The sequence below is a fragment of the Myiozetetes cayanensis genome, unplaced genomic scaffold, assembly GCF_022539395.1.
Source record: "Myiozetetes cayanensis isolate MyiCay16 unplaced genomic scaffold, myiCay2020 scf2-11, whole genome shotgun sequence".
NCBI lineage: Eukaryota > Metazoa > Chordata > Aves > Passeriformes > Tyrannidae > Myiozetetes > Myiozetetes cayanensis.
Genome location: NW_026087411.1, coordinates 4,763,013 through 5,051,370, shown reverse-complemented (window position 1 = coordinate 5,051,370; position 288,358 = coordinate 4,763,013). Strand labels below are relative to the sequence as shown.

General features: G+C 43.5%; 9 protein-coding genes across 25 annotated transcripts; 2 read left to right on the top strand and 7 right to left on the bottom strand.

Annotated features, from left to right (window-relative positions):
• Window positions 1–15,912: 15,912 nt before the first annotated feature.
• On the top strand, window positions 15,913–19,993 carry TMEM17 (transmembrane protein 17). Its single transcript, XM_050315993.1, has 4 exons — window positions 15,913–16,043; window positions 18,481–18,584; window positions 18,817–18,930; window positions 19,343–19,993. Exons 1-4 carry the CDS (start codon window positions 15,941–15,943, stop codon window positions 19,697–19,699), a joined length of 678 nt encoding a protein of 225 aa, XP_050171950.1. The 5' UTR covers window positions 15,913–15,940; the 3' UTR covers window positions 19,700–19,993.
• A 20,382-nt stretch (window positions 19,994–40,375) lies between these two features.
• On the bottom strand, window positions 40,376–44,594 carry LOC126640317 (uncharacterized). Its single transcript, XM_050315992.1, has 2 exons — window positions 42,545–44,594; window positions 40,376–41,305 (listed from the first exon to the last, which is right to left on the bottom strand). The coding sequence occupies exons 1-2, from the start codon at window positions 44,316–44,318 to the stop codon at window positions 40,734–40,736; spliced, it is 2,346 nt and encodes a 781-aa protein (XP_050171949.1). The 5' UTR covers window positions 44,319–44,594; the 3' UTR covers window positions 40,376–40,733.
• A 20,031-nt stretch (window positions 44,595–64,625) lies between these two features.
• B3GNT2 (UDP-GlcNAc:betaGal beta-1,3-N-acetylglucosaminyltransferase 2) lies at window positions 64,626–143,156 on the bottom strand. Of its 5 annotated transcripts, none has more exons than XM_050314467.1 (2): window positions 143,009–143,156; window positions 64,626–66,429 (listed from the first exon to the last, which is right to left on the bottom strand). In XM_050314467.1, the coding sequence occupies exon 2, from the start codon at window positions 66,418–66,420 to the stop codon at window positions 65,227–65,229; it is 1,194 nt and encodes a 397-aa protein (XP_050170424.1). In that variant the 5' UTR covers window positions 66,421–66,429; window positions 143,009–143,156; the 3' UTR covers window positions 64,626–65,226. The 5 variants fall into 5 exon arrangements, with proteins under 5 accessions (XP_050170424.1, XP_050170422.1, XP_050170421.1 ...); XM_050314465.1 differs by lacking the exon at window positions 143,009–143,156 and adding an exon at window positions 80,710–80,852; XM_050314464.1 differs by lacking the exon at window positions 143,009–143,156 and adding an exon at window positions 79,881–80,070.
• On the bottom strand, window positions 94,569–161,802 carry COMMD1 (copper metabolism domain containing 1). Its single transcript, XM_050314469.1, has 3 exons — window positions 161,600–161,802; window positions 143,009–143,290; window positions 94,569–94,737 (listed from the first exon to the last, which is right to left on the bottom strand). Exons 1-3 carry the CDS (start codon window positions 161,786–161,788, stop codon window positions 94,630–94,632), a joined length of 579 nt encoding a protein of 192 aa, XP_050170426.1. The 5' UTR covers window positions 161,789–161,802; the 3' UTR covers window positions 94,569–94,629.
• Window positions 161,803–162,934: 1,132 nt separating this feature from the next.
• Window positions 162,935–167,620, bottom strand: CRLS1 (cardiolipin synthase 1). The gene is made up of 7 exons (XM_050316270.1): window positions 167,351–167,620; window positions 166,773–166,910; window positions 166,008–166,137; window positions 165,527–165,612; window positions 165,093–165,161; window positions 164,847–164,938; window positions 162,935–163,269 (listed from the first exon to the last, which is right to left on the bottom strand). The coding sequence occupies exons 1-7, from the start codon at window positions 167,618–167,620 to the stop codon at window positions 163,182–163,184; spliced, it is 873 nt and encodes a 290-aa protein (XP_050172227.1). The 3' UTR covers window positions 162,935–163,181.
• Window positions 167,621–168,779: 1,159 nt separating this feature from the next.
• MCM8 (minichromosome maintenance 8 homologous recombination repair factor) lies at window positions 168,780–185,717 on the bottom strand. Its single transcript, XM_050316797.1, is given in 19 exon segments — window positions 168,780–169,531; window positions 170,822–171,011; window positions 171,484–171,560; window positions 172,162–172,371; window positions 173,256–173,469; window positions 173,742–173,937; window positions 174,582–174,723; window positions 176,542–176,682; window positions 176,962–176,992; window positions 177,776–177,974; window positions 178,987–179,138; window positions 180,554–180,639; window positions 181,523–181,721; window positions 183,184–183,287; window positions 184,019–184,168; window positions 184,343–184,425; window positions 184,946–185,020; window positions 185,204–185,298; window positions 185,300–185,717. Coding segments are annotated over 19 exon segments (2,457 nt in total). The 5' UTR covers window positions 185,320–185,717; the 3' UTR covers window positions 168,780–169,438.
• Window positions 185,685–200,260, top strand: TRMT6 (tRNA methyltransferase 6 non-catalytic subunit). 4 transcript variants are annotated; one of them, XM_050316802.1, is made up of 13 exons: window positions 185,720–185,832; window positions 186,369–186,539; window positions 187,908–188,035; window positions 188,430–188,539; window positions 190,702–190,831; window positions 191,745–191,836; window positions 191,925–192,008; window positions 192,687–192,811; window positions 194,079–194,443; window positions 194,683–194,768; window positions 197,334–197,436; window positions 197,526–197,612; window positions 198,162–200,260. In XM_050316802.1, the coding sequence occupies exons 7-13, from the start codon at window positions 191,977–191,979 to the stop codon at window positions 198,333–198,335; spliced, it is 972 nt and encodes a 323-aa protein (XP_050172759.1). In that variant the 5' UTR covers window positions 185,720–185,832; window positions 186,369–186,539; window positions 187,908–188,035; window positions 188,430–188,539; window positions 190,702–190,831; window positions 191,745–191,836; window positions 191,925–191,976; the 3' UTR covers window positions 198,336–200,260. The 4 variants fall into 4 exon arrangements, with proteins under 4 accessions (XP_050172757.1, XP_050172759.1, XP_050172758.1 ...); XM_050316801.1 differs by lacking the exon at window positions 190,702–190,831; XM_050316800.1 differs by lacking the exons at window positions 186,369–186,539; window positions 190,702–190,831 and having other exon boundaries at window positions 185,685–185,832.
• Window positions 200,261–200,582: 322 nt separating this feature from the next.
• On the bottom strand, window positions 200,583–211,695 carry CHGB (chromogranin B). 2 transcript variants are annotated; one of them, XM_050316799.1, is made up of 5 exons: window positions 211,578–211,695; window positions 206,414–206,457; window positions 205,064–205,157; window positions 201,900–203,671; window positions 200,583–200,988 (listed from the first exon to the last, which is right to left on the bottom strand). In XM_050316799.1, the coding sequence occupies exons 1-5, from the start codon at window positions 211,621–211,623 to the stop codon at window positions 200,905–200,907; spliced, it is 2,040 nt and encodes a 679-aa protein (XP_050172756.1). In that variant the 5' UTR covers window positions 211,624–211,695; the 3' UTR covers window positions 200,583–200,904. The 2 variants fall into 2 exon arrangements, with proteins under 2 accessions (XP_050172756.1, XP_050172755.1); XM_050316798.1 differs by lacking the exon at window positions 211,578–211,695 and adding an exon at window positions 210,320–210,429.
• SHLD1 (shieldin complex subunit 1) lies at window positions 211,591–267,821 on the bottom strand. Of its 9 annotated transcripts, none has more exons than XM_050316804.1 (9): window positions 267,543–267,821; window positions 267,324–267,404; window positions 266,497–266,601; window positions 259,944–260,113; window positions 223,250–223,766; window positions 216,328–217,819; window positions 214,546–214,647; window positions 213,918–213,976; window positions 211,637–211,706 (listed from the first exon to the last, which is right to left on the bottom strand). In XM_050316804.1, exons 4-6 carry the CDS (start codon window positions 260,104–260,106, stop codon window positions 217,789–217,791), a joined length of 711 nt encoding a protein of 236 aa, XP_050172761.1. In that variant the 5' UTR covers window positions 260,107–260,113; window positions 266,497–266,601; window positions 267,324–267,404; window positions 267,543–267,821; the 3' UTR covers window positions 211,637–211,706; window positions 213,918–213,976; window positions 214,546–214,647; window positions 216,328–217,788. The 9 variants fall into 9 exon arrangements, with proteins under 9 accessions (XP_050172769.1, XP_050172761.1, XP_050172765.1 ...); XM_050316808.1 differs by having other exon boundaries at window positions 259,944–260,110; XM_050316806.1 differs by lacking the exons at window positions 211,637–211,706; window positions 213,918–213,976; window positions 259,944–260,113 and adding an exon at window positions 256,595–256,764 and having other exon boundaries at window positions 214,550–214,647.
• Window positions 267,822–288,358: the final 20,537 nt, after the last annotated feature.

Below are 288,358 nucleotides of genomic sequence, written 5' to 3'. Positions count from 1 at the left end.
TGATTTAGATTTTCAGGAAAAAAATACTTTTCAGGCCTTTCCTCCTTGGCCAAACTTGATCAAAATTGCTCAACACTTACCAAAGCTTTTTAGGGTAAAGAATGAGTGGCCAGTACAAGAGATCAGACTAACACCATCCATATCTATGTGCATGTGTAATTCCCGTCTGGGCCCTTCCCTGCCAAGTGTCAGTGCAAAGGGGCCTCCAGCAAACTGCTCACCAGGTGCTGTGTGCGAAGTCTGAGGGTCTTTTCTGTCTAATTAGCAATTATTTGCTGATATTGCACAGGTAACACAGGGCACTTAACAGCATCTTGAACCTCCAGAGAGGCACTTCATGCTTTCCACCAGTATCTCATCCCCTGCACTAAGGAATGGCAAGGGATCTTCACAGCTACTTCCAACACCTCCACCGAACTCTAGCGTATTTCTGGGTGTTTTGCCCCAGTTTTCTACTTCAGGGCTCATTTTTCTTCATTTCAAGAGCCATGTGTCCAGGGTTGTTTTCTTCGCCGTGCTTGGGGATTTGCATAGATCCAACATTCTCCAAATGAAAAGATAAAATTGCAAGAGGCACTTCCTGACAAGTTATTTCTGCAGCCAGTCATTCTCTGCCTGCTTCCTTGGAAATGCCAGCCCTGATGGGTAACATCCCCCTTCCGTGGAAGGGGAGGGGCAGTTCCCAAAGCACAGGGGTGATGAGTTCCCCCTTGGATGGCTTCTCCCTGGACAGAAGCTCTGCTCAGGACACAGCAGCTTTTCATGTGCACAGAGTTCCTCCAAAGCACACAGATGCCTCCTGCCCTCCAGCACTGCTCCCAAGGTCCAGCTCTGCCCCACGGCTCTGTCTTATCTGCTGTTTCCAGATGCTCCTGACACAGCCTAAAGGGCAGAGAGGACCAGCAGGAATGCCAGGGAGAACTGAGGAAGGTCAAAACAGGACAGGATAAATTGTATCCATTCAGACATGCCAAAATTCATTTTTTTCCTCAATTAAATTTCTAAACCTCTACATCATTAAGAATCTTGATGAGGGGGAAAATGCATTCCCTATCCTTTTTCCTCCTGCTGGCAACTGCACTAATAACATTTCCTTCAAATCACCTTTTCACTACCACCTTTTTTCCTTTTCTACCTTTTTTTTTTACTATTTCTGAGCTTTCCCAATGTGAAATGTTTTCAGAAATGTCAAGATAGAAAAACATCCACAAAACAATATAAAATATGAGATAGGAAAAATAACAGCTAGACTTGGTTGAGCCCCTTAGACTAAGTAGCACAAGAAAAGGAGGAGAAAAATATCCAACTTAAAATTCTGAAATATCTACATATTACATTCCTTAAAAAATAACTCTCAAGTTTTTGTTTGAAAAAATACTTTTGAATACATGGAGATGGGCACCTTCTGAAAGATAAGTCAGGTTTCCGTGAAGCCTCTTTTTTCTGTAGGAAATATTTCACTGGGGAGGGAAAAAGAAAAGCCAGCTCATTATAATGAAAGTTTAATCATCGCCATCACAGGATCAGTGATTAAGAGGAGCATGATGCCATGCTCCTCACTGACTGCTTCCTCACCAAGTTAGGGTACAGGGGAGCTTCAGGAGGCCTTGGATAATGGGAGAAAATACAGGACAGTGCTTATTGTAACAGCCAAGACAGTTGTTGTTCTCCAGCACTGCTGAAATGGTCATGAGCTTCTCACCCTCCCACAGGGAAGAAGATAGTAGAGCCCACATAAAGCCCACGTGGAGTCCATGCCTTTTGCATCACTGGGAATAAGAGACAGCAAAATAATCTGATCCAGCCTGCTTTCAAAGAAATGACTCAGCCATTCAAATGCACTAAAATGTTCAACATTGTTTATGTACTGAAGTACTTGAAAATCAAAAAGTTTTCCTCCGGAGGACTAGAAAGTGTGAACTCAAAACCAAAGTCAATCCTTCTACGAAACTCCTCGTTGGCACCCTCTGAGACATTTAACCTTGGTCTGTGCTGAGAATTTCCTTCAGATGGGAGGTCGCTGGACAGGCCCCTCTCTTGGTTGCTCTGTTCAAGGTGATGTGACAGAGGGTTGGAACAGAAGGGTGGGAAGGTCTGCTGGTTCCTCTACTAGCAGTGAGACCAAGGGGATTTCCTCCCAATAGCCAAACTGCCTTTTCTCCCCCAAAATACAGAGCTACACTGCACCTGCAGCTGCCCATATCCGGAGGGAAATCGCCTCTCCAAACCCAAGTCCTCCCAAGCAGCACACAGCAGTGAGCCCAGGCTGGGTCTTGAGCACGGCTGTCCCTACATCTCCCCCCTCAGGGAGCACTCTCATCCTCAGACTGCACTTCACAAGCCAAAATCTGCAAATACATGGCGCTCTCTAGTGTTTTTGCTCTGCTCGGGAGAAACACATCCCAAGGCACTGACATCATCCCAGGGAGCATGGTACAAACATCCAGGCAGAGGGATGCCCAAGGCCTGCTGCTCATTCAGATGGATTTGCCAGTGTATTTGTTGGACTGAACCTTCTGGTGGATGCTGCTCCAGCTGTCTGGCTGTGGCCCCCACCAGCAGCGTGATGCCTCCAGGCAGTCCTTTCAACAAAACCAGGTTTTAAGCCACATTCCTGATGGAAAGAGCTATTTCAGGAAAAGTTTCTGATACAAGACTAGGTCCCTGTAGAACCTGTGTGTGATCCTGTCAGCTCCTAAACTGGCCATCAGCAACGGGCTGTAGTTTACAGATGCAAGCTCAGAGGAGAAATCCACACGGAGGAGCTGTCCCAGACATGGCTCAAGAGAGGGCTGTGGCTACAGCACGAAGTGGGACAAGGGTGGGCACAGGGCAGGCTGAAGGCTCCTCTGGGACCTGCAGGTACCTCTTCCCATGCAGAACAGCTTAACTCCCACCAAGCAGCACGGATGGCAGCAGCCTCCATAGAAATACTAGTCCTTCCCATCATCGCTTCACTTCGAGAGGAGACGAGGACAGACCACATTTCTAGCTGTTGAAGGCAAGCACAACACAAAAATGCAATTGCTTTGATTTGCTCCTAAATGGCTTGCTGGTCCCTTTATTACGGATTTTCTACTCTGATACCATGCCTCTCTTTCTCCCGTGCCTCTCTGAGGCTGACAATTGATGACAGAAATACAGCACATGCCACAGACTCAGAGCCTCAGGTCCAACTGTGTTTGCCAAGTGACAAGATCGATGTGGCAATCCACTGCAGAACATATGAGGTTCCATCTTCTCTCCCTCTTTTTCTCTCTCTCCCCATTAATACGCATTTCAAATTAAATCAGCATCTCAAGGAGGAGGCTCCCCTAGTGCCTAGGAGAACATATTTTCTTGGAGCTCACAACACTAGCTGGTGATGGGGGAAGTACTTTAGCACCGTGTAATTGATTTGATGTATTCCATGTTTCAGCAGGATAAACACCACCCCCTGGACTCCTGGCATCTCCAGCCTAAGCTCCTTGTTACGGCGTGTTGGGAGTCCATCAAAGACACTGAGTAGTTTTGACACAGAGATAAATGCTCTTATCTTCAGCTTCCAATGTTGCTTCTTTTGAATAAGCATTCCTGACAGTTTTCACTGTTCAAGCTGCTCTTCAGAGAGGGACAGGAAATAGGGGGAAACCTCTTTCACCCACCTTATTTCAGCAAACTTCCATGGGGACATTAAGCCAGGCTTGTCATCAAACCAGATGACTTTCACTGGGACAAATCACCACAATTCACAGGGAATAAATTAAGGCCCAATCCAGGCAACACATTTAAGCACCTGAATAAACACACATTTTTAGCTTATTTGTTGCTTTATGGGCTCAGAGTGTCCCAGATAGACATGCATGCCCAGAACCTCGAATACAACTGCAATACACCGGCAAAACTATGCATTCAAACTGTACTGTGCTGCCAAGACACTTTCTCACTTTACAGCAGGCAAAGGCTAAAACATACATTTTAAAGTATCTTTTAGGAGACTGGTGAAAGAATCAGAAGAAAACTTGGTCCTTCAAATCCCTTACCTCTTGCCACAACACACTGTCCCTCAGCTCAGCCTGTAATCCCAGAATATGGGAGTGAAAATCCTGCTTTGTGCTTGCTTTCTCCTTTTTCTGGGAGGCTGACTACAGACCATGAAGCTGATCATTAAGCCATGATTCAGCTGGAGCCCAGGAAAAGCCCCACTGATTTGAATGGATTTAGGATTTCGCTCTCTGCTTCTCTATACAGGGATTAAATAAATATTCTCCAGCTAGAAAAGCGCCACACACGTCTGCCTGAGTTCAATGGGATCTTTTAAGTAAACATACAGAAAAGGAGCAGTAATTTCCAGTGGTGTGACAAAGGGTGAGTTTTAGGGCCAAAACAGTATTTCAGGCTCTGTAAATCCGGTTCATCTGTCTTTAATACGTGGAACGGACTTTGACAGGAAAAATGAAAAAGATATAAAAAAGAAAAAACCCAGGACAATAAATTGCCAGAAGAAATAACAGAAAATACCTGAAGTATATCAGGAGAGAGATGTCTAGAGAAACAGTAGGTCTCTGATGAACCCAGTAAGCAGAGGAAGCAATCAAATAGGGAGGTTGTAACCAAGCCAAACAATGTCTTTGCAATCAGTATTCACACTGGAGTATGACTGAGTAGAAAAAGGTAGGACAAAAATAGCTATTATGGAAGTTGCTGTCTATGCTGAGATACTACACAATATGCAGGAATAAAATAGTTGGAGCAGCACTGAGAAAAAAATCAAGAAACGCTGTGGAATTGAATCAGACTGACAGCTGCTTTCTAAATGCACTAACCAACAAATTAACTGAGCTCCTGACAAGAACATTGAATTCTTCTTCAAACAGCTGTTACTGCAGAGGGACCCAAATTATATCCACCCTTTAGAAGGCCAAGATTGTTGTGGGATGAGCCTTACAATTCTAAAATGCCCAACTAAGAAAAGTTACGTAGTTTGAAACAAAAACCCTTCTGGGCAAATGCAGTTGCAATTTAATTTTAATCGGTGAAGTTACTCTGAATTTTTAGTGGAGGAATCCAGTTTTGATACCGGCCAGAGCACTCTGGAAGAGTCTTTGAACTCTGGCAACGAAATATTCTGGCAATGAAATATTCAGCTGCACCAATCAACAAGCCTACATCTATGTCCAGTTCCTAGAGTGGTAAGAGTGGAGAGTTGCAGGGCTGTATAAAACAATATTCTTGAATAATTTCTGCTAAAATTATCAGACAGGAGATAAACTCTGTTTTATTGAGTTGAAAAGCCACCTAGACGATGTATACACTTACATTTCAGGGCAAGGTTTTCAACTTATCCCCTCTCTACCACACAAAATGCTAATCACAAAACAATCCTGAGTGTGGAAGACAGTATTCTTCTTGTCCTGCACACTAACCACTAAACTATGTCACTACAACAAGAGTGAACACCCTTCCGATCCACATTGCCTATTAGTGTCTGAAGTGATGAAGAATAGACAGAAACAGTAACCAAAACCAAAGGCTCCTTCCAGCTCCAGCTGTATAAATTACAGTCTCTTACTGAGGAAACTGAGCAATATATTCAAAAAACAACCTGAGAAGCATGTTGCAGGTAACAGTTGAAAGAAACCAACCAAATATCTGGCTCCCACCAACCAAACTCCTCTTGATCTCAGCAGGATCAGAAATTTACCTTAGAATGAACAGCTGTTCCTACTTTGGCTTTGTGACAGATACATGATAAGGCACCCGGGAAAAAAGACAAGACATAGATATCTTACAGATGTTATATATGTATCAATCTTGACTTTTAGAGACATCCTAATATGTCAGAAACTCTCAACTCTACATACTATTTGAGAAACTGTATTTCTATCAATTTAATAGCTGCAGAGACATTTCAGAAAGTGGAGGCTCTCTGAAAATGCAGCTCTTTTTAATGCATCTCTACTTGGGAGCTCCAAAGCATCTGGATCACTTGCCATCTTCCACATGATAGGCCAATATTTGCCTGTGCAATGAAGTACTGCAGTTTCCAGAAACCAGCACATGAAATTAATCAGACCAAATATCAGCCAACACTTACAAATCAGATAGTACTTAAACCTGATGAAAGTTCTGACTGAAAATTCAGGTGTAGTTGGAAAAGGATTTTAAGTTACAATTTCTCTGAAGTGTCTAAGACCAGAAAGACACTTACACATGGGTAAAAAGGAACAAGGGTGGGGGACAAAACCCAGTGAAGAAATCTGATAAAAAATGCTATTTCAACAGAAGTCTGCATCGTGACATTTTATTAATGTCAAAGTGAGACAAGTTGAGGCTCAAAGAAAGCAGGCTGAAGCCTTTGCTGCCATCCAGACTCCTGTGATCATTATCCTTTCTGCAGTATTCCTACATGAAAAGTATTTCTCAGCCTCGACTCAGCAAAGCTCTTAAGCACATGCTGGACCCAGTCAAATCAAGACTGGACAAGAAACAAGCTCTCATTCCATTAGGTGTTATAAAGTTCACTGCAGAAGTCTCTAGTAAAGTTACATGGCTTGTTTCATGTGAAAGATTTAAGCCCTTCCTAACCCAAAAGAACCCAAACCATATTTTAATCCACTCCAGCTGAGTGCCCAGTGCTGTCAGGACCCTGACTGCACACAGGACTCAAAATAGGGCTACACTACTTGCCTACTCTTAGATAAAACAATCCAGCCCCAAGATTTTTACCCATCGCACTGAAAACTGTAGCTGATGAGCTTTTCCTCCCAAGCAATGTGGCTTTCTGAAGCTCAGTTTAACTTGGCACTTGTCCTTCTCTCCGCTTTGAAAGACACACAGAAAAAGAAAGCGCTCCAAGATATCTACCAGTAGAAGTTCACTGTCACACAGTAAAGAAATACTGAGATCAGAACGGAAATAACAGAAGGACAGGGTTGGTTTTTTTTCGATTGAGTCCACCTTTGCCACACTGAGATTTTGGGATATAATGGCTGGAATAAAGTGCTGTCCGTCCAGGCTCTGAGGCCGGCATTCTCTCTCCCAGAGGCACAGAACACACCCCTGGGCACAAGGCAGTTTTTAGGCAGCTTTGTGCACCTCTAACCTATGGCTACCAGATCCCAGGCTCCAATGCCCGTGCAAGCCAGGGAAATCCGTGAGATCTCCTACAAGATATCTGCTGCCAACAGATGCTCCTGCAAGCATGGGTCATCAGGATTCAGGAATAACTCTATATATATATATGATGTTATTCAGGAATAACATTACCTTCTGCCAGGACAGACTGACGAGAAGGGACTCTCGAGCAAGTTTTTTCAGCGGCTCTTAAATTAGGATTCCTTGAGGCAAAGCTGAACATCACATTGGAAGTACCTTGGAAGTACCAACAGCTTTAAGACTAACTTGCAGACTCAAGCAGCTAACCCAGATGTGATGTTAAAGGCCCTCCATATCCGACAAGTGGAACTTAATTATAAACAGTCTTCATGAGGACTGCTTGAATCCACCTCCAGGGTTCCTTGGTCTCACAGCTTTGTAGAAAAAAATCATCTCCTTTATGCCATAAAAAAGCTCAGAAATACTCTTTCAGCACAGAAGCAAATACTGACTTACATCCATGCTGTCTCAAGTAGGTGCTTGCCTTTTTATAAAGAAGTTCACTTGCAGTGACTATAAAGCAGTAACGAGTCTCCTAGGGAATGTTATATATGCACATGATACATGCCAGTGTGTCTTAGGAAAGTGATGCAGATTTCGGAAATTAGAGGACAATAAAATGAAGAGAAATAACTCCTCATCTAATTCTCCAAAGGAAAAGGCCACTTGAAAAAAATGTGGATAGACTCCAGCCTTATAGGAATTTCATTTCATTCTGCATTTGGCATCAAGTGCTTTCTGATTTCTTTACTCGGGCATATTTTCCCTCAGGGAAAACACATTAAAGTTAGAACACTGCCCATGATTTCATAATACGTATTTATGAAGTTAATCATACTTGCGTCTCTCAAGGCATCTGTTGCTCTGGTTTGGTAAATTCCCAATTATCCTGGCAGGACAGCAATATCAATCCTGAGCCCTAGTACAGTGGGTTGCCATGTTTCATGTTCAGGGAAAGAATATGTTCTTCAGGCATGATCAGCAAGGGCTGTCTGGTACCGCAGTGGGCAGTTTCTTGTGTATTCCTCTCCTAGTTTTTTTCCTGTCTCTGCCTGTTAGATTTCCTCTCAAGGAAAGCAGGGGAGACTTTCTGTGATAAGTATCCAGCATAAACAGACAACGGACCACTTCAGCTGGATTTGTTTCACTTACACAAGAGCACATAAGGGAACGCAGAATACAGAACAAAAGGGAGCTGCTGGAGAAAATGGCAGTTAAGTAGCTGCATATGCACGGTAGGCAGGATGAGAAGTAAAGGAAGAACTGAAAAAACTGGCTTAGGCTAGATACTAGGCCTGCATTTCAAAATGACACAGCAGAGCACCAGGAAAGGGTTTCCCCAGGGCAGGCTGAACAGTCTCTCTCATTGGAGAAGTGTGGTTTGGACATGGGTGGCCTGCCTTTGTGGCAGGAGGATAAAATTCCCTCTCCAGGGCTCTGATGATTTACATGGAGGACTTTAGGGAAGTCACAGGTAAAGCAGGCAGCATCAGACTAGATCTAGTGGATATTCATGAATTTTTAAAAGCAAAACCAACTAGATTAATAGAAATCATCTAGTCACTTACAAATTGGGCCTGATGATCCTTATGGGTCCCTTCGAACCCAGAATATTCTGCGAAAATGTAGAAATTGGTCCACCTTCCGTTTTAATTACTTCTTACTGACCACTATGGCAAAGTACATAATTTGTCACACCATAACACAAAGCTGCAGCACCTCAGAACAGATCTTCCCTCTCCGCTGAACTGCTGCAACTCAGTAATGCTTCAGAGGCAAAAACCTGGCCCAAGCTGAGCTAATTCAAATTAAAGAAGGAAGAAATCACACTGCAGCAGCACCTTCCCAGCAGACTCCAGTTTTTCCCACAGGTACCTTTGTTTGTCCTTCAAACACGTAAAAACACAATCCATATTTGCCTCTTGATGTCAATGCTGCAGTTTAGAAACAACAGTTTGCCTGCACAGTGAACTCAGGGCATTTCTAATTAGAGCTGCTGCACCAGCATTGTGTGTGTTTTAAAATACTGTTGTAATAAATCCTGCAGCTGCAAATTCAATATTTTATAAGGGCAGGCATGACCTCGTAGACAGAGTCTGAGGGGAAAATTGGCTCTTGAGTCCTGTAATAGAGCATTTCAGAGAAGGACAAGCAAGAAAGCTGGATTTGATCCTTCAGTCCTGTCTCCTCCACCATGAATGGAAACAATGCAGCAAGCAGGAAAGGAATTCCTTGATTTTAAGAAACATTTTTATAGTAAGAATCCCCTTAGACTTCCTCCAGTCCTAAGCACCACTTTATAGATTCTGGCTACACAAGAAACCCTATCTTCAAATGGCAAATAAAAATTTTACATTTCAAAGACAGCAGGCTGGGGAGTTCAAAATGATCCTTCATACTCTAACAGTAACTAGTATCAGAGCTGAGACTGAGGTACAATGGCATGAGTAAGCAACATGTACCCACAAATAAGAAGACTCTTCAACAACTGAAAACGTAATAAAAAAAGAATTAGAACTCTTTGGAACTTCAGGGAGTCACTACACTCTCTGTTCCTACTACTTGATGAGAACTTGAGTGAAGTTTGCTTTGTCTGGAAACACGGCAAAGAGCCTAAAAGCTATCAGATTATGGAATAAAAATAAATACAGAGCCAAATCAACACCCCAACAGAGAGATATTGAGGGTTGCAGTGGTGATGCACTAACATCCCCAAAAGCATAACTCGTGATGTCAGAAGCTAAAGGTCCTGAACCAGAACTCTGCTGCTATGCCTCAGTCTTAGGCAGTGAGACTTGTGGGATTTGCAGTCATTCTCACAACTCTCTGCTCTCACAGGGATGAAGTGTTGGCCTGGATGTGAAGAACAGACAGAAGGAACACAGTGATGCTGACCCAAGAATACACCTTTACATTCATATTTACCTTTACATTCAGCAAAGCTTCAAAGCAGAGGGAGAGGTTGTTCTTACTTAGAAATCCAAATTCAGACACCCAAATGCATATCAAAGAATCCAAATATCCGACCTCAATACAGGGCTCTGCTGCCACTCCCATTTCAGTTTCACAGAAGTTGTCACACACTCACACTTTTGAAACTGGGCACTTATGTAACTGTCCAAATAGGAATTTAAAAACTAAAAATAAAAACTCTAATCCTGAGATCAGTTTCTTAAATAAATAACAGTCCTCTCTGCCTTGTGGCTTTTTTTCCTAAAGGATCAAATTACTAATGTTTTCCTCCATCACTCACTCAGGGTTTGGGCTTGAGCTGATTGCAAAGGACGCACAAGATTGCTCTTACAGGGACCTGTCATCAGTATGCAATAGTAAAATAAATCTTGCCTTTGCCTGGGTTTATGATCCCACTGACACACCACCTTGGAGGTGAATTTTGAAATACTGTGCCATCTTTGGATTCTGCAATAAAAAGAGAAAGCACTGGAACTGCCAGGCTCCACGTCCCAGGAAGCCTTTTGCAAGGGTTATACAGACTGCAGGTAAAGCATCTGGTGTGATATCCAGGGAAAACAAACAGCCCTATCACCTGGAGGAGTTCAGATCCACAAAACAAGTCCTGGCAGGACCTGTAACTTACTCAGGCTTGAGACCTTCTCTTTTGATAGGTGTGCAGTGGTACCGTGGTGGGGGCTCAGAAATTCTCAGCAAACAGTGTTTTGTGTGGTGTGAGGCTGGAACAACTGCACTGTTCTTTGTGTGCAGAAACATGCACTGAGGAGCCTGCCTTGGTTCTGGAGTCACCTTCCAGACCTTGTAGGAAGTGTGTGTGTGAGAATCCTTATGGCAGAGGATCTGGTGGCTTCAGCCTTGGCCTCATGTCTGCAAGCTGATCTTCCACGCAGTAATTTTAGCTGTCTAAATATCCAAACAAATGAAAAACATCACTTTGCTGACAAAACCAAAAAAAAAAAAAAAAGGTACCCAGCCTGCTTACAGTGTTAAACCATGACATTCACTGGCTACTACAAAGCCATCTTTTGAAAGGTGAGGCCTCTCTGCACTAGCCAGGCCCTTTAAGGGCCCATCAAGGATCTTTACAGAAGTGATAACATGGCTCAAAATCCATCCATTCTCAGCAACCTTCTCATGTACCACAGAAATCTTGAATACTTTGCCAACGCAGACAGTAAAACTTGTTTAATGACCATGTGAGCTTTAAGACTTACCCAACACACTCAACAAAACTACAACTCAACAAAATAAAACTAGGGAGTGGCTCTAACTAATTGCCAACTACAGCAAGAAGAAATTCATCCACAGAAGCAAATAACAGCCCTTTCTTTCCCCCCACACCCACCATCTTTATGCTTAAGACTTGAATAGCCAAGATATATTTAATGCATGGAATCACTGCAGTGATATGTACTTGATAACACTTTACATGAGGACCTAGGCTAAGTCTCACCAGCAACAATAATTGTTTACCAGACCCAAATAGCCCATAGGTGAACACCTGGAACTTGTACACAACTGACACAGACAAGAGACAGTCCTGGGATATCACAAGCCATAAGCACAGCTGCGAAATTACTCTGCAGACATTGACACAGCTAGTAACGTGATCCTTTCAATCACACATACTGAACGAGTCTCGGCATTCATAATTTGCTGAAACTCCCAATCTGTCACTTCATTCTGAGAACATGAGGAGTAAGAAAGCCTGTACTCTGCTTGCCTGCACACACCTCGGCTCAGCAGCACTTTTCACATGTTTTACAGCATTTCTGTTAAAACAGCAGGCAGGTAGAAGGGAACAAGCAAGGAGGAGAGTGATTTCTGTTGCTCACACACATAAGGGACAGCAGCACAGGCATGCCAGGGAAAATAGCTTCTGTAAGACTCCACACCAACACATTCAGAAATACAGCAATTGTGATTCAGGTGCAAAGGTAAACCACTGGTACCATTTAAATGAACTCGGCATTTCTAAAATGCCAACTGAAAAAAACCTGCTGATATTTAATTTTGATAGAAACACTGCATCTGGTGTTTATGGCTTTGTGTTGTTGCCAGAGAGCCCCAGGAGCTTTGGTTTGGGAGGCAGGCCAGTGTCTACCAACTTAGTTGGACTACTGTGGATACACAGAGATCCAATACTTCTTGGATTTAAAGCTCTCAGGTAGATTTTTTGGAGACTTTTGTTTTATTTATGGCTAGCATGTGCGGAGAGAAATAAAACAGTCATTTAATATGCTACGCCATTATAAGCCTATTTCCTCCAGTTTCACATTTCAGTGTCTTATTTTGAAGCACAGAGAACTGGAAATCTGGTTATTTCTACTTAAACATCCCCATGTGGAGAGACACAAATTCAGTAATGGAATGCCTTTCCATTAAGAAAGGAAAAGGCCAAATGGAGTTTCCTCACAAAAGCTGGACATGTAACACTATTTATACAGATGGTCATCATCACTATTACAATCACGTAACAGTTAAGTGTTTTTCCTTCTCCCACTCTTTATGGCACAGATTTATATCCTTCTGTTACAGAAAGCTCTGACCTATCAATGGAGATGCCCCAGTATTCTGATCCTCGAAGTTTTAAGGTTTTCTTCTGCTTGAAACTGGAGTAGGTGCTCTCCAAATCTTTCTACAGAAAATCAAGATAATTCTGTTCATTAAATTGCCAAAAAAAAAAAAAAGCATGCTGCAGTCTAAAGAAAATTAAACAGAATTAGTAAAAACAAAGGAATATTTTAAGTGCATAGACAAAAATATTAAACAAAAGCATGCACAACTTTATTTTGTGAGGATGTGAAGGATGCTTGGCCATCTGTTGAAAATGTACGGCTGCCAAATATCACAGAGTCACACCCTGAACCTGGAAATTGAGTTTACATGGCAAATCCATGCATTTCTTGCGTTGTCTGCATGCCATTAGCCTTTCACTTACCTACCATTCAGTCTTACACTCTGCTGACTGCTAAGCTGGACTGCTTCACAGTTTTGAAGTGAGCAGAGCCCAATTTTGCAAAAGCATTGACTGCTGCAGAGCTGCTGGCAGGATACCTGACAGTATGCTTGAAGGTTTTCAGAATCAAGGAACATAAGACAACTGGTGTTTGGGAGATCAGGGCCTCCAGTCAAGGCCACTGGCATCAGGAAAAGGCCAGAAAAGTGAAAATTCTTCCATGTTTCATTCTGAAAAATTAATCAAAAGGAAAATCCTTAAAGGCTGAACTTTTACAGGCCATCAATTCACACTATGAAAAAAACCCTGAGACTTCCATGAATATCTGACTTAATCAAAACTCTGCCATACTTCTAATTCATATAAACCTCTTTCTTGTGTCTAAATAGTTGAGTGTATGGGATGAGCATTTCCCAATGCTCGTGGTTAACCAGGTCAGGACCAAGGCAACAACAGTAAAACAAAATTTCAGGCAACGTCTTTGAAAATCCTGCACAGATTCATCACATTGCCACTATCTATTACAGAGACCTTTACGGTGATTTTGGCTAAACAGTGCATACACCATACAGTTGTTGAGCCACATAGGAAATAACTTCCAGCACCTACTAGCAACTGGCAAGATAAGAAATATAGACTGCGCTTTCTGAAGTCCAGAAACCCATCTGACATTAATGCTGGTTTTCATACAGTTTTGTCAAAGTGATCCTTACACTCTTGTATTATATATTAGGTAGTTCACCAATTACCAAGTATCCACTCACAGATTTTTGTGACTGAAACTGCAGTATAAGTCCAATGCCTGCAGAGCTCAGAGCTTTGAGGTCCACACCTGGCCAGGACACAGCATATGACACGAATGTCTCTGACTGCAGCTTGGCGTTGCTTTACCCCTCCACAAACAGGCTCATTAGCCCAGGCAGCACAGTCACTGTGCTGATCATCAGGGAAGCCTCATAGTTTAAGACAGAGCCAGGTCAAAAACACTCTATGAAAAATACTCTTTTTACTTCTACTAAAATATTTGCTTGTAGAGATGTCTTGCCAGTAAACCTAAGCTACCTGGCTCAAACATAAACAAGGTAGCATTGCTGAGCTGTGGTCACTGCTGTACAGACACATCTCATGTGACAAAAGCCACATCACTGTTTTTCCTTTATCTGATGTTTTGATACATTTTAGGGAGGATTTTTCATTGAATGACTTACCTGCCTGCTTATGTCTAGGAATTAGACTGAATTACATGCCTTTTTCTGTAGGTTTCAAGATAAACTGCAAACAGCATTTCACAGGGCTCAACTTTTCTTGTTCTGTCTTATGCTGCAAAATAGGGATAACACTCACCTGTGCTTAAAACTTTCTTTTCTAGGAACAGCCACACAGCAAAGCCCACTGCCCTTCCTGCCTTCAAGGGGCACAGCATCCCTTAAAATTCTGGCCTATGTTTAATTCCTTCCCCCCTTCAGTCTGCTGCCATTGTTTAAAAATTGTTTCATCTTAATTTCTTCTGAAGGATTTTTGTGTGTGTGTGTGTGTTTGGGGTTTTTTTTGTCGTTGGGGTTGTTTTTTGGGTTTGGGAGTTTTTTGGGGGGGTTTTGGTTTTTTTAATGTAGATTCCTGCTGGCATACCCACATTTGGGGAAGTTCTCTGAAAAGTATCTGTTGTCAATACCACACCATTCATCAGCTCAAAAGCCAAATGAATTTCTCAGAACTGCTGCTTGTTTAGCCATCTTTCCCTGTAGTTTTCCCAGTGGGACAGAATGAAATTAAATATAAACTAGGCTTTAAATTATTTAGTCTGAGATAATTGAGTTTGGAAAGTCATACTGGAGAAAGATCACCCAGGGAAGTAGCTAAATATGATTTGAGGGGGGTGGGCAGGAGGAGTGAGTCGACAAGTCTGTTCCAGTGAAAGATGTTCCTGCCCATGGCAGGGGGGTTGGAACACTATGGTCTTTAAGGTCACTTTCAACCCAAACTGTCCTAAAATTCTGTGTCGTGTTAGGTACAGAAAAATCACAAATGCTACTGGTTCCCATAGCAAAAGGCACAAGCTGCTCTTTCATTTTGGTCACACAGAAAATAATATCCTGCATGCTTAAGAATAGCATCCTTTCTCCTCAGAACGAATCAGGCCCTAGGGGGATCGAAAAGCCTGGTGAACAGATTACCTCATCTTTAGGGCGACTACATTCTCCAAATAAAAGAACAAGCAGAAGTTGGTTTTACATTACTAACTTCTTGTCATTCCATAAGGACCTCCTGTAAGGGACGAAAGCTGGCTAGGATAGAATGACTGTGTCAGTCTCACCGCAGCTTTTCACTTAAGAGTAATACGCACAGATTTCCTTGAGAAATAAGGTATTTTGTGGTTCAGTTACATCTGCATCTATCATAACACGAGTCATTCACGCTCGCTTAAAGTAATAGCACAGAATGTTCACCCTTATTTCACTCTCCAGCCATCATCGAGGACCATCACTGCCCCGGATTTATCCGGATGGAAGCAGAGCAGTTCTACAGCAGTTACCTTTTCGGGAAGCCCATACCCTGCCCTGGCAGACCACGGGATGGAGGCGGGTCGGGGGGCGGGGGGAATTCCCTCTGACTGATCAGAAAAGAAGAAAAGCAATGTCAGGACTGAGGGGAGACGCTCAGGTCTGGCGGCTCCGAGCACAGGGACGCTGCTTGGGGGCGACTCCAGCACTCCGTGCTCGCCGCCCACCGTGCTCCGGGTGTGCTCCCCAGCACCGTCTCCGGGGCGGAGGCACCGCTGTCCCCGCCTCAACTCTTGGAAAATTCCCCGCTCCGCTCCCCGCCCCAAATCCGGGAGAGCTGCCGAGCCTGCGCCTCCCCGGCCTCGCCATCATGGCGCTGCCCGAGCCCCTGAGGCGGGGGCTCGGCTCCTTCAGCCGCGCCGTGTTCACCGACACCGCCCGGCCCGGCCCGCGGTGCCCGGGGCACGGCGCAGGTACCGGCGCGGCCGCGGCGGGCACGGGAGAGCCCCGGGACGGAGGAGGAGGATGGGGCGGGAAGGCTGAGGGGCCGGGCCCGGATGGCGGGCCCGGCAGAGGCGCCGCTGGGATGGATGGGGCTGCTCTCCCTGCCAGCTTTCTCTGGGATTGCCCGTGTCCGCCGCGCTGACCCACGGCTGTTCCTTCATCGTGCTGCCAGTGAAACTTCGCAGGCCGGCACGCCCTCTTTCCACGTTTCCAGAGCGAGAATACACATAGTATGTCCGCATGGAAAGGCTGTATTAGTTTGGGCTGATAAATCCCTTCCAAGCTGATCAAATTAATCAAAAAGTAATGAGCTCGGCTGGTTAGAGCGTGGTACTAATAACGCCAAGGCCGTGATCCCCGTACAGTCCATTCACTTTAAAGGGCTGGACTCAGTGATCCTTGTGGGTTCCTTCCAAGTCAGAATATTCTGTGATTTTCTTTGTGTAGTTACACTGCTAACATTGACTAGTTTTTTCATTTCGTTTGTCAGACAACACTCCAGGAACAGCTTCTATCTTTAGTTATTTCTTTTCCATTTCCCACTATGAAAACTCCTTTGTGAGTATCCCATCCGCTGAAACCCAGTTGCAAATGTACCATTAAATTCTTGGACATCAGGATTTCAAAAATTAGGTTTACACTAGCAACTGGCTCTTGCAATACTGTCCAGCTTTTCCATTCATTTTAGCAATCCCAGAAAATAAGCACTAATTCAATTTAGGGATAGAAAAATTAAGTAGAATTGGCTTGTACTGCTAAACATTCATCCAAAACACAGTTATAGAACTTGCACAGAAGTTACAAATAGCAATACTATGCCAATGAAACCTACCTAAACATTGTCATTACAATTGAAATCAGAGTTCTTGGCGTCTCTGTTTTTAACTAATATGGCCATGAACCAATACAGTTTTATCTAATACATATAGGGCAGAAAAATAGTTACTTGCAAATATGGTCATGCTTTTTTTGAAAGATAAAACAGTGTTTTAGAGTTGTATCTTGGTGACTGCTGAAGTAATCTTTGTGTCCAAGAGATTCCTTTGCTAGGACAGCTGGGACAATTTTAGGTAGATGGTGAAACTGGTTTTGAGGTACCTATAGATTTTAATTCCTTTGCAGACGTAAGAAAGTATTGATGCTAAAAAACGGGATTATTAAATATATATATATATGTATTGGTTGTCTTGCACCTTCTGTTTAGTATAGCAGGTCATCGCCTCTCACACCCTACCCATGAGGTCTGTCCCAAATCCTCCCCCCTTCCCACTTAGTCTGGTAGTTACCATGCCTACTTCTGCACCTGGCATAAAGACTCTGCACCAGGATGGACAGAAATGCCAGACTGAGGTGGAACAAAGACAGGTATTAGAGTGGTTGGAAGGTCTGAAAGGAGAAGGCAGTGTCAGAAGAGAGGTAGTTCTGAGGCTGAGAAGGAGGCAGTGTGACTGTTTGGACAAACTTCCAGTCGAATATCACCACCGTGACAGACGGGCACAGGAGTTGAATACAAATCAGCAGATCACAGTCAATACTTTCTGAACTTGCTCAGCTAGTACCGAATATGTGGCTACAGACTTCACGTGGGAAGCAAAGTGGATGCAATATCAGTTTACTACAATACAGCAATAAAACTCCACCCATTAAAAATTAATGCTTCCCTTAGAACGCCCTTTTAATTTTTTTTCTTAAGTCTCATCTTGTAGGTCTATTACAAAATCGTAAATATAGAATTTACTGCCTGCATCTCAGCGTTTCATATTTGCTTTACATTGCATTTTCTGAATGCATTTTTTTTTCCTCTACAGATTTTAAAGCATAAGCTTTAGTTTGACACATATTTGAAATTTTTAGCTCTTAGGAATTAGGCTTCCATCCAAATGTCTATTTAAATAAAAGACTGCAAATGAAGAATGAGTAATGAAAACCTGCTTTCTAGCAATAAGTCCTTACTCAGGGGGGTCATTTACAAAGTGCTGATAGTCCAGTGTGTGCTCATTTAAACTTCCAGCCATTCTCTTGGGACCTGCAATGAAATAACCACTAATTCTTTCTGCAGTGTCAGTGTACAGCACCACTTGAGCTAAGCCTCAGTCAGAGATCATGGAGTAATCCTTAAGCTACCAGGTAATCAACAGTTGGACACTCAACTGGAATATATGACTAGGGGATAAAAATTTGGTGTCCTGTGAACCAAAAGATGCATTAGATTCCAGGAAAGGGTGTCACTCCAGGTAGGGTAAGAAGATTTCCACTGGATAATTAAAACTATTTTTCCTAACGTTTAATTTGACTGGAGTGTTAATGCATGAAGATAAGATGGAGCAGTATCCTTCTGTCATATTTATGGAAGGGAAGTACAGAACAAACCAGGAATGATAAAGTCTTCTTTCTTTCTCTGTACAGATAATGAAATAGTTTCCAGTTTGCCACTGCAGATGTCCCTCTATTTCAATGTTTATTATTTCCCTTGTTGGTGGCTCAGCACAGTTGTCATACTCTATCTGAAGGTAAGTGCGAAGGAAAGTGTTGGTTTGCAAGTGTATATTACATGAAACACCTAATAGGATATACAGTTCACTGGAGCTAGAGGTTATTATGCTTATTTGGGAATTCCCTGCAACTGGAGGTTCAAAAGTGTTTGAATGCCAGTATAACATTGTCAGCTTACAGCAGCATACAGTATCTTCATTTAATCAGAAACAGCACAGCAGAAACTTTTACTCTCTTCTTTCCCTCTAGTATCCAGACTTGTCAGATTACTACAAGTTCATCCTGGTCACCATCATGATCCTGGCCTCCATCATAGAGATCATTCGACTCTACCTGGGATACATGGGCAATCTCCAGGAGAAAGTATGTTGCCAATTGTACATGTTAATTTCTGCAGGAATACTTTTTGGAGTTTAACATTGACTGGGAGACATTTTGTTGAAGAGATTTAAGTTGAGGAGATGTTTATTTCTCTTAAGTTGCAGTCTGCATCTTCTATTCCCATGGCGTCGGCTTCCACTTAATTTTGTGAATTCCAGGGAAATTTTCCCTCAGAAGAGAGCCCTCTCACTCTCTAAAACTGTTTTTTTCAGAAAATATAAGTACACTTAAAAACACGGTATATGAAAATATGAAACCACCTCACTCTGCTTTTTCACATTATGTTCTGTCTTTTGAAAAATGTAAAAAACCCAAAGTTTTTTCTTCACTAGATTCTGGATTTTTTCCATCTCTGGCTGTCAGGTTTCTAATAGGTGATCTCTCCCTGCCATAGGTCCCTGAGCTGGCTGGGTTTTGGCTCCTGAGTCTCCTCCTGCAGTTGCCCATAATTCTCTTCTTGCTGTTTAACGAAGGTCTGAAAATCCAGCCTCTGGAGCGAGCAGTGCACATTGTCTTTGCCTTCTTCCTTGCCTTCCAAGTCATCACAGCCTTTGTCACTCTGAAAAGGATGGTGAACAAACTGGCAACTCACTTCCACCTTAGGGAATTCCACCGCCTGGAGGAACAGCCCGTGCCTGGTTTTTACGGCCTGGGTAGAGAAGAGAGAGCAGTTCCCATGGCTGGTAGGGGCCCCACTGCTGGCTGGAGATCGCACCCTGGGGGCCAGAGGAGTTGGCAGAAGTGGGCCTGATGCAGCTCTGTTTCCATTTTGTTGGGTCATTCTTTACCTTCCTACATCAGAGGTATTAAAAAATAGATCTAAAGAGCCAGCATTAAACCTCAGAGATTGGAGTTCCACTCTGCAAGAAAAATCAAAGCCAATTATGTGTCTGGCTTGAGTGGAGTATTTGTGGACTGGGTTACTGAGTGGATTTGGTGAGTTTTGCATCTTGCAAAGTCGTGGCATTTTTAAAAAAACAGAAGCCTTTCTTCTTAACATTTGCACAAAATTCTTTTGTTTACAATAAATATTTTATACATGTTATTTGTGTTGATACCACTTTTGTCTACCTTCTTCCAGGTATGTTGCACATACTTAGTATCTGGTACCTTTTTTTAAGAAAAAAAACAGTAACAACCCAAAACCAAACCTAAAACAAAAAGCCCAAGAGATCTCAAGGCTCAGAAAGAAACAATGACGTAATAGCGAACCAAGACTACAGTGTCAGAGATGGTCTTCCAGATAATTCCAGCACCTAGGAATTCCTTAATACAATACTAGAGATGTAATTTCAAAAGTATTAATTCCACAAAACTCTTAAACTCATCTTCTTTGGCTTAGCTACAGTTTTAAATATCAAGTCAGAGTGGTGCAATTTTCTCAAGCAGAGCAGTAACAAAATTATAGTCATTAGAAAAATTGGTTTATGTTACTGAAAGGCAGAGCCCATTTCTCTCAAGCCAGGTCATATGCCAAGGTTCTCTCATTCCTCTTATGTGCATTAAATTCTAGACTATCTTCTCCAGCTCTGGTAATGGCTAAAAGTTCACTTTTTCTGTCAAGGAGTGATGGAGATCAGAAGTTAAAATAAATTTTTCATCTGAATCCCCTGAGTCCTTTCAGCTGGGCAAGAGTTGTCAGTTTGGAGAGCTGGCACAAGCATCCAAACTGCCCAAAGGATTGTAAGGAGGATGAGTCTAACATGAAAAAGGCACATTATGCTTAAAGCTGTTGAATATGTAAGGCTTATAGAATCCCTGGTGAAAAGAAGGCGTTAGCTTTGTTTTATACCAAAATGGTTAATTTTCCTTTCAGTCTATGAATGAATGGTACAATTAATTATCCTGAATTTCCTTCTTCATTCTGTTATTATAAAGCATATATTACCAGAGCACATACCCCTCTGTTTGTAATCAAACTACTGTCTTGGGTTGTCTTTTGCACAGAAAAAGAGAATTTCTGTAAGAGTCACTAAGAACGTCTTTAACAGTTAATATAAAACATTTAGAGCCCTCTAATCAGGCCCTGAGAGACAGTGAGGCTTAAGAAGTTACCTCATTTCAAAAATACTTTTACAGCATTAGAACCTCCTTGTCAAAACATTCTTAGCTGATGCAAGGGGAAAGTTACACATATTTTTAATGTCAACCACAGTTACACTATTGTAGAGTGCAAAGGTCAGGACTGAAGGAAGGTTTTTGCCACCAAGTACATGAAATGCACCATAAAGCTGAAAAAAAAAAAAAAGTCAACCATACACCAACGCTGGCAACAAGGAACTGCCCTCCAGGCTAAGGCTATGAGGTGTGATTAAACATCCTTGCTTTTAGTGATAAGGAAATCATGCACTTGGAAGATCAAATTGCCATGCAACACAACTATCAGGAGCCAAAGACACAGAGACACACATCTCTTTGGGGATGGGGGAAAGGGGGAGCACTCTGATGAGGCAATACAGGAAATAGAATGAAGAAAAACACTGTTAGAAATAGTGTTGCCTGGAAATGCTTAAGGTAGAAACCAGCCTGTGATGTAAATCTTCAGCAACGTGTTTGATAAACACAAGACCTCTGTATTCTCTCTGCCCAGGCTTCATAACAGACCTGCTAGTCTATTTTTAATTTCATCATTATCGGCTTTAATTTCACCATTACCATCAAAACTTCAGTGGAGGAAGCCTGCAAGCACCTAAAACTCACATTCAGGGCCTGCAGCTGCAGTTTTCCAGGAGTTTCCTGCTCCTCATGTACCGAGACAAGAAAATTACAGTAGCACTCAAGAAAACAACAACAACAAATCGAGAATCGCATTGAAACTTTCCTTAATTTTCCAAATTTCACAAAACCACACATCAAGCAAGCAGAAAAAAATACTAGACACTTGTAATAGATTTCATACACCTAAATGCAAACTTCAGAAACTTCTGATAGACAGTTTGGGGTGGTGGGGAGAGGAGAATCAAGTGAAATACATGAGGAGAAGAGAAGGGGGAAAAACACTATAGAAGGTACTGGCACAAAAGGTGTAAATTATAAAATAAACAGAAGAACTTTTCAGCATCAAGAACAAAGCAGCAATAACAGCATTCATGTTTCAAAGAAAAACATAGGAAAGCTTTCTTTGTTTTAATTGGAGAAGTTCAGGAATCATTGCCAGGACAGAGTGGAAGCAGTGAAAGGTGTGCCAGAACTCCAAAGGGGCACAGCAGGAAACCTAACAGCCCTTCAACAATCCTCTTCCTCCTGTTGCATAGCTGTGAGCAGGTGGGTTGGCCCATGACAGGAAGAACATACTCATCTTGCAGGACAAAGTATTCACAAGTAAAACATAAGAACTTAAAATTCAGCAAAGCAAGTATTTGGGGAGCAAGAGGGGTTGGTGTTTTTTTCCTCCCCTCTACAGAATAGATGGAAACAAAAGTGAAAGGAAGGAACTCAAGAACACTGGAAACTAGTGGGAGTTCACTGAGCATGATCTGGACAGTTCTGAACACAAGCTGTACAACAGTGGCTTTTTGCCACGCCAGGGTTTGTGCTGAGAAAACCACAGAAGGTAGTTTTTGATGATCTAGATTAGTTGCCAATAAGCTCTCCCTTCACAATCAAGATCTCTGAATGGCAAAAGTCTACGAACACAACCCAATTATTTTATTTCGTGAAGTTTACTTGGCCAACAGCCAATTTTAAGGGAAGTATGTACCAACACATTTCCTTTAGCTGAATAAAAGAAATTAGGAATGGGCATATTATCTTAAAATGCTCTATTTTGGGTTACTGATCAATTTGAAGATGAGTTATTTTGTGCTTAAGGGCATAGTTGCCAAGTGGTTAATACATGAATTCAACATGTGCTCCTTGTCTAAAATAGACTTTGTGAAAGGATTTCTCATTTTTCAATAGTCGCAGGACTTTCAAGAAGGACAAATTAAATGTTGAAGAGGCTTCAAATATGTGCCTTACTCAAACAGATCTGATAAAGTAGACATGAGATAAGACACAGATTTGATAAAAACCACTCTATTGATAAAAAAGGGGGTACAGCATTAACCTTTCCGTATCAACAGTTCTTTATGATTGCTGAAAGAATTGCACCCGGAGAAATGAGATCATACATTCACTCTTGCCTTTGTCTCTTATAAACTAGGCTTGACTCAGTGTTAATCTTTAAATGGTTGATGAAGCAGGCAGAATTGGCATCGTTACATGGGCTGATAAAATAATCAACACCTGGGTAAGGCTGCAGAGATCATTTATTTTGAAAAACAAATTTTGTTTCTCCAGGGCAAAGATCAGATAGCAACAATTAAAAAGAATTTTGTTCAGTGCTTCAAATAAAGCAAAGATAATAAAGAGGTCTTCTATATGAGGCAGGCAAAGCAAAATGTAAGGGTCAGCTGATAAGAGCAAGAAGAATTTAAACTATAATGGAATAAATAGGTTCAAGAAGTGTAACACTGAGAGAAAACGTGTGTTGATGATTGGTGCCACCAAAGGTGCCCCTGGGTACAAGAAAGAGAGAATTTATTAAAAGAAAATAAAAGCGCAAATTTACTCACTTGAAATCTTACAGGGATTCAGCAGAAACATTTTTTCCCTCCAGCTAAGCAACAGCCTACAGAACACAGTTCCACATCCATTAAATTCATGCAACTTTTGCAGTTTCTTGTAGAAGAAAAGCACTTTTTCTTCTTCAGATGGGCCAAGGTTTAAAAGGAATATAGTCCCTGGGAAGCAGATACTGGCCAAGAGACAATGAGCACAACAGAGAAACTGCAGAAAGAAATGAACAATTCTGGCAGGTGGCTGCAAGCACAGCCCTGCTAAGACCTGTGGCTTCCCTGGTGAATTTAGGAAGTATTAATGACTTCCTTGAGAGCTGCCTTGAACATCCAGCATTAGGGAAGGAGTTCCTGCAGTCTATGAAATAAAGGTACCGTTGTTCTGTAAGGGGTAGAAAAGACCGTTCTATATCCACTCTGGTGGACCCATGCTGTTCCCAAGTAAAACATTCAAGAAGAAAATGCTTGAACGCCCTTTGGTTACCACATTCTCACTGTATTGAAAACATGCCATAAGCTGAATCCATGAAGGTGAGAAGAATATCGGATATACCTGTTCCTAATCACTTGTACTGCTAATGCCAGGGGAGATTTGTTTCTTATTACTGTACTTGGAGCTTATGGCAGGCTGGAGCTTTGAACAGAACCTCTCATCCCACGTGGCTACTGCTTGTGTCAATCCAGAGCGATTCCTATCAGTCAATGGGTTTGAGTTCCTGTGTGAATTACAGGAAGGATTTTAGCACGGACACTTCTCTTTGTTTTGCCTTTGACCCTGTGGGCTTTTGCACAGGAAATACAAAATTTATCACAAGATTAAAACTTGCAAGAGCACATCAGAAGATACTCAAGTGTCTTCTGCAGGATACAAATGTAAAAATCGGCAATTAAAATATATAGCTAAAGGACTCTGTACTTTTTTTTGTTTGCTTTTAAAATACCTCAGCTTGACATGAAGAGATGCTACAAATACTCATTTTAAAGCAGCTGGGAGTAGTTGAACAATGTCTTTGAAAAATACACTCACTGTAAAAATCCTGGAGAAACCTAAAGCTCACTTTTTTTTTTTTTTTAATTTCCAAATGATTCATCATAGTTCACAGAGCAGGTATAAAAACATGGGATGGGGAAGTGTTTTGCAGCTGCTTCTTTTTCCTAAGTAAAACTGCATAAAAAATGTAGTTTTAAATTCTCAAACCCCACCAGGCTCCCAGGAATGGGTGTCAAGGTGATAATAAAAGGACAGTAGCTTTGTTGAGGGAAATACAGGTTGGCCCATGCTGATGCTCTGCTACAAGGATGCTGTCACAGGGGTGCAGGCACACTGGGGTGGGAGAAGCACGTTTCTGCTGTCCATCAATCAAAGCAGCTCTAAAAAAATAACCAGACAAGCTTGGGATTTTTTTTTGGCAGATGAAAAAACTTTCAATTTTAAATAAATTAGTATTTAATAATCCCTCTCACTGGCTCAAAGTTCATGTGTTTATGTAGCAGTCAGTGCTCCTTTGCTTGCTTATTACTCTTAGCACAGAGCTGTAGATATGGCACAGAGATGGAGGGGATTGTTTTTCTGCTTGAGGATTACACACATCTGTGTTTGCAGGCACAGGGTATTTTAGTGCCTATCAGCACAACACTAACCCTTATTTCTTCTGGTGTGATTGGTTGGGTTTTTTTCAAAAGGAAAAAAGGTAATTTCAAATGTCAAAACTGCGTGGTGTTTCTTTTTGGTGGGATTCATCCTCTGAGCATGCTTGCTCTCCTCACGTGACCCTCAATGTGTCCCACCTGAGCAGTTCCCCAGGTCAGCTCTGCCATCTCCTGCTGTTGCTGCTCCTCACCAAGTGCCCTTGGGCACGAGGAGACATCTGCTGATCAGCCAAAGTTTTGCCCCGGGAATCCCCAACAGCTGTCCTCATCCAACCCATCAATTCTGATTTTTGAGTTCTTTCAGTTAGAGTTGTGAGACACCCTTGAAGTTGTTCACTTCAGCTGGGGTGCAGTCTGAGGTTATTTAATCCTTTTCCTCTCTGCATAATTTATAAATGTGTACTTTCTGGAAGTTGCTTCTCAGGGTGGTGTTGGTCTTTATAAAGAGCTGTGGCTTTCAGGTAAAGCCTGAGCTAAGCAACAATCAGTCAGTTATTCTTTCCTAGGAGCACAGCTTTGTCTTGGCTAAAAAATGCTAATCAATTTTGGGAGGTATATTTCTAACAACACACTAACCTCAGAACCCTTCCATCATCACAGCTTCTGTTCAGACTCCTCAGCTGTGCTCCAGGGCACCCTAAGCCACTGTCTTTGCATGTGACCCCTTACTAGACTGAGCAATCACAGAGGGCAGCCACAAATGTCCTAGAACTGAGGGGTGGGAGAATCAAGAAAAAGCCCTAAGAACTGTGAAAGTAGAACGGACAATCGATGAATTATAAAAAGAAAACCCAACTGATAAGGCTGTAGCAAAAGGATTAGCCAGGCTGGTTGCAGTCAGTGACAGTGAAATGTGACACAATAAAAACTCAGTTATTGAGTAAGGACAGCCCTTTGGACACAAAAGACTGAATTGAAGAAAAGCTGTGGGTTGCTTTGTTCTTGAATATTAAATATTTTTTGCAGAAGCATGAAGCATGAAATATTACAGTGATAAGAGAGACTGGAAAAGAAGAAAAAAAAAAAAAAAACAACCAAGGAGAATTCTTTAAGGGTTTTTTTTAAGGATTCACTGAAAGGGTAATTTAGTTCTAAATATCACCTGCAACAAAACAACCCAACAGGGGTGAGTAGGATGGGACACATTCACCTGTGTTTGCATTTCTCGGTACAGCTTTCAATTATAGAGCCACAGAACCTAAGATCATCAAGCCAACTGCTAACCCTGCTATGCCTGGTCCACCTCTAAACTATGTCCCTAAGCACCACATCTACACGGTTTTTGAGCACTTTCAGGGACAGTGATTTCACCACTTCCCTGGGCAGGCTGTTCCAATGCCTGACCATCTTTCAATAAAGAGATTTTCCCTAATATCCAATCTAAACCTCCCCTAGCACAACTTGAGGCTGTTTCCTCTTGTCCTACCACTTGTTAACCGGGAGAAGAACTGACCTTTCAGGAAGTCGAAGAGAGCAATAAAGTTACAACAGAGAGAATTATACGTTACTAAAGGGCTGATGCTGGTCCAGGAAGGCGAGGGAAGAGCCATACAGCTTCCCATGCACCCTGGCCAGCACATTCTCACCTGGTGTGCCAAGGGGCCCTTTCTTCTTCAGCAAAGCTCCAGGACAGCTTTGCGACCATCCTGGGGGATCCTACACCTTTGGAGGCTACGCCAGCACTGCAGAAATGCAACAGTGATGCTTCTGCCTTGAAATCCAGCCTTTCTGGGGGTTGCTTCTCAGGGTGGTGTTGGTCTTTCTAAACAGCTTTCAGGTGAAGCCAGGGGTAAGGAACTTATCCTTCTTAATCAGCTCTCAGCCTTTCAGGTGAAGCTCGAGGAAAGGAAGAATCAATCAGTTATTCTTTCCTAGGAGCATGCATTTTTCTTGGCTAAAAGATGCTAATCAGTTCTGGAGGTATATTTCAACAACATGCTAACTTTAAAAGTTGTTACCAAAGGGGATTTTAACTCTGAGAAAAAGACAAAGCTCTGTTTGTATTTTTAATTTCCTCCTATGGCCAGCTGCCATTGTTTCAGGCTGTATTGCTGGTAGCTAATCAGGCAGCCAGAGGCTTGAATTTTTAGTGCTGGCTGGCAGACAGTTGCTAATATTCCATCCTGCCATGGTTGCCAGCTGTGACAGGAGCATGAGCAGGACCTCAGTGTCCAGCCTACCTTCTTGCTGCAACTTTGAGTGCAAACCAAGAGTAAGCTCATGGCCTGTAAAAGCACTGCTGAGAATGGGCATCATCCTGCTTTGAGTGAGGAATCAGCTGTATTCCCCCACCCCAGCACCTTGGGTAAATGCAGCTTGTTTCTCACGAGGTCTGCAGGAAATCAGTGACTTCCAACAATGCCATCTGGTACCTTTTCATCCTCAAAAGGTGTCTGCACTGTTTTGGTTTGTTTCAGAGGGTCGGGCAGCCAAATATTGATATTGCCCTTTTTCAAGCATTAAAAAGTTAAAGAATTAAAGCTAAACCCTTGGAGGGAACATTAGCTCTTTCAGGTAAGAGCTCTGCCCATTGCCCTGCCGAACTAATGGTTTATGCTTAGAAAAGTAATTTAATAATTTCTTATTCTTCTTCAGGCTTGTGGGATCAAGGTGTTTAGAGAAATTGCACAGTGCTTTAAGCCATTTCCCTGCTTTGTTTTCAGTACTTCTGAAATCAGCCAGTGAACAGGTGTTGTTCTGGGTCTGAGGGCTGATGGACCCTTCTCCCCCAAAGCTGAAAGACTTTAGCCAGGCCTGCTTGTCACATACATAATACAGTACTGCCCATTTTATACCATCAGATCACCATCCTATGTGAAGGAAATTCAGAACACAGATCTTCCCATGCTTTGGGAATTAGGCACTCTTCCAGGCACATGCGACTCAGCCCTAGAAATCCCGGTGCTGTTTGTATGCAGAACAGGCACACACAGCTGGTTCAGTGCTTCAGCAGCCTCGCAGTGACAGCCCTGTTATTTACCACCCATTTACTGTACATCATTAATACTCCGTAGGCTTTCTTACACACAGCTTGGTCCTGCTCTCCCTTCTGTGCGGCGCTGATGCGTCAGACACATCAGTGGTGCTTTTCAGGGCTATGTTTAGGGAGTGCTCACAGTTTGGTTTGTCTGCTGCTGCATCAAGTGTGAGCTGGAAACTAATAAAAATGGAGGCACCAGCTTCGCTGTCAGCAGCACGCACTTACATGGACACTGTTGCCTGGAACCTTTACGGGGGGAAAATAAATATTGGAACTATTTTCTATGGTGTTTTCAGCCAGCAGAGGGGCAGGGCAGCTTTTTCTCTTGCCAGCAAAGTAAAAAAATCCCCATTGTAATATCCAGTGCTTGTTACCCTTGTTGATAGCTTCCTGCTATCCTGAGACAGTTGGCACTATCAAGCACATCTTTACTGTCATGTATCTTTCACATGTGCAGCCCACCCTTAAGAGAGGCACTTTGGCTGAATATGTTAGAAAACCTCTTAAATAAGTTTAAACTGTTTCACTTATTCAGCCACCCTCAGTTATTTTTCTCCATCCCTATTTCCCCTTCCACCCCCAAGCATGTCCCAAGAAGCAGTTGAAAATACCCAAACCTACAATTACACAGTCCCACAGCCAATTGGCACAAGTCACACCAACAAGAACGAGGGGGAGAAATGTAAGTTCAAATGCCCAAAACAAGTCAAGCCACAGTGAAGTTGAATAATTTCAAGGGCAGGTCTAAAACACACATAACAGCACAAATATTTTGATGATCTCAGCTAAGAGACTCCACCTCTTTGGGGCCACAAACAAAATTAGGTCACTGCAAAAACATTTTGATTTGAAGTACCCCAGCAGGAGAATGCACCCTTCCTTGGGGTTATAACTGTTAAAGCCTTATAAAGCAAAAACATTGTTAAACAAAACTGGGATAAAATCAGTATGTTTAGTAGGATTTTTTTTATTATTATTATGTTCTCTTTTAAAGCTAACTGTGAGAGCTTAATGTTATCCTCTGGGTGCTTTTTAAGCTTGATGCTGAGACTGAAATACAGGCACTGCATAACTGAGGACAGCTTTTTTGCCTCCTGTATGTTGAATCCTGGCAGTCACTGGAAAACTGAAAGCAAGCTTGGAAGTGGGGACAAAGTGGCTGGTGGTGCATGGTGGCACTGCCTGCACTTTGTCCTGGTCTAAGTGCCCATGCCAGGGTGATGGATGCACAAGAATTTGAGGAGGGGGAGAGCTATAATTGCATTTCTGCGATGGTAATTACATGTATTTCACATGGTTTTAGCTGATGCCATGTGGTACAACAGGTGCTGTGAAAAATACTCATTTATTAAGTAATTTATTGCATAATAATTAACAGCTAATCACTCGTGAGTTAAGATGCTCTGGGAACAGACCCAATTTATAGTCAGTGGTGCCTCCTTCCAGGAACTCTCACTATTTAGATAGTGTTCCTCACAAAGCTGCCTCCTCTGGCTTCATCCCCACGGAGCCCCTGCTGCACACACACATCTGCAGGTAATAACTGTGGACATGGCAGTAGCTCAAACAGAGAAATCAAACTTTCATGTGATATCCGGAGGGTAGGCAGGGATGCTCAGCTTCATCCTCTGGAGATGGAGGAAATAGGAGAACAGGCTTTTAGACCAGGCTAGAAGAAAAAAACACCATCTTCAGGCTTCACATCTCTGCTCTGCCTTGTTAATTTGAAGCTGTCACAGATATATCTATACTTAATACATCCACCACACCTCCCATCACGGCATGACGGTGCCTAACTGGAAACTACTTCTAACTCCCCATGCTGTCTGTCCTCAAAACTACATCACAGGGTAGCTTAACTTGAAGCTTTCAGCCCTAAAGCTGCTCAGATGCCAAGCCACAGTCTTTCTAAGCCTGCCCTCCCCCTGCTTACCCCTTTCCTGCAGTTGCCCACTTGCTTGCCTTGCTGCATGTCAGCTCACATGGCCCCACCTGCACCTTCTCCAGCAGCCCAGCTCTGGCTGAAGTTGAGGGATTTGGGATCACATGAAGGCTCTGTACATCAGGAATGGCCATCCCACCATTTAAGTGGCAGCATTTGGGCTTTCAGACCACCATCACTGGCTCTCAAAGGGGTACCCTGTGAGAAGTTCCATGGGAAATCACTGCTCATAAGCAGCCTGAGCTTTCTAGAAGATAGGGCTTTCCACGTCATTTCCAAGTAATTTCTTAGCCATATTTACTGCATTTTTCTGTATCACACTCACTGACTTGGCCAAGTATCACCCAGTCAACAAAATACCAGTAAAAGTTTCTGCACTTGTGCCAATATGGCAAAAAATACTTTCTTCAGGAGGGATTGTCCTCAGTTTGTGGTTATTATACAGCCTCACCAGCCTAGTGCCATTCAAACCACAGCATAAAGCCGCATTCCCACAATTTCACTTTTCCCTGCTGGCAGCAAAGCTCTAGTAGTACTTGATGAGGGGTGTCCTCCTAAATCCTCTAGGTCACACGAGGACATCTGAGCCTCTGGAGATCTCCCTCAGCGTGACAATAACAGCAGTGGTACTCCAGCCTCTACTAACTGGCAGACATTCACAGGCAGCAGAGATACAGGAGTGGTGTCCCAACAGACTGTGAGCACCCACATCCCTTTCCCAGCTCTCTCCTGCTTGTGGGAAAGAAAATCAAACTCAATTCCAGCATGTCCCTTCACAACCATTCTCCCCACACATTGTATTTGTTGCTTTCACTACTCAGGCTAAGGTACCAGCCACTGCCACCACACGTTGGGTGAGATGTCTCCCATTTTTCATGGCTTTTCTGGTGAGGTAGGTGCAAATGGAGAGGATGAGGGGTCTCCCACAAGGAGCTGCCTCTGCATCATCTGCCCTAACTTGATGATTTTTGTCCAAGTGCTTTGGACAGTGCTCTGCAGCTAGGTGACGCCTGCCCTCCTGGCTTCAAAACCCAGGAAAAAAAACCAGATGAACTTGAAGCGTTTGGGAAGAATGTGTTCAATCAGGCTTAGTAAATGTCTTTATTAAAAAAAAAAAAAAAAGAAAAAAAAATCAGCTGATGTTCAAATACTGTTCCTCCCCTGCAGCTCCCAGGACATGTTCCAGTCTCCAAGTAAATCATGGAACCTCTGAAACCTCTGCACACATCTCAATCGTGCAGCAATAATGCATGAGAGAACAGTTCCTACTGCAAAAAGAAAAAAAAGAATCATTTGTGATGGCCCATAAATCAGAGTGTGTCATTTCATATGGCCAAGGGCTGTGAGCAAGCAGAGTGCTGCACAGTGAGGTGACAAATTCATTTTGGATGTCAGAAGCAGCAGAGCTTTCCAGTCAGTCTCTGACTGCAGTGACCAAACTCAGATTTACAGATCCAGCAGACTCGTCTCGTTTTACTGTCTATTAATTCATTCGCTGCAGATGAGAGAAAAGAGAAATTGCCAATACCCTGACCTGCAGCAGAGGGAAGGAAGTTAGGGGTAGATGCCTCCTCAGCAAGTTCACTGAGGACACAAAGCTGGGAGGAGTGACCGATACCCCAGAGTGGTATGGGACAGTACCCAGAAGATGTGGGTATTCAGTGTGGGAATACCCCAGAGGGCTGTGCAGCCCTTCAGAAGAACCTCAACAGGATGGAGAGATTGGGCAGAGAAGAATGGTCTGAAATTCAACAAAGGCAAATGGAGGGTCCTGCACCTGGGGAAGAACAATCCCATGTACCAGTACAGGCTGGGGGGCTGACCTGCTGGAAAGCAGCTCTTTAGAAAGGGACTTGAGAGGCCTGGTGGACAACAAGCTGTCCGTGATCCAGCAGTGGCCTTATGGCCAAGAAGGTCAGTGATATCCTGGGGTGCATTAGGAAGAGCATTGCCAGCAAGTTGAGGGAGGTGATCCTTCCCTCTATTCAGCTCTGATCAGCCCACATCTGGAGTGCTGTGTCCAGTTCTGGGCTCCTCAGGACAAGAGAGACATGGAGCTCCTGGAGCAGGTCCAGTGGAGAGCTACAAAGAGGATTAAGGGACTGGAGCATTTCTCATCTGAGGACAGGCTGAGGGAGCTGGGCCTGTTCAGCCTCACAAAGAGACAACTGAGAGGGGACCCCATCAACATCTATCAGTACCTTGGGGGAGGGTGCCAAGAGGACGGATCAGTTTCTTCTCAGTGGTGCCAACTAACAGGACAAGAGGCAATGGGCAAAAACAGAGGAACAGGAAGTTCTACTTGAACATAAGAACTTTACTGTGCAGTGACCATGCATCGGAACAGATCATCCAGAGAGGTTGTGGAGTCTCCCTCACTGGAGATATCCAAGAACCATCTGGACACAATCCGGTGCCACGTGCTCTGGGATGACCCTGCTCGAGCATAGAGGTTGGACCAGGTGATCCACTGTGGTCCCTTCCAACCTGACCCATTCTGTGATTCTGTGAACTCAGCCCCTCTCAAATCAATTGGGCGATCAGGAAAGGAGGGATGGGCTCTTCCTAAAGCAAAACAGGGCTGCATGATACTTCTTTGGACATAGTGGAAAATAAAAGGCAACATTATTGGGGACTAAAATGGTGGATGTTTGTAACAGGGAAAACCATAACACCTATTGCTCGTGATGGGCTTAATGTCTGGATCTGTCTTGTTGTTTCGCATAAAAATCGCACATGCACCTTGGATGCTTCCAGTAAAAGCCTGACATCTCTCCAAGGCACAGCCATGAAGGGCAGGCACCATCTCCACCTCCTGCTTTCACACAAAGCCCAGATGGACCCCTTGCTGTCACGGGTTTGGCTGCAGAAAGCAAAAAGCCCAGGGAGGGCTTTTACTCGATCCCCTGTGCCTGTGCAGGAGCATCAGCAGGACATTTTGTCTGGATGAAAAGCTGCAGGGAAAGATGGTCCAGTTAGAGCCTCATGCCTGGGTTACAGAGCAGACTGCAGCTGTGTTAGAGGAGCTGACTTCCCACACAGCAGCACAGTGTGAGTCTCACCTTGCTCCTGGAAAACTGGAATGAGCAAAAGCATCAATCTGCTCATTCATTTATTGAATTTGGTATCCAAACCTGACTTTACTGGCAAAGAGCAGAGTTTCCAACCTGAAGAGCTCCTGACTTCCCTTCATGGAACCAAGGAGGGAAAAGGGGAGATGGTGACTGACCAAATGCAAGGCCAAGACAATGACAGTATTATTTTAGCCCCTGCTGCTTTTCTTTGATCTCAGTGAGGAAAAAAAGCACACTCTGTGCAAACCCATTAATGGTTTCCTTCTCTTTACAATGGAAAATTACACCCACTTATCTGCCTCCCAGGGAGATGTTTGCATTTAATTGTCTGCTGTTTGCAAAATACTTTGAAAACCACGCAAAGAAAGCAGTTGATAAGAGCTGATCATTCCACATATGTCAAAGGAAGCAGTGATCAGAGTGGCTTTAGGAGAGCCCTTTTTCTCTAACCTTCTCAGCACCCAAACCTGGATAGCACTAAACAGTGCTAAAGTGAGTTGCTGTTAGGGGAGTGTGTGCAGAGAGGTGTTAGTTCTGCTTCACATATCTCTGCAGGCAGGAGGGCCCCAGCAGCATTAGCTAATTTGGATGAGCCTGTTATTGGAGAGCAACACAGTCGCCCCTTGGCAGCTGCCAGCCAAGCATAGGGGATGCCTGCTTATCATCCCAGTGCAAATAACATGCTCTCACCTGATTTTCACAACACTGCCATTTATAATGCCCCCATCTGTACCACAGCCCTCTCCTCTGGCAATTCCCCCTCCACACTGCAAATGTTGCTTCTTCCCCAGTTCAACAGCTAAGATAAAAGAACTGCCTTTTGGTGAGGGGGGGGGTGGGGTTGTAGGGCAGGGTTAGGGAGCAGGGGATGGAAAAGAGGGAAAGATCTTTTCACCCATATCCTCAGCATTTCCCTTCAGAGAAACACAGCAGTGCCTTTTCCAAACTCTGAGCTGAGCATATGTGCACGAGCAAACCTCTTCCTTCAGCTCACACCTCCACGGCACTGCTTGTCCAAAGCTGCTCAGCAAGCACAAAGAGATTATCCACGAGCTGCATCAACTGGTCCTATTTCACTCAGGGACACCCCAGCTCCAGCCGTGTCCCACATCTGGCAGCCTCTCCCAGGCCAGCTGCATCCAGCGCCCTCTCCCTGGGTTTTTGGTGGCAGACAGCTCCCTCCAGTGGGGCGTTTGCCACCATACCACGCACACTTCTTCCCTGAGAAAAGAGGCAATCCAAATTCTAACCCCCCTAAACCAAACAAATTGAGAAGTTAGCAGCCTCCAGCTGCAGGACAAGCTGGGGAGGGCACCCGTGCTTTATGACTGGGGTGATGGTGGTGCTTTTTGCAGCCAGCATCCCGACAAACAGCATCCATGCAAGCACCAAAAATGCTGTCCGCATCATGCAGCGAGCAGGGGCCCACCTGCCACAAAATGACCAGGATTCTCACCAAAACTTTCAGTCGAGTTCTGGAGGTGTTCATCAGCCAGGGTGGAAGAAACACCCCACAGATCACTCAGGTCATGCCAAGGCTTCCCATAGAGCTCTGCCTGAGGGGCAGGAGAAAGCAGACAGCACGGAGCAGGATGCGGAATAACTTTTAATTTCTTAAATTAAGCACCAAAACATCATATTTCCTTTTTTTTTTCCTTAAAAATAAAAAGTGTTTAATTTTCACATGCTGACAGCTCTGCGCAGCTTTTGAGCAGGGGTAAATCAGCAGATGTACAGCAGTGTGGAGCAAGCATTTTGCTGAGTGAATATTAAAAAAAAAAAAAGAAGAAATTACAGGACTAGGAACACTGTTGTGGGATATTCATGGTCCATAAAACACAGCAGAAGGGTTTGCACAGCCAGTGGCTTGTGTCAGCTGGGAAAGGCAGGAGTGACTGCACAGGTCACTGGGGCCACAGGAGGGGTTGCAGCTCCCTCAGAGCGGGGAAGACTGCTCCAGAAAGACTTGGCACGCCTGGCCCTGGTGGGCACGGACACTCCACAGCCACTCGGGGTGCCTGGCCCGCAGCTTCAGCTGGAAGGGGTCCAGGCGCAGGCACTCCCCCAGGTCACGCAACTCCATCTCTGGCTCCTCCACGGCCCTCACTGATGGCTCCTCGAGGCCTGGGCTCCTCTTGGGATGCCATCTCCACATGGCTGTCACGCAGAGGACACCAGCAGCCGCCAGCATCACCAGGACAGCCACGATGGCTGCCCCCACCACGGTGTCAGCGTGACGGAGGAAGAAGCTGATCCCTGCCAGAGAAAGGCCACGGCCTCATCGCAGGGGCCATTGCCCCAGAGGCCCCCAGTGTGCCCATAAAGCCCCCTGTATTTTGACTGCAGTGCTCAGGGGTGAGACCCGGATTTGTGGGTGCTCCTCCAGGAAGTTCAACCTCTTCTCACCTGCTGCTGTCCAGAAACCCTCACACCTGCCCTGAGGGCAGAGCATCTCTCCCAGACATCCATCCCAAAGAAATATTTAGACCAAGAGCAAGCCTGCAGGAGCATCACAGGCATGGTGTTACCCCCAGGAGAACCCCAACAGAGTGGAGGCATTGTCAAACCCACAAGGACTAAAATACCTGCTGCCATTCCCTTCCAGGTCTGAAGAGACCCTCTCCATGACCCAATGGATAAATGAATTTATAAAATCACCTATACCTGAATATAACAATAACCAGCTGATCTGCATAGACTTAGACCGCACATCTTGTTAATTAACTTGCAGTTGGTAGCATGGGTGTGAAATTATATTTGGCTCACAGCTATATATTTTGACTCACATTGAGGTTTAAAGCCGCTGCAGGGATGTGAAGTAGTTTTGGTAAAACAGCAGCAGAGTTTTGAGTACATACTGCAGAATATTGATGTTTGTCAGGCTGCGAGGCCCCATTAATCTGCAAGATTGGATTAGCCATCTCTGATTACAGTCAAGCACCACGTGCCATCTGCTCAGCCTTGTGTCAAATACATCGGGGGGAGCTCTGGGGTAGACACCAGGCACACAAATGTCCTTCTCACCAAGATCTTCACAGTGTGACAGCAGAACACAGGGCACTACCAGGAGTGGCCTGATGCTGATCACATGAGTTACAGCAGAGGTAGCTCATAAATCACCCTTGACCTTGACTTTGCTTATAACTTCAAGGCTCACGTGCCAGGTTGTAACCCTGATCCAGGGAAAGCAGCAGACTGGGGAAAGGGAAGCTCATGGAGAGGTTACCGTGCCAGCTGCGAACTGCCTTGCAGAGATATTATACATCCTTGCCACACAGGGCAAGGGCATCTAAAGCCACCAGTTCAGTAACATCACATACAGTAGTCCACAAATTACTCACCCACACGTACAAGAAAACACCCAGCTGCAAGAGAAAGCGGAACTGCTGTTTTGTCCTCTACCTGATCGGGGGGTGCGGATGCAGAGGGTGCCGGACTTGGTGGGAGAATGATCCTCGTAGCCCTGTTTGCAGCGGCAGAGGTAGCTGCCCACGCCATTGAAGCACTCTGCCTCCTCCCCGCAGAGGCCAACCCCGGCATTGCACTCGTTCACGTCTGTGATGGGGAACAGATGCCCTAAATCAGGTCAGGCTTGGCATAAAAGGGTTTGTCCCAGGGGGGAAAAAAAGTGAACCACCCACCTTGAACAAACAGCGAAACAAGCTGCAGCTTCTCTGCTCCTGCTGAGTTGCCAAGCAGCTCCTCCAGCTGGGAGCGCAGGTGCAGAGACACATTCCTCTCCTCCGGCTTCAGATGCAGCCAGAAGGTGAGCAGCAGGTTGGCATCCCTTGTGCTGCAGGTGGGAGAGAGCCCAGGGTAAGGCAGGCGGAAAAAGTCAGTCCAGGCTCAGATCTGATAGCCCTTTTAGACCTTCTACCCACTCCTGTTGGATTGTGGTGCTGCAGGCTCTTGCAAAAGTTACTTGTGACAAGAGGCAGCTTTGCACTTGGACCAAGGGAAAAAGGAAAGCCCAATTTGGAGCTAGGCTGATGTGACTAGATATTTGTGTACAGTGAATTGTAGTGGCAATCTGAAGTCCCAGATAAGCCTCAGTCAAGTGTGGTGGGACCTTGCTGGCAGCTCCCAGCTTTATCCAGCAAGCACTGTGGGGCAACTGTGAGAATTCTCATTTTTCTCCAGAAAAATGTAGGCCCAAGCTAGCACTAAACATCAATTTTCACCATCTTTCCTCAAGAAAACAGCCTTTTTTTTTTTTTTCTAATTTCAGGACAAGTTACAGATCACAGGAGAGGAGCAAGCACATGTGTCTCCCTGGGGAAGGAAAATGAGAACCCAGACAATGCAATCAAAGAAATATTACAGGTAATAGCAGTCACCTGTCAAGACAGGTAGTAACAGCACAGCAGTAACCCTACCTTTTGACATCATTTAACTTTATTTCATTGACTCTGTTGGCAGAAAGTTTCAGGTTCTTCTGTATCTGCAAAGGAACAGAGCGACCAGTGCTGATTTGATATTTGACAGGAGTATGACAGCAGTTTCTTTTCTCAGTCTACCTCCTCATCCTGCTCTTCCCCTTCCCAAATCACCTGGATGCAGTAGATGTCCCATAGCCCACTGCTCTGAGCTTCCTCTTTAGGAGAGCACTAATTATTCCTACCTGCTTAGCTTCAGCTCAGCTCCCAAACACAAAAGTGAATTTGGAAAAAGGAAGGGCAATAGTAACCCCAGGGAAGTGGGTATGAAGCCATTGCAGAGCAGCAGTTGAAGGAGAGCAGCTTTCTAGGCTAAGCAGGAGGCCGAACCCTGTAGCTGCTCCAGTCTGCATTCCAGAAAGAAAGTTTAGGTGCAGCCCTGAAAGCAGGCCTCAGATGATGAACAGCACAAACAACTCAGGAAATGGCTCATCGTGTGGCTTCAGCAGAAAATCTCTGGAGTGCATGGCACTGAATGGTCTCTTCTAGTTGAAGATTTGGGACATCACATGTGTTGTTTTTCTCCACCTCCCCATACCCAGACTTACATGGTTCTTCACAGATTCAAGAAGACCCTTTTGGAGCTCACTTCCACCCTGAGGAATCCAGTCCTTGGGTTTGACTTCAATAGTTACTTCAAACAGCACATCTACCAGAAGACACAAGATGCTGGCATGTTCAAATCCACATAACACCAACAGGCTCCTTAAATGAGTTAGTCCTAAAACGTCAGCACTAGCAGAACAAATCCATGAGGACATGCTCGTGCAAGTCAGTGCCACGTGGGTATTTCCAGAGGCTATGCATCAGGTAGTACAAGTTGTTAAACAACAGGTGAAAACAAACCTTAGGCAATGCTCATCGCTGAATACCAGAATTGATCTTTCGGTGAAAAAAAGTATAAACCCCAGTAATGCATGTCCAATCACATCCACATGTCTTTAGCTATTCTGCTTCCTAAAGGTGTCATCATAATTTGTGACGGGATCCAAAAGCCCGCTTCTCTCACCCATCTCTGGGATCAGCTCAAATAAACCGCAGTGCTCTGGCTGAACCCAGGCTGGCACAAATTTTCCAGTCTGCTGTTTAAAACCCCTTTATTCACCAATATTTCTCAGGTTCAGAGCTCAGGCTCCTTCTGTATCGACTCCTTTTTGCAAGCTGTTTCTGTGGCTTGCTCTGCCATGTAAGCCCAGCATCATGCTGCCTAGTTGCTAGTACTCCCATAAAGGGGTTTTGCTTCTCTCCCTAGTCTCAGGAGCAGGGCTTCTGCAGGTTTCTGATTCCAGTAGTCACAAGGTGCCCATTGGAATGTATTGGAGGAATTGAAGTTCATTCACCTTAGAAAATTCTTTCCTTAATTAGCCAACAAGTAATGCTTAAACTTGAACAAGCCAACATTTATAACAGGCGTGTGAAATCAGGTTTCTTCAGGAGAGGTACAAAGTGGTCAAAGAACAACTGTGGGATTGCAGTGGTATCTTAAAAACCTAACATCTTCAGAGTGGTTACTACTCAGAAACAACCCCCCCTGATTTCTAAATTTAATGAGCAGGTGATGTCCAGCACAGCCCCAGTCAGCTCACTGAACTTGGGACAGTGTTTCAAGACACACTTAACTCCTTGCATGACTCACCTCCGGGATGGTGCTGGGACTGCAGAGCTGTGCCATTCTCCAGAGATGCCAGGGCAGAAACCAGATCTGTCAAAGAAAGGGAAAGCATCAGGCTGCTGAACCCAAAGTACCAGTAATTGGGGAAGGAAAAGACATTAGGTCTGTGTCACTTTGCAAGAAGAGTGACACATGCCAGCTCCTTTTTTCTGGTTTTTTTTTTTTTCTCTAGTCTTTATACTGAAATTAAATATCAAGCTCTAAATACAATCTGCTCTCCTCTGTAGTGGAAAGTGCTACTTAGAAAGAAATCACCCCAATAAACCTCGTTTCCATTTCTGGAAGCAGATGAAATGTTACCCCTGTGAAGCTACTGGAGCTGCCTTGGAGCCCAACAGAGCAAAACTGCTTGTGCATTACATGCCAGAAAACACACAAAAAAAGCTGAATAAAATCTACAATGGAGGGGACGAAACACCAATTGAAAACATCTTCTACCTTCTGGCAGAAATTAATGTACATCAGTGGCTAAATATTTCTGTGAAAGTAGTCTGCCATCAACTCCTAGGAGATAAAAGCCTTCCCCCCCCCCCTTTCTCCAACTTCTGGAGCTCAAACTCTGTGATCATGCCTGGGAGTACTGTGACAGGCTACATAGGAATCACTGCAAGCCAGAGGTGTTTAAAGCCAAGATAGCATTCACAACGGAGAGGCTGGCTCCTCCACGGATAATAAAAAAAAATGAGTTAAGAAACCAGCCTGTCACTATTATGAGTAGTGTCATCCCATAGATGGCCACGTTACAGCAGATAATTCTATGTCTTCTCAAGTACCTCCTGCCCTGGATACAGGAGTCAAGAGTGCTACTGCATGGACCAACTGAAGGAAACAGCCATATCTACAAATAAAACCTCTTAAGAGAAAGACGCATCGTTGGAGATGGATATCGCACAGTGTCAGGCATCAGTTCAGCCGCAGATAACTCAAAAAACACCTTACCAGAAAGCTCTTCAGTCCTTTCCCCCGGAGACACCGTATCACCAGCAGTCACACCAGGAGAGGGGTAGAAAGAAGGTTTTGTGCTGGTGTCCAGTGGTGGCTCTTCCAGCACTGGTGCCTGTGTGTGATGTGTAGCAGCAGCCACTTCGTCTGACAGGCTGTCACTGGCCTGACCCCGACTGGATGATTTGTCAGAGACACCTGTGTCACTGCTGGGCACCTCTGAGAAAGGAAAATCAGTTGAGTGACTTGGGACCACGGTGGCCAGGGCAGTTACTGGCTCTACACTCCCCTGGTCAGCTCCACAGCAGATGGCTCATCTTTACGCCCAGCGTCTTGCCCAGCTGGAGCTGTCTTCACCAACACATCATCTTCAGTTTCTCTGCTCTCAGTGCCACCGTCCTGAAGGCTCTTTTCCAGCTTGGTTTCATCCTGCAGCTGACCATGCTCACTCGGGTCAAGCTTGCTCAGGTTAGTACCAAACTGAGCATCTTCTATGGGATCGGGAGGGTGTTGGGCCTTTCCATCTGGGCTCACAAGCTCAGGCTGGATCCTGCCACCAGCAGGGGTAGCTGGTGGGCCTGGAGAGGCAGTGAGCATGGACAGTAAACCCTTTGTTGCCTCTGTCCTCCAGCTCTCTTTTTAGAGGTCTCCTTGTCAGGCTCTTGGGGAGCTGCTATGGTATCGTTTGAAGAGCCCACAGCTTCAGAGTCTCTGAATATGTAATACTGTCCCTTAAAATATCTGTATTTATGGCTTTGGGAGCCAGTCCCTGAGAGAAACAACACCTGGACCTCAGCAGCTTGCGTAGCAAAGACCAGAGTGCCTCGGTTGTGGCAGGCATAGACCACTTTGGTTTCCACAGTTGATGAGACCCCCTGGAAGATGATCTTGTCCTGGTTGTTGCCACAGCCGTCGCTCCCCTCAAATCCCTGGACATAGATAACAATGTGCTTCTGGGGGCCTGCCCAGATGGTCCAGTTGCACCAGATGTTGGTTTTAATGTCAGCATGCAGCGGGAGGTAAAACACCCCAGACCTATCCCAAAAGATGAGATGGCAGCTTCTGAGGGGAAAGTACTCCACTGCCCAGGGAGGTCCCAACTCTGACACATCAGAAACACAGAAAAGAAACGTGTAATCAAAGGTCATTATATGCACCAAGACAACATAGATATCACATTTCCAGGAGAACTGCAAATTGCCACAGAAGAGGCACCATTTCAGACCCTCTCTCTCTGCAAGGTTTCCATAGTTTCAGCCCCTGGAGCCACATATCCACTCTGCAATTGGAGCTGAGCTTCTACGAGGGGCTGCACAAAGCAGAGCCAGTACCAACCAGCCCCAAGATGGACTCACCACTGGCCAAAGCCAAGCTCATCGTCAATGGTGGCAGCGCCTCGAGAATAACATAATTAAGTAGGGGAAAAAAATCTGCTGCACAACAGTAGACAGAAGGAAGGAATGGACTGTGTGAGAGAAACAACTCCGCAGACACCAAAGTCAGTGCAGAAAGAAGGGAAGAAGGGGCTCCAGGCACTGGAGCAGAGGTTCACCTGCAGCCCACGAAGGGGCAGCTGTGCCCCTGTAGCAACCCGTATCAGAGCAGGTGAATGCCCAAAGGAGGCTGTAGCCCCATGGGAAGCCTGTGCTGGAGCAGGCTGCTGGCAGGACCTGTGGCCCTGTGGAGGGAGGAGCTCACACTGGAGCAGGTTTGCAACCCCACAGCAGACCCATATTGGAGCAGCCTATTCCTCAAGGACTGCACCCTGTGGAAGGGACCCACACTGGAGCAGGGGCAGAGTGTGAGGAGTCCTCCTCCTGAGGAGGAGGAAGGAGCAGGAGAGAATGTGTGAAGTGACCACAGCTCCCATTCCCTGTCCCCCTGCACCTCTCGGGGCAGGGGAGGAGGTAGAGAAACCAGGAGTGAAGTTGAGCCTAGGAAAAAGGAAGAGATAGGGGAAAGCTGTTTTTAAGCTTTAGTTTGATTTCTCATTTCCTACTCTGATATGATTGATAATAAATTAAAGTGACTTCCCTGAGTTGAATCTGGTTTGCCCATGACAGGAATAGGCAAGTGATCTCTCCCCGTCCTTATCTCAACCCACAAGCCTTCTGTTATATTTTTTTCTCCCCTGTCCCACTGAGCAGGGGAGTGAGAGCAGCTCTGGTGGGCACCTGGTGTCCAGAAAGGGTCAACCCACCACACTTCTCCCCAGAGAGCAGGTTATGATGGCGAGGTGGAGACTGCAGGTGAAAAACACAGCCTTGGCCTTGCCCTCACCAAGTACTTCTGGCCTTCTGAAGATGGGCTACACCAAAATTCAGAGTACTGGAAGACCTACCAGCATGTTTCTGTTGCTGTCCTGGTGTCTGGGTGTTTCTGGATACATCAGAGGGATCCCAAGGCTTTTGGTCTCTTGGTAGTGTTCCTTCCCACGGGGCTGCAGGAAGATCAGGATGTGCAGGAGTGGTGCTGAAGGAGACAGTTCTCTGCTGTGATGAGTGGCAAGGTGGTGAAGGGCAGACCATCTCCTGTCCTCCTGGGCTAGCTGGGGACATGGCCACCTTTCGCCTGGGACCGACAAGGTCCAGATCCAAAGCGGCTGGTAGAGAGGCCACCTTGGACACAGGTTCCACTTGTGGAGGAAGAGGTGCTTCAGGGATTAAATTCGTAGAGCTGAAGTCTACAGGGACAGGTGCTGTGCTGGAGGTCACCAGCAGAGGGGTTGTTTCTGCCCCTGAGGCAGGCATGGGTGTGAGAGGATGCTCCAGCCCTGCTGGCAAAGTGTGTGCAGCCAGCCCGGGCTGTGCAGCTCTGTCGCTTTGGTGGTCGCAGCTTTGTACACCCAAGGAATACACATGAGCTTTCTCAGCAGCTGGACAGTCACGTGTTTGGGCATTTTGGGGAAGCTTTTTGTTTGTAGGGTCCAAGTGCAGGACATGACTGCTCCGGCCACGCAAATGAGGATGCTCTTGCAGGATGTCCCGCGGTGCTGTGGGGAGCAGCGCTGTTTTCCTCCTGACAACACCCCTAGAGCTTTCCAGAGGGGAAATACCCATGAGCTTTGTATGTTGGAGGCCAGCTGTTCCCAGCTCAGATTTAGGTGTGGACAAGTGCCTTAAACTGCTTTGGCAGCTCGGGCTTCTCTCAGGTAGCAGATTCAAGTGGTCTTTGTTTACCACTTCGTAGGGGCTGCTCAGGCTGGGCGTCAGGCCTTGTGCAAGGCCATCGGCTTCACTGCTCGCTGTGCCATCAGCTGGGATGCTCAGCTGGGGATGGCTTTCACCCTCCTCCAAGCTGACTGTGCTGAGCTGCTGGTTCCTGGTGGTACCTGCACTTTCTTGGCTTTCTCCTCTGCCAGGGGACACAGATTGCGAGCGTGCAGCCGAGTCCAGGCAACCTGTGCGTGTTGGTTTAATAGTAAATTGTAGGTCACCCAGACCTTTTGGCTTCAAGGTAGTGCTCAGGACAGACTGGCTGTTCTCCAGACTCACACCTGCTGGCTGCAAAAGAGGTTCTGCTGCATGCAAGGCACCGAGCAAAGGAGTTTCCAAAAGCACACTTGAAAGCCTGAGCGTATAGCCAAAACCCACAGTGATGTCCCCGCTCACAGAGAGGCTCTGCCCCCAGCTGTCCTGTGCTGCAGTGGGGATTATACCCTCAGGTGTTCCTGTGCCTTGAGCTTCCTGAACCCCCGGCAGCTCAGACCCCAGCTCAGCAGGAGCTTTTGTTTCCAGAGGCAGCATCTTTGCACGTTCACTTGGGATGAGCTCAATAGGACTTCCCACAGCCATGGTATTCAGAGTGGTCCCTCTTTCCTGCATCAGTTCACCACCTAGCACTGCGGTCTTGCCAAGTCTCATGGTGCTACACGTGGTTGAAAAGCCCAGCACACTTCTAAGGTTTTCAACCCAGCCAGACTGAAAAATACTGTGTTGCTTTGGTGGTTTTGGAGCAGGAGTTTCAGAAGTAATATGATCTTTGGAGGAAGATTCACCTTCCTGGTCTTGGAAGATGTAGTATTTCCCTTTAAACTGTGCATCTCTGCAGTTTGGCAAGTACCTCTTCAGCAACACAACGTGGACAGCCTGAGCAAAGGTGGCAAAAACATGCATCTCCTTTTTCCAGCAAGAATAAATAACACTGTTTTCCACCAGTGAAGAAACTCCTTCAAATAGAATTTTGTCCTCATTTTTGTTGCAGTCCTCCTTAGTGTTAAAGCCTTGAATATAAATTATTATGTGCTTTCTGGAGCCTGCCCAGATTGTCCAGTTGCACCAGAAGCTTATGGGGAAATCACCACGGTATGCTGGAGAAGAAAACTCCCCATACTTGTCCTTCAGAACTCTATGGCAGCTTCTTATAGGCACAAATGCTAATAGCCAAGGAGACTCTGGAAGACAAGAAGCAACAACAAAGTTTTCCCCTATTCCCTGTTCCAGAGTTACCAGTCCTTATCACCAGAAGTTATTTTAAAGGTCACTCTTTTTCCCCGTTATGGTACCTCCTGCTCCCATTTGCCAATCAAGGTGCAGATCCATCAGCAGAACAACACGCAAGTAACCCCATCTCAAGTCCGGGGGGCGAGGCCACCTGAGCTTGCACCCACACCCAGCCTGGGGTGTGCCTAATACTGCCAACCCTTCCAGCCACAGCTGCCAGCAACCTACCCCAAACTTCTGCCCCATCAGTGCTCGCCCCACCTGTGTGTGCCACTCCAGAGTACCTGCAAAGCTGGAGAAGCCCTAGCTGCCACCACCACCTCCTGCTCCATGTGGAGCCAGGCTGTACCCTCACTGCTACCACCCTGGAGCAGGGCACTCTCATGCTTTAAGCCCCACTGCCACAGCCATGCAGGAGCACAGAAGTCCCAGCACAGCGACACAGTGGGTGCTACTTGTCCCAGGAAGACAGCTTCTCATCTGCAGGATTAGGCTATTTAGGTATCAAAACTAAAGGCTCAGGGAATTGCCACACCTGGGCGAGGCACAAAAGCAATGAGGGTACTGTTACATTTGGTTTCAACACACAGGTGATGTTTGTTGTTTATACACAGAGATGGGAGATAAAGCTCTCCTGAAGGTGTTTTCAATCTCTTTGCTTTAAAGGGCTCAGCCAAGCCAGAAGCCCTTAAAGCCTCAGTAGGATAAGCAATATTAGTATCTTGTCAAAGTGTGAAGCGCCTTCCCTTAAGCAGGAAGAAATACAGTGTTTTCTAAAAACACCTTCTCAAAGCTAGAAGAGTCACAGGTTCATAATAGGTTTACCCTACAGGAGCACAAATAAAGTTTGGGTTGAACTTTTGCTACTTGTTTTAATTGCTGCAGTGCATTGCTCCTGCCTCCAGGACCTGCCCTGTGGTACCGATTTGGCAGCCACAGGATAGTGGCACAGGTTCTCTCCCACACTAGCAGTGATTTTTCCTCACCCCAGCACCCAATACTGATCAGGCCACATCCCCTTCCCTCTCCATTTCACCCCAGGGCCTGACTTTCCACACCACTTATTGTTGGCTTGAGGTACCCAACTAATTCTGAGTAGAAGAAGAAACTAGTGTGGGAATTAACTCTTACCTGGTTTAACCTTCCCATATTTCTGAGAGGATCCCTGTGCCTATAAAAAAGAGAGACTCCTGTTGCAGATCCAAGTACCATTGCCCATGCCTATAATGCTGCTCAGAGAAATGGCATTCCAAGCCTGATAGGAAGGGAGCACCAAATCCACCACGGCAGATTGAGGTTTTGCCTGTACCTGGACCAAGCCCCAAGGCCACTTTGTTTATTCCATGTGATAATAAATATTCACCCCTCCCCATGTCCAGAAGAATCGCCCAATTTACACCATTGGACCACAACCAATACAAAAACCACCTCCAAAACACAGCAAGAAAAGCCCAGCTGTGCTTCAATCCCTAGAGGCCACACAGAGGAGACAGGGATTTGTAAGCAGGCAGGACATGGCACCCAAGAAGGGCGTTTCCTACAGGCAACTGAATCCCCTCTTCCCATCACTCACCCCTGGAGCAGCATCAGCAGCATCAGAGTAGGACCTCAGCATCACCCTGGGAGCCTGCCCACCAGCAGCTGGGCCCCACACCCCAAGCAGCAGGAGCAGGGCAAGAAGCAACAGGGAGGGCAAAGGCTTCATGGCAGAGATTTACCAGAGGCACATTGAAATGAGACCACAAAAAAAGAGAAAGGAGAAAAAAAAAAAAACAAAAACCAAAACCAACACTTCTTCCCCTCCCTAAAATAACCCACCAGACAGAGCAAAGGTGGGATCACCACCTTCCCCAGCCTCTCTCCAAAACACAACCCCCCAGTAGAGAGGCTAGCCTACCACCCACTCACTCATATATGGCCTTGCTACACCTGTGACAGCAATTAGCTAATCGAAGAAATGAGGCCAGCTATCACTTGTTAGGGATATACTTGCCCTTTCAATTTGCTGTCCAACTATTCTTTCTTTGCTGCGTGCTTGGGTGAGAAGGCATTTGCCCATTTATAACACATAATGCTATAATCTGGAATTAAAGTGATGCTGACACCCCAACATGACACAGAAGGTGCTTGTTGTCTTAAAAAAAAAATTAAAAAATATTCAATTACTGAAGGGGACAAAAAAAAAAAGCCCCAATGTAAAACTGAGTGTTTTCATCACAACATTTTAACTGGCCCCTGCTGAAGGCTGTGATTTTCCCCAGGGCTGCACCATTCTGACGCAGGACTGAGGGGAAAAAGGTGAAACTGCCTTGAAATACAAGCACCTTCTCTCCTCATCTACACTTACTAAAGTGTGGAAAGCAAATGGCCTGGGTGATGATATATACATTATTAGATGCTTAAAATTCTTTCAGCTGTAATAATCTAACTTGTCATTAGGGGCCACACAGATTAGGCAGTTTGGCTGCTTGACATGTGGCTTTGACAGTTTTCCCTTTAAAATGTCAATCGTCACTTAGCAAAATAAAATAAAAATTCCTCTTTTTCTTCTAGTCATCACAGCTTGACAGGCTGATGGATGTTCAGGGACAAATAAACCCATGGGTTTTATGTGGGTCAAAACAAGCAGTGCATCAGACCATCCCAGTCACCTGGGTTTTCAGCAAGCAACTGCATCCCAGCTCCCAGTTTTTAAGCTTTTCTGCTCATTCCAGTGCAGTACCAGTGACCAAAAGGGCAGTGAGAGCCTGTTCATTCTTGCACCAGCACAACCCTCTTCCTCCCACAGCCACTTGTCTGTAACTACACGTGTTCAAAGTGATCCTAAATCCCCTCTTGCTGTCCCATGGCAGGTGTGGACAAACCTACAAAACCCCTTCCACACTTATCATAAAAACAGAATCTTGGAAAAACACTCCAAGATCATTGAGTTCAACCATTAACTCAACACTGCCAAGCCCACCACTGAAGCACGTCCCTGAGCACCACGTCTGCACAACTTTTGAATCCCTCCAGATATGGAGTCCTTGTCCTTATGGGAAACTTCAACCTGCCAGATGTTAGCTGAGAACACATCAAGCAGACAAGGCAGAAGGCTGGCTTGGCCAAGCAGGGATCTTCTTCTGGAACTATGGCAAAAATGAAAGGTGTGTGCTTAGTGGAAGCGAGGTCAGGTGACGTGAGAGGAACACAGAGATGCTGTTCTCCACTGTAGGGACATCCATGCAGCCAAAGCTCAGTTGGAATTGAAGCTGGCCAGCAACGTGGTGGGCAACAAAAAGAGGGTTTTAAAATATATTAAAGGAAAAAAGGCAATGCAGCCTATTACAGGGTGAGGATGGTCACCTCCCAAACAGGGATACAGACAAGGCAAAGATTAATGCATTCTTTGTCTCTGTCTTCAACACTATTAACAAACTGAGGGGGTCCCAGTTCACTGAGCTGGAGGACCATTCCAGTGAGAATGATAAACCCCCAGTTGACTCTGATCTGGTGCTCCAGGTGGACCCCCATAAGTCTATGGGGCCTGATGGGATTCATCTGAGAATATTCAAAGAGCTGGCTGGTGTCATTGTGAGGCCTCTCTCAATGACTTTTGAACTGTCTTGGGAATCTGGAGAGGTCCCAGTTGACTGGAAGCTGGCTAACATTGTCCCAGTTTTCAAGAAGGGCAAGAAGGATGACCCTGGAAACTACAGGCCTGTCAGTCTCACTTCAGTGACTGGTAAATTATGGAGAAGACTATTCTGGGAGGTATTGACAAACACCTGAAGGACAACACAGTCATTGGTCACAGCCAATGAGGGGAAAGCCCTGCTTGTCAAACCTAATTTCCTTTTATGACAAGGTAACCCAACTAGCTGATCCAGGGAAGACAGCTGATATAATCTTCTTGGATTTCTATAAAAGCTTTTGATACCATTTCTCACAGGATCCCTCTGGACAAGATGTCCAGCACACAGCTGGATAAACACGTCATGTGATGGCAACCCTGCTGCAAAGCAGGGAGGTCCCCAAGGTATCATCTGGTTCGCCAGGGGAACAGGAGCATTTGCTCCATTTTAGCTTAACAGATGGTAAAGCAGAGATGGTGAAATAAATCGTAAGGCCAAGAGTATTTTTTATTTGCTGATATGTAAGTATTAGAGTGAGGAATTTTAATGTGCAGGGAGTTTTTTTTTTTGGTTGGTTGGTAGCAATTCTTTGAGTTTCAGCCTATTTCTATAAAAACATAAATTACCCATTAGGATGTTTGGCCATTTTGACTGAATCCTCGTGCTCAGCAGTTGCTGATTCTTATTGTGGGCACACCTGGACCAAGATTATCTCTTGGGGAAGAGCTGGTGGGCATGTTCACACTGGCCCTGTGCCAAGTTGCACAAACTCCACGCCACGGGGCCAAAAAACCCTAATTGCATGTCTCAGCCTTTCTACCAGCTGCTCCTCCACTCCTGATTTCTTGGGATGGGATTGAATCTCTCCCAGGATGAGCTGAGGGACTCCACATGACCTTCAGCAGCCAAGCAGCTCCGCAGGCTGCCGAGGCACCAGGGCTGGCCACAGCTGCTGAGAGGGACACGGCCACCTTGGGGGCTGCCAGTGTGCACAGTCAACAAAATTAAGCTGATTTCAGCAAGTGCTCAAATTTCCCCCCCAGGCAGCATGATGTCCTAGGAGCTCCTACTTACAACTCCTCTGCTGTCATTTCTAGAGGCACCACAGACTGTCTGAGAGCTTAGGACAGATAAATTTACCATCTGCCTCCCTCTAGTGATTGCATTGCTGAATAAAGAGAAAGCAAAAATCACGGAGTTACTTCTTTTCTTTCTTAGGAAATCAAAGTAACTGAACACTTTCATTTTTTTCTGTTGCTTATTCACGATTCTCTTACGCATCAAAATTGAGTGGGAAGAAGTAAAAGAGGATGGGAAATTAGGATTTTGCTTGTTGCCTCACTAAATAGGATAACTAAGTCCCAAAACAAAGGGCAACATGGATGTCAGCTAAAAGCTGTTGCAAAACAAACATTTGTTATCAAAGATGAGAATATTTTTTAGGAGGAATTATAACATCACTTTTAGATAAGGTTGGTTTTTTTAACAGGTTTCAAAAGCTGTGTTATTGTTTGGAGCTTAGCAAAGTTCCCAGTGAAATTCCAGGGACTCATCCAGGGTGCCCATCTCAACAGCTCCATGAGCTGACAAGGGCTCTGCTTGCAAGGGCTGCTTTATTATTTATATATACATTATGCAGAATGAGATCCCCGTATTTAGTGACCAGAGATAAGCATCAGGTTAAGTCCCATTTCTTTTTGTCACTCATTAGCCAGATTGAATTTAGGTCTGTTGGGGACAAAGATGCAATTATGCTCTTAGATATAATTAAACGTAAGGGATTTCTCAGGAGCCGATGTTTTCCTTAAATAGGGAGCTGGCTTTCCTTGATCACTAGTTGCTCCTCATTGATTCAGTTTCTAATCCTCTGGATCATGCTCAGGGATGTTTTAAATGAGTGACACCATCACGATCCAGCTTATCATGGTGAGTGTTTTACCCATGTTGATGGTGAACTGTGAAACTGATATATAGTTTAAACTTTGCATTTTGTGGGATTTGTATAGACTAACAGCACAGATTGTACACCTGTAAGATTTGTGAGAAGAGAAGTAGCATTGGAGGGGTAAAATATTTTTTCCTCTGGGCTTTCTGAAGCCTTCAAGGCACCTATTCCTTCTTTATCTCAACCTGGGAGTACATGGACACTATCATTTAACCTCAGTGTGAGAATGCTAGAGGATCCATATCACCTTGACTTAAAGATTTCCACTGTTGTCTTTTCCACAACTGAGCTGTGGCAGGCTTGGTTAGACCCACTACTGCATCCACAAAACAAGAGCTGCTGGTCCTGACCCACTTCTGACCTCCTACCTCACCTCAAAGGATGCTCCTGCTCCCCAGAGAAGCAAAAGTGGTTGTACCAACACCTACACTTGGCTCCTACTGCAGCTGGAAAGGAGAAATCCAGCTCAAAAAAAAAAAATAAAATAAAACCCACCAAGAAGTCCAAGTTTAACACCCATGTTGCAACATCTTGTTTAGCCCATGACGGCATCCTCAGGTGTTGGCACTAATTTTTTTCCCCACGTGATTATCCTATAACAGGGGAACTCATCAGGTGCATCCTGCTGCCAGAGAGAGCACTTAACACTTCACTGTGCCACTTCAGCTCATTAGCAAGGCAGGAAAAACATCCCTGCTTTTTCCTTTTTTTTTTTTTTGTTTTTTCTTTGCAGGGTGACTTTTCTTGCTCCTTCAACATGAGGACTCAGAGCAGCCACAGCTGCTGCCTGGCAGGTCCAGGAAAGCTGCTTGCAACCAAAAAAGATGAAAGGTGGATTTAGAGGTGGTTCACCTGGTGATGAGAGGGACAGAGCAGCCATCATCATCATGGCCAAGGATTTATGCCTTCTAGTCTCTCCTGGCAGGGGCAGACATTGTCCTTCTGCCTCAGAGCAGTCAGGCAAGAGGGTTGATGGCCATCTCTTCGACACCATAAGATTCCAAAGCCAGGCTCACTTGGGAGGAACAGCTCTAGAGGACCTGGGAGGACCTGCATACTGCAGGGCACGGGCAGGTTCATCCGATTCCTGGAACAGTTGCCACCTTCTGCACATCCCCAGCAGCAGGAAGAAAAGGCAGAACAAAAACCCTGTGGCAATGATGCCCCACGCCCAGCCAGACCACAGATTCTGGTGGGAGGAAACCCAGGCTGCAGGCAGCTTTGTGTCCTGCAAACCACTGCAAAACTGATTTATATTAAAAATAAAGAGCACACAATACTGAAGTGGTTGGGGTTTGTCTATTAATCTCTCAATAGTCAGCTGCAAACCTAACAAATCCTCTGAAATAGCAGCAGGGAGCCGTGTCCAAGCTCATTCCTCCCTGCCCCCTTTTTACAGCTAAAAATAATCAATAATGACTGCCTGAAACAGGGAGACCTAAGCAATTTGATGGGTTGTGGGATCATGACTCATATTTTTGCTCACACGCTGGCTGGGCACAAAACAAACCATGGGGCTCTGTTTCCGAGCAGCCAGGGTGGAAAAGCACTTCTGAACCACCAGGCACCTGGACAGAGCTCCCACATCCCCTCCTTTTCCAGAGATCCTGCAGTGGTGCTTTGCTGGGAAGAAATGAAAATAAGAGCAACGCAGCCAGGATGAGAGTGGCATTATCCCCCCTGCTTTATGCAAGCGAGGACTAATGGAACCACTGGGGAGCAGTGAGCCCTCAGGAGGTAGCTGGGCTTGTTATTCTGCTGGTAATTGCTGTTTTCAGCCACCACAGGCAGCAGAAGGGACTTGTTCCAGGTCCCCTGGGGTGGCAAGAGTGCTGGAGGAGTTTTCCATCCAAAATCTCCGTCCATAGGGACCACTTTCCTCCCCAGGCAGCCACCCTGCTCAGGTGGGTCCAGTCTCTCTCGTTCACGTCTGTTTTCCCTCGAAAAGCAGCAGCAACACCAAAGGAGATGCCAGCAACAGTCTAACCCGCAGTTCCCTCTGCAGGGACCACATTTCAAGAGCCAATAACCTGGCTCGCTGCTATACTGGCTCCCATCACCTCTGGGGGAGATTGCTGGGGAGGGTAAGATACAGCCTCGTTGTCTCTGTGCCAGCATCACAGATGTGGGGAAAGCCCAGTGTCTTAGGGGCTTTCCCAGCCTAGCAAAAGAATTCACTATATTACTCTCTTCTGCCCTACAACAGCGTAGCCGGGCCTGGCGGTGACATGATGCCAGCACAGTGGTTCACAGGGAACGGATGCATTAGCACCCACCCCAGACTTTCAGGATGACTGTACAGCCATAGATCCATGAGATGAGAAACTCGATTTTTCAGCGGGCAGATCCTCTGTCCCTCACTGCCGCCTTCTTGTGACAGCACAGAGTGGGTGTGAGGTGACTACAACCCTTTGCAGTTCCTCTCCATGTTGGCTCATTATTGCACAGCTGGGGGTGAGGGAGAGGGATCCTGTCCTCTTTATTAAACACCTGGAAAAAAAAAATAGGCAAAACAGATGCCACTAAGGCTGCGGTCATTGATGTGATTTACTCCCTGCCTCCTGGGAAATGATTGGGTGTCAACGGATTGCTGCACGGGTCCTGTTCTGATGCTGACACAGGTTCAGTGCAGACTGCTCTTTGCACTGAGTTGTCTCTGTTCCAAGCCAGTGTGACTGGCTCTGCAAAGGGACTGACCCCTCACAGCTCTGCACAGGGCTGACAAGCCTGCCTGGTGTCCCGGCCAAACATGCCATGAAGGTTGAGGCCCTGGAAGAGGGATTTTTCTGGTGCCCTGCATAGATCCGCACAGCCCCGGTTAGACAAGCTGCTCATTTTCCCTGGGGTAATAGTCACCCCATCTTCTCAGCCAGGTCTGTTACGTACACCCTTGCTTCTGATACCTCTGTTGGGTGGGAGGCACGGGATGAGATTGCTGAAGCCTCGACCAGACCTGTGCCCTGAGCTGGTGGCGGTGACTGACGGCCGGTGGTGGTGCCCAAGGGCTGGTGGTGAGTTCTGCAGGGGATGTTCACTGCTCCACATGCAGACAGGCATGGCCAGAGTCAGTCAGCCAACACGTGGTGCTTGCCTACACTACATGCACTCAAACATGCTTTGTCTGGGCTGATAAACCCTTCTCTTCCCCTCTCCCTTGGCCCCACCACAGTCAGCAGCTGCTCCGGGAGTCTGGCAGCACCGTCGCCTTGCAACTCTCAGCGTGGGAAAAGGTTTAAATTCCAACGTGCCACTGATGGCTTCACTGGGCACCTACCGAGTCTGGGACTGAAACCTGCTGGAGCAAGGCAACGGGGATTGCTGGGAAACCCCCCATGGTGCTAGCAAAGAAACTGGTGCTGTGAGGATGATGTAGCCAGGAAGTGGTTTAAGAAACAGTGTCAAAGTCTGACCTGAGAATACACCACCACTTTTTCCTCTAATGCCACTAATTTCACATGGTTCTGGAGCACGATGCCTGGTACAGAGCTACCACTTCCTGCTCTTGCTAAAGAGTCTCACACAGCAAAGTGAAGACAAATTTTGAAAATACAACAAAGAAAACAACAGAGAAAATCAGACACACATCCAATTCCTCCAGCTGGATGTTCAAATGATTACGCCAGTAACGTGAATGTCCTTAAAGAACAGACTGAAAGAACTATCTGAGGGAAAATTCATCTCCCTTCAGCCTGAACTCTCTTTCACTTCTGGCTAATGACCTCACATGAAGGAATCCAGATGTTAGAAACAGCAGTCACGCCAAAGAACTGGCCTGTGTCCGTGTGTGACACCTCCCCACTCTCCTGGCTGGATGGGCTGGGAAGGAGGTTGGGAGCAAAAACCCAGTTGAGCAACAGCTTGCATTAGCTGAACAATTGCCAGCAGCCCCAGCAACTCAATAAACCAAGGAGAAAAATCCTACCTGCAGTAAACCAGAATGACGGTTGGTTAAAAAAAAAAAAAAAATAGGCTAAGCAAATGTTGCAGCCCTTCGTGGCTCTGAAAATTAAAATTAAATTTTAAAAACGTCAGCAAGAGGTATGCTTGGAAAGGGGATTTGTCAAATGGTAGCTTGGTCACCACTTCTTTAGGTCTGTCTGAAACAACTGGGCTGTGAGTGCCTCTGCTGCCAGAGGAGAGTATGCTCCTATCAGCCATCCACGCTGCACCAGGGAGGATCTTGTGCAAGAGATACAACTCTGCAGGACCCAATTCATCTGGTAATTCATTTATACGTATTTTCAACAAATAGGTCTTATGAGGAGCAGCTGAGGTTACTTGGTTTGTTCAGCCTGGAGTGGACCAAGGGGAGACCTCACTGCAGTTACAACTTCCTCCTGAGGGGAAGTGGAGGGGCAGGCTCTGATCTCTTCACTCTTGTGACCAGGGACAGGACTCGAGGAAACAGCATGAAGCTGAGTCAGGAGAAGTTTACATTGGATATCAGGAAAATGTTTTTCCCCCAGGGGGTGGTTGGGCACTGGAATAGGATCCCCAGGGAAGTGGTCACAGCACCAAGGCTGACAGAGTTCAAGATGCATTTGGACAACACTCTCGGGCACCTGATGGGATTCTTGGGATGTTGGACTCAGTGATCCTGACGGGTCACTTCCAACTCAGCATGCTAGACAGCAACTGAGATCACAAAGTAAATGACCACTGCCTACATGCAATGGCTTGTTGTGAAAACGAGGAAAATCATTATCTTCTGTGAAGTTATTATAGAGTTGATGTTCTTGCATGTTATTCTGTATATTAAGGAAACAAAGATTTTTGGGCTGGCTCCTGACAACACTGCTAAAGGTGAACATCAGAACCGGTACCAGGTCAGGCCAGTGGTCCATCCAGCCCTGTCGCATCTCCAACAGCAGTTATGAACAAAGGAACAGGGAAGAGCAAGAAGAAGATGACTACTTAAGTTACTGTCTTATGCTCACCTGCTGGGACCAAAGGTGGTGGGGTAAGGAGGACAGTCCAAATAAGAGAGGTCCAATTTCTGTTACAGACCATTTGGCTCTTCTCAAAACTGTGCCTCTCTCAAATATTTACCCTCATAGCAGGTATCAACATGTGCCCAAGAGGTTAGGGACAAAAATTGTTCACTGAGTTATCATCTATACTTATGCAGCGCATCTCGGATGCTCTTTTCCTCAAGCAGTTTCATGAGTCAGTGTGGAAGCATCCTGGAGCTGAGTTACAGAACCCAGTTTTTATTGTCTTCCCCCCAAAAATGTCAGCCTAGGAGGATATGACACAGCTGGTAAGAGCACTTCAGCTCTTCTCTTTATCCTGTTCCTAAATACCAAACTATTTTTCCTCCCAGGGTATGTTTATAAAGATTTTCAAATCTTAACATGAACAAAAATTCCCTGGAGTAGAGGCTGGCATCATGCCAGGCTATAGATCGTTACAAAAGACAAATTCCAGACACTGAGATATTCCAAACAGACCAAAATAAAAGGAAGAAACTCAGGGGGAATTTAAAAAGCAGTAGGTGGGAGAGATGTTTAAGATAAAGTTAAAGTAGCACTAGTTTATTCAAGCAAGTGCTGGGTGACTAAATGAAATGGTGGTTGCGTTCTTTTGCACGATTTGGGCCCTTTCCTTTCACACATCTCCCTTCTGGGGATAGAAACAGTAACGTCATCCCTGAAGCACAGTGTTTATCTGCTCACTCTCACAGAACTACACCAACACGGGTGCTCTGGTGTCTGTTCAGCCCCCAGAGATATGCAAGGTGTAAACATGTCTCTAGAAACAAGCTGTGCACGGTGTTTTTGAAACCACTGCGCTTCACTTGAAATCACGGACAAGATACAGACCCGGGGGGGAAAGTGGGGAAGCCTCTCAAATATTTCTGTGCATCAGTTTTCCACCAGGATTTTCATCGGGTGTTCTGTTGGGATGCAGGAGTGGGCCGAGGTTCCTGCCAGGTTTGCTGTGGGCTGTGAAATCCTTCCAGCTCAGATGACCTTGGCTGCCCCTCAGTGAAGGGAAGATCCTTCACTTACAAAAAACACTCCCACACCAAGCTTTTTTATCTGTAATTACCCCCCCTCCCTCCCCTTCTCCTCTGCAGAGGGGCACAGGAAGTCATTTTGGCAAGGCCCAGCCGACCAGAGGAAGGCGAAGTGCCATCATTTACTGCTTCATTACGGGAGTGATGTAGGTCTGAAACCATGCTGGCCTCTCACCCCTTTTCCGAGCCCGGTGAAACTGGGAGAGGTGATGACTTTATCGTTTGGGCTTCTCCTATTTACTGCAGCGCTTCAGGGCACAACCCTGCACCTTCATCAGCTAGGAGGGTAAAGAGCAACTCTCTCGGGTTACGCAGGAGCCTCCTCTCCAGACAGACACTTTGGGGATGGACGTAAGCAGGACACAAAGATGTATCTTCTCTAGAACAAATCCCACGTAGCAAATGTGGCTTAAGGATTTCCTGAAGGAACAGCTGCGCTGTGCACAACAGCCATGGACACAGCTGTGGTCTGAGAGCATCCCTATCCCCGTCTGACCTCTGCAATCTCCTGCAGAGATCAGAGTTCATCCATATGCTCTCCTGGTTTAGAGGAGGGACAACAGAATGTCGCTGAATTCAACCACAGTTGTCTCCGTGGAGAGGTTAAACTGTGGCAACTCCCGTTGCTTCTCTAGGCAGGAGGCACAGGGCCTCGGAGAGTTACCCAACACAGAATAAACAGGGAGGTAATTTCATCAAACGCCTTCGTTGTTTGGAGGCACGAAAGGCAAAGGACTGAATCACAGATGTGGGGAACAAAGAACTCTTCTAATTATTAAGTACCATTAAAAACTTCAGTGCAAAACTCATCCGTGTAATTAGGTCAGTATCAATTACCTTGAGTGAATGATTCAGATCTCTCTAGCGTTAAACACCAGCTACATACAACAAACATCCTAAAGCAGGGAAAATCCTGAAGACACCACCTGAGAACAAGCAAAAATAAATCCAGGAACGGATATTACACTCTTAACCACTCAGCTGTGCACAGACCAGGATGTCCATGCTCTCTCCTGCCCTAAAACACACTCAGAGTAGGCAAAAAGCACATGCAGGTATGAGAGGGCCCTCCCATGTGCTGGAACTGCCTGAGAAATAGAATAAAGGAACAGGCCTCATCTGAGATTTAGTGCATTGGGTCCATGCCAGTTCCTCCTCCCAAGACACAGGCACATATTTCACTTTACTTCCTAGCAGGCAGCTGCAACTCCATCACAAGGATAGCTCAGGCAACACAGAAGAGAGCTGGGACACATAACAAATTCCGGCACAAGCAAATGTGATTTTGGTGTAGCAAACACTAGGAAGTCAGTCCCAAACCTAGATCAAACATGAGTAGTTTTGAAAAATTCTGAGATGCTTCAATTAGAGTTCAAAGAAAACCCCTCCATAACCCCCCACTGCGGCATTAACCTTCCAGCAGCTCTGAACCCCATTTTCTCACACTTAATATTCTTTCACTTTTAGCTAAAACTGGTCCATCTTGCTTTCCTGTGAGGAAGAAAGCGCAGGAATTAAAAATCAGGAAGCTAGAGCAGAAAAAATGGATAATCAGCACTGAATAAGACCTGCTGACATGTGTCACATGTCAAGGTATACCTCATGGAGGAAAAACACCCTGTTCAATGCATCATGTAACCACTGAGTACACATAAAACTTCAATTTTTCCTGCCATACTTTGTTACTAAGAGATCACAAGGGCATCAGGTTTAAGTTGTATCACTGATGGCTGCACCAGCAACACCCACTGGGGATGGTCCATTCCAGAAAGACAACAAGGGTACCCCTGGCGCTAAACTCACATGCCCTACGGATTCTGGGGGGCAACACTTCCCTGGAAGCTCATTTTCCTCTGGGAAGAGTAATCAGTAGCACCGCAGGCTGTTACTGAGTAGGCACAGACTGTGCAGGAGATCTGGGGTAGCACCCTGTGCATACTTTGTAGTCTCACACTGTTCCCACAGGTCTGGCAGAACACGGTGTTTGGCTCAAAAGCCAAGTTGCCACCCCACAAGTAAATTTTTCAACCTTTTAGGCACAATTCGCAGGCTTTGATAAGGGCAGATAAGTCCACTCTAAACTGCAAGGTGGGGAGGAGGGAGCTGATTTTCTCATTCTTGGAGTGCCAGATACAGAATGTTCATACAGCACATAACTATGTTGCAAAGCTCTTTGCCAGCGAAGGTTTAAAAAGAGAGAGAAGAAAAAAAAAAAAAAGAAAAAAAGATAAATTCCTGGAAGATAATCTCGTTGCTTGTCTCTAGCCACCATGGTCTAGAAGCACCTTCTAATGATGAAAGACTCTCATGAGCTACTAGAAGCGTTTTGTTCTTCCTCTGAGGGGCTTGAAGACCAATCCAGTCTTGGTTAGACCCAATCACAGCTCTTCCTCGAATTTACTTTAGAACAATCCAGGTTACATTTATATGGAGTACAGATGACAGCTCTGACAAGAACAACTAATTCCAACAAGGAACCTCCCTGAAATCTGAAGGGCACAAACAAAACTCACTTCTCTTGAGAGTCATCCAATTTCTAGGTATCACAAAGCATGGCTTATGTTTATACTGTCTTGATAGTGACACTCATCATTATCTTCACCTAAGCATCACTACTGCTGATCACCTGGGAGGGTATTAAAACCATGTAGGACAGGTTTAAGAAAAGCAACAGTTCACTGGCCTCTCTGGCATTTATTTTTGTTTAAGCCAAGTGGTCAACAACTAACAAGATGATGAAACTTTCAGATTTCTTGGGCAGCTGCCAAACCTATGTCTAAAGCAAAAGTCTCTTTCCCCTCATACAGGAAAGACCGAAAGGAAAGGAAAAGGAGGCAAACTCCTTTGGTTTTACATCTATTGAAAAAAAAACCACCTCACTTTCCACCGTGCCTAAATAAGATACCCATCAAAGCAAGGGGTCATTTGTTCCTTCATCTCACCCTATTGTTTCATACGCTGGCAGTTGCTTACCTGAAAGATTTTGTAATGTCTGTAGTGGGAACTTCCTGAAGCCACCCCCTCTCTTTGGTTTTAAAAGTCATTTGTATGTGCTTGAATATGGGACAGTAAGAAATGCAAACCAGGATGCAGATTTTGGAAATGAAATAAAATACAACAGGTCTCTAGGTACACAAACAGCTGACTATCTAATGTTACAGGATACCTGGAAACTAAGAGCACAAAATATTAAGAATCAGAATAGCCTTACAGGTAAGAAAACAAGGAAGAAATTTCTTGCAGGATGATGTTTTCTGAAGTTACGAGCTTACTGCACAAACGAAAGGTTCATGTTTTCAGACTTTGTGACCTCCTTTCACCCAGGGGCTTTCAAACACTCACCACGCAGGCGCTCCCTGTTGATCTGCCAGCATGTGGGGTCCCCAAAAAAGACAAAATTCAGACTGTCATGAGATAATTGACTTTCCTGGAAGAGGAGGAATATCAGTGGCAGTGGTAGGAGTAGGGGAGAAAAAACAGATGACACGTCTCAGATACACAAGGAAACACAAACAAATCACGTACGACCTCCTTGCATGGCAGAACTCAGTCAAAATTAAGCTGGAGGGATGAAGGAAGATGGGAAAAGGACACAAAAATACAGCCACAACAAATACTAAGCTGCAGCTCTTGGCTTTAAAAAAGCTATCAGGGGATGTTTGGGGATTTTTTTATAATCCCTGTAGAAACTCTCTCCAAATCTGTCCAGGGCAGTTTTGATTAAAGATATTACAATGGCAGTGACAGTAGAAACTTTCAAAATCAGAAAGTTTTACAGCTTGTTTTGCAGCTCAGAATTTTTTTTCTTCCACTTACTCCACTGTTTGAAACAGTTTGAATCAGGCTCTAATAGAAGTAAGTGATTTTGTAAACTTTTCTTAAAGCTGAACTCTCGGGCAAATTGCCAGTGAACACTTTCCAAACTCTCTTTCCTCCATAGTTTAAGGTCTGTCACTGAACATCAAGCCATAAAATGAAGTACCTTAAGGCTACTCGGAGGGAGTCAAAATCCATCTGCTAGAGGGATCCATTTGTTCTAGTGAATCCAAAGAGGTGTTTCTGTTTCTCAGAAAACCTTGAGGTTTACTGGCAAGGCAAGCACTTAGGCTCTACCAACAGCTGAGACCACGTGGGACAGAGGGAACAAAGACACAATGACAAAGCAATAAAGATGGACTTATTTAGATGGGGATCTTAGCAGGAAAGATTGTAAATGACACAGGTTGAACAAAAAGAGGTAAGTCAAGGAGCCCAGAAGTTAGAAGGCTGACTGGAATTCTGTATAAAATTTGACATGGTGCACATTTCTATCTTGATTTATTTCTGACAGGAAATGTAGAATGTATTCGTGTGAATCTCCCCCTCTCAGAAGAAAGGAAGTAAGGCAAACAGAAAGGCTTCACTTAAGATCAGTAACTTTTCAGAACGTGACAAACAGCAACAGGAGAGACCCCAGAAGCAGAGATCCCGTGTCTTCATTGCCCTTCAGGGCTGAATGAATTCCCTTTGAGCCAGCACAAACCTGACATTCCCATCCAGTTCAGAGCTGAGTCACACTTGCCAGGCCTCAGTGATCGTACCACATACCAGACTGCTGACCTGAAAATGAAAATTGGGCAATAAACTTAAATGGGCAAGTTTTGAGGCTGCCCTCCACAGTTCCTCAGAGAGCAAAGGTGCTGCGTGCTGTCAGTGCCTCAGCCCTTGCAGCACAGAGGGTGCTGAATTACAAGCACATAACTCATAGTCTGAAGTGCTTAGGCTTGAGGACAACTTAAAGAATATAACTGCAATAACATGAAAATACAGAAAACAGAGCAAAATTTGAGGTCACAGAGATTTGTTCCATACTTACGTAAATGTTAACAGAGCCTGAAGTGATGGTGGACACACCAAGACCAGATCACGTCCAACTCACCTCGTTCAGTCAGATGTTAGACGGGGTACAAATGTTTTCACTGACAAATTAAAACAGATGTTTATCTTTTGAAAAGGCTGGCGTGCAAATCCCCACAAGGTGCTGCTGCTCAGCAGAATCTACCCAGAGCTCTTTAAACACCACTTGGAGCAGGCTGGGCCAATATAAACCAACTGTGATCAACAACCAAATACCTGATCTGAGCACAAGCAAAAGAAAAACTGACCTGCTCAGTTTTTCATCATTCCTCTCATTTTGAAAATTTGCTTCCCCAACTGGGGTTTTTCTTTACTAACTTCTCACTCCCACTCCTGTTGTCACCTTCATCCAGCAACAGCTTTAGGAAGTTAAGATGAATACCATGAGGAGAGTTTGAAGAGGGATGTTTTGCGCCGGGGTTGATTTGCATTCCTCCACTCAGAACCACCTCAGTGATTACTGTCAGTAAAAGGGATCCATTAAGCAGCTCTCCCTGCCTTATTTGCTTGCTAAGTTGGGTTCATGATTATTCTGTGAGGAGGAAGTAGTTCAGCAGTAGACATGAACTCATTTGGATTGGTGCCCTCAGGAAAACACAACTACAGTGGAAATCTTATGCATATGTGGTGCAATGAGAGAAAGGAGGCCAAATTTCAGGGGGTAAACTGCTTACTGTAAACTAGATCAGAACAACAGCAGCACCAGATAAAAGCTGGATTGCTCATTTCTGCATCACAAAGTCCAGAATTAAGGATTACCTGCAGGTGGATCCTTGCTGACTTGCACACCTAATGCAAAAATTTTAGTGAATCCTAATCTGCCGCTTTCCTGTGTTTTCCAGCCAAAACTCATACGAAGTTTGGCTTTCTGTGCTCCCAACACTGAAAAGCAGAAAGGATTGCCAGGAATTCTCTTATCACCTGTCAAGTGCTACATTTCACTCAAGCCTACATAAAAAAAGGCTGGGTAGGGGAGAGAGGGATCCAAGTGTAAGTGCATACAGGCTAAGTAACCAACTGGCAGAAAACAGGGACTCCATCCTCTAGAAGATAAACATTATAATTTGTGCATTAATTATAGCTCATTTACCTTCCTTATCCTGTATTTCCTCCTCCCAACTGGATTTTGTAACAAAGGCCTGAGCCTTTATACAAACAAGTTAATGGATTCTAATGGTTCACCCTGATGCAATGTTATTTAGTCACAGCAGCACTTTATTTTCCCTGCTGTATTCAGGGAATAATAAATAAATAAATACTGTATCCACATTCACATGTCTTATCTAAACACCTCTTATTTCAGTTTTCAAATTCCATTCTTTGCATTGTAATGAAGTTTTACCATGCTTTCATCTTAATAGACTCTTTCCCTCAAGAAAAATACAACAGAAATTTTAGGTATTTAGCAGTATGTAAGATACAGTAGAATACAGCAGATACGTGTTGTTATTTTTTTAAAGACTTTTCTGTTTCCCAACTGTCCCCAAATCCCATTCCCATCACACTTCTGGATGCATTCTGTGCATCTTATCTCTGATATTTATTTTGCTTACTCTTCACACACTCCCAATTATTTGTCGAGACAATTCTTTCTCCATGGGAGTGGAGCAGAGACGTAATTGGACAATACAGTCACCAGAACTTCTCCATGCTCCCAGTAAACAAAACTGGTCTGTCCAATTTCCTCCCCAGAACCTTTTACCTCTTCATCCCACCAGCACCACCTGCTCAGCCTTTTCCTCTCCCTCTTTCTCTTGCCACTTCAGGAGGCGGGTAGTTGTTTTCTCACAGCGTTTCTCCTTTGCAAGTACCACTCAGCCTGTTCTTCCTTATTATCAGGTGCATCCTATGCAAGAGGCCTGTTTTTGATCTCATGGTTGCAGGAAGGGTATAAATTACACAATTAATGCTGGCACTCCACCAATCCCACCCATTTCACATAGTATCACATGTGCACTCCACCCTCCCTTACTCACACCATTTAAATCCTGGGCTTTTTTCCTGTCCCTTTTTTTTTCCCTTCAAGCCTCTCTTGCATGTCTGATCCTTCCATCGACCTCATCAGTATGTTTAGTGCTCACTTGCTTCTGTCTCTACTCAGCAACCCCCTCTTTCCCTTCCTTCTCCCTTCCCCCTCAAGACTCTTAGCACTACATCTCTCATCATCAACATAACTTACTTTCTTTCACTTGGCCCAAACTCCTGACAAAAATCCCACTAGCATTTAAGGAAACAGGGTGCTAGGAACAACAGACTAGGAAGGAACACGGTAAAACCTGAACAGTAAAACCTGCAGCTCTTTCAGAAAGGTGTAATTTCTCACGAGGAATGACAAAGCACGAGGTCAAACCTCATGGCACAGCACCAGAGCACAGTCTGTGTCTTTTACCCATCCCGGGGTTGAAGTGATCATCCACAGAACAGAAAGGTGGAAGACCAGACGCAAATCAAAGTTACCACATTTGTTCAAGGTAAATGAAGGGGAAAAAAAGCAGGTGAAGAAGCAAAGGAAAAGAGCTGTTGTTGCCAAGTTGTTTCAAACAAAAACTAAAGTGCCAGCTATTCAATCCATTCCTTTGACTCCTCTCAATTGTACAAGCAGTGGCATTGTACAGGCAATTATCTCTGTACTTACTGTTTCTCCCAGGGCACTTAATGTCCCTCTGCTTTCGCCAGAGTTGTCCATCTATTCCAGCATCTAACAAATACGTGCACAACTGTGACATTTTCTTGATAGTCTGGTACAGAAGCATTAGAGAAATAAAGCCTTTTGCTTCTGAACTTCTGAAATGTCCTTTTACTGAACACCACATACTAGAGCCCTGCAAGTCAACACGAAGCATTACATGAAATACTTAAATCACATTTTATTTTTCAAGTTCAAAAATAACAATTAGCTTTATTTAACATGTTACACGTATCAGATTTAAAATATCATGCTCTATTTAAATATCTGAATGACAACACTATACAAATAAAATGTTACACAAAATATATTTAAGAAAAATGTTTTGGTCTTCCATCTGAACAATAAATAGACAGGCACTTCTACATGTACAAAGAAAGCAACCACTATTTAGAATAATTCTTATAAGCAAGATGTGGAAATACAGAAGATCTGAGTTTCGAGAACATGTTTAACTCTACGTGAGGCTTCATGCAACTTCAAAGTTTGTTTCAAAATCCGAAACTCTTTGTATCTGCACAATTCTGCATTTGCTACCGCTTTATAGGAGATCCAAACCGTGCTCTCATAAGCAATGTGCAATTTCAGTTTTTCCCATCCAGCTACCTGATCACATTTAGTGCCCAAACAGGAAACAAGGATTGACCAGAGTAGCTTTTCACATAAATAACACCTGCAATAACTCATCTTTAGTAAGTTAGTTTGAGGCAGGGGCCAGACCTAAATGTACCTACTGCCCATCTCCAAACAAACTCTGTTCTTTTTCCTTATACATTGAGCTCTTATGGGGTGTTTCAAGCAGCATTATGCTTCTTTTGGATTAAAAAAAAAAAAAAAAAAAAAAAGGCATCATCTAATAAAAGGGTAAATCCTTCAGTCACAGATACACTTTGCACAAAAGATCCTAAGTAAAGGAGAAAATACTGTTTCGGGGTGCAAAAGGACTGAAAACTATACATTAAAACAAAAATCTAGATGTTAAAGTCTTGTAAATGTTTCATACCTAAAGATAAAATTACATTCCTCCAATTTGTGTATTTTCAATTTACAGTGGTTTCCACAACACAAACACTACTCAAGGAAAAATTATCTTCCACCAACACAATTAATGAAAGACGCATTGTGGTAGGCAATCCCTGTTTCCAATACAGCTACCCAGTCACTGACAGCTAGTTATATCCTCAAAATCTCTTTTAAAATTAAGACAAATATTGAAACATAACGACCATCAGGACAGTGGAAAAGTCAGGACCAAGTCTTCAAATCATCCCTTCAAATTTTAGTATTATTCTCATTTTCGAAAGTACAGGAAAAAAAGTTTAGGGAGAAAATTCAACTATTAAACAGAGCTTCAGTGATCCACCAAGGAAGTCAGACCCAAACCTGGAAAGTTAATTGTACTTGGACTTACGCACATTACTTTAACAATTTAAGTGTGGATCTTGCAAGCGTGTCCAAATCTTAATCATCTCTTGAGGTTTTCTACTGTGCACCAACATTAAGTTTGTGTAGGAACATATGTTATTTCTGTATTTCTCTTCGATATCAAACGTTTTGAAGCCTTTGTGTTTTTCCGGAGCAAGCCCAAGCTTCTGAAGGCACATTCCAGTATAAACATCATCAATAGGGTAAAGGAGTACCTGGTCAGATGCGTTATTCAGTCTTAATGCCAGATCACCAGAGTACAGAAACCCGCCACCTCCGGCGTACGGAGGGTATGAACCTTCATAAACGCTCTCTGGGATGTAGTACTTCAGTTTTTTTTCTCTGTGAGGTCCAGCATCTTTGATCACGTCGCCTATAAATAAGTCTTTGGCTTTTTCCTTTGATAAGCTCTTCAAGTAATCCAGGATCTGATGGGTATTCACAAAAACATCATCATCACCCTTAAATATAAACTGGACGTTCGCGCAACTGCTGCTGACCCACTTCAGAAACAGCACCTCTTTCAGGGTCAGGTTGAAGAAAGTATCTCTGTAGTTCCAGAGCAGAATGTCTTGGTGGGTTTCACTCTCAAATTTCAGCATGTGTGAAAGATCAGGAAAATGATCCTCTGGTGGGGTCTGCCCAAGTAAGAAGACCCTTTTGACTGTCACATCCCCTGATTCAATTTCCTTGCCCCAGGATTCCCTAATTGCTTGCCTTCTATCAAAATGGGGTATTAGCGACTTAATAGCCAGCAGCAGAAAAGGTTTATGTTCGCACTTGTTTGGCTGATCCATCACTAATGAATAATTTCTACATCTCAAATAAAGCAGGAAGTCTTTGAATCTGTCTGGCAGGTTTGCAAAGTCACTAACCTCTGAAGATACCCATGGGTCAGGGTCACAGGAACTGAGAGCGCTCAAGTTAGAACTCAGGTTCTCTTCCACAGTCATATTGGAAAGCAAGGCCAGAATAGGGTTGTACAGGAGTTCAAGCTTCTGCTGCTGCTTGTTCCAATAAGCTTTGTGAGGAGTATATTTTCTCCAGAATTTGCTACGTGGTATAACAACGCGGCCTTTCGCATTCTTCTCTTGGCTGCCACTTTTTGAGACTTCCACAATCACATAAATAAAAATGTTCACCATCATCAGAATTCCCAGCAGCTTTAATCTTCTGCGTCCAACACTCATTTCTCATATCTAGAAAGAAATAAAAGAAGATTTTTAGCCTTCCTCATAGCAAGCTCTTGACCCTCATAAAAATACAAACTACTTTCAGGTGAACAACACGAAAAAGTTAGTAGCCTAAAAACAGAGGTTACCTACACCCCCAAAAAAGCCAAAGCTGATCTGTCTGATTACATGCACACCTACAGCTCGTAGGTGTTTGGGGTCTCATCAGCAAGCTGCTAAAAATGCACAGTTCCCAGCTGCTGCTTAGGAAAGTTACACGGCATTTCACGGGACACCTAAATCAGCCAGCAGTGTTTGCTTATTATTTAGATCTCCTTTAAACACTTGACTGTAATAATAATTAGAATCTGAGCCCTCAGCTTGGCAAAGGCAGGCAGAGAAACTGTTTTTTTTCTGCTCGTAAGGTGAGCTGAAGGGTATAGACTAAATTGCTATATGATAAGGTCAGTTATTTTTAAATTAAGTTTCAAGCTTTTATACTTGCACTCATATATCTTCCAACTACGTAGCAGGCAGAGCCAAATTTTAAAGCATACAATCATTTTTCTGACAATTTCACTTGGCTGTTCCTTGGGAGAGGAGAGAGAGGCTGACAAAACTTGCCAGCTGCATTGCTGGTGTTCAGATCTCAGCAGACAAAGGAGAACTGGAATTTGGATTTTTTTTTTTTTTTTCCGCTCCAACTGGAAAAGAAATGAATGGTAGCTGAGTAAAACTGTAATTATTAGGAAGTTTAAAAAATATGAAAAGAAATAAAAAAGGAGAGGTCTGCCATACACGCAAGACTTGGAATTGCTGAATCAAAAGTTCTGTTACCCATCTCCACTTTTTACTAGAGAGACAAAACGGATCAATCCCTCTTTCTTCCACAGCTGTCAGGATGAAAAGTACAAGGAGCAACATGAAAACAGTGTGTTCCTCTAAAGCAGTGCTTATCAAACTGTTTACCAGCCCAGGGCTATATCCATGTACAAGCTACACAAATAATTCAGAATTACTAAGGTCAGTAAGACTACGCTTAAGTCATACATGGAACTCATTGTTGAAGACACTTCCATTTGCCAGGAATATAAATGACTCCTGGAAGACCAGAAAAACCTCATAGAAGATTTGTAACCGCTGTTACAAGCCCAGCTGTAAACATGGCCTCTGAGGTCCTGAAGTCACAGAGAACAGCAGACTGGGAGACTTGAAAAGTACGCCTTGTACTTGCTGCTCTTTTCATACTTTTTTTTTTCCAGCCATCACCAGATGACTGAGCTAGACTGACTCTTGATCTCTTCTGGTTTGATCAGCCTTACTTTCTTTTACTCCCCAACAAGTTAAACACTAAACTACTAAAAATTTAGTAAGAAAGCAGCAAGTAAATAATCAGCAATCTTTTTTCTCTTACTTGACCTTATTAAATCCAAAGGGGGTGGGTGGGGTGTATTTCTGAAATAAAAAGTCACTCCCAGAAGCAACAGGCTACTCAGAAACATCCCTGTTCTTCCTCATCTACCATCTGCATTATTAATTTTTGTATACATTCAGGCCAGATCCACTTTATGTACTATTCTATTCTCAGTCAGCTATGAAGTTTCTGTTCTAATTTTAAAGTAGTTTTCTTCTATACTTTAAAGACAAAAAACACACTCATGGTTAGTGCCATCACTGAAGCTAAACAGCTGAACTGTTACAAAACATTGGTTGGTCACACAGAGTTAAAAGAAACTTTATCTTCCTCTTTCAACTGCCACTGCAGTTTCCACTAAGAACAGATAATTAAATACTATTTTTCTTCACTTTCCCTCCAGTACAGCAAAAATACCAAGGAGGCAGCTGTCCCCTGTTTTGTACTACTCCATGCAGCTCAGCGTGCACGTCAGGGCTTATCTACCCTGTCCTCTAAAGCACTTCTCACCAGAACAACAGATGATGTGGTATCTGACCTATGATCCCGGGACTCCAGAGACACTGGGATGACATGCTCCCTCCTAGCAACAGCCAACAAAACTCGGGGTTGTCAAGAGCTCAGCCAAAGCTTGATTTTTCAGGATATGTAGCACTCACACAGCTCATCTGTCACAGCCCCCAGCTTACTAAGCTGTGAGTATTCAACACCTCTAAGTCATCAGGATACTCGACTCTTCTGAACACCAGACACCATTTGCAAACACTTAACAAAATCCTTCAAAACACTTCGACTGCAATTCCCCTGCAGCAAATGAGACAGGGATCCTATGCAGAACTTTTCGTCAGAAAAAGTCTAGCAAGATGACAGTGGTTCCATCACACACAGCACAGCAAATGATATCAGTCCCACAAGTAAACAATTCCAGCCCCAACCCTGTTCCAAGCTGTGGATCCACAAGCAGCTGAACCACTCTAATCACCTGATCACTCCTTTTGATGGAGACTCTCTCCTCCTCTCCTCCCTTTCTGACTCCAAGAACTCGGGTCCAACCCCTCCCTCACACTGGCTCTGGTGCTCTGCCAGGCCTCTCCATGAATCAGGTCCCACCACTCACCCAGCAGAAACCCAGCACTGACCAGAGATGCACACCAGGTAAGCACCACAGCAGCTACAGTGGAAGCACAGGGCAAGAAGGAAGCAAAGCAGACACATCTCTCTTCAGCAGGGATGACAACACACAAACAACTGAGGCCTTGGTTCTGGATCCACAATCCCCACCATCCTCCAGCAAGAGGCCTCCTAGCACTGTGGCTGTGACAGCATCACACTTACACCCTGGTGCAGGCAGTCATGTACCACCAGTCTCTGAACAGACTGTGCAGGTGGCAAGGTAAAACATCCAACTTTTCCACCTTCTTCCAAGTCTGACAGAAGCCACAGCCCTTAAACTGCAAATACTTGTATCTTCTACTGAGGACAGGAGTTATGCTGTATTTTCTAAGTGGGCTGAGTAACATGTCTGCATTACCTGACTGCCAAACCCAAGCATTAAAAGTCCATTTATTTACTGGGGCTGACAAAAGATAAGATAATCCTTATTAGCTGCAGGTATTACACCTACCACTCCACTGGTTCAGGGGTAAACTATCAGGAATTTGGCAAAACAGCGTTTTAATTCAGCTATCTAACAGATATAACCACCCTTCTCTCTTTGCAGAGGCAAGCTGTAGCTGGCACTAAGGCAGACTTGGATCTTACCATGTAACTTCAATTTGAGGCCTGGCATCCCTGATGGAAGTTGTACATGCAGCACAACTTCTGACAGTGTCAGCAACAGTGTGTGCAATAGTGACATTACATTTCTGAAAATAATTTAATTGCTTAACACATCACAAGGCATACTCAGTCCTCCTAACCTCCTGTGAGATGTATCAGTTCTCCTAAAAGCTCAGTTTTGTTCAGTAAGTCACGAGATTTCCAGATTGAGCAACAACACAGTTTTAGAATGTAAAGATGTTAAGAGCCCCAGGCTGTTATAAAAAGTCTGTGCTATTTCCAGCTTTAAAGAACTTGAACACTATTTATTTTTTAACTACACACAGTCATCTCTCTTTTTCCCTCCTCAGAGCTTTATACAAGTTCACTGTTATACAACAGTAATTAAGAAAATCGTAAGAACTGGAAAATACTGAACAGATATCAGTATTCTTCTACAGAAACACGTCACACACAGTGGCTACCACTAAAATCAATGTTCTCTGTGTTCTTCAAACAGCACAGTCTGAAACAATGTTCCAGTTGGAAGAAACTTATCAAGATAACACGCTACTCAAAGCAAAGAGTGCAACGAAATTCAGAGCAGTTAATGTTTATTTTAACATTAGTTTTAATTATTTGCATATACCTACTTTGAGACATCTTTCAGCATATTATTTAGTTTTGGGAGAAATGCCTATCTTGCAACATTTGAATACCAAAGGACACCAGTGCAACTCGTCTGTGGAATTTCAAGACCTGAGTCTTGAAAGGATGCATTTGTACTTTCCTAAAACACAGTCCAAGGCATAAAGAACTATAAAGAGTTTGATTAAATGCCAAACTAACTTCACATTCTGTTTTCCACTAGTTATCTTCAGCACACTTTTGCTCAAAAAAATCCAAAAGCAACACACACACACAAAAAAGAATTATGTTATTTTCTCTATATACACTTGCCACACCAGCTGTAAAATGAACTTTCATCTTTCTTCTGTTTGGTCATCTTTGATATGAAAATAACAACAACAAAAACCAAATCGTTTAGTACTTAAAGCTCACAAATAAGAATTTGTGGAGACTTTTTTCTGGAGCTATACATCAATGGGACTTGGTGTAAGGTGCAAACCACAGAACATACTCAGTTTTGCACAGACTATGAAGTCACTGCACACCCCACACAAGTGATGGCTCTGAAGTGAAAGAACAAAGCAAGACTCCCCTTGCAGCCTCTCGAGCCTCATCCAAGTCACAACCACAACCAAGCAGGGAGAACGTGCTCCAACAAGGTTCTTCTACAGCACAACCCACGAGTGACCACACTCCTCCACTGGGTCTCTTGATCAAGACTCCAAATCGCAGGGATCAAGAGTCAGCCTTGATGAGGTGAGAACACCATCCTATAAGCCTGTCAGGGAGACAATCAGATTATCACGGAAGCCAACTCCCCGAGGTGCAATGCACAGACCCTGCAGCTAACCTGAAGGGATTTGTGAGCACGACATTCAAATTGCTCAGACTACCACCACCACCACCTGGACGCCAGCAGGTTTTCACTGTTATGCACAGCCTTGCTTTTCAAAGCAATCAGATAAGGCAGAACGTTTGAAGGCATTGCTCAGAGCAGTTACGTTCCGATGAAACTCACGAAGTTAACCTGCCAAAAGCTGACTCCTTGAGTTAGAACTTCTAAGTTTACAAATAGGTGGGGAAATCCCTCCTACAATTAAGTTTGTAAAAGCTTAATGAGAATTCAGCTCCCTACCCCAAACAGCCTACTTGACTGCTGTCCCGACACTACTGATGTCAGCTTTTAACTGTGGTATTAAGACCTTTCATTTGCTGTTGAATGCCAAGTTCTCAGAATCACAATTCCAGAATCTTCAGAGTTCCTGTCACCATTTTCACTAATTTCAGCTGTTCCCCTCCCTCTAGCTCTTCCAGCAGAAAAGAGAAGTTACCAGAACACGCTATGTAAAATAACATCTATGAAACCAAAGTTTTGTTGAATTTATATTGCTGTTTAGAAATATTGCAGCAACACCCACAAAGTCTGCACCAAGTTATCTTTTCAAAGTAATTCAACAGTAAACAATTAGTTATAACTTCATTAAAACCGGCTTATGTGAAATTCCTGCTCGACAGAACACTTAAGAGATGGAAGAGATGCTATCAGATCTCCACCATTTCAAACTGAATACTTCTAATCCCAAACCAAACGGCTCAAGTCCCAAACTCTTCAACTAGAGAGTGATCTATTTTTTCCTCCATTTTTAAATGAGAATCAGCTACCACCAAATCCTCAGATCATCCCAACCCTGTCTATATTTTAAGTTGATATAGGTGTCTCTCACAAAAGCTTTGGGTTTAATTAAGATATTTAAATACTGAGCACCTACTGAATTCACTGCAAGTTACGTCTAAATATTGTCTTTTTAGCTGTTAAAATTAAATTCTTGGATTGGCTGAAAGAATGTTCAGATTCCTATTTGAATTGTTTCAAGTGTTTCTGTAGAAGATCAAGGTGTATGCAAGAAAAGCCTTCTGGTCATTATGAAAACTGTTCTGTAAACTCAATCCCAGGTTTAATGTATCTTCCAATTTTCTACTGGTATAGACTACTTGAGTTTGGTCATGATTTCCTACAGGGATGAAAAAGCAACGGAGCTCCACATGTACACCACTCTTACATAAGGCAATTTAAACCATGGCAGTGTCCCTATAAATTAGCACATCATGCTAACAGCACCATTCTATACCGACACACCTACAGCCACAATAAACATCTATGAAGGTGTTCCTCACTGCACATGAAAAAAAAAAAACCCTCGAACCAAATAAAAAAACACCTGTGGCCAAAAAAAAAAAAAAAAAAGGAAAAAAATATTGTTCTTTTTTTAATCAGTAAAAAGGGTTTGGGTTGTTGATTTGGGGTTTTTTTGTTAGTAACTGAGATTCCCTGCTGACAACTGAGGGTAAGATCTCAACTCACTATAAAAACAAACATTAAAGTTTAACGTGCTGGTATTTGAGGGCCTGTGGTAGCAGAAGTGACCTGTTTTTCCCAATTTGTTAATACAAAAAAGTCACTCTAAGGTAAGTTCAAGCTTTAGAATTACAGTATTGTAAATTTGTTAGGAATAACCCAGAGCTGCCAGCTTCTGATTTAAGAACTTCAGTTTTTAGTTACCCTTAACAGGCTTCAGCTTGAACAAACAGTAAATTATAAAGGCTGAAGATAAGGGGTTTAACCAAGTGTCAGCAGAGAAGTATTTCTTGGAAGAAAATTAATTGCCATTCATCACGTCCATTACAAGTTGGGGAGGTACAGTTCCACGGCAGTTTGAAACAGTTTCAGTCACAGCTGACTCATTCCTATAATTTATTCCTTCCCCTACAAACTGCACAGTCCCATCCAACCTCTGCACTGAGAGGATTGTGGTGAAACGGTTCAGGGAGCCAAAGGATGAAAAAGCACATGACAATAAAGCAGCAATTAGTTTTCAGCTGCCTCACGTCACCAGATGTGTTTGCCACTGTGCTGCACAAACACCAAGGATAGAGCAAAAGAAAAGTGAAGACTCCCACAGCCCAGACCACAGCAGATCCTGTTTCTCATCAGCTTAAGCTTCCACGTACCAGCACATTTGCTGCTGCAGCCCGACACTTCTGGTGTTGTTCACCCACAGAGGTCCCACAGGCAGGGCCAGACCCACCACTGGTCCACCCGAAACAGAGTTTGGGCAACCTCATCTTTCACAAAACACACCCAGGGGTCTGAATTTCTCTTAATACTTTTTGTAAGCAGGCCTGCGGGTTGCCTATTGAACCCGCTCATTTCTGCTGCTCTTAGTTCAGGGCTTGGTCTCACCTGGAGCGTTATCTGCCCGTAATTACTGGAAAGCCAAGGAAGTGGATAATGAACTACCTTCCTCCCAGATTCTTAGTACTTGGATCCGTGCTAGTCCTGGTAACACACTGCAAACCTGACTCATGCTTTCAAGGCACATTTAAAGAGATAAAGTCTGCTGGACAGACATGCTCTTACTCCTTGCTTTTGTGCTGTACTTGAAATTAAAAAGGTGTTTTAATGTACCTATTCAAGAGGCAGATGACCATAATTTCCACAAACAAGACAAGTCATCTCCTCCTGTTATCTCTTCCAGTTTTGTCTTCAAACCAGTAATTAGTCCTGCCCTAACCATATCTCAACTAACAAAAGCCATCCTTCAAGCACCTGCACTTCAACTCATCAAAACCTTTTACCTCTACTTAGTCTTCCTGACCATGTTAAGCTCAGGCACAAAACACACTGCTAAAAACTATGTTTCAAAAGCAAGTACAGTGTAACCTGGTATGTCTGTTGAAGTTACTACCTACCCTTGATGACCACTGTCCTTTTGGGTTAAAAATAAACCAACGCTGGTTTTCAGTTTGACTTCCACAAGCCGCCGCTTTTGCAGTCGGTGGCTGGGTGATGGGATACACGGCTGGGACTTCCCAGCCACCTCAAGCCATATTTCCCTGCAAGTGCTGTGTGGCTGTTCAGAAGGCAATCCAAACCACATTCATATCGTGAATATTCACGTCAGAACTCTGGGATCTGCCTCTTGAACTTACAGTACTGAACTAAATACGTGTTTGAGAATGCAGAACCTACCTTTTAAAATGCAAATACGTGAAAAATACTTCTGCCTTCAACTGGTTTTGGTTTCAGGTGTAATTAACGAGTACAGTAGAAGTTTTTCATCTTTCTGAATAATTCATTTAAGGTTCAGAAAAATCAGCGGAGTTCACCGTCTTCCTCCAAACTTATAAAACCTAAGATGCAGACCTCATTCTAGCCTGTCAAGTTTATGGAAAAGGACACAATTTCTTCAGAGCTTTAGGCAGCTAAAGATGCATATAAACACCGGGAGGATTTTGTAAAAGATCTTTAAGCCGGTTAGGCAGCTACTCCCATTTTTGTTAACAGCAGATAATCATCTAACCCGATTAGAGACTTCTAAATCCAATGGAGTAGTACCTTCTGTACCTGTTACCTGCACACAGATGTAAAGTATCCACTGAGTTTGTGAGTAGTTTAGGTAACCAAATTTAAGCTGTTTTGCAGGTCTTTTAATTGTTTTTATTCAAGAGCAAATCAACAGTAGGTGTGCAGAAGACAGCCTTCCATTACCAGTTTCTAACATTCAAATATCAGATTAAAAAAATTACAATTGTTCAAGTAAGATAAAACAGCACTAAATTCAGGGTACAGAGCAACATTCAGCTGCAGCTCTCCTTAAACTCACCTAGAAGAATCCCACCCTTTCCCAGGCCATGAATTCCCATATTTGCCCAGCTCACTGTACTGCATTCTGTATATCCCACACACACACCCTGATGGGGCACATCAGCTGTCAGTACCATGCTTCTACTGTAAAGTCCATACAAGTGCACATATCCTCTGGTGGTTCATAAGCCATTGAGCCACTGAGAATTAAAGCTTTTACAGAAAAACAAAAATTAGTCGTTCCCACCCACAAATCAAGATTTCTTGCTCATTTCATTTAGAGCTGACTTACAAATTAAGTGATTTTAGTCAGTTCGTCTCAGATTAACTCTTCTGTGAGCTTAAAATGAAGCAGCTGCAAAATTTCAGAAATTATTTACAAAGACCAACAGAACTAGTTGCAGATTAAGTGCTTTTCAACCCTTACTATTGTATTTCTCTAAAACAACAAAACTTTCTTAACCAACTGCTTATGGAAACTGTTTCATCAATTCTCCCTTTAAAATAATCTCAGCACCACACCCATCACACACTGGGATTCTTTTCCTTACTTAAATGCTAATTGCCTCTCATGAGACACCTATTCACTCACTCTTCTGCACAGCTCATCACAAGACAGTTTAATGATCCAGTCTTTTCACCGGGTTTTACATGACCCGGAGATTTGGGAGAGGTTTACATAGTCATCTTTTAATCCTAAAAGGCCCAAGAGAAAGATACAAGCAAAGTGCAAGATCAAGCCCAAGATACCTGTTAGTTCTTCCTACGCAAAAGCAAAAGGTGACTGAACAGATCTGACATTTATTCCCAAACTTTTGGTTAGTGACTTGTTCACTCTGTACTAAAACAACAGGAAGAGCTTGTATTTCATTATATTATCATCATCTTTGTTGCTTTTTAGCTGGTTTCTAAGCACATAAAGGGTGCTGACTTACATAAGGGACACAGCCGTGAAGTAGCAGCAGACTCATGAAAAACATTTAAATATATATTTGTGAGGTCAGCACATGGTATAACAGGGAGATTACATAAGTAATTTTTGTTAACTGCACTCACAGGGCACAAATTCCTCTCTAAATCAAATGAAGCACTATCCTGTGCAGGGCCAGGAGCTGGGACTTGAACGATCCTTGTGGGTCCCTTCCAACTTAGGATATTCTATGATAAGCACTTGCCTGAACGTAGCTTATGACACACCAGAAACATCAAACACTAATCCCATGACTGCCCAGGCACACAACCACAACCACCCAATTCGATTGTTAAGACTTGGGTTAAAAATGTAACTTCACAAACTGCCATATAAAAAAATAGGGTATACCTGGAAAAAAAAAAATAAGACTTTAAAAAGTAAACAGATGGCTACTTGCTTCAAAATTGCTTATACACTTCTATTATACAGTAATAGACAATGTAGTAAGAAGGCACGGTAGGAGAAAAAAAATCCCAAACCAACAAAGGAACAAAGATGGTTTCAAGCTTTTGGAAGGCAATCAAACCTAATGGCCTTCAAGAAACATTAACATGAAAACCAGACATGTTAAAATGCTCACCATTTTTAATGAAATACGTATTTCTTTCTATATTCTGTGCTTTCTACAAAAACATACAAAAAACCCTTGTTGCCACAATAAGTACACTCTTGCCAATATCTTCCCCCCATCCTGCCTTTGACCCGTTCTTGGCCAGTTTTAGAATTACACTGTTTAAGAAGCTTTAAGCGTGTGGCAAACCTGCGAGAAACCTGCCACGCTCTACTACGTAGACTGGAAATGCTTCCACTGGAAAAAGAAGACATTTAATGGGATTTTTAGAGCAGGACACACAACCCAGTAAAACACAAAGACCTGGAATGTCAACCCTTGTGTTTCTGACACAGCTGCTTAGTCACTTGCCATCAAAGAGCACCAGTCTGACAGCATACAGAAAAAGCCCATCAAGTCAATAACTCTGAAGTTTCACAAGCTGTCTGAAGCAAAGATTTTACAAGATAATCTGACGCACATTTGTCAAAAAATGAAGTAATCTGCTGAAAAAGGACAAGTTAACAAAGAATTTGGCTGAGGATTTTAACTGACACTGTTCAATCTTTTTCCTATCCTTTATTTAATTTGGAGCAATACGACTATACAGATTTCTGTCAAACGCACGTGTCAGTGACAAGCCATCAGTGCTTCCTGACTGCTGTGATAACGACAATATTGGCTGTGATAGGGGACATATGTTTCAACAGGATCAGCACCGACACAGTCTTTTGTCACCACCATTTGTTCTCCTTCAACTGGCTTTACACAGCCAACAGGGAAAAAATCACTGTCAGAGCCAGTCCCACTGCAAAAAGAGGTGCACCAGGTGGCAGTAAAATGACAATTCCTCACCGTCTAAGCGCTGACAAGTCACCATGGAGGAGCACTCCTCTGAAAGACTTTGCTCTCCAAGCAGTCTGATAGTAGGCAAGAGGAAGACTCAAATCCTGCTTTTCTTCCCCCCCCTACATATACTGTGACTTGTTCGTGCAGGCAATTGCACAGATTTGTCAGCACGCAACACAAAAACACTTTCCACTTCTCATTTTTTAATCAAACACTACTTTTTTTTTTCCCGAGCAAACGCTGCCTCTGTGCTGATCTCCTCAGCAGCATCTTCGTTACCCAGAAGTATTTAGCAATTTCAAGAGGAGCTTCCAGGCAACCACAATAATTTTTTTTACCACCAACAATACTGTGTTCATTAGGAACAATCTCTAGGGAGAACTGTGAGTTTTACCTCTTATGGCACAGACAGCTCACTGCACTCCCAGTCACCTAATGCATGACCTTCAAAACAAGTCCCTTCAGCAGTGTTACCTTGCTGCTCCATCTCGCTTTCTGGCATTTTTCTCATCTTTTAATAGTATATGGAGAAAAAACATGAGCATAAATCCATGCAAAACGACTCTAGAGACGACAGAATTGCTTTAAATAAATTCTATTTTTTTGCTGGAATATATATAGCCACACAACTGTACTGCACAAGATCTCGTGTAGAAAGGCAAAGCAAGCAGCAAAACAAGGGGTTCCTTTAAGCCAAAATATTTTGATTCTAACCGACAGCACTGTCTTCTTAGGTATATGACAAACATTCTGTATTTCAATTCACCTCCACGGCAGTATCACTTTCTAAAGATTCTACTACTGTCTCAAGTCGTTCATGGCCCCAGAAAAGAAGAAAAAAAAAAAAAAAGGAAACAAGCAAAACACATTAGAAACTACATCTGCAGAATGAGAAAAGATGATTCTCTGTTTCGTTTCCTCCACGCATTTCATAGTCATTGGGAGCCAATTCAGCTCCTCCAGCAGTTTATCAGGCATTAGGCTGGGTCACTAAGTGACAAGGCAGCCCCTGCCAGCAGCCACCTGAACAAAACGCCAACTGCACCACTCACTGGAGCGTCATCTGCTGCCCCCACCACCCCACCCTCCACACACGCCCTCGGTGACACCACCAGGACCTGACGCCAAAGCGGAGCTGCAAAGAAGAACATGAAACCGTTTTAAGCAGCTTAAAGAAAGGACTAAATTCCGCGCTGCCTCTCTTTTAAGAGAGGCGAGAAATAGTTTACCAGAAATTTCCTCAAAGGAGAACGCTATAATCATGTTTCCTCAACAACTTTAAGAGTATATATCTAGCATGTAATTTTATGCATCTTCCCGCGTCCAGATGAAATTCTTCTGTGCCCAGACCCACTTTTCTCCGTCCAAAATACCAAAAAGAAAAAAACCACAAACAACAAAACAAACAAACAAACAAAAAACACAGGGAAAAAAACCTCAACTGAACCACGCAAACTCTTAATTTGCATAGTTAAAACTAAACGTTAGTGTTTAATAATCAACTCCAAGAGCACCGAGCATTTTGGGAAGCCGGATTAAAGGGTTACTCAAGTAACTTTCACCACGAATTTTTGCAGGATGACTAATGAATTGCGAGCTGCAGTTCAGCCACAATCACAGCGAGTAACCTGAAGTCCCCCACCCCTAACGGGGTACAGTACGTCTGAGGAAGTTTACAGGACTGAAAAGCATCACCTCGTGATGGAGCACACACATTCAGGGCCAGTTCTGGCAAAAAAACCCATAATTTTCCCCCTTTCAGCTTCACCGAAGTCCGTATTACAGAGCCACTACCTCAGCACCACATAGTAACGCAAAATTCCAGGTACCTTGGCGGACATTAATAATTAACCTACTGGGTTGCAGCCCGCTAATGAGCTGAGATGAGCCGAGCCCAGGAGATGTGCGGGTCTCCCCCGCTACGCACCCGGCGGGCGCTGCCCTCCCCTGTGCCTCGCCTCCAGCCAAGGAGCGGGATTGCAGCAGCACCCAGCACTGCAGCATTGGGCTTTCTCCGGGAAAAGCTCACGGTTTCAGCACCAACTCCGCCTCCCCACGTTTAAATAAATAAAAAAAAATATAAAAATTAAAGGGAAAAAAAAAAAAAGAGAAAAAAGAAAAAAAAGGTAAACGACGACAAACCTACGGTGGGGCTGAGCTGGCCTAAGTTTCATCCATACCAGCAGATCGTGCCTCTCCTTCCCCTCCTCGCCTGGCTCGGCTGCAACATGTGCCGGCCGCCGGTGCTCCCCGAGCGCCCGCGTGGTGTGACCCCACCCTTCCACCGCCTGTCACCTCCCATTCCGGGGGGAAAAAAAAAAAAAAAAAAAGTACCAACCAAAAAAACCCCGAAGCCCTAGGAAAAAAAAAAAAAAAAAAAAACCAAACCCGAAACACCCATTCCGAGTAAACAGATGTCTGCGAGCGTTCGACATCCCCCCCTCCCCTCCCTTCCCCCGCCGGCGGCTCGCAGCGGTCAGTGCGCAAATAAAGCGAGGGGGGCTGCGAGGAAGGAAAACCTCGCGACCTGGAAAACCCGGTGAGGTAAAAATTAAGTTGAAAAATTATTTTTTTCGATTCCCCCCCCCCCCGCCCCGTCCCTCCTCGGCCCCTCTCGCAGCCGGCAGCCGAACAACAACCCCCCCTTCCCCGCACGTACCTTGCCCGGCAGCCTCGGGTCTCGGCCGGGGATGTTCCTGCCGCCGCCTCCACCATGCTTTTGTCCACCCGCGGGGCTGCCCCTCGCCGCGGGGCTCCCACCCCCGGCCCGCCGCCCTGCCCCGGCCCCGCCGGCCCCCGCACCTGAGGGGCGATGCCGGGGCGGCGCCGCGGAGGGGGCTCGTCCCGTCCCGCCGCCGCCTCCTCCCCCGCGGGGACGGGCGCTCACCGCCCGCTCCTCTGTGCCCTCAGGGCCGGCCACGCCTGAGGTGCGGGAGCGGCGGGCGGAGCGGGGCCGGGGCCGGGGCGCGGAGCAGGACGCGAGGGGGACGCGCGCCCGCGGCGGGCGGGGCGGGGCGGGCGGGGCCGCGCCCTCCTCACTTGTTGCCCTGTGGCGGAGCCGGGCGCGCGCCTTCCCGCGCGGGCACGCGCACCGCCCGCCCGCGCCGCCGCCGCCTCCTCCTCCCCCCCCCAAAGCTCCAAGCCCCGCCAGGCGCCGCCGCGGCCGCACCGCGCGCTGCAGGCGGGGCGGGCGGGGGCGAGGCACTGAGCGCCGCGCTCCCGCCGCGGCCCCGCCCCCAGCCCGGCCGGCGGCGCAGCGGGTTGGCGGAGAGCGCGCGGCGCGCGCCCCGCGGGCCCGGGCGGGGCACGTGAGCCGGGGGCGGCCGCGGGGGGTCCCCGCGGTTGCCGGACGGCCGCGTCCCCGAGGAGTCGCGCGGGCGGGCGGGAGGAGCTCCCTTCGCCAGCCTGCTCGTTCCCACCACCATCCCCTCCCTGGGGCTCCGCGGGGCCGCCCCCGAGCCCAGCCGGTGAAACGAGACGGTATTTACCTCAAAAAACGTGGGTTTTATTGTCGGAGGAGAGAGGGGAAGGAGGTGCCGCCCCGGACATCACCGCGCTGCCGCTCGCCTTTCTGCTGGGCCAGGTGCTGCTCTCTCCTCCCCGTGGAAACAGCCCCGGCCCGGCACCCTCCTCCTCCCGAGGGGGTGGCCCCGGGTGACACCTCCCTCCTGCTCGGACGCGGTGTTTTGCAGAGAGCTCTGTCTGCGTGGGCACCGCGGGTCACTGGCCCTACCTCACCTTATGGCAATTTTCCCTTTTTTTTTGTTTTTTTTTTCCCCACACACAGCATCAACCCCTCATCCATGCTGGAAAATTGGAAAATGCCCTTCCATTTTTTTTTTTTTCCTCCTTAATGTCCCTCCTTTTTAAGCCAGGTAATTGCAGCTGGCCCACCTTCACGTGGATCGTCTTCAAAGCTTTTGTCACAGAGTCCAGGAGGGAGGAGAAAATGAGTGTTTTAGGCTGTCGAGGCTTCCCTGAGTAAATAAGTTTCTGAGAATTTCCGATTTTGGAGATGTGCCTTCCAGGGCTGATACTAATCACTCATGACTCATTCACATTAGTAACCCTCTATTTTTTTGTGTTGTTCTTTGCTTACTTGGTAAGCTGATGAGACTACAAATCCTAGGCAAACATCCCTGCTGAAACGAACTAAAGGAATCTCTTTTAGACCGAGGATGCTGACTGAAATAAGACATAAAAATGTGTGCTGCTACAGCAAAGAGTGGAGCCTTCAATCTTGGACAGATCAACAGCAACTAGCAGACAGATTTGCAGTTCCCATGGACCGTGAACCTCACAGCTTTTTGTCCTGTACAGGATAAAAATGAACACATGCCACTGGTTTCTATTTTTAGCACCTGCATTCTGAGTTCAGTGTAAGGAGAGGCCCAATCAAAGGAACTGTCTCAATGTCACCTGGCACAATCACATAAAAACTGTTTTCACTGCAAAGGGAAGCGTTAAGGATGTCCCCGTGATCCATGAAAACACACATTGATGCACTTCCATTTTACAGCGCTCATTTTCACCAAGGCTCAGTAGCTGATGTGCGCAGTCATAAACACGACTGGTTTGGCAAACACCATGAGTACCCACACAGCACATACTGAGCTCCCCATACTCTGCCAGTGGATGCCAATGGAAAACCTGCAGCGAGTCATTTGGAGCTGCTCTTAAAATCTCTCCCAGGAGTCTGGAAGAAACGTCCCCATTCACAGTGCACTGGGAGAGACATTGCATATTTCATTCCTATTCAAATATTTATATATGTACTTCACGTTTGAGTAAAGCTGTCCTTTTCATCAGCGCAGAAAGATCACAGCAAAGGGAGGAATTACCCTAAATCGGCAAAGCATCATTGTCCATTAAGTAACACAGGGCTGGAAAGGAGAATTAAGTGTCTGTCAGCCAAGAGCTTGGCTCCATTGCACGGGAGATTTCATAACAATATGTTTTGAGATCAACTAAAGAAAAAGAAAACAAAAATCAACTGTAACAGTATATCACGTAATACCGGGTGCTAAGGAGCCTGGAAAAACACATTAAAGCTGAAAAGTTTGGACAATGGTGAAATGGTCTGCTGTCTTTGGGGGAAGGACATTTCTCCTCCCAGTCCCACACCCATGGCCATGCCTCATCCTCTGTAATCACACCGACTTAACTGGTCATGGGGCTGCATTTTGAAACCTTTGGAGGGGGAGGTGTTTTAATCCAAATATATTCCCTGATCCAATTGCCAGCCTCAAGGGTTAGCTGAAAGGAGGAAAATACCTAGAACCAACATTGCCATGAAGCACAGCATGTTTGCAAACCACTGCTTCACTGTGATTGATGTCCCTGCTGTGCTCAGGGCAGCTACACCCCAAAAAAACGCCAACAAAGGGTGAAGCCAGAGCACTTTCCAGCCCTGCTCTCCCAAGCAAGCAGATCAGATCAGCCTTCCCCAAATCTGTGCGTCAATGCCAGGCAAAGCGTTAAGTCCGGGGAGGTTTCTTACTGATGCTGCCAGTTAGCAGGTCCTGGTTTGAGTACCAGTGAGCACAGCGCTGTCCTGCACCTCATCCCGCTGACACCGCATGGAAACTGCTCCAGCTCTAAACTCAAACCTCCCCTGACAGTCATCAGGTTTAACAGTCTCGTTAGCACAAGGCAATCCCACAAAGCAACTCTCTCCCCCATCCCATCCTGACTCTAAAGCCTGAGAGCCGCTCCTTCCCTCCTGCCCCTCGAACTCTCACTGGGGGCCAGGACACCTACCCCTCAGTTCGTGTCCCCACGGGGGTTTGGGGGACAAGGTGGGCACGCTGGCTTAGCACAAGGCTCACCAGCTCCTTTGCAAATTAGGGAGCAGGGAAGGCCAAGTGGAAAGACAGCCCACCTTCTTTAAACCAGCCTCCTTCCTACGCCCCTCTCTGCCTGCACTGGCTAGTGCAGCGTCATGCTAAGCCCATGCCAGCACCCCATCTTGTTTAGAAGCACCTCAGCCACTTCAGAGTCATATCTATTTTATTTTATTTATATCTCTTTCCCCCTTTTCAGCAGGCCCTGTTGCTTACAGCAGCTGAGGCAGGAGAAAACAACACTGTCAAGCAAGGACACAAATCCACCTGATGTCCTGCCATCCTGTGTCATGACCTGATACAACCTTATACATTAATTACTGAGAAACAGCTCCTACCAGCACCCAGACGTGCTGTTCCCAAGCTTCTGCTGTTCCCAGGCTTTTGCTGTTGTTGTTGACATTGTTGATTTGAAAGGGCCTGCTGAGAAAGAGGATTTGTTATCCAGCTGTTGAGACAGGTAGTGCCAGAGTAAGGAGTAACCTCATAAAAATATGCTTTTTAAAGCAATGACAATGAAGCAGACATTAATTACATCTTCCAGGGAGTACAGTCCCTGGGCCACTTGCAACGTGCACTGTAGGATGAAGCAGGACACAAGGGATCACATCTAAACACAGATGTACAGCCTCTCCTGGATGGCTGGTTGTGTTTGGGTGGAACTAAGGGAGGCCTGAAAAATGTGCTATTAAAGTTATTCTGCAGTTTGCTTCAATAGAAGAAGCAGGATTTTCATGTTTCAGGTCTCTAAAGCTAAGCTTTGTGACAGACACAGTAGTAAATTGTTGTTCTTCTTTTTTTTTTCCCCCTCTCCTGAGAAAGAAAGCAAACGGTTCTGATTGCAGCAACTTTAATTTGGCCTGAATCTGGATAAACTATTTTGCCTACATACTCAAAAATACCACCTTCACTCAGCATCATGATTAGATGCACAGTACAGCCCTTGTCAGGGAGTTGCAGGGCACCAAATATTTCCCAGTAGCAGGTTAGAGGGAAGTTGTGTGTTCAGGGCATTAGATATTATATCACTTGATGACAAAAATTCTTGTTGCCCGAGGTTTTGCATAGGTAGGATGATGTGCATGACAGCCAGAGAAGAGAAACTTTTAAAAGGATTCAACTCTCACTTTTTATCAAGTTCAAAATAGTTTCTGGGGTTTTTTTCCAGGCTATTTATTCATAGCAATTGGGTTCACTGTTAATAAAAGCTGACCTGGGGACTGCTGCATTTACATCTATGGAAATGAACTGTGTACATTGGCCTTTTCTCTCTAGCATTTGCCTGTTAATTAATTATTGGTGCATTGCCAGGAGCAAAGGAGAAGTAGGAATGAGTCTCAGGTTATAAAATCCTCAAGGTTATCTTGCTCTCCCTGTTCCACTGCAGGAAAGCAAGAGCAAGAAAGTCAGACAGAGCCAGGCTGCTGAGAGGTGGGGACCGGCCTTGGGGCACTCTGCTCCAGGGGGCCATGTGCTGCATTCCTGGGGGAGCCACATCACATCCCATCCCACATCTCTCAGTCACTGCAGTGGCTGCAGGCACGTCCCGTCCTCCCCCAGCTACTGGAAAGCAGCAGGCACAGGATTTTCCTGCTTGCAGCCACCCTTGTGAACACAGCTGTCTCGTCCCCCACAGCAGCTTTCCACAAGGGACCAGCACTCATCCCATTGGAAAACACTGACTAGCTCCTTTCCACAGGGAAACGGACTGACAGTCATTCACATCATGGAAGTGCTTGTCCCAGACCCCTGACACCACATCCAGCAGTACTAATGATGTCTCAGCCCCTGCTCCAAAACTCACCGCCTGGGCTGAAAATCCCGATGGCTGCAGGCACACATCTATTGGAATGCTTCCCAACCTCCCTCTTGTAAATAGTCATTTGGTTCTCCTGAGTCAAAGCCCTCCCATAAGGCCAGTGCAGTTGGAATTAATTTACTGCTGTGGACCAAAGCTTATCCAGATCACTGATCTGTCTGATTTTTGCAGACAGACTAGTGTGGCTGGAGGACACCTGGAAATCATGGGACTAACCTGAGTGTGCTTCTGTGACCAAAGAGGATAAGAACAGGAGATAAGAGGTTAAAATTTAGATAATAGCAGGAGCCTAAAGATTGCTCCTGTGGCATGTGAGCACTTCAGCAGCCATAAGAACAAAATAAAAAAGCAAAGGTGACATACAATTGGAGCCGGAGCATCTCAGTTCCTCCAGGAATGAACCTGTTTCTTCCCACCCAAATGCTTGAGCCTGGAATTCAGACAAGCAAAGAGCCTCTCTCAGGGTAGACAATGTTTGCCAGCAAGGCTTGCCAGCAACATGAACACAACATTTCAGTGGTCTCCTCACACAGTCATTTCCCCTCCTTCTCCCCCTGCCACACGCTTGCAAACCAGCACAGCAAGAGCAGCTGCTACAGAGATGTTCTGCCCCACCTCCCTTTGTTTTAGTACCTTGGTGAGATGGGAGGAGATGTGGCTGGTAGGTTCAGCTTTGTTAAAACCACCCAAGTTGAAGAGGTTGGCACATCCATCCATGTGCTCCAGAGCACCACTTTTTCCTTCTGGAGCATTGCAGTTTGCTGTACAGGCATGGCAGGACAGGATAGAGATTGTGGAGAGAAACTTGCCCCTGCTATGTCGTGTGCTGTCATTTGCAAGCTGTGGGCAGAGCTGCCTTGTGCTCATATTGATTCACATTTACCAAAAATAATTACTCCCTGAGCTGCTTGGATTAAAGTCAGTGTTTCCCTGCTCTAGAAGGACATACCTGCCTTTTTCAGACAAAGGCTGCAGTAACTAACACTGTTTTCCTCCAAGTGGCGTCCCTTTTGCTTGCAGACAGAAGGCACAGGCAAGAGGATGGAGAAGAATCCACTTGAAATTCAATTTCTATATTAGCAGAAACTGGGCAGTAATTATTTAGGGGAAAAAAAAAAGGCAAAAAAACCCACCTGCTATATATAAAACATCCTTTTTTGTGTCCCGGAAACATGAGCTCCTTACACTTCTCCTTCCCTCAGCTCTGAGGCTTCCCACAGTGTTTTGCAGCAAGACCTGAAGAGCTGCAAAACGGAAGAAGCTGCAGCTGAGCCTCTTGAAAGGTGAGAAAGCTATTTACACTTCAGAGAAAAGGTACTGGACCCACTTCAGCTGAACTGCTTCTGCTTTGCTTTTCTTTTTTAGCAGATGCAGTGTTAAGCACCAGCAAAATCTCAGATGCAGGAAAACTGCCAGTCCTCACATGTCACCTAGATTTTTTTTAAATCATCTTGACTTCAGGCATCTCCTGGATGAGGCTCTTCTGGGTGATTTTCCCTTGGACTCTCACAGTGCCAGCTTGGGTAAGGCAATTCCAATTGAAACCAGTCCTCTATCTGGGAGGGTGCTGACACCCAAGCTGGCTGTTTCTGGGTGGCAAAGGAATCTGTGCCAACACCGTGCGCAGGAGGTTTTTCAGGACACTCCCAACCTCCTTGGCAAAGCACTCACAGCTGCTACCAGAGTGAAATCCTGCTCAGCCCACGGGAGTTGCAGGCCAGGGGCAGTGTTTTGCCACCAGGCTTGGGGCTGGCTTTCCTCACTGAGAGCTCCCTCAAAGGTCTTGATTCTCTGATTTCTTCTTTGGGTGGCGTGAGCAGAAGTGTCTCCAAAACCAGAGTGGAGAGAGTGGCCCCATCTCAGGAACTTCTTTCTTACAGCCATAGGGTTGGGGTGAGACCTAACTGGGCTGTTTTGGAGCACCCTCCAAGGCACTCATCAGTCCCTACGCAGAAAGAGATTTGGTGCCAGCTCTCTGGGGTCAGAACAGCAGCTGCAAGCCCTGGTTTCAGCTCTGCTTCTGCCTGCAGCCTCTGTGTCAGCCCTTGGGTGCAGGGACCTGTCCAGCACTGTGGGTGCCCAGCTTGCAGAGCACCCTGGGGCCTCACTCCCAGCTCAGGAGTCCCTGTCCTGCACCACCTGGCTGCTGATGGCTTCTCCCAGGCGGTCATCTGATTTCCCCCAGGACCTGCAGTTCTCCTGTAACCTTTTCAGTGTATTTATGCTCGTAAAAGCCACCTCAGAGGCCACAGGCTATCTGCTGTGCCACAGTGCTGACTTACACACACTCATTACTACCTAGCCCACATTCCACTGAGTGGTGCAGGATGTGGCCCCCCTGCGTACCTGAATTACAATGTGTCAAAGAGGGAGATCAGAAAGGTTCTTTCTTCATTGTAGGATCTGCAGATAAACTTCAGAAATAATAATAATAATAATAAAAAAAAACAGGACAAAGGGAAATTAAATAATCCACATATCTAGTTTTAATATCTAGACTCATATACCTACGGGTTACTGAAAAATGACACAGAGGGAAGATGCCTCCAGCATTAGGGACTGGGATCAGCAACACCATCAGAGTAAATGAAGGGTTTTCCTCATGCTGCGTGATGGAGAAATCCCCCTGACATGGATGTGCTCACTATAAATAAACAAAAATTCAGAAACCAGCACACAGCACAGACGAGATCTTGCCTCGTAAATTTGTAAACCACTGCCCCATGTACACAATTGCCGCAGGTTTTGTGCCTGATCCTGTACCTATTTAACCTCCCCCATGTAAACAGTCCTCTGGAGTTAATGGAGCTGTGCTAATTTGCAGTGGCTGGGGATTAAGCCGTTGGGGTTAAGCATTTCTGCCAGCTCCGATTGCAGCACGCTGTAGTTCCCGGGCTGTAGGATGACTCAGAGGTGTTCCTGTGCTCTGGGGGAAAAAACACCCATGGCCATTACACCATGTCTCCAACAGCCCTGCAACGCAGCCCAGGTACAGCACTTGCCCTTCCCTGAGACAGAGAAATCTTGTTCCCGCCCTGCACAGAAGGGTGCAGACATTTCTTCTGGTGATGCAACATAAAGTTAATTTCTTTCTTTCATCCTCACTGGGTATGTACCAATGTTTTCCAAAGACTACTTCTCTACTATTACGCTGCTTGCAAGCATCTTAATTTAAATCCCATTACAGATGCACCAAGGCAAAATGATCTATCCACAGCTGAAATAATAAACTGGAGTGAAAACATCCTTGGGCTGTGAGAGGCTAGAGCAAGCACTAATTGAAATGTATAAACTTACATAACATTATTTATAGAAAGGAGCCCAATTGTCAAAGGCCCCGAGAGAGCTGGAACATGGGAATGTTTGTCCTCCTTGCAAAGAAAAATTAATTATGTAAGTTTATAAATTCCAGTTGCTTTGCTTGCTCATCTCCTTATGTGCCTAAGGACTGCCTGAAAGGTATTTATGGTTCCCAGCCACTGCTTCTTGATGGCATTTTTTTAACCTTGTACTTCTGCATACCATCGCCTTGCAGGATCTTGGAACAGGGGATTAACTTTATACACTGTGTTCCTCGGCCGCAGAAAAATGCAGATTTGTTCCGAGATTCTGCAGTGGTGAGTTTATTTTAAGGGGATGCCTGGATGAGGCCAGAGCTCACCAAGCCACCATGTTTTGCAGAGGGTGGTGGGGTGGCTGCTCTGTTTTGCGAGTATGGGGAGAGGCCTGAACCACTCTCAGGTGGTTCAGATAAAACAGACACCTCTCTCTGCTTGAGCCTGCCATCCACTCCTGGCGTGGCTTTGCTTATTTGTTTCTTTTGCTGCCAGGAACAGAGATGCCATGAAGACTCTAATGCCATAAATGGTTTGATTTACAAGGCAGGAAAAGTGCCACTTATTACTAAAATGCACTACATCATGTAATTTCCTGGTAGTGCTGTATCAGCCAGGGCTGCCAACGGGCCAGAAAGCTCAGGAAGAATGGCAGAAAAATTACATATCATCAAACCCAAATGATTGTTTCCTCCCAGGCTCCTCTCAGAAACACTATGGCTTTGAGTTCTGTGCTGTGATCACTGATCTTCTCCCATCCACCCCTGTAAAATGTCACTTCTTAAGGGTCTGAGACCCTTGCTGACATCCAAAAATGCCATTTACTCAATTACCTGGTATTGTGTATTCTCCAATACCATCTCATTACAAGAGCTGATGGCTGAGTGCTGGAGTTGCAGTGCTGTGGCCACCGAGTGAATTAAAATACAAGCTCCAAGTCACCTGTACCCAGGGGGAATGAGAGACAGGAAAATGTCTTTGGAGACATTTGGACAATCTCCCGGTTGGCACATGTCCTCTGACAGCTCTGCATTTCAGGGACCTCCCCTTGGGTCCTGCTTGCTGCGATAACCCCAAGAACAACCTGCAAAATGCCCCAGGGTCAAACCCCCCGAGGTGGGCTCTCCATCCCCAGCTGCCCCAGCCCACTCCCTCTCACGTGCTTCCAAACCTGTTCTCCTGCAATTCCCTGCATTGCAAGATCTGCCTTGCTACCACTACGAGGAATGAGGAAGGGCAAGGGCAAGGCATTTGAGGACTGGAACTTGAGGATGATCAACCCCATCACATCTGGGAGGAAAGTTTCACAGCACCAGCCTCTACCGCCCATGATTTTGTGCTTGGACGGCAAGATCAGGTGATATCCCAAAATAGTACTCCCCAAGTGGTGCTGGCAGTTCGGAGGTGGATTTGCACCAGGCGAGGCTGTAGCTGCATCCCTCTTGCCACCTTTTCACGGGAGGTGACACACCGTGTCCTCTGGGACTTCTGTGGCCCTGGGGATCACCCATGGGATTCACGCTACTGGGAAAAGGCACCTTTGTTGGTGTATGTGTGTCCCTGTTGAGGAGAGGGGGGGACTCATCAACAGCTTTGGCAAGGAACCAGTGTGACCTGTGTGGGCAGAAACAGCTTTATTTTGCTGCGCTGAGGGGACAAAGCGCTGATGGTGATGGCTGCCTGTCTCCCTGCGCTGGCACCTTTACCTCCTGCCTTGGCCAGGGAGACCCAGGAGCGCAGTTCTACCCTCCACGTTGGATTAAATGACACCTCAAGCCACACTTCCCTGGGATTTGGGAATAATTTAAGAGGCAGATTTTAACAGGCCCACCTTCAAGGCGAGGAGTCACCGTCTGTTATTCCAGCTGCCAGCCACATGAAAAGCAACGCATTAAAAAGTCGTCAGCGGCTGCTGCGAAGGACCACTGCATTCCCCTTCTTAGAAAGGCTCCCTCTGTTCCCAGCACTGAGCACCTCTTCATAAATATTTGGATCGAATGAATAAACTGTTGAAATACCCCAGAAGGAGAAGAAAACATTTCTGTGAGCAACGTACGGCAAGTATGAGTCTTCGGGTGAAACTTCTTGGAGCATCTACAGATGGTCAGTAAATATTTAAATCAGGAAATCTCCTCAGAAAAACGGTTTATTTTATCAATATGTAGCAAAGAAGTGACTTAGAGGAAAGGAAATCTCTCAAAATATCAACCAGTTTATCAAAAAGTTAAAGCACAATAAGATGTGGAGGTCACGGGCTCCGGCAAAATCCTTCCCACGTGAAACACAATAGGAGCACAAATGTTAATATTTACACTTCCAAAAAGGACCTGTAAGAAACAAATTAAAAAATGTAAAATGAAACTAAGTAACCTGAATAATAGGAAAGTAAATCAACACCAATATAAAATAAATATGCCTCATCATCTGCCACTTTCCATGGCCCAAAGCATTATGAAATACAGCACCTTGCTTGGCTTGGAGTTGGAAAAGCGTGGCGTGCCTATACCATTAGTTTTTTGAAAATACAGATACGCCTAGAAAAACACTTCAAAAATTTAGCAGTTCTGGGCATATGCAGACCAAGAAAAGAGAAAACTGTGCTAAGAGCAATTGTCTTGCCAAGCAGAGAGCGAGTGCAGGGCTCGCCAATTGAGTAACACGTGATCGAAGGCGACAGGACTTGCAGATATTTTAGGGAGCATCAGATCGTACAGAACGAGTGGCAACTTGGAGGGATGCCCGGAAAAGAAGGAGCAGGATTGCAGGAATAAATTGCAGGGAGTTTTAGCAGGGCAAAAGGTGACGCGTAAGGAAGAACGCGCAGAAGGCTGCGACAACACGCGGCGGCTGCTGGTGAGTCTTCGGTGAGAGGCAGCTGGGTGCTGTCCCCTGCCCCAGCAGTGCCTCCCCGGATGCTCCCTGCCTGGCCTCTGCCAAAATGATGCAGGTTAGATTAAAGACCCAAACTCTGATTGAAACCAAGCAGGCGTGAAAGGCAGCTCTCTAAGGTTAAGGATGCTGGAGCGTGGCACGAGCGATGTCCCAGCGTCTTCCCTGGCTGCCTTTGAGGATTAGGCAGAGAAACAAACCTCTCTCAGATGGGACTCAGGCAGGTGCCCTCCGCCAGCCCCTCTTCCCGCTGCTTCCCCATCTCCCTCACTTCCCTCCTCTGGTTGTGCTGAGCTGTTCAGTCCTTGCTGTAAAGCTACAAACTGCCTGGCAGGCTCGATTTGGGAAACTCTGTCACGTGGCTGCTTCACTGAAGGAAGAGGGAAGGAGGAGATGGCCCTGGTGTCACACTGGCTTAGTGCACAGACACAGAAGCTGCTATCACAGCAGGAAGCAGAGGTTTCCAAAACTGGATGAGACCACTATGGCCAAAAGGGTTGTGCTGGGACGTCTCTTGGCTGGATCCACGCAGGAGGCAGCATCCATGTGTCACCCCAGCCACTGCAGGAGCTGCCTGGCCATGCATTCAGGCTAAGCCTGGTTATCTGAGCTTTGGGGGCGGAATATGAAATCTCTCCCGACGTGCACACGCAGGAGCTCTCATTTGCCAACACCGCAGAGACGTTTAGCAGGACCAGAGATAGCAAGTGACGTCTGTGAATCTCAACAAAAGCCATGGGTGATTGTGCCTTTCACTCGAGGAAGCAAAGCAGAGTGGTATCAGAGGCCTTGTCATCTCCTCCAAGCTCAGCTGAAAGTGGCCAATAGGTTCAGAACACCGTAGGCAGGGACAGATGGATGGACACACACAAAACATCCCAGTAGGAAGGAATGGTCCTGCTGAAGGAGCAAAGCTGTCCTCTGTGCCGCAGCAGCAGCTGAGGATTACAGCAGTCTGGGCAAGCACAGCATCCTCTTTCCCTCCTCACATCAAATTTTGTGAAGCAGGAACAATTCTGCTGCCCTGTGACTTCTTTGCCCTCACCAAGGGGTGAGCAGAGCGTGGTCCTCAACACACTCAACTATTTTTTTTTTTTTTTGCACAGTAGTTTACCAAGATCCACCAAGAAGAAAATTTGGATCATTAGATATTCAGGGGAAGGAGGATTAGGAAGAAAGAGAAGCGTCCACCCATAAAAATGTACCCCTTTTTAACTTCACACCTCAACTAGGAAAGTATCCAGTGTCTTAAATGTCCCCAAGATTTTTTGCCTCAGCCTCCTTGCCTTGTTAGCCATTCCTCATATTTATATTCTTTGCATGAAATAATACTTCCTGACATCTGTTCCCAGTTTGTTTCTCTTTAATTTCCATTTATAGCACATTTTCCTATCCTCTGACTATGTTAAAATAAAACAATAAGTATGTTTGACACAGTGCAAGTTACTTAAGAACATGATCCTTCTCTGACCTTAATCTTTTTTTTTTTTTGGTAAACTAAACTGCTCTGAAACACAGAAAACATTTTAATGAACTTTGTTGAGAATGCAAATGGAAAGCTCAGAGAATCACAAACCACTCATTTCACGTTGATGCCGCAGCCAGTGACCGGTGTGAGGATCAGTTGGTGGTTACAGACCAGTTCCTCTCTGACGAGTTATCAGCTGAAGGCATGTGGGGAAGTGGAGGTGCTGTGGGCTGAGCAGTGCTCTCCATAAAGGGGAGAACCAGGTGGCTCTGAGAGATGAGGCGGCAGCAGGACAGGCACAGGAAAGGAAACGTTCATTCCCTGGGCAGTGACACAAATTGGCTCGAGTGATGCTTTCCCTTCTGACCAGGCAGATGGGAAAAGGTGCCCTTCCCTCGCTCTGAAGAGATTTCACTTCCAAGTACAATCTGGCAACTCCACAAGCAATAAATTCACAAGGAGAGGCAATGAGGAGTACTTTAGTTATGGCACAAGAACATTTTATGTTGTCATCTCTATCTCGGTGCAAGCCCTCAGTGTAATTTCAGCTCAGGAGGAGGTTGCTTGCAAAGCTAATATATAAAATGGGAAGAATCAATGCAGCCCCCAACCAAATGGGTGTGCACACCTTCTGCTTAAGTAAGAAAGCAAACCAGCGAGGCAGTATCCTCCCCCTTTTACAGACCAGCAGGCAGCTCTCCTGAAGGGACCCTCGTTCTCTGTGAGAGTGTCAGCCTGCCCACACAGCCCCTCCAGTTCCTCCTGCACCGACCAGGCAGTGAGGTGTGGTCAGACCGCCAGCTATGACATGGATGACAAGATTGCACCCCTGGACAGAAACAAATGATGCTGAAAACACTTCTGTCAGGCCTCCTTCCCCAGGAGGGCAGTGGCTGCTCTGCAGTTACGACAGAGATGTGGGCAACTACCCACAACTGCCCAGAGCCACAGCAACCTGGGCAGTGCGGACCGTGGTGCCCCTTATCTGCCCCTGCTTTCAGCTTTCTTCACACACAACTATTTTATTGATGGGGCTGCAGCCTGCCAGGCTGCCAAGGGCATTTTCCTTTTACCCACATTCCAAGCTGAACGTGCACACACACACACGAACTCTTGGGTTTAATCTGAGGCTTTTTGAGGTCAAAACCAACCGTGACAAACAGAACTAAGAGCAGCCAAGTTAAACTGTCCTCTGACAAGGCACTGGCCTCTCGAACACACCGTGCAGCTCGGTGCCAGGGCTGCACTGCAGCTCAAGAGCCAGAAGGCTGATGAGGGTGGATGGTCCTTGGGGAAGCACATCAGAAGGGGCATTGAAGGATTGCCAGAAGCAGCTGGATCAGGTGATCTGCACATGCAGGAGGACTGCTCCTCTTGGGAAACCAGCACCTTCCACTGCCCTAAAGATGCTCCTCTGATTGTCCCCTGGCTCCCCACAGCACCAGGAAGGTCTGACTGGACAGGCCAGCCAGGTTGTCCAACTCACACCCTTGGGAACCACCTTAATCCTCAGCAGCACAGGGGCTCCCCATTACAGAACTCTGTGTTTGTGTCTCTGCTCCTTGAACTCGCTGCACTTCATCTGCTCTCCCGGGCTTTAAGCCCTAAGCACACAGAGTTCACACAGGTGGATTTGTCCTATAAAGCCCATGGTTTGGAAGGATAAACATGAGTACCCTCTAATTTGCCTGTTTGTTCTGCTCATCGTTCTGCTCATTTCTCTCCTGCCACAGCTAGCCAATTTACCTTTGCTGTTCATCCAGCCCAGCATTTACAGCATCTGGAAGACTCCAAAATTGACTGAGGGGTAAAAGAAAAAAGCTGTGCTACATTCTAAGGCTTGGTTATGCAGCAGCAAACAATGCTGATGCCACCTTGGTGAAGAGGCCAGGAGTGGATGAGAAATCTTCACAGTGTGACTTAGCTCATGTCTGGTTGTGAATGCATCATCCACTTATAATTTAACCATTGTCACCATATTTTATGTGCAGAAATAGGAATTACGAAGAAGTACCAAGGGCCATTTTTTTCTAAGTTGCAATCTCTTTATTTGATTAAGTAGTCTGAGTCAACAAAGCCATACTCTCCTCTATTTCTGAGAGTTTCTTCAGCATCTGGCTCACCTTGGCCTCATCGAACTCCAGACAGAGAAACTCCGATTCCTACAAAACAAAATTGCAAGAACAGTATTTGAGAAAAATAATTACATTTCATCACTCTGCAGAAAGAAATGTTTGGTCAGGAATTTGACAACTTAACTCCATTTGGCAGCGGGCTTTCTTGCATTTTCCTGAATATTTTCCTGCCCTGAAGTACCTCTCAAAACATTCCTTGATTAGGAAGCACTGGAAAAGTCAAATCTCAAGCAATCCATTAGTTAACCCCTGAGGCTTTGTGAAGCAGAAAACAGATCACAGACCCCTGCTGCAGTTGACCATTCTCCCCTGAAATGAGCAGAACTGGACAATGTCAGCCCAACCAGTGCAAATGCTGCAAATTGGGACTGCAAAGCAAATGCCTCTTCAACTCCTGCTAAATCTTCCCAGTTTCAGCATCCCTGTTTTCCCACACCCGACCAGGAAAATGACTTGAGCTGCCTTTCACAGAACAGCTACTGCAGGAGAAGCTTTCCTCACCACCCCAAAATAATCTCAGTATCTGTAACACATTACAAGTCTCGTTTCACAGACAAGATCTGACAACAGCTCCTCTCCGTAACCTGACCTCTCTTTCCTCCACATGTGTTCCAGCCATGGGTTGATTTCTATCCTGACCTTTCAGGGAAGGAATGGCAGTGCCACGTTATGCAGCCCTGGGTCCTGGTCCTCGACAAGAAGACCTCAAAAGCCAAACTCCTGTTGACATTCTCAGGCTTTCCAGCCACAGCTCTGCACCCCAAGTCATGTGAGCCCATCAAGAGAGTAAATCAGGCCAGGGTTTGCCCGTGCAACCTTTAAGATCTGCTAAAGCTGATTTTATGGCTTAATCACAGTGGGGAGTGTGAGCAGACAAGAGGAGACTGAGGTGCCTGGATCTGGAGGAGATGTTTCTCATGAGCCTAAGGCATAAGGAGAACTTTTTTTTCCCCCCTCTTCAGGTTTTGTCAGCTAAAAGGAATGTGAACTGCTCAAAAGGAAACTCTTTGATTACACAAAGACATTGCCACTTCATCCAAGTGTAAGTGTACTCACTGAGCATACTTTGAGCTATAAATCAGCTACAACTTTCCCATGTGGGTTGGATGGTGTCTGGTTATCCACTCTCAAGTGGACCAACCTAAAATTTAACCGAGAGAGTTGTAAATCAGTCTGCTCAGAATCAAGCTTCAGTTTTATTTAACACTTTGTTAGTTTATATCCTCCATGAAAAAAAAAAAAAAGATGACAAAATAAGATGGAGCAGTGAAATGCAAACCTCCTTATTGCTCCCCTGTGGTGTCCTCCAGGAGAAGAGCCTTCAGGCTGGAGAGCCAAGCTCGAGGCTTTCAGGAAGGTGTAGGAATGGACATCCATTTCCTGCAACTGTCAAAGTTCTTTCTCCCCACATGCTCTCCCACCCCTCCTCCCGCTTCGCTCCTGAGCCTGGGCTATAAAAAGGAGCTGCAAAACAAACATCCAAGAAACACAAACTGTCCCCAGACTTGAATCAGGTTTTCTGAGAGCTGCAACAGCAGAACACTGCAAAAATATTTATATGAGAGACTAAAAGAAGCACATCTTTTTCTATCTTAGTAACTATACTTAAAAAAAACCCCATGTATTTTTAGAAAACCAATCCTCACAAGCTGAAAACTTTAAAAAATACAATTGTTCTCTATGGCATCAGTTTGAGCAGCCACTTAAAACAGTTTCTAGCAACTTTGATACATCTAGTATTTTTAACTTTCAGCCAGTATGTTGGAACAGCAAAAAGAAACCTCTCTGAATTCACATATCATTTTATTTATATTCATATTAATTTCCAGTGTCACAGGGAGAGGGAGTCAATTCCACCTTCACACAGGGAGAGCTCCACAGCGTTCAAGAAACTGAGACAGTCTGAAACTGGACAGGGTTTGTCCAGTTAGATCCTATTTTGCACCAAATGCAGTTGCATTTTATAGCCACCAGCCACGGCGCCAGACCCACTCTTAAAAGCCTTCTCAGCTTGGCGTGGTGCTTGTAAGATCATTAAGGGTTCTTTGTAAAGGAATTATCCCATCTTGAATTACCAGGAAAACACTCTTTAGATAGTGAAAAAGCATCAGCTTCTGATGCCTGTGTGCAAACACAGCCAGCCAGCCAAGTACTTCTGGACTTCTGTACCCAGGCAGCTGCTTCTTGGAGGATAGGAGTATTGTAGGGTTTTAGGTCTGATCCTTTTGGTACAGGCAACACAGTAATTTGCTCTGCAGAAGCTGGGATTCAATGCAATTTCATTGCTCAGGAAGATGTTTTATTCTCCTGTCTTAGGTTTTGCCTTAGATTAGGATGTTTTAAAGGTTTAGCTGTCCCTTGCATAAGTAAAAACTCAATCTGTAATGTCACCAGAAACACAAAGTGCCTTCAAACATCCTAGTACCTTTCACTGTGATTAAGAATCCACATTAATTTGCAGCCTTCCCAATTTTTTTTGGTCAACAGAAACAGAAAAGACATTCATTGCTTTTGGGAAGGACTAGTTGATAAAATGGTTTTACAGCTGCAGTTATGCATTCACTTGTTAGCAGGGAAACCTTGTTGTTATTATCAGGTTTTGAGACTGTGGTAAGCAAAGTTCTTTACTAACAGAGGGTTTTTTCTTAATTAAAAGAATTGCAAAGCTCAGATTTTCAATAAAAGTTATTAACAAAAGTAGAAGTGTTCAGAAGTGTGGCCCTTTTTTGGGGGACTGGAGCCCAACCATTCAGTGACATGTGATTAAAATAAAAAGGAACTTCCTTCTCCACTTCTTACTCAGATGTGTGAAGGGGTGACCCAAAGAAATTTCTAGCATAACATTTTCCAGAGAAACAAATTTTGTTGCTTGTTAACAACTTCTGAGTTGCTCGTGGCTAAGCAATATTTTTTTTTTTACTCCACGTCATTTTTCCTTCTGGATCACAAAATACTCTGCATTTAAGCAAAACTTCTACCTCTGTTAGCCAGGAAAACTACAAAGTATATATCAAGTAAGTAACTGAGTGTATCACAAATAAAGACTCTGGAGTCATGGCTGTCAAACCTCTTAGCACGTTACATTTGCTTGGACAGTGAAACCAGCAGGGAATACCTCCAAAACAATATAATATGGTACTGTAATATGCCTGGGGACAAATACATAGAGTTTTCCACCTGAAAAGGTGCCTCAGTGTCCTGTGCAGAAGAGGTGGTAGGCCAGGATTCACTTGCAGATCCCACCTGGCTCACCTCAGGCTGACCTGCAGGAAGAGGAGTCCAGGAAGAGGTCAGGCATCGCCAGCCAGCCCAGTGGAATTCCACTGCTCCCCTGAGGAGTTCAGGGCAGCACTGTGTGTCTGAATAACACTGTCTTACATGCAGAAGAAACACAAGGGTATATAAAGTCACACACATCACAAGCTAACCAGTAGTTTTCTTTCAAACAGAATTATCTCCGTAAATACCTATCTAAAACCAACCTTCGACTTCCATTTTAAACCCACCTCAGAGATTGTGGGGTTGGGCTCACATCGAAGCAGCAGGGCTATGGTTAAACCAGCAACTTGTTCACACCAGATGAGTATCTGCCCGTTCACAATACCAGCACTTTAGGCTGCAAACAGGAAAGCCAGCGGGGGATAAATAAAACAAGGAGCCGGGTCCCAAGACGTCACCAAGGCTGAACTTGTGGCCAGCTCGGATCACACGGAGCGAGCACACAGGAAACGTGCCTGGGAATTCACAGCACACACATCTTCTCCAGAAACACCCACGAGCAGAAGCAAACACCATTTTCGTTTCCACTGCATTAATTAAACAGATACTGATTTCAGAGCAAATCCACTTTTGCAAACAAGTATTAAGAGATTGCTTCTCTGGAGTAGAAGAAGATGTATGCATGGGCTTAGATACAACCTGCTTCAGCAGGGCAAGTTAGGGTTACAAAAAAAATCTCGTTTATCTGATGATGTCAACTCCCCCACTTCCTCCAAATCTGCTAATTCTGTGAAAATACTACCTTAGTAAAACACCTGCATGGACTACTCTGTAAATATTATCCCAAGTTACAAGTGTAGTAGTATTTCAGCAGGCAAAGCAATCACAGAATCATAAGATGGTTTGGGTGGGATAGGAAGTTAAAGCTCACCTTGTTCCAAGCCTCTGCCCTGCACAAGGACACCTTCCACTGCACCAGGTTGCTTCCAAGCCCCATCCAACCTGGTCTTGAACATTTCCAGGGATAAGGCATCCATAGCTTCTCTGGGCAACCTGTGCCAGTGCCTCGCCACCCTCACAATTAAGAATTTATTCCCAGTATTTATTCAGGACATACTATCTTTTAGTTTAAAACCATTCCCTCTCGTCCTGTCAGTCCATGACACTCCACGTCCAAAATCTCTCTCCAGCTCCCTTGCAGGCCCTTTAGCTACTGGAAAGGGCTCCCCAGAGTCGGGTCTTCTCCAGGCTGAACTATCCAAACTCTCACAGCAAACTCTCTCTGTCTCCACAGCAGACATGCTCCAGCCCTCAGAACATCTTTGCTACCCCCCCTCTGGCTTCAATCCAAAAGGTCCATGTGGAGTACTGGCCAATAGTGGTCAACTACCCTATCAGCTCCCATTTGACACCCTCCTTCCCTTACAGGAAGGTACCGAAGCTCCCCTCCTTGCTGGTTCAGCACCAGAGCAGGTTTTACCCGAGCCAGTATGATCAGCACAAGCAAGAACTGCATGTTCTCAGTTCTCCCTGGTTTTATTTCTGAATCCCTAAAAGATTATAACTGCAGTCGAAAAAGAAAGGGCCAGTGAGGAAACCTAGAGATCTGACAGCAGGAACCGCACCTTCACTTGGCAAGTAAAAAAATACAAACCAGTCCAAGTCTTTTTAACCTTTTTTTTTACACAGTGCTCTGTCAGGGTCACTTGGGTGGTTTTAAAGTCAATAGATTGAAAGTACAGAGTGACTTCTTCAGTCATGCCTTGGCATATCAGCACTGCTGGAAGCCAGGGGAGCAGAGGTGTCACTAAAGCAGCAGCAGGGAGCTGCCTGTGGAACCCACAGGCTCCAGTGCTCAAACGAAGCTGGCAAATAGCCCTGGCCCTGCCAGGAGGCATTAAGAGGTCAGAGTTATTTCTCTAACGTGGACAGAAACAATAAGATTCTATTATATTCTTTTCAAGGTCTCGCTGGACCTTGTTTAGAGGCTTTCATTCATAAAGAAGGGCAAATCTTAATTAAAAAAACCCCAACCAAACAAAAGAAAATAGAGGGAGGTAGGGGTGGGAAGAAAAAAAAAAAATTCCAAACAGCCTCTCCCGTTCCAAAAAAGGGAAGAGAAAAGAAATAAAAAACAAAAAGGTCCCAACATAACCAGAAATTCAAAATGGGAATTAGACACTTTGTAACAGTGCAAGGACACATTCTCCTTGGAAAAGGCACATCCAGAAGTCATTTTTGCAACAATGCTGCCAAGCTCTATCACAGAAGCCTCCCTTCCTTGTAGGCTATTTTTACTTAGTACTGTGGGAATTTTTTATTGTACTGTCTGATAGCACAAAATAAATAAACCCTGATAAACGCAGCACTATCACTTGCTTCCCAAGCTTGCTTTGGGTGGCCTCTCCCTGACAACTGGTGCACACAATTCCCAGGTGACTCACCCAGGCTGCCTGGGTAAGAGGTACTGGGGGGTTTGTTCCGCTACATGTGGCTTTAGTGACTCTTCCACTCCAACATCTGCAGCAGGAATGTTAAAATATGCAACTGAGCTGCACTTCCTCTTGCATGGATGACCTAAAAATAAGACAAAGATTGGATGTGACCTTATATTTTCTTCTTCAAAAATTACTGTAATACCACATTAAACTGGTGATTCCACTGGGTGGAAATATTTCATGTCAGATGTTTTATTAGAGGGATTTATTTCTGCCATTTAGATTTCATCTTGGGAATATCTGAGAAACGGTAAAAAGAAAAAAAAAACAACCAAAAACCAGGGCTGCCAAAAACCAAAGCAGAATGGTAAAAGTGTGAGATGCTGCATCAAATCTTCTATCACATCGAATCAATCGTGATCCCACTGCAAACTTCAGAAGTTATTTTTGTATTCATTAATATTCTGCAAGATATACTGGGGCATATGATAATGACAGCAAGTCTAGATAATTCCAGGAAAAAAATGGAATGGATGGCAATCCATTGATTTCATACGACCACATTTCTGACAATACCAAATTCATTGAGCTATTTTTGCTGCAAATCTATAATCGCAGCCTTCAGAAACTCTAAGGCAAAGTGCAATTCATTTCCATAATACTGTATAAAATAAAGCACAAATATTTGTGCAAGAGGAAGTGCCTTTTAATTCTCCATTATTTTGGTATTACATGAACCAGGAACCTCTTAAGTGAATTATTATTACATCCCCATAGGAAAAAAAAAAAAAAAGTGAACTCAACTGTGGCTTTTTTAATACTTTTAATGTAACATCAAGCCTGTAATATCACAGATTAAACAGATAAAGGATTGCACAAACTGGAACAATTCCAGGGGGATAAAACTAAGTCCCTGATACTGCCCAGCAAATGTAATGTCATTCCTTTTACATTACCAGCCTCCTGAAAACAGCCTACCTTGTATTCTACACCCTGCATGAAAAATGAGCATTTATAGATATAGAGGTGCACATACCTTAACCTGTTGCTCTTTGTGTCTTTTGGAAGCACAGGTTTCTTTTCAGGAAGTGTTAAAAAAAAACCCCAAACCACATTTTAATCAGTATATTAGCAGAACTAATTAGAAGGTAGCCTACTGTGTAGATTTTATATGTTTCATATCAAAGAGTTAACAAGAATAATATTATTCTTAATAATCAACATTAATAAAACAATAAAAAGACAGCGCTTTTATGAAAGCCTTATACGCTTTCTATATGGCTGTGCTGTTTTCAAACTGGTGATATTAACGTGAATTTCTTTATGTAAGCCCTTTAACTTCCTCTCTTTTTGATTTTTTTTTTTTTAAATCCCTTTGATTTGTATCTGTACCTGCTTTAACCTTATGTACTCCCTATATCCTACCCAGGGAACAGTCTCCTGCCCTGTGTGCTGCCCCTGCACAAACTCCTTGTTACAGGAGTTACTTACCCACACTTCCACTAAAAAGCATCCTACCCCAATGCACAGACACAGAGGCTGACAGTGAACAAATGGTGGATGTCTAGCACAGATAATCACTCTGCATTTGTGATCAGTGACCTCGGATTTCTGTTCATTAGAGTGAAGGAGCCCTCAATCACCCTAATGCTGAGCCACTTCCTAGGGCATCTTGCTGTGGTCAGAAAGGGAAGGTTATAGGAGCCACAGTTCTGCTGGTACCAACACAATCCAGAAAAAAAAAAACCCTGTTCATGCTGACAAAATGCAAATTTTGTTCTCATTTATGGATGACTCTTTGCAAGGTTACACTTGTAACTTTTTATGTGGGCTTACCTGATTGATTGCTGTTCGCTAAGCCTGCTTACCCTTTTACAACATCTTCAACTATGTGAGACTCAAGTTACCCCATAAAATCTGCTGCAGTCACTGGCCACCACAGGAGCTTAACAGAATGGAAAACCCTTTATGGCTCCCCCTCACTGAAGAGTGGTGTATGTGTAACTCTCTCTGTAGTGTACATAGTGGTTTGGTCTCCTGCCTGTCCACAGTTTAAGTCACTAAATATAAAACCGTGAATTTCATAGGGAATTCCCAGTGATTTCTCCATCCCAGCAGTCAGCCAGTTTCACAAATGTGGAGTGACTGAAACAGGTTAATAACGATTGTTTAAAAATAGCCTGGTTTGTCCTCCTGAGCTCCACATGCCAAGAGTGAGCACCAATGCTCAAGATGCAAAGTCAATCTGCCCCGTGAAGCTGCACCTGCTTCATTTCAGCACTTGGTAAGTGGTTAAACAGATGCAGAAACCTCAAGTCCCTCTGCTGCAGCCGCAGTTTGAGATCTTTACCATTTCACTGTCTGTCACACGAGATTGTCTCCTACCTTTGGGCAATGCCCTTGCATAGCCTGTTCATCAGCCTGGACGCAGAGCCAGGTACCTACAGCAGTGCCCAGTGCATCCAGAGACTGCATTTCCACTTTGGAACATGCTCTATTCATGCAAAACCCTCTTGGAATTGAGGTGCTGGACAAAATCTGTGTCAAAGACACACAGATAAGATGTTCAGAGATTCCTGAATTTTATAGTCAATTCTTTTTCATAAGGGGTCCAAGAGGCACCTTTCTGACCTCGCTATAAACCTTGAGCTTACTATTTCCAAGTTTTGGGTTTTTTTCCCCCAAAACCCACTATGGTACATCCTATATAAAGAAAGATATTTAAGGAGAAACACTCAGAACATTTTTTTCCCCTCCTAGTCTTGATCCTGGATACGGACAAAGCAGTTTGGGGAAGGATTTAACCTGGCATGGGAAATACCAACTATGTAAGTTGGTCAGAGTTGACAGCCACTAAATATTGGGCTGGTTAATCCTAACCAAAGGCATTGCCACCACTGTTGCCTTCTTAAGATAGGAATGGAGTTGATAAGAGAACAAAAAGTGTTATGATCTAACTCCTGGTGCAGGAATGAAAAGTCAGATGTCTCCGTATCAAAACCGTTTATAAAAAATAAACCCAAAAACACACGCTCCCCCGACTTCCTCTCTGCCCTTATAGACACCATTTTGACAAAGAAAGCACATCAAGCCTGTTTTCATTTGAATTACAGCATCTTTGAAAGCACAGCTGAGTTCGAGTTCTTTCACACCCTAAAATGATACGTGTGGGGTGTTTAATCTTTAACATGAGCATTTTTCTTCTGCTGCTTGACTGGCCTGAAGTGAGCAGGTGTAACGGTGTGCCAAATAAATCACTTAACCTGCTCAGCCTAACTGCACTGTCTTGGTACGCAGCCCTGGTTGGTTGGGTCTTGAGCCAGCTGTTATGTAAACAAAGGTGTAAACGGAGTTAAAATCACTAAGAAATGCACTTGCTCTCTGACTCTTCTTTGCACAAACTTTGTTTCCACTTGGCATGCTTCAGAGACCTCCATGCAGATGGGCTGCAGAGATTTATACCCCTTAGTGTGAATACTAGGAAGAAAGTCCTGCTCTTCTCCTGTCCTACAGACACGGCAGTTTCGTCCTTACAAGAAGATAAAAAAAGGCAACACAGCTCTAGAGAGCTGTGACCCTTCAAGGTCGAGGCTTACTAAGGGAAAATTTCTGAAGAATTTATTTAGAAGCTTGTGGTCAACTTTTAGAAATCATAGAATAGTTTGGGTTGGAAGAGACATTTTAAGGTCATCTAGTCCAACAAGAGCCATCTAGTCCATCTAAAGCAGGGACATTTTCGGCTACATCAGCTTGCTCGGAGCCCTGTCCAACCCGACCTTGAATGTTCCCAGGATGGGGCATCCACCACCTCTCTGTGCAACCTATGCCAGTGTTTCACCACCCTCATTGTAAAAAATGCCTTCCTTATATCCAATCTGAATCTGTCCTCACAGACTGGTCATCACTGGGCAACCCTCCACGTGGGAGACAGTTCATAAAAGTTTCATGTTTCTTTTGGCAACAGACAGTTCCCAATCACCCTAAAAGTGTAAATTACACTGAAAGTTTCATATTAATTTTCCTCCTTTACAATTAAAACTTTTGGGGATCCTCCGGAATTCCAGTGTCTGCCACAGGACACAATCTTAGGGAAACAGTAAAATAATTTATTCAAAATTTGTATGTATCTTTCTCCATGTGGATGTCCCAGTCCATGCCTACGGATATTTAGCAGGACTTAAGAGGTATTAAAAGCAAAAAAACAAAAAAAGACAGTGATACCTGCAAGCTTCACCAAACTGTACAGAGAGGCAAATAAAGACATAATTAAAAAAAATTAAATTACCTTTGTGTTAGTGTGAGATTTAAAACCAACACATGGATTAAAAAACTAAAGGATATACCCCGTGTTTCTGGCAGGGTATCAGGTTCTCATCTTCTTGATCATGTTTTTTGCTGGCTCAGCTCAGCTCCCCCCAGCACTGGTAGTCCTTCCACTGCCGGTGGTCACAAGGATGCCAGCGACGAGAAAGCTCCATCATCATTAATTCAAGCTCTGGTTGCTGTGTCAGCTCGTCACTGATGTAGAGTCTCTCAGTGGAACCACTGCAAGGTGATGATGTGCTCTTCTCTCAAAGTCCTCTGCAGGGCACCTCAAAGGGTAAATGCCCCTCCTCACTTACGATTTGGTGCCTTCCTGTCCCGACTGGCGTTTTTCCATCTTGCTTGACAGCTGTACTTGTTTTCTTGCGCCGTATTTTGTGTGATTGGTGTTTTTAAGACTGGCTCAGAGAGCTGAAACGTACACCTTTCATCTCCAAATACCTGGGCTAGCCTCTGTTTTTTTCGATCTTGTAGCAATTAGTTGCAGTGTGAAACAAGTCCAAGAGAAAGAGAGCCCTTACTGAAGTATCTTCTGCTTTTAACCTAAATTCGGCTACTCCAGTAAGAACATTAATCAGACCTGGAATTCATATTAATTACATTTTAACCTACCTATTATCTAACAGGGTAGTCATTCAGCATGGCCAAAAAATTAAAATCAAGCATCATTCAGCATCATAACCCCCCACTTTCTCAGAATTAAGTTTCAACTACTTTATGTTATTATTTACCATTTTCTTACATGGTTTGGCAAGTACCACATCAGAGCACCAAACCCTCTCTGCCACTGGGGCATGTTTTTGTTACAGAGTATCACCAAGATCGTGCACTTGGTTAACTCTAATTATATAAAGAAATTTCTGTGCTTTTAACATAATTTTTTATTTAATCAAAACAGTGTCAGCCACGTTCCTCTCTGTTACTGCGATATATACTGGCAGGAGAACAGGAATGAACTGTGGAGTTAAGAATTACTTTTATACCAACTCCATCAACATGGTTTAAGTAATCTGCATTTAAAAATAATCTCACAGTTGAACAATACAGTAAAAACCTGAGCAGAGAATTCTTGACCTTTAGGAGGCTGCTAAACTTGGGATTCTGGCATATTCTGGCTGAGTGTACTATCAGCTTGCAGGCTGAATAACGTGGTTAGCATCCCCAAAACAGATCTCTCTTGCTCCCCTGCAGCTCTTTAATGTTTCAGTTTATCTGTTACATAAATGACTCAAGAATCCATTGATGTCCTGCCTAAAAGTATTACACCAAATATAAAAGCTGAGTAGAAATGAATATCCTCTACAAATATCCTCTTCCAAACCAAACCATTCTACGGTTCTATAATCCTAAAACAATTTATTTTCCATGGGAACAGACAATGCTGGCTCCTGTTCACGGCAATGGCTAGAAGACCTTGGCTTTTCCCCTCCAACCAGTCTTCTTCAGTCAAGACCATACCTGATTTTCTCAGAGAAGAGACCGAAGATTAGAATTACTCTGAATCAGCACTTTGGAATAAGATGTGTTTAAAACCTTCTTTTCTGCTCCTTTCTGAACAGTTCTTACTTGGCCTGTGGTCTAAAAGGCACCCAGGCTGCCTGAAACAAGAGAAGGTGAGGGGTGTACAGGGCATGCAGCTGAACACACGGAGCTGTACTAAAAGTACAACGCTGTTTATTTTGGTTGCTGCAAGTTTCGCAAGTGGTTGGTAAAGGCCAAGCAAATCCTCTGCTGATTTGTGTCTCATAACAGCAACTGCCCTCAAAAAGTCCCCTATTAAAAAGGTCCCTGTATTTCTGCACCTAAGCTCTTAGATCAGCACAACCCAGCTGCAGCAAATACGTTCCGTGCCCATAAAATGGCATTTCTTTTTCAGAAATCATTTTTCAAGGGCAGCTGTTTATGCTCATCTCTCCTGGCTGTGTCCATGGCACTGCAGCTCAGCCACACCAGGTGTCCATGTGCTCCAGGGTGTTTTACCAGCAGAGGAGGGAGAGCACAAGCCTGGCACAACAGACCCTCCCCAGGCACACACACCACCAGCAGCATCTCCACCTCCTCCCAGGAACATTAACCCTCTGTCCCTGGCACAACCATGCATCCCACAGATCTGGAATTATACATGAATACACCACTAAATGAAGAGTGAAAAGCTCCTGGCATTTGGGCAAAAGGGCTCATCTAAAAATATGTAAACAGTGCACCAAGAGCTTGAAAATATGCCTGCATTCCAGCATGTGTTCAGCTAAATATTTAACAAGACAAAGCAGTCAGACCAAATAGGTTTCTTTTTTTTTTTTTTTTTTTTTTTTTTTGCTGCTTTTATGGCATTTATCTACACCCTTTCCAACAAGCTGAAAATAGAATTTATCAGGACAAGAGGGTCACTCAGAGTTACGCTGCCATTGCAGACACATCTTCTCAGTAGGACCAAACTAATCATGCTTGCTTCTTTTCTGGAATTCAAACTTACAAGGGGGAAAAAAAAAGCCAAACTGGGAAAAAAAAGAAATTGGTCTAAATAATTTTTGGTATTTTTTTCTCATTTCTTTTAGAATGCAAACTGCTGACTTTCAATTCACCATGAGAAACCTCCCATGGAAAAGGGGGCAGCCAAATATCTGTAGTCCAGCCTGTTTACAGCCCCTCCAGCACTGCTGCTGTTGCTGTTTCAAAGCCTCCACACTGGCATTACACTTGGATTTATCAGCAAAACAGCAGCTCTTGCTCAGTGTGGTGCAAAGTCCACTAAAGACAGTGTGAATCTCTGCACTAACTTCAGTGACCTTCAGATCAAATGCACAAAAACATCAGCATTACGTGCCAGCAGGGAGACACCAGAGGAATACTTCTGAAAAGAAAGGAAAAGCTACAGATTTGCATTTTTCTTTGCCTCTTTTTTTTTTTAAAACCACAGAATATGTCCTTGCTAACATTTGCTGCATAACACACAACTCACTTTTGTTTTTTCCAGCCTCTTTTTTTGTGTAAGAGTAAAAGCAAAGGCTTGCAATGAAAGCTGAAGCTGTAGGTGCTACCCTGAAAAGAGATGAGCGTGGGAGGACATTTATGCCTGTGCACAATCCCACTGAAGCCAAGGGGCCGTCTGCTCTGCCCACGCAGCTCTTCTTGCCTCAGTTAATATTACAACTTCGTTTTATTCAATCTGTGATTTCAAAATGAATCCTGGCAATGAATGTAGGCAATAGAATACAAACTCTGCACTACAGTCAATGCACCACACCTGTATTCGTCTGTTTAAAAGTCTAATCAGGACAGATCAGGACACCAGTTCTCCATATGATCCCAAAAACAGCCTGGCCACAAGGCTGGTTTTAAAGCACAGAACTTCACAGTCCTCTTGACAGGCATCATGTTAAACCGTATCTCTTTTCAGAAAGATAAAAGGTTCAAAGAAAAATTATCTAATTTTGGTTGACCTCCTATTCTCAATTGAAGGGCAAGTGGTACTGAAGTAGAAATCATTTCCATAACTGAACTGCAGAGCAGTCATTTAACAATTAATAAGAGATCCACTCAGCACATGGAACTGAATATGAAAATAGCACGTGAGAATTGAGATACCTCTGCACAAAGAAAGGCTGCAGCTCCTCCATGTCAGATATTTAATTGGTTGTCTTTTTCTCATCATGAACAAGGGGAGAAGAGGGCGATGAAATATAAAAGACCTTAACCACTTCTTAGGAAAATGGAGATGATGAGAATGGCTCATTTAGCTTTCTGTGCCTCTGAAGCAGAGGAGAAGTCTCTCTTTTTTTTTTTTTTTTTTTTTTTTTGTCTCTCCACAACAGCAACCTTTTTCATCCTGCATTTACAGTTTGGACGTCAGCCTTTAGCAGAACAGGCACGTTTCTCATCGGTAGTAATTCTTGTAACGCCTTCCTCCTGCACCCAGAAAATGTCAGATTTGTGATGGGCTCCCCTTGGCAGATGTAAGGTCATCGCTCTTGATGTAGGACTGTGAGAAATAGGATGCATTTCACCTCCTCCCTATTCCTGTGATCAGACTAAAGGTGCCCTCCTGGGAGACCGGCCTAAGCACCAAGGACCTTGCCTCGTGGACCTTGTGCTGGCCTGGCACATCGTGGCCATGAAGGCGTAGGGACACCACCCCCTGCCTTCTCACTGCAGCTCGAGTGGAAGAAGAAGAAATAAGAAGAAGGAGAGGAAGAAGTCAGATAAAAGAAAAAATTAATGGAGCTGTGATTTCAGGTAGGGAGATGAGATGGAAAACAGCATTATACAACTCAAAGCCACCCCTTCCTTAAGGAAGCAGGGAACAGGAGGACAATGTGCAACACCAAATGTTGTCTGGTTTCAGACAGCTGTCCTGAAGTGGAATTATGGCAAAATTTGGGAGTGGACCTGTGTCCTTCTCTTTTCAAACATCAAAGCATTACACTTTTTTAGTCCTGGCAAGCCTAGGGGTTTGTGCTGATGGTTGGTCTTTCTGCTGCCTTCTTGACCAAAAGATACTAACAAAGCCAGGACAGACTGTGCACCATCATAATAAAAAATATCTGTTTCTGGTTTAAATCCCTTGCTTTTCAATTTGCCTGCCTGCTGAACTGCCAAAGGGCTGGGAGGTAGTGGAGACTGTATGGAAAGATTTGGACTGCTTTGGGAGCTAGTAGGGCAAAAAGGGGCCTGCATAAAACGTAAAAATGGCAATAAGGACAGGGAATATCTGTCTGCCTTCCTGGCTTGCCTGCAGGATTTCATGTCTCTCCTCATCCTGCTAATGCCTATTACATCTTTCCATGTCTATTATAACTTTCTTCAAGGTTAGGAGACAAGAGCTAGCACAGATTTTGCAGCAACAGTAAATAATTAAATTTTCAGGTTTATTTCCTCCCATTCTTTAAGCTTGCTTTTATCTGAACCCCTGCTGAATGCCAAATAGGGATTTTCACTGACCAGCCCACACTTGCACCCTTCCTCCACAAGCCTTTACAACACAGACAGAGCTCAGAGAGGTTTATAAAATCCAAACAACTCCTTCTCTAAAGCATCATTTTGTCTCCCTTCAGGAGATTTTTTTTTTCTTTTTTAAATAATAAATTAATTTGCAAAGCTGGGTTCAAGTCATGTTAGCTGCTGTCTGTATCTACCACAAACTGTAGGGATCAATTTCTCCAAGCCTGCCAAACCATCTGCAGGGAGAGCGCAGGACACTGTTCCTTCATTTCCTTGTATAAAAGGATTATCCTGAGATACATTATGCTGGGAAGCAGCTCTGCATTTGGAACGGCCTTTCACTCCACAAGCCCAACTAATAGTTTTGGAAACAAGTCGTAGACATGGAAAGGTATTTTCTAAAATATCAGCCTGAGTTATAAAAAGGGTATTGGTGCTTTAGAGCTCCCAAAATAACCAGGGAGGGAACACAGCATTTTTTACCTCCTTTTTTGTTTATCGATTCCCCAATAAACAAGTTCTTGACGAGAACTCAGCATTACCATTTAATGGATTTGTGCTACTCCTGTATGCACCTGCTTAACGAAGGACTGTAATTAAATGTTGATAAAACACCTTATCTTGATATCACAGACCTCAGCTTCCCATCTCAAACCAACGCAGTGGCAGTGCTTGGTTGTGGTTTGGTTCGGGTGTTTTGTGGCCGTGTGGCAGCAGGACAGGGAAGGACACTGGGTACCACGAACACCAACTGCACCAAAAATGCAACAAAAAAAGAGTAACTTCCAAAAAAAGTAACTTCCATTATTCCTATCAAGAAAGCCAGGCAGTCACATGAAGAAATCAAATACATCTTTGGTTGGTGTGCTATAAAAAGAGAATAACGCACCCTTGCTGAAAAACATGCCAGAAATGCTTTCCAGAAGGAACACTTTGGATGTGCTGCTGAATCCTGAGCTACCGCAAAAGGGTTAATACAGTTTTCAGCCCACTGCTGAATTTTAAACAATAAAATAGGTACAGACAACATTAGACTTGGATTTTTGTTTTTTAACCTCACTGGAAAGACTCACTGGTCAATCCTCAGCAGCAACTTCAGAGATGCACTTTAAGTTCAGACAGCGAGAGGCCCTACGTGACTTCTCCTCAAGAGAAAAAAACAAGTAGGGATGAGAATGGACCTGCCTGCACATCACTTGAGAGAAGTCATGAGGGATTTCCCTTGCTGGAAACCTCTCCCACATGCCACTCTGGGTGGACAATGCACCTGCCTCTCTCCACTGCCCTCCAGCGCTGCTCTTGAATAACGTGTGTGATGAAATTTCTACCATGAAATCTCCAAGAAAGCCAAAGTCTTACAGAATGGGGGACTAATTTAGTGCTCCTACTGCAGATGAGCCTCAGAAACATGGAGCAGTACTTGCACTGAATCGCTGTAGAGGAGCTAGGAAGGAGGCAAGAGAGTCATTGCCCATGTTCAAAAAAAACACCCCAGACAATATTTTTCATCCGGACCAGACCTTTGATGCAAATCCCTCTTTCTTGGTAGTTTTTGATTGCCTTGGATTCTGTGTCTCAAAATGGTCATGAATAGGAAATGATAAGTAAATACATCTCCACTCACTCCCACTGTACATTATACATCCTTTGTGAGCAAAACAACCGGGACTTTTTAAAACTGTGGCAAAGCATATTTGTAACTGTTACTAAAGATACGGTGAGTCACTAATGATCTGGGCGCCAGAAGAGATTGCTTTCTGAAGTCACCGCTGCTAGTTATTTCAAGAAAACAATCAGTCAAAATTAAAAATGAAGCCCTAGAGCTTCCAGGAATTGGTTACTGTGCTTTGGATATCCGTGAACAGGATGAAGACAATAAAGGCTGTCTGGAGCATCCCCTCACCCCTTTTTAATGGGTATAATAACCTGAGACAACTTCATCGGTAAGGGACAATAAAAATATAGATTCCCTTCAGGAGCTATGGATAGGGAGGATGGAGGGATGGAAATGCTGAAAAATTATTCTTATTTACTGACTTGTCTGCATTAAACTCCAAGATACATAATTTTTAGTTCTAAACAAGAGTCTTCTTAAGCATCTAAAAATAATAGCCTGAGAGGAATACTCATATTGGAAACAAGTTCAAATCACAAAACCCCACAGTGTTTAAAACTGAGATTAGACTTTCAAAAGACAACACATTTAGAAGAGAGTGCATTACCAGAAACGGAACATCTGAAGCTATTTCTCTTCATTAAAAAATGAATCACCATACTTTTCCCCAGCTAGAACCCATTTATCTAACTATAATGAGGAGCTGGCATTTGACGTTATAATCTCCACAGATTCACCCATCAGAATATAACTACTGCTGGACCAAAAAGACCCTGGCACCTGGGTCAGATGCACCAGTAGGACTGCCTAAAGTTCTTTAGTCTCAGAATAGCTGCATCCATATGGACAGATGCACTCAGCTCAATGAGATTTATCACTATTAGATAAAATGGCCAGAAAAGCAGCTTTCCTAATTTTTGGTCTTAGGTAAAAGCTCTAATCACTGTCCTTTTAGTTTCCATCTACAAAGGGCAAAACTGAGTTGTTGGGTTGGGGTTTTTTCTCTAAAAAAGCCCTGAACAAATCTAAAAACCTCATATGTTTGGAGTTTCCATTACATCATCCCTCCCTGTGCCCTCGCTGACCTGAGAGCTCACTGCAGGCACAGACATGTGCCATCAGCTGACAGCTCCACACAGGGTAAGCAACCAGCCCAGCCACTCACCTGGGTCAGGATTTACTTAATGGGGAAAAAAAAAAATCCCTCAGTTTATTCCTCAAAGAAGTGCTGGAGAATCTGGAAAAATAGAGCAGAACACCACTTGCTGCTTTCCTTGGGGTATATGTTTAAAGCATCTTTACCTTCAGATTGCAGTATTTACCTGTCCCAAGGTTAACTATGTAATCACAGCAAAGACAGTGGAAAGAAAAACTAATGGAAAGGAATAACATTTATTATTTATTAAAAAAAAAAAGTTGTTTCCTCCTCTTAATCTTCTCTTCTTGCTTTCCATTAGCAGATTGGTAACTAGGGATCATTTCTTACAACACATTTTCGACATGCCTATTGCAGAGGGGTTCTGTCCTGGAATCCCTGAACCACTCAAGATATGACAGATGTAGAAAACCAATTCATAGTTTTGCTTTGGAGCCACTTCTGTGTGACACAGCCAAAGGGTCCAGCACTTCCAGAAAAATATTTTGGGCTTCACAGCTTAAAAAAAGTAGGATCCCATGATACAGGCATCTATCCCAAGAGTATATTACATCGAAGGGGGCTTAATATCACCATGCACTACACTGACTTTGAGGTCATGTCACTCTGTCCCTAATTCTGCTGTTCATTTTTTGGGCCAATTATCCATGGATTGAGCGTCTCAAAGTGTGCAACAGCACACCAGTACCTCTCAAATGCAAACCCAGGGCACTTAAATGGCAGCAGAATTTAAGAAGTCGTGTCCTACAGCTACCGGTGGATCTGATGCTTAATATTCACAGTTCAGCTAAAAGCAGCTTTGAAAAAGCCCTTTTTCAGACACGTGCACGAACGTTAATGATTAATGTGCTTTTGCTGAAAGAGGGGAAGAGGAACAGAAGCAGCAAAAAGAAAACAACAGTAGGAAAAAGGTTGTTAGGGAAAAATACGGTGTAAAGGTCAAAGAACGGAGAACCAGTCCATCCTTGGAGTTACCAAGTGTAGCAGATCACAGTAAATGAAGGAGGTATGATTTCGAGGAGAAGACAATTTGCCATCAGTACAAAACTCCACTACAGTAATTTTCCAACTTACCAAGTTGGTCCACAATTTTTTTTTTTGCTGCCTTTCATTTGATGCTTTCATAGGTGATACAACAGGGTAGCACTCTTTAAAGTAAATACAGAAATTTTTCTTGTTGAGAGTGAAGAAAGCCCCTGCAAAACCTTTACTACAGACGTAACTGCCACACAACACCAAAGACTTCTGCCTGAAGAAATCAAAATTAGCATGTATTTTCTTCTTTTTCCTTTTAGCAAACAAGCAGACATGACAGGGCACCAAATGAGCAATCTGAGTCTTACTCCCAGTGAAGGACATAACTCAGGCTGGAAAAGTGAAACCTGAAGCACCAACCTTTCTCACCTGCTTCTTAGAAGTTTCCCTCTGCTTAACCCAACAAGTTCTTAAAATTGCCCTGCCATGTGCCTGGAGCCCTTAGGAAAAGCACAGTCAGGAAGGCGTACCAAGCGACCCACTCATACGAAAAGAACAACAAGTAAACGGTGTATTTTAAATATCTAATCAGGGACTGGGTTTATTACCAGGATTTTATATTTTGCACTATCTGCATGGACTGCACTAGAAAGGAAACATCTCTATTCAGTAATGTGAATCCCACTGCAGCAAGGAAGTCCATGCAAAGCTTTTCCTTTAATGCCTGAGCCAGGGCGGTTATTTGAAACAGAGATGCCAGTTCACTGGGCAAGCAACTACCTTGAGAGCTTCAAAACATGAAATTCAGTAATCCATCACTCTCCTATTTAGTCTCTAATGCCCTTACTGCTTTGTTAATGGATTACCCAGCTCTGCTTTAAAAATTGCAGATGATATAAGAGTCATGTTATACAAAGCTGTAACACATTCAGCATTAGAACAGTTTGTATAAAATTGCAAACCTGTTGCATAAGCTTTACAGGAAACCAGGTTGTACGTGGATTTCATCTTGATCAATGTGTCTAGTCTACAATCTAGTTTCCAAAAATATCAGTGTAGTTCCTTCTTGTAAGAAAAAGACAGTGAAAATGTTTTGAGACGAGCTGATGAGATGATGTTTGCTATGAACAAGAATGTTTATACTGGTGATGCTTTAATGTTTGCATAAATGCTTGTGTCACAGACACTTGTTTTTTATCCTTCAGAGTGAGCTTTACCTGAATTCTAGATGTATTTACCTTCCATTAATGGCAGTACCCATAAATTCAGATTTTCATTGAAAAAAAAGGATTTTAAAGAAGCAAGGAAGAACCTCACAAATCAATTGCCTCTGTCACTCAAATCAATTGCCTCTGTCAGATGACAACAACTGGACTTGTTTTTAAGTAAATGGACTTCTTTATAAGTCATTGGTTAGCAAGAGTTCAATATAAGTGGGCAGCTAACAGCCAAATTCAAACTTTGATGAATTTTCAGAGCTGCAAGACATGGGTGCATGTGAGCATCTATCAAACACTCATGAAGAAAGCATCTCATCTGACAAAGGCATTTCTCCTGTTTTTTCAGTTTTTTACAGTGTATGCTTTTGAAATTAGAGCTCTAATCAGAGTGCTTTCCATGTCCATTAAATGCAAAAAACAATCCAAACCTGATACTGCAAACTTCTACTAATATATCCATCAATCTTGATTTATTCAAGGCTTGAATATTTTCAGTAGAGTAAGGGTTACCATAATGCTCTATGCTGATGTCAAAGTGCCTTGCTCAGCTACATTTTACCCTCATTTGAAGGTTTCATTAGCAATAATTACTTCTTTAAAGCTACAAATGCTTGTTTTTCCTAAGACTTCACTTACACATCTTGGAAAATCTAATGGGTTGAAGATTGGCAGAGCAAAGCACTCAATATCCTAATCAATACAGCACTCTATGTGCTGTCTCTCAAGAGATTGGTAGTAAACTTATCCATAAAGTATTATCTGGGAATCTAAGTGCATGTGTTAAGAACTACACAGTGAGAGAGAAGAGAAACTCCTGGTTTTATTTGATGAGAGTGCTCAGGCTGCAGCCCACTGGCCTGGGTGCCTCCTGGTCCCAGCCAAGTACTTCATCCCTCTGCATACAAGAAATCAGCTTAGGATCACCAGAAAGCTTCAGCATTTCTTTTTTGTAACTGTTTATTGATGCCCATTGAGATATTTGTTCTTAAAAAATGTAGGAAATGGAGATCTACAGAATCTGCTAATGAAAGCTTTAATTGAGGGTGATGTAGCACCTGCATTGGGCTCATCCGTTCACGCTGTTGAACGGTGGTGAGTTATTGTATCATCAGCAAATTATGTAAACCAATCAATACTCTGTAACATGAAAAGCAAAGTTATTTTGGGCAATCAATGCGAAAAAAAGCAAAATACATCTCTCTTTCAATTTTGCTCTCTGAGTGCATTTGTTTCAGCAACCTCCCTCGCTATCTGTGTCCTGAATCTTCTCACAACTGTGACCCACAAAAAAAACAGACAGAGTAACTAAACACTTGATTTCAAGTTACAAAACAAAGCTGTTCACATTTGCTGGTAAAACAATCCCTGTTCCTGTTGGAGTGAACTTCAAAACACCTCTGTTAACTCATGCCACAGATAAAGTCCTAAAAATAGCTTGCCCTTAAGACAGTCTTGACCAAAACAAATTATCCAGTTTAACAGGTGTCATTCCCTCCTTATCCTCCTAACCTTATGCGTGCCAAAGGAATTACAACTAAAACTAGCAGTTTTATCTTCTATCTTCCTCAGAAGTACCAAACCTACAGGCTTGTAGTTCCAGTGCAAAGGAGTGCAGCAACCTGAGCTTGGGAATGAAAACCAGAAAATAGTCATTTAGCTCCCCAAGTATCTGAAAGAGCAGGATATACTACAGTCAACAACTCTACAAATTCAACCTGAACTCCCGGTCCTGGATTATCGGTTGTTGACACTCTCCTTAAAGCACAGGATGACAAATATTCCCCCTGAAGCTTATCATTGAGCATCCCAAATAAACTCCAGCACAAACTCAAATCTGAAAATATTATAAGTAACAGATGACTGTGAAAAATACAAAATGAACACAGGAAAAGACTGTGACTTCCAGTGAGGCTTTTCCTTAAACCATCCTTCCTTGAACAATCTGTTTTTCTCCCAGGTGTTTTTAAAAGTTAAATAAAAAAGTTCAAAAAATTAATGAAACCTGATGGTTTATTCATGCAGAACACATCACGGAACCTTTTGCTATAGGTGGGTTTTTAATGAGAAATTACAGAGGAAGAAGAGATGCCTTTAAAACACTGTAAAATGGAGCATAAGTGGTTATTTACATATGGTTTAAGTACTCATGGGAGGAGTGGGAAGACAGCTGGATAAATATTGAACACCATTAGTTTCTTCCTCCTTTAAGACAAAGAGGACCCTCAGCTAATTCTAAGTATTATTTGAAGGGTTATGAGTTATTTTTGTAGCAAGGCTTCACAATAAACAAAGCACAAAATATCAGAATATTTTTCTAAATATGCAGTAAATTCCAAATTTCCCAAAACCCAGTAATAATTAAGTATGTTTGTATTTTATAAGATTTAGCACTGAAGTAACAAACAGAATTCTTAGAAATAGTCACTTCCATTTAAAACGAAACCCAAATGCATTAAAAACCCCTCCTACAAAATGAAGCTTAGCACCTCAGGGATGGGGTGATGGATATGTGAGAAAGCTCACCTCAGCTTTTTTTGTTGTCCATAAACGAAATGTTTATGTGTGTTCACAAGCAGCAAAACCCCACGACACTGATGGAAAAGGCTTTAAGACATGCAATGTAACAGCCTTTGAATGTTGTTAAGCAGCAGCACGAGAAAATGCAAGCGGACAACTTCAGCCCAGCACAACAAGAGGAAAAAGCACTGCTGAACGGCACAGGTTGCATGCTTGTCAAAGATAAGACTTATTTTATTTATTTGTTTTCTAAATAAAGAGGCAAGATCTGCTGCTGAGGTGAGGCCGAGGTAAGCTGAGCAGACAGCAACACGCTGTGTCTCCCCAGTAAACTGGTCTCTTAAACAAAAGGACTGTGTTGGTGCAAAAATAACTTCATGAGGGAAAAGCAAACACGTTATTGCCAATAAAAGCCTCGCCACACAATTAATGTGTTTTGTCCAGAAAACAAAGTCCAAACTAATTATGTTTATTTGAACAGCAGGAGATGTAAGACTTCTACCCTCAGAGGTGAAAGCAGGGAACGTGCCTGGGGCCCTGATGCCGGGTTAAGGGGCTGGGCTGGTTCATACTCTGAGCATGACTTCAGGTCAATGGAGAAGAAGGTCCTAAAGGTCTTCAGGTGACCTGGATACACTGTGGCTGAGGAACCACGTGGTGTTCTGACACAGGGATGTGTCACGGGTGGCTACCATGACCATGACAGCTGTTAAAAGCTCTGGTGTGACACTGAGGGGGACAACACTTTGGAAAAAAACAAGACCTCTCCCTAGGGAAACATGCCCTGCCCCCAAACCTTTTTAAACCACCCACTTGTAAACCGTGACAAGCACGAGCATCTTGATAGTTAATGTCCCTCATCAGATACCATCACAGTCCAGCAGGTAAAGCCTTGAAAATCCAAGTGCTGCCCAGCTGGTCAGACAGCGCTGCTTGCCAGGACTTGGCCATCGGCACTTCACCAGACAAAAACGCCTTTCTTGGGAGATGTGACTTTATAATCAGGCCCTATAACAAGGGCTACAATTCAGGGCCCAGAAGACAAAGGAAGACTTGATCCTTCCCATGTGAACACGTCAAACAGATCTGAATAAATAAAGCCTAAGGCAAGCTAAATTTTTAGCCATTGTGTTTCTCATGCAGAAAAGCCAAAAGGTACTAAATTTAAGCGGTGAAAATAAAGGAGATGCTGTGTTGCTTCCTCTTCGTCTCCTCCACTATGCTTCTTTCACCAGGCACTAAGCAAGGCAACATGAAAGAAGCTGAATTTTGTAAGAAAACATCTCTTTCCCTGCTAGAAAGAGACTCCTCTGACCACCAACTGCCACAACATGAGGCAAAAGGGTTACACACTTCTGGAAAATCACTTTGCTGAGATAACTTAGAAATGGGTTAAGCCTGGTGTTAAACTCACCTTATGCAAGCACAAATGCTATGCACAGGGGACAGAAGACAGAATACCATGACAGAAATAGCCCTGTCTCCGTCACTGTTTATTGTTTTTCTTTAATTTTCATTTGAAATACACTTTAGAGATAAGCACAAAAGACTTTTTTTTTTTCTTTTCCCAGGTCAGATACAATGGACTTGTCCTGGAAGAATTTCAACCTTACTTTTTAGCTGTTCTCCAGAAACACTACAAAACCAAGGTTTTCCGCATGCTGGGAAGAACAGAAACAAAAACAAAGCTTTAAAATTCGGGCCCTGTGGGCTGCAGGTCTCCTGTCCCAAAGCCAAACACTTGGCTCATCCTTGCCAGGCTGCACCACACGGCTACAGCCCATCACTTCAACACCTTCTGTTCTTTCTTTTTTTTATTTTTTTTGGACCATGGCAATACGTGCAGAGTATGACAGCTCTGTGGAGAACATCAGCATGTGAGAAGTCGAAAAGCCTTTTTAAGTTGGTGTCATCTGCACTACGGGATTTGACCAGACAGCTTCTTCCACTGAAAGCCTGACAGTGAAATACAGATTTTCCCTTAGCCATGAATTAGCTGACTGTGTAATTTCAAAGAGAAATATTTACAAATATTTACAAAAATATTTACAAGCCTCCTGAGAATAAAGGCATACAACACTTTTACTGGCTAACAAATACGAAACATATTTCTGTAAAGTGATAACAACAAAAAAATTACCAATAAAACCTTAACTAAAATTTCCCTCTCTTTGACCTACACACTTGTACATTTTTTTCAGGAAGTTTCTGAATTCTGAGTATCAGCAAGGCTGCTCCCTGGCATGAAATTCCCTTACCCAAGGAGTGCAAAGGATAAACAGGTAAAGCAGACTAAGTCAAACTAGAAGTTCAAGACACAGGGAGGTCAGCAAGGGTTCCTGTGATATACCCTCGATGAAAAAACTCCATAGACAGTGCTAGCTGCTTCCTTCATGTTTCAACGCTGAATAAATGGTTGTTTTTTTCAGAATACGTTGACATCTTTCAATGAAAAGATAAAACAAATTGGATTTAATTCTGTCTTCGTGGCCATGCTATCAAATCCAGTCCGTCCTGCTCCAGGCACAACACACTCAGCAATGTGACACACCACAGTTTCCTACAGTTTTATAATACAGAATGTTTAAGTAATTTTACTAATCCTACTAATCTTTCTTGCTATAACTGGTATTCATTGTGAAAATACCGATATGATAATAAATTTAAATTATTCCATACTTTTAAGATGGAAAGATGTACTTGCTTGAGATCAATAGAGGCAAAACAGTCTCAGACAAAAGAAAGATAGAGAAAGGAAAGTAGAATTAAGGAGATTTAATTGTTTTTGCAGAAGTGTTCACATCTTTGGTTGCAAATCTAGAAAATTTCTCAGAGCCACAGAGAAATATTTCTGTTGGTGACAGCTGATCACTTGGTGGACAAAGATTTTGTTTCATTTACAGCCTCAGCAGAACAAACTGCCTCTTTTTTAATCAACATAGAAGTATTTTTCCATTATTATGAAGTAATACTTATATAGAAGTATTACAACTTCTATCAGTGCTCAACCTTCACCAAAAAACTGCACTCCTCTTGAATTTCCATCTTGTATTAAAAACCAAGAAGTCAGAGTGTAAAATACAAAGTAAGAGGGCTTTCCACAGGACGAAACAGGACACCCCTCCAGCACTGGAAGGGAACAATCAGCAAACTCTGAGCTTTTATTTAAGGATAATGTTACAGGCATAGCTATTACAATGTCACTGAGTTAACATGAGACAAATACCTCAGTAAAAATCCCTTTCACAGCACCCCCTTTCTTCTCACCCCCCTTTTTATCACTGGCAACAAAAAGACTAAATAGTGTGACCTACCAAAAGAGGCGGGGAAATGCTGCCACTCAAAGAATCAGTGTGTGATTTTGGAGGGAGACAAGATCGAGAAGGGGCAGGACAGGAAAAGATGAACAGTCATCTTGTCTGAGGATGGACAGTAAACAGATATATTAGTATCACAAGCAAACTTCTTTTTACTGCATCAGTGGAACCACCACTTTTTGAGGTGCTAGCTGAACAACCAGCAGCCTTTCACAAACATTTGTGCAATAAACCACACCAAGGAGTATTCACATCAAGTCCAGGTACCTACAGTGCTTGAAGTAGTCTTTGCCAGGCTAAACTTGCCCTCTGAATGGACCCTGAGTCACTCCCTGGAGAAGCCTCTCCCTCCGCTGACTACACAAGGAACCTACAGAGATGAGACTCAATACACACCATTCAGAAGCAATTCTGATGGTCAAATATGAGGTAGGGGATAAATCTTCCCAGATTTAGCACCTTCCCTTGTACTTCTTGAAAGCAGCTGTTTGAATTTTTTGTTTTGTTGTTGTTTTCGTCACTCTTTTTATTCAGACTGCCCGTTGGGTCACGTTAATCTTGTATCCTCCTAAGTAAAAAGATCTTTCCCAAGGTTACCTCTGGCACCCTGGATACAAGCTCCATGAACATGCTTCCCAGTCTCAACAAACTTGAAGGAATAGCCAAGAGGTGTGTAAGTCTACCAGGATCCATAGGACAGAGGGAAAAACCCACCCTGCTTGCAGATGAAGGCTGCTATGGGTCCAGCCAACCTGAGGAAGAATGAAGCACTGCCATGTCTCAGGAGAACACCATCCATCAGAAATTTCACTAGAGTTCTGGCACCATTTGTTTTGGAAAACAAATCCTCTCCTTCAGCTGCTGTTGGGAGGGGGAACAAACTAAACCCCAAGCAATTCCACTCATTTCACAGCAATTCACATTTTCTGACATTATCCCAAGCCTTTACGTAACAGGAAAACAGGCAGCCAGTGTAATGACGGAAGATGGGCATCACACAGGAAAGCTGGAATTCAAGTCCTCACAAAAGCAAATGAACCTCTGCAATATTTTCAAAATCCCTGCTGTAACAACATCTCCTTGAAGCACTGACATTGCCACCTTTCAGTTACATCCTCAGTGAAACACAAGCCATTAGTATCACAGACCCATAATTCATCACCCAGAGCCTTATCTCTGTCTCTGGACTGCTTTACAAAGAACAAGGACAGCCTCAGAGATGGAGCTTTAGGTGAACAAACAAAAAAACCGCAAGGGATTTGCCCCAGGAAGCCTCACCCCAGGCAGGCGTCGCATGGATGAGCCCAGGGAAGAGCCTGCGAAGCTGCGACTCAGGCACGGACACAGGACAGAGAAACAGCAGGATCAAATGTTTGCTTCCACTAAGAATTAGTGGATTTTTTTCTGCTGGAAAAGTGTTTTAGCTGACGGCCCACTGTATCTTTCACATGCTTCTCTATTCAGTCAGCTCCATATATTCCTAGCAATTGATTTTTTTTTTTAAATATATATCTCCATCTCTCACTCTGAATTTATAAATCTAATTATTGCCAATATGACTTAGTTTCACTCTTCTAAGCAGCTTGTTAAGTCCACAGCAAAACAGAGCTCCTTCTGTGAAATTCTATAGATTTATCTTCCTCAAGCCCATGGCAACAAGCCTGTGGCTTTCTTTATGAAGTAGGAGAAAAAAAGAAACTATTTTGAATCTCAGATCCTGAAATTAGAAAGAAACACCCCTCCCAAAAATCAGTAGAAGCCCCTTTTACTTTAGATGCTGAAAATTAGCCTTTGTCAAGTGAACACAACAAGTTACTTAGACATAACAGAGTCATATTTTCTGTGTTTCAATGTTTATATTTGTAAGAGTTCTCCCAGGAGAAAGCTATCCCCCTCAAAGATTTATTTCCACCCCCTGCCACCGTTTCCCAGTATACAGTAAGTTAGGTTTTAGTGCTTCTGGCCACTTGGTCCTTATGAGAAATAGGAGAAAAAAAAAGAAAGAATTATGATATGCTTACAGTTTAAGTTCTCCTTAACTTGTTTGTTGACTATCAAATTTAACAGCCCCTCAGAAGAAAGCTTTAGCTTATTTAGATTATTGAAAACAAAAAAAGGTTATGAAGAACTAGTAATTCCAACACCCCTGGGTCAGAGGCAGGACAAACCCTTCAGAACCACGACCATCACACCCACTGCCAGCACCACCTCTCACTGCAGGTTTCCAGCAGAGCCTCCACCAGGTACACAAGGAGCCACTCCCTTCCCAGAAAATTCCCCTATGCCAGTGCTACCAACCACTGGAGTCCTCTCTAGTTCTGCCCACTAATTTGGCCACAAATCAACCCAGTAAAGCAGGGTTGTGAGAGGAAAGGAGCAGGGAAGGGCACAGGGGACTAAAACCTGTCTTTCAGCTTGGCAGTTTGTTGTACCTGCTCGAGCATGATGTATAACTGCAATCCTAAACCACGTGGCAATCTTTTTCAGGATAATATTAGCTTAGTCATGGTACTAACCACTCTCATGCCCCTAAGGAGCAAGATACTGTTGTACCTGGGACTCCAATATGATTCTGGAATCACAGGAGGCTTTGCCAAACAGGGAAGGGAAATTACATACCCTTGGTGCCCCAAGGGATGTCTAAACACAATTCTGAGTTCGTACATCTGCAGCCATGGCCTTGAGGTCTGTATGCAATGCACTTTCCATGTTTTAGAAAATTTGGTTTCAAGTCCAGGAAAAGACTGTCAAGAGTTGCTTCCTGAATAAGTTAAAGGCCAGGGAAATTAGGAGAATATTGTATCATTTTGTATTTCTACTTTCCAAGTAGAAGTACAAAAGAGTTCATTACCAGTGTTCATTTGAAACATGTCTAGAAGTAGAGATCCATTTGTATTTCAGTGAACAGCATTTTTACACAGGCAGATTCCCATGTTAGAAACTGTTCTCCTGAAGCTAAAGAAGTACAAAGGAATAAGGCACTGAAAAGCACTGAGCAAATCATTAAAAATTAGTTTCTTCTCAGGTAAATGGCATTGACATTGCAGTGGGGATTAGATATGCCTCTTGTTTCAGCATCTTTGAATCAAAGCAGTAAAAAAACCTTACACAAATTACTTGAGAAGTACATGCAGGCAGTGTGACAGTGTTTTAAGATCACCATGGTACCTGACTGCAATGCTGTCACAAAGATGACAGAGACAGCAAGCCAGAAATCTGGAGGTTTTTCAAACAAGACAAGCTCCGAGGCTCCCTTTCAGATTCTGATTTCCTTAGGTGGAAAAAGAAAGAGGAGGCAAGTGCACAAAGAAAAGATGTGATGATGATTGTGTTCAGAGTCCCCAGGGATGAAACAACCCCAGGGTGATGCAGCTCACACTAATAAACAATTCAGTCCTTTGAATGCAGCATGTAATCCCTCCCCTTAAAACATTCCCTTAATCTAGGAACTCCTAGAAATTAAATGCTAGAGGAGAATTAAAACCTTTGAAGATACACAAATACAGTACAAAAAAAGCATCTTTGTAAGGTTAGGATTGGGACTTGTCCTTCGTAAGCATGACATATGGGATTAACCCATAGAATCACAGAATCAGTTAGGTTGGAAAAGACCTCTGAGATCCTTGAGTTCAACCTATCACCATGTCAACTAGACCATGGCACTAAATACCACCTCCAGTCCTTCCTTAAAGACCTCCAGTGACAGGGACTTCCCCACCTCACTGGGCAGCCCCCTCCAATGTTTAATCACCCTTTCTGTGATGTAATTCTACCTAAAAAATCCAGAAAATACTTCAGAAAGAAGTATAATAAAATAATCGCAAAAGAAGTGTTTCCATTTTCCTGCATTCCTGCGAGGAGAGAGACAAACAAAAAGAGCTGTGGACAGGAAAAAGCTGCTATGGCAAATATTTAATGAGAATAGTGATTTTGTAATTAACTTGCAAATTAAAAGCTCTGCATTGCCCCTCTCTACATCCCTAACATGGAAACAACTGTCTGTATCCCACTCCTGTGCTGGGACACATCAGAATTATTACCCAAATGTGACATGTTTAATAAGATAGAAATAAACCAAGGGGAACACAGATAGCATTGGTACCAACACAAATAAAGCAGCCCTCTGCATTTCCTTCTAGTGCCTACTGGATTTCCATTATCACAGAGTATTCTGATTTGGAAGGGACAAGGATCGTCAAAGTGCAACTCCTGGCCCTGCACAGTACAGCCCCAAGAGTCACACCCTGTGCCTGAGAGTGTTGCACAAATGCCTCTTGGACTCAGACACACATGGTGTAGCATCCACTTCCCTGGGGAGGCTGTTCCAGCACCCAACCACCCTCTGGATGAAGAACCTCTTCCTAATATCCAACCTAAATCTCCCCTGGCACAACTTCAGGCCATTCCCTAGGGTCCCGTCACTGGTCACCACAGAGGAGAGATCAGTGCCTGTCCCTCCTCTGCCCATCACGAGGAAGCTGTAACTGCAGTGAGGTCTCCCCTCAGTCACCAAGTGCCCTGAGCCACTCCTCATAGGGCCTCTCCTCAAGGCTCTTCCTCATCTTTGCTGCCCTCCTTTAGACACTCTAGATCTAATAGCTTAATATGTTTCTTACATTGCGGTGCCCCAAACTCCCACATATTCAAGGTGAGGTCACCCCAGTGCAGACCAGAGCAGGACAATCCCCTCCTCTGACCACCTGGTGATGCTTTGCCTGACATGGTTGTCCTTCCTGGCTGCCAGGGCACTGCTGACTCATGTTCAACTTGCCATCGAACAGGACCTCCAGGTCCCTTCCTGCAGTTGCTCCCCAGGATTGCCCCATCACAGGTGCAGAATCGAGCACTTGTCTGTGTTGAACTTCACACAGTTGGTGATTGTCCAGCCCTTTGTCAAGGTCTCTCCTCAGGGCTCCTCTGCCTTGAAGGGAGAGAGCTCCTCCCAGTTCAGTACCAGTGACAAAATTACTGAGTATCCCTTTCAGTCCTGTGTCCAAGGCATTTAAGAAGATGATGAAGAGCACAGGGTCTAAGATGGAGCCCTCTGGAACCTCACCAGTGACCAGTGGCCAGACTGATGTCACCCCATTCACTATAGGCCATTGAAATAACCAGGTTTCTGTCCTTGCAGGAACCTCTGAAGAAATACTCTCTGGGTATCTATCTCCAGGGCCTCCTCCACTCTGGAAATTTCTCTGGGCGTCAGTAGTTGATAATTTGCTCCTGGCACACCCACACACAGCTTTGTGAGTTTGAACACAAGTTTCCAAAAAAACTCCACGGGCATGTATGTATGTGAGGGGGTGAGCTACACGAGTACCCAACACATTCCAATGACTCAGACCAGAGTGAAAATTTCAGAGGTAAGAAGGAAGAGGAGATAAAATGAAAAGCAGAAAAAGGACAGAATAGTTTGCTTTACCAGTTGTTTATGCAAGTGGAGGGCTGCACATGAAAACAAATATATTCAGAATTTAGTAGGGGTATGGAGATATGCCATTAGCTTTGTAAAGCATGACTTTTTTGGCCCATGAGCACAGTACAGCACTTATAGTGCCATGAAGGCAACTTCGTAGTGATGTAACACACCCATGACCATAAAACATATTTTTTTCTGTTTAGGTTCTTATGCTATTACTTTAACACCCAAAAATACCCTGGAAGGTCATGAAAATGTCCTCCTGCTTATCCAGAAATACAGACTGTCCATGTAAAGCACTTTGCTCTGATAAAAAAAAGCCACGACTTTTCCTCAACATCTGACTCGTTGCTTTTCACCTGATTTGTCTCGAGTTAGTACCAGCCAAGTTTTAAGGCTAAACACAAGCCTGAAAGATGGTGTGTTTGTAACAGAGGAGTGAGAAACTATGGACAAAAAGGCATCTTCATCATTTCAAGCGTAAGAGACTTGAATGTGTTTGCTTTCAGCACAAAACATCATGTTCCTTCCATGGTGACCCAACCCTTCCCTCCATCAAAAACGTCACTGAGTGTCAAAAGGATGTCATGTCCTTTGCATGAACAATGCTCGTAGTGTGAAGCGTGTTTACCACTGAGGAAAGGAAAAAAAAAAAATTATTTCGATATGCAACATACAGAGCTGGTCTTCTCTAAGTAAATGGACCCATTTGTTCATGTACGTCCATCTTCAGTTCTCAGCATTTATTTTCAAGTAAGGCCAACTCAAAAGTAAGGGTCTAAAGAAGAAGACTTCAGTGCAGGCTACAAACAGATGAAGTACAGGGAGGGGGAGAGGAGAAGAGATAATGGCCCTTTGATTTGCTGATATTTAATGAGGCATCTGAAGACTTCATCCAGTGTGTGCACAATCGATTCTCTCAGTAAATCCATTAAACCCCTTTGACAGCATCCTGTTTGAAGCTGAGATGGCCATATGATTCACTAGTCCAAAGGGGAAATAACATCAGAAAGAAGTAGCATTGTCCTCGTGCACCCTGGAGCCCCGTGTCACGTCACCAGCGTGCGATACCACTGGCACAGACTGATGTACAATTTTAACTGACAGCGGTTTGCACATCTCCACTGCAACCACAGCTCCCTTAAAATGCAAATGTGTTCACTTTTCAGGTGTCCTCTGCTCAATTCTAATCAAGTCTCCAGGGTAATAAGCGTCGGCTGTGTTCATGTTGTACCTCAACTAGCAAAGCTGATTCTCAGTGTAATCATCATCACGAACAAAATTTAAACAGCTTAAAATATAAAAATTAAAATTTAAAATTTAAACAGCTTCGCTACATAAAGCTCATTATTTCAAATATATTAGAAGATGCAGGTGTCAAGTATTTCCTCTATATTCCATCCTTGTTTTTAAAGCCCTGCTTTTATATTGCAGTTCACTAAATCCACAGTAGTAGTACAGGCAATGAGTTTCACACACGGTTTCAAGTGAAGATTTCATACACTGCTTCGAAGACAAAACCCACCCAACCACACACACAACCCTAAGAACACAATCTATTCACAGTTTCCCAGAAAAATAAGCTGTGCCACAGAGAAAGAACAACATGCTGTTTCCATAACACAGCACTGGTCTCAATACAAATAACATAAAGCAACAGCACAGGGAGACACCTTGTAAACCTGAAACTTCCCCAGGACAGCCTCCATACCTTCATGTGGTTGTGGGCAGCTTTGACCTGGGAGAGTTTGTGGTCCTTTGCTGTGTTGCACAACTCCAATAAAGACAAAAAACACTCAGCAGCTCTGCTGAAGCAAAGCAAGGAACTGAGCTGGAGAACGAGGAGGAAGTCAAGGGAACAAAAAGATGGAGAAAAGAGGCAGAACAGCACCTTGAGGGCAGGGGGACAGAAGGGAAAAGAGGAGAGGCAGAAGAAATGAAACAGAACCAGCAGAGAAAGACAAGGGACAAACAGCAAGACTCACATCAGCAAGGCATATACTGCTGCTGCCCAGAGGTGATCTGCACCTCAGGACCTGCTGGACTCCAAGCCTGCACCAGGACTCGGACATCTCTGCTGGACTCTCCTACTCCTACTGACTGTTCTCAAGCAGTCCCTGATGTAGCACCTACCCTGGAAATAGTCCCCTGTCTACCAATAAAATCATCATAATTGATGCCCAGGCAATCTTCAAGAGATGGCCTATTAGTCAGAAAAGCAGTATCTCAAAAGCAAATCCCCCATCTCAGCTTGCCACGTCCTCAACAGATGTTCCAAAGAAAACAACCTGTCTCCCCTGTCAGAGATGACAGGCTCTTCCGTGGCCAAACACAGCTCAGTGCTAATTGCACTATAATGTCTTTCCTGCCCAGCTTTCCAGTCTTACAAAATACTCACTTTCTTCAAGAAAGAAAAGAAAGTACCCACCCAGGGTGCACTTCAGCGGCAGCTGGGCAGGCTCTGGTTTCCAAAATCACAGGTGTATTACATCTATCCTACTAAACCAGCATAAATTAAATTTTTCTGCATGATTGCCTACACCTTTAGAGAAGCCTGAGATTCACCTTATTGATAAGAGTGCACACAATACAACCAAATCATTACATTTCACTGGGTATAAAATGCTCTTGCTTCACAACTGAAAATCTGGAAAAGGCTAGATATTAAGGAAAGGATGAGGCTGGATAATACATAGACTGGGGAAACCACTTCAGATAAAAGGCAGCATTTGACTTAAGTTCTAACAACAGGGAAAGGAATGAAAAGCACTAAAAGCCATTTCCCAGATTTTGGATGTGGAGTTGTTAATAATCTGCTTCAATACACCTCCCTCTTAAGGTTTTCTTTGGCTGGAGAAATCCCACTAATATTTTCTCCAGCAGCTTATGGATGAGTGTTCTGCCTTTATAGTGCATGGAACCATTAAATAAACTTATCTGCACACAGGTAAATGTTCTTGTGTGCACACAGGAAGTCCATTTTTCCAGGTGATCACTCACTGTGCGCTGCCTGGTTTTTTCCAGGCTTAGTCTGAGGCACCTGGGGTCTGGCTTGCAGAAGGAGTGATGTCTGTCACCGCTGTGGGTGCACAGTCAGAGGTGTACACTGGTGACACCCATTCTAGGAACTTGGGCTGAGGGTTTTTCAAACTGTGCACGAGAATTAGTGGAAATCCTTGTGTTTTAGTTCTCTGCCTTCAGACTGTATCCTGGAAATGGGAATTATAACAGCATCATAACTGATTATAAGTGTTTACTTACGAGTTTTTTTATGGCAGTAATAGGGGTTCTATAGGAGCCTCCAAAACAATAACTACTATTAAAATAAACCACGGTGGAATTAATAATTTTGTATTCAATGCACACTGAAAACAGACGTTAGATAAAGAGAGAACGAATGAAGAAGACAAATTACTTAACAGCACCCTTTCAACAAACCCCTTATTATTCTGGGCAGTGAATGAAACAGAGGCAGTGTGGGAGAGAAAACAAACACACAACCAGAGCCAAGCAAAGGGCACAGAAGAAAGGAGGGCACAGAGGAGCCGCGCTCAGGCAGGGAATGGTGCCAAAGGGGGAAGGCAGTGAGACAGCAAAGGGTGACAACTCCCTGCCTGAAGGAGAAAGCTCTGTCCTCCGAGCGAGTTGTTGGACACTGCTGTCACTTCTTGGGAGGGGAGATCATGAGCCAGGCTGACCCAGAGCACAACAAGCATTTGAAATCATGTGCAAGTTCCTGGCTGATAGCAAATCTCACACGCCCCGTCCGCACAAAAAAGTACTTGCCATCCTCAGCCCTCTGGCCAGGAGCTCTGCATGCTGCCCTGAGAGAAAAGCATGAGCTGAAATCTCTCTCCTAAGACCCAGAAGAGTTTGTAGAGAGCTGTGCAAGCTCTCATGCAAACAGTGGGTGCAAGAGATGTGCAAAAAGGGGCAGAAGGAAGGAGGCTGTATCGCAAGCTTGCAGTGCAGCATCACACCTCTGACAGCCCCTTCCAAAGATCCTCTTCCAAAGAGCAATGCCCAAGAAAAGCAACAGCCAATGCTCTTTGAAAGAAACAGAGGAAAAGTCGATGGTTTAGAATGAAAGACAAAGATCTGCTAAGCGCAGCTTTTTTACCAGGCAGCTTCTGCACAAAGCCAACATCCCCCAGGAAACCCAAAGGTGACTGGGATGTGACAGCACCATCTAACACAAAAGTCCCTCAAACTAAGCTCTCCTCCAGCAGCTCTGGAGAACAGTCTCCTTCAGAGGTGAATGAGTCTTTTTGATCTCCAGGCTCTGTGCCTGGAAAAACAAGCCTCTCCTTCACTGCCCCCTTCCCTGGAGAGAAGCTTCAAGCCCTTGAAACTGATCCATTTGTCCACCATCTTTCAAATCCTTGCTCTCAGCTCCAGGTATTGTCTTTCTTCTGTTTCTCCTGCCCTAGCATCCGCTAGGCTTGACTTGGTGTGCTTATAGAGGAAAGCTATAAAGCAAAGTGGCTTGGTCACACATCATATCCAGAACGTGATGATCCTTCAGTGCTCTTGGATCACAGCTTATCTGTGCTGTTAACCATCATGCAAAGCATTTGGTATGCTTAAACTTGTAAGTAATTCTGCTTTCTATGCTTTTTTCATTTGGCTTTAAAAAAGAAATGCACATTTAAAGAGGTTTTCTTTATAATTTCATTTATAACTTCCACTAATTTTACCCCAAAAGTTTTGATTTAATGCAAATGCTGGTCTCTCACCCAGCAGCCTGCACTTCTTTGGCTGACAATTTAATGACATGCACTCAACTCCTCTGCCCTGAGTGAACAAAGCAACGAGGTTTTATCCATACCATTCAGTTGGCAAGAGCAGTTGGCAAGCCATCATTAATCACTGTGCAGTTTAGACAGAGGGTGGAATCTGTCTCACCAAACCCTGGGCTCCTAAAACTGACCTAGTAATGCTTGCTTTCCTTTGGAGTCCTTACAAATAAGATTCTTTGACACAATAGTCCAAAGCAGACACCTAAACCAAATCAGGTTTCCTGTTCCCTCAAACAGCCTGGGTTTCTCCATGTCCTCTCTGGTGAGCTCTAGGTGACCAGCTGGATGCAGACACAACTAATTGCTCAGCTTGAATCTTCAGTGAGAAGGAGCATGTGAATCCAACACCTCCTTTTCACATTCTCACAGCAGTACGTACCACAAAAGCCAATTTTGTCAAGTGATGTGTTTGTTCTCATGGTATAATCAAGATATTTGTAGGCAGGAACAGGTTCCAGTCTAATTAAGTTTGATCAGGCTTGAGCTTTCTCCCAGACAGCTGCACTTCATTGCTGTCTCAGAGCATCATGGTGATATTTACTGGGAAAAGCAAGTGCTCCATTTCCATAAAAGCAGGCAGTTTAAAATTAGCTGCAGATAACTCAGAATGACTGCTTAGAGCAGAAATGTAATTTTCTGAGAGGGGTTATTGGTTGTGACCATGATGCACTGCACTCATGATCTGTCATACCTCATTACTTCAGAGCAAGTAAGTCACGCCAGTGCAACTGGCTCTAACTCGATATGTTAGAGACTCTCCTCAATGCTGAGTTCTTTTAAGATGCTGCCTTCCAGGCTGAAGTCTTCCACAAAAAAAAAAGCAATTATCCAACTAATTTTCTCAAGTCCTGTGGCATATTTACAGGTTAAATGGAATGAAATTTCTTAATAGCTCTGAAAGCAGAGCTTCACTTTTGAGGACAATTCAACAGAAATGGAATCAATTGACTGAAAAGTTTATTGCCTGTAAGCATTCAAATATCACTTCAGCGGCTTAAAAAAAATCTGGATATTATAGCAGCTTTGCATGTTCAACCAAGATTCAGAAGCTGACAGAGAATTTATTCTAATTCCAGTAATTTGTGAATATTTCATTTGGTTAGGCCACTGCAAATTAAATACAGGGCAAGCACATCCCTCATTTGCACTGATGGAGCTTGGCCATATTTGAACATGAGGAAACTTCATTCTTTCATCTTCTATCTGCCTATCTACCTCCACCTAATGCAATCTGGGAACTCAAATTACAACGCCATAATCTTCACTAGGTTTCCACGGATGCAATTTATTACAATTCCAGCATTAGGAGTGTGACAATGCACATGAGGAAGACTGATTCTCAGCATAGAGATCCTTTGGTTATGCAGGATCAGGGTAAAAAGCACTAGAAAATTATTTTTGTACATAAAACAAGAGATTTTATACCCTCCTCACGACTGAAAAGAAAAAAAAAAAAGAAAATCTAACTGAAAAATTGGCATCAAGTATGGCTACTTTTAAAATTGGGTCTATATTTCAAGCATTTATTAACCAAATTAAGCATATGCAATTTAAATTATGCTTTCATTGTCTTATTAACATGTTAATGAATATACATCAGTGAGTTGAACTAAAAATATATTGAAGATTTGCATGTCTGATTATCTTTCTGCAGTTTTGCAACTGATAATTTGAAAGGAGGACAGAAAAAAAAACCTTCTTTGACAAGGTCTGAGCAAAATTACAGCTTCAAGAGGTTTATTAATCAAAGGATTGGTTTGTATCTTTTGTAAGTCCACAAAGAGACTAAGGATCTCCTTTTAAATGAAGAGGATTTCCTCTTGGAATTATGTTCAAAGTAGTAATTTCCCCAAGTAGTATATAGGACAATGATGTCTTAACCAAAAGCACTTGCCAGTGATCTCCTCCCAACCATCTCCTTTCAGAGAAGTGCAGGGAAAATTACGCTTCACCACACTATCTCAGTAAGTATTTTCAAAACAAGCAAAAAGAAAAAAAAAATGGAACAGATGCACGCAAGAAAACGAAGATATTTGAGGATGAAATTGTTGACAGCAACCAACTTCTTGTAATCATTGAACGAAAAAAAATAATCAACCGACCAAACAATAAACCAGTTTATTTGTTAAAGCTGTAAGTCAGGGCTCTCTTGCTGTTCCCACACTTAGAGCATCACTCCAGGCAACTCAGCCAGGCTGTGGTTGAGCTTGCCATACTTCCAACCCAGCCCTAGACAAAATAATCAGACAAGTAATAGGAAGAGTATTTCAATCATGTTTCTCGTTAGTGCTGTCACAAATGTATACAGCTGAGGAATTTTCTAGAAACAAAGAATAACAACACTGTTAAAGATTCCCCTGTTCTTGCAATCTTAGCGGGTTCCCACCTCCAGATACCATTTTAAATCATTTCCATATCAGATACTTTTTCCACCCTTCTCCAGATGAAGTCTACAATACAAAACTCATGCAACAACCGTGGCTCTCATTTTCTATTCCTCCTCCATTCTTTGAAGACAAACTGGCACTTCAGAGAAGTTAACCTCAGTGCTCAGGGAAAGCTGCCTCGTTTCTGTTCAACAGATCACTAGCAAGGATTTAAAATGGTGGATCTTTGAACATGTATGCTTAAATGAGAAATTTTTTTCCAAGGTAAGGCAGAGTTCTCAATTCCTTTTGCTGAATTTTGCCCCCACCCTGTCTCTTCAACAATTTGATCCACATCAAAAATAATCTAGGCGAAAAAACAAAAGGGTGGGGAACAAAAAAATTTCATTTGCACTCAGTCAACCACTTTCAGTTCCATAAACACGTCACTGCTGGGGCAGCACAAGGGTGAGAACAAATAGCAAAGGTGGGGAACTTTTCAAATCCACCTCACAGCAAGATCTGAAACCTCAAGCAACCATCTCAGACCCCACATGTGATTTTCTGTGGCAGTTCGATTTACTGCCTTTCTTTTAGTCTCTGTTTTCAACAAGATGAAGCCAGAATACTAAGGCACAGACAAATCCATTTAAGGTAAGTGAGCCTGCAAATGGAGATGAAATGTTTGAGCTTCTTCAGTGCAAATTCCCACCAGTCATCTGCCGAAAACCTGACCAGTAAAACGTGGAATTTGGTACCTGCAAAAAAAGCCTTGTTTCCTACAGTTTTAATTCATTCCCTTGGTAAGGGGCATGAGCCTCTTCCAAAATTTCTTTGCTGGCATCCAGAAGTCCCTAGGTAGCACTGCTAGAAGTATAAAGCAGCAACTGCAGCACGAGTGGGAGTTTGCTTCTATCCAAACACGGACTAGTTATTCCAAGCACTTCACATGTTGATTAACTACATTTCCGTACAGGGAGCTCACAGTGCCTCAGCATTAGTGCTCAGTTACCAATTTCCAAGGACAGCTTTGTACACCAGCAAATTCCAGCCTGTAAAATCACTCAGTCAGAAATTTTGTGTACGCAATGATAAGAAGAAAAGGAAAGGAAAAAAGGTAAGTTTATCTTTTTTTTTCATTTTTAACTAGGATGAGATATATGAGTGGAGGCACAAGGAGGATGGAAAGTCACAGTTTGCTAGAAGTTAGAACAGAATTATCTGCTCAATGAAAAGATTACAGAGAGTACTACCAACAAATCGCATTCTCCCTTTGCTCATGTCTTCTGCTACCTGATGTTTTCACAGATCTATTCACCATGTGGGAATTCAATTCATGAAGAAAGGTGGAAAAACAAAGCTGCTGGCAGATAACACACACACCGCTCAACAGAAGTGACACAGGTTCATTCTTCCCTCAAAAAGCTAATACATGCTGAGAAACATGTCAAATTTAATGGTACAGTTTGCAGTGGTTTTGCTTTGCCACTGTGGACTGTGTTGTTTCTTCTGTTGCATCAGTTCTTGCCCAGCCAAAGCTGGAGTCCAGTTTTTATGAAATGTATAGATATATATGTGCATATTTAAGACAGAATAAAGAGAATCCAAAGGATTATGCAGCAAAGAAGAGTGTAAGTTACAAGTGCTTCTCCCCAGTAACATGCCAGCTTTCCAATTTTTTGTCTTTTGATACCTTCTCCTGCAATAGCTCTTCCTAATCAAAGTAAATCGAGAGCCTGTTCCTATATACACCCCTGAATGCTAATACTCAGGGATCTCAAAAGAGACCATGGCAAACCTGAAATGATCTCCAAAGCATTTTTCAGCAGCAACATGGCATTGTGTCAAGGAGGGGAAGCCTGGCCAACTGGCAAAACAACAATTTTAAATGTATTTGGCCAGGCTAGGGCTGTAAAAACAGGATGTTCTGTCAGCCAGTGCAGTGGGCACTTACGTTCATAACAACCACTTTTCTCCCTGAGTTTTCTAAGAACAAATTACTTGCTAATATTGATACCCAAGTCCTCTGAAGAACACAGATGGACAACACCACCAGGGCTAAGAGGCAAAGAGGCTTTGATTTGCTGTATACAGGTTTTCCAGCAAAGAAACTTCCCGCTTTTAAAATGTTTCTTGAAAATCACGCAAAACTTTTGACTTTTGTTAAAAAGATGCTAGCGGAGATTACAATTTTCAGTCTTTCAACCACGCTTCCCTTCTTTGAAGGCCTTCCTAGGCTAAATATTTTTCACAAAATATATTTATCCCAAGAGAAATTAGTTTAGAAAACACAACACATTCACTTCCACACCCAAACTAAAGGCTGCTTGTCAGTCCTTGACAGCTGCCAACACGGCAGCAAATAGACCCAACCTTTGCATTGCAAAGTTGCTTTCTAATAAGCCAGGAACTGATCACATCGGCCAAGTGCCCTCTGCCTCCTGCCCCAGGCTGGGCACTAGCAAAATGACACTACATTTCACTTCAATGGAAGACTAGTTTTGCTGCATGGCCACGCAGCCAAATGGTGCCAGTCTGCATGTGGCATTTGGGCAAATTTTCAATTTTTCAATTTTCAATTTCAATTTTCAATTGCATGTTTGCTGCCTCCACACAGTTCCAAGTCCACGGTGCTAGGGAATTGCACAGACAGTGTGATCAACCGCAATTATTTACACAACAGCAGCAGCACAAGGGTCACACGGAAACTGCTCTGCCAACCTGCCTCAAACAGAACAATTCCTTCGGTGATGGGGGATATGCAATTTAGGGTCTACGAATTAAACAGTTAATGCAAAATGATGAAGAAGCAGAAGAAGCTCATAATCATCCTCTAAACACACCAGTGACACAGGAACTTGCTTATTCAGAGAACAGAGCCAGAGCTGTGCAGGTTTGGGATGTCATTGGCCATCCTTGCATCCAGCTTCTGCAAGGTGTTCTTTTTAAATGCTGACAGTTTTTTTGCCCCACAATATTCAATATCACAGTTCCCAAAAAAACAGCTTTCCCTCTGCTGAAACCGAACTCTCGTTCTCCTGACACAGAAGTTCATGCATTCACACTGAAATAAAGCACAAAGTACCACGGCCACAGGAACACACACTCAGCCCAATCTTCCATGTGAGGTTCGGTGAATAGAGACAGAACTGAAACCCACACAGCGACTGGACTAAACCAGGAGCATGAAACCACCCATTTCACCTTAAATGCTCAGGTCTGCTGAGGTGGAGACTCTCACCATATGTCTCACTGCAGTGACTTTAGCCAGCTTGAGGGTAACCTACTGCAGCCAACAAAGGAATAGCAAAGGAAAGGTCGAAAAATTATGGGAATGCTTTCAGTAGGTGAGCCAGGGTAAGGATTGAGGGCTGCCAGTTAAGGGTAGCTTCCAAAAGTGTACCAGCCACTTCTGGGGGCAAGGGAGCAGGGTCGTAAAGCAGGGTGAGGACTTCTAGAAAGGCCATTAAGCAGACAACACAGGGAGGATGAGACTGGAGAGAAGAAGAAAGAACAGGTCCTTCTGACTAAATCGAACGTGTGGTGGCAGCTCCAAGCTGAGCGATGGAACACATTTGCTGGGGACAATTTTCAACAGACAGGTCTGCTGATCCCAGCTGCCCCTTCCCAGACTCATCACAGCACACATCCCAAGGCTGCAAGAGACGGCTCTGGAGGGCGTTTCATCAAAGCTAAGCCATATTTTATTGCTGCATGAGAATGTCAGATTGATGTTAAGACTGCAAAATAATTGTCGATATCATGAGATATATAACAGATGGCAAGTCCCCTGTCATAATGTGCAAGATCTCAATGTATTGTCTGAGAAGGTAAAAAATTTCAAGAGTCCAAACCTGAATCTGAATTTAGGCAGATGAAAGGCAGTAAAAATGCATCACTACAGTAACATCTCTCTTCACACAGCTCATCTTCAGTTAATGTAGAATTTTCCCTGTAATACCCTGAGCTTAGCTACAGTCAAAAATATTTATAAAATTTCACTTAAATTTTTCTATTTAACCACTCCAGCAAATCCAGTTCCAGAGTAAAGACAGCTGACAAGGAATAAATGAGAATGTGTGCACCTGCACATCCCTATATGCATGGCCCAAATAAACAAGGATGGAAACTGTTAGCACTATTAATTGTAGAATATCCTTGCTTCGTATGGGATAAACAGATGAGGTAAAAATACTATCAAATATATAAAGTGGAAAACACTTTGAGTCGGACAGTTATTTAATAACCTCAATTAATTGCTCTTATCTCCATAACATACACAGCACATTTCACATCACAAGAGCCACAAATAACAAAATTCTCTTCTTGTTTCCTGAATTTCTCCTCACTTTCAGAAGAAGGTAGCAAAAACTGCACTGTTGAAGCAAAGGACTAGAGGGTACCATGCACAGGATTAAGTAAATAACTGAGTTAAGTCAGTCAACTGTGTTCCAGTTTCCTCTGTACCGAGTGACCTGCTGCCCTCTCCATTTTTTATTTGCTTTTGCAAATACTGCCTTATGTAACTGTTCCCTCCAGCTCACAAATTTCCAAGGTGAACAAAAGCTCAAGTGATTATATTCGGCTTGGCCACAAAGGTGATTTTTTTTCCACTAACTTCTACTTACTGGGTTCTATCATTTTAATCACACAGAAATATTAAGCCCGTGGAAGTTAAGTTGATTAATTTGGCTCCTAAACACCTGTGCTTTCCCGTTTTTGACCGGAACAATATTTCTGATAACGTTAATAACTACAAAGATTATGATGGATTACGGCTGGAAACAAAAAATGGTTTGGTGGTTGTTTCTCCTTCCCCTTCGCAGCACAGGCTGATATTATTTTGCTGCGGGTACCTTTTCATCTCCTTAGGCATCGCTTTGCTGATATCCTACAAGAAGTGGTCTGTCTTTTCAAACACAAAAAAGACTGGAGGACCATTATCTGAGGTCACTGTCAGCAATATGTCTGTAGCAGCCTGACCTGCAGTAACACGGAGGCAAAAGCAAGCACAGCCATAATCCTTCCTCCCCATGGCATGAGTTTACTCATGATGTTCTCTAGATCTGACCTTCCTGCAGTGGTGACAGCTCTTGCTGAGGATAACTGCAGCCAGGGGAAACCAGATCCTCAGTCTGCAATCCCAGCAAGGTAAGGAGATTTTTAGAAGATAAATTCTAAGGGTTTTTTATTACATTGTGGAAGCATGTTCAGTTTTAATATTTGTCAACACGTGTGAATGCTGTAAACAACCATAACTTGTTTATAGTGCAGATGACAGAAATTTCAACCTGAATTTGTGTAGAACAGGCATAATTAATGAGTGGGGAAAAAATATTGATCTTCCAGAAGTTTACTTTGAGACCTACTTCACTCCTTCCCAGAACATAAAAAGAATTAAATCTTCATAGTCATACAAACCAAAACTTGATGGAATTTCAAGCTCCAGACCTTCAAAACCCTGGTAGCACTTTACCTCCTACATATAGCATGTGACAATTGTCTATATTCCTTATGAACCTTTTCCACACCTGAATTAATAGAATTATTACCTGAATTATTATTATTTTCTCTGAATTACCAAGGTTTGGACCCAGCCATTAGTAGAGATCAGGTGTGATATACCTAAGGTAAACTGCCAGCTGACGGTTCCTATTTTTTCAGCACCAGGTATGTTGTTTCACTGGCAAAGGTGCACTTCATCGAACAAGTCCTTTCATCAAAAAGTATTTTATCTCACTGTGGAGAGTTTAAAGTGACAATCAAAATATAGTCAGAACTACATGTTAGATTTTCAACTTATCAAAAGTCTGTTACTAATGTTCTTTAAAGAAAGATATTTGTTTTATATGTTTTATATGAAGATACATATCTCTGGCCATTTCAGACCAGAAAAACACAATGGAATGAAAGGCTGTCCCTAAATTTGAAAGAAATAATCCTAATTTCTTAATTTATATGTAGCTTTTGTTATTTGCTATATAGTGGTATTTACCTACTGTATATTATTAACTAATTGTTGTGACACCTTTGTCAGGTAAATGTTTTTCGAAAAAGAAAGAGAAGAGATACACAATGTTTTGGGGAAAACCCCTCTGATTCATAATCCTGGTGTGGTATCCTCAGGTCTTTCTGGGAAGAATCCTGTGGTCGAATCTCAAATTCATGTTAAAGCAGGGTAGAAAATGCTCTTTTCCCACAGAACATGCTTTAACATCCAACAAAATTCCAACAGAAGTGATATTGCATGGATTACTGGTATCTTAAACACTGAAGAGAAACACATGGAAAATACCCACTCTGTTCAAAAAAGCAAAAAAGCCAAGAACAAATTCTCAGGCTAATCTGTAACATCTGATGAGTCTCAAGATATTAAACTGCAAAATATGTAATGCTGCAAGGAAGTAAAACTTACTGGCAAATCAGCCCACAACACTTTGGGGAAGAACACATCCCCGAGGGAGAGGCACATCTCAGGAGGAAAGTAACAAGGCAAAGTCCATAAAACAAGTTTAAACATAATCTTAATGACGAGCCACAGTGCAAAAGCAGTGCGTTAATTTTCTATTAATGGCAAGGTCAGCTATAAATCTGTGATTGAAATCCGCAGGTAAGCCAACACTGCACAGCAGCTGCTCACCATATGGAGCAGCACTGGTGCAGAGGGGCGGGAAGGGCAGGAGAAGGATGATGCTCCAGCTCACTCCGCCATCCCTCCTGGCAGATTGATGTCCGGTTGAAATTTCATGCCAAAAGAGCTTTCCAGCGATGCTCAGAGAGGGAGAACAAGATTAAAAACGACCTAAAGAAGGGGGCAGGTAGCTACTGATGTCTCAAGAGAAAGCCAGCAAGTTGTAGAGGTACAGGAGGATAAAACCACTGTGCCAAAGAAAAGATGGGCTGTTCAAAAGCAAAGAATGGGCCGGCAGTGATGAGCACTGAATATCATGAGATGAAGGCAAATGCAGGCTAAAGTGCAACTGCTTTAGGATTTTATTTTTAGTCATATTGTTAAAGAAAATGGGGTTTCAAAGCAGAGCACTTCATGGCTAGCATGTTCATCTGCCTTTAGCCAGGATGTATAAAGACCACAGCTTCAGCATAAAGGAAACTTTAAATGTTGCTGTAAAAGCTTTCCTGAAGAAAAGTTCAAACTGCAAGTTGCAGATCCTGAACCAAATTTTTCAAAGTTTGGAGCATGGTGTTTTCAAATGTTTCTCATTACAATGTTTTTAACAGCACTTAGGGGAAAGGGTTCATTTTTTCCTATTATCAGTAATGCCAAGGCTAGCAAGAATTAATGCAAGTTGTGATGGATTCTCAAACTCAGAAATATCTCTCTCTGGTCAGAAAACATTTATGAACTTCAACAAAATTCATGTAAACTCAGTTTACAGGCATTTATGATGAACCAGTCACTCTCAATTCCCCATTTCTAACCATATTAGGTCTCACACATAATGAGAGCCTTTCCACCAGGAAAGAACCAACTGATTAAGACTCAGAGGTGGCAAGCAGGAAGCAAGGTTACTTATTGAAACAGAAAGAGCAGATGCCCCACCAAAAAACAGCCTGGGCAGAGATCTAAATGCAATCTTCTGCTGGGCAGAGATCTAAATGCAATCCAGAGACATTGAGAAGAATCAGAGTGACTTCTGGAAAGGTACATTTTCTACAGAGCATTTTTTTGCTTCCGTGGAAACATGAAATATTAATGTCCGTTCATTACATATCAGTGCATTTGTATACTCCCCCGTTATCAAATGTCCAAGTGAAAAGTCTGTGGTGAATAATTTACTCCTGAATCATCAGTCAGCTTTCTTCTGTGAAGCTACAACTTCGCTATTCACCAAATTCCATCTATAACTGACATTTTAGAAAACATATTCTCTGTTAAGTTGCAGAAAGGTACCACTTTATGTGCATTTGATGTGCTACAAAACTTGAACTTTAGAACAGATAAATGTGCTACCAATAAAGTAAAAACACATTTATAAAGACAAGACAGTTTCAAGTTTGTAGGTTGGATCCAGCATGCAACAACAACTTGTTCAACCTCCAGAAGTAATCTCTGCAACCATCTTTCTACGAAGTCCCCAAACACATATGGGGTTCCCAAAACATGAGCGTGTAGCCTGGTGCAGACTGCCTCAACCAAAAGCTCTACAGAAGAGAACCTACTAAATCCAAAGTTAAAGACTATGTGAAACCAAAGCTCCTTAAAATAAAAACAGATTCTTACTCAAGTGGTGACAATTCTAATTGCTCCGTGATTATTTAATTATTTAAATTATTTAATTTGCACCAAGTGTCAGACTTGGTGACAGCTCACTGCTGTCTTCAGCGAAGGAGACAAAAGTTGTGTTTGATGGCAGTTCAAAACATGCATTCACACAACCACTTCCCTTTGAAATACGAAGCTGCATTGCTAAAATAATTCCTTTTGATTCTGTTGTGGAGCTCTTCGGTAAAGAGAAATTACAGTACATCAGAAATGTGCATTATTCCTCCCTGTTCACATTCCCTCACTCTCGCTGCACAGGGTGAAGGAAATATAAATGTACTCACTCACTGATCTTACTGTAACAATCCATTACTGGGGGAAAAACCAATTTCAAACCAAGAGTCACTGACAACATAATTCCCTCATGAAATGCAACAGCGGTTCTGAGTTGAAGATGCGTTTTTTAAAGAGCACAGGTATTTTTCCCATTTCCTCACTAATGTACTCAATGTACTCATTATAATGTACTCCCTGTAACCTTTTTTTGAAACAACTTTCTCCATTTGCTCCTAATAGAATGTAACTGTTTCCAGTCTCAAGATTCTGAGCAGAAAACTCCACTTCTTTGAGGTTAGGAAAAAACCTAAAGCCACACACCATTATTGTATTGGTCACTGCAGAGATCCACGAGTGGAAGGCAGAGGGTCTGCACTCAGGAAGGATAAGCTTTCAGAGACTGTGAAGAAAAGTGAACTAACAGAATCACTACAACAACATATACTGCCTCTGTAGGATCCCAGTTCACTTGTATTTTATTGTATATTATTCTGCTCTTGGTCTAGCCAGGCAGTTTCAATTCAATCATTCAGTATGCACGGGTATGTCCCAGGTGTGTGCATGTATTGAGGTATTCCTAATTCAGAGACTCTGGCTATAAGCTACTCAAATATTAGTATATCAAGGAAACTTGCTAAATGTTAACTGCCAACACGAAAACACCCAAATTAGCTCATGATGTGATTTGCAGTAGCTACTGCTAAGAAATGAGGTTTTAAAATTTAGTAACACATTGCAGAGGGAAAAGACACCAAATTGAAACACATTTCCTGTTAGAAAATGACAGCAAAACTGAAGATGGGAAGCTGTGCCTTTAGCTGTACATTCAAATGAACTATGAAGATTAAAAAAGATATGCAGTGTTCAGCACTGACAGATCTATATATAGAGAGAGATATCTTTCAGATAGATAAGGCCAGATTGCATAACGTGACAGGTAATGAAGATGTACTTCTAACATAAAAATAGGTGTTATGTAAAATAAAAACGAGTCTTTCCCCTCCTTTGTTCTAAAATGTAAGGGATGTTTGATCTTTATAATTTGTTAACTTTACTTTTCCAGCTTCTACACTGCACTGAAACTACCTAATTTTAGTGTTTGATAAAAAAAAAAAGACTAATTGACTTCACAGTGCATGGAATACAAACAGAATTACAAGATAATGTTTGATATCTACATCCTCTGATTTTTCAAAGTTAATGTAAAGAGAGCTGTCAATACATGTATGAAGACATATGAAAAAGGAAAAATTGCATTCTCCTCCCAGAATGTTTCTTTGTATCCAGAGATGGACCAGAATTTCAAGTTACACTAAAGGTCCAGTGGTGAAAAATAAACTGACTTGATTTGGATGTAGTGCATTCATCAACAGGTAAAACATCTCAGCACTTACATAGTTACATCAGGTTTATATATTTTGCAAAAGAAAGCTTACCTGCCCATTTTTTCCCACTTCCATTTCCACTATTGCAACGGGAGTGTTTATCTGATCGATGTGTCTCAACTGGGACTTCAGATCCACTCGCCAGTTCATGTTTTTCAAGACATTATCCCAGCGGCTCTGATTGATCAGGCTCTCATGGATACTAGTTCGGTGATTCTTCCAAAATTTTGCAATGACTGCAGCTTGATCTGACGTGATGCCACCTTGTTTTTTGGTTTGGGCAGTGAGGAAAGCCTCCAGCTGATTCAAATCCATGTCCGCTGAAGCAATTGACTGCAGGGAAAACAAAAGGAGCAAAAGGGAAAAGCTTGCTCAAAACCACTCCTGAATTGTCTACCAAAAGGTCAGATCTTTAGGTGCTGAGAAACATTGGATCTCAAAGGGGTAGTACAAACAAGTCTGGGTTATGCAAATAACCCAACAATTTTCATTAAAACTCAATTTGCAAGTGTTCTATTACTTATCCCAGATTCCTGCCCCAAAACAGCTGGAGGGTAGTGCATCAGTAACAGCCATGAGGGAACTGGGAGAGCCTTTGGGAATGCAGTACTGGTACAGGATAACAAGGAGGCTTCTCACTGTCTGCCTGCCCTTTCCTCACTGTGCCCTAGGCCTACCCATGCTGCACCAGTAAAGCAGGCTCTGCAACACCAGCAGCATGAGTCTTTCAAGGGAGAGTCCATGTGCACGGAAAAAAGCAAAACTGCATTTTTTCATCTATATTACTCTATCTATAAGGCCGAAAAGAGCCGAAAAGAGCAACTACAGCTTCTTCTGGAGTGTTGTCTGGAGTGTTTGTTAGGATAAACACTTGTGTTTTGCAATGGAGTGGATGGGGTCTTTTACTCTCCCCACTGTGCAGCGACAGAATTATTATTATTATTATTCCTAAACTCCCTTTTTATATAGATATCCAGTTTTTCTATCTATTTTTCCTGATACTCCCACAGCCTTATATTTGCGTTGCCTAAGTGGCAACAGTTGCTATATATGGCCACGAAGGGAGGGGAGGACAGGAGGTGGAGAGAGGAAACTGTGGTTAAGTTTCCCCATCGTAGTTTCAAGTAGACGGCTTTTGCTTAATTTTCAGACAAAATGGAGGCAGCTTATCCAAAATGAACACATCACCTCCAAGCACGTGCTGATACAGAGCACAGCAAGGTGAAGTGCGGCCAATCCTTGGCATTTGCCTTGATTTAATCTTCTTGACATGGTATTTCCTGCTGCTGAATTCTCCTCTGTGAATTCAGGGAAGCAACGATCTCCTCGTGAGCCGAGGGGGTGACATCGTGTGGCTTTTGGCCTGACGCACTGTGTACTCTCACACGGCTTGTCTGCAAAACCTGGGCAGTGCTTATCCAAAAACTGAAGCAGTTGTGGTGTTTTTTTAAAAGGGATGAGTTGCCTTGCCTTGCTGTCTCAATAGATTAGCTGCCATCTGGTACGTGGCTGAGAAAAGAAATGGCAAACAACACTAGAAGTAAACCCTCAGCTGTATCAAGGTTTCAGCTTCATAGGAGCATCTATGATTTTATTATAAAATTTGAGGTGCCTTGTGCGCTGTTCTGTCTTTTCTAAAGGGCACTTGACACATTGGTACCTACCATTTGCTTTATACTGAAAATATTTAACCCAAGAGGTAATTATCCTGTACTAATTATGCCATAAATGAAAAAAGCACTTCATTTTCAAAAGAAAAGCTATTTAAGACTTAAAGTCCTTTCTTACATCCACACCTTACAGGAACAGGACTGTCCATGAACAGCAGTGTGGAATATTTCTGCTTTAACACTTTTCACATCACCACATCTGTGTGAGGATCTGTTTGCGTGTTGTGTGACACCAACTGCTGCTTGTGTACATCTTTTGTGTTCATTTAGGTGAACGGTGGGGGGAGGAGTGGAGGTGAATCAACAAGCACAGAGCCCAGCACCTTATGTAAGCCCTGACAAGATCAAGTTGAGATGTAGACTTTCTTCTCAGTTCAGCTGTGCAGAAAATTGCCTTCTGTTTTGTTCCTGTGCAGAAACCAAGAACATAAACTGTGTCCTCTGCACTGAACAAAGCAAGGGTGCCACGGAGAAACGGCTCATCTGCATTAAATATGAACCTAACGCAGACTCATGGTCATACCAAGTAACCCTTTTCTAGACTTGATTTTATAACCTTTAAATATTTCACATTTGTAATTGGTTTGGATTTTTTTTTTTGACCTCACCCTCTTCACAACAACTCTTTTTGCAAGAGGCAGCAAGATTCCTGGCAGTGCTCTGCTAAGCTGATAAAAAACCCACAGACACACAAACCTTATTGTGCTTGACACGTGATATAAATCCAAATTTGAAGTGTATCCGAAAGATGATCAAACTTGCAGTTTTAAGCATAAGAAAGACAAAACAATATTTCTGGCGCTTACCCAGGGTAGTTCAACCTGGCTGTTTGGTAAAGATCATCAACAGATTGACAAGTAGTTAAGATTTGGTGTGAGCTAAATTTAAAACTCCTGTACCTTTATGTATTATAAGCACCCTGATAGAGTTTGCTACCAAAATAGTCACATAAAACAGAGGAAGGAAATCATGTAAGATAATTAGTAATCACTTATAACTCTCCCTTTTGCACACGTCCACACAGCACGGATTTATACTGTACACACATAAGAAACTTGTTGTACACAACTAAGAAATCAAAAGATAATAAGCATACTGTATTTTGGTGGAATATTTATCAGATAATGCATACTTTAAATAATATGTTCTTGTAGTCCATCATTCAGGCTAGAATCTCTCTCTTCTTGGAACTTGGAAGTCAAGTTCTTGACTACTACTTAAAAAACCCTTTAGGAAAAATTAACTGGAAGTGGGTACAAAAAATCAAAAACCCACCAGCTATAATGGTTTCCAAGTCACATAACAACAGCAACTCATTTTAGTATTCTTTTTCATCTTCACTTGGAAACATTCCACTGTGGACAAAGAATGAGAGAACAATTAAAGTCTTTGCTGATCTTTATTGCATGAACACTTATATAATTCATTCTTTATATATGTAGTTCTACTCCATTGCTCATATGAAGGGTCAGGGCTTTTTTTAAGTTGGAGGAAATGTTTTAACTTACCTTGGTAAAAAATTATATTTTCAGTCATACTCTGCATAGCATTACAAACATTTCTTTCCATTACTTTTAACAATGCTCATTTACTATACAGAATATCAAATTACAGTGAATACATCTTATTGATATTTCTAAGGATTAATTTAAAGTTAGAACACAAATGGTTCTTCTGTGTTGGTAACTAGAGACAGATAAAATATATCTGATTATAAATCTCCCTCTCATGCTATCAAACCCTAGGAGCTTGAGAGGAGCATTTATCACTACCAGGACAACAACCAGCTGTTGTCCAGCTCCCACTGCCACGGTAAAGATCGTTTCACTGCTGGCAGTAAACAACACGTGCACAGTTTAGCATCACAACTGTGAAAATTCTCAGAACTGAAAGGTGTTGAGACCTGTTTCATTCATCTGCTCCTACAGCTGAATCACTGGCAGAGTTGGTTCTAGAGGGATACATCTTACTGATGCCAATCACTTAGTCCAGACAGACCTTTAAGTGCAGAATCCACTGCTGTACTGTGAGTCACTGCACTGTCAGTGACACAGGTCATCATCTTATAAAGACTTTATATTCTGAGCTAAGTGTGTGTACATGGAGATTCTGCCTCAGTTGTTTCCCACCTTCTCTCTCCGGCACTTTTGCAATATATTATCACAGTCTCCTTTTTATTTATAGACTGTCTCATCCCTATGCAGTTCTGCAACATGTCAAGCAACACTGTGTTAGAAGTATGACCCTGAGGCAAAAAAGTTATATAGGACCTAGTTCCAATTTTTATTGGAAATCACAAGTAATTTACCATTTCAGCACCATTTCAGCACAGAGAGTGGGATCACTCTCAGCAACTGGCAAAACCTTACTTTCCAGAGATTGAGCAGGTGTTTTTTAACAGAGGAAACAGTTTTAGTCACACTGAATTCTCCTTGTGTTCACCTTCAACACACACTCACTATATCTCCAGATGTAATTCAGCCAACAAAAATATGCCTTCAAATATTATTTCCTTCATGAAACAATATTTGATAATCTGGAGAGTTTTGTATTAGTTTAATTAGATCTACTAGACATGTGCCTTGGTACACAGAACAGGAAAACAGACTTAAATTCATTACCTCTTCTGAGAAATAAAGCCTGACAAGCATGCAATACTAGTGAGAAACAAGAATTGCTAAAACTCACTGGGGAAAAAAGAACACAGAAATAAAACATTACTTGTCAACCATCATAGAAGAGCTCCAAAAGCTGGACATGCCAGCTACGTGTAGGCATTTCCTCCACCTGACTCTCAAAATTGCCAGCCTGTAGCACAAAGCTCAGGAAATCAAACAATTCAGTGCCATGTACCATATTACTGAATTTGCCTTTTCAGGTTATTGGGAGGTGGGGGTAAGAGGCTTCTCCTGTATCACAATTCTTGTCATTCATATGCTTTTATAAACGTAACCTTGAAAGCCCAGGAACACGTGCAGGAAGAGGGGGAACCAGCTGCAGACAGGAGGAGCACACTAAGGAACACCGCTCAGCCAAACACCCCGATCACACAAAGCCAATTCTTGTTAACATCAAGATGTATTTTTTTCATTTATCACCCTTAGAAGAAAACCTTTACTGGGTTTGGGGCAAGCAAGGGGGTGTCTGCTGCATTTGGAGGAGGAACAGAAGCAGCTCTCCTCATCCTTGGGCATAACAGCACCCATGAGTCCTGGTGACTCTCTGCTATTTGTCAGAGTCGGCTCAGCCTTTTCTGATGCAAAATAGTGGCTTCAGCCAGGAGGAATCCAAGATCTCCGCAATCCTGTGGTTTCTGGGTTTTCCTTTGTTAGTATGTACTAACCAGGCTCTCCCAAGGGCTGCTGAGACATCCAGCCCTGTCATAAACGAGCTGTTGCCACAGATGTTCCCTGAATAATAGTCCACTGGACTTTCCCACACTTCTGGAGACAGTGCAACTTTTCAACGAGTTGGTAGGTTGTGCCTCACAAACACTGCTTATTAAAGTCCAAGAGCTCTCCTGAGAGTTGGAATTAAGATAAAATTAGATACAACAGCCTGCTTTGTCTGCACTTGAAAGTGGTGATCCATCTTTTGGAAAAAAAAAAACCAAAAACTAAAGGCTTCTCCACCCCCTGCAAATTTCTAAGTCAGAAATCACAAGTGACCTTAACAACACACTTAGCATTTCTACATCAAAGTAGAAAGATTTTCATCCCTAAGTCTTCATCTAATCCACGGGCAGTCACACAAATTTCTTTTATCCAGGTTCCATACTATGTCTCAACATTAATTTCTTGCCTCTTATGGAGCTGTAATACACAGCTAAAAGTGAAATACACAGCTAACAGTGAAATAAAACAGTTTGCTAACAGAAGAGAGCTAATTGTGAACCATTAAGAGGTTAATGATACATACACTGTTTAAACCCCATAGCTTACTTTTTTCTACTCTGTAATAGATCTTCTCCAACAACTGCTTTTTATTCCAACCTTCTGATTCATTGCCAAGGAGGCACTAAACAGGTCAACAGATGCTCGGTAGACTTGTAAATACTGTTCAATTTTACTTCTGATTTTCATCAAGCTTACTTCTTGGATGGAGCGACTTGCAACTCGCATCAACAAAAAAATTTTTTAACTGCTACTACAGACGGGAAAAACGTGTGTGTATGATGAAGTTTCAGACAAAACGAAATCCTTCCTGCATTTTTGATCTTATTAAGCTTGATTCCACCCAGACTTGTCAAATGGGTATACGGAAGATAAAACTCTTCTCCATGGGTCACTTCCACTCTTCTTGACTGACTCCTCCATTTTCTCCCCCACAATTCCCAGGTTCCCACCAAGCAGAAATCCCCTAAACCCCATCTTAATTTTTTTTTTTTTGCTCAAGCTCACCAAACTCGATGTTCTTTGTTAAAATTACTTTTTTGTTTGAACACGAAGTTCAATCACAGGGAAGTAGTTATTCAGCTATTTTTGACCTAGCTTACAATTGAATGTAAAAGAGATCTTAGCATTAGTTGCTAAAAGCATGTGAAGCGACCACAACGTTTTTTCCCTCTGCCATTAGTCTGCCAGAGATGACCAGTTTGAACTCATAATTCCATCAAAACACCACTTCCTAAATTTATTTGCAGGAGGTGTCGTTTTTCTGTGGTGTGAAGACTCATTTGATGACCAAGGAGGATGAAAGGTTGATTAAAACAGGCAGCCTCCAGACAAACTGCAACCTGAGCCATCCTCCCCCAGTCAGATCGCGCTTCCTGGAACCCTGCTGTGCTGAGCTCCAGAAAGTGGCTCCCTCACCCCAGGCCGATCCCAGAAAACATCTTTAGCTGAAGGAAAACTGAGAATCACTGGGATTACTCTGCCTAAGCCTACTCTGTCTAGGTTTTATACCACTTACAAACCAAGAATAAATAATAATAATGAAACCACAGTAAGCTCTCTAATACCACCAGTCATAGGTAGGTATCCATGTGATGCCTCCATACTCAGATTATGAACACCTACTAAAAGCTTAAATTTTAAGCAATAAACATTAAAAATAAAAAAAAAAAGCACCAGCCCTTCCTTCCTGAATAAGTTTCCAAACTCTTACACAGAAAGAGGAAGAGTTATACAAGACAAAAGGCACTGGAAAGTGCTTCTCAGAGACCACAGATAGGCGTTGGACACACTGGAGGAGATAAAACAGGGTACCAAAAAATAAGGAAACGTTCTATTAATAGCAGATATACTTGTAACTACAAGGGTGAAGTAGGATTACAAATATGAACATATTAAAATAAAAAATATAAATGTAAATTGTCCACCATAGCCTGAACTCTAATGAATTCCAGCAAACAAAATCCCAGGATTTGCTATCGGTTTTCTCCCCACTGAAGTCCAACTCTTTGCTGTGGTTTAGAGAGTATTTTGCCACTTGGGGTGGAGGCAAAGAAATGTCACATTTCCAGTAGTTCTTAAACGTGCAGCCGTATCCCAAGACAAGTTTGAGAGGTTCAACCCTTTCCAAAATGAATGTGCTCCCTGAACTATGCTTCAGCAGAAGGGAGTTGTTTTCCTGGAGAACACATAAATCTTTGCAGTCTAAATTATTCAGTCTAAACCAAAAAGGTTTCTTCTTCAGTCCTCCTGAAGGAGCTGGATTCAGAAATAAGAACTCTCAGCAAATGAAAGCCATTCAATGCAGCATTGCTAAAGACAAAGAGGAAGATAAAGGACAGAAAGAAATCCAGACAGGACAGAAAACACTAGATGGTAAATGAAAAAAAAAAAAAAATTGAGGGAGAGAATAAAAGCAGGAAAAGAGAGACAGACACAGTGACAGTCCCGGAACTAGTGACATGACCTGTCGTTCCCTCAAGAGACCACATGGTCAACTTTTTTTTCTCCTTCTCTGTTCTCTTACAATAAAAGAGGACCGTGTTTATCAGGTTTCTATAATCATTCTGGGAAAATTACTGCTGCAGACTATTGCTTCATGTTTAATCTCATTTCACTTAGGAGAGTTAAAAATAGAAGCTGGAGCAGTTCATATTTTGAAGACATGGAAAAAAAAAAGTTGTAGCTTACCCTGAGAGCAGTAATGGTGCAGACATTAGCAGAGCTTATTGCAGCTCTGTAGGCACTGATCCTGTCAGTGAAATCAGCATAAACTTACTTTCTGATGAACCAAGCACAGAAATACAGTTAGTATCACAAATTAAATTTTCACTTTTACTCCGTGTATCTTGATTGTTTGCATCTGTAGTAGTTTTAAGACTAGGCCTTCCTTAGTGACTAGGTTGTAACCAAGGAACCAAGGCCATGTTCCCAGTATCCCATACGATTTTTACGTAAGCAAGAGTGTAAATAAGAAGAGAGAGAAAACTCTCGTTCTCTTTCTTCTGGTGGACCGAAGGCGAAGGTAACTTTGCTGTCACTCTGCTCGGGCAAGGGAGTGAGGCCGAGTGCATCTGGTTGGCCCTGAGAAACAGACAATGCCGGCAGTTGTGCGGTGCGGTTCGCTATCTCTGGAGGGAAGTATTTGCGTTATATCCCTTTTTATCCCTTTTTTCCCTTTCCCTTCCCTTTTCCCCTTTGGGGGATTCCCTGTATATAATTTTCTTTATATATATATATATATAAATCTTCCACTTAAAATTCAGTTCGGTTTGGGTTCTTTTAATTTTCTTTTTCGTGATCTTTTCGATCAATTGCACGAGAAAGAGAGGGAGGGAGAAGGCTTTATCCCTGAAGTCCAGGCACTTGGCTGGGAGCCAAGTCCAACCTGGGACAGCATCTTACAGGTTAATGATTAACTCAGCTAATTTGTCCCTTGGTTTACATTTGGACATCAGCTTTCCTTTATAGCAAAGCACAGATGCTCTAGCGATGGAAAACATGAACTACATGAGTCTCACCTCTCCACTCTATGATGTCTTGCCATATACTCCATTTTGGAGACAAATTCTGACTTCAGGCTCTGCTGTCCCTCCTTTCACACCACTGTGGTGTATTGCCTGTACTATTCTGGGCAGACCAGGCTGGGAGCACATTCACTGCCTTAGCCCAGACATGTTTCACAGCAGCAACTGAAGGAGACAAGTTCACAGACTACACTGTTTCATGCGAAGCAAGCAAGAGTGCTCTGCCAACTGGTCATTCATCACCTATTTTGACAACTCGTGTTACACGCTGACAGCTTTGACAGGCAAGAGGGAAGCTTCCAGGCTCAGGATACCAGCAGGCAGGTCTTCCTTTTGGCACAGATAAAATAGTTTTCCCTCCTGTCAGCTCAGTGAAACACAAAACACATTTCCCAAACCAGTGGCAGACATGGTGGTCCTTAACAATTGAGCCTTTACGAGGAGAAAGGAGCAGCAAGTCAAACTCTTCAGCAGAGGAATCACAACTATAAAGGTCCCTGCTACACTTCGGTTGCTGGAAACAACCCCTGACTGGAAACAAAACCCAGGCCAGAAGAAAATCATCCCTCAATTTCCTGTAAAGATTTAATTGTGATTTCCTGTATCAAAAATAATCTTTGCACCAAATGTAATAAATGGTTGGGGGGGGGGGGAGGAAGTTAAGCACTTAATGAAACAGCTGTCAATCAAAGTATTCTACAATGGAACCACATTAAATATTAATGACTGCTTTGATTACCCCATGATGGGTTTTCTATTTCTATCATCTATCAGTAGAGCTGGCCAAGTCATCAGGTTTTCCATCAAGCTTGTAGAAGCAACTCAACACCCCTGTGCCTCCACAGACAACATGTATAGTGCTCTGGGGAGTTGCAGGTGCACAACTGTGGTTTGCAGAGACACTCCACCAGAGAAAACTGTTTGTTGCCAAACAAAATCTGGCTTTAGATTTCACCATTGCAGGCCTTAACAGCTAAAATCTTCAGCATTCAATTGCTCCAAGACTCTGCAGCCCACGGCACCAAAAAGAATTCAATTCATTCATTTAAGGGCTTTTCTCTGGCTTTTAGTCAAATTGGGGGCTACTCATCCGATAAACTCCCTATCATTTGCCCACATGAGCTAGAATATTCCTCTAATGTTTTCTTTTCGAGACTTTTTATAGATTATAGACATATCATAAACTGACACATCATAAAATGAATAAAAGCACTCTCCTTGCCAAGCAAGGAAGAACTGACACTCTTCTATCCTGGTTCCCAATAAGCCAGAGCCGGATCCCTCTCTTTCCGTGGTTCAAGAGACTTTATACAACAAACACCAAACAGAGGCACCTACAAACACACTCATGTACAAGAGGCACGTCCAGTAAACAATGGGGGAAGGGCCCTTCTGCAAAGTTGCATCAGCTGCTCATGCTTTGGGCTCCTTAAAGCCCTCAAGAGAGGACCATCTTTGAGGTCTCAAGGGGTCTGAAGCGCAGCATAACAATCTCTGACTTCTGGAGGACCCATCAGGAATTCACAGCTCCAGAATCCAAGCATCCACACTGCAAAGCAAAGCACAGGACTGTGTTGCCATAACCCAACCAGCCTTAGAACCACAGCTTGTCATGTTCATCCTAGGGAATGTACAAACCCCAAGGATCACTAAATGGCTTCAGAAGGGCACTCCTGACCTCTCTTCTTATCTCTGCATTCCTGCGGACACAGTTTGTAAACATGTATGTGTGAGCACCAGATCTGACCATCTACTACAGCAATAGCACACATGTAGATGTGCCCTTTCTCCTTCTACAGAAAAAGGGAGTTACAAATATTTTTCTCACTTCAAAAAAAAAAGGTAAAGATTTAGTTTAATTAAAAAAAAAAATCACAACTAATTCAAATATATAACATTTTTCTACCATGTGACCGTGTAAAACTAAAGAGTACTTATACAAACAGCTTGTCAGAACAGAATATAAACCACTCTTGCACCAGAAAAGACAAAAAGAGCATAAGAGAACAGCACATCCGATGTGACAGTCTGAAGAGAGACAACAAAGCCATGTGTAAATGTCAGACAAGGAGTAAAAATGCCAGTTGATTGCTTGCCTTTTAAACAGATACTATTTCAGTGCCTGTATATATCTTCAAAACATACTTCATATTCCTGGCATCACAGTTCATGGAGACTGAAAAGAAAGGGAAAGAAGAACTACCCCACCAAGCTGAGGTAGAAATCTTTTGGCAGAGATCCCAAAACATCTCAACCAGAAAAAATCTAACCTTATTTGGAAAAAACACAGAATTCACTCAAACTATATTTGTATTGCCACTTTTCATTGTTTGAGGAGAGAGGGAGATGTAAAAAAGCATGCTCTCAAAAACAGATTAACATATGCAAACTGATAAAATTACAAAAATATTTTTAAAATAATTGAAAAAACCACTTTAAGTCTAAAAACTGTTTGGACAAGTTGGCTATTACTCCACATTTTCTCTGCTTAGTATGTTTTGTGTCTTCTTTCCATGAGATTCTGTTGTAATCTATTTTTACTTACGTGAAATCACATACAAACCAGCATTTTTAAGAGGTAAATATGAAATATGCCGAAGAATTAGAGGGATAAAAAAAAATGTATTCCAAGATCACTGTCACCTTTAGAAGTGAAACATGCAGCCCTCAAGCACAGCAGATAAACAGACACTGAACTCCACCGGGAACTGAGGAGGAGGAGGAGGGAGTCGAAGGCTTGCTATACAGCTCTAAAACTACCAACTTTATGAAAGATTGAATACTCTGAATTAGGTCCTGGGCTCGGCAACCAGAATCAGGTGCTCGTGCATTGTAAACAAAGTAAAGGGTAAATCCCACTTACTTTGTTGAAACAGTCCGGTTTTGAAAGTATTGGATGACTAAAATAAGTATAAGATGATTTGGTTTCCTTGTATCTGGCCATTATATACAAGGGTACACAATGAAGGGAAACTACTGTGCTTAAGCTTCAGGTGTTCAGAATAAATAGCAAAAATGCACACCACCCCGTAAAAAAACCCAAAAAGCCCAACCACAAACCAAAACAAACCCAACAAAAACCAACCAACCAACCAACCAATTTGGTTTTCCCAATAGTGAACCCCTAATCCTTCACAATGGAGGTCATCGTTGTTCCACTCAGTTCTGACTTACTCCATATATTAAATCCTTTCTTTTAAAATTTATAGTGCGAAAACATACAATTATAACAATAAATACAAAATTAAAAAATAGGATATTTTAGGCCCTGCCTTTATAGAAAGTCCTTTACTTCATCTTGTTATAAAACAAATGATCCCCCGGGGAAGAACCTGGAGCCCTCTTGGGAGGTATTTTGTGCCACTAGCGTTTTTCCTTTTTTTTTTTTTTTTTTTTAAACTAAATAAACTATTGAAAAAAATCAACATCATCCAAACATGTTGAAGAATTCAGGTTCCATCATATTTGGTCATCAGACTGGAAGAAACTCAGAGTACAAGCTGCAAAATAGAATAATTCCAGACACACAACTAGATTCTAGTCACACAATGTGAAATTTCTGGTCTTGTCAGCACTTTCTTTAAACAAGTCCCTGGATATAGTGCAGCCAGTTGCTACACACTAGTAGAGTCAAAAAACTGAAGTATATCATCCCAAGACTGCAGCTGCCAAGTGTTACTGGAAATGAAGAATTTCAGATGTTCAGCTTGTAAAAAGGTTGACTTGGTAAGCGTCATCCAGATTTCCTTTTCATACCCTAGCTGTGAACTTTGCTGGCTAAAGTGAATACCACAGCTCTTGCATCTTTGATAGGGTGTTATTCGATCTGTTAACACTTCTTTCTGCTGCTCTCTTCTTGTTCTGAACTTTCAGGGAAAGGAGGATATATATGTGAGCAGAGAAGATTATTCTCACTCAAACATAAAAGATCCATTGACTAGTCTTTTTTCCCAATAAGATTAATCCTTACCTGCAATGCAATAAGATATGAAGAAAGGAAGAAGTCTATTATCTGCTCAACTGTGTGGCAGCCCCTCATGAGACCAATGAGGTTGACATTCGTACTTTTACTTCACTGCCAACATCAGTTGGCTCCTGGAGCAAGCAAGAACTAATCTTCCTTCACACCAATTGTAACAGACACCATTTTAAAAGTATCATGTAATAAACAATATAATTTCAGTGTACAGTCTTTCCTTTTAGTCTTTATGCATCAAACTGAAGATAAGACAACTCAAGTTCTCCTCTTTTCTTAAAAGAGGAAAGACAACTTATACTGGTCCAGAAACTCACCAGTGCTGGGATGATGGCAATGAACTTCATTACCCTCCTCAGCATTTTCCACACACTTTAAGAAATAGGGAATGGGGCATCAGTGTTACTGAAATAAAGCTATGAAACATGTGAAGCCTAAGGGAGTCTTTCTCCCTTTTCAAATATATTCCATACAGCATGTGTTTGATGACTACTAATTAAGTATAGTAGAAGCATTTTAATTTGGAGTAATGATCTTCAAAGGCAAGATCTGACTCCCTGTTCTTCAGTCAGAGTAGACTCTTGTTAAGGTCAAGAGAAACACTCCAGGGATCAGACTGGACTAATGAATTTCAGTGTAATCAACGTACTTGCCTTTCCGTGCCTGCACACACGTATTTACAGAGCATGTGCTAATCACAGACACACATATGTGTAACTTAGGCTAATCATACCTGTAGGGTTTGGGGTTTTTTTGAGAAATGAGGAGTACATCCAAAGCTTGCTGGTGTCATTAATGATGAAAATGCTACTTACTTGCAGAAGTTCTACAAACGCAACAAACTAAACCACACACTTGGATGGGAAAGTGGAAATCAACAGGACAGGAAGCATTGCCACCTCCCGAGAATCCAACTTCTCAGCAGCACACTGTTCTGGAAGGCCATTAACTGGCAATTAGCGGATTTCAAACGCAGCAGGGTCATTTTAAAACTCAGAGGTGGGTGATGCAGAGACATTACAAACATGAAGAGCTAGTACTGACCTGTCTGCTCTAGACACAGATGGGGCAGCCCCCACCTCCACAGCTGGGACTAAGCAACTATGTCTCTACTTACAGACATATAATCAACACTGTAATTGAGGAAGAACACAGAGAGAGAGAGAGAGAGAGAGAGAGAGTGTCTTGCTTCTAGTTTGGGCAATACAGAGTTTACCACAGTTATTATGCATCAGTGACGCAGGTCCGCCAACTTTTTTTAATTTACTGCTTTACTGTAGGTAAGGACATTAAAAAAAAAAAGCACCACAAAAGGTCAAGTAAACCATTAAACTTAAGGTATTCCTTTTTCACTGAACTGACTGAACAGTTGTAGCATACCAGCACTTTACGATCTCAAATGAAATGAGCCTTTCTGTCTCATATTTCAGTTATAGAAAATACTACGTGTTAAATGAACGGCATCACAAAGGTGGGATCCCTTCTATTTCTGCCTCCCTTCAGGACTGCACTTGTGGTTGCACGGCAGCAGGAAGACTGGGAGATTTGTAACGTACAGACTCCTGTTCACACCCTGTTGTTTAAAACAACACTCCAATTCACACAGATCTGTTTGGGTGCAGAACACCATCACCCCCACATCCCACAGTAACACCACCTTCCACATATCTCCTCGGTAATTACAGGAGCAAGGAAAACTGTATCGCAATTGTGAAAGGCTTTAACAACACAAACCCCGATCTTTGCAACTTGAGAAATCACAGAAAGAGGAGTATTAACAAACCCATAAAGATCTAGGTACGTTGCTCTTTCTAGCTGACATACCCAAGCAATAAATTGCTGCTCTGGGCAGTGAAAATCTTACAGCTCCTGGCAACATTCTTCAATCATCATGCTCTGCATCCAACCTTCCTCTCCAGTTCATTGTTTTCAAGTATTTTCCCTCTCCACTTTATGTTAATTGCCAGCTGTCCCAGTCCTTATGGGAACTGACCATAAGTACACAAACCTAAAATCTAAAATAACTCATACTGAAAGCACTAGGAAGAATGCTTTGGGATAGCATCCATGCACATTTTCATCCCTGCAATACAGCAGTGGTGAAGTAAACATTACATTCAGGTAAACATTACATTTTCTACCCTCCTAAGACAATGCTGAAAATGGGAAAAGAAATTTAAAGAAAAAAAAGAAGCAATAACTGCGGGTTTATAGTTTATATGAAAATATAAAAATGAAAATGAATCCTTCAACATCAGACACTGCAGACCTGACAACTGAGCTGTGGTCAGATTAGTGAGCTACATAATAGTGGTGTTTCACTAAATTAAAAAATAGGCTAAGATTTTTATTTAGTTGTTCCAGGCAAACATCAATTCAGATAGTAATTTTCTTATATATGTCCAATTATGACACACTAGACACTCCCTCCCTCCCAAAATTTTGTGCAAAGTTATTAATACATTTTCACCCAGCCCAGTAACAATTATTCATAGTAAGCACAGTCATTTGCTAGAGTGAAAAGTATAACAGTTACAAAGGACACATTTGGGTAGAAAGCAGCTCATATGGACACAGTTGGCACTGCTATACCAGAAACTTCTTTTCTTTTACCTGAATCAAGAAGAACAAGTGTGGTCACTGAGTTCTCTCTCTAGTTAGTAGGTGCAGGCACAACTGCAACTCTAAATGGCAGAAATCAAGCAGCCTCTCCTGTTAACTCTTCCAAAATTATTTTATCTCAGCCTTGAACTGAAGCTGTTCTGCCTCTCAGCCTTGCAGAAGCCTGGACAACTGCAGAGTGCTCCCGAGCTCATGACTCAACCCACGTATTTGAGGAATCACAAGGCATCTGAGGAGAGGGAAGAATAGAAACGCTCTTCCCTAATTAGAAAATGCAAGAAGTCATTTATTTCCTACCAGTTGGCAGAAATTGCTTCAGAAATCCTTAACAGAAATGTTTCAGTTCCCAGAAATCCTGCTGAAGAAGATGCAAAGGCCTCTATATCCCCCACAACTGAGCGAACCTTACAACTGTTTTCCTGATTTTTCACGTAAGGGCAGATCCCTTTTATGAAGATCAAATAGTCCCTTCCTTCTCAAACAAGGCTAGCAACGCTTTGGGAACTCCTCTCGAGGTCACAACAGCAACTTCATAGGGAAAGGAGCACAGTCCCTAGCAGGAAAGTGACAATCTTTAGGGACAACATACGGTAAGAGCACAGGGCAGCTTCCAAGGCACCCACAATTTGCTCATGCAACTCCAGAGCATTTTACACACCGAGAGATTTTATCCACTGGTTGCACTAATTTTTCTCCTACAAGCCTTTGGGTAAGATTTGGATCAAAGGGTTTCTCATTCAACAGCTTTTCTCTGACGGCATGAAGAAAAGCAATCACCAGAAATAGCTTCAAGATGGGACTTATATACACTGTGTGTGCCATGGCACAGCAAGGCCCAGTAACCCAGACTGGCTGAAAACGACTGAAATTAAACATCACAGTAATCTGACAGAACTACTGGCATGATTCCTAATGAAAACCATTGATGGAAGAGGGCAAGTGAATGTTATGAAGTGCATACACAGAGTTCAGGTGCATCTTATATGCTGGATATCAGGCTCTTGGTTCCCACACATTATTAATATAATCTGATTAATATTTTACTCATTCACATAGCAGGACATTTATTACAGATGGCAACATCCTCGGTATTTGAGGGGGGAGGGGGGAATAAAATATAATAAAATATTTATAGTCCTCACATTGAAATTTTTATTCTCATTTAGCCTGTGTACAGTTTGTTCTGAAGCAGAAGAGTGAACTAGGGACACTTTCAACCCAGCAGCAAATGCTCCCGTTCAATAAATGCAATAACTTACTGCCACCAAAAGGAAAACAGTGGGATTACTCCACTTGTAAAGTAACTGTTACCAGTGGACTAATACTGTAAATTAAACTTATGTAAGAAGGAGACAAATTTAGTGTTTTAATCACGATGAAGTAATATTTGACAAACCAAAAAAAGCTGGGGGTGAGAATTTGCAAGAGCTGATCTCCCCCAGTTTCTCAATGTTTCGTGGCCTTATGGGACAGAAGGCTGGGAGGGATGAGAAACAACTGACAGAACAACATTGAAATCATACAGTTCTCCAGGGCCAGCCTTCCTAGGGCTTTATTCTACCTTCCACACAAGAAATAAGACTGAAAAAAAAAAAAAAAAAGTAAATTTAATAAAAAACATGATTTCACTACAAGATAAATCTGGCATTTTAGAAAGAGCTCAGATGATTCATGCTCATTCAGTAGCTCTATGGCCAGCAAAGGAAACATCTGTAAAAAGTAGATCATAATGACATATTTTACAAATATAAAACCAGCACTACTCTGTACATAATCCAAGGGGAAAAAAACCTCATATTTAAATGTTTTTTGACACTTTAGTGTCACTTACTTATCTCCATACTTCTCACAGGTGCCATGCTTTGCACAGGTGGAATGCAGAAGGGAACAGGAAAGTCCTCTACCTTATTTATGCTCAGCTCCAGTAAAAGCAAGTGGTTGATTTATGGTACAGATCTGTGTTTGCTACTTAAAAGACATGAACTACTACAGCAATTAAGTCACGAGGGCAGTGAATCTCTCTGCTTCTGACCATCAAGGAGATGGATGTCAGAAAAAAAAAAAAAAAATCCTCAAGAGACATGCATGAGGCATTATCCATCCCATCTAATTTAGGTGTCCTCAAAAGGACCAGAAGGCCAAAAGATTTTTTTTTTTCTTGAGGATGCTCTAGAATAGAGATGCTAAAAGTATCCACAGGACTCGGGTGTTACTTCCAGTTACCTGCCAGGCATAAGCACCCCAAAATCCATGCACGGTCCACATGAAGTTGTACAAAGTAGTCTGCGTATTGCTTAGCACAAAAGTTCATCTTTAAAGCTGAACTGCATAAATTTCAGTAATTTCCCAGGAATTTCATCCCTAAGGAGATGAGAGGAGCGCTGGCCATCATGAGACACACCTGGTAACAGTGAGATGCCAATTTACGTAGCAAGGTGAGAGTGACCTCGATGACCACAACCACCACTAGTTTTGCTTCTGAAGCAGCACACAGGAAACGTGAAAGCCTCTCCCCAACAGACAGTCATCCTCCTAAGCTATATGCCTATTTTACAACAATGGGTTATAAACTTTAATCACCTGTGTCTTCTGAAGTAACATTATGTCCGGAGTATGACATCTCAACAGTGCTCAAATAAGAGTTGTACTTGAGAGGAGGGAACGAAATAAGCCCACAGACAAAACCAGTCTCCAGTCCTACAAGAATAAATCTTTATGATTCAGCTTTCTGCTGGACGCTTTTCAGGGCATCATACGAACCTCATCATTAAACGAACCACGGAATCTCCATAAAAGCAGAAAAAACAGCGCCAGCATCCTCATCAAATTCCCAATCTGTCAGTTACATTTAAAACTCCCGACCGAGTTTATGAATCCAAAGAGGCCAAAGAGCCGCGGATTCACCCACAAGGTGGCAGTGGCCACCCAAGGATTTAGCACCTGGAGGCTCCCTGAGCCACATCGAGACGCCGGGAACTACACTACACCACACTGCTCTTTTCTCGCCGAACGGAGCTCAAAAAAAGATCCCTTAAGGGAGAAGAATATCTTCTCCTGTCTTACACATAACCCAAAAACTGCTGTCTGTGTAAAACGGCTGGTTTCCGCCAAAACACAGCTTTCTGGCGAGAAATCCGCAGCTCTCCTCAGAAAGTAGCGGGTACTTATTTGCAAGGCTGCAGAACCCCAGTGGCGCCTTCACCCCTTCACAGCGTGGGGGGCTGAGGAGCTCCTGCTCCTGCGGAGCGGCCGGAGGGACCGCGCAGGGACAGGCTGGGCTGGGTTAAGCCGGGAGGGGCTGGCCAGGCTCGCCCCCGCGCTGAGGGCGGCCGCTGTCCCCACAAAGGCAGCACCCGCGGCTTCGGCTGCCCCCAGAGCCCCACCGGGGAGACCCGGAGGCCGAGACAGCGGATCCCACCCAGAGCGCGGCCCCTTCCCCGCCTCAGCGCCGGTACCTGGAGGAGGCCGCCCATCTTGGTGCGCAGGGCGCGGAACTCCTCCGGCGGCGCCTCGGGGTAGAGCTGCCCGCGCAGCAGCTCGTCGGTGACAGCGGCGTTGCCGTGGAAGGCGGCCTGGGCGATGCCGCTCAGGAGGGCGCTGAGGGGCCGCGAACCCTCCGGCTGCGGCGGCTCCGGCGCCGCCATCGCGGGCAGGGCGGGGCGGGGCGGGCCCGCCCGGGTACGGCGGCCGCGCGGAGACAGCCCCCGCCGCGCTGCGCCCCGCCCCGCACACGCCCGGCGGGCACAGGGCATGGATCTCGCTCCCGGGAAGCGGATTGTAACCATGGAACACCAGACACGCCAGCGGCTGGAGCGCCCAAACGAATTTTATTTAACCACCGAGCCGTTGTACATTTAACTTGGCAACCTCGCTGACCAGCCCCGGGCAATTCCATGCGATAGGTAAAAGGAACCATCCCCCCCCCCCTCCAAACCCCCATTACATTAAGCAGAACCAAACAGCTTTGACCCGACTAGGAACAATAAATTTCTGCTTTTCGAACCGTTTCGTCAAGAAAAAAAGTGCTCCATTTTACTAAATACTCCTCTACTTTGCGGAAACTTCCCCTCTTTCCCTTCGCAGTGTTGATCACGGAACATGGGAACAGAGGTACTGATATTTAAGACAAAGGTACTAATAAAGATCAAGTGTTTTCTCTGTACACTGCTTTATACAAGTTTAAATATAAAAAAATATTAAAATGCTTTGTATATACAAACATATGCTATCACAAAAGACACTGTGTGCTTTCAAGAGATGTCTACAACAAATTTTCTTCTGCTAATACTACAGCGGTATCATTTAAAGAATCTGGAGATATAAGGGCTTCTTTCAATCACTAGAAATAGATATATAGTATGAAAAACGTAATTCCTTTAGAGTACAGAGTCCTCACTGCCCTGCTGAGCCTTCTGAGACCTAAACTCAGCACAGCTCACCATTGCATATTTAAAAAGAAAAGGGAGCAGGGTAGGAACTCTTCATGGCTTACCCCTATCAGCATGGAACACGAAGTAAGATTTCTCTCTGGTTTAAATTTCTGAAAATACTGTTTTCCTCTGCTGCAAGCTGAGGTATGTCATTAGGTCCTAATGAGCAATGCTGGTTTACTGACTCAGGATGAGATACAAAGACAAATTTGCTCTTGTAATCGCTTTTTCTTCTCAAATCTCAGCGTATTCAGTGCCTTGTATGAAGATGGCAAAAAAACCTGGTGCGAACTGTGTATTTTGACTTCAACAACAGTACAAAATTATTCAAAATTATTCACGTGGCAGCAACATGTGATCTGTGTTTTTAAGAATGTTATTTATTTGTTTTTGTAAACAACCCCATTTTTAAAGAAATTAAAAATACATTGAAAAGTCTCTCTCTACATATATACACAGTACATGTTCAAATTCCATTTCACTGTGATGCCATGGTTTAAAGCAGACAAACAAAGAGTGCTGGATCCAAAACTCAGCTGGCAATACAACCATCTTTGCAGGCACAGCACCGCCCACGCTGGTAAGTCCCTGTGCTTCCATAAAAACTTCATTTGTTGTTTATCACCTGGACTGTTTTCCTGCCATAGTGGTAGTAGCTGTAGGCAGATGTCACCGTCGTGAAAGCTGTGACGCACCTTGGGGGAAAACGGTTCCTGTAAGTCATGTGAGTCTATGCACAATACAACAACTGTTTTTCTTTTTAGTGTCTTCCCTGTTTTTCACTACACAGCTCCACAGGTTACAGTTTCTGTGCTGAAATTCAGCATGGGGTATTAGACAAACAAAGGATCTGCCATCCAGCACTAAGCTGCATGCTTCAGTGTAACTCCATACTAAGACAAATTTTTACCATATTAGCATTTGTTTTAGAGAAGGAAGACAAAACATTCAGCATTTGCAGCCTACATAACTTTTACCAGCTTGAGAACTGACTGATGTGAGAAACTGCTCCTTGGTAGACTGTAAGGGGAGCGTTCAAACCACACAAGACTTGAACTTACCATTTTACCAAGTTCCAAAGCTAAAGCACGAGTTTCTGCTTCAGCCTGTTTTGTTTCCTTCCCAGATGCTGGCTGACAACCATACATATTCCTAAAGTATCAGTGCTCCTCTGTGTAAAAGGCTGATGCCACCCACTGAGGTGTGAGTCACTGCCACAGTCCTGCCCTTTTGTTAACCCTCCCTGGGCAAGAACTCAGACAGGACATTTTTGAAAGTTTTTACAGAGGACCCTGGCAAATTACACACAACATTTCTCCATTATTCACAGCATGGTAACTCTCCTAGAGTCCCAGACAAGCAGCAAGATAAGCATCTTTCATAGATACAACCCTAGATCTGTTTCTCCAACAGAATGAAAAACCACACTGACTGTTAAGATCAAGGTTCCTAGTTCCTTAAACGCTTTTTGTTTTGGTTTTGTGGTTTTGGTTTATATGGTTTCGTGTTGTTTGTTTTTTTTTTTTCCCTAGAAGACAGAGCAACACTGGATTTTTCACTCCTTTAACTAAATTACTAAGTAATTCTGGTATCTGCTGTTCAGCCTCTTTGTTCTGAGCTCTTACTTAACTGCTCAGGAAAAATAACTGCAGTCAGCTACAACTCAGATTCAGGTCAGTTCTGGTCTCCAAGGGCAGTAGTGAAAGGAACAGCACTGTCTAAGGAGGGACACTCCTGTATGCTGGTTTTCATTCGATCTCTCCCCTTCCTTCCTACAATCTAGCAGGAATCACCATTTCTTCATGTGCTTTTCAAAGAGGCTTCAGGAGCCTGGATTTCAATATAGCAGGTACAGCATAAAGCAAAAATAAGAATACACTTCATGTCTATTTTTACTGATATCAAGGTTGCTTTTTCAAGGACACTTAGGGCATGAATAACTGAAGAATCCATACAGCCCTTCTTCCCATTCCTTTCTTTTTTATTGATCTGAATTTATGCTTTGCCTGTGTACACCTGAAGACTTGCTTCTGAGCTATTCTTTCTGGATCTTAACTAGTTTCATTTGACTACTTTTTACTTGCATAGTAAATTAAGCACTAATAAATATCTATCTCCGGCATCATTTAAGAACAAAGGTGTAAAAATTCAGGCATATGACATCATATGGGCATAGTTTTTTTGTGTTCCCCACAATTAGAATAATCTCAATTACTAGTTTCTTTGCAAGCACATTAAATTATCAGGAAAAAAGCAAAGAAAGCTAAATTACCATAACGTCTGCAGATATATGCTGTCCACATAATTGAAAACAGGAGCTGCTAAAGAAGCTGCCACCAAAATTAGCTGAACCACTGTATTCATCTGAAAAAAAAAAGGAAAATGGGAATTGTGACCAAGTCAAGATGTGCACTATTTTGAAACTGTACTCAGCAGTAGTAAATTGTCCCCTCCCTCCAAACTACACAACATCCCAAGTACTGAGGAGTTATCTTTTGTAATGACTTACTACTCTTACCTTGCTAATGAATGTTGGTTTTAACTGGGCAGTAGCATAACAGGGGTTAAAGTACCTACTGAGTGTTCTCTGTTGGGGGAGAGAAGAGATAAAAAATGCAGTAGTAGTACACTCAATTTGACACACCTGATACAGAAAATATAACTGTAGCACTAGAGAATTACACTGCTCTTCTATATGATTTATTTACACATTAGGAGAAAAGTTATCAGCAGCTCTGACTCATCATAATGAAACATCTTTTATGAAACCCTGTTCTGCTTGGAAATCTATCTGGCAAAAGAACAAGCATTACATCTTAGGGTATACACCCAAGTTCTGAGCACCCATCAGGTCTTAAGATGAAAATCTCTCGGTCAAAGCTCTGTTAAAGGCTTATTAATTTATTTTTTATTACGATTACATGTTCAAACAGTTTCGTTTAATGCACTTACCGGTGGAGAGAGAGTTTTGTATCGCACATAAAAAACAGCAGCAATCAGAGCTACATCCCGCAGGATAATCATGGAAGTAAGTGAAACTGAAAAATCAAGCCAACAGGATCTAGTGAAAAACCATGTCCATGATTAAAAACAAAACACAAGCAAAGGAGCATACAATATAAAGCAAGAAAAAAATAACCACTCCCAAATTCTTCCGAACAGGTTTTATGCACGACTGAAGATTTTTAACATGACTTCTGAAGGGGTTTAAGTCTTAAAACAATCCAGTCTATTAGAAAAAAATTAATTAACATAACTACTAACTGTTGTTGCTTTAAAGAAAGCGCATTTGAAAATGGCAGTTGTTTTTCTATGGGGCCAGCATATGCTTTCCGTGGGGCCTGTTACGGGGATGTTAAATATTTAATAGAAATATTACAATACATAAAATCATCTTTACCTTATGTAGTACATGCAATCGATATTTTCTCACCTGGGATAAGATTTGTACAAGTTAGGCTTACATAGAGCACACTGATGAGAATTTTATCAGCCAGAGGATCAAGAGCACTTCCCAGTGCTGACTTCTGATTCGCCCAGTTTCGCGCAATAAATCCATCCAGCTGGGAAAAACAATATTTAACATCTCTCTGTTAGAAAACCAAGAACAAAACCACCTTATACATGTTACTGTTAGAGAGGTATTTAATGAACGGCATCCCATAAAACAGCTAGTTTAACTATGATGAAATATGGTGTCTGTTAGCTGACACTTGCATCATGCTTTTTTTTCCTCACTGCATTCCAGACACTGGAAGCCTCTCAACATACTCAGTTCTCATTAGAAAAAGAAACAAACAAAACCAAACACACCCTCCCCCCAAATCAACCAAACAAAGACACCCCAAACCACAAACAGAGGTGTAACTGATGTTCTAAAATTCACAAAATTATTGTCATGATGGATGCACCAGCTACAGCTGCACATCGTAACAGACCCCCAGGTGCTCGGACTGGACAATGCCCACCTGGAGCGGGTCAGGGAACCCTGAAATCCCCACTCTGCTCCACCAGCATTAAGTCCCCTTTGGGTACCTGCAACTTCCCTCTGCACTGTCACAAAGGACATACATAGCATTCCTAAAGAACAACAAATATAAAACCTCATCTATTTTATCCCTTTCCATTCTACACTGGGGTCTAAGTTCCAGTGGGATCACCATAAGCCATGGCTGCCCCCAAACCGAGGCGAACCTACCAGATCAGTCACACCAGCCAGAACAAAGACACCGAGTGCAACATCGAAATTCTCCTCAACAATCAAATAGCCCAAAACCGGCGCCAGACCCATCCGCGCCATGGACAGGATATTCGGGATGGTCCAGGGGTTTTCATACTGCAGAGCAAGAAGGCAAAGAATCTTCAGAGCAGGAAGGAAAACACTCCAACTTGACTCATAAACTTCAGGGCAGGAAGGCAAACCCCCCCAGTTTGGCACACGACAGGATCAATCACGACAAACGCTTTGAGCAGAACTGGACAGAAGGCCTGGAAAGTTCCCGGGAGCTGCTTGCGCAAGGCACAGGGACACAGCCCCCCACCTGCTAAACATTAACGGGAGAACGCTCCGCCAGGAGAGACCCAAACCCGCCGAAAGTTTGGCCTCTGGTCTGACACCCGTGTCCCGCAGGGGAGAGCGAGGAGAGGGGAGAGCAGGGCTCCCGCTGGGGAGAACCAGCAGCACCCCCTCGGGCAGCTCCGCGCACGGACGCACAAACGACCCCCGGGCCCCGGTGCCCCCGCCCCGCTCCCCCCTGCCCGGTCCCGCTCACGCACCAGCTCCGCGTAGGGCCCCGCCACCCGCCGCTCCGGCGGTGGCCCCGGCGGGCCGGCCCCGCCGCTCAGGAGGCGCCAGGCGGCGGCGGCGGCCGGGGGCGCGCGCAGCAGCCGCGGGGGCCGGCGCGGGGGCCCCGCGCACGCCGGGAGGCCGAAGACGCACCCACCACCCCGCGCCGCCGCCGCCGCCGCCGCCGGCGGCCGCCTCCGGCCCGCGCCGCGGAGCAGCGCCCAGGAGGGGCCCCTGCCCAGGCAGGCGGCGGCCAGCATGGCGCGGGAGGCGCTGCCCGCGGGCCCTACGCGGGCCCTACGCCCGCCCCGCCGCCGCCGCCCCCTCAGGCCCCGCGCGGCCTCGCGCCATCCGCGCCGCGCGCGGCGCGTGTGCCGCTGAGGGGCGGCGGGCACGCGCAGCCTTTCTTTTTTTTTTTTTTTTTTTTTTCTTTTTTTTTTTTTTTTTTTTTTGCGGCGCTTTACGTCAGCCCCTCTCGGCCTCCTCGGGGGCGGCGCGCTTTACGGCAGGCGGGCGACGCCGGGGTTCGAAAAAAATCCAGACCCGGGAACAAAACAAAACAAAACAAAAAAAATCCCTTCTCCCGCTGCTTTCCCGCCCTTCTCCCGGTTCCTTCCCCCCGCTACCTCCCGGCCCAGGTTCGCCCGCGGCGCTGTCCGGGGCGGCAGCCCCGGGCTCATCCCGTCCCCGCGGGAGCCCCCGGCGGAGGCAGGGGAGGGCTCGCTTTGCCTCCAGAGACCTCTCAGGGAGCGGGACTGGGCTCGTTGTTCCCGGCACTCGCCTTCTGCCCTCCCTTGCCCCCGTTTACTTTATCTCGAGAGTCACAAGAAGAGTTTACTTTTCCAGGCGCAGCCCTTTCTTCGCTTCTGAGGCCCTTTCCTGTGTCCCCCCCCGGCGCTGGCAAAGGTTAAAACCGGTATCTAACACCTCTGCTTCCGATTAGTTCATCCAGCACGCTGCTTCTACTGCAGGATTAAGTCCCAGTTTTCAAGGTGTGTCCTCTGCTGCCCCCATACTCCCACTCGTAGACAGACAGACTGACAGCTCCTGTTTTTTTTTTTTTTTTTTTTTTTTTTTTCCCAAAAGAGCCATTAACCACAACCTGGACAGAAGTGAGTGCTTGGCCCTGGAGAGTTCAGGTGTGGAACCACAATTTCTTAACTCTCTTAAAAGTATTTCATCTGCCAAACTAGTTTTCAAATTCAGGTATGTTGGGGTAGATTCACACTAAGGCAGCCTTCCCGTCTATTTTATTGCACCAGACCACGATTCTGATTTCATCCAACTCAGCACTTTGCTCTTGCTGAACACACATTCTTCTGTGTCAGGAACAGTTACACAAAGACATCCATTACTTGTTTGGTGTTATATGCCTTGCAGTGGCCATGAACACTGTACAACAGTTTTGAACAAATAATATTTGTCATATCTAAAGTTTAATGAAAGTCAAAATCCAATTCCTGTTTTACATGTTAAATACTGTAATAAGGATATTTTCTTAAATCAGACTTGCATTTCAAATTAAATCTCAGCTTCAAAGACCAATAAATATCAAACTTCAAAGCAGCAAATCAAGTCAGTTTCAGTAAGGTGCCATTTGGTAATAGCTGTAAAAACAGTGTTGTCTCAACATGAAGGTTCCCAACTTTTTTTGAAACATTTCAACACTTTAAATTCCTCTAATGAACTACGGTGCTGAAAATACAGCTCACACCATTTGCTCATCAAAGATTTCTGGGTTTAGAAGTAACATCTGTCATGGCACTGTAATAAATGTCAATGTAAACCCACACTTCCCACTCTTCAAGGATGATGAGGTACATTCTAGTCCCACACAGTCCCTTCTGGGTAAGCAGACCCTACAGGATGAGTCAGGCAGCAATACCATGTGTCAGTCTGTCCTGAGCAGCTTTAAAACAAGCCTGGGGGCACTGCAGTGTCTGAAGAGAAATCTCAGCCTCAGTCAACCCCAGAGCCAGCAGTGCCAGGCTGCAGTTCAGTTCAGTGTCTCACTGCTGCAGGTCCATCAGTCCAGTGTATCCATATTGTCCCAGGAAGGTTCGTCACAGTGACTCTTTTCACATGGTCTGAAGCTGATAAATTCTTGAACCTTTTTTCAAAAGATAACCCTGGTCATTCAGGGATCCAATAAAGCTTTCAAAGTCAGATACCTGGAGATAACAAAGACAAAAATGTCAAATTGGAGAATGACACCTTATCTGATGTAAAGCACCGTAAACCATTTAAAACAACTCAGTGAAATAAAGTGAGCTAAGAATAGGCTGGTTTCCTCAGCAAACTGTTGACCTACTAGGAGGTGGCACACCCCTCAGTCCCATTCTTCTGTGCTCTACTTACACACTGTTTTTACTGTAGTGTTACACAGAAGTTGTGTTCTCTCCTTATGCACAAAGTATGCAGTTCCATATGCAGAAATTCAAGTTCTGTAACACAAATACCTACCAAAGAAAAGCCTGATTTCTACAACTCTGATTTCCAGGTATGAAACTCTGAATGGGCAAAAACTTATTCTCTGTATGAAGGGAGATTGAGAGTTAATTGAATTAACTTTAAGTAGTCACCGAACTACTGATGATCGTGGGAGAAGAGAGCTGGATGTACCATGTTCTGTCAGACAGGACTCAAAACAAATCTAGACTTGTGTACAGTCAACAGTTCAACAAGTTCAGAAACCGAAGCCATCTTGCCCCAGAAGGCCCAAGTAGGGTCACCAGGTAACAGAACAGCACCACTTCCCATAATTAATTTCTCTTTATGAAACTTATTATCACTACTTTTCACTCATTACATCTGAAATCTGGTTTCAAGTTGGCACTTAAAACTCTTTAACACGAAGCAAAAAGTAGAATTAGCTACCCAGTATTTTTGTTTGGCTGAAGCCCCCCCCCCCCCAAATACAGAATGCAAGTCAATTACAGGGTAAAATACTTCTGTGGTCACGTGCCCTACATGATGTTCCTATCAAGTTACAAGATTAGGATGCTTGAAGCAGGAATGAAAACCCCAAACACAGTATTTCATCCAGAGGAGGTCAAGCAGAAGCATCATTGCACTGCTGAAATAGAGCAGGGACACCACAAGAATAAATTTGGGAACAAAAGTAGGTGTGCCCTCTGGGGAGCCAGAGGGACTAAAGTATACTGAAACCAACATTGCTTTTCACAGAACAAAGCAGGGTCTTGTCAAGGAGCAGCTTCAGGAGCAAAATCAGCCCTTACTAGTGCGAGGAGTTGCTGTTGCCAAACAGCTGGTGAGGTCAGTAAAGCTTACAAAGGCACGTCGAGAAGACCGTTCAGCCTAAAAGCAGCGTCAAATTGGTTATTTCTGTTCACTGCAAAGAGGCACAACGGATGTGCCTCGGCTACTCCCAGTTTTGCAATAAATAATTTTGACTGCTCTTGCAGTCTGCTGTTGAAGAAACGCCTGATTTCCAGACTCACCCGGATCTGTAGGTCCTTTGCAATCTGCCGAAGCTGCTGCAGGTCGAAGAGGTTGTTGTAGGTTCTTTCTGCGATGCTGTTCAGGGCAGAAATAAATCTTTTCGCTTGAGACCGATTGCTCATCCCAGACCCGTGCTGGGAACGCTCAAAGTCCAGCTTTCCAAACTCATCGGAGTAAGTTCCCAGCATGCTAAAAACAGATTAAAAAAAAAAAAATCAGCAGGAGGTAAAAGCAAACGTATGTGTATTTGCTTCTTAAAAGTGCTTGAGAAGGCTTTCAGAAGCCACATAGGAAACCATCCCCTATCAAGAAAGTCCCTGTCTAAGGAACTTAGACTAAGCATTCATCGAAATTGCTTTTAAACTTTTAATTGTTCAGCTGCAACAACAAAGAGTAATAACATGAGAGAGAAAAAACCTTCAGCAGCCTCATGCCTAAGTTGCTGTGCATGGATATACACAACCACTGTGATCACATAAAGGCCTAAGCAATTGTATTCAACTTAGAGCTGCTGTCAGCTTTCAAAGACAAATCCAAATATTAGTGTCACGGGCCTAAATTTGATTAAGTTATTTCTTCACTCTGTTTGCTTATGATAACAAAAAGTTTTGAATGAATTTCAAATCTGTGATTTATTTATTTTTAAAGCAGTGTGTGTTACCTGTATTTCATTATTTCTATTACGTCCTCAGCATCTTCCTTGGTACATTTCTCTCTTAATTCCAGCCTTGATCGTGCCTTAAAGAAAACAAACAAACAAAAAAATCCACAAAGGTTTATTAAAGATATATTATAGCTGATGTGAAAAAAGGCTACAGTCACTCTACAACAAGTGCAAATTTTGGGAGCAGAGATAGAACCAAAGCCTAGAGGATTTAGAGGAAGGTTTTTCTTTTTTTTGTTAGTGCTACAATGTCACCTCCTGCATACTTCCATTATTAGGCTGTAGCTTGGAGTTTGTTTGCTTTTTAACTGTATTCTTGTGAAGCAGCAGAACACAAATAGTGTTTTTAAGGCCGAGTGTTAGGGAAAACAGCAGCATTCTAAGTTGAGGAAGGGCAGCAGGTTGTTCCTGTCTGTACCAACTTTTTCTCCTTTTGGTGAAAGTGATAGATTCCCTTTCCACCCCCTCAAGAGTGTTTTATTTTATTTTATAAGAGGCTTTAAGCAACAGTAGCTCTCAAGCACTTCTAGTCCTCTTGCATTCTCACTTTTTTTTTAAAAACAAAACAAAAAAAGCATAGTGGTGAATAAGCTGTCAAAAATCATAGGACATTGGAAGTATCTTAGGAATAACCCCTTTGCTTTCAATCCCTGGAGTATTACAGCTTGAATTTACCTCTGTGAGTCGAATCAGCGACTCCAGCTGCCTCGTGGTGATTGGGGTACTGTCTGCTCCCTGGTTCTGCTTCCGGAGCTCAAGGTAGAATTCCTGGAGGACCTGCGCAGCCTCTGGAGATAAATTTGGATGAACGTACTGCCGGGCGTATCCCACGTACTTCCTCAGCAGCTGATGTGGAATGGCATCGAAGTTTTCTCCTGTCGAGATCTAACCCAATTGCAAGAAGCTTAGATTTCTGTCAGAACACTATACAATGAAAGTTTTAATATAAATTCATCATCTTCTATGCTTTATGTGGTGGAGTCATCACTGTAAGGGCTTTAGTGCTTCATATATGAACAGTGTAAAGTCCATATACTGTGCTTAGACATGTAAACACACATGCTTGGCCATTTCAGAAAAAGCAGCCAAGGCTTCTCATTTGCCATGATAAGAAGTGCCAAATAGGATTTAACTATATAATGAATTCTTTCTCAAAAAGAGAAAATTCAAATTCCCAGTTGTTACAGCTCTACGGAAGACTAAACCGTCACTGCTGATATCCCACTTCCAGAAGTGCATGGGTTTAGCTCCAGCAGGAGTTTTTCTCTCAAGACCTGTCATTTGACAGTATCAGTTCCCCAACCAATCACTGAAGTCCAAAAAGAAATACGCTTCCTCTCCTGTAATCTGCAAATTTGTCGAGTTGCAGATGCCCAAGGATTTGTTTACACGTGGCTTTAGTTGGATGCAATACTACACTGCATACCACATTATATCAAGTTATTATATCCAGTCTAATTTTGTAGCTCTTTGTTGAAACCTAACACAGCAAATTTGCTTTAGAGCATCTCATGCAAAGTGTCTTCTCACAACCAAAAACCCACCAGCTCAGCTCATAAATTCTCTTCCGTGTGATGAAGATGTTTTGAGCCACATCTTCCAGCAGGACAGGTCATGTTAGCTACGGGAGGCAATTGGTAGAAACTGGGAAGTGCTTCCTCTAACTCAGAAGCAATTACGGGAAGAATGGGAGTGGCAGACTGAGGACAGGTCAGGGTCACTAGGTCCCAGTGCAAGGGGCAGAGCAACAATCACAGGACAAGTCCTACCTTTAGCCTATCAAGCAGTGGTCTGTCAGACACAGCCTGAAGGACAGAGCGGTCCTGAGAGCTGGTCCGGGTCACAACGGCGCTGCTGCTCCCTGCCTGCTTCCCTGCCCGGATCGCCATCACGTGCTCGGACAGCAGGTGGTCGTGGTCTTCATTGGGCGTGTCCAGCAGGATGAAAACCAGATCAAATCTTGACAGTAAAGCACTCCCCATTCTAGAGTAAAGGCAAGGAAACCACACAGTGCTCAGAGAAGAGGAGAAATTATAGCAACTCTGTTCCACTTCAAATACATATAAAAAAGTCCTGTCGAGTTCATTCAGAGTAAAGTAGAAAAGCAATTTCTCTCTCAAAAGCCACCAGAAATGATTAAAGTTTGTGTTCAAGCTCTAGAAAACTAGAAAGCAATTATAGACAAGAGCCAAGACTACCAGGAACATCTACTCCTGAATGTGAACTGTATAAGCAGCATTTCAGAAAGTGCTCACTTTAAGTTCTCAGACACTGTTTTGGCTTTGTTATAATGTCCTCCAACTGGGTTTGCTGCAGCGACAATGGATGTCCGAGCTGGCAAACTGCAAACAATGCCAGCCTTGGCAAGGCTGATGCTTTGCTGTTCCATGGCTTCCAACAGCGCCTGATGCTGGTTTCCCATCTTATCAAATTCATCTATTCCACAAATTCCTGGAAGCAATTAAAACAAGACAAAGACTTACTAGAAAACACGTTAACTGATGGGAAAGTGTGCGCTACAGTCTAGTAGTCACTACATCAGAAGTCCAGTCTAGAATCCTAGGGACTGCAGGAGACATTGGACAAAGTCTCCATTTCAGCAAGGTTTCTTTTCATTTCATGGTAATGCAGCCAAACCATTATGAAGTCAGCCTGACTTGTAGATCTTGATTACACATTGAAATGACCAAACAAGCTTTTTATAAATAGACAACAAATCTCACAAGCTATCTCTTTTTCAAAAATTTTAAGAGTCCAGCAGCTGCAATCAAGTCACATTTCTGGAAAAAAAAAAAACAAAACATCAAAAAAACAAAAACCACACAACCAACAAAAAACTAGTTCTTTGACAGTAAGTCTAGTATGTGAATTGCAGAACTCAAGTTTTCCTACACCCAAGGAGAGCAGCGATCCCCTCCAGAAAAGTCACTGGTGAAGCTCAGAATATCCCATGGTGTGGAAAGCCAGTATCACACTTCATACACATTTCTAGTCCACAGTTAAATGAGCACTGTGCTTAATCTCAGAGTCAGCAGCGCACACACTCCTGCCCCTCACATATCATCATACAAAACCTGTGGCATTACATGTATTACCTTGATCTCCAAGCACTAAAGCACCAGCTTCCAAGGCAAAATCTCCAGAAGTGCCGTCTCTGGACAGTGTAACAGTCAGGCCAGAGCTGGTGGAAGTATTACCACAAACATACACACCTCGAGGAGCAATGTTACACACTGCCTAGAAGAGAAATAAATACTTTTTTCCTCCCCAAGGTGAAGAATTTCATGAACCTTATTCTAGAGAAACAATTCAAAGTAAACCCAGACTTATTTCTTTCTATTTAACGTGGCCCAACAGTAAAGTTATAACTCCTTGCAACCCCAAGAGACATACTTGTGCAGTGCAGTAGGAGAAACTCTGGTCACCTGCAGTACAGCCATACCCTACTGTGTTCTCAAAATTACTGGGACCTTGGGCACAGCACTTAAAGCACATTTTAAAAGCATGTTGAAATGCTCTGGGACATACTGTCTGTCATGGAATTGCAGATAAATAGTTTCTGTATCTTCAGACCCCAAGGTCTGTTTAGGGTAGTGTCTTGCCATAGTGCCCAACACATGCTGCTTCACAGAAAGCACACGAGGTTCTCCCCACGGCTAAGGGATAAAGGACAGTCCTAGTTTTCTCCATGCCTCTAGGATCCAGAAAGCATCCTACAATTTGAAATATGAACTAGAAAATCAAAGCATGGTAAGCTTGAACCCAGACACGTTGCAGTTAAATTTGCCTAGAACACAGTTATAAACTGGATTTTCTCAGATAATATCTACAGTTGCTCTGTAACAGGTGCCTCTGTTTTATTTAAAAGATAACACCCAAAGCATACTTGTTTAGTACCAAATATGTGACAGGCACCAAGTAGGAAAAAAAAAAACCCAACCACCACCACCACCACCACCAAAAAAAAAAAAAAAAAAGAAAAACCCCCACAAAAAAACCCCAACCCATCAAAACAAACAAACAACAACACACACAAAAAACCAAACAAAAACAACCAAAACCCAAACACAAACCCAAAACAAAACAACCAAAAAAACCAAACCCCCAAAAACCTGGCTCCTACACTGGCTCCTTGGCTTTTACCCTTAGGACTCTTTTCTCTGACCGTGATGACTGACAGGAGTCTTGTCTCAGGGTTGTATCTGAGGAACAGAGTCCTGGCTTTTCTTAAATGTTACTAAAAAACAAAGTGCCAGTGTGAAAAAACAAAACCAGCTACTCTGTGCCGGACAGTCCTCATTTAACAAAAAAATAATTTAAAAATGTGTTTGTTAAGATGCTTGCACACAAATCCATCGTTTTGGTTAAATTATTGCAAATCACATCCTAACATGACAGGTCCACACTAGAAAGACTCAGACTTTTTAAACAAGGTATGCAATGCTGCAGGTCTAAGTGAACTCTGTCCCTCTTTCACTTCGCCGTAACTGTGGGAAAAGAAATGGAATTTTAAAACCATTCCTTTTAAGTCAAAAAACCCCCACCCATATTACTAACTGATCTTGTCGTGGTCATGCAGAAATGCCTACCAAGATTAAAAGCCAAATGCAGCAGCAGGTCCCCTTCCCAAAAAGCCAAGATCTGTTCTAGCAACAGGGAAAGTGTACTTATTCTGACAGTGGACCAGCTAAGTGAAGATAAGAAGTGAACCTCCTCACTGGGGAAAAGGCTTGTTAAAAAAAAAAACAAAAACACAAACTACAGAAGGGCAAGACAACAAGCTTATAAACCTACACCTGAAAGTCCACAGGTATATATATTCTGACCAACTATATACCTGCTTTGGAAAGTGTTTTAGCAGGCCCTTCTGCAAGGCTCCTTGCAAGTACCCCTTTGGGTACTATCCTATGTTTGAGGCACCCTACATGAAAACATAACTCCAGCCAGGCTCAAGCAACCCCTTGGTCTTAGCACAGCTATCCTACCACGATTACAAGAAGTCAAGATAACAAGGAATTGGAGAAAAACAGAGCACAGTGATACATCAAACCATACTTGCAACATCTGACTTTTTCCTAATCCTGGATCTCCAACAACCAGAACATGTGGATCTCCTCGCACTGGGATTCTGTTCTTGTCATCCACAAACTTCTGACATCCTCCAAATAACGCCAGGGCCAAACCTGCCTTTACAATCTGTTGTGGAACATACCAACACTGATAAGTATTTGATCATGGTGACCAATACTGACAAGCTCCCTAGAATTGGCTGTAACAACTCTTTCTGTTTTGGATGACTGAACTTAAAGGTATAAGGTTGTCACTTCCTTGACACAAAAGTGACTGGCATTCACAGTCACCAGTAAAAACAGCCCCTTACCCACACCCCAGATAAGTTTTATAAATCCTTTAGGAGTTTACTGTGGCGTAAACATTTCAATCAGATATTGCAAGCAGAATTGTTAAATTACTTACCTCATGACCATAGATTGCAGGACAAAGAGAGCTGAAAAACAAAGAACAATGCAACATGAGCGGAGGATAATTGAATGCATCAGTATTAAATAATCCCTTGTTCTGTCTCTTGTCACAGAACACCTTTATAAAAATATAAAACTTTTGTTTGGCTGCTGCTGAATTTCTAGCAGAATCAGTTTAAATCAGCAGCATCAAATTTATTGAAATTTTTGTATAACAAGAAACGCTTGATAATTAGAAAACACTTTCACTTGAATTCTCACAGAGGAGAACCAGCTTCCCAGTGGTTTCTGCATCTCTTCTTAACCTAAACAAGTAACTATCTGTAACCCTCCTTTTAAAGTGTTAGTTTTGCATTCTTTGACTCCACTGGGAGGGCCTGAGGGACACCTAGAAGAGTATTTCTCAGTCTGAAACGAGGGTCTTTCACACTCTCTGCTCAGTTCTTGCACCTCTTTCCTCCACTGTAAAGCAGAGAACAAAACGCTACTTGTAACCTGAATTTGCTCAGTGAGGAGCAAAATTAATTAATTGGGTTTTTTACTCATAGCTTTCTGCCTCAGGGTTGAAATAAAACACAGCTAACTTATTGTATCCTTAAACCCCTCCCAAAGTCCTAACGTCCCCAGTGCAATAGTTTCACTTCCTCCCGAGTTCCTTGTCCAGTAAAGTTTGTTATATCTCTGTGGTTTCTGTTGCACAAGCCTTGGACGTTTCATAGCTTTAAGATGAGCTGTCACATTTGTCTGAGGGTGGTCATACTCATTCACAAGTCTAATCCTAGACCTAGTCTAGGTCTAACACAACTTACTTTACGATAAGCCTGAAGAGATTTTCCTCAGCTTGAATTTCTTGGACAGCATAGAGGTCTTTAAGTGAAAACTCCATGAACGATCTTTGAAAAGTCTCATCATCAAAATTCTTTAGTTTTTGTCCTTTACTGTTGCTGACAGAATTTGCTTCAATGTACAACAAGAACATACACTTGTCATTCTTATTTTTAGAAGCTCCTGTTATAAAAATTGAGAAAGGATGATGGAGCACTTTTTTCTATCATTAAGTACTCATATTATTTACAAATGGTACAAAGTAATTCAGAAATATTATATACATGTGCAAAATGTTCATATTTAAGTATTGAACATCTACATTTTCTAAAATTGATGCAAAATAAGTTTCTGATTACATTTCTTCTTTTAAGATCCCTCCATTCACATACACAATAAAATATTTTGCTGCAATGGAAGGTGTACATCGAGAGAGAGAATTTTCTCCCAGAACAAAATAAATTTTCCAGGAATTTTAAATTACTACATTATTGCAGTCGAGTAGAAGTTGAATATAAAATTCTTCCACTCAATATTTAGAGGAAAAAAAAGATGCAGAGTGCAGAAGCATTAAACATATAGTTTAATAAATAATAATTTTCTATAACCCCCAATGATTACTGAGCAGAGAATGAACTCTCAGAGTAAAACAGTACAGCAGTTATCTGCAGTGTATTCTGTTACAGCTTTGCACAACATATTTAAAAAAAAAAAAAAAGTTGTAAAATTTGACTAGGGAGGACTAAAGAAAGAAAGATAACAGCCCTTCACAACAGTGTGAAAGTTTTCCTAATGTTTGAAGGAGATACTAAAGATTAAGGAAATAATGAGTCATAGTGAGACTTCAGGAAACAGGGATGCCCCCCCCCGACATTAGTGATCCCGAGATGGCTTTTCTGTCAGCTGACATCAGATGTCAGACTGGCACTTCCCATTCAGGCCCATCGTTGTTTATAGACCAGTGGGCTGCAAACCCCACCCTCCATCAGAGATCAGAGGCAGTGCACCTTTTGGGTGGCTCTGTTGTCAAAACAACTCCTCATTGTACAACTCTGGTAGCTTCTGAAGAAATGTACACTCACTGCACTCACGACTTTGAGAGCCCAGATTGGGGGGGACACTGTTGTTGTTCTGGTGTAATCCCTAAAAAAATCCCCACCCTAGGAAGAAAGTGTTCTCAGATGATGTATTTCACCTTCCTCAGTGCTTGACACCTTTACTATCCCTGTGACAGTGACCATATCTCCTGGGACACAGCTGTCCACAAGATCTTGAACCAGTTCACACTCGATTGTGCGAGGGATGCGTCCTGCTTCCCGCTGATCATCTGACATGAGCTCCTGCACCCTGCAAAACACGAGGGGAGTTACACACCAATTCAGTTGCGGCATCCAAGATCTGCTGCTGTAAGCATCCAGTCAGTCCCTTCCTAACTGAAAAGGGATAGAGCAGAAATGCCCTGGTAAATTCTAGAAACAGCAGGGCTGGAGAAACAGGCTTTTTCAATTCAGACTTCGATAAATGTGTATAAATTATGCATAAAACTTAGAAAGACTCCTATGAACTCCAAGTTGAAACTCAGATTTTCTAGCACTGCTGAGCATGTTAATGTAGAAATAAGCACAGTACATGAAATAAGATGGACCCTATATATAAAAAAATATGAGGTCAGACATTACAAAGCATCATAAATGCTTAATTGGTATTTTAAGCCTAGAAAAGCCCAAGAAATTTCTCAGACCATAACAAGAACAGTAGTTCACTCTATAGCTGTGAAAGGCTAGCAAAGTTTCAGTTCTGGCTCTGCACCTGGAGCTCTGATAGTTTTTCTTGAAGCCGAGTCAAGCTTTACTAGAGAAACTGTGATAAACATCGCCCTCTAGAGCTGCTCCGTCAGCATGACTTTTTAAATTAACTTTTAAATTGCTTACATTGCAGAACATTAAGAAAATGCAAATTAAGAAATTGCAAAACATAAAGAAAAACTTGCTTGGATGTCATTTGTCACACCAAGACTTTACATACATGTGAAGAGCATGTGAACTTAACAGAATCTGAATGTTAGACGCGGGAAAAAGTAAGCAGAGTTCTGTTTTTAACAAGCTGACACCCTTCCTGCTGCGAGCCAGTGGGATGAAACACATCCCAGTCTTCTGAATAGGTATTATGGGGCAACAGTATTCTACCTTCCTACTGTTAACTTAACACTGTTAATTTCTGTAAATATGGTGACTTGCTCCCCCACAGCAAAGGTCTTGCAAATTTTACTTGCTGATTAAGACAAAGAAGGTAGATGAATAGGCAGGTGTAGCACTATTTCCTTCTACTGACTGTACCTTAAGGACTGGGGGACACAAGATCACTTCAAACTAAGATTTTTAACTCTCCAGTTTACGTTCAGTTTATTCATGTCAATTGAAACAGCTGACCAATAGAACTTAATAGGTCTTTTCTAGCTGACATATCTCATTAAAGAGAATCATTAAATCACAGATGCCATAAGAAATGATCAAGAGAAGCTGCAAACTGAACATTCCTCAAAGAACTCTATAATGGCAGGAGGAATTTCCAGGAAGCTATTCCACTGGGTAGGTTACAAAGTACACCAATGCAACTGCTTTGTGATACAAATGTTGAAGAGTGCTTTCAGCAAAAGAATAAGATTATTAAAATTACACACTGTAACAGGGGTTGAGCCATCCTGTCACTTTTTGATTATCCTGTGGCATTACATTTTTGTGCAGAAGGGAGGACATGCTTACTTAACAGACTGCCAGTCCACTGTAGTGGTTAAAGGAGAGCTCCTGTCAGCTGTGAAGGATCGGCCACGGCACTCAGGAACAAGGCACTGTAACAAGAGAAATTCTAATTCATTCTCAGCCTTTTTTAAAATCACAAGTTGAAACTGCCTTATTTGGTTCAGGAGAAAAAAAAAAAGCAAAATAATATGATTCGTTATCATTCCAGGAAAAAAAGCTAGTTAAATTAGGGCTATAAATTAGCACGTACATAATTCATGAAGAGTTATCAAGCACAGACGCCTGAACTCTGACTCACAGTTGTTGGAGCAAATAGAGCTGAATTGTATGATCCCCTTCCTGAACTGGTTTGAGTTGGGGAAGGGCAGTGGTGGAGAAGAAGAGGTGGTGGATGGGTTCCCCTGGTTTTTTTGTTTAGTGGAGTGTTTTGGTTGGCTGCTTGGTTTTGGTGTTGGTTTTTTTCTTTTTTTAATACCCACAGATGCTCTAGATAATTTTTTTTTTCACTTGAGGACATCAGGTAACATAAAATAACCAGGCATTGTCCTAATTCTAATGACTTTTTAAGTCCGGATAACAAAACAGTGAAATGAAAATAGAAAGTTCTAAACAAAACTCACAAACCCCCAACACAGGCATAGAAAACCACCACAGCAAGGTGGAAGAGTCTTTTTAAATGTAAGTGGTGAAATGGAAATTAAGAGATAATATTTTTTCTAGATTTCAGGGAGTTTCTACATCTTGCTTGTCACATTACGCTGTTTCAGCAGGATACATCTTTTTCAAGTAAAAAGGACCTGAAGCAACAAAAGTTGCACGGTTTGTTTAATTTTTTCCAACGTGTCAGTTGTTTCATTCAGTTTTATACCTCTAATTTTTTTTTTTTCTATTTTTGTTACCGGTGGCGCCTCTTTCCGCGCAAATCGCAACTGACGAGGGGGAAAAGTACGAAATTAGAGGATTTTAACTTACCTTAGTTGGAAGGGTGTACTTTCCATCAGGGAGAGGAACGCTCTGCACATCTCCACACGTGGCACACACAAAAGCCAGCTTGGTGCACAGAGGCTTTATGTTACTGACACGCACAACGGTGCCGCGCAGGGCGATGTATTTGCCGTAGCAGTTGGCCCGGACGTTCTTCAGCTGAGTCAGCGGGTCGTAGTTGTACACCCTGCCCGAAAATTAAGCGTTAGCATTTGGAAAGCTTGGCACGCGGAAACGCAGAACAAAAAGAAACCCGAAAACCGCCAAACCCATCCAAACAAACAGACCAGCAAACAAATCCTCCTGCCAACGAAAAACAGGAATCCAGAAAAAAATGGATAGAAATATTTCGCCAGTGGACCCACGGCATCGTCCTTGATTCTTGTTCTAGAAAACATTTAATAATCTCCAAAGGGATACACCTCAACAGCCGTACAGTTTGTTTATACAGTGACACCTCCCTCCTGTAATCAACTGAGATTATCAATACAACAAAAACTACTTTATAATCATGTATAATTGTCTCTTTCCATTATTTCAGATAAACACTGGAGTTGTAGCACTAAAGGGTCAAAGTTTTTATCATGCCTAGGCTCCAAAACAAAGGGAGAGTTTTTGTGTTTCAAGGACATAAGGACATCAGGTACAACACATTGCCCCTTTTTAAGGGCAACAAAGTCCCAAGACAAATAAATCAGAATGAAACTTCAGACAGAGTTGTTTATCATAGAGTGGATCTCATAAGATTGTCGAGTCCAACCCTCCTGCTCAAGCAGGGTAAGCCAGAGCAGGTGGCCCAGATACAAGTCCAGTTGAGTTTTGAATATATTCATGGAGGGAGACTACACAACCTCTCTCACAGTAAAACAGTGTTCACATGGAATTTTAAGAGTTTTAATTTATACCCTTTGTCCCTTGTCCTGTCAAATAGAGCTTATACTCCAAGTTCCCCTCACACCCTTGAAGTCTGAGATGCCATTACTTAAGAAAGTAAAGAAAAAACTTCTAAAGACTCATTTCATCAAAAACTCAAAGGAAATAATTTTTAAAATTATAACAGCAATTATGTTTTTGTAAGAAACATTCAGAATTAATGTAACCTCAGCTTATTCCAAATTATTGTAACATCAGCTTCCTAATTTCAAATTGAAGTTTAGTTAGAATTAATATTCTTGACTGTCTACCAGCAATCATTTAATAGATTTAAGCTAATAAGAAATAACACATCCTCATATGCCACTGCCAAAACATCCATATAAATAATAAATATTACCAGCTGCAGTTTGTGTCCACACCCTCCAAATCAACCTTCTTATTATAAAGATGTGCCTTTTGCTAACAAAAAGCTTGATCATAATCACATCCCAACTTCTCCAGTAAACAAAAATTTAAGTAGTTCTGCTTTTAATCAATACATGCTGTTTGCCAATCTTATAAAGGGAGTTTATTTCACTTTTTTCTTCACAAGGACAGTTTAGCCTTTGTCATGGTAAAGAAAAAAGCAAAATATAGACTGTTCTTCTGGAACACAGAATCAAGTCCTTCAATAAATACGTAAGCCTTCAGCAGCATGAATGGACACTGACAACCATCAGACAAGAAGCAAAGAGGCCTTACTTGGAAAAACTCAAATACTCAGCACCCATTACCTGGCATGAATGAGAGGCACATTTATTATAGGTTCTCCCTCAAGTGGTAATCCTTCCTGCACCTGCAGCTCTGCAGCATGCCTTTCCAGGTCCTTGGTCAGCACCTACATGGAGCAGAAAGGAGGACACAGCTGCAATATGCCATGCTCAGCATGGATTCAAGGATTTGCTATCAAGTTCCATTAGCATCCCTTACAATCAGATCCTCCTACTGAAGTCTAATGACTGTCCAGTGACACCCTACTAAATAATGTTTTTCTGCTTCTGAGCAGTTTTAAGCTTAATTTTAAGTGGAATTTAAAAATCAACATATTTGTTGTGTTTGGGTTTTTAATAAAAAAAGATACAGTAACCTTTAATGCTGTGGTCAAAAAGTGAAGTTTCACTTGACTAAAGCACCAACATCTGAACTTGCCTGTCAACAGGCACTGAAATGCTACTTTAAGAGACATGGAGCAGTGCCAGGAATTCCTGAATCTGCTCACCATTCACCTACCAGCCATGGCTCTGCTGTGTGAGGGGGGACAGACTGCACAACTAACTTGCAGTATATTAAAAAAACACCCCAGGAATTAGAACTTCCAACAGGGAGTAACACAGGGGCTAGAACTACATTTAACTGCTGTAACAATGAATAAACAAAATGCACTAAGGCCAAAGCACTTTCAAAATGTGATTTTGTGGGCCCTGCAGAAATGGGAGAGGTTAAAGGACCCGAGTTTTAAATAAGCGGTGATGTCTCATAAGACAGGAAAACAGAGATTTGAGTTTTATAACATTTATAACTTCTTTGTTGTGAGGCTTATGCTTCTACGTATTAGAACATCACATTTACCTGATGAATTGCCAGGCCCATACACTGCAGTATTTTCTGAGGCATATCCCTTAGTTCCATAGATATATTTGGTATTGATTTAGTCAGTTCTCTGTCTTGTATTAATTCCTTATAATCCACAAGAATACTTCCTTTTCTTTCTATTTCATCCTGTGAAACATTATAAGTTACAAAATACCCTTCAAATTAGAAGCCCAACACATCCAAATTATGTCATAAACATTTCATGTCTATGATGGGGGTTATTTTTGATAGAAAAAATACTCAAGATTTGTAATCAAAAGTATGTTGTTGGGGTGAGATATGTTTTGGGTTGTTTTTTACCTTATCATAAAGCTCAATCCGTTGCATAAAGAACTTTTCGAAGGCTTGAGTCTTCTGGACAAAAGGAGACTTGTCACTATAAGCTAATTAGAAACGTAACACATTAGGAACTAACAGAAATAATTACTTCAGTTTCACAGAATACATATACAGGTAATTTCTCTTCTATTATTTTTCTGCATTCCAAAACTAAGGAGGACGATAGATCTCCACAGTATCACAGTAATGTTCTATTGTGAGGCCTGTTACAAAACAGAGCTTTGTCCAAGGTGGCACAGGACAAGCACTTATGATTAAAAAAAGCCCAGTAGAGGAATGCATATTCCAGTCCTTGACAGACTGAAGGTTTCACGTGTCTAATTGAACAGGTTTTCTTTAAAAAAATCACACTTTACTATTAAGGATTCTTTTCTGAGGTTTGCAGCCCACAGAGATTACAGTATGCCACAAGATAGAAGCCTGTATTGTATTCATGGTCTTACATAACAGATATGCATTTTGGTGTTTTTCTATTGAACCTATAACTCTACAAACACAACATATATCAATTCTATAAAAAAAAAATTAAAATACTTGCTACATATAATTTTGATCAAAAACTACCTTCAGAGAAATAAAGTTTCCAGCCCTTGTAGGGAATAAACTGGTCCAGCGTTGATTGGGCTAGTCGAGATTTTGCTGGGGGAGAGAAAAAAAAAAAAAATTGGGACTAAAAGAAAGTGATAGCAAAACTTTGCATTTAATCTCAGTGATTCTTTCGACCGCGGGAGACCAACAGCTGTAACTGCCTAGCCCAGAAGCAGGTCAAAAGAAAAGCACTTTGGCTTCAGAAAGCAGGTAGAAGCACAGGATTTGGCTCACCAGGTTCGGGAATCCTTTTGCTCTCTCCCTTCTGTCCCCTGCCTCGCCATCCTCCCCGCCATCCTCCTCGCCAGCTCTGAAAGCCTCTGCCCCGGCCCCCGCAGGTCCCTGCTCATCTCCCTCCGCCGGCGCCAACGAGCTGCGGGCAAAGACACAGGAAAGAAACAGAAATTCTGCCAGAAGATACTTAATTTAAATTAGGGCTATTTGCCAGAGAGGAGCGGGGACCGTGCGGAAGGCTCGGCCTCCCTCTCCCTACCACAGGAAGGCACAGAGGAGCCCCGGCTGAGGGGGCGAAACTACAGCACGACCTCCTGCAGCAGCGGCCACCGCTCAGCATGAGCTCGGGGCTCCGCGGGCACTTCCCGCGCTCAGGACAGGACAGGATAGAATAGGATAAGATAAGATAAGGTAGGCTAAGACACCATGCGATAAGGCAGGGGAGGAGCGGGAAGCAGAGCCCTCAGCGGCCCCGCCCCATCCCGCGCTCCTCGCCGCGCAGGCGCCAAGCCCCGAGCGGCGGCGGCGGCGGCCATGGAGGGGTGCCCTGGGCTGCGCATCCGTGAGGGGGACTGCGCCGTCCTCAAGCGCGGCGAGGTCTTCAAGGCTGTGCCCGTCCTGCGCCGCAGGTGAGCGCCCGGACCGCGGCTCTCCGTGCTCGGTTTGCGCCTTCTCCTGCCCCCAGTGAGGCGCTGCCAGCGGCAGTCGCGGGCCCCGCCGGAGGAAGGGGAGGGGGTCCCGGTCCCGGTCGCGGTCCCGGTCGCGGTCCCGGTCCCGCCGCTCCAGGCACAAACAGCGGCCTCGCTAGGCTGCTGTGACAGGCGGCGGGAAAGGTTTTAGTGCTGCCTCGGTTCCCAGCGACAGAAAACAACCCGGAAGGTCTCCTGGCTGCGTTTCCCTCCTGAGAATTTTTTTTAAGGAATTTAAGCTGGTTTTGTGGTGTCGTTGTGAAACGGGTGCCGGTCGAAGAGGAGAAAAGGTGGCGGCACGGCCTGGGAAGCGAATCGTCATCACACCTCGCCGTGGCACGGGATTGCCACGAAATGCAGCATCGCCTCGTTAATTAGGGGTTGTTAATTGGCCTCTGTGCGCTCAGTCTGCAGGAGGATGCTGGCGCTCAGCTCTGGATAGTTACTATGAAAGGTCTCCTATTTCTCTTTCCTAGGCCATCTGGCATGGCGGGAAGCGCCTGCACCCCAGCAGGAATTGCTAAAATCAATGGACACAGCCTGGGCTTCTCCCTATTGCAGCAGACAAATTTATAGACCAAGGTGTAGAAGTCAGTGTTGGGTAATGTGGCCAGACACATCTGATTCAGTAGGATGGAGATTTGAAGGTACTACGCTTGAATGAGACTGGTTTACAAATGGTGTAGCTCAGACCTAGGAATTTGGGAGCAGTGGTTATTGATAGGCTTAATGTTCACCTGTAGGATCTGGCACCAAAACCGGGTAGCCCCTGTCAGCCTATAAAGCACTGAAAAGATCTTGGTCGTTAAGTCCCTCTTCTTTTTTAAAAAATCTCTATCATAAAAGAAAGAATACAAAAGCCAAAGAGTAAACGTAGCCATAAGCAATTAAATTCCTTTTGCATTTATTTTCCTTTCTGTAATCTTATGAGGGTGGTTGGATATTCTGTTTAGAATGGTCATCAAAATGAAATTTGATTCCGTGCATAAATTTTTATCTATTTAATATTTAATTTAATTAATATTTTCAGTCATTTCAAGTCTTCCGTAGTAATTTGTTAGTCTTTTAAAATCTAGGTTGGCAGCAGTTAAGGGACTTTAATTTATAATGCCCTTTTTTATGAAGAGGATTTGGTAATGTCTCTGATAAAACTTTTTATTAGTACACTTCCTTTAAACTGTAGATTTTATTTGGGGATAGAGGTAATATAATATGTAAAATATATGTATAAATTGCATACTTCAATCAGTAGAAAACTGGAAATAACAACTTTTTTCCTTAGCTTCAGAATTAGTGATAATTTGCATAATAGTTCATAGTGGCAAGTTTCGGTTTGAGTGTGAGTGTGGCATAATATAGTGCTACTTGTTCCACTTGGCAGGATTGGTGTATCTCTGGTTAGCAAGGCAGCCTTTGTAGGCCAGCCTGAAAGTTGAAGGCTTTGTGGATCCTGTTTTGTGTCAAGAAGGAAAAATGCAAACCTGCCTTAGTGCAAAAGGGATGATATAGTTTGAGTTTTTTATAAACATTTCTAGGATTACAAGGCGCACTCTCTGTTGTCTGTTTTCTTCATAGTCTTTTGGCAAATGTTGTTTCAAAGGAGCTCTGCAAAATATGGGTTCATGCTCATCTTTTTGCAGTGATCTGCATGACCCAGCCTAGATTTCACGTGATTAATTTAATTCCTTGCCTTGTTCTGATCTTCTCTATCAAAATGGTACTGCATCATTTGAGTGCCATAGCCTTGTTTTATCTGTTACTTTAAATGTCTTTTAAACTGAAAAAACCTTTTTCTTACTATATGCTTGACTTAAGTTCTTTGTTCTTTTCTTAACCAGTTTCAGTTTAATGTGGGTTTTTTTGTGGTTAATTTCACTTATTATGCTTGTTCTGCTTTTCTTAAAGGATATAGATAAAAATGTCATGTATAAAGCTACAGTATAAGCTCAACTTCTGTGGGTTTCAACATAGTAAAAGTAATGCTTTTAGTGTCATTAACTTTTCTCTTATTTCAGAAAAATTATTTTTGAGAAGCAGTGGTTCTACCTGGATAATGCCATTGGACATATTTATGGAACTACATTTGAAGTAACCAACGGTGGAAACCTCCAGCCAAAGCAAGAGGTGGAAGAGACTACCACAGGTATCACAGAGGAGTGACTGGTATTTGGAAAAACTAGTTCAAATTAATTTTTCTTTGATAATGGAAAAGCTTTCTATTAATTATTTGTTAGCTAAATGTTACTTATATTGTTTCTGTCATCAAAGTGCATGGTTTTGTCTTGATCTGCTGTTTCACTAGTCCTGTAAGAAATAAGCTTTTTAATATGGGAGAAAATCTGAACCTTAGTTTGGGTGAATATATGTACATTAAGGTTTATTTTACATATTATGTTTCATTGCTTAGGCTGTGCTTTGCAAGGCTGTAAAACGTGTGGGTTTAATCATGAGAAATCTGCTTTCTGTGAAACGAAAATCATGTGTTTCTCCAGTTTATTTAGTGCTAGATTTTACAAATCTGTATCCTTTTTCTTTAGAAACAAAGGAAGCAGGTACAGATAATCGTAACATAGTTGACGATGGGAAGTCTCAAAAACTGACTCATGATGACATAAAGGCTTTGAAGGACAAGGGTATTAAAGGACAGGTAAAAATAAGGTTTTGGTGTCATTTCTTTGCTACCTTGATGGTTATATTTTAGGTTATGAAATAGGCTATTCTTTTTATCTGTGTATAGATTTCAGTACTTTGTTCTTCTGGTCAAGTAATGTTTTTTGGTTTTACAAAAATGCTAAGGCAATGTTCAGAGAAAAAATCATGTAAGGTGGGCAACTTTGTCAATGGAAAGTATAGATTTTTATGGCATCAGGAGTCATAACATAAAAAGTACAGCTCACATAATCACCATTTAGTTTTGTTTCTGTATAAGATTCAAAATGCTTTTTCTGTGTTCCAGACATTTTAAAATCATGCCATAATTAAACTATCAAAGGTGTAGGGAAGGATTATGGACAAATAACCAAAGTATGAAGAAATAACACTGTGTAACAGATGTACCATCAGTGAGCCTGTAGGTACCTACCAAACACGTGTGATGCCTGTGCTTTATCTGGACCTCAAAAACTGATCCCTTGAGAACATTCTTAGTTCTGTTTTGACAGAACTAAGGTATTTGACCCTGCACCTTGTCGTAGAGTCAGTGAGGCCATCTTAAATGCCAGTGAAGCATTGCAGCCACTGCTGTTCTGCACATGCAGTCAGGCAAAATTGTCTCTCTTTGGTTTACCCTTGCTAATAAAATAAGAAATTGCTCATGCTTACATCAAGTCCATCTCCTATTTGCATCTTGCTCTTTGCTTCTGCTCTTCGGAGCAGTTTTTCTCTGCTTTTGCCTGCTTCACAATGGATGGACCCAAGGAGTTTAGAATGGTATTTCTTCTGTTTCCATGGTTGTGCTGCTAGTTGTGTTATCTCTTGAGAGGAATGTACTAATCAGTCTGACAGCTTTGATGTCTTCTATGTGTTCTCATTATCCATGGCACAAGATCATTCTGACTTTTTGGTACGTCCTCAGTCTGCCTGTGCCATACATCTACCATGCTTTTATTTTAGGTTATTAAAATATCCTATTTCATTACTCTGGTTTCTGAACCGTGGCTGAATATTCAGTTTAAGTTATATTAGTAAAAATAGACATTATTCTTCCCTAATAGTAAAATACTAGCCTAGTAAAAGGCTAGTAAAATGTCTAGGCTTGTCTTTGTGATGCAGGCTCAGTTTAGAGATGATTGTTATTTGAAATAAAACTTCAGTGTTGTTGTGGCTTAACCCCAGCCAGAAACCAAGCCTCACATAGCCACTTGCTCGTTCCCCCAGCAGCAGGACTGGGAGAGAATCAGAAGAGTAAAAGCTGCAAAACTCATGGGTTGAGATAAGGACACTTTAACAGGGAAAGCAAAGCAAACCAAGAAATTCTTTCACAACTTCCCATGGGCGGGCACTTCCAGGAGGACAGGGCCCCATCACGTCTAGCGGTGACTTGGGAAGACAAACACCATCATCACCCCAAACATCCCCTCTTCTTCCTTCTTTCCCCTACTTTATATATTGACCATGATGTCATATCCAAGGGACTGGAATATCTCTCTGGTCAGTTTGGGTCACCTGTCCTGGCTGTGTCCCTTCCCCCTTTCCCATGCACCCCCTGCCCCCTTGTCAGCTTGGCACTATGAAAAGCAGAAAAGGCCTTGGCTCTGTTGTAAGCCCTGCTCAGCAATAACAAAACCAGCTCTGTATGATCAACAGTGGTTTACAACACAGATCCAAAACACAGCCCCACACCAGCCCCTGGGAAGAAAGTTAACTCTACCCACCCAAAGCCAGCACAAGTGTTGATAGGGCTTGATTTCCCATCCCTTCACAAATCCTTCTCAGTTCCTGAGGAATATGTGTCAAAATGAAAATGTGAAGTGGCTTGTCCTCCCAGGGCATTGCACAGTGCTGCAGCTTCCTTTTGGCTTTTCCTTACCTGTAGAAATACTCCTCAGTTTCCTCACAGTGAATTTTACTGCAGCAAAATACCCAGCAAAACAACATAAACACCCCAGACACTCCATTTAATTTTTTCCAAGAATAAAGCAAAAAGAAGGAGATGCTGTTTCACACCATTAATAATACATGTTAAGTGTTTGAAGGAATAATGGCCTGAAAAGCAGCTATAGGAAGTGAGAAGTACTTGCAGCATTATGTTTTTAAACTCTGAGCAATGAAAGCTCCATTGGTTTGGTTTGGTTTTCTTGGAAATATTAGTGGTCCCTCCAGATGGAATCTGAAAGTATGAGGAAGAGTTGGATTGGCAAAGGTTGGAGACTAGAATAAAGAGACCAGGAAACCAACACTGGAAGCCTGGGAAAACCTAGAAGCTAGAGAAGGAAAAAGGGTGAGTGTTGTAGGAAATAATAAATGCTAAGGAGTTTGACATTGTGCAAGGAGTTGGTACAGGATTAATACCACAATTTGTGAGGCTGACAAAATTAACTGGGGTGAGGGAGGTGTCTGACTGTTAGCCAGAGTAGAGGGGAAGAACTAACACAAGATGGAGAAAAAAAGATACCCTCAGATGCTGAAATCAGACAGAGGGACCCAAGGAGGGAATCAGATTAAACTATGTATGATATCTGGTTCCTTGTTTTATTTCTGTAAAATATTTTTGCCTGTGTAGCTTCACACAGGGTTTAGGGTGCTGCAATCCCTTTATTAGGGAGAATTTTAGACTGACAAAACATGTCAGTTGTTCATAATAATTGACAATAACTGCCTCATTCTAAATGCAGGATAATTTAAGGTGGCTAATCTCTTAGAGAAAGCAGTGTAGTCTTGTTCACATTCAGAATGGGGTAAAGATTTAGGTACCGAGGCTTCACAGTAAGTGCTGAAGTAATGATTTGCTGATTCTGAAAGGAACACTCCTGCTTTTTCCTCATTTCTGGCCACACAAGCCTGCCCTCTCTCATGAGTTAGTTCTGGCACCTACCAGACTCCTTCTCCACAAAATACCCTGTTTTCCAGGATAAGTGTTTTCAGTTTTATCATTTTTATGCTGGCATTCTGTAGTTAAAGAACACCTAAAGACAAATCTATACTATTAAATTCCTACCCATAGTCAGCGTACTGTCTCACTTGTCACATTGATTACTAGAAATTTACTTTGCCATTAATGTCAGTAGAAGTTAATGGTATGAATGCCTCTACTGGAGGAAAATATTTTCAGTGTTTGTTTAAAAAAATACTGTATATAAAGTGAATGAGAAATTAAATGCTAGCTGTAATAAAAATAAATTGTCTCTTCCAAGGAAATAGTTCAACAGTTAATAGAGAACAGTACAACATTCAGAGACAAAACAGAATTTGCTCAAGATAAATACATAAAGAAGAAGAAAAAAAAGTAAGTGAATTTTAAAATGTGGAAAATATTTAGTAATTGTCTAAGTTGTTGAGATTAAAATAAGACTCTTCCTATGTGTTTCTTACAGATATGAGGCAGTTATTACAATTGTGAAACCATCCACTCGCATTCTTTCAACAATGTATTATGCAAGGGAACCTGGAAAAATTAAGTAAGTTTTCATTCTTTTTCTTTTGTTACAGACATCAGTAAAGACGGACTGATACATGCTTTTTAATGTAGTAATAGTAGATCTAATATGCTGAGACAAAATCCTCAAATGTATGTTATTTAAGGCTTCTCAAGCATTTTTTCCTTCTCTTTCCAACATCTCTGTCACTTGGCTTTATTTTCCTATTAGGATGAGTTGTAATTTCTGTAGCCATCACTAAGGCTCCTGAGTTTGTGCACTGCAGGCAGCAGTGTCAGGTTTTGTCCTGGACTGCAGTGGTGTGTGCTACTGCAAAACAGGTGAAAATCATAAGAGATGCATTACTGGATCAGGAAATGCATTTATACCATTTGTTCTCTACAAAACTGACATGTCAGAGAAAGAAGAGAAAAACTTCAAAATTTAAAAACCTGACACAGCACAAGGGGTCCACTTTAATGTGCGCACCCTCCTTCACATCCTACTTTTGCTGTTTATTCCTTGCTAATTTCTCGTTGGCTTTTGGTTCTGGTTCTTCTTCATTACCAGACGGTTAATTAGGAGTTTCCACACGGTGACCGAGGATCACTGACACTGTTTGGAAAATCTACCTGCAATCCAACGTTTTTGGCAGGCTCCTGAGCCGACGAGGCAGTATTTCTGACTACTCTGATGTTTCTTAAACCCTCTGCCTTCCAGCCACCTCAGATATGACACCCTGGCTCAGATGCTTACCCTGGGAAACATCCACGCTGGCAACAAGATGATTGTTATGGAAACATGTGCCGGCCTCGTGCTGGGAGCCGTGATGGAGCGAATGGGGGGTGAGTTACACAGTAGCTTGAGTAATGAACACACCTAAACCTACCTGAAACTTAAAATACACATCTCCGTGATACTTTTAAAAGGCAGCAATTCAAAATAGCTTCTATTTTATAGTCTAGTTTTAGTGTCTCTGGTATTCAAAGAGATACTTGTTTTTCCACTGGAGAAAGTTGCATTTTGCATCTTTCAGTTGGATTTGTTTTTCAATATTTAAGAAACCTAAAAAAATTTATAGCTAAATTTGATAGAATTGTTTGTATTATGAAATATGATTAAATTGATATCTCTGTATGTAGATTTCTTTTAGTTCCTGTCTTAGTTCCTATGTTTAGGAAAAGCTGTAAGGAGCTTGTATGTAGATTCTTCCCAGACACCTGGGAGTCCAGGAAAGTGAATGGCAGAAAACAGGAATAGCAGCACTGGAATTCAGACGGCCTACAGCACTGAAAATGTTGCCATTCCTCTTGTTCACTGCACCAGATTTCATGTGTATTCTGCAAAATGTGTATTTTTAAATTACGTGGTGTTTTCTTGAGGATATTCTAGGAGAAATTTGACTGGTTTTTAAACTCAGTTAATCAGTTTCATCATGCAAAGACACTAGACAGAGGGGACAGTTATATTCCAGAAGCCTGGAAAGGTGGGAAGTGTGATGTGATGTTGTGCACACAGACATGCTGTCTGTTGGCTGAGAAGGACACAGGCAGTGGTACTACAAATTGGGTTTGTTGCAGCAACTTTTGGCCACAGAGCTACTTTTTGAGGTAAATTAAATAAGATACAATTTCAACATAACTCCTGAAAGGGTATTTTTAGTATGTTTAAACAGCTCTTCCATTAGAGCCTGGATGTTGAAGAAATTCTTCGCCTAATAATACTGTTCAAATTAGCTTTTGTTTTTTATCAAAGCAAATCCATAACTAAGTAACAAAAACTGCAGAAATTTTGTGTGTTGTTAATTATCCTTTCTAACAATTTGCCACTGCTTATATGATGTGAGCTAATCCTAAATACGTGTTTGATACGCAAATATTCCATGAGTTACCTTGTCCTTTGGAGTTGCAAAGTGTTGTCCTTTCAATAAAGATCTTCTACCTTGAGGCACAAGTTCCACAGCTTGTTAAATTTGATGGTTGGATTAAGAGCAGAAAATTTACTTTCCTATTCTTAAATGAGCACTTCATTCAAGCATTTTGGAAGTTTTGAAAATCTGGCAGTTTAAGAATTCTGGCTTTCCAACGTGTTTTGATTCTTTTGCTCTCCTAGGCTACGGATCCATCATTCAGATGTATCCAGGAGGAGGACCTGTGAGAGCTGCTACCAGTTGTTTTGGATTTCCAAAACCTTATTTTGACAATCTTCATGAATTTCCTCTCAGCAAAGTGCACAGTCTCCTCTCTGGGACATTTTCTACAGAGACTCTGCCTTCAGATCCTGAAGATAATGCACTGGTGGAAGAAGAAAGCAATGGATTGACTGATGAGAAACAGACTTCCCTGCAGGAAACAGAAGAGGAACCTGCTACTGAAGCACCTATGGAGATCAACCAAGCAGAAGAGCAAGAAACAATGTACATTAATACTGAAGATGTAGAATTTAAAGAGAACAAAGAGAAAGAAAATAAAGAAAATGTAAGAATATTTATTGTGGCTATTCAAGTTTTTCAGTTTCTGTATACATAAAATTCTGCTGTCTGAATCAGATGTACTGAAATACAGCTTGTTCAGGTGTTAAAATGGAATTCTGGAAGTTGTTTCTTTGTCTTACATTAAGACATAAGATGCAAAAAATGAAAACTCAGTCCATGCAATAGTGACCTGATATAGAATTACCAGTTAAAAGTACAAACTATTTGTTTTGTTGTTCAAAGGTTCGGGAAAAGCAAATGAAACAATGGGAGAGAAGAAAAAAGCTCACAGAAGCTGCTGCGTTGTTGAGGGAAAAGAATGCTGATGGGTGAGTTTGTTTGTAGTTGTCTTCCTGGTTTAGGAATGTTATTCCCCAGTTTAGTGTTCCCACTGAAACACCCCGGACCACACACCACTCACTGCCTGCCCTGCTCCCCCCTCCGTGGGATGGAGAGGAGAATTGGAGGCACAAAAGGTAAAGACCACGGGTTGAGATAAGAACAATTTACTGGAAATACCAATGAGATAAGAAACCAAGTGGGTCTTGTTTAATTCTTACCTGTTAAGATTTTTTTCCTATTATTTAAATGACTTGAAATTTCATGATCTAGAAACCAACTAATTATGAGTAAATATTAAAATAAAAATTCACAGGTATCAGTGAAAACCCAGAATCCAGGTAGAATCCAATACAAAATGACTGCCAAAAAAAATCACGGGATTTTAATTGGCAAAGTAGAACCTGAGGTTTTAAGTTTATCAAAGTGGAACTAAATTTGTTGGTTTGGGGCTTTGATTGGTTGGTTTCTTTTTAGACACTCATTTCTTTTTTACACAGGAAAAAAACCCATATAAATTCATTTTACCTGCTGTTACTTCCAATGAACAACTTCACACAAATATTTAATATCATAAATTTAAAACAAATACTATAAATATATTCTTAGAAATACGGCCCTACAATAGTGTAGGAGCATTTGGTGATTGCGACATTTTCTTATGTTCTTAGCAAATGCTGAAGTGATTTGAGTTAACCAAGTAACGTTAATTAGTTAGTTAATTGAATAACATTAACACTAACTTTTTCTCCAAAGACTGTTGGTTCACTGGGAATAAAGCTTTTCTGCTCTGATAAATTTTAATGCACATTTATTGGTTGTGTTTAAATGCTTGTGCATAGTTTTGCTTTTATTATTATGAAATGTTTTAACTCCTATGTTCATTCATGTACCTCATGTAGCAGCATGTTTAAGCGGTAGAATTAATTAGCCTTTTTCATTAAAATGCAGAAACAGGTCGTTGTGTGTTCTCTAAAGCAATAAAATGGTAAAGGATTGGTAAAAAACTGGTTAACGTTGGTGGGGAGAAAGATAAAGGACTTACTGGCAGAGTAAAGAAAAACTGGTTTTTAGATAAGGATGGGCAACCAACTTTAGAAAAATTAATTCTTGAGGCCCTGAATTTAACAGGGTTTACTACTTAATGTAGAAGATACCATTTCAACAGAATTTCTGTCTTCTATGCTGTTACGTGGTACAACATTGCTTGTCTGATGTAGGTCACTGAGGGGGAAAATGAAGATGTTAATTGGCTATTTTGGTATTCTTTTAACGAAGACTCGTTTTCTGGTAGACTTTTTCTGATATTATGAAAGCAGAAACTGTTTTGTGGACACTCCATGTGTTCAGAATTAGACCACCTCCTTCCCTCTGCCATTCCCTGCGCTTCCCCTACCTCTTCCTGCTCCCCGCCTCACCCATTCCATTAATTTTGTGGCTGGCCAGGCTGCCTGCTGGCAGCAAGATGTGCTGCCATATGAAAGAACAGTTTGGTTTTCCACGGTCTCCCATCTCTCACTTATCTTCCTGTCTTCTGGCAGAGCTCCTGGCAGTGTCAGTGCTGCACTCCAAGACTTCTGAGGCCCCAGACAGAGTCTTGTCTTTATGACCTGCTCGATAAATTACCGAGCACAGTTTTTTCTGAGGTTTTGCATTTGAAGCAAATGGCTCACGAAGGCCATGGCTGGCAAAAAACCAAAATAGAAACAACTGTAAGAGAATTGTCTCACCTCTTTATCTCTGTTGTATTTAGAAAATTGAACAACCATTTTCACCTACCTTTTGTTAGACAAGTTTAACTGTGTCTCCAGTGCTATAGGTTCCCCTGGAGAACAAATGTTAATTAATGGGTCATCTAATGTGATCTCTGTAAACTAGGAAAGTAGTTTAATTATCCCACTCTTTCTGCACAAGCACAACTTATTACTAATTTACTCAACCATTTCTTGCAATCTGGTTTGGTAGTGAATTTTTGGATTTAAACTGGAGATGGCTGTAGAGAATCTCAACCACCTGTAGCTCCAAGCTGTACTATGATACTGAAACAAGGATGGAGAATTAAATAAGAAACCTTTGAGTTTGAAAGGACATAATTTAAAAGATTTTTAGTCATGCCTATTAGGGGGTTATTTTCTCTCTAAATATTCTTATATAAAACTGTATTTAATGAAGACTACCCAGTCTAAAGAATCACGACTGAAGTTGCATTCTAAGCAACAATTAGCAGTCACAAAATTTAAGCTGTATTTGGAAAATGGTTTTGGGGCAGAGAAAGCAGCATGCAAAGTGAGTTGTCAGAATTATTGTGGAGCTCACCACAGCTGGAATGAGTGCTTCTGCAATTCATTTAATATTCTGCACCTTAGGGAGGGAGTGTTTTAGGCTCTTAATTATGCAAGTGGAAAGTCATGATTTGTTTTTATATTTGGGGAGTTGTTAGAGACATGAAAACATGCTGATGAGCAACTTCTAAGCTGTAATTGATTGCTTTACTAAGTAGGAGGAAATGTCACTTAATGAGTAGAAAACTAATAATGTGCACATTTGTTTTGCAGCCTAATTGTAGCCAGCAAGTTTCATCCCACACCCTTATTACTGTCTTTATTGGAATTTGTTGCTCCTTCAAGGCCTTTTGTTGTCTACTGCCAGTATAAAGAGGTAAATCAAGCATGTTACTTTAGCTACTTACTGTTCAAGTTCGATACTATTCTGCCATATAACCTACTATTTGGGGTTTTTTTTTTAAGCCATTATTAGAATGTTACACAAAGCTGAGAGAAAGAGGTGGAGTCATAAACCTAAAGCTGTCTGAAACCTGGCTACGAAACTACCAGGTAAGGATCATAGTAAGTGGCTGTGAAAACTGCAGATACTCAAATACCGGGGAGCAAAACAGTCCCTGAAAATTTTGGAAACAGTGAAAACAATGAAACAATGTATAAGCTCATGCATTTGTTTTACCCATGAGTAGCGGGCCTTCTGAAGAATTTTAATGCTTCATTGTAACCACTTCAAATGGCAATACTTTATTTTGTTCTCACAAAGCATTTCACTTAAGCACTTGCTGAAATATTTGTAGCAAAGTGTTGTACTTTAGTGGCCAACCCAAAGCGCTGTCATGTGAGAGAGACGTAGCAAAACATTACAAGTGTTTATTGTTTCCAGCTGGTTTGACAGCTGAAAAAGATGTGTAATGTTGAGAATGGTGGTGACTTATAAATCTATCATCTTCAAATAGCACATTTCCTGGAACCCAAGTAACAAGTTTCTAGTCTGGGAACTGGACAATAAAAACACGATGAGAGGGGAAAATATCACCACGGTGAGAAATGTGTTGTGGGGTGGGTTTTGATTGTGTTTTGTTGTTGTTTGCTTTTTTAAAGGTCTTACCAGATCGAAGCCATCCAAAACTGACAATGAGTGGAGGTGGAGGGTACCTTCTGTCTGGCATCACTGTTGTCTTGGATAAGGGCAAATCTGACTCCAGTAATTTAGAAGCACTGAAGATGGAGGAGCCATCACCTAAAAGATGCAAAGTTCAAGACCTTCACTGTTAACATTTGGAGAATTGATTTGGTTTTTTAGGCCTCAGGAGTCTTACTGTTAGTAAAATGCCTATACTTTCAGTGCTCTTGACAGCACAGAAATTGTACCTGTCACACACCTGTCAGAAAAAGCAGCAGAACTGTGTGGTGGGAGGATTGTCTCAACTCCTTAGCAGTTTACATGATCTGAACGTGAAAAAGAACCCCTGGAAGCAAACAGCACACTGAAATCACTGTAATTTCAGAAAAAAAGGAAGATAAAGCATCAGTGAAGGCATTCTGTTTGTTTGTTGCCAAAGTCAAATATGACGTAGGTTTTTAAAAGGTTGAGTCCGAATCAACATATCTAACTTAGCTTTCCATTTTCCTGGAGCAGCATCAGAGAATTCTCATCAGCATTCTGTGTGATCTGCTCCCCCTTTGGACACAGAACTCGGCTGTTTTCAGTAATTTAAGAAAGTAGAATGAAGAGAAGAAAAAAAAATCATACCCTTTTTTTTTCTGAAGGAACAATAAAAAGAGAAAATTAATGTTAGACATGACCCCATGTTTCCCTGAAATAAATACAGAAGAGAAAGTGCATGTTCTTAAATTAAAATACTGAGTATTTAAACAGAATGTCTCTATTAGTATTGTCTGTCATTTTCTTGAGAGTTGTTATATATTTTTAAGATACATCTATTTTGAAAACTGCTATATGTATATATATTTATTCTACTGTTTGATCTTTCAAGATGTCAGCTTTTTTATGGATTTTTTTTTTTAACTTTGCATTTGCCATGTCAATTAAACTGCAGGGTGTTTTTCCTAATGAGATTTATCTTCTTTTTCTTACTTTCCCCTCTTGTTGGAAATAAAAAGGTCTAGCACAGGCTTCAGGAGAACACCTTTGCTGTCTGCACCCCATTGCGCCCCTGGTCAGAGCTTTAGGTCCACGTGGGAGCTTGTGGGGCCAGAAGGACTTGGCTTCTGCTCTTGAACTTACTTATCAGGTTCTGGACTGACTGGACAGACTCTGGAGACTCTCTCTGAGGACAACAGGCACAGGGTATTACAGCTTTTATCTACTGCTGGGTTTTGCAAACTTTCCAGTGTTGTTTTTCTACTTTTATGGGAAGTTTCTTTCTCTTTTCTTCTCCTACTTCTGTGAAAAACCCATCAGTGGAGAGGATGCAGGTCTCACCATCTCCTCTGTTCCACCTGCCCCGTGGATCTGAAAAATGTGCTTTGCCTGTCTCACCCTTCCATTCAGTGCCAAGCGTGGCAGATCACATGAGAGAACAGAAGTGTGATGTGTGGTTCCTAGGCAGCTTTTTTTTTTAAATTCTGGATTTCTTAAGTTCTCTGAAGAACTAGCAGCGAAAAGCTGGATGTACGTCCACACTGAAGGGAAACCGGGACTTTGAAAGCGGCCAACACCCAGTACACGATGAAATCCTGAGAGAACACAGCTTAGAGCAACGGACAGGACCCTGGAAGCTTGGGAAAGGATGAAATCCACATAAGCCAGGAGACTCATAATGAAAAACTATCTTCTGCTTCGTTTCTCTTACCTGTAAAGCAGGCACAGGTACTTCTCTGCCACTTCTGTTGGGCTGGCAGGTACACGAGTGGCCTGTCTTAACGGAGCTACAAAGATGTGAAAACTTACCCAGTAAAAGGTGAACTACCAGCATGTTTTAAATCCTGCCTATCATATACACTGTGGCAATAAAAATAACAGCACGAGGAAAAAGAATTATTTGTATAATTAAAAGATCAGTTTGAGAAATAGACAGTATTGGAACACCTGAGAGGTTGGCTTAGATCAAAGCCAAATAGGCTGCGTTTCACCAGCATTAACACAAACACGGCCTCGATCCTGAATTGTGGTTCCCAGTTTCCAAGTGAGCCACAATGCTTGTACCAAGGAAAAACAATAAGGGGAAAGAAAGAAATCACCAGCGATACTTCAAAATGACAGCACGTGTTCTGTAGGTGATGGCTGAAGAGCATGGCTTGAGGTACCGTTGTTCCTATTTCAATTGAAACGTGAATATGAGACACCAGCACAGCAGGAGGGCTGTAAAAACCACATTTGGATAAGTGGTTAAACTGAACTCCAGATATTTGGGGTAATTGAAACTAATTATGGGATCACTTATTTTACTGCTCTGTAGTTGTCCTAAGATCACCAAAAGGCTCCTTCCACACCCCCCTCACTCATGTATGTGATACAGATAAGCCTGAAACAACCCAGTCAAGTAAGCAGGGGGAAAGTTTGGTCCAAGATCAATGGTTTTTATTATTGCAAACTCAGACAAATATATTTCTGAAGAACACTAACACAATTATTTTCAAAAGCCTATTAAAAATATCTGCCCACATGAAAGGTTATGATACTAAAATTCATGCCATTCTGATCTCAGTAGCATAACAGCAAATTAAAGACATTTTCAGCTGTATAAATCACTACACTATAGTGGACAGTAAATAGTATTTCCTGGGTTTAGGGCAAACAACAATCCAGTGGCAGTGAATTTACCATGGAACACGGGTACTGCGAGTGCAGCTACGCCAATCTCTGAAACCCCAAACACCTTCAGCCTCTCCTGAGGCTGTTCAACTTCTCTGCTATACTCTGCAGCTCCAAATCCATAGCAGCCAGGTTTTCCATTTCTTTTTCCTGTGAAAACATAAAGAGCATTTTTTTTTAACTCATCAAATAACCTCGGCAAATATTTTGTTCCATGAAAACGAGAGAAAAGGCCATTTCTATGTAATGGTCCCTGAGCAGACTGCTGGGGTAAGAGGTGTTAACAGCATATGCTTTGTGCAGTTTCCTGCTTTTATCTGAACTCAGGGGAAAATATCAGAATACTCATTCTGAGAGCTGGCCCTAATTACAGGCTAATCATTGCAGACTTAAAGCACCATTAGTGGTGACTGTCCCGCTCTCTCCCAGCTGCGGTCCCTTCTGCTCAGGTGAAGGTCCTCTAGGAAGCCACAGCCACAGTCACAGTGGTTCAGCAAGAGGAACATCTCCACAATGACAGAGGGTAGGAGGAGGTTTATGCTGCCAATTCTTGTCTGTTATGACTTGCTAACACCATTCAGCATCTGGAGAAATTCGCATTAAGCCTCCACTGCTCCCAGTGACCGGGAAGTCTATAGATGGCTGATTTCACCCTAAACATCCAAGTTACTTTCCAACTATATGCTTTAAACAACCTGACAGACGAAGTGGTGTTTGTCAGTTACCTCTCTGCTCCTGCTGCCACTGGCATCTTTTTTATTAGTCTGTTATTATTTTATTTGGGCCCAAAGGGGAAGACAATCTCCTTTCCCTTCCTGTCTTGCAGCAGGCAGAAGTTAATGTCTTAATTTTATAAACCGTGCCCTGGGGTAGTTCACCAAATTCAAAGTTCCACCATTCAAAGAAAGCAGATTTTTAGATCACTGAACATCTGACTCTCAATGGGACTTAATCTTGTTTGTGTTTTTCCATGCACAGTTTACCAGCTGCCTTGGGAATGGATTTGGAAATGTGCATATGAAGCTTCTCCCAGCTTTTCAGAGAAACACCTGTACACCTACCTCCTCTTCTGTCAAAGGCCTCTTGCTTAGATTTCTTCTGTCATACCCAGTTATCTGACGTTTTTTCAGGTCTTCTCCAGAGCTGTACAACTCTGGGAATTCAGCTGATTTCTTCCTGTAATTCAGAAGTTTTGCAATTTGATCCACCTTGTCGTATTGCCTTTCCACATCATTTCTGTTAATTTTGCCGGGATTCCTCTTCTCAGTGCGTTTGTGCTTCAGAGCACTCAGGATTTGCTTTTCCTCCCACCAGTCATAGTCATTATATTCAGGGAAAGGACTCTTCTCGTTCAGGGCAGACCTGCTTTCCTCTCTGCCCTCCAAAAGCTGCTCTCCTGTGCTGTCCCTCTTCTCAAAGTGCCGGCTTTTCCACCACAGCAGCGGGTAGAAAGGGCTGTAGGATGCTGTGGTTCTCTTCTGATTCTCTGCAGGGAGACTGCTTCTGTACTCTTCCCTCTCTGCATATCTTTCCTCCTCATCATTTTCCACCTGATCACTGCTGTGATGCTTCTTTTCTACCTCCTCCTCCTCCTCCTCCTCACTATAGCTGGGGTAGCGCTGCTGCTCCCCCTCGTCCTCGGTGCTGTGGCGTCTCCTGGCCTGCCCTCTGTGCTCCCAAGCAGATGCTTTCTGTGACCCTTCCTCTTCATCATTCCAGAGGCGGTATCTTCCTCCAGCATGACGCTGCTTCTCCTTGCTGCCACCGCTGAGGTAACTGTCCGGCTCTTCCTCATTTTCATCTGCAAGGTACATCCTTCCCTCGGAACGGTGCCTCCTGGCCTCATGTGATCCGTCGTGATGTCTCCTCTCCTTGTGCCATTTCTCATTACTTTCTTCAGTGTGGCGATACCTCTTGTTTTCTTCTTCACTGCTCTCTTCACTGCTCTCTTCACTGCTCTCTTCCCTTTGCTGCCACCTGTCTCTGTACTTCTCAATTCCCTGGATTGAAAGCCTCTTCTCCTTCGCCTCCTCAGACCCACGTCCCCCATGATAACCACTCTTCTCACGCTGCTCTTCCTGCTGTTTCTGATGGTGGTTCCATTGGTTCCAGACACGGGTCTCCTCTGTGTCTGATTCCTCAGCTACTTCCCCTTTCTCACCAACACGGCCCCTCTTGTCTTCATAGGAGTCACCCACTCTGTGCTTCCCATGGTATCGTTTGGGTTTGTAGGGTTGCTTTTCCTCCTCTGTTTCTTCACTCTCATCAGATTCTTCACGCTCTTGCTGGTGGAAGAAATCACGTTCCTTAGACTCACGGTGGTACTTTTCACTTCTTTCTCCCTCTCCCTCTTCACCTTCATGAACTTCTCTGTAAGGGCTCTGCATTCCCTCCTCCGAGTGCCAGCGGCCCGCGGGGCGCTGACCATTCCCATCACGGTCATCTGTGCTCGTGCCTCCAGAGTGAGACTTCTTGTTGAGAACAGCGTGTTCCACATCTTCATCACAACACCTGCTCTCTTTGCTTCCTTCTTCACCGTGGTAATTCTTCTCCTCCTCTCTTCCAGCTTCCTGATAGTGGGTTTTTTCTTCTGCGTAAAGTCTCTCATCCTGAGCAGGCGTGTGGTGTCCGGCCTCGTCTTTCGTGCTTTTGCCTTCCTCTTGAGCAAGTTTCTCCTCATCACTTTCTTTCACGTAGTTTTTAGATTCCTCTTCTGCCTGACTTTGTTCTTGCTCCATGCTCCCAGTGCGACGTTTTTCAATCTCTGCTGGGTCTTCGGAGTGCCTCACTTCAAGCTGTTTGCTTTCACTTCTCTCTCTGTCGTTTCTACCACCTATAACACCAAGAGCAGCACAATGGAGTAATCCAACTCTCCACTGAAGTGTTATTTCAATGCAAATACAAAACTGGCTTCACAAAGTAGCAAGAAGATTTGGACAGAATTGATTTCCTTAATTCTGCTTTTAAAATCAGTAATTTGCTAATATTTTGTATGCTTACCTGGAAGAGGATGAACTAATTTTCCTTTAATTAGGCATCTTAAAAGTTCCCCTGGAATTTCCAGAATAATTTTTCCTCTTTGTTTTTTTTTTTCTTGGTTTGCTATCATGTTTTTAGTATGGAATTAAATTAGCTTTAATTTCCACTAAAAATCAGTGGGATCTGGAGTTGTGTTCAGTTGCTTGAGTGTCAGGCCTCACCCATCACATGTGATTATTCACAAAAAAGACAACCACCTATTTCAAGCTACTTGAAAATATTAGGGGGTTTTAGCAAATTTTGAAAGTTTCAAGTTGACTGAAAAAAAAATTAAAGAAATCTGTTGCTTTGCAATAGTTATGTTTAATCAAATCATGTTCCTTTGACTATTTCTGGAGTGCTAAATGGAAGTCTGACTTTGTATATATAACAACATACTTCTATGAAGATGTTTCTGCTTCACTTCAGTCTGAGTAACATCAGAAATAGATCACAAATCCTCAAAGTTTTCAGACAATAGCTGCACAGATTTAGAAATACCTCATTATTTATGAGAAGTTTCTCATCACCTGCTACTCTTGGATCTGTCTAAGGGCAAAAATATGGTGCTTACCCTCTCTTTACAGTAACTGGTTTTTTATTTTCCAAAACATGACAAATATCCAGGGGGTTGGATTTTTTCCTGAAATTACCATGTCATAAACGAAGCTTGATGGCTTTCAGCATTTCCTAGGAATCTGGGGCTGAGTTAGATAAAAATACATGTTTTCCCAAAGCGTAAACCCTACTCTCTTCTGATGACTGTATGAGGGCCATGCACGATTCCCTCTATGAACAAGGAGGAGACAGATTGATTTCAGTGTTCAGTGACTCAGCTGCCTTGTTGATTTAAGTGCTGATTTGATTTGAAGACAGCTCCTACCCTCTGGAATACCTTCAGCACATGGTCCAAACATGGTCACATTCGTTGACTTCTCAGGCTACCTAAAGAGTCTGCCAAATTCTCTCAGATTCTCCAGGTGGTTTAAGTAGAGAGCCACAAGTGTTAGCCAAGAATCCCTGACAACTACCAGGTCAGGCTGTTTGTTCTTTGAGTAGGAGAGACTAAACAGAGGGAAATCAGAATTTTGACACTAAAATTTGGAGGCACCAGTTTCACACAGGCTGAAATAACAGTTCACCAGCTCCGACACAAGACAGAAACCATCTTAATTCCTTTGACAAGTCCAGGTAATGTTGTACTTACTCTTCTTCAGGATTTCTCTGCATTCAGGATTAATTGGTGGTGCACTTGGCTTAGACAGAGCATTGGACAGAACTTCCACTATGCACTGGGTTATCTAGAAGAGACAAAATAGGAAAATAAATTCTCATGGCAAAAATGGAAATCTTACTACTGATCCAGTTGGTAGAAAAGCTAGTTTAGGATTAGAGTTCAGGCTATTGTTAATGAGTTTTGAGTAATCCCCAGCTCTAACACAAGTTCTTGTGCCTTTGGCCAACAACTGCTTTGTTCTTCACAGTATCAGTAAGAAGAGAATAGTCACAAGTTCTTTTTATCTCCCCTTTTGTTTGCACAGTTAAAGGCTCCTTTTGTACCTTTTTACATATTAAATACCCTATTCAGTACAAAGGAGAGTCAAACAATGTGAGGTAACAGCACCCTACAAAAAAAAAACCCCAAACACAACACACATGCAAAGGATGAGAATCATCTTGTAGGATCTGTCCAAATGAGGCAAAGGCACAAAGGTAGTTTGGGTTGCCAATAAACCAAACCCACCTTTGTGTCCTCTGTAAGTGACCCGCTCCACATCTTTTCATGTGTGTGTGCTGTAAGCCCTGCCTGTTTTTCAGTGCTTCACATTCAATTGCATAGTCTTCTGGAAGCAGAGGAAATTGATTCAGGAAAGTCACACAACCTCCTCTAATTCTAAGTGCTACCAACGTAGCTCCTCTGTACAAAATGAATTTCAAGTGTTGAATCTGTTGGTTGTGAGCAAACACTGGGGGTACAAGAGCTTCAGGTCGACCATCTGGGTGGCTGACTGGGAAGAGACAATAAAACATTTATAGAGCTTATCTTTTAACTGTTTTTAGTTATTACCAGGTGCTTACTAATCTAAATGATCACGTTAACAACCAATGCAGAGGGTCTGAGCTGATGGCATTTATTTAATCACACAGGTTAAGAATCTCTTTCTAAAGCAGGAGACGAGAGGACTGCACTAGAAAGTCTGTTGCATAGTTGGTAACTGTAGATATTTCATCTTTCCTCAAAGTTGCCATCTCACCCTACACAGTACAATATCATGTTCTATCAAATATTTCAGTTCATTTTTCAGGAAGCTGCACAATGCACAGCTCCAGAAGCACCACACTGACACGAGAACAGCTTCTCTTTCCATCAAGTGCATTGAAGTGCACACGGGTGTCTTCTGACAGCTAAAGGGACTCTTAAGTTCCACATCAGCAATGATCTGTTAGGAGTTTTACCCTTAGGAAAAGAACCATTACCCTGAGAGTTTAGAGACAGAAGGTGGAGAACACGTCACTGATAATTTTCTGAAGTTTGCTTTGACACACAGATACTCACCATTTCTTCAGTACGGTCTTTTTCTACTGGAACTGCGCTGACACCTGCAAGGAAAACAAATTATTGCAGACTCATTAATACTGGCAACAAGCATCGGTGACAGGAGTTCTCAGTCAAACTGGTCTGATGAGACAGCTTTAGTTTTGGGTTGGCTGGTCAGTAAACCAGGCGCATTCCACATAAAATCTTCCCTTTTTCGGATGGAAAAGCAAAGTAAGGTTGCAGCATAGCACAAGAGAAGAGGCATGTTAAGATTTCTAGCACTGAAAGAATATACACCACCAAAAAAATCCCACCCCAAAAAAACCCCACTACCAAAAAACCAATTAACAAAAAAAAAAAAAGAAACCAAACCCCCATACAAAACACAAACCAAACAAAAACCAAAACGAAACAAAAAACCAAAACCAAACCACCAAAAAAAAAAAAAACAAAACCCCAAACCCCCCAAAAAACCCAAACCAAACCCCACCCCAAACAGGAAACAAGCAAGGCCTGTTTGCACCCCAAGAACCTTTTGTTTTCTGCAAGAGGCTCTAGGTGCAACCCCCCTGCCAATAGGAGACCGTTCTTCAAGACTTTAAAGCAGCTTGGATAGGAGGCTGGAGGGAAGGAGAGAGCCAGAAGGCACAGAAAAATTTCCATTCACTGAGTGGTCCATTATCAATTCAAGAAATAAGCAAAAAAAACCAAATCCCAGTGGAAAACTACTGCAGAAGGAAGCAGTACAACATATCTCTCTTTGTCCTGAGGACAAGTAGGGTAATTAACACCTCCTTGTGCCACTTCTACTGTACCTGGTCGAAGGTATTTGCTTTTGTAAAGAAGCTATTGCCAACAAAACCTCCATTCTGGTTTATTTTGCCATCACTGCTGCAGTACATCTCCAGCTGGTTAATGAGCTGGGCTGCTGGGTATTATTAATTGTGTCAATTCTCATCCACCTTGAGGTTTCCAGAAGTGAAGTCAGGCACGCCTGCCAGCAGCACAAGACTATGTAGAAGCAAGCCCTATTCTACCATGGCTTCACAGAGTTCCCACACAGTATAGAAGCAGAGTACACAAACACACAGCTTGGGGTGCAGTTCTGAAGTTCTTACACGAGTCAGGATGGTCTTACACATGACTATCACTCTCTCTGCAATACTGCTTGGTTGGGACGGCGAGATCTGTAGCAGATGAACACAAAGCACATCATGGAGACAAAGGAGGTCAGTTTACCTTACAGCATCGGGAGACCTCGCACTGTCCCAAGGAAGCTTCCCTGCAAAGCACACAGGAGCATGCAGCCCTGCACTATTTAAAGCAATAAACCCTTTATTTTCTGTGTTTGCAGAGGAAGCAGACATCCCCTTGAGCACTGACTCAGTGCCTAACAGCTGAACATAACGCAGTATTAACTCTCTTGATATTTCTATCGCCCTCTATTTCTGCTCCCCGCAAACACGTATGTAGGAACGTGCTTCTCCAGCCCCCATCTCTTCTCTGCGTGCACAACTGAGATCAGAGAAGGGAACCCACACAAGGATAGCACAGAAGGGATTCCCCTAAAATAGCACTCCATCATCTCCCCAGAACGCCAGGTGGTGTGTAGGGGGAGATCGTGCTCAGAGCCAACCCTCTCCCACACCTTTTGTGTTCAGTGCTGACTGAGCCAGGCTTTAGGCTCCTTTACTAACCCAGTATGCAAATAACTATCACACAGCACAGCACTGACGCTGCTGCAGTCCAACCTGCCTGCAGGATCCATCTGAGCATGGAGGATAAGGATGCACATGCACGTGGGGGGCAAGAGACTGGCCTTCTACTAAAAAAAAAGGTGTTATCCACTAAAAGGGCACTCTCTTGAGCCCACAGGTTTTGGAGATGCTGCTCTAACAGCATGAGCTGCTCACAGTCACCACTTGCATGTGAGCAGAGGGGATGACCTGCTTCATTGCCTCTTCTTGGGAGAGGCCCCTCTGGTCCTCCAGCCCATGAGAAATCACGACACGCACAAGGGCAAACATCTGATTTTGTCCTTTTAGTGATGCAGTCACAGCACCTCTCCTGTGAGTTACACCCAGGTGATGCGATAAAGCAAAGAACAGACCAATTTCTGAACACCTTTTGCTACTACAGGTGCCAACTTCAGGCTACCTCTCGAGCCATCAGTGCCACAGGAATATAAAGTCAGGTTATGTTCACTGCCTTTGCCAGGTCATCCAAAAGCTCACGTCTCAGCAAGTGCCTGGTTAACAGCAAAAGCTGACACACACAAAGAGGAAGCATCAGGCTCTCATAACAATGTCAGAAGAAGCAAATGGTATTGGGATTATGTCATATTAACCTGCCTGCAGAAATAAGATGAGCATCCAATCCATCACACAGCCTGAAATAATATACTGAGGCAGCTGCTCTGCCAGAGCTGAGGTAGGAAGCCAGTGAGGAGCCAGCATGGCCCACTTTACACCGGTGCTGGCAGTGCCAGCCCACGCCAGCTGGCAAGAGCTCCCTTAGGGCTGGCTACCTGCTAGGTGAAGATGGCTGGCCAATGTGTCTGCCTTCCTCTCCACATGTGCTCCCCCTGACACCAATAACAGAGTCAGGCAGCAGGGCACCCACCCAGTGGGCTCACAGGGACCCAGCAGATGGTGTAACTGCAAGGCTTCACAGGAGAAACAAAGTCAGAACACATGCCAATAGGGAAACCTTTCCCCTGTCCATGCAGGAAAGGACAGACCGCAAACCTACAAAGTAAAGCAAAGCCTGGGTCTGCTTTACCCTCCTGAACCAAGTCTGCCCAGGCAGTTATGATCAGATTATCTGATTTTTGCCTCAGTGCTGAGAGTTGTTGAATATCATGAAAAACGACGAGAAACGCAGGACAAATCCACACAACTTTTGTTTGCATCTCCAAGACCGAGACAGATCTTTGGGTGGGTTTATGATGAAATCCCCACATGGCTTTCTTTCATTAATGCTGATGACTCAGTGCAGTGTCATTCCTCACCAAAACGTCAGCAATGTCTTCCTAGGAAGGATAACTAAACTTTGGCATATAGATCTGCAGGAGTACTAGAAAGTTCTTGAAGTTAATGTTTCACTGAGTCGACATATGAAAGCAAGACAGCCACAAAGGATATAAAGAAGTACCTGATCTTTGATGGCATAAACAGGAAAAAATATAAGATAATAAATTCCCATAGATCTGTGGAGTAAGTCTGGTGAGATTCTCTGTGTTGGGGTCTCTTCCCCCATCTTCCACCCTCCCCTTTTGACTTCAATAAAGGCACGTGAAGGTAGTCAACTTCCTTACAGTCTCTGCACAAGTCCCAGAAGCATTTCCATGTGGAGCCTTCTGGTAGACCTAAAGCCGAATTACTCAACCCAGAATGACACTGACTCTTTCAAGCAATTATGTAGTATGTACCATAAAGCCAAGCCATCACCTCATTCTATTGTGTTTAATGTTCATTTCACGGTGGGATTTTAATATTTAATGCTGCATGCCACAAAAAATATTTGTAAAAATCCTGCTAGTTAAAGCTGCACTGCTGATACTTCACCATCGGTACCAAGCACCGGCTGGCAAAAAAAAAAAACAACTAGCGGTACCCTTGCAATAAAACGACACCGAGAAGTCTTTGTGGAAAGATGCTGCACTGGGACAAAAATAAAGGAAGAGCAGCCGATTCCTCGCTCAGCTCCATCCCACCGCGCCCTCCCCCGCTCCCCGGGGTTGCCGCAGGGCGGGCCGGGCGCGATGCCCCGCACCCGCGGGCGGCCTCACCCCGCCGGGAACCCCTTCAGGAGGGAGCCCGTCCATGCCCGCCCCGCACCCCGCGCCCCGCGCCCGGCGGGGATGTTCCCTCGCCTCCCGCTCCATCATCCATCGGGAGCTGCCGCGCCCGCGGTGCCGCTCACCTGCCAGGGCGGCGGCGCCCAGGAGGGCCAACAGCGCCGGCGGCCTCATCTCGGCTCGGCTCCGCTCGGCTCGGCGCTGTTTAAAAGGGGGACTGGGGGCGGAGGGGACGGGCAGGGGGCCCCGCCGGGAGCTGCGTCACGGCGAGCCCCCGGGGGCGGTGCCGCCACCGCCACCACCGCCCTGCGCTCCCCCCTCCCCTCCCTTGCCCTCCCCTCCATCCCGGCCCCTCCGCACACGGCAAGTTCTCCACAGGCTGGGGGAAAGCCGAGCGCGTTTTCCCTTTCTTGGTGACTACCGCAGCCGTTCTTCCTGCCCTCCGCCTAGGTACTTGAAAGACCCCTTTGCATCCCCCCTTCCGCCCCGTCATTCCTCGGAAAAGCGGGAAAAGCGGGGCTTCCCTGCCTCTTTTCTCCAGCTCAAGAGGATGCGGTATCGTCCTCAGGTCTTTCCCACCGTCAGAGGATGCCGAGCCTCTACCTACAGGGAGGAGATGCGGCAACCCATCCCTCTTAAACAGTTTTCACAAGGAGTCACCGCTGCGTTTCCACATCCATTTCCGATCAAAGCCTCTTCAGGCTCTGCAGCAGCCTTTTCTTCTTGGAAGGTTTTTGTCCCTTCCCCTCAAATCCTTGCCCCCTCCTCTCACAGCCTCCCCCTACTCCCGCACACAGCAAACCCAGAACAGAGAATGACTACAAAGTGATCCTGGTACTTATGTCATCTGGTGAGTGAATGACATGCAGTGTTCCTCAAGAGTTTTACCGTGGAAACCACTGCTCTTAGCATCTAACTCTGCAGGCAAATCTCTTATTTACTGTGATGATGCTCTGGGGAGCCAGAGGAAACCTACAGACATCAAATTTTACCTCATTTTCTTTAACAGCCCCCACTGCCCCAATTAGTCCTTGCGACAGTTATGATGAGCTCTCCACAGAGCAAGTCCAAATGCTCCGCCCAGTTCCCTTCAGAAGCAGGCAAAGCACTGAATCTATTTTGGTTTTCTTTGCATTAACTCTCCAAGGGCCATCTCCAAATTATGTGTGTTTTTCAGTTTTCTTCTTTGTTTGTCCTCAGAGCTAAGCAGATGGCTTTCTAATTGCCAGTGTTCATGGAGGACAATGGATCTATACATCAAAATGGCAGTTATTTCTATTATTGTTCTGCGTATTATTTTATTAACAATGCCAGGCTGCTATAACCATGTAGCCTTTAAACATATAAAACAGGACACAAGAACAATACTCCAGTTAAACTCACATGAGGCTTCACTGGTGCACAAAGGAAGCAGGAACTTCAGCTCCATTTGAAGCCTGTTTCAGAAGACAGCCTTTAACACCGGGAGGCGAAACCAGACACCTTGTTCATATCGCATTTGGATTACGATTTCTGCAAAATAACAGAATCCAGTTACGTGGCCACCATGGAAAGAAAATCATCTGCTACATCTTCTCTCAGCCTCCCCCTCCTGCATTCTGTTCCCACGCTGCCTATGCAAGGCCCAACCTACCCAAAGAAGCAGATGCTTCTTTGGAAATCACCACCCTTGGCCTTGGGAAATCAAGAGTCTAATTCAAAAGACTACGACAAATTTCACTGGCTCCAAGGTCTGCATGTCCTCCTCTGCCTGTGTGGGGATTCAGCCTGTCCTCAACCTTCTCAGCTGCTCATAAGAAAGAATTTTAAGCGAAACATTTGTCTTTTAAGCCTTCTCTGCTTCTCCAGGCATATAAATAGCACTCTCTGGTTATCCTTGTGTAACTGCTCTACTCCAACATTTGCCTGGCTACACTTATCTTGAACATGACAGACAAAAGGGGCAAGTGATACAAAGATGCTGAATAAAAATAGCCAGGTATTTTAGTTCCTATGAAGTACTGACACTAAGTACCTGTATTGCACAAGTCCCTTTGACAGTCACTACAACCACCACTACAGAATTCTTCTTGCTGCAGAACAGAGAAGTGAGATTAGGCAGGCCCACACCCCTGCCTCACATGGCTTCTAATCCATCCCCTGCACCTCAGCAGGAATCACTGGGGTTTCACAGCTGTTTTCTCTGTGACAGTTGGTTTGTATTTGTCTTGCAGGATTTCTCTGAAATGCTCCCTCATCTCAGCATTGTGTGGGCTGATCCTGAAGGACCAAGAAGTCTTGTATCTGCCACTGGCAAATGTCAAAGCACTGCTGGGGAATGTTTTGCCATCAGGGTCTACACAGGAGCACAAGTTCATGCCATCAGATTTGATCAGAATTGAAATTACAAAGATTTGCAAGTCTTGCAGGAGGTCTGTTACAGGTCCAGGGACAGAACTGGCTGGAGTATATATCTAATTCCATCTTCAGGGCAGGATTTCAAAACACGATCCAGCAGACTTTTTGCCAGTACTGGAAAACCAGAGCATCCAAGCATCTTGCGCACAGTTAATTCAGTCAGACTCTATATTCAAAACAATGCTGCTTCACATGGACTCTTGCAGCCAGGTATGAGCTGGAATGAGCTTCCCCTCAGAGTAGGAGCAAGATGTGACTGCACTAAATCAGGATTACTGCAGGCAGTGGAGTATTTTACTTGATCAGTTGTGCGTGGCACACCCCAAACCTCCCTTCTCAGATGTGTCAGTACTTCGACTAAAGTGATATATATGCCTCATAATGTTGTGACAATCTACGAATAAACAGTATTTATCCTGCTGGATTCTCTAAAATACAAATGCTTTAGAAAAAATTACACATCTGGCTCATTCTAGAAGCTAGAACTTCAAAGGATGACAAGCAAATTTCTGTGTCTGAACTGAATCGAGAGGGGATTGCTTGGGGAATATGAGGATTGCTCTTCTAATTAGATGTTCTACTGGAATTATCTTCATTCTTGTGTGCCAAATAGTTTTCATGGAATTAAAATACTGCAGCCTATCTTGTGAACAAACTCAGCTCTTTCATTCAGAAGGTGCTAAGGGGATGGATCTGGACAAAAACAATTGAATTGGAAAAGCCAACACCTAAGCGACACCATCTATCCAGTTTCAGTAAAAGCAACAAAAATCCTTTCAGAGGCCTTATCACATGCAGTGCTAGTTGCAGCACAACAGATAATGGATCTGCACAGATGTTCAGGCTTTGCTGCTTCTATACATCACCCTACACGTGTATCTACCCACCGGCTGTTACAGTGGCTTCAGGGCGGTGCAACACAGAGTTGAACTACACCCCAGGAACTGAGTTATCATCTTAGTGGCTCTACAGTGAAGCAGGATCAGGTGCCTCTTAGTTCATATGGTGACAGACTTCAGAGGAATTAAAATCCATCACACATATCCACTGGAGAGGGAACAGGCCAGTGCTCAGCTGGATCTCATCCACACTTGGTCCAAACATGGGCCAGCGAAGCAGAAGGGACAACCCTCCAGGGGTGCATGCGCCCATATACATGCCAAACCTCTATATGCCTCCAGTCAAAGCCTCTCTTTAGTGTCAGAAACTTTCTTCAAAGGAAATACAAAGAATTTACAGCTTCAGAACCAGAAGAACCTTAGAAGTTCAGTGCAACTCCTTGAATTGTCTTTCTTGGTCTTTAAAAAAGCAGCAGATTTTGCTCACTTGTAACCTTCTTATCCTCTATGCGGGATCCTTCTAGCTCCAGTTCTTCAGTGATGTATCTATGCCACAGAAATAAGGTTAAATATTATATGGAGAGACTAAAAGGAGGTTTAAAATCTGCCTACAAGACCTGTCATAACTGATAAGGGATATGAAAAATACATGCACAGACTGCTGTGGTCTTCTGGAGAAAGCCCTGGGCTAGCTAATATAAATCTTCAGGGCCTCTGGATACACTCACAGGCTACAGAACCTGTAAACACATTACCAGAATTAAAAAAACCCAAAACAAAACCCAAAACCAAACATAAAAGGAAGCCAAACCCAAAACAAAGGCGAGAGAGGGCAGATCAAGTATAAACACAACCATTTCCCCAACATCCCAGGTTTACCACATGGACATCTTCACACATGCTGCTCACACACACCTATCTCCCCCCTGCCCCAGCCATCGCTCCCTCAGTGCTTGTTAGCTCAGATGGCAGGAAACTAGATTGTGCTGCAATACAAAAATAAATACATAAACAAAAAGCAGCCTTTGGGACATAGGGAACAAAGGACAATTTTTCCATACTGCACTGTCAGCATGATTGCCACCGAGGTCCTTCCCTGATAGCAGCTCACTGACCTTGCTTGCTCCAGGCAGTAAATGCAGCTTAGCTCTTGGAATTACACTGGGAATTACCACGGGAAGGATGGCATTGATGTGAAATGACATGCACATTTCCTCCTGTAAGAGAAGGTTGGAATTTGCCTAATACTGTTGCACCGCTGGGATTTTTAGTCACGAGACTCTTCATTTTGCCTGTGCTGCCACTTCTAACCTGATCTGCTGCCAGAAGATGATCTGCTGGAGTCCTGGCCAAAACCCACCACTCCAGACGAACCGACCAGCAAGCTAAAATGCAGCAGGGGCCTAAGAAGCCCTTCCATGATTCCTCATGGCTTCACAAATTTGGCCATGACTAAATCTTCTCCTAGTCTTGGCTATAATGAAATTGCCTTGCTGACAACAGAAGCCACCTCCACAGCCCCAGGTGCTTCCCCCTCTACAAGGGGGGAAGTGAGGGCACCCCAACACCCTCCTCACCAGAGACAAGTCCTGGGCGAGGAACACTCCCCAAAAGCTGCCAACACGTCTCTCTGGCCTGGCTTTTGGATGCTTGGCATCACTGCAGGACTGGAGTTCCCAGGCAGTTGATGCCCAGAGAGCATCCTGAGAGTGCAGGAGCCTCTCACCCTCCAGCCTGTGCACAGCTGAGCTGCACATGGAGGTGGTCCCCAAAAAAACCTCCTCCACAAAACAACCCCTGCCCAACCACCCCTGCATTTCTTTTTTTTATTAAAGTATGCAATTAATCACACTGGTAACCTCGCGGTGAATTTTGGGTCTTGTACAGCAGAGTGTAAAACAGGATAGAAATTTCTTTCAGCAAGCAAAAAAAAGCTGACTTAAGCTCTCATATTTTGAGTACTGCTTCTCATTAAGCAAAAATGACTTTAACAGTTGCCTTTGCATTGTAAATTATTTCATTTAGGCAATTAAATTGCCCCATTCAGTGTTTCTGCCTGCATTTTGTCAACTATATATGTTCCATTTAATATTTAAAGACTGGGGCGCTAGTCTGTCTTAGTAATTAATTTCTTTAAATATTTATAGCACTTTGACTCTCAGTAAGGGTTCTGTTTTGTAAGAACAATATTGTACTATTGTTGATAGTGTCATGGAAATTTCAGAGGCAAATTTCTATTTTGTGAAATAAAAATATATAGATTTCTGCAACAGCCTGAAATTGTTTCAAAGTAAAAGTTTTATTACTGAATGATGTATGTACTGAAAAAACCAAAAAATCCAATTATGCCCTTGCACATAATTCCAGACTGAAAACACAGTGCTGAGAGATCTGCTTCATGACAGCTGTACTCACACAGCAAAAGGAACCACCAAAAAAATTTGCCATCACCTCCTTTTTAATCCCCACTGGCACTAAGAACAGAAACCCAGCTGCAAAAAGGCCCTATGAAAGAGAAAGCAAAACCTACAAAAAGCAAGAGGAGATTTTGCTACAGTCTCTTTCCCCTATAATATATAATTTCCCCCCTATAATATAATATTTTATATATATAATAATATACCCTGATTTTAAGACTTTTAGGCTCTTTGTGTGAAATGCTGTGGGCTTATAAAAGAAGGCTTAAGAAGTTTAAGCTTAAAGGCAGCCTTAGAAAATGAAAATACCTGGAAGATACTCTGTCAGTGTAAATTTGTCTAGTAACCCTCAGGGTGGAAAGGTGATGCAAACATGAAAAGCCGAAAAAGCAACCATGAAAGACACTCTACTACCCTGGATATGAGAAAGAGGAAGCCACAGTGGGTGGTTTTGCCAACTTTCATGTGAGGTATACTGACCTTGCAAAGTTGTCACGTCCTGGCTTTGGAAGAAACCAGTTTTCACGTGCCTCCTCCTCCTCCAGGCAGATCCAAGTTGGGTGGCTGCCTCAGGTGGAAAATTTAGGCTCAAATGGACCAAGTGTGGCAAAATCACACTGGGAACAAAGTTAAGAGGATACTTCCTTTCAAGGTTAGGAGCACCCAAGGCTGACCAAGCACTGCATGTGGATGACTGTCCCACCCAGGCTGAGTAGCTCTAAGGACAATCAGGGCTGTCAAGGGTGCCTGCTGCACTCAAATCCTGAAGTCTGGACTTTATCATCTTCATTTCTTTCCCCTCGTAGCAGGCTGGGTGCTGACACCATCTCCTCTCATCAAGCACTAGCACTCTGTGGAAGTGGGAACAGGAGGAAGTGGCACAGAAATCAGTCTGATTCTTGTCCAGCACACCACTGCATTTTGAGTCTAAATAATTCACTGCTGCTGCCTTTGGTAAGATTCTTCCAGCCTTAAAATGGCAATCTGTATCTTGTCATCCCAGGAGATTTTTTTTCTCAGGAATTCACGTGCCATAAGTCTGTTCTTGAACACCAGACAAGCAGCATTAACACTCCCAGAGACAGAAACATAGACATGGGACTTGTCTACACGTACACACCTTTCTCATCACTACATGTGGAACTCCACTTGCAGGCGCCTCTTTCTGCTTTACAGCACCAACATCTGGGCACAGCTGAGCTGTGATCAGAAAAATAAGCCAGCCCTAAATACAAAACACAGCAACTCCTGTGTACATCCAGCTATCCCACGGAGGAAAGATGTGTTTTAAAAGAACACATAAGCAGTTATCCTACGGCCGGCTTTGGCTGTGTCCTCACTCCTTCAGCCCCCAGTCCATGCCCAGAGCAGTGATGCTCTCTCAGGGACCAGCCAAATCCAGCAAGAAATGAGGAGATAAGGATGCAAACACAAGCTGGCCTCACAGAACACATGCTGAGCTGCTTGTTAAACAAGTGGCCCGGACCACAGACACAAAACCTCTATTATTATTTCAGCCTCTAGTTGCAGCCTTCTGAGAGGAGTTGCTGTTAAACAAAGATGTAAGTGCATATGTCCTGCCCTCTCACTCTTCCTCTGAAGTTCTCAGATACCCAAAACAAGCTGCTGGAAACTTAGAACCAACCAGTTAGTGAAAGGCACCCTGAAAATGTGTTGCAGGACATGGCATCCCCACCTCAGTATCTGTAACCACAGAATCATCCCGCTTCTCTGGCTGGGGGGTGCTGATCTTCGCACCCATTTAGCAGCATTTCTGGCTCATGTACTATATCTTACCCAGAAATGCAGACAATGCTGGATAGTGTCACCTGCCCTAAGGCTGACTGACATTTCCCATTACAAGAACCCACCTTCTAGGGCAAGTGAAAGTTTTTTCAGCTTGAACTGAAGGTGAAATTTTCCACGACAGATGTTCTTTCATTACAAGACTTTTCCTCTCAATTCACAGCACCTGCAAACAAAGAGGCCATTGCAAAGGCAATTTAAATAAAGTCTGACCTTTCAGCCACGATTTTCTGGCTTTGGTTAGCTCCAGCTACTGTTTTAATCACATCTTATTATTTCATGCTCTGTGTGTAATGTATGTGCCAGATTTTACTTTTAAGGAAGAAATGCTGGCATATGTTGTTGCCTAATAGATGTGTGTGGGAAAATAGTCATTAGGGAAAGCCTACAGAAGAGGGTATTTTTAAAGTGAACTTCTGTATTATGGGAAAACATATGCCCCACACAAAATCACCAATGCCCAACAGACACGTTTATACAGGATGTACACCGAATACAAAACACCGAATTTAACAACCATATGTCCTGAAAATATCCAGGCAAACCAAAACACCTCAAGCTCCTGGGGGAAAATCCTCCACTGGCGTAAATGGCCCTGTCTCCACTCGCTTCATTGACACCTGCTGAGGACCTGCTTGTCACAGGAGCTCAGCTCTCTCCCCGGCTGCCTCTGGGCTCCAGGACTGGGTAGGTCGTTGGCACGAATCAGTACCTCCCACTGGCAGCCGTGTGGGAGGGGAAAACAAAAATTCTCTTGGAGTAAACATCAGAGAGGCCATTGATATCAAACATTCTGGAGAAGCTCTGAGCTGAGGAAAGTGGGGAATGACTTAATAGCAGGAGGATTCGTCAAGGATGACAAAAGAGTTTGGATCAGGCATTTATGTATTCTGAGAACAGAGGCAGCACTCGCAGCCTGCCAGACCTAGTCCAAAGATGAGCCCCAAGGCAATTCAGGTGTCTGGTGTGCATGGGCAGAGGGCTTTGTGCCTGCAGCAGTATGAGTCACCTCTCTGAGACACTGAAGGACGCTGGTCAAGCTCAGGTGGAAAATACCCAATCCAAAGTGCACACATCTCTAACAGACCGTGGGTGGGATTTGGACCTGGGCTATGCATCAGAAAAATCTCTGGGAAATGGCTGTCAAGTCCTCACCATGTCCTGTGCTCCTACTACTTGGCAATGACAGATCAATTTTGGCCTTGCTTGTCATACCCTATAGGACCGATGTTACTCCCCATCTTCTACTTCACTTACACATTTCACTTGAAGATCTTGAGGGGTTCTTGTACACCCACAGCCCTGAAAGGTGTTGTAGGTTTTCAGGTGGTATCCTAAGCTAGCCTCAGAGCTGGCCCTTTGCTGTGAGCCTTGAACAAGCAGAAGGAAAACAAAAACCCTTGAATTTGTTCCGCAATGTAAGCCACCAAATGCCTTTGCAAAAGCAGACTCCACATGCTACCAGAGCACACAGGGGGATGAGCAGAGGTGACAGCAGCTGGCTTTGGCAGTGGAGGTGAGAACCATCAGTGCTGGGGAAACCAGCAAACTGGGGAGTTAGGGTGAGTTCCCCATCTAGAACACCGCCCAGTTCAAGTCCATCAGAGCCTCTTTCCTCAGGAGGATCACAAACGGGAAAACATTCCCTGAAGGAAAGCAAAGGAATCAAGAGTCCCTGCTCTTCCTCCTCTTGAGCCACAGCACCATTATTTAGGGAAAGCTGGGAAAATTCCCACCTACAGGTCTTAAAGTAGACAAGAAGCAGGGCAGGGGGGCACTGGGAGTACGCAGGACTACCCTGATGGGCAGCTCTGCTCAGCCAGTCCTGCTGTGCAGCAAACTGTGCTTGTCCTAGAGCAGGAGAAAGACAACAACTCAGAGGAACGCACAAAGGGGCAACTTGCAGGACACCTTGACCAGTGTGTGCACAGCACAGGCAGCAACTGGCAGGGGAGTTCCACGGAGACTGTAACTTCAGGTGCATATTTCTGCCTGGCAGCCAAATGTTCACTGGTTACAGCTGAGTCTGCTTTGGAAAGCTGGAACCAAAGCAGCTCAGGGTGGTGGATGGAGCATGTTTGGGTACAACACGGTCCAGCATCACCTGGTTCCTCGCCTTCAGGAAAACAGGTTATTTCCTGCCTTATATACTGCAGTGGAGGAAAAAAATGAAGTGATGGGGTAAGGCAGAGAAGCAAACAAAGTGAAGGGAGAGAACCCAACAGCAAAGGGCCTCTGAGAAGATGATTTGTGCTCTGATAAGTGCTGAAAGCATAGAAGTGTCAAAGCTAAGTCAAGGGCAAATCAGGGAGAGAGGAAAGCATTTCACTCCTCAGGAAAAAAACTCAGTTTCCCAGAGATTATTGCACAGGCTGGGGAGAAATGGACAGAACACGGGACATTTCTGTGAGGGCTTTGTACTACTGTTGGTACTTCACATGCAAGAAGACTGTCTTTTCACCTCAAAGAAGCCATGTGTGGCCATACCTCCAGGACACTGGAACTGAGCAGCACACAAAACTGCAGGCACTCCTGACTGCAGGGGGTGCAAACTTTTCAAAAGACTGCATGCTTCATTAGCACAGAGCTTACCATGTCCTCTGCAAGATGCCAGCCAAGATTTGTAGATATGAGTCATAATCCAGATTTTTTCAGCTGCATCCAGTCTGTTCTGCCTACGTTGGTCTTTAATTTTAAAGAGTTTCACGCTTTCCTCTGCCAGTATCTATCTTCATGCTCTTTCAGCAGCCACCCATTCTTTATTTTGTCACTGCTTGCATCTCATTACCTAAAGGGTTCAAGAGTAATGAGTCCTCTTATCTCTCTTCTTGCTGCTCCAGAAATTTCTAATGAGAAAACTGGGATGTTGAAGGCAGCGGCTGTGCAGCCCCGAGAGCACAGAGGAGCTGAAGCAGAAGAATGAGCTCACTGAAGGTGCTTCTCCTCCCCTCTGGCCCCTGGTGTGCATTTTGCCATCATTTAAAACACTTGATACAAATTAACAGCTATTCCCTTGAATATTTTTATATCTTATTCGAAAAGGGGATAAAATTATGGCAGCTCAGGTTAATCAGGCTTCAGGAGGAGCACCCTGTGTACACCCCAAAGAGGGGCTCCAGGCAGACACATCACATTTGCTATGAGTGGGGAAAACTCAGTCTGTCTCTAGAGCTAATCTGGGGTCAGACTAGAGTCAATCAGGGCTTCTTTTCCATCAAAACCCAGTAGGTATCTCTCAAACATGAGCAGCAGCAGGACTCTACTAAAAGAACAGGAACTTCATATTTTGCGGCAAGCTTTCTTTGTGGAAATTGCAAATCTTTGGTCATTTTAAAGAAAATTCTGAATAGGAGACTACATGGTTTCAAAGCTAACCCAAACAACAGACCAATTCATCACTAAACCAAACACAGCAACTAAAGGGATTCAGATGCAGACCTCTGATTTCTCAATCTCTGTCTTCATGGGAGGTTATTTCCCTTAAAATGGCATTTAAAGGGTGTGGCACAGCAACTAATTTAGCTGTGTGGAACAGCATAAATGCTGGTAGAAAATTAAAAGCAACACTATCTGATTCATGCTGAAGATTTTCCTTCTTCCCTGTCCCTCCTTAGCAATAGCTCCCTATATCTGTCAGTATTCATGCCCTTGTAGCTGTGACAGATTTGTGGTGGTTAAGCAACGTGAGCTGGCAGGGAGAGGCCAGTAGTGTTACTGTAATTACTGACAGCACACTCAGGAGCACCTTTGCTTTTTCCAGCTGTATCTGTTGCCAAACTAGTTGGTACTACCTTTGTCTATAGTTTTTGCGTGCAGAATGCTTTCATCTGGATTCTGATGCACCAGCACCTGTGGATTTATTTGTTGCTACAGAACTGATGCTGCATTCTCACCTCAACTCTTTTTTTTCCCAAGCACCGTTAACTTGAGCAGCAGGGGAGCAGCTGAGGGTCTGCTCCAATATTTTGCGTGCCCTCCAGCACATGTACTGCACCTCTGCCATAAAAGCAAGCAAGCAAAACACCAAGCAGAACCACCAAGAAGCCAGGTGTATCAGTTCCATGATGATTCAAGGACAGGAAACTAAAGCAGGCAGTTCCAGTATAAATCTATTTGCACAGAGACCTAAGACCTTGGCCATAACTTGCAGCCAGCTGGGCCAGCAGGGCCTCTTCCTGTTCTGAATAAAGTCAGCAGCCAAATTTCCATTGCCTATGCTGGAAACACCTGCAGAGCACAGCTGCTGTGCCAATCTACCAGGGGCAGCAAGGCAGGAATAGCAGCCCTGTGAGGGAACTGAAGCAGGGAATCTGGTGTGCGTGAACACCAAAACCCATCACGGTATCTGGCCAGCGTGGAAATGGAACTGATGGTTCAGCAACTGGGCTGGCAAGGTAAGAGCTGTCTCCAAACTGAAACAGTGAAGATCAAATACTAAAACTGGTGTAAGCAGTGTGGCTGTACTGGACTAACCATATTAGCTGAGAACCTTAATGTTAACCTTTGAGACCCTGACTGTCCGTCCGTCCTTCTTTGCCCTGCCCACATGTTGTCACCTTAAGCATATCCCATCCTCTTGCACTCTGTGCTTCTTTGATCACATCCACACTGGAGAATGACCTCCCCAGTCAGCAGGCAACATCACTACAGCAAACCTCTCTTTCAGGGGACAAGCCAGTGGGTGGAAAACAAGCACAAGGACATTTGTCTGCCTGGCAGAGGGAGCAAGGCAGCAAAGAAGCCACTGAGCAAGGAGGACCTCCAAGAGAGAGACCTCAGGTGGTTGTGTGGGGGTTCACTGCTCTGTTGCTGACTGACGTCAGCCTTCTTGGACTCTGAGAGATCTGTTTCATTTTAAAGGGAGCATTCCTCCAGGGATCTCATTAGCACCATCATGAAAGACAGAAAAGAACTGAAGGTTGTTGGAGGGGTGATGGTAAAAAGGACCGAAGTGCTGTCATGGAACATGCTCAGAAGCTGTTATTTTCTCTTTCTCATGCACACACACACTTTTTCTCTTGGAAAAGCTCACCTGCCCTGCAGTCATGATCTGTGGGATCATATGTCTGTAGGTAAACACATACAGCTAACAGGCACCCCAGTGGAGGCATACACGTTATAGTTTCAGCCAGGAATAGAATAAAATGTTAAGCTTCCCTCTCTATCCCCCCTAGCTCTGGGGCATACCATGCCAAGTTCATTCAAACAGTCTGTTATAATCAACAGCAATTGGACGTCCATGCCTACACAGGGGCTGAATATGGGCAGGGCCACGATTCAGCTGGGGTAGGGATGTAGGTCAATTTAAAAGCCTGGTAGATTTAAATTATCATGTCTGACGTCACAGCAACAAACACTGCATCACCCATCCCGATTAGCCACACATCCCAAGCAGTTGCATGGGGACCACAGGTGCTCCTTGTGCAGTGCTGCCCTGCAGAGAACAAGGCGGCAAGGTCTGCTCCAGGTGAGCCCCTCCATGGAGTGTCTGGTGTTGAAGGTGATGCAAGGAGAAGAGTGTCTTTCTAAGAAAGACACCTCTTTTTAGAGTGAAAGCCAAGCTACAATGACAGCAACAAACCACTGCCTTGCTCACTTCTCGTGTGACACGTCAGGGCTATGTTCTGCCCGTGTTTGTTTCAAGAGGAATTGCAGGATGTCATCTGAGAGCCCAGGTGTTCTCTTTCTGTCTTCCAACAAGACTCCTCCTTCAGCTGGCTTTGAAAAACAGGCAGAAGTAGGGTGGTTTGGAAAGATCTTGCACCCATCTCTGTTCAAGACCAACTGTGCCACTTGTAGGCAACGTGACGCATATTTAGTTCCATCCCGGTTTGCCAGCTTCAAAATCTTCTGAGACAGACACCGTGATGCAGTCTCGTAAGTCGGATCCATTCTCCCTGGTTGTTTTTTGCAATACATCTTGTAGAAGTCATCGAGAGATTTCCTGATGCTGGGGTCTTCAGCGCCGTCCCGTTTGTACATCCATGAGAGCACAGCATTGTCAGGTTCTGTGGGCTCACACAGCCTTGCTTTTGGATAACATCTCACGTTTGCTTTCTCAGAGCCTTCATCAGAAGAGCCCACAGGAACTGCAGATGGTAGATTGCTCTCTCCTGCAAGCATATGATCAATGAAAATCATTAGTCACCAGGTCATCCCTGTGGCAAAATCTCTTTTTGTCCCCCTCCCACTGCAGTCTGGCAAAAAGGCTTTTGCACCACCAAGCTAAGTATTGCTCTAAACACAGCTGGACTGCCAGGGAGGTTTGCTGCATAGACCGATATAGGATGGACTGTATTTGGGGATCTCACAGTTGTCCCGGCCTTGACACTCTGCAGTGACTGAATCTAGTTGGTGGTACAAACCTCCTGGCTCCTCTCAGTCATACTTCCAAAGAGGTAGTAATTGGGATCTGCTGCAGCTGACCCACTGGTTTGCCACTGAAACAGTTCTGCATCTCTTTCAGTTTTCTCCCCTCATCCCTGGGTCTAATCTTCCCTTTTCATAGTTCTCAACTTAGGTCCTACAGCACAGCATGCAATCCTGTCCTCTAGCTTTCAGTCAGATCTACAGCTTCCAAACCAACGCTGTGATGGTGACTGCATGGAGTTTCAGAATGCAGACTGAAAAGGGGGACCCTGTGCTTCCCTTGAAGTCCCACTTTTGCAGCCCTGCTGCACTAAATGTTCTCCCCACACCCTGAAGGAATTTTTATCGATAAAATTCATGTAAAGGCTGAGGACACATTCTTGCCTAGCTCTTCTCCCCCCTTCCTTGCTGACCCACATCTCTAGATAACCACCAGGGCTATGGTTTTCTTCTGCTTCAATGCAATCCAGGGGGATGCTTTGTACTTGCACATAGTTAATAGACATAGCAGAAACACAATACAGCAGAACAACTTGGCAATGACAAGATCAGGGTGGTCAGCACTCTTCTAGTAGGAAGAGCCTCCATAAAGAGACTCTGAACTGGGCTCTGGTACCCACGTAACACCTCTAACGTCACTGCCATCTCCAAGCCCTCTGCGCCAGACTGTTTGCCAAGCACCTGACTCACCGACAAGGAAATTTTCCAGGGCTCAGCAAGAGGTGGCACAGCCTTGTCATCTGCAAGTTACATAAGCAGGATGCAGGGAATCAGAAAATAACTTGGTCTTTTCTAATTCTGTGAAATATGAAGCAGAGTGGAGTCCTTCATTTCGGTAAGAGACCACGTTCAAAGGAAATCTCAGTGTGTGGCAGAAGGCTGTTCTTTGCCTCCTGGTACACAAACAGCTACCTTTCCCTTCCTGAGCAGAGATTTATTAAAATGAAATTAGGATGTCTGTGTAGCCACACTGTACATTGCCTCTTTCTTTCTCTCTCTACTTCCTATCTTTGATATTTCGCTTCAATTTCACTTCATCTCTGATTATGCCATTTTAAATAGAACTTACCCTCCTCTTGCAATGTGTCACTTCCAATGCAGTAAAAAGAAAAGCTTGGTGGCCCTCTTTTAACAGTGATATATGCTCTAAGAATGGTAAATCAAAGAACAGATCCATTTTTCCTCAATAATCTCTCAGCCTTGATGACTGTGCTAAGCTAGAACCGAAGCCTCATGCATCTCTGATAACTGAATCAAGGGGCATTTGCACTCAAGAGTCCTGTGGCAATTGTAAACCCCTGTGCTGTCTTCTTGCTCCTTCTTGCTCATAGCCACGTTTTGTAAAAGAGCAGCAGCTGCCTCCAGCTACAAGTATCAAGCCTACATGACCAGGGTAAGAGAAAAATTCCTCCTGGTTTCATGTTGTCAGGGGAGCCCTTTGCAATGCTGCTCTCCCGTGATCTTAGTTTGGCTACTAGGAAAAATTTCTTCATGGAAAGGGTTCTCAAATATTGAAACAGGCTGCCCAGGGAAGTGGTTGAGTCACCATCCCTGGAGGTATTTAAACAGTGTGTAGATGTGGCACTTGAATACATGGTTTAGTGGTGGGCTTGGCATTATGAGGTTTATGGCTGGACTCAATGATCTTAGATTTTTTTCCAACTTAAACGATTCTACTCTATTTTATTCTAAAGCCAGTGTGGCCTACAGAGCAGACACCCTCTGTTGAAGCACAATCCACCAAAGAAAAGACCAGTAAGTATTTCAGGGGCATATACTGGGGTTCGATTCATCACAACATACTCAACTGTTATTACTGGGAGAACAGTTTTCTTTCGGTTACTACTCAAATTTACGTATCTCTGTTTTCCAACAGTAGGCTCTATGCTCTCAACGGATTACTTTTCCAGCAAAGCCTCCTTAAGGTAAGATATCCAACAGGATTGGATGCCCCAACCCTGGCAGTGTTCAAAGCCAGGTTGGATAAGGCCTTGAGCAACCTGGTCTAGAGGGACGTGTCCCTGCACACAGCAGGGGGTTTGGGACTACACAGTGTTTAAGGTCCATGCCAACCCCTTAACATTCCACGATTCTAAGTTTCTGTGACATGAAAGGGTTGAATGCAGAATTCCCACAAGCAATCTGCACCTCACAAAGCCGCACCTTTCCTCAGCTTTCCTGACAATTTCCCAGGATATTCTCCAACTATGTGCCAAGACTGACCTTTTCCTCCCTGAGACATATCAGTTCAGGTAGAGAACCTTACTCAACACCCTCTAAAGAGCTGAAACTGCTGTTGAAACCTGAATGACTCATAAAGCACAGGGAACAAGCACGGCAGCTGGATGCCTGCAGGGTCCAGAAAGAGCTTCTCAGCTGGGGCACAGGTACAGCACACACTGTAGGCCAGCAAACGTGCTGCTAAAGGCAAAGACAGCACTCAATTAATCAATCCCTTTGCCTCCCCATGCACCTGCACCCCTCAAGAAAACTGGGATTGCCTGATAACACACAATGTTGCTTCAAAGCTTGGACCTCTCTGGCCATCTCTCAGCAGCAGGAAAAATGTAGTTTTGCAAATTCTTTTGTAAAATACCTCCATGGCGAACTTAACAACACAGCTGTCACACACCTTTGTCCTGGCTTGGCCCAGCACCTACAGAAGTCAATGCAAAGATGAGCAGGGCTCAAAACTCTCCCTCTGTTTGCTTGTAATAGAATTTAATCACCAGAGAATCTGGCTCATTATTTTTAACTATTTTCACACAATTATACTACCAAGCATTAAAGGAAGAAAACAACAGAAAAGCTCCAAAAACTGAAACAGCTCATTATTCACATCTCTATTTCACTCTCACATGATACATAATCAACAGTAAGAAAGTGTATTATTTCATCTGCATCTCCACTCCATGCTAATTGAAGTTCAGCATTTGCAGCTTATTAGTAAAAGACCTGGAGGCGGATAAAAGGGTATTCTTCTGCTCATAAACCTGCTGATGAAAATTTAAAAGCTCCATCTGGTACAAGCACATAACCCTACTGCCCGAAGCACAGAACCCAATCCTGCTTTGGGCCTAGGCCACTTTCAGTCACGCAACGATTCTGCCATACTGTTATTTGCACTTATACAAAAGCAGCTCACGTAGTTGTTTGAGCTTCTGTATTAACTGTGTCCATGCATGTACAGTCAGACTGTAAAATAATACATCCTTCAAACAGCAGTGACACTGCCAACTTCTCCAGGAGAATGCAGCCTTTCCCTCATCCACTAGGTGGGTCGTGTGGTCATAAAAGGACATCAGGTTGGTCAAGAGGGACCTGCCTTTCCTAAATCCCTGCTGGCTGGCCCTGATATGCTGATTGTCCTGTATTTGATTACACTCAAGATGATCTGCTCCATAACCTTGATGGGTACCAAGGTCAGGCCAATAGGCCTGTAGTTCCCCAGATCCTCCTCCCAACCCTTCCTGGGGATGGGCATTACACTGGCCAACCTCCAGCTGGGCTAGGACTTGCTCAATTAGCCAGGACTGATGCAGCTTAGTGAGATCTTCTGCCAGCTCCCTCAGGGGGATGGATCCCATTTGGTCCCATAGACTTGTGAGCATCTAAGTGGCTCAGCAGGTCACCAACTACCTCCTCCTGGATCACAGGGGGTCTGTTTTGCTCCCCATCCCTTCTTGCAGCTCAAGGGGCCAGTTGCCTTGAGGATAACCAATCTTTCTGTTAAAGACTGAGGCAAAGAAGGCATTTCAGCCTTTTCTTCATCTTAGGCGACTATATTCCCCTTCAAGTCCAATAAAGAATGGAGGTTTTCCCTGGCCCTCCTTACTGATTTTGCCCCTAACTCTGGTATGTCACCCCTAGGCTCATCCCTAGCAAGCCTGGTCTCACCCCCTGTGTTCTAGCTGGGGAGACAAACTCTAGCTATGGACTCTGATGTCAGAGCTTAAAATACTGTCCTGCCCAAGGCACCACCATGATTTTAAGCGAAGAGATCACAGACACGAACTTTCCATCAGAGAGGAAGAGAGAATAGAAGACTCTGTCATTCACAAAATCAGCCACTTCTTGCCCTGGACTGACACCTGTACCTAAGCTCTTTCTGCCCATGAGTCTTCTCCCCAGTGTGACTTGTTACCAGTTAAAAGTCAATGCATTCCCAGTATCCACAGGTAACGATACCTGGAAGTGTCATACAAGAAAGACAAAAGCTACCCATTGTTTTGATTGGTTGTTCCCATCCCTTTTTAGAGTGCCGTGCAGAAGTTCTCACAGGTTGTATTATTTCTCTTTTTCCATCAACCTGTCAGGATGTACCTGGGGTGACTGTAATCATCCACAAATAAGAAAGGGTCTTTATATATTTGTGATTGCTATGAAGTGCTAAAGCAAGTAAACACAGATGCCCTCCCTAAGAGTTGCTACAGCCCTCTCACTACTCCTAGAAAATCTCTTCTTGCTTCTCCATCAGACATGTCCATATGGCATGGGAAAGCTCAAGCAGAGGTGATACTACTTGGGCTTGAGCAGAGCTCCCAGCTGACACCAAATCTCTGCCAAATGGCATGATTTGTGGGATGCATCTGTCTCTATGAGAAGCAAGAAGAAGTCCCGTGTCCCTGCTGAACTCCCTACATGCCCATGCACCTCACAATGACATGTGTTGAGCATCTGAGACAGGTAATGCAGAGAAAAGCATTTTTTTTTCTTTCCACCTGGCTGATTTCCAGTGAGAGGGCACGTATCATCATGGTAATGCAATTCCCCTCTGCTCAGGGAAGAAAGAAGAAATTTAGGAAGAATTTGGCAGGAGCTCATTCTCCCCCAGTCTCATACCTAAGTACTCAGACATTGCAAAGCTAGACATTTTGGAAAAAAATTTTACTGCCCTTGCCTGCACTACTAACATTTCCAGTGAATGCAACAGTTAAAAACCCAAGCATGAACTGCTAATTGCATCCCTTTACATGAACTGCAACATATTTGCATTGTGTGACTTCCATCACTACATTTCAATTGGAATAGCACCAAAAAGGTATCTAGAAAACAAGTATCATTCTGCTAGGTGCTGCACAAACAGGCACCACTCTGAGCAAATGACAGATCCTAAAGCCTCTGTTGTACAGTATTGAAGAATTGTGGCAGAGATTACAATTTCTCTGCACACCTCTCTGCCTTGCAGAAAACAGCTGCTGTCTTCCCGTGTAAAGGCAAAATGAAATTTGCAATGACACTATCATTCAAAATAACTGTTACAAGCAGGGAAAATTTACGCCTCGAGGGTATGTAAATTGTGAACTGAAAGTGAAAATAAGAACGTAATAAGCCTCTCCACTTTGCTGCCTCCCTGATGACACACAGAGCAGCTTTCTCCTGTCATAATACCCAGTAGACTGTAGCTCACAAGATCTTATCTGTGAGACTCTGCCTTACACATGACATACCCTGCAATATTCTTTACCCACCAGCCCACAGGAAGGGCACATGTGTCTCATTGCTGAGGGCTGCCCAGGAGCTCTGCAAATGTTGGCTGCTCTGTCACGGTAACTGGAGAAGGTGAGGGTGGGCAAAACGCAGCGAGAAGGGAAGGAAGAGGCTGGAGAAACTTGAAGCTTGGATTAGAAAAGGGAGACAGAGACAGAGGAATTGCACTGGGGATAGCCCAGTACTGAGTCAGGTTCCCTGCTTTTTTAGTCTGTCTGCTGCACATTTATGGTGTGAGGAGTTGAGGGGTGGGGGGGAGTTAATTTGCACAGAATAAGACGTAAGCAGTTATTTTAGGGAAGCATAAAAACTCTTCCCTTTCAGTCTAACTCCCTTAGGAATTTGAAATTCGAGAAAAATAAAAAGGCTGGCAAGCGGTAAAGTGCTTTTGAAATGCAATATGCAGGCACAGTGCATACCCCTAAACACTCTTCCAAATGTCACACTTGGTATTAATCTGTGCCCTGCTCTGAGAGCTCACATCCAACGCCTGCTGTGCTGCACTTTTAAGGCAGCTGGAAAACTCAGCTAAATGAAAGCTTTCAGAGAACGCACTAAACACAGTGGATTTAATAAACCACAGAGAAACTCAGCTACTATATGAACTACAAATTAACACTCCTTATTTGCTGAGAGGCAAGAGATCAACACCACTGTTGTCTCACAAGTCTGTCTCTAAGCAACCAAGCCCCACAGTCCAGGGCAATAGGAATGGGCAGAAGCAGCAGCAGCATAAACACCATCACTTACAGCTGTGCCCCATAAGCCTGATGATGATACATCCTCAACCAGGTCCCAGACCAATGGGCATTGGATGCAACTGTCAAAAAATAGAAATAGCAAAGCTAAGAACTCTTCAAATAGGTATATTTACAGTGCTTTAATTTACATGATTCTGTAGCCAGTAAAAAACCCTAAAGCATCCTACTTGTCTCAAACTCTGATTTTAAAAAAGTTGCTTAAGATCTGAGGTTAAAGGTTCTGTTATCAAGAGTAACCTTTCTCTGAAGCATAAATAATAATTCAAAAAAAGTTTATGCAGCTGAAAACATTAACTGTCAATTAAAGCTATTATCCAGTAGATAAGGGCATCAAGGGGCCTTATTAAACTGCTACTATCTGCTGCTTTCCTATTACATACAAGGTCTTGGGAACTCAGCCAGGCTCACCCTGTCTATGTAACACCAAAGGTACCAATTTCCAAAAGGAAAGTCTGCTTAGGCTTTTTGAGCTAATTGCTCAGCTTCTAATTAGGCATTAGGAGAGCACAGGGAAGTGACTGTAAGAACAGCACCAGGCAGGTTCATATGCACAGACACAGCAATGCTGTGCTAGACCACCCTCTCCTCAGCCACAGCCAAACATCTCAGTGGGCTTTCAGTTTTTGACAGATAGGATCCAAAACAAGCATCCACAAGCCAGGCCTCTGCCTTCTCTGTTGGTGAAAGCAAGGACAACCCACTCATGTCAAATCCCTTACAGCCATGACCACAGCATCGCTCTGCCTGCAGGGAGGACTCATCACTTGAATGAGATTTGAACCCTGTCCTCCTGTGAGCACGCAGAAGACTTTAAATAAAATGATTGATTTTTTCCTTCTTTTAATCTGTAACTTCCAGTGTTGCTTTTTTATATATGGAAGGCTCTAATTTAGCCCCAGATCCTATTTGTCTTTAAACTTATCCTATTTCAGAATAAAAGAAAAAGTCTAGTGCTTGAAACTGGTGAGAAACAATCCTGCCTGCCTTGATTTTCACTATTTAAGATTTGTAAAGAATTTTATGGAGGAAATCTGTGTTCTATGGTGACTGAAGAAGTTTTCTCACTTTACTTACATTGCCCAGCTGAAGCAAATGGTGGTTGTTTCTGTTTATATTTTTTCCTGCTTCAAATTTGTAAATTCCAGTCTTGTCTATCCTCTTTTTTTTCCCCAGCTGATTATTTATAGAGAGTTAGCTTTTCACGAATTGTTGACTTTCTGACACATGAAACATTTCCTAGGGAACCCTATTAAACTAAGAGGCATGAAATTTTTATTCAGTCCCTCAGTTTGGTTACTAGCTTGTTAACTCCAGAATCTGGAAAAGGATTTTTTTACCTCAACCTCTTGAGCTAAGAGCTGAGAAAGTCCTTGGGAACCTGAGTCATCCAAGGAGATGTCTCGTAGAGAGGAAGAGGGATTGATGAAAGACAATTTTCTTCATAGTTCTAAGGTAAAGGGAGAAATCCTTCCCGTTTCTGGTAAGACACTCAAAGGAAAGATACCGCACTTTTAGAAAGATTTTGCTGATGTGGTCATTCAGAACTGATGAAGTTGTGAGCTGAAATTAACATTAGACTTGAAAATCTATCTGGATGAGAATTAGTGAAAAAAACCCAATGCAATATCCTTTCTTGATACATGAAACACTTTGTCCTTCATTCAGTTACACCCTTTCAGAAAGCAAGAGGACCAACAATCTTCAGCTGATGCCTTTGGCAGGAGTAGGAATAAGCAGACAGCTCTCACTAGAGATCAACTGCTCGAGTCTCAAATCAGTTTACAAGAATTCTACCTTCTGCATCTCCTTGCAGAGTGACATGCATGACAGTTTCCCAGAAAGAAACCCCCAGAATACGATGCTATTCATTCAGCTAAAATAGAAGAGAAAGAGCCTGCCATGACACTGTTTCTTTAATGAGAAGAATGGACTAGAAGACCGTCATATTACATAAAAATTAGCAAAATATTTGCTTTATTTAAACATTGTGTGAACTTGGAAAGGGAGGTGGGGGGGGTGTTGTTCAGTATACACTGCCTTCCCTTACCATTATAAAACCTGGAAGTCCAATTCATTACAAAGTTAGCACCCACAAACATAAATATAGTTTACATTGAAGATTTTTCAGGAGTGCTGAATACAAAGATGCTCTTACCAAATTTAAAAGAAGCCACAGAGATTTTATTTCTTTGGAAAGCAATGTTATCTAAGCTCTGACTTTACTTATTCTTCAGCAGCAGATCACTGCAAGTTGTGCAACAGAACAACAAGAGAGGTACCTCTTGGTTCTCAGATTTTAAGGTCCTGATCTTTCATTTTTGTCTAAGGCCAAAAGCACAAGTGTGGGAATACTACAAGAAATGCTTACAGATGAAATGATTCTCTCTAGATGGGACTGAAACAGCTGAACCTGTGCAGTCAGCACTTCTGCAGATCAAAGGTCTTTACCTCCAGTCAGGATTGATCTTACATGAGGAACAACAGAGGAACACTTGAAGAGATAGATTCCTGAATTTACTTGCAACAAGATGATCTTAAAACCATGCTTCTTGTCTGTGTCATGCTCCTGAAAGCATGCTGCACGTCAGACAAGCACAGAAAGGCTTGTTTTAGAAGCAGGAGTAGGAAAAAACCCACAGAGAAATAATCTTACAAAGCACAGGCCAATAGCATGTACAAAGGTAAAGAAAACTTCTGATATTCTGGGGAAGATCTGAAGGTAGAGTGAGGCATTTTCCCAGTCTCCCTGCAGGCCTGATGCGACTACATGCATGGAACAGGCTGTGCAGAGGTGTGCCAGCCTGGAGTGCTTTGGCACAGAAACAGCAGACCTACCTCTCTGCCCTCTCTGTAGCCTCGCTGTGTGGGCTGGGAGATCACACAGCTTGGGGTTTTTTATTTCTGCATTACCAGAGGAAGCTTGTGCATCAGACACCCATCAAAAAATGAAAAAACAGGCTCAAAAATAAGAAGGGAAGCAAGATACCAATCTCCACCTATGAGCTTTGCACGGGCTAATAAACGAAACATCCTCACACTGAAGAAATCAGTGTCAGGTATATCAAACAGTCATCAAGGAAATTTTCAAGGGACAGAAAACGCAAATTGAACAGATTACAATAAGCAGCAAGCAAGATATACAAATTTAATAACTTGGAGATATTTATCACTAGCCTGTGACATTTTGGCTTACCACTCCGAAAGCACACTGAATAATAATTCGAGACATCTAGTTTTGCTGCAGTATTACTTAAAATGAAATAATGAATAGAAAAATTATTGGACTAGAGCAATAGGCACATTTATAGACCACTCACAAATGCTGGAGGCTTGAGAACCCCAAGGGCTTTTTCTTAATTATATACATGCTGTTTAGGGAATCACAGAAAATCTCTTCCCTCAGAACCAGCTTGATGGAAAATTGGGTTTTGAGCAGAAGTCTTCTGCCATTGATCAGTCAGCTTTCTGCAGTCTGTCACTACTAAACCAAGCACCTGAAAACTGAAATTGGAAAGGGTTATAATGTAAGGAGTGCATTGGGAATGAATCCTCAGGCACTTAATAGGCTGCAGTCACCCACCAAACTTTCCTTAGTTAGTGTCACGGCTGGTGGTACTTTATATGTCTCTGAACAGAGTAAGAAAACCTGAAGTGCAGAGCAGAAGGGAGAAAGTCCTTAAAAAGCAGCGTGACTTGAAAAGCTAAAAAGAAGAAAAATCACTGAGCAAGCATCTAGAGCAGTCTCCGTTCCAATCTGCTCACTTTGACCTCTCAGCCAGTCAGGAGAAAGGCTTGGCAATGCAGGCATTTCCCTGCTATAACTCAGCTTTGGCCTGAAAGGCCAAATGGTAAAAGGTTTCAGTCACTCCAGACTCGTTTGCACCTCTCTAACTGGCTGTATTGCCTACTAGTCCTGCTTTTTAAGACAACTTCTTAGTCATGAGCAGATCTGGGTGCACTCAAACCTCTCAGTTCTACCCCAAATCAAACATTTCACCTGAATTAATTGTGGGCACAACTCTGGATAAACTATGAAGGCACGTCAGAGCCCACATCCTTAACGTAATGCCCAAATATTTAACATAATGAATTGCCTTAAAACTGACATTTTTATTCAATGATAAAATTGGATAGTAAGATAGGCGTATGATATAAAACAGATCCTTAACAGTGAAGGTAAATTCCATTTTTCAAATAAAAAGGGAAGTTTTTCCACTGGTCAATTCCTACACCTAAAGTGGAGATATTCCTGATGGCTGTGTTCCAGTATAAGCTAAAGTCTCCTGGCTTTTATCTGACATTGGTTGGTGGGTGGGACTTGATAGTCCAGAAAAATTAGATCATATATTGGGGTAATTTTTTTTAAACTATTTTTAATCCCTGAAGTTCATTATCAGCTCAAGAATTTTGATTTAAGAGGCTTAATTAAAAATAATTTAAACAGATTGGATTCTGTGACTGTAGTAAATACACCTGTGTTACTTATAAATAAAACAGGGAATTCTGAAACAAAGGCTTCAATGAACATTTTCAGCTCAAGTTTTGGGATTGGTCTTCAAAGGTTACTTAATAGGGTTTTTTAGATCAAATGTGGACGAGGATGGAAGTAGTTAATTTGTATTTCATTACCTTGACAACCTGCTTCTTTAATCTCTTTCATTTTCTCACAAGCCATTTGCAAAGCCTCAGCACCTTCACAACAGAGGACACCTCTGTACTGTGTAGAGACACTTGAGCCTCTTAAAGAAGGTACACAAACAAGAGCATACCACAAAATGCCCATATCCAAAAATTATTTGAACATTATTAACTTACAAAAAATGTGGCTATGTATATTTCCCATTAATTAAATTAAGTCAGGAACAGTTACCAGAAAATAAAATTGACATTCCGGGGATCCCTCAGCTCTGAGGGTTTAAAACTGCTACGTTCATAGCACGAGAGATTTTTATTTTCTCCACTCTGCAAACAAATCCACTTTCCACTTTCACATTCTTCCTCTTGGGCATATTCACTGCTGAAGGTTAATCGTAACTCTTAAGACAACAGGAGATATATCTGACGCTTCCTTTAGTTGGAAAAATGTTTAATGCATTAAGGGCACAAAAAATGCTGGTGCCCTTGAGCAAGCAATTGAATCAGGATAAAATAAAGGTCACTGAGAATTAAAATAAAACAAATATCTGTCTGTCTGTGCAAAGACTCAGTGCCCCCTCTGTAGCTACTGTCACTTATTCTTTACAATAAAAAATAAGAGGTCGGTCTGCTGCAGCACAGCCTTGAAAGAATTCAGAGATGAGGGTATTCAAACAGAGGTGGACACAAAAGGTGTATTTTAGTGACGGCAGCACTTGTGATCTAATGCCAACATATAAGCACAAGCAGAGTACAAAGAGCAAAGTGAAGCCAAAGGAGGCATGCAAGGTTAATCACAGTGGGTGATCTTGTTACTTCCTTTTAAACCCAACTGTATCATCACTGCTATGTAATATAGAGCTTAAAAGACCTTGTGATTTTTGGGGGGTTTGGATGGTTTTTTTAACCTTCACCTCAACAATGAAGGCTTATTCATGCTCCTGCCAAGCCACGAGGAAAACAAAGCTCAAGGAAAAGCTATTTAAATCTGCTCAAGGTCAACAAACACTGACACATTACAGGCAGCACAGAGTCAGTTTGAAGACAGTAAAGGAGTGGTCTGTCCTGGTGGAGCAGGGATTGTGCAAAGTAGGAGGAAAGGCACGTTTGCTACCTTGCAGAGAGGTTTGGCAGAAATGATGTCATCGGCTTGTGCTGCTTCCTTTCCAAGACTCACCCTTTGTGGCAGCATTCACACTATTCACACTGCGAGCTCAGACGTGTGACGGTTAAAACAGCTCCTGCGTGTGAGGTGGATGCTCGCCTGGTCCAGGATCCAAGGGAGCCTTGGGAGCAGAAAACAGGGGCAGCACACAGCATCCCTGTGCTCCCTGGCAGCCTGGATCCCAGGGAAGATGCAGGTTCTGCTGCTCTGGGCCACGAGCAGAGCAGCACCACTTTCCAGTCTACCACTGTCCACCCTGCTCATGGAATTTCAGCACGGAGGGGTGAGATTTATCCCCCTGGGAACCCACAACAGGATACCGAGCCGTACTGATGGACTTGGCAAATCATACGGAGTAAAATCTCTACTGGAAATCCCTCAGTGGAAGTCTGCTGGGAATTTCAGATGTGCTTCTAGGAATTAAGTGGCATCATCAGTAGCTACTTTCTAACATCCACTGCCCCTCTCACTGTGTTTGAGAGATCAGACTCCCGACACAGATTTTCATAGACTACAATTAAGGTAGTAGCAGTGTTTATTTTCTCAACTGTGTTACAGAATTTTTTCTCATGTTGTAGAAAATTAACTTAAAGAAAATTTGAAATAAATGCAAATAATGGCATTTCTTATGTTTGTACAAAAAGCCCTAAGCTTTTCAAATGTGATTTACAATGAAGGAGACAAAATGATTCGGAACTCTTTAGCAAAAGACCATCTCAAGTTAAAAAAGTGATTGAAAAGAAATTACATCTTGACTACAGGTAAATTATATTATAGACAGCTAGTTGTCCAACAGGAACACTTTGGACTGTGATACACATCAAAATGAATCTAATTATCCCTAAAAATCAGAGAATCTGTAAGTTTACCTAAAAAACAGGAAATGAGCTTTTAATTGTTTCCACTGCAGACACAAACAAAAGACACTGATTAGCTTACTGGGCTCGAGAGAGGTAATTATTTTGCAGCAGATGTATCTGTAAGAGCAAGTCCGTGACAGGTCCAGATTTAATCTGCCTTTGTTTTATGAAGACCATCTGTACAAATTACTTTTTCCCTCAGATTTTAGTTTTTGAGATGAACTCTGCTCAGATAGAATGCAAAACTCAATTACAGCCCAGTATCAGGACCTCCTGATGCTAGAGACACATGCTACAGACTGTGTTTAATGAAAGGCCCCTAGATGAAAGCAATTTAATTTCCTTTAAAAAAAAAAAAAAACAACAAAACAAACACTCCCCAGTTTTGTAAAAATATTAAAAATACTATGAAAACAGATGAACAGATCACTGGGACATATGAAAGGGAGAATATTTGAAAAGTTTTTTGCCAGGAAACAAGCTAGGAAGTATTATAGTAAAATGCTCTCTTACAGCTAATGTGCTGTTTCATTCTGCAATATTGCTCCAAAGGCAGAACATCTAGGTAGCAATATTCTGCAATACTCTAAAATCCACAGTCTTGAAAAAGCGTTTAGCAAGAGATACCAACATCCCCATTTTAACTCTCCCAATGCTGTTTCCCAGATCACTGCTGACTATAGCAAGGCTGGAACTCTTTTCCAAGCATCCACACCCAAGCCCCTCCAGCTGCCCTCATCTGCAGTGCACTTAGTGTCTGAACCTCCACACGGATAAAAACAGTGCAGTAGGTTTTATTTATTCAAATGGATCCACTGAATGAACTAACCATACCATCCACAAGTGCACAGGCACTGAACAGTGTGATTTCAGGAGGCATCCAGAGAGTAAGACACCACACAAAATGAAGCCATCAGGACTTGCTTCCATGCTCTCCTCTGAATGCACACGCTCCTCAGGATGCCACATATGTCACCCAGCACCAAGAGGTATCAAGGTAGAGCTGAGGTACAACAGATGGTTTATTGCATTTCCTTTGTCTTAGTTTTTTGCCTTTAAGCATGACTTAACATGCACCAAATCACACTTTGGACATGTTTTAAAGACTGCACTGAGCTTTGGGAACATTCACATCAATGTTAATGACTGGAGATGTTCCCACAAACACTCACAGAGGAAAAACAGAGATGGCTTTGGGCAAAGCATTATAGAAAAAGACAAAGCAGGAGCTAAATCATCACAGTGACACAGATGATGTTCTAACAGATGCAGAACTGATAACATTAACCTCTCCTCTAGGTTACTAACAGCAGCAAGAAGAGGCAGGGACAACTATATTAAAACTTTAGTGAGTTATAACTAACCAGATATAGTCCTAGATACCATTTAAGTCCTATAAGCAGTTTAGCTCTTGCCTAATTATGTTTGACAACATGCACTAAATGGTAACAACCTATCTGGCAAGACCAAGCATCACTCAGACCTATGGTCAACTGTGAGGAGAGGAAACAGAGACCAAAGGGTGCTACTTAGTGCACCATCTCTTCACCCATTTTGGTTCCTCTCACTGTTGCAGACTTCCTACCAAAGAAATCTGGCACAGGTAAGGACAACATGCCCTTCTAGGTGCATTATTCCACAACAACTGGACTCCAAGTAAAGCATTCTAGGCAGATGGGCATCTGGATTATTGAGCTGACAGTTGATATGTTTATATTCCCAGCTACATACACTTTATAGTCCTGAGGTATATTCGGATATCCAAACTCTCCACCTCAGTTTCAAGCAACAGGCCACTTCTGTCGCTTCATTAGTCATTAAAGCAAGAGCAGTTAGGGATACTACGGTGTCCTTAAGAGAAAAAAAATCCACACCGGTTTCTCAGAGAGAAAACAACTGTTTTCAGATTGGCAATAAACAGTGTTTTGCTAAAGGAAAACCTCAGACACATTACCAGATGTAACAGCTTCCAAAACAGCAGCAAATCCTGATTATTTTCTCATGCAATAATCAAGTGAGGGAACCTTCACCAAGGAAGTAACTCACTGGATGAGAAAAGCTATGGAGGTCTGTTTGAGAGGTGAGAAGAAAGGGAGGGCCCAGCTGTTGCCTGGCAGGGCTTTGAAAAGCTGTGAAGGTTCAGATTAAATACCTTCAGCAAGGCTGCTGAACCAAAGCAAGCCTCCTGCCTTCTCTCAAATTTGACCACCTCAGTGTTTTGGGATCACTCTGATCTTAATAATATCTGCTCCAAGATCCCACAGGAACTGAGATGAGCAGGATCTTGCTGCACGTAGAAGTGTAATATTTCTAAGGAGGCCAAATTTGCCTCTAGCTGCAGTAGTACACCTCTGTAACAATGCATTTCTTTCCGTGGCTTAGCTGCAAAGAGCTTTTGGCTAAGTTTGACCACTACACATTCATTTAGTACCAGTTTAAAAAGGCAAATTCTGGTCGTAGTGTACAGCTGAGAAAAGGTAAACCAGCAGGACAGATCTCTGAAGGATTTCCTTCTCAAATTATCCTGCTCCTAAGAAGTGGTTAAACTGGTTTGTTTGTTTCTTTACTTAAGAGGAGGACTGAGAGTGTGGAAACCATATAATCCCAGAAAGTACTGGCTGCAACACTTCAGCACAAACAGTTAGACACTGGCATCTAGAAACAGCACAAGGTTTTGTTCTGTGCTAGAGAGGAAGGAAGATTTTGGTAAACTAAGGATGTAACAAAGCAGGTTACTAGACAGAAGTATTAAATCCAGCCACATGCACTTTTTAAAGATGGATTATTGCCTGCAAGATACCGTTAGGTTTTACATCCCCTCATTCTAGGACCAACTCCTAACCTTGCTGCAGAGACAGCAGTCAACTAATCCACAACAGAACATGAAAGTTCATCTACAAATATTTAACTGCCAGGTATTGTTGAGAAATCATGAAGAATTTAAGTGATTGAATATTTTGTGCATGTGTGTGGGAATAGCACAGGCAATTTTGCGTGAAGAACCTCATTTTCCAACGCATGTTTGGTCTAACTCATCCTGGTGGGTATGCATTTCACACTTGCTAATTATGGAGCACAGTGCTTACATTCTGAGTATCACATCCAAGTATCAACCTCATTTTTGCTTTTAGTCTTCTGCAAAAGAATGATTTCCTCTTCTTTCTCTTAAAATAAAAAAAAAAATCACAGCTAGAGCCTCATCAGAAATAAGTCACTTTCTCCATTAACTATCAGTGGATTGTTGAAAGCTAATTGCAATATGTGATTCTTAACAAAGCAAGGTATTCCCCTTCATATTCCACGATTGCTGGATTAAAGAACACTAATATTTCCTTCCATTCAATCCAACACAGCAATGAAACCCAGTGGTGCAAACCCAGGGTCTCAGTCACTGTAGCTCACTCCACTTCTGGAATGCTGTCACAGGCTCTGCAGATGATTCACACACACACACAAATGCTATTAACATGTGCCTCATATAAAATAATAATTAGCAGCAATACCAAACATCCAACCACGAAGCACTGGTGCAGCACGAAATGGATCTTCTCAAGTTATTTTATTTTGCAACTTCTGTTGCCTTCATTATATTTTAATTAAGACTGCATCAGGAGAAAAATTAACCTAGAAATAACCTCATTAGACATCCAGAGAAACAGCAATGTAATTCAGCTGGGATTGCAGATGGCGGCTCTGTAAATCAGGTTCTGCTTCAATTCAGCACTTCAGCAGAAAGTTCACACCTTCAAGAAACTGCTACTGAAATGGAAGATATCATGAAACAGATCCCACTTGGGCTACACCACGACCAGGAGTAGAGATGATATTGTCTATAATGATTGCAGAGAAATACAACTGCCTAAATTATTTATTTCAAAATAAGTTTGTACTATGAATAGTACAGAAGGACTTAGGCTAGGCACCGGTTCAGCATATCAAGGATGAGTATTCCTTAGGTCTGTACAAGTTACTGTATTTTTGATGTTTGCTATCTGCGGGTTACTCAGTAACAAACTAAAACACCACTGTAAAATTTAGTCATACACAAATATAACCTAAGCTGTGGACCCAAAAATAGTTCATCCCCTCCTCCAACTCTGCACTGCCTGCTTCTCTGTTCCAACAATCCCCTTCTGCTTCTGCTTTTGGGTATGTTATCCAAGGATTTATTTTCAAGTAACACGACTTAAAAGGTACCGACTAGTGAAGGCAAGAGTTGTAGGTATTAAAGCATTGGTATCAGCTTTGCCATCTGTAGAATGGGAGTACTCTTCTCTAAAGGGGAAAGGAAGGAGGTGCCAGGCAGGATCAGATCAGAAGTATATCTAGTGTACCATGTCCCCTCCACATGTAGTATGTTCTAGGTGGCACTGCTGTAGTGGGGATCTCAGAGGTGAGATCTGACAGTTGAAATTAGACAGCGATTAACACAAGCCTTGAAACACCATCTTATGTACTCAATATCTCAGCAACATTTCTATCAGCAAGAACTATTGACTTAGCTTGCTCTTATTACCCAAATCAGTGCACAGTCCCCTTTCTTGATCCTGCTGAGCTCTCAGTCTCAATGATTTCCTGTTGCACTGAGTTTTATAACCTAATTATCTGCTTGCTTTTGATTCTACTACCTTTCCTTTTCTTTGTCTTCCAACATACAGAACCAGCGTTCAGTTTCCTGTCGAGATCATTACAGTTTTCTGGATTTAAATTTAATTTAAAAAAAAAAAGAAAAAAAAAGAGTGTTGTATAATTCTTTGAGATAGAAGTACACATATAAAACAGATCACTATGAAAGTACCAAAGCCTCCATTAATCGAGAAGATATTATAGTGTACTTGTCTTTTCTGGTTCTTTTTGTCTCACCTTTTCAGATTAAAAAACAATCAATCAAACAAACAAGCATGATAAAAAGCAACAACAAAAAAATACACACAACAAATTCCAAAACAAACAAACCAACCAACCAACCAACCAACCCACAGGAAGACCAACCAAAGAAAGAAATAAAAAAACCCCAAACCCTAAAACTTTTCCTGTCAGGCGCTGCAGCCTGTACAAAGCTGGGACCTCCTTTAGTACTAACATCATCTTATTATTACTTAGAGATGTATAAAACAGCCTGTAGGCACTCATGGAAGGTAGGAATGCACAGGGCTTACTTTCTTGACAAAACCAAATAATTTCTGGAAGAAAATAATGTCTACAACATAGGCAGTGCTATGTTCACAAAATACAGTCAGCTTCCAAAACTCAAGCTGCCACTTTCTTCCACCTCTACCCAGAATGAACATAAACAGAGTATAGCTAGAAATGCCTCAACAGGCTGAAAAGAACAGTAAAGCAGCACAAAGCACAAAATACTGTCATTTTCTTGCCAGTGCTTATTATGGCAATAAATAACCAGCTGCCTTCCACCCTTCACATATATACCCTGAGCGTGGGGGCTCGCTGTGAACGCAGAAGCATGGCTCATCCTGACAGCATCCCATCTGTCTGTGCAGGAGATTTTATAGGAATATATATGTGCATGTGTCAGCCAAGGGGCTCAGCTGCTATGAAATATAGAGCACACAACACAAAGGAGGGAGGAGGGTGGGGTGGAGGGTTGTTAAACTCATGAAATGAAGGAAGAAATCAGACGCCAGAGGGCTCCGGGACAAAACTTCATGTACTATAACCCACACTGATGCTGAATCACTGGTCTGTGTTGTTTTGTTTAAAAAAATATTGTGGATGACGGAGTGTTATATTTTATACTTGCAGTCTGCTACTAAAGGGTTATGAGTCACTGTTTTCTATGCTTTTACGCTGCAGCCTCATCAGTTGCACACCAGTGAGCTCAGTGAGAAGGAGACAAAAAAAGGAGAGGCTTGGATTAAGACACACAGAGATCAAGTTTAAATTCAGTGTCAGATGTCGCACATGGAAGTGGTGATAGGTGTCTGAGCCGTAAGGTTTAGGAATATTTCAACTGGACTTAATCCATGTCTTGTGGTATGAGCCAAATGTTACAGAGGAGAAGCGAGGAGACACTGAGAGCAGCATGTGAATGTACAGGCAGGGACTAAATAACTACACACAAATCCAGGAAAACACTCTACCACGATCTCCACAATCCTGGGATTAATCCAGGCCATGTCACTGCAGAGAGAAAGGACCTCCAGTTAGAAGATGGTAGTGGCTGTCCAAGCAGCACTGCAATGTCCTACGTTGTCAACACAGCTATGGAGCATCTCCTGCAACCCTCCAGGCACTGGATCCACCCTAAGCTCTACTCATGCACGTGAAACAAAGGCATCCCTGCCCACAGCCTCCTGCTCAGCTTACTCCAAATCTGCCATGGCAAAATTGGGTAGGAACAATTTGCATCCTCTCACAGAAGTACGTCTGGCCTCTACACTGAACAGAGTCCTGGGAGCACAGCAAGAAATACAGCACCACTATAACTTTTTTGTGCCCCTCCCTGCCACTAGGCACAGAGAATGCCCCAAAATGTGTTTTTCTGTTGCCAGTTCACAGCAGCACCTAAAGAAGCTTCGAAGTCAGGGAATAAATTCAAAAGCAATATGAGACCATGGCAATCAGGGCAGACATATCTTGTTTTCTACTGCAGTACTTCAACAACTGCCAGTGCAGAGCCTTTTGGGTCCAATAAGCTCCAGATGATTTTTCTACCACATAGTCAGGCTCTACATCTTAAAAAACATTTGAGTGACAGAGAGGTAAATGTAGTGAAAGCTTCCTAGTGAAAAAAAAAAAAAAGAGTCAGGCTGTGCATAAATGATCACTGGAGTAAAATATACTCCAAAATTAGGACCCTGAGGGTCCTCCAAGGTGTTTTGTATATCAGGACAGGTGAATCTGACAAAATACAAGATAAAACCCCTACTCTGAGAATCAGACCGGGGGGGAAAAAAAAAAAAGGCAAAAATCTTGAATATTTCTAATAGAGTAATGAAGGAACACCCTTCACTACTGTACAAATACTGTACTGTTTAGGCCATGTGGGTACTTCATGTAGGCTCATACACTTTATGTCACTCAAAAGCACTCAAGCAATAGCAGTATTTCAGCACACACTGCTTGGGCACACATTGCTTCCATAAGATATTCCTGTCAACTGGTGATGAAAGAACATTTTCTGTATATTTATTTATGGGGCTGTTTTCAGCAGCAACGCTAACAAATTCCACAAAAGCACTGTTAAGGAGTGGGAAGAACACTCCCCCAACACGTGGCATGATGCAAACAACTGTCTTCCCCTGGACTGCACCAGAGGGCAAAGCTGCTCAGTGCAAGCAGCAACGCTGAGTGCAGGACAGGTGACACATGCACTCACCAGAGGGATACACTTGGGAAAAATCAGGCAGAAATGAAAGCCACTGACAGCAATCCAGCATATTTAGAAGAACTAACATGGAAACAAGAGGTTTTAAAGAGACTTGAGGAGTGACATTCCTTATTTACGTGATGTGGCATGTATAACCAGAGCATCAAATCACCCTCTAAACTACAAACACCGCTCACAACTAGACTGGAGGTGACATGCTCAGAGCATCTGAATAAATGTGTGAAGCTCAGAGTTTTTTTGGAAGCTCTGTAGCATCATCTACCTGGGTTCTCTGCCTCAAGTACAGCTGCATTTCAGGCCAGTGCAACTGTACTGCTTCTCAAAATGCTTATGCTACCCTGGGTGACTCACACAGCACCACGACACCAAAGAAATATCCTGGCAGGCTGGCACAGGATGGCCTCAGCACGGCTTTCCAAGCCAATTTACCCTGTTTCAGGCCCTTGCCTGACATCCTTCATGACTTAAATTGCCATTTTTAAGCCATTTTCACAGATCTTTACCACCCACACATAAATGATGCAGCTGAGACATCAAGGCACGCTCTGCAGAGAGCAGGGAAGGGTAATGCTTTTACATAAGATGTTGTCAGAGGTATTTCATCTTTTGCTGCTTGACAGCTGCTCAGCACAGGTACAGACATCTTGGGTCATTTTTGCATTATCTGCACTACAACAAGACCATGATACAAAGAGCAACTTTATTATACAACAAGGGAGACAACACCTGGGAGTCCCACGCAAAATCTAACACTGATAAAAAGATGCCATGAACAACTGTCCAGGTAAAAGAACAGTTGCACCCCTATGCTGCTTTCCACAGTTATTTCAATTACTTAAGGATTCATGGCTTGTACTTTCATTTCTCCTCAAGAAAAAATAAAGTATTCTGTGAATCTGTTTCAGCTGTACAGCAGTTCTTGCATTCCAAAGTAAATGGAACCATTCATGCACACACCAACACATTTCACAACTGTTATTACTGTATTATTGTAGCACTTTGTTATAAAAATAACTCCTCTGGCTTACAGACCTCAGGATTGCTTTGTAGCTTCTCTTCTCCAGCTGCTAAAGAAAATTGGGAGTTTTGCTGAAATTGTTTCCGACAAAAGATGTTTTCTTCCTTAAAAGAATGAAAAATGTGGACAAGTCTAACCTGTACACTCAACAGCAGGGTCTGCAGGGGCTACAGTCCAACCCTTTGTGTTCCCATTCTCCTCTGTAGGCTTTGTCCCTTGTGTAACTCTTATGTCTGTGAATCTTTTAATGCAAACTTCTTGCATGGTTTTAAAGCTAAAAACACATCCTAAAGGTTTTGTGCTTCTTGGGTTTTTCCTTAAAAAAAAAGGAAACCAAACCTTTTTTCTCCACAGCAGTCAAGTGAACTTCTTTGCCTCTCAATGTTTCAAACATAAAGCACCAACTGTTTACAAATACACTGAAAGCTGGTCGATATTATCCTTGTTTAGACATGAAACAGCACAAAAACCCCAACTGAACTCAAAATACCCAACTGCAGAAAGGATCCAGCACTTGCTGGATTTCACATCAGAAAGAAAAGAGGAAGGGAACCAGACATTCAGCCTGCTGAATGGGAAAGAGGCATCTCCCAGTCCATGTGTTCATCTCCTGGACCTGCTCTTAGGGAGAAAAAACAGCAACTACCGTCTTGTACTGCACACAAGTGCACCCAAATTCACACAAATACACCTGAAAAGCAGAGGAAATCCTCCCAGCCCTCTGCACACTGCTTGGTGAAATGTTATGGATCCAAACAACAGGATCACGCTAATCATAGTCACTCAGTGGTAAGAACTACATCTACGGAAGGCTACCCAGAAATTCAGCATATAAAAATGTAACTTGTCTGAAAAAGAAGAAATGTATTGAAGTTAACATGGTAACCCAAGGCCGTGGGTAAAGAAGGAACGCTGCTCAGCTCCCACACACATCCCAATTATTCTCTACATCAATGGAGATGTCATTGCTATCCATCTTCCCAACCCATTCCAGCCCCACAGTTATATCAGGGACTGTTCCTAGAGGTTCTCAGCTTCAAAATAATGACAAAACCAACCAAAACCTACTACCTAATGATTGAACAACAAAACCCATTTTGCACAGGATTCCTGGCCTCTCCCTCAACCTCACTGACAGTTTAATTTCCTTTGCTGAATCCTGCCCTTTCATTCAACCCATATCCTTTCCATTGGCACTTCAGCACCTTTGCACAAAGCCACGATAATGGTAAAAGGAATAGAGTTGGGCAATGAAGCAGAAGAGGATCTCTGCAAGAGCAGCCTGTGCTTTTAATTCTAACTGTGCAAAGGAAATGGCTCCCACTGCTTGCTCAATGCTAGCAATGGAGTGAGAAGCAGGTGATAAAAGCAGTCCCTGGGCAGGATGGCACTGATGAGTCCAAATCAGGTATTTATCTTTCATAAAAGAACTCACAGAATTTCCACTACAGTTTTTCACCAAAATAACTGTCACAGGAAAACAAGAATCTCTAATGCCCGCCTCTCTGCCTGTAACAAGCCAGAGGTTCATGTCCTGACCCCACTGCTTGCAGCATTCAGTACATCCCCTACAGCCATACACAGAAAAATGGAGGAGCCCCAACACCGGTGTGTGAAACTGGTATCATGGGCATCTCTGCATTTTGGAATCAAGCTCCTGAAGGACTAGACAAGGAACGACAATAATTTCCTGAAATATTGTCCTAGGCCATGGCTTCCATGCTGGCTACCCAGATGCCACACAGACCTGCTAACAAAGTCTTTCCTTGAAAATTCTGGAGCCCAAATAAAAACAATTTACAAAACAATTTGTTCCAGATGGGAGTCCACTTTAGTGAAGGCAGCCATCCTGAGTGAACTTTTGTTTTTACAGGGAACTACTGAGTAAACACTCTGCTGCCTCCAGAAGCATCATGTCTAGCATCCAGCTGCTCCAGCATGGATCTATCTCCACTGATGACTTCCAGGGGCAAGGAACAGAGCTCACATTTTTGAAAAAGCTGAGTAAGATTAGAAGAGAAGCTTCAAGCACAGAAGAAACTTTGCACTACATATGTGATAAAAAAGTATCTACGGGATGGGGAAGCTCAAGGAAGCACCCATTAAGGAGGAACCCAAACAAGGATCAGCATTTCAGCCACTGTATTCTGCAGCTTTGCTGAGCCAATAGCATTTGGCTAACCAAAGACACCCCAATCCCACCCTGGTATCAGTCTGCATTTTGGTAGTAAGAATTCCTGAGGTCTTTTTGTACTACGTTAAAATTATTCTTTGTTCCTATAATATTTAATGGCATTGTGGTTGTTCCAAATGATGGCTGAAAGGTACAGGTTTTGGAGGGTCTACATTTGTTTATTATACCCCTGTAAAACACTATTTGAATGGCTTTTGTTCCCAATCTACAATTTTCCATCTCAAAGGACTCCACATCTGCGCTTCAGAGGATGGAAAATGATTCATAAAGAATTGAACAAACTCTTGTCCATTCTTATCCGTTGAACAAACTCTTGACATTTACTTACAGGATTGAATTCCTTCTTATTTAAATGGTTAATTCTCACTGGTAAGATAAAACAGCACTGGTACCAGCATGTGCAAAACTGCCTCACAGCTACCTTAGGAACAATTGCCATAATGACATTAGCACAGTCTGAATTAGATTAGGTCACAACAATGGATAAACACCGACAGCTACGATGAGAGAACTAAAAACTGAGGTTGGAATGACACTTTAGACAAAGGTAAGGAAGAAATGGCCCACAGGGATTCTTACACCACTGTCACAGGGCAAGGTGAGACACAAAGACCCCAGTCCCACCAGTGGGCAGACACCGCTCTATGAACCTAACAAGTCCCACTGCCTGGCACTGATGGTGTGGTGGTTTCACTCCAGCTGGATCACAGATGTCCCTCCAAAGCCAAACTGCCCTCCAGAACTGGACAGGGGTAAGAAAATGGAATGAAATGTTCATGAGTTGAAATAAGGACAGGGAGAGATCACTCACTGATTACCATCACGGGCAAAACAGACTCAGCTTGGGGAAATTACCTGAATTTATTACCAACCAAAATCAGAGTAGGTTAATGAGAAGTAAAACAAATTCCAAAAACATCTTCTCATCCCTCCATCCTTCCCGGGTTCTACCTTCTCCTCCTCCTCCCACAGCAGTGCAGAGAGACTGGGAATGGGAGTTACAGAAAGCCAGCTCATCAATGTTTCTGCCACTGCTTCCCCCTCAGGGAGAGGAGACCTTCTCCTGCTCCTGCATGGTGGAGTCCCTCCCACAGAAGAAAGTCTTCCTCAAACTTCTCCAGGACGAGTCCTTTCCACGGGCTACAGTTCTTCATGAACTGCTCCAATGCTGGTCCTCTCCACACGGTCAGCCCTTGAGGAACAGGCTGCTCCAGCGTGGGTCCCCCATGGGGTCACACGTCCTACCATGAAACCTGCTCCACTGTGGGCTCCTCTGTCCATGGATCTTCAAGTCCTGCAAGAAGCCTGTTCCAGCATGGGCTTCACACAGGGTCACAGCCAGTCTCTCAGACATCCACCTGCTCTGTTGTGGATCTTCTCCACGGGTTGCAGGTGGGCCTCTGCTCCACCCTGGATGTCTTTGGGCTGCAGGGGCACAGCTGCCTCACTACAGTCTGCACCATGGGCTGCAGGGGAATCCTGAGCTCCAGAACCCAGAGCACTGAGGTAAGGTAGTCTAGTCTGAGCTCCCTGCAATGAGCAGGGACATTTTCAACTAGATCAGGTTGCCCAGAGCCTCTTCCAACCTGACCTTGCATGTTTCCAGGGATGGGGCATCCATCACCTCTCTGGGTAACCTGAGCCATCATTTGGATTAGCCACTAGCTCCTGGCTCTACTGTAATCCTGCAGTAGTTATCATAGAAGGCTACAGTGTCCAGTCACAAATTTGATAGGCAACTGCTTAGGACTGGCTTTAGGAAGGAAACAAAACTCCTGCCAACACTTAGAACGACTGAGATCATATAGAAACTTAGAACATTTGGAACAATTTAGAAACCACTTCACTGTTTAAAGTTTGATGGGAACATCCCAAACTGGAAATCAACCCATTCTGTTTCTGCCTCTACCTAGAGAGGTTGGCAAGGGTTTAATTAGCCCTATCTGCAGACATGAAAACAATGAATGATAGGAAACAACAGCGATCGTCCTTCAAAGTCACCCTCAAATATACAAATTCCAAGTTCTGTATTGTGCCAGCACTCCTTAAGGATTCAGGGATAACATGAAGGACACGTATTATGCTCCTTTCCATGTTGGAAGGCCTGGAAATTAGATTGGTGGATACAGCTGAAACTGTGTGCCTAACATGAGTAAACCTACCAAATCCAAATCCTTTTTTTTCTGGGAAAAGCATATGAGCTGCGTAGCACAAAAAAACTCACTCTGAGCAGAAGGTGTAACTACAGACGAGAAAATTCAAAACCTCAGAGTTTCTCAGTTGTTTCCCAGCACCTCCAAGAGTCAAACTCCCAAGCTCTCCTTCATGCAGAGCCACAGAATCCAATCAGATAACTTTGGTGCATAAGCACAACTCCTTGTCTTTGTTATTGAAGCTTTGTTATTGCATTTGTTATTTTCTCTGTAGTTGATTTCTAATTATTAATGGTTAATACAAACTGTTCACTTTCATAGAACACAGAGGTACTCTGAAGCATTAAAGCCTAAGAGGCAAGGTCACAACTCATTTTCTCCCTTACTGATGTATGTAGAGTGTTCTAATTCTCCTACAATAGGACTCGTTTTCTTCCTCAGACTGTGAAGAATAAAGCACTGCCTGTTTCTCTTCTAGGATTTATTTTTGGTTGGGTGCTTTTATGTAACACCTTACAAAATATGTAAGGCTTTCAGTGACCCAGTGGTGCCAGGTGCTTTATTTTGTGTGTTGTGCAGTTTCCCTGCATTCCTCTACGTAACGTAGCATGAATTCCACCTTGCAGCTTCATTCAATATTCAACACAACCAGGCCACACAGATATGCTTGGAGAGCTTACGATGCCAAACTCACCAGAGCCATGCAGTTACCTGGCCAAAGAGCTGCATAAATTCAATTCCACTGCCCCACTGGATCACACCATCTATACAAAATTATTAGCATTTGAAACATTTTACCTTTCTTTTTCCTTTTGATAAGACTGGAGTCTAAGAAAAATGTAGTATTTTCATCACATTTGAGCATGTACTTGATTAAAAATCATCAATTAAAAACCCAAAACAAATATATTCACTTGAAAATAGGTGCTTCTTTGGTTTTGATAAGCTAAACAAATTGCTTGCTTTGACAAATAACTGGATGTTTATACTAGTATGAGTGACAAAACCCACTAAAAACAGAACTTTCAGACAGACTAAAAAAATTTACACTCACATCCCAAAAAAGCAAAACATAACCAATATTTAAAGACCCTTCGATTCCATAGCAAAATTATATCCCAGCACAACTGTAACTGTGATAGCCAGAAGTATTACCTGGCCATTCCCAGGTAAAACCAAGTATTTCACCACCATGCAATATTAGTGACCTTATGCCAAGATCCATGCAGCAAACAACGAGCAGTCAGCACTCCTCAGAATTATTCCCACATCAGCTTTGAGGGTCATTTAGCATGATTTCTCAGCAGCAGTATACTGACAGGGGACTGAGCTCTGCACAGTGACAGACATCCCCAGCACCACCTGAAAAAAAACCGCAAAACACCAGCCCTCTAAGCATGGAATCAGAAACAGGTAACATTGAGCACTAGAGGGCAGCAGGAAACAAACCAAACTCAATAAAAATCCACTAATTCCCAAAATAGGGACCACGTTCTTCATCAAGGCCGGGGCAGTTAAGCACTGTGCTTAACCAATTCCAAACCAATTGACTGGTTTTAAAAAAATATCATTAATTCTGATGTTGTTTGGGACCACAGTCCAAACCGAAGTGAGTTTCCAAGTGGGGAGAGCATGTTAACTTCCTACAGTCAAAGCAGACTCTTCACAACAGCACAAAGCACCTCAGTACAGCACCCTCTGCTTCAAATCGAGCCAAAGAGTAAAATATTCTTAGTGGGATCTATATCTTTTTGGTAAACAGAAACGATGAGAAGTTTCTGTACCTAACCATGGCAGCCCGAAGTGGAAGTACAAGCCCCTTTTAGCTCAGCTTTGCCTCAGTCTGAAAGTGATTTAAAATAAAGTATCACACACATTTTAGACTTAAAAAGTTACACAGACCTCTTAAAGAGGCTATATATAAATGTCTTTAGCCTTCAGATCGTCTTCAGCATGGCCAGACAAAAAGCCATTATGGAAATTTTGCAGCTTTTGGTAGCTCAGATGGCCAAGCTATAATTTCTATACCAAGTAATGAACACTTGAGTTCTGGGCTGAACTGAACCTCCAAGCACCCATCAAATGTCAGCCTTGGAAAGGTTGCTGCTGACGTGACAAAGTCCACTCCTTTCATTTTCTCCCTCTACGTCAGCACTTGTGAACTCGTGAACTCCCGCAACAGAAAAAGCACAGGCCAAACCAGACTTCTTCAGTAAACACAACCCATTTCTACAAAACACATTAAGCAACTCTTGACAGGCCAGCAGACGTGGCAAACAGGAGAGAGCATTTAAGGACAAGTCAGAACACATGTACCAACATTAGCACTGCTCCCCAGTTCCTAAGAAAAGACACATCAACCCACCGCAAAACCAGGTATATAAGTTCACTGTGTATGAGTAGCACTTCTTTCAGAGGAATCCCAATTGCCTGTAGAACTGACAGCTGCGTCAACAGGTTGAAAAATCTGTTTTGTTTTTACATAGTAGCTCGGGTTGACTGAAAACCCAGAAAGGCAACAGAATAGTCCAAAAATCACGATGGCCTTTACTTTTAAACTGGGATAATCTTGCGATCAGTCCTCTTGATTTGAGTGGCAATTTCAGTAGCAGTGCCATGGCCCAGGCTCACTGATTTGCTTGAAGCCACTGAGTCTCCAGCGAAATGGCCTGTTCCATATTCCCCAAGCTCTCACAACTTATTCCAAATGGACTATTTTTGAAGAAAGCCTACAAAACCCCCACGACTGATCAGAAAGAACCTAGAGCCTGGCTACACAAAGGGAAAAGTGATTAATACTTTAATACTACTTCTTTCAGAAGCCACCATCCTGCAAAGACTGTAACCCCCTGTGAAAGACAGGACATGTTGCAGACCAGTGTATCTTAGCTGTACCTGTGCTGCTGCCTGAAAGAGGAGCTGTCCCCATCTCAGCCATGCAAATATTCACGTGGCTGCCCAGAACGCTGGGCCAATTCCCTGAGCTGACTTCTCATGTGGCCACCTAGGTACCAGCACTAAGGATTGACCAGGAATAATAAGCACAGTCAGGGGCAGGCTGGGATTCTCACTGCATTAGAGAGGTCAGGGAAGCCCATGGAAAATAACTACAGGTAAGCCTGGGCTCAAACTTGAAGCAAACTACAGGAAGAGAAGCAGCTGTTTTGGACAGGCAACTCAAGGTTGAACATCTCTATCCTCCCAAACTGGCTTTAATTAATTTTGGTTGCTTGGTTTTTTTTTTTAAAAAAGCTAGCCAACTTTTAGATAATTGCAGGTCTCTTCAAGCCCATGGTAAACTCTGTGTTCCTTCATCACCCCATCTCTCCAGCATCATCTTTCCTCTCCTACTGTCATCCCTCTTATTTTCTCTGTTCCTGTGGCACTCCCATTTTCCTCCACTGGCTGACCCTGTCTACACATCCATTTTCCTAAGGACACAGCTTTTTGATTACTTTTTATTACAAAGAAAAAGCCATTAAGGCAGAAGCTACAGGGCAAACAAGGAGACACATCTCCCCACGACCACCAGCCCTGAGGAAGGGCCATGGACGCAGACGGGGCTGAGCTTTGCCAGTGCTTCACACAGGAGCCTCCCAAGCATGGTTCCACAGCTGAGCTCTCAAATGCTGCCTCCAAACTTAGTAGAATTACTCCAGGGCTGCACTGCCAAACCCAGTTCTGGCTGATCACGGAGCATGGGCAGAGGCCAGAACCCTGCCTGAATCAACTTGTAGAGCACATCTGTCGTCTGTTCTCTAACACTTTTTTAGGTTGCTTATTTTCCAGGCAAATATTATGTTTCCACTGTCCCTGGTACTCTCTGGTTCAGTGCCGTAAATGAAAAGTTACACTGTGAGCGATCTATTTTCTTTGGAAACAACCTTTATTAGCTTCTTTTGAAATATCAATCCGAATAATTTAAGGCTTTCCCACACACACACACACCTGAGTGCTGCCTGCCAAGTAAGAACTTTTGCTGGCAACTTCTCCTAATCCAGAGGAAGTAGTTCCTGCTGAACTCTGCAACTGAGTGATGCAGATTAGAAAAACAATAAACAATTTACTTTTAAAAATTTAAAAATTATTTTCCAGTATGGGGTAAAAAAAGATAAAAGCACACAGAAAACTGAACTGGATCAGTGAACCTTTCGTAGTCTATCACCACTTACACAACTGAACTCATTATGACAACAAGCTAAAGGTCTGAATGCTTGTTGCAAGAGTAGAACCCTCATTTCCACACAAATCGTAAACCCACTCATTTATACATAACTTAGACATTTAGCACTATTCCTACAGGACCACTTGTTTTCTTGCCTAGGGATGCCTGTTGTCAGAAAGCCCTGTTTTCATGGCTAATGGGTACTATCTTCTGTTACCACTGATGGAGCCTCTTTAGGCTAATAAGACCTATTATGAGTCACTCAGACACTGGGAATACCCCCATAACCACTTCCATCTCCTGAGGCACTGATGGCAGGATATCTTAGTCAGTCTCAGACCAGTTCACGGGGCAGATGTCAGAAAACACAACCTGTCCCATCAGTCTGTTCCTTTCCTAAGGAAGCTGCCACATTCCCAGAGGAAATGTTTTTGAATCATTAAGGAAAATCCTCACCCCTAACAGAAACCTTACAAGTTTGATGGGAAGACTTACCATCCATCCTGCCCAAGCCCCAGGATGCAATCTTCTGTTCATATAACCTATAGCCACTCCTGCTCTCCTCACTTACATTGTGTCACAGCACCGTCTCAGTGTCTCCTCACAAGAAAACAAACAAGTAAAGGAGCTTCCTTTCCCAAGATACATTTGACAGAACTTGCTTGTCCACGAACATCTGACACAGGCAGACTGTTTTTAAAAGGCTCCTCCTGCCTCTTCTGCCACACTGACCAAACTCAATGGCTTAGAAAGCTGAAGTTGCATCAAAAGAGAGAGTTCAAGTGAGTATGTATATTGGTTTAATGTTGTTATAAGGAGAAAGGAACCAAGATGTCAGAGCATTAACTGCTTATGCTGTGATACTTGGTTATTTCAATCCCAGGAGCACAGAGTAAGGAACCATTGTACAGCACGCATCCCACAGTTATTTCCAACTGGCTTCAGCTGTGATCCATCTCTAAAACAAGCAAAAAAGGGGAGGGTTCATGGGCCTAATCTGCCCTCCTCAGCACAGCTGGAATCCACACTGCTATCAGAGGGTGCTGGAGACAGCAAGGAGGCAGGATGTGGCCTCTCAGCATACCTTGGTACTGAGCTTCAGCTACATATTCCACACGTGCACCATGAATGATTTGCCCAGTGCTGTCATTTCCACGTATGTCACTTCCACTAAGCCTCAGAACACCCTTAGGACTGCTAAGTGGTCACGCAGTTCTTCCGTGCACCCCATTCCACAGAGCAATCAAGTCCACTTGCCCTGAGCCACACTAAATGGTTCTTGTGCAACACACTGCAGGAACTGCCTCACAGCTCCCAAAATTTCTTCATACCTGCACCACAGGGCTTGTGAAATCTGAGTAAACAAATGCCTTCGAGCCTGTCTCACTATCAGAGGAACTTCTCCACCACAGCAGAAAAGGCTTGCTCAGGGCATTCCTCATAGTGGTGGTCATTGCACCCATACACAAAAAATAAAGCAGAATCTCAAACCAGAGACACTATTGCTCTAATGCAACGTGGATTGTGGAATGTGACGTGTGTCATGGTTTAAAGCAGAGGTTAACAGCAGAAGATTTTCATCATTACTAACATAACACGTGTGTGAATTCCTGGTCTGCACAGCAAAACCAAAGCAAGGCTTGGTATTTACTGTTTGCAGATTCTATTACAGTTCTGGATATCCCACACCTGGTGGTGAAGACAACTGCACAGGCGAGTAGTCGACATCAACAAAGCTAATTAGCTGGTAGATCCCACTGCTTACCTTTTCAGCATGCAAAATTGTGGAATTCCCACTGAAAAAACCTCGCCTGTCGGATTCCAAGCTCGCTTCTTGGAAGCAGGCCAAAGAAAACCACCCAGTGTTAGAGTAAGAAGGAACCAAATTCTACTTTTACACTACTTAAGATTTTAAAGCAACCAGAAACGTCATCAGTGATGTTTCACTTGCTCAGGTGTCTTGACAAATCCTCTCCACACACTATTTGCTAACCAGAATATATTTCCCTCCCCCATATTAAATATAATGAATACATTTAATATACAACTTTCATTCCAGACAGCATGAATATATGGCAAGAAGTGTCACTGGGCTAGAGCATTTTGATTTCACATTTCTTGCCATGTATTCAAGCTGATTGGCCTGATAGCTGTAGTACTGAGTATGTGTCAACTACTCCTTATCATCTCAGATACACCATTACTCCCAAGAATGGAGAGTAGTGGCTGACTTAAAATGATATTTCTGCAGGAATCATCCCTCTTTCAAGCGAGGAAACTGCTGCCTCCCAGGAGTCGAACTGAAGCAGTTCTCATCACACTGATGTCTTTAGCATAAGCAAACATTCAGTTATAATTCTAAAGTAATGGGCTACAGAGGCCACATCCTGAGTTCATGACTGGAAGATACATGATGAGCCCATAGGGAAGATGAGGAAAAGCTGAAAAACTTCTTACTGACTATGGTGATACATTATTTCCTGCTGATGTCTGAATGACTGCTCTGTGGATTAGTTCAAGTAACTCCTGAGAAGACATTAAACATGAAGACAGAGTGTTGTCAAGACATTAGCAGCTGAGAGTATCCTCTGAGCTCCTCTCCTGGGTCTCATCAACCCACAGTTCACACTGTATCTGTGGAGCTGGAACAGACTGTACTTCTGCTAAACTGTGTTTTAAAACAGGCAGATGCACCAGCATTAGATTGCAGTTACCTACTCCCACAACACACTGCCTGAACTGGCTAAAGAAAGAGCACGTGGAGAAGCAGAATGTGTTACCTGTGGGCAGAGAGGGAAAAGCATCCACAGAACGACAAAGTTCCTCGGTGTTTTCAGCACTGTGTGGAGGCACGAAGAGCTCTGCCGGATCACAAATAGAGGGAAGGTCCAACACACTGCTCTCCTCTGAGTTAACACTTGGTGACATCTCTGTTCCTTCCATGGTCCTGCTGCAGACAAAAATGCAACTGAGCTGGATTTTTAGAGCACAAAAATCTAAGTAGAAGTCAACACAAATGATTTGGGATTGCTGTACCTCTTTATGAGCTGCGAGGAATTGTTTTAGCACAATCATATTTCATTTAAAAAAAGAAGCGCAAATTTAAAGATGTGAAGAAAGAACAACAGTGAATCCTATAGACAACAGCCCTCAGCCCTGATAACTAGGAGTCCACAATAAACCTGGTTTTCTTCAAGGCTTCCCAGAAGTACAGACACAGGCCCCAAAACTAGGAAGCCATGGAGTATACACCCTCCAGGGTTATACTATGTGTGCAATTTAGAGAGATATGTTCTACAGGGTCCCTTTCCACTGATGCTTCCAGAAGTCTCAAGTTAAACCCACCCTTCTTGCCTATGTTCACTGGCAGAAAGAAAAAGCATCTTAAAACTTGGCAGTCTCAGTCTCACGGGGTTGTGGAGACACCTGGGCAGCTACATAGTATACCCTGTGCATAACACTTTGGAAAGGTGATTCTGTGCTGCATAAACTTTTAGCTAAGATGCACCTCTGACCTTTCAAAATGCTGAGGAACTCACTAATGAAGAGAGAGTGGCAATGTTGGCTGTACTACCAGAGAAGAGCAGCTGCCTTGCCTTGGAAGGGCAAGGTCCATACATTCACAGGAAGTTTCCAGGGAAAAGGGAGTGGAAGGTTAAAAACAAAACAAAGGACACAACCCTCTTCCCCAGACCGGTCACTGAAGAAGGAAGCTTCTCCTCCCTTGCTCTTCAAGTCCCAAAACATAAACAATCTGTGCATAAGGAACACATAACAGGAGAAACTTTCCTCACATATTGTGTTCACGATGCGTGCTACTTTTTAAGTACAAGTAAATTTTAGAGATCTGCCTCTTTCAGTCATTGGTCTGGAAAAAACTCCCAAAACTCCAAAAACCCACACCAAACCCCCAGTGAATTTTATCCCTTCAAGGGTGAGTGGCAAATTACAGCAACAGGAGCTGCTGCTCTGATACCAGACCGTCATTGATAGGGCTGCAGTGGTCCTGGCTGTCTCTGTCAGTTGCCTGTGCTGGTCCCCTTCCTTGTCTGGCCACAAGAGAACTAACAACATATGCAACCATGTTTTGATCAGGTTTATATAAAACAAATCAGCTGTATTTTAAAAAAAAAAAAAAAAAAAAGAGTTTTCCCCTAGATCAGCTCCCTCTAGTTCTCCTAGGTCAAGTACACAGCAGTCCTACTCCCAAAAGTGATGGTGAGACCTGTTTGTGCGAATAGGCTCAGCCCTGGGCCTTCAGGCACATGAAAGAGAGGCACTATCATCTCTGTGCCATACCTGGTAAGAGCAAACAGTCCCCTTGGGCAGAGTCCAGGAGCAAAGAGTCTGTTACTGCTTCAGGATTCCCTCATTATTCCCTCGTGGTTTGTCAATCCCATCTTGCTGGAATGAAACAAACAGGTCAGTTAGATGCTTCACATCAGCTGATTTGGCTGATGGACAGTGTGACCTTTCAAACTACATATGCCAGCCAATATCAACAGTCAGTCATCAGGTACACCCCTGTTTGTTGGGTCTGGCACAGAGGAAAAGTTTTCCTAGGAATCAGAAACAGCACATTTAGTAAGGCCCTGGAATGCTTTTGACAGCAGTGGAGATCTCCTGGAAAAGGGTTGGTCTATTCTAGAAATAAAATCAAGGGTTTCTATACAAGAAGCTGCCAGATTGGGCTGTTTATTCAAAACCCATCAAGCAGAGAAGCAAATTAAAGCTGGCAACCTTCCCTCCCTCCTGTGGAGATCAGGTATTTCCCCAACAGGTTTATCTCACAGTGCCTCGACGTCAACAGATAGCCTATACTGTGTCAAACCTCAACCAGGAAACGTGTTTTAAGAGGGCCACATAACCCATCCTGTAGAGTAAACCACAGGCTCACAAAACCCAAATCCTGTTTCCCACCCTCTCCCATTACCACCATTATTTTCAGCGAGCAACCAGGAGTAGTTTCAGGAGGAAGCCTGATTTTCCTCTGGGCCACCCTCAAATGCTACCAGGCATTATCCAAGGGTGCCACCAGTCCTGCATAAGCTTTCCCAGCTGGCAGCACACCCGGAGGGTGCAATGGGTGAAGGCGGGGTGCGAGGCGGTGGCCTTACCCACTGCCCTGCTCAGCTGGTTTGGGCGGATGCAGGTGAGGGGGTTCTCTTCCTCCCGGTGTCCTTTCTCTCCCCTTCTCCTGCAGGCAGACACGGGATTATTTCAACAACCGCTCCCTTGGGGGTGGGGGACAACAAGGGGAACACAGGGCGAAGCAGGCCCCCCTACCGCCGGAGCACTCCGCGGCCTCGGCACGGCCGCTGTGCCCACCCCCTCACCAGTCCCCGGGCAGGAACGCAGCTGCATTAAATATAATGAATACATTTAATATAATAACTTTATTCCAGACAGCATGAATATATGGCAAGAAGTGTCACTGCTAGAGCATTTTGGATTTCTCACATTTCTCTGCCATGTATTCAAGCTGATTGGCCTGATAGCTGTAGTACTGAGTACATGTGTCAACTACTCCTTATCATCTCAGATACATCATTCCCAAGAATGGAGAGTAGTGGCTGACTTAAAATGATATTTCTGCAGGAATCATCCTCTTCAAGTGAGGAAACTGCTGCTCTCCCAGGATCCGAACCGAAGTGTTCTCATCACACTGATGTCTTTAGCATAAGCAAACATTCAGTTATAATTTTAAAGGAATACACAGAGGCCACATCCTGAGTTCATGACTGGAAGATACATGATGAGCCCCATAGGGAAGATATGAGGAAAGCTGAAAAACTTCTTACTGACTATGGTGATACATTATTTCCTGCTGATGTCTGGAATGACTGCTCTGTGGATTAGTTCAAGTAACTCCTTCTGAGAAGACATAAACATGAAGACAGAGTGTTACAAGACATTAGCAAAGGAGAGTATCCTCTGAGCTCCTCTCCTGGGTCTTCATCAACCAACAGTTCACACTGTATTCGTGGAGCTGGAACAGACCAGCCTCTGCTGCTAAACTGTGTTTTAAAACAGGCAGATGCACCAGCACTAGATTGCAGTTACCTACTCACACAACACACTGCCTGAACTGGCTAAAGAAAGAGCATGTGGAGAAGCAGAATGTGTTACCTGTGGGCAGAGAGGGAAAAGCATCCACAGAACGATAAAGTTCCTCGGTGTTTTCAGCACTGCATGGAGGCACGAAGAGCTCTGCCGGATCACAAATAGAGGGAAGGTCCAACACGCTGCTCTCCTCTGAGTTAACACTTGGTGACATCTCTGTTCCTTCCATGGCCCTACTGCAGACAAAAATGCAACTGAGCTGGATTTTTAGAGCACAAAAATCTAAGCAGAAGTCAACACAAATGATTTGGCATTGCTGTACCTCTTTATGAGCTGTGAGGAATTGTTTTAGCACAATCATATTTCATTTAAAAAAAGAAGCGCAAATTTAAAGATGTGAAGAAAGAACAACAGTGAATCCTATAGACAACAGCCCTCAGCCCTGATAACTAGGAGTCCACAATAAACCTGGTTTTCTTAAAGGCTTCCCAGAAGTACAGACACAGGCCCCAAAACTAGGAAGCCATGGAGTATACACCCTTCAGGGTATACTATGTGTGCAATTTAGAGAGATATGTTCTACAGGGTCCCTTTCCACTGATGCTTCCAGAAGACTCAAGTTAAACCCACCCTTCTTGCCTATGTTCACTGGCAGAAAGAAAAAGCATCTCAAAACTTGGCAGTCTCAGTCTCACAGGGTTGTGGAGACACCTGGGCAGCTTCATAGAATCATAGAATCATAGAATCATAGAACAGATTGGGTTGGAAAAGACCTCCAAGATCATCAAGTCCAACCCCTGATCCAACTCTAATTACTATATCATGGCACTAAGGGCCATGTCCAATCTCTTTTTAAAAACTTCCAGGGATGGTGAATCCACCACCTCTCTGGGCAGGCCGTTCCAATGCCTGATCACCCTCTCTGTAAAGAATTTCTTCCTAACATCTAACCTAAACTTCCCCTGGCAGAGCTTGAGCCCATGTCCCCTTGTCCTGTTGTTGGTTGCCTGGGAGAAGAGACCAACCCCCACCTGGCTATAACTTCCCTTCAGGTAGTTGAAGAGAGTGATGAGGTCACCTCTAAGCCTTCTCTTCTCTAGACTAAACAACCCCAGCTCCCTCAGCCTCTCCTCATAGGACTTGTGCTCAAGTCCCTTCACCAGCCTGGTTGCTCTTCTCTGGACCCGCTCCAGCACCTCAATATCCTTCCTGAACTGAGGGGCCCAGAGCTGAACACAATACTCAAGGTGCGGCCTCACCAACGCAGAGTACAGGGGAAGGATCACTTCCCTGCTCCTGCTGGTCACACTGTTCTTGATGCAGGCCAGGATGCCATTTGCTTTCTTGGCCACCTGGGCACACTGCTGGCTCATGTTCAGCTTCCTGTCAATCAGCACCCCCAGGTCCCTTTCCACCTGGCTGCTCTCCAACCACTCTGTCCCCAGCCTGTAGCGCTGCAGGGGTTGTTGTGGCCAAAGTGCAGGACCCGGCACTTGGCCTTGTTGAACTTCATCCCATTGGAGTCAGCCCATCTCTCCAGTCTATCCAGGTCCCTCTGCAGAGCCCTCCTGCCTTCTGGTAGGTTGACACTCCCTCCCAACTTGGTGTCATCAGCAAATTTGCTGATGATGGACTCAATCCCCTCATCTAGATCATCGATAAAGATGTTAAACAGGACTGGGCCCAGCACTGATCCCTGGGGACACCACTGGTGACCGGCCGCCAGCTGGATGCAGCCCCGTTCACCAGCACTCTCTGGGCCCGGCCCTCCAGCCAGTTCTTAACCCAGCACAGAGTGCCCCTGTCCAAGCCATGGGCTGCCAGCTTTTCCAGGAGTATCTTATGGGAGACAGTGTCAAAGGCTTTGCTGAAGTCCAGATAGACCACATCCACAGCCTTCCCCTCATCTACCAGGTGAGTCACCTGATCATAAAAGGAGATCAGGTTGGTCAAACAGGATCTGCCTCTCCTAAACCCGTGCTGGCTGGGTCTGATCCCTTGTCCATCCTGTAGCTGCTGTGTGATTGCACACAGGATGATCTGCTCCATAACTCTGCCAGGCACCGAGGTCAGGCTGACAGGCCTGTAGTTACCAGGGTCAGCCTTGCAGCCTTTTTTATGGATTGGGGTGATATTTGCCAACTTCCAATCATGTGGGACCTCCCCAGTGAGCCAGGACTGTTGGAAGATAATGGAGAGCGGCTTGGCAAGCTCTTCTGCCAGCTCCTCATTACCCTAGGATGGATCCCATCTGGTCCCATAGACTTGTGAGGATCCAGGTGGCTCAGTAAGTCACTAACTATTTCCTCCTGGAATACAGGGGGCTATTTGGTTTCCTCTCTGTCTACCAGCTCCAGAGGCCAGTTGCCTTGAGGGCCACCTGTCTTATTGGTAAAAACTGAGGCAAAGTAGGTGTTAAGTACCTCAGCCTTCTCCTCATCTCTATTAACTATGTTTCCCTCCGAGTCCATCAAAGAATGGAGGTTTTCTTTGCCCCTCCTTTTGTTATTAATGTATTTATAGAAGGACTTTTTGTTATCCCTAACAGAAGTGGCCAATTTAACTTCAAATTGCGCTTTTGTATCCCTGATTTTCTTTCTGCATGATCTAGCTGTCTTCCTGAATTCTTCGTAAGTAGCAAGCCCTCTCTTCCATAGTCGATAAACTCTCTTTTTATCCCTGATTTGCTTCAGAATTTCCCTGTTTAACCAGGCTGGTTGTCTTCCCCGCCGGCTTGCCTTTCGGCACACCGGTATGGCCTGTTCCTGTGCACTCAAAACTTCCTGTTTGAAGCACATCCATCCCTCCTGGACTCCCTTGTTTTCAAGGGTTGTTTCCCAGGGTATGCTCTGGACTAGACTTCTCAATAGGTCAAAATCTGCCCTCCGGAAGTCCAGCGTAGAGGTTTTATTGTTGTTTCTCCTTGAATCTCTGAGTATTGAAAATTCTATTATTTCATGATCACTATTTCCTAGGCGGCCTTCAACCACTATATCTCCCACCAGCTCCTCTCTGTTTGTAAACAGCAGGTCTAGCGGGGCCTTACCCCTGGTAGGTTCATTTACCAGTTGATGAAGGAAATTGTCCTCTATACACTCCAGGAAATTCTTAGACTGTCTCTTCTCTGCAGTATTGAGCTCCCAGCAGATATCTGGCAGGTTAAAGTCACCTACAAGGACAAGGGCTGACAATTTTGAGACATCCGCCAGCTGCTTGTAGAATAATTCATCCTCTTCATCATCCTGGTAGGGCGGTCTGTAACAGACACCCATGATGATGTCAGTCTTGTTGGTCTTCCCCCTGATTCTGGTCCACAGGCACTCAACCTTATCGTTGCTGACCTCAAGTTCAACAGGGTCCAGAGAGTCTCTAACATATAAAGCCACCCCTCCACCTCTCCTCCCCTGCCTGTTCTTCCTGAAGAGCTTATAGCCTTCCATAGCAGCACTCCAGACATGCGAGTCATCCCACCATGTTTCTGTGATGGCGACTACATCATAGCCTTCCTGCTGCACAATTGCCTCCAGCTCCTCTTGTTTGTTGCCCATACTGCGTGCATTGGTGTACATGCACTTCAGGTGGGCTGTTGATTTAATTCTTAACTCAGGCTTTCCATCCTTAGGCTGATCACTGGAGAGCCCGGTTTCAACCCCTTCCCCTTCAAACCTAGTTTAAAGCCCTCCTAATCAGCCTCGCTAACTTATGGGCTACAGTCCTCTTATTCTTCCTAGAAAGATGAATCCCATCTGATTTTAAGAGACTAGGTACCATGGAGTTTGCTCCATGGTCAAAGAAACCAAAATTTTGATGGTGGCACCAATTCTTTAGCCATCTGTTGAGGAGTTGGGCTTTTTTACTCCTCTCTTTATTTAACTCCTCATCCATCCCAGATAGTACAGGAACTGAGGCAAATATCACCTGTGCTCCTGTCCCCTGAACTGACCGACCCAGTGCTTTAAAGTCTTTTTTAATTATCTTGGCACTTCGTCGATTAATGTCCTCACTGCCAGCCTGGACTATCACCAGAGGATAATAGTCTGAGGGCTGAATTAACTCAGGAAGTCTCCTACTAATATCCCTCACCCTGGCCCCAGGAAGGCAGCATACTTCTCTCTGGGATGGGTCTGGGCGACATATAGGGCCCTCAGTTCCCCTCAAAAGGAGTCACCGACTACAACTACCCTTCTTTTTTTTTTTTATACCTGTGGTTGTAATCCGTCTTTTGGACAGGGCCGAACAAGGAGGCTCTCTAGAGGGATCATCTTGGCTGTCCTCTACCTGACTGTCTGGGTCCAGAGTCTCGTATCTATTCTTCAAGGGCACCCTGAGGGGTGATGGGGGTCTAGAAAGAATTCTTCTACCTCTCCCATTAGGGACCTGTTTCCATTCCCCCCCATCATTTTGGTCTGCTCCATCTGTCTTATGGCAGGAGAGGCAGGGCTTTGCCATCTCCTGTTGGACTTCCTTAGGGTTTAAAAGGGTTTGACTCCACCAGTCGATTTCCTTTTCACTCTCCCTAATGCACCTTAATCTCTCTACCTCTTCCTTAAGTTCTGCTACAAGGCACAGCAAATCACTCACCTGCTCGCATCGTACACAGCTACCTCCTACACCATCCTCCGGTACCAACGCCAGGCTCAGACACTCAGCACACCCAGAGACCTGGGTGGCTGCATCCTTCTTCGAGGGGAGTGTCTGAGCAAACACACTCCTAGTATTAACAGCAGTAACAGTTTTTGTTTTTCTGGAAACCATTGTTAGCTTTAAAAAGCACACTCACCTACAAGAAAAGGGAGCTGGTTGTGCCCTGCCGGCTTGAAATGCCTTGAAATTGTTGTGCCACACCCTGTTAGTCTACTTCTGTGGGGGTGCGTGAGCGAAGTTCGCTCACGCTCCTGGAGGTTCTTATATAGCCTCCCCCAGCACTTGCTAACGAGCCTGACCCACCCCTCACTCACCTTAATTGGTTCTGAGGAAGAGTCAAGCCTGAGCAGCAATGGCCGAGTAGTTCTCCTGGAGGTTCTTATATAGCCTCCCCCAGCACTTGCTAACGAGCCTGACCCACCCCTCACTCACCTTAATTGGTTCTGAGGAAGAGTCAAGCCTGAGCAGCAATGGCCGAGTAGTTCTCCTGGAGGTTCTTATATAGCCTCCCCCAGCACTTGCTAACGAGCCTGACCCACCCCTCACTCACCTTAATTGGTTCTGAGGAAGAGTCAAGCCTGAGCAGTAGTATACCCTGTGCATAACACTTTGGAAAGCTTTGGTTGAGGCATCCCCACACCTCAACATCCTTCTCTCAAGTGTCCTCAACCCATCCACCACCACAGAGGGCAAGAACACGCAGCTGGGTGGAGAGCAGGACAGGGTTGGTGCCACTCAGCTCCACATCAAGGGCCACAGTGGATGGGCAACTCTTTTGGAGAGGATGAAACTGAAGCGTTCCAGTCCAGCAGCTCCATGCACAGTCACACAAGTGTCTGGGGCATAAGAGGAGTGAAATGCAAAAAAACTGGGAGGGTAGGAGCTCCTTCTATTTCAGTAAAGAGTGACAGGACAGAGGAACCAGATCCAATGGTTAGGAAATGGCCTGTGACCTGTCAGGCTCACATTTATCTTCTCTTCTATAAAATGAAAAGGAGGAATTCTTGTCTCAGGGTTATTATCAGTAAGGAATGTCACAGGCACAGAGGGTAAAGAAATCCCCAGAAAGGATTAGTACTGAAAAATAAAGTCAATACCCCCATGAGAAGATTTAAAACAAACAAACAAACAACACCATTCCTCAGGTGATTCTGTGCTGCATAAACTTTTAGCTAAGGTGCACCTCTGACCTTTCAAAATGCTGAGGAACTCACTAATGAAGAGAGAGTGGCAATGTTGGCTGTACTACCAGAGAAGAGCAGCTGCCTTGCCTTGGAAGGGCAAGGTCCATACATTCACAGGAAGTTTCCAGGGAAAAGGGAGTGGAAGGTTAAAAACAAAACAAAGTACACAACCCTCTTCCCCAGACCGGTCACTGAAGAAGGAAGCTTCTCCTCCCTTGCTCTTCAAGTCCCAAAACATAAACAATCTGTGCATAAGGAACACATAACAGGAGAAACTTTCCTCACATATTGTGTTCACGATGCGTGCTACTTTTTAAGTACAAGTAAATTTTAGAGATCTGCCTCTTTCAGTCATTGGTCTGGAAAAAACTCCCAAAACTCCAAAAACCCACACCAAACCCCCAGTGAATTTTATCCCTTCAAGGGTGAGTGGCAAATTACAGCAACAGGAGCTGCTGCTCTGATACCAGACCGTCATTGATAGGGCTGCAGTGGTCCTGGCTGTCTCTGTCAGTTGCCTGTGCTGGTCCCCTTCCTTGTCTGGCCACAAGAGAACTAACAACATATGCAACCATGTTTTGATCAGGTTTATATAAAACAAATCAGCTGTATTTAAAAAAAAAAAAAAAAAAAAAAAGAGTTTTCCCCTAGATCAGCTCCCTCTAGTTCTCCTAGGTCAAGTACACAGCAGTCCTACTCCCAAAAGTGATGGTGAGACCTGTTTGTGCGAATAGGCTCAGCCCTGGGCCTTCAGGCACATGAAGAGAGGCACTATCATCTCTGTGCCATACCTGGTAAGAGCAAACAGTCCCCTTGGGCAGAGTCCAGGAGCAAAGAGTCTGTTACTGCTTCAGGATTCCCTCATTATTCCCTCGTGGTTTGTCAATCCCATCTTGCTGGAATGAAACAAACAGGTCAGTTAGATGCTTCACATCAGCTGATTTGGCTGATGGACAGTGTGACCTTTCAAACTACATATGCCAGCCAATATCAACAGTCAGTCATCAGGTACACCCCTGTTTGTTGGGTCTGGCACAGAGGAAAAGTTTTCCTAGGAATCAGAAACAGCACATTTAGTAAGGCCCTGGAATGCTTTTGACAGCAGTGGAGATCTCCTGGAAAAGGGTTGGTCTATTCTAGAAATAAAATCAAGGGTTTCTATACAAGAAGCTGCCAGATTGGGCTGTTTATTCAAAACCCATCAAGCAGAGAAGCAAATTAAAGCTGGCAACCTTCCCTCCCTCCTGTGGAGATCAGGTATTTCCCCAACAGGTTTATCTCACAGTGCCTCGACGTCAACAGATAGCCTATACCGTGTCAAACCTCAACCAGGAAACGTGGTTTAAGAGGGTCACATAACCCATCCTGTAGAGTAAACCACAGGCTCACAAAACCCAAATCCTGTTTCCCACCCTCTCCCATTACCACCATTATTTTCAGTGAGCAACCCGGAGCAGTTCCAGGAGGAAACCTGATTTTCCTCTGGGCCACCCTCAAACGGTGGAAATGCTACCAGGCATTATCCAAGGGTGCCACCAGTCCTGCATAAGCTTTCCCAGCTGGCAGCACACCCGGAGGGTGCAATGGATGAAGGCGGGGTGCGAGGCGGTGGCCTTACCCACTGCCCTGCTCAGCTGGTTTGGGCGGATGCAGGTGAGGAGGGTTCTCTTCCTCCCGGTGTCCTTTCTCTCCCCTTCTCCTGCAGGCAGACACGGGATTATTTCAACAACCGCTCCCTTGGGGGTGGGGGACAACAAGGGGAACACAGGGCGAAGCAGGCCCCCCTACCGCCGGAGCACTCCGCGGCCTCGGCACGGCCGCTGTGCCCACCCCTCACCAGTCCCCGGGCAGGAACGCAGCTGCAGCGCCTCCAAGGGCAGCCACACGTCTTGGAGGGGGATAAAGGGAAAAGCCAAAAGCACGGCAGGGCTGTCCCGGGCAGGGCCGTGCTTCCACAGCCCGCCTCAGGGCCCGCCCAGCGAGGGCCCTCCCGCTCCGAGCCCGAAATGAAGCGGGCAGGAGCCTCTTAGCCGCGGGCAGGCGCGCCCGGACGGCCCCGGCAGGGCGCTGCGGGGCCACGGGGGCCGGCGAAGCCCTAGAGGACACGGAGCCGGGCCGGAACACGAACCCCCTTGGGCAGCGGCAGACGCGGCCCCTCCCGGGCCCGCAGCCCCGTCTGCGCAGGCGGCGGGCCCGCCCCGCCCGCTGCGGTGTTGGGAGGGGGCGGCTGGGTACTTAGGTGTTTAAAGTCAGGTTTTCCTCAGAGCGCAGTCACCTGGACTTTATTACTCTGCATTCGAAGGGGAGGGGCTTTGACGAGGCAGCAGCCTCACCATGCCGCGCCTGGCAGATGGGTTTCGTTTTGGGCTGCTCAGCGCTCGGTCGGTTTTTTACATCGCCACCGCACAGAGGCGCGGCCTGGGAAAAAAGCCCTGAGCGGGGTTGGACGTGGGGCTGCGGGGTGGAAATATCGTAGGAAAAAAACAACGCAATCCTCACTCGGGACACAAGCAGGTGGGTGGGCTGCGAGCCTTCCTCCGAGGGCTTACAGAGCTCACGAAGGAAATGCGAGGCCGGTGTACCCGCTGTTGCACGCCAAGGATGTTCTCCCACGTGGCGTCGAGGAGTTTTAACAGGCAGCCGATTGGGAGCTTCGCAAGCCCTACTGAGAAGCGGGATACAAACCACACTGAGTTCGGGGCATCACGCCACTTCGGCAGCTGGCACTATCTGTGTGTGCTGCCGCAGCCACGACAGGCGCGATGAGGAGGAGCCCAGTGGCAGTCGTGGGGGAGTGACACAGACATCCCGACCCTCTTAACAGGGGTGCAGCGAGTACTTGTGGACACACGCTGGATACTTTCCCAGCAAAGAGAATATTGCCGTGTCGCCTGGCAGAGTGTGCATGTCACAGCCAGACATCCAGGACACCAGCGGTGGCAGAGGTCAAGGATCAGCAGCCCGGGAGGAAAGCTGCTGGCCGACCTGCCTGAAAGACGTGCTGCCAGGGGGGACGCTGTCTCTGCTTTTTGGCATGCATGCCGAGAGTGAGACTAGGAACGAGCTGGGAGTTTTTTCCAAGAGCCTTTGGACTGCGGCTGTGACTCCGCTCCGCCCTTATGACCTCTATCGAGCCAGACCTGGGCATTTGGGGTCACTGCAGAAGTAGAGATGCAAACTTAGCCTACATCCTGAGCTGTAACCCAGACACTGCTCTACTGCTAGGCTACCTCTTGCCATTCGTGTTTGTCCCCAAGAACTTACCCATCCCTCTGGGGGAGTTCTGTGACCTGGAAGGTAGCACCCCAGCATTTTGTTTCCGTACAGGGAGTAGAGCTGGAGCTGAGCTGTGGAATGCAAAACATCAGATCTGCTTTATTTAGCTATGGTAGCACATGCAATATTACAGCATCCAGCCACCTCTGTGACTTCACCCCACTGTATCATGCCAAGTCTCTGTCATTAGAAAAGCTCTGTGTGGGCAACACCACTGGGTCCTGGAAAAGCAAGGAGCTCCAGCAAGCAGAACTGAAAAGGAAGCTGTAGTGCTTAGTAACAAACATATACAGTTTCTATTTGTCATATTAGGTGGACAACCAAATCTTTGAACTTACTTTACCTCCCTCACCAGAATGAAGAGGTCCTGCACCCTCCTGATAGAGCAATGCACTTCCCTGAACTCCCCCCATTGTAATCTACATTCTTTAACTTTATTCCTTATGAACTGCATTATCAGCAAAAAGATTGTTTGCCTACAGTATTTAGGGCAAGTATCTACGTGTGTAATATGGTCTTTTTTATCAGTGTGTTATTGTTAGGACATGTTAAAACTACACCGGGGGTCATGTCTGAATATGATTAAAGCACAAGGTTATGTCAGAACTAGGAAATGCAGAATTAAACCCCACACTTGACATTTACCAACGATCAAAATACTGAGTCACACATGGGGAAAAGGAAATACATTTTCTAACTATTGAAGCTCTGTTGCAATGGGAGCTTTCAGAGCGTTGATAGCCTCAGGGACAGAGTCTTAAGCTGTACAATTTCATGTCACTGAAGCTAATGGGTGTCTGCCAACTTACCATCTTAAATACTTAATACATAACATAAAGAAAAAAAGTCTGTTTTCACAAACAGCAGAACTGGCAAGTTCATGTCTTTTCACGCCTTTCCCACTGTCACTCCACAGGATGTAAGTCTACTTACTTCTTTCTTTCACAATAGCTAGAAGTTAATTTAATACACGGAAACAGAGTAACATCTGAATAGAAGCTAATCCAGGAAGTGGGCTGAAGGAGACATGAACAAGATTGATTTTCTCACTGTTGAATTTACAAAGATTGTTGATTAACAGAAATGATTAAATCAAAGTTTGTATACTTCAGTGTTTTGAGTTCACTCCTCACAGTGAACTGTCCTTCGTTCTCAAAACTGAAAGAACATCAGTATATTTAAATCTATTATTTGAATGCATTTTGCTTCTCCACTCTAGACACTGTTACTAAAACAGATGGAGGATTAGGCTGTACTGAATTCCCATTCTGAAGTTCTCCCAAAGCACTGCAGACAGTGCTTTAGTGGCCTTTGCTCTGGAAAAGCCTCTTGTGGTTACCCCAGGAATGAGTGTTTACAGGCTTCAGGCAAGCCAGTGTGAGAAACAGCTCTTCAAACCCTCGAGATGAGAAACAGCAACTCATCTCCACTCCTTCCAGACGATTGAGGTTTGCTGGCGACACTGCAAATAGCAAAACACAGAGGAAGACTGGAAGAAAAGCTCTTTTCCATGACCCCACTATCCCATAAAAAGCAGGGGCCCTGGCATTCTCAAGTGACTTTTTGCATGATCATCATTCCTTCACCTGTAGCTGTGTCCTTTGTGTGCACACCATAGTAACAGGATGGAAAGTGCATCTCAGCTGCAGAGGCAAAAGATACAAAAGCTGTATTAAAAAGAAACAATGGGGTTGGTTACCCAAAACCTCATTGATTTATCCAGCTGTGTTAGCTGATCAGATGAAGAGTATTATAGTCCCTCCCAATTTGCCAAAGTTAAGTTTTCAGGACCACATAAGAAGACATCGTGTGTTTCATGTTCTGTCACATCAAAAGCAATCAGATTCAAACCAGCAAACCTCCCTCTAAAGAGTCAGTTCCACTTAAACGAGAATACCCCTCCTTGTCATTACCACCTCCAAACAGCAATAACTGCAGGGCTAATGCCTTACAGAGTTTGGACTGAGCTATCACAGAGAACTTACTGCTGATTCAGGTTCCTGGTTAACACTAAGGTCAACATATAAGCTATCCTACTTGTCCTTCTCATGCACAGTCAAGTAGACACCAACCAAGTTGTTCCAACCCCATAAACTGTATTCTGGTCACTGCACTTCTCTTCAAGACAGGTGAAGTCTATGAGCAGCAAGCAGTCATCTGCATTAAAAAAAGTGGGTCAGCCAGGCCCCCAAAAACATTCTTGGCTTTCCCTTCCCTGGCCATAAGACAAGTTACGCTTTTTGCTTCCTCCTTCAGTAACTAGGAGTTTAGGCCTTTTGCTTGCTGCAGTCAACACCCTGAGGTATGGGAAATTTTGAAGACCAAATGTTATTTTCTGCTGTACCACATGCCAGTAAATTGCCTTTTTCTTTTATTTTTTTGTTTGTTTGTTTGTTTTAATTATTAATCTCTTGCTGTGGCCTGCCAGCACTAGCTGACTTTTTGAGGTGTCACTTCTAAAATAAACATGAAGTCATGGTAGCCAATTCATGTAGTAATACAATGTCTCAGAATTTCATAATTTCAGGAGAAAATTGCTCTCTCTTTAAAAAGTAGGTTTCTGTGGCAAAGGCCTGACCATATGAATGCTGAGGATATTCCAGAACAAGCAGGAGCCAATTTTTTTTCTTGCAATCCTATACCAAATCTGCTCTCTTTCCTTTGAGAGCCTCTGCTGGAATGTGTGCTGTAGCATGCCTTCTAGCGTTCTGATTGATGTTACTTCCCTCCTTTTTGGGCTACCTCCTTTGCATCTGCTGTTACTTAAATGAAAGCTTCTTAGGAAGCTAACACTATTATTCTTGTTCTGCCTAAGCTTTTTTAGCACAGTGGATGCAGACATACGGCTCTGTGGGGCCTCATTTCCTCCCTACAGAGAGCCCTTGTGCATCACAATTCGCTGAAAATAAAACAAGCATTATGGGACTCAAGGATAGAAATGAAGCACGCTGTAATTTAGCTCTTATCATGCACCTAGGCACAACTCGGGTCTGTCTTAACTTGCATTGTATTTCCTGCTTTCAGATTTTGCTTCTTGCACTGCATTTCTATTTAAGTCTTCACACCCACGCCCTTGCATTCCTGCTGCCCAGTGATTTTGTCCATCCTAATGGCTCTGCCTGTGCTGAGACACAGCTGCTTCCCCACAGTAATCCTGCACTGTGCAGTTGTGATGAAGGAAGCACACAGAGCAGAGACATTTGGAGTAAAAGGACATGTGTTATGTAGGCTCATGTATCAGTCTCTGTTTGGGGCAAAATAACCCTTTAACCATCGGTTTATCCTCTGCTGTTTATCCCCTGTTTAACACACCAGCCAGCAATTGGACTCCTTTCATTCTGGCAGGGATTTGTCTCAGTTTCAAGTTCTTGTACCCCTGGGATCTGGATGGAAATTGTTACAGCTGGAGCTACATACATCTATACACACATAAATATCCACCAAGGATATGTCATGTTCTCATGCTGTTGGGCCTTTAGGGAATTTCCAAAAGATGCTTGAAGTAAATAGTCACAGGAGAACAGGAAATAGTCTGGCTTCTCACCTGGATATTCCAGTGCCTGATGTAGTACAGAGGTCAACAAGAAGCGTTAATTGCAATAATTATGCACTTTTCTCCATTAGAAAGCCTCCAGTGCTTAAGAGCGGAGATGTTCTCTCCACTGTATCACCTCAGGGAGCCTCTAACTAGTTTTTGCATCTGTGAGCATATAATTTTACATTAATTAGTTCCCACTCATAAGGCATAGACTTGACAATGGCTTTGGTATTAATTTCACACACCAGTTCAAGGAGAACATCTTTATAACTTAAAATGGAGGCTCCATTCTTATCCTGTTCAGTGTGTCTTGATTTGAGATGACAGTCCTATTACCCTGCCCCATACATTATGGTGAGGTACGTTGGGGCTGTTGGTTTTTTTGGGAGTAGTTACACATTTTCCCATAATTTCTGGATAAAGTCTGGTCCTCTGTAAGATTGATTCAAGAAATCCCTACTTCTAATTCCTGCATTCTTTTAAAGCCACAGCTAAGGACTAAAGCGCACCAAAATTCAGGCATGTATCACTGATGGAAATTGGCAAGAAAATGCTCAGAGAGATGTTGGCTTCCAGCTGTTCTCCAGTACTCCACCTGGGCAGGGCAGGTCAGGTCAGGCCAGGGCTTTTTCCCGAGCTGTGAAATGCTCACAAAGTTCTGCTGGTTATACCAGCAACTATACTACAACAAAAAGAAAGTTTTCTCCTCACTGCTACCATTTTGCTTTGGGCTATTCAGCAGTGAGAGAGTGGGTTTGAGCCTTCATTTTCTGTGTTGTCAGCAGAGTGGAAGTGTAATGACAATTGTCTCCCATCCTGGAGATCAAGAGGGAAGCAAAGGTAAACCCGGTAGAGTGATACATTAATGCATTAAATGATCTTTCCCTCAGTCTGTGTCAGCCTTCAGACTGCTTGCAGGTATTCACGAGCTTCCCTGATCCAGTATCAACCAACACTGAGAACACACTATTGTGCCATAAACCTCCATGGCTCCCTTAGAAGGAACACCAAACTATCATCCTTGCCTCCCACTTCAATCCTCACAGCTCCAAAAGTCCCCACTACTACTGAAAGACTGAAGACAATATGTTTTGTTTAAATAGATTGAAGCCTTATTGCTGGCTTTAGGCTAGTGTTTCTGCTGTCCTTCTGTTTGCATCTATCCATGACCTCCCACTGTATAGAGTCGATCCTGTAATAACTTTATGAGTAGGAAGAGTCCCATTCCAGGGCTGGCACATACCCACTGCTGCTCTGCCTGGTTTTCCATTCCCAGTGCTCACAGAGCTTGGGAGAAGGAATACAAAAGCCTTGGACTTGGGCTGAGGCAGGAGAACCCCACAAGACCCCTGGCCTGATGGAGCAAGATTTCATCTGCTGTGTTCCTGAATCAGATGAAGTCAACCTTGAATTCCTTGGATCAAAGCATCAAAGACTGCCTTAGGCTCTGCATGTGAGCAGATACAGAAGAGACCCTGCACTCCAACCTAAGGCTTATTTATTGCCTAAAGGCAAAGATATTTTGCAGACAGAGAACTGTTCTTAATCTCCAGATGTAAGCTCCTTAGTCACTTTTATTTTTAGATTAGCCATTTTTAGGAGATTGTTTGCAGCCTACTTACTAAGAGGTTTTTGATGCTCACATTTCTTTGTACTGAACATTGGTGCAGTTACATCGCACCAGTTATCTGTCTACTGACCATATCACAGAATTTGGCCTCGGCAGGGATGGGAACAGAGACCTCTGATTAAGAAACCCAAGTTAGTGAAAAAAAAAAAGGAAAAAAGATAATTTAAAGCTGCAGTGACTCAGTCATTGGTTCACGTTACTCTGAGAATAGAGCAGATTCCTGGGGTGGAGATTTTTTTTTCAAGGGTGATGCAATCTGCAAGTTTTGTCCTCTCAGCACTTTTATAACCAGGGTGCAATAGGTAGAATTTGGCAGTGTATTTCAGGGCTATGTTACGTTGACAGATATTCCTCTTGTACTTTCAGTTGTAACTTCAAACTTTCACCTTTCCCCTAAAAAGCAAGGGAGTGGGGAGCAGGGAGAACCCCATATTCCCTTAGTAAAAATCTGTATTTGCTGATGGACATACAGAAGAAGAAAGAGAAGTGTGCCTAGACATGGATATCACTGTGGTTTTAGTTAGGAATCACCTGACTGGGAATGACCCTCTGTTTGCTCGGGAGGGCATCTCAAGTGCTCTGTAACACAGGCTTCTGTTTTGCCTAAAGGTTTCTATCAGCTGTCACCAAGTCCCTGATCCCAAGATCCCAAGATGGCAACAGGCTGAATGTTTGTAAACCTGTTACCACTTTTTTTTTTTTTTTTTTTTCCCCTACCCCAATCTTGGAGTTAAAAATACCAGAGCCATGAGCACAGCCTGAAACCTGAGAAGCCTGAGCTGGCTGTGTCCCTGCTTTGATCAGGCCCTTAAAACCAAAGAATGGCAGGGCCAGGACCTGCCAAGCCACAACTCAGAAAAAGAATCAGAAAAAGCTGGGGAGTAGGATATGTCTGCTGTGTGTTCATGTAGTACTCTCTTGGCTTGTTACAAGCCCACAAAACCCTGCCAGGCTGTTACTACCAATTTTTCCTCCTAATGGAGACAATCCTGAGATTAGCTGGGTTAGTTAGAGCCACGGTGCTAATGACACCAAGGTTGAGGGTTTGTTCCCCCTCATGTGCCATTCACTTAAGAGTTGGACTTGGTGATATTCTGTGATTGCATGAACTGTGCTGGATCCCAAGTGCTCAGATTCACCCAAATCTCCTTTCTGGATGGGGAAGACAGCAGCCTTCTGCCTATTCTGCACCACAGTTGTGTCTGGACAGTTACACAGAGACCAAACCACGCTGCCAGTCACTGCAGCTTTGCTCTGCAGGGCTCTCACACCCAAACCCTGAAGATCAAAGTCAAATGTTAGAGTAGATGAACTTCTCTATATTATATATATGTGTATTCAACCTGACAAAGGTAAGTTTAGCAGCTTTTTGCTAATCATCTCTAGGAAGAAAGTACATAAGCAGGTCTTCTGATGCATGATCACAGCATCAATAATGAATCTCTGTTAAAAAAAAACCCCAACATATTCCCCAACTACACCAGAGAGAAAACTAAAAAGGCTTGATTATACCCCAGAAGCTCCAGCTGGTCCTGTTCTGACCCAGGTTACTCAGTGTCCATCATCACAGGGCAGATGCTGCCCATAACAATGTTTGCTACAACTCTGAAAGGTTCAAGCCAAGAGTACATTCCAAATAGCAGCATCAGTGCAGACAAGCAAACCAAGAGATTTGTGACATATTTTTGAAGACCAGTAACTGCACTTAGTCCTCCAAATCATTACTAAAGCTTGTATGTAAACAGCATAGGGGTTTCATATTTTTAATGTAAAAAGCAAGGACCTGAATGGTTTTACAGAGTATCCATTTTTACTTTTGTACTGTGGCTTCTTCTTACTAGAGCTCCTGTACATTTATTTCTTCATTTATCCTACAGTGGCAAGTACTTATTTACTTCTCCAGCTGGTGTTTTAATACACACACAGCAGCTCAAGCTGGGAGAGGTTGACCAGTTCCTGCTTTGGCCACGTAGAAGTCTGTGACTTTCTTTCCAGTGTCACAGCATTGTTCAGAAAGCAAGTCAGCCTCTAACCCTACTGCATTAAGTGGTTGTGCCTACTATGGCAAAACTGTCACAGCCAAACCATGCGTGTCTGTAGCTCAGAAGTACCAAGGAGATAATTTTACCTCTATCTGACCTTTTAAATCAGCAATTAAAACAATGGTATATTTAACGTTTTAGTGGGTTGTGTCACTGAGCCTAAGGAACAGCTGCTCTCTCACCATCAGGGGAACGTGGAGTTACTAAATAACAGGATTGGAAAGAAATCTTGTCATTTTAGAGCACAGCACGTTGCATGTTACAGAAATTAAAAGAGATACGTGATTCTTGCAAGACCATTGTTCTGGCAGTAGATGTTATAGATGTTCTGGCAAGAGATCCTCCCTTGGCAGTTGATTCTCCCTTCCTCCATTTCCTTCTCCTTTGGGTTTGCTTCCCTCATAAACATGATGTCTCATGACGCTTCCCTCCTACTCTTAAATCTGCACTGGCATTTGCTTAGCAGTCCCCTGGCACTACTACAACTTTCCATAGCGGAGGATGTTATATGAGACTGTACTCACAAACCCAAGGAACTATTGAGGACTGAAAGGCAACTAAACCAGACATGAAACAGCACAAAAATGCAGAATATCTTTGGAATATCCCTGCTGGGAACTCCCTGAGAGATGGTGGGAAAAATGTTCCCTTTAGAAATCCTGTCCTGAGTAGAGAGGGTCTGTGAGACACAGCTAAAAATGCCAGACTAGATCTGACACCCCAAACTGAACCATCACAGGAAGGGCTGGGAACAGAGCACAGTCAAATCTGCCCCTTCTGCCCTAAAATGGCCAGGGATGAAACAGCACAGACAGGGCCAAAACAGGGCAACCTGCTCCTGCTGACTGGCAGTGATGTCTGCTCCAGAAGCTGTATAGGAAGCTGCATTGTGCCAAGAAGTCAGCAAAGGATGGATTTCCACAGTCCAAAAGTTGCTGCACTGAAGGCCATCAGTTGATACCAATAGCAGCCCCAATTTGCCCTTCCCACCTGGGGTGCAGTCAGAGGGACAAAAATTCACCATGCAGAGATTGCTCCTTGTTCCTGTTGCCTAGAACTATCTCTTAGCAGGAAAAATATTACCTCATTCAGGACAAGCATGGATACTAATTCATTAATTTAAGACTTTTTAGTGCTAATGGTACATTTAGGTGCCCTGAATCATGCCAAGTGCAGTGGATTTTTACATTAACCCTAATAACAGTTATCCATCCTGTTCCCAAGGTGCAGGATTCATCTCAATTTTCCTCTTGAAAATATTTTTTTGTGTGTTGTGCAAGTCTTTAAAATTACAGATAAAATTCAATCTTCTCAAACCAAGGACTAGCACAAACCACCTCCTGTGTAACACATGCTGCTTGTGCAGTGCTCCAATTCTTCCACAAAGGCCTAGCATGCTTTAAACTAAATGACAACATTTTCCCTGCCCCCTCACACCCCCTAAAAAAGTTAAATGAGGTCTTGTTTACATGGTCTCTTGCTCATTTAGCTTTTAGATTGCACATGCTGTCTTATTTCAAATATGATCCAAGACAGTCTTACTTCCCTGCCAAGAAATAACTGACCACTGATTCATTAGACTGAATGCCAAAGAGACTAGCCATCACAGTGATACAGTAGCTATTTTAAAAAGTGCATTTAAATACAATATTTGGACAAAATTAAGCCCAGAATAGTCTCTAAATAATGTGCTACATACCTCTGGGGACGGTATTCCATTCCTGAAGATAACACAGCTTCTCAGCCACTGGCCTTGAGCAGCTACAGAAGCACAAATTTTCAGCAGGTACACATGCATAAGTTCTGGGCAGACTTGGGTAAGATGTGGACAGGGAGCATAAGGGTCAAATGATTGGTTTCAACCAACACTTGGACTTTTATACTGATTTTTAAGTAGCACAGGAAGTCAGGTTGACTGGCTGTGATGATCTTTAGCTCTTTCCTTCCCCTCTGCCCGCCCCCCATGACAGCAAATACCTGATGTATCTGCTTGTAGCTTTAGTGCCTCCCCTGCTGCAAGGAGTGTTTTCAAACCACAGAACCATCCTTACAGCTGCCCCGTGTCTAGAGAAAGGCCAGAGGGGTTGCTTGTTGGTGGAACAGTTTGTGAGCTGCCTGGGAGCCCCTGATAGTCTGCTGCCATCTGGGTTCTTCCTTCCTCCCACTGCATGGTCAGATTTGCAGTTACAAGTCCCCAGGTCTTCCTGCAGCAAATGCCAACAGGTGAGATTGTCATCCTAGGAGTATTTTGTTGGAAGTGACCTTTGGAATCTCTTTCTATTCCAGTCTCCAATGTTAGATCAGGTCTGCTGCGGCTTTGTCTGGCAGAAACTTGAACCTCCTCCAAGGATGGAGGTTTCCCCAGCACCTCGGCTGTACATCTTCCCCATGATAAAGTTTTTTCCCCTGCCTCCAACTTGAACCTCCTAAGCCACAATTTGTGACATTTGCTTCTGGTTACACCACCTGCCACCACCAAGTAGAGTTTGTCATCTTTTCAACTGGCCCTTCAAGAGGCTGGTTGCATTGTCCCTTTGCCTCCTGGACATGCTTTGTTGCTGGCACTAGCAGTGGGACATTCTTCACAAAGGAGGTCACCAACAATATCCTGTTGGATAGATGTGAGCACTTGGCACCTTTCAGCTGAAGTTCCAGTATTTGCAAACCAGCCACGTAGCATCCGTGCAAGTGGGCGTGTTTCACAATCACATGCCTTGAGTCAGGCTTCCAAGGGCAAGATTCTCTGCCAGGAATCTCTTAGCAGCTGCTCTTTCAGTTTCCCTGCATCCTTCACAGAGAGGAGAGAGATGGGAAATAGTATTTCTTTGAGCTCAGAGGTTCATCAAGCATCATCATGTAAACAAAAAATACAAAACCTGTAATAAAGACAAGCAGCATCGCTGCAGGACAAGGTTAACTCAAGGTTTCTTTCCAGGACAAGTTAACTCACCCACATTCACAACCCCATGAAGAAGAGGTCTCAGCTTCATGCTCACCTACCTGGCAGATGAGAGGTGTCTTGTTTTGAGGGTGTTGCCACAGCAAAACCTTCCTCAAAAAGTGAACGTGCCCAACAACACAACGTCTTGGTTTCCTTCACGTAGACATGTGTAGACATTGGTTGCCTCCTCTGAGGGCAACCACCAGCTATCAGAACAACTAGTTCAGGGAGAAGAGATCAAGTGGGTCCTACAAAAGGCCATGCCCTTTTCTCCTGTGCATCCAGAGCCCAGGGAGAAGAAACTGATGGAAATCAAACACACCTCAAGAGATGTAAGACAGGGGTCTTGCAGCATAGCAGAGCACAGGCAGAAAGCTGCTTGCACCAAGGCTACACAGCACAGCATCGGTCTTCAGTCACCCCCACGGCAGAAGGGTGAAGGGGACCAGAAGCAGGCAGTAGGAGCATCTCAATTCAGGGAAGAAATGTAGGAAAACTGAATAAAATGGTAGAATATCAAATACAGAAGGGGAGACAGGACAGCAGCAATATTTAAAATAGACAACTGAAGGTGGGCAGCCTACCTTCCCTACAAGCCAGATCTCAGCACCTAAGTCCTTTAGGCTCTTCTTTAAAAGCCATCGGTCCCTTATTTAGGACAAAATCACAGCAGCAAGAAGCTAAAGCCTCCCCCATGCCCAAAGCTCTATACAGACACTGACCAATTCTTTAAGGTAACTGTACCTGACTCTGCCTTCTCTTGTACAAACCTGCCTCCATGAACCAAATCAGGTTTTAAAGACAGGGTGACAATCCATTAATCTTTTCCAGCCCCGATGTTTTTAAGTGTCTTATTTACATGTTCCTGCAGAAAAAAGGAGAAAATAGGTATTTGGTGTATCCTTGATCAAAAGAGATTTTAATGAGATTCAGAAAGGTTTAAACATATTCCCCACCTAGAACTGGGCTGCATTTTATGGATAAGTCAGATTGCAAGGGTGTATAATTCCTGCCTCCCAGGAAGGAGTTGCTTCAGGCTTCCCAGAAAACATTGAACTGTGATTTGCAGACAAGAAATGTTATGGGATTTTGTGAAGTGACCTAGAAGAGGCTGTGGGGTTCCACTAGTAGAGTGTGTAAGTCACCACTTACCTATGGATACCTAAAAAAAGAAGTGCTGCTCAGCTGCCCAGGTAATAGTTTACTTCGGTGATTCACAGTGATTCAGAGTTGCTTGCTTTGTGAGTCAATGTTTCCCAACATTTGGGTACAGGATCTGACTCCCAGCCACCTTGAACAAGTTGTTCATGAAAAGGAAGAGATTCTTACGAGACTGTAGTTTACCTGAATTTTAAAATTATATCTTTCTGTGACCTTCCAGCTGCAATAATCCTAACTGCACTTTGCCAGCTGAGACGAAGATGATGTAATGCTGAGGAATGGGCAAAGGATGGTATGGGTTTGTCTGCACTACTGTGACCTTGGTAAATTATTTTCATGTCTTTGTGCCTCAGATTCCTGCTTGTGAAATTGGAGGGAACTAAAACCTCATTTCTTCCACAGTGTGGTTATTCTGCCCACTCAGGTGGTAACTTCTCAAGACAGGGCAATTCAAAGCAGAACACAGCCCATGAAGAGTAATAAAGCAATAATCAATGTCCTGCATTCATTGGCATCAGCTTGCAAAAGTGATTTGGTGGTTATAAATTGCTGTGGGCCCAAGGCAAGAATCAGAGAGTCCTGGTTTTCAGAGATGAGGAAAAAAATCTGCTTTTATATAAAGAATTTACAAATCATCAGTAAGTTAAATCATCTTGTATTTCCCAAAGAAACAAAAAGATTAAATAAGATCCTGAAGTGCCTTATTTTCAGGAATGGGAAAATAAATCAAGGCAAAAGTTACTAATCTGAGCCATATATGATGAAAACAGATCTGGGAAGACAAAAGGAAGAAATGCAGAGATGGTTATAGTCTTGTTAAAGCAGCAGAGCTCATACCACCCACCACAATAAACCAGGTGCTTGGTCAGAGAAAGAAAGACTTTTCCTTTTCTAACTTGGGTGTGTTCAGAAAGAAGGAATTATGCTTGCCTTGGAAATTACTTATTTCTTGTATGCTCACTAAATTCTTCCAGTTTGCTAATTTAAGTGCTGTGGATCACATGGATCAATACCACTCATTATATGACCGGTAATGTGGATGTTAAAAGACCCATAACTGGTTGATGTCAGCTTCCCCCTAATTTCCACTCAAGCAACACTTTAAACTAGGTCAGAGCATTAATTAACTTTTGTATGAAATCCTTCCTCAGCCCATCCAGTCTCCCATTGGCTAGTTAATTAGAATCAGCACCAATCTTAGGCTGCTACTTTGAAGCAAAAAAAAAGGTAAAAAAAAGCGCTAGTAATTATCCTTTGGGGGAATAAATTAATTAGGTTACTATGTGTTAATGCTCAGCTGCTCTCTTGTAGCTAGAAGCCAGAATCCTCTCTATCCTGCTTGGATTTCTGGAAGATAACTGGGTCACAGGAACATGTGCCTTGGCATCACCCTTTGCTGTACTTCAGCTTGACAAATATTTGTTGCAGATAATCTTAAACCTTAAAAGAGAGGCTAGTTTCCTTCAGCTTTCTTGTTGGGAACTGTCTCCCTGAGCACCCTACAGGGACATACCTGACCTTAGAAAGGTCTGAGTTCATGCTGGGAATGAGCTGGGCTTTGCATTCATGGAGCAGCTTCCAGAAACCAAGGCATGGTTTCTCTTGAGGATTGCTGGCCACACACTGCAGGTTCCTCTATAGGTGTGCTCCAGATGCCTATTGCTCACAAGCAATATCACACCAGGTTAACACCCACCAGACCTTGCCTGTGTTGAGTCAGCAACTTCTATGCAGCAAAACTTAGGCAAGAATTTGGTTCCTGTTTTGGGATAGGTCTGTGCCACTCAACGGGCAAAAAGGTTCTGATACTCACTAGTTCTTTAAAAATGTGCCAGTGAAGTGTCACTTATATCCTGACTGTGAAAATGCTGTTTCATGGTTTGGATGTATGAGAAATAACTGAAGAGATCAAACAAGAAAATTGTCAAGGTAGTAAAATTAGAAAGACTATGGCAAGTAGGTAGGCTGAACTAGGGATTAAAAGGACAGAGGTTCTCCCATAGCTGGCCAGCAGAACAGCTTCCCTGCAACTGAAGGAACTTGCTGGTGTTGCACCAGAGAACTCCTGGCATCTGAAACTGTGCATTTTGTGTTGACAACACACTTGAGTCCTAAAACCAAGCACCACTTTCTCAGTTCTTCATGTGTACCTGTTACTGGCAGTATCCAAAGGAATACGCCTTTGTACAGCACCTCTGGGCCCGACTGCCACAAATTTGCAATCAAATCATATATTTTTGTCTTGGCTAAGCCTTTTCCACTGGCAACCAAAGTCCTAATGCTAATATTCATTCTCTCTCCTCTGTTCAGAAAATTGCTGGCAGTTTTTATGACAGATTGTATAAATACAATCTCCTTAAGTGGAAAGGAGCTCGTATTTCTAAACCATTTTTTAAAAGAGCAGTCCCTTAGGAAAATCCATGGCCTTGCTGCACAGCAGAGATCCACTTGGGGTGAAATAGCACTCAGGACTGGGAGTTAAACCCACCTGGGACATTAGGTAGTGCTAAGTCTTCACAGAGGCTGTAAGTCTCTGTGACACAATGGAGATACCCATTTGTCTGCCTGTCACATCACTGGAGACAACACTGCTTACAGCTCATATCCTGGTTGCTTTCCTTAAGCCCACAGAGCACAGTGTCCAGGACACTATTCTCAAGTCAGCCTTCATATCCCACGCTTCCTTTGTTGTCCTTATCCAAGTTACTGTTGTTATTAGAGGTGCAAAATATGATGCGGCATTTTGTTTGGAAGAATAATAAAGCTGTGTTTATTCATTGCAATATGAACATGATTAAAGACAAATATGGCTCCTTCCAAACTCTCAGCTCTCACAAACTCTTCACCCAATTCCCAAATTTAAGATTTTTTTCTTACAGATTTTATCTATAGACAGATCTTATTTATCTAAAGTTTATCTTTATTGCCTTTCTGCAAGATGGGATCACACCATGAGAAACAGAGGACACAACAATTAGACGCTTTAGAAGGAAAAAACCACAACTATAAAACACTGATTATCCTAGGACTTGTTCTCTTAACACAATAGTTGCAAGGGAATGTGTGATGTAAACAATGATAATTACTTCCTCTTGCAGTAAAAGTGGTACTTTACTGTTCATAAAGCACCTCATATTTATCTCTTTGCACATTGAGACAGGAAGCACCCAAACATAAGAGAATAAAGTTAAGATCTAAAAAGGAATGTATTTTTTCTGTTTTCTAGATTAACCATCAATAACACGGCCTATGGTAGTGCTATGGTGCTAGACACAGCCATTTCTTACATCCTGTTTGTGTCCTGGAAAAGACACAGTCATTTAATTCTACCTGCTTTTCCAGATGTAGCCTATCCTTGTGGTGTCTGAGCCTCCTTCTGAAATTAATTCCTCTATCTTTGCCACAAGATATTAATCCAGAATTAACTCCTCTGTCTCCTCAGAACCTGTATACCACCTCCCCAGGTCACTGCATAAAAGGTAGGAGCTGGTGGAACAGAGCTTCACTCCATGTTTCCTGCACGTTCTCGCCTCTGAATACACTCCCTGCTGGCACTATGGACATGAAGAAATTGTTTATGATGAAGGGAGTGAGGCACTGGACCAAGCTGCCCAGAAAAGTGGATGCCTCATCCCTGGAAGTGTTGAAGGCCAAATTGGATGGGGCTCTGAGTAACCTGGTCTAGTGGAAGGCAACCCTGCCCATGGCAGGACTAGATGATTTTCAAAGGCCCTTTCCAACACAAACCATGCTATAATTCTGTGTTCAATAAAGCTTCCTTCCAACCCAAACCATTCTGTAATTCTAATTCCAGTGAACAAAGGTGAATGTATAGTCTCCAAAAAAAGTCTTTTGAGTTTCATATTACCCCTTAACACAGCTCATGCTCCGAGCCCCCAGGATACTAGAACTTTATGTTTTAATAATGTTAAAAGCTGGTTCAGTTCTTAAGGGCTATAATTATTTGTGGAGCAACACATTGCAGGAAAACAGCAGAAATAATTATAGCTGCGTCATGCTCTGGAAGAGCGCAGGGAAACACCACCACAGGCTTGCCATTAACACTAAGAGATCATTTCTCTGCTTTCTCTTTGCTCCTCATGCTACACATTTATCTGTACTTGAAAAATATGAAAGTTCTGTAATACAGTGTATAACTGGCCATAATTCAATCCTATCAGATTTTAAAGGCAAATACTTTTTCACTCTGGGAGTAGGGGGTGCTGTTTAAGGAGCAGCATACCTCCCTGCAACACAGTCTGAGCTCAAGGCATCCTTAACGAAATTGCTGGTGCCTCAGATTACCGCCCTGCAAATCAGAGGGATTTTTTTGCATCCCAGAGAAATGCAAGGTGCAACAAAAGGATACTTCCTATCCTAATGGTCTTTTTTCAGCCTGGAGTAGAGAATGCTCAGGGGAGACCTCATCACTCTCTACAGTTACCTGAAAGGAGGTTGTAGTCAGGTGCGGGTTGGTCTCTTCTGCCAGGCAACTATTAGTAAGACAAGAGGGCACGGTCTAAAGCCGTGCCAGGGGAGGTTTAGGTTGGATATTAGGAAGACATTCTTTGCAGAGAGGGTAATCAGGCACTGGAATGGGCTGCCCAGGGAGGCGGTGGATTCTCCGTCCCTGGAGGTTTTTAAGATGAGACTGGATGTGGCACTGAGTGCCATGACCTCCTCCCCCTTCTTCTGCACTGACCTTGGTGTCTACTTTGTTGTTTCCATGTTCTCACTCCACTCTTCCCTGGCTGGAATTTCTTCTGTTCTTAAATATGTTATCACAGAGGCATTACTATCACTCCTAATTGGCTTGGCCTTGGCCAGTGGCAGGAAGCCCATCCCGGAGCTGGCTGGCATTGGCTCCATGGGACAGGGGAAGCTTCTGGCAGCTTCTAACAGAAGCCACCCCTGTAGCCCCACCTCGCCCTACCAAAACCCAGCCACAGAAACCCACTACAGTGAGAAAACTAGCCAATACTCCAATAAATTTTGTACTGTTTCAAAAGTTTATCTATACATGACTTGGGTGAACCTGATAAACCAGTTTCTGCTGCTGTTACACAAAGGCTACACATTGTTCAGCTGTGCAGTGTGTCATTTTTATCACTGATCTTGCATTTTCATAGCGGTTGCTCTAAATTTTTAAGGCTTTGACTAGAATGTGAATGGCAACCTTGTGAACAGCTTCACATGGAGACAGCCACTGAGGAGAACTGTCAGACTCAACAAAGACTGTTGTCATCTTTGAAGTTACATACACCCATATCTCTCTTCAGAAGTTTGGAAATGTGAGTTCTTTCTTCTTCCCAGCAAGGAGAATAAGAGTTGGAGTTGCTGCAAAGGCTTTCTTGGTTTGTATCTTGTTAGCCTTAAAAAGATAAAAATAAATCTCTATTTTGGATATTTCCAATGCTGTGGGCAGAATAGGCACGCTTTGCTTACAAGAGTTATTGGCTGAGCATGACAGAGAGAGCCAAGAATACAGAGTGGGTGTAAAGTGACATGTTCTCCTCTTTTCCCTCAGAAGTCCACTTTGAGGTTGCTCACCAACAGCTGTCTCTGTTTCAAGTGATAAATCTGCTTGAGCTGGTCTTTCTACAGCTCCATTGTCACAGCAAGCAGTTCTCTGGCAGCTTATGGAGAACTCAGCTTCTGACATCTGACATTCAGGCATCTGCTGATATCCCCACTTGTATCAAGACAGCTCTAACATTCATCCAACCTGAGCTTGAATTCTTTTACCCCACTGACCCAACACAGAACTAACCTAATTAAAACCAAACAAACCAGCAATAAAACAAACTCACAAACAAACAAAAACCTCCACACTTTCTGACAGAGCTATTCTAGCTCAGTGAAAGTTTAGACATGGGCCAGAGAAAATACAGAGGACGAGTGGGAGTGCAAGAGCAGGTGTGGTACCGTCAAAATGCTGCAGCCAGATGTTAGACTGGCTTAAGGCAGGCACACCCTTAACTTCTCCTCCTTCGCTCACAAGAAAGAAACTGTGTCTCTGGGTATGGCTGCATTCCCAGGAAAAACAGTGCAGTAAACCTGGGGTTAACACATGTGAAATGATACCTATTTAATAACTATAAAAAGGAAGAAATATCAGTCACAGTCTGTACTTTTAAAGAAGCTGGTGTCAATAGCATATTTCTCTGTCATTAGGAGTACGTGGGGCAGGTGGAGGAGAAATTAAAGCGATAGAGGACAGGAAAAGCCAATGTTTTCCCCATTGGATTTGTCCCACTTACTTTGTCCATATCAGTATATTCAGGACAGGGACACTTCAAAAAATGTCAAGTCTGGAATTACAGAGGCCCAATGGACAATAAGTAGCACATTTCTTCCCCTGCTGGGCCCTTTGATGTTCACATGGGCCACTGGGAACACCATTGTTCTCCCCCCTCAAAACACTGGGCACCACCACACCACAACCCCACATTACCTGTCACTGGCCCTGACCTGGAGAGTCCAAAGGAAGCACTTGCATCACTACCATTGCTATCTGGCAGAGCATAAAATTCAGCCTCACATTCCATTTAAAGCACAAACATGACCTTTGAAATGGGATTTTAAACCATACCAGAGTCACAGCTTCCTGCTGTCATAAGAAATCCCTTCTTTCCTTATCTTAGGGCAGGTGTTCCTCATTATTGCTGAGATGAAAACAAAGCAAAACAAAACAAAACAAAACAAAACAAAAGAATCAAAGAACAAAAAAATTAACATCATTGTGTCATATTCCATAACTGCTGTTCTTCATTTGTGGACCACCCTTGTCTCTTACACAGTGAAGTGGGTGCTGCTGACAAAAAGTAGCGTGGGAAGTCTTGAGTACAATTTCAGAGACATCAAGACACGGAGACAAGCAACACAAGAAGATTTTGTAAAAGTACACAAGAGAATGGCTTGTAATTGGCACGTAGATAGAGCTAGGAGTTCACAGAATATCATATATACAATCATATATACAAAAATAAAACAAAGTTATGTATAACCTACTATAAATCTGTTTTATATATATATATAAGTATATAAATAAAGCAGACTATAGACCTTATTTTAGTTATAGTAAAATCCCCCCAAAAGTTTCCTATTAGTAATTGACTTCGGCCAGTTCAAATGCTTTGGCTGTGTGGTACTTGAGTTCTTTAAGTGTTTCACAAACAAATAAAACAAAATAATTCCCCCCACCACTCCCCTAAAAAAAAAAATCCAACTCCAAAACCAAACAAAAATGCAAAAAATGCCCAAAACAAAAACCCCCAAAATTATAAATGTTTAATTTCAGAAAATATAATCCATTTTAGATTATATGTCTCATTTCTAATCCAAATCTAATTTCTGCAATATTGTATTAGCACCTGGGATTTTGTAGGGCTTTTTTTTTTTGAAGGTTGTCTACTGTAACATTGTCTACCACTAATGCCAGATTCAACATGAAAATGAATGTTGTTTGAAAATGACTGAATTTTCTACAGAAGAAACTGAAATATCTACAACTATTCCTTTTCATGTTATAAATTTGATAATTGTTAATAGTAGCCACATGAGGGTTTCACTTTATATTCATACTTTATATTTGTTACTTTATATTTGGTGATGCTCTCGTCCACATTGCAAAGCTCTAGAGAACATGATGTAAATATTAATTCTCACTGAAGAATGTCATATTAAATTAACTTTCCCTCCTCATAAAAGCTGGAAGTGGGAAGAGGGGAGGAAAGGCAGAGAAGAGGAATCAAAATTGGGAAAAAAAAAAACCTCTCAGTCCATAAATCACTGTCACAGAATCATAGAATGGTTTTGGCCTTGAGGCCTTCCAGGGACAGGGCATCCACAACTTTCCTGAGCATCCAGTGTCTCGCTAACCTCTGCATAAAGAATTCCCTCCTAAACCTCTAGTCTAAATCTTCCCTCCTTCAGTTTACAACCACTCCCCCTATCACTACATGCCCTCATAAAAAGTCCCTCTCCAGCTCCCCTGTAGCCCCTTTAGGTACTGAAAGGGACTCTAAAGTCCCCTGGGAGTTTTCTCTTCCCCAGGCTGAATAAC

Excerpts from the sequence above, each read along its gene's own strand:
- TMEM17 (XM_050315993.1), top strand. The coding sequence starts at position 15,941 with ATGGCGCTGCCCGAGCCCCTGAGGCGGGGGCTCGGCTCCTTCAGCCGC. Across the intron at positions 16,044-18,480 it reads GTGCCCGGGGCACGGCGCAG|ATAATGAAATAGTTTCCAGT; the intron begins GTACCGGCGCGG and ends TTCTCTGTACAG. Across the intron at positions 18,931-19,342 it reads TGGGCAATCTCCAGGAGAAA|GTCCCTGAGCTGGCTGGGTT; the intron begins GTATGTTGCCAA and ends TCCCTGCCATAG.
- LOC126640317 (XM_050315992.1), bottom strand. The coding sequence starts at position 44,318 with ATGCATGTTTTTGCCACCTTTGCTCAGGCTGTCCACGTTGTGTTGCTG. Across the intron at positions 41,306-42,544 it reads ACAGCAACAGAAACATGCTG|AGTTGGGACCTCCCTGGGCA; the intron begins GTAGGTCTTCCA and ends CTGATGTGTCAG.
- B3GNT2 (XM_050314467.1), bottom strand. The coding sequence starts at position 66,420 with ATGAGTGTTGGACGCAGAAGATTAAAGCTGCTGGGAATTCTGATGATG.
- COMMD1 (XM_050314469.1), bottom strand. The coding sequence starts at position 161,788 with ATGGCGGCGCCGGAGCCGCCGCAGCCGGAGGGTTCGCGGCCCCTCAGC. Across the intron at positions 143,291-161,599 it reads AGATGGGCGGCCTCCTCCAG|TCAATTGCTTCAGCGGACAT; the intron begins GTACCGGCGCTG and ends TTTTCCCTGCAG. Across the intron at positions 94,738-143,008 it reads AAGTGGGAAAAAATGGGCAG|GAATCGGAGTTTCTCTGTCT; the intron begins GTAAGCTTTCTT and ends TTTGTTTTGTAG.
- CRLS1 (XM_050316270.1), bottom strand. The coding sequence starts at position 167,620 with ATGCTGGCCGCCGCCTGCCTGGGCAGGGGCCCCTCCTGGGCGCTGCTC. Across the intron at positions 166,138-166,772 it reads TGGCTGGTGTGACTGATCTG|CTGGATGGATTTATTGCGCG; the intron begins GTAGGTTCGCCT and ends TGTTTTTCCCAG. Across the intron at positions 163,270-164,846 it reads ATATATCTGCAGACGTTATG|GTGCGTCACAGCTTTCACGA; the intron begins GTAATTTAGCTT and ends TTTTCCCCCAAG.
- TRMT6 (XM_050316800.1), top strand. The coding sequence starts at position 185,738 with ATGGAGGGGTGCCCTGGGCTGCGCATCCGTGAGGGGGACTGCGCCGTC. Across the intron at positions 185,833-187,907 it reads GTGCCCGTCCTGCGCCGCAG|AAAAATTATTTTTGAGAAGC; the intron begins GTGAGCGCCCGG and ends CTCTTATTTCAG. Across the intron at positions 188,540-191,744 it reads ACAAGGGTATTAAAGGACAG|GAAATAGTTCAACAGTTAAT; the intron begins GTAAAAATAAGG and ends GTCTCTTCCAAG.
- CHGB (XM_050316798.1), bottom strand. The coding sequence starts at position 210,368 with ATGAGGCCGCCGGCGCTGTTGGCCCTCCTGGGCGCCGCCGCCCTGGCA. Across the intron at positions 206,458-210,319 it reads GGGCGCCGCCGCCCTGGCAG|GTGTCAGCGCAGTTCCAGTA; the intron begins GTGAGCGGCACC and ends TTTTCCTTGCAG. Across the intron at positions 205,158-206,413 it reads AAGACCGTACTGAAGAAATG|ATAACCCAGTGCATAGTGGA; the intron begins GTGAGTATCTGT and ends TGTCTCTTCTAG.
- SHLD1 (XM_050316804.1), bottom strand. The coding sequence starts at position 260,106 with ATGGAAGGAACAGAGATGTCACCAAGTGTTAACTCAGAGGAGAGCAGC. Across the intron at positions 223,767-259,943 it reads TTTTCCCTCTCTGCCCACAG|GAGAGAGCAATCTACCATCT; the intron begins GTAACACATTCT and ends ATATGCTTGCAG. Across the intron at positions 217,820-223,249 it reads CCTGACGTGTCACACGAGAA|GTGCTGTGAATTGAGAGGAA; the intron begins GTGAGCAAGGCA and ends CTTTGTTTGCAG.